The sequence below is a fragment of the Chelonia mydas genome, chromosome 2 (genome assembly GCF_015237465.2).
Source record: "Chelonia mydas isolate rCheMyd1 chromosome 2, rCheMyd1.pri.v2, whole genome shotgun sequence".
NCBI classification, from domain to species: domain Eukaryota; kingdom Metazoa; phylum Chordata; order Testudines; family Cheloniidae; genus Chelonia; species Chelonia mydas.
In genome coordinates this window covers 187615331-187903688 of record NC_057850.1, presented here as the reverse complement: position 1 = coordinate 187903688, position 288358 = coordinate 187615331, and the positions used below count along the sequence as shown (strand labels likewise).

The window sequence follows — 288358 nt, the reverse complement described above, 5'->3', positions numbered from 1 at the left end:
CTCCAGCTGCCTTTGCTGCAGCTCAACCATACACTGGAGCATTCTGGTTTGTTCCTCCAGCAGCCTCAGCATTGAATCCTGCCTCCTCTCATCACGCTGCCGCCACATTCAAGCTTCAGCCCTCTCTTCAGCCCGCCACTTACTCTCTTCAGCCTGCCACCTCTCCTCCCGGTCATTTTGTGCTTTCCTGCACTCTGACATTATTTGCCTCCACGCATTCGTCTGTGCTCTGTCAGTGTGGGAGGACAGCATGAGCTCGGAGAACATTTCATCTCGAGTGCGTTTTTTTTTCTTTCTAATCTTCACTAGCCTCTGGGAAGGAGAAGATCCTGTAATCATTGAAACACATGCAGCTGGTGGAGAAAAAAAAAGGGACAGCGGTATTTAAAAAGACACATTTTATAAAACACTGGCTACACTCTTTCAGGGTAAACCTTGCTGTTAACATTACATACATAGCACATGTGCTTTTGTTACAAGGTCGCATTTTGCCTCCCCCCACCGCGTGGCTACCCCCTCAACCCTTCCCCCTCCCTGTGGCTAACAGCGGGGAACATTTCTGTTCAGCCGCAGGCAAACAGCCCAGCAGGAATGGGCTCCTCTGAGTGTCCCCTGAAGAAAAGCACCCTATTTCAACCAGGTGACCATGGATTATATCTCAGTCTCCTGAGGATAACACAGAGAGATAAAGAACGGATGTTGTTTGAACGCCAGCAAACATACACTGCAATGCTTTGTTGTACAATGATTCCCGAGTACGTGTTACTGGCCTGGAGTGGTAAAGTGTCCTACCATGAAGGACGCAATAAATCTGCCCTCCCCAGAAACCTTTTGCAAAGGCTTTGGGAGTATATCCAGGAGAGCCGCGAATGCCAGGGCAAAGTAATCCTTTCACATGCTTGCTTTTAAACCATGTATAGTATTTTAAAAGGTACACTCACCGGAGGTCTCTTCTCCGCCTGCTGGGTCCAGGACGCAGCCTTGGGTGGGTTCGGGGGGTACTGGCTCCAGGTCCAGGGTGAGAAACAGTTCCTGGCTGTCGGGAAAACCGGTTTCTCCGCTTGCTTGCTGTGAGCTATCTACAACCTCCTCATCATCATCATCTTCTTCGTCCCCAAAACCTGCTTCCGTATTGCCTCCATCTCCATTGAAGGAGTCAAACAACACGGCTGGGGTAGTGGTGGCTGAACTCCCTAAAATGGCATGCAGCTCATCATAGAAGTGGCATGTTTGGGGCTCTGACCCGGAGCGGCCGTTCGCCTCTCTGGTTTTCTGGTAGGCTTGCCTCAGCTCCTTCAGTTTCACGTGGCACTGCTTCGGGTCCCTGTTATGGCCTCTGTCCTTCATGCCCTGGGAGATTTTGACAAATGTTTTGGCATTTCGAAAACTGGAACGGAGTTCTGATAGCACGGATTCCTCTCCCCATACAGCGATCAGATCCTGTACCTCCCGTTCGGTCCATGCTGGAGCTCTTTTGCGATTCTGGGACTCCATCATGGTCACCTCTGCTGATGAACTCTGCATGGTCACCTGCAGCTTGCCACGCTGGCCAAACAGGAAATGAGATTCAAAAGTTCGCGGTTCTTTTCCTGTCTACCTGGCCAGTGCATCTGAGTTGAGAGTGCTGTCCAGAGCAGTCAAAATGGAGCACTCTGGGTTAGCTCCCGGAGGCCAATACCGTCAAATTGTGTCCACAGTACCCCAAATTCGACCCGGCAAGGCCGATTTAAGCGCTAATCCACTTGTCAGGGGTGGAGTAAGGAAATCGATTTTAAGAGCCCTTTAAGTCGAAATAAAGGGCTTCATCGTGTGGACGGGTGCAGGTTTACATCGATTTAATGCTGCTAAATTCGACCTAAAGTCCTAGTGTAGACCAGGGCTTGGATTCCTCGCTGCTCCCACATAGCAGCAGCTATGAGTAGTGCTCTCTATCATCTTCTGTTGGCTAGGAGACTCAGCGGACAATGCCCTTGCCTCAGTTATTCACACTTTTGTCAGTTCTCAGCAGGACTGCAGCAATGCAGTATACATCCAAGTGAAGCCATCAGCTTTTAGGAAACTCCAACTGGTGCAGAACTGCAGCATGTCTCCTCAGCAACACAGGCTACTGAGAGTGCATGAAGTCTGTCCTCCTCACTATACGCTGACTTCCCATAGAATACTGAATCAAGTTTCCTGATCTTCAAAGCTTTCCACAACCTGGTCCCAGGATATCTTAAAAGACCACCCAAGGCTCCAGGATGAAGACCATGGTTGACAGCTATGCTCCTCTGGCACAATGGAACTTTCTACAATAAGGATAAAGCTCGTCTGTGCGGGAGACAGAACTTTCTCAGGGGCCAGTCCAAGACTGTGGCATGAACTCCCACAGGCACCAAGGACCATTACAAATCTTACCACCTTCTGCCCCAAGTGCAAGGTATTTCTTTGCCTTTGCATTCTCTAATATAAACACATAGCAACATGCTTCTAAATAAAAATAATCCTACACTCCACTGAGACGCTCCACTGTACATTTCCCTAGGGGAGAGGATGAAAGACCAAACCACAAGTGACAAATGTGTAATAAGGAACTTGACTAACTACTAAAGGTACTCAGATGCCACAATGATAAGTACATTGTGAGAACCTATAAAGAACAGAACACAACACAACTCAAACCACAAAATTTGACAAGTACAGTCTATGGTCAATGTAGAGAGTTAAATATATGTCTCAAACAACTAAATGTGAGGAAATTGTCAACTGCTCACAGCTATTCCTCCAGCAGAAGCAAAGGACCTAATATCATACATGTTATTTTTTGTGGGTAGTGATCTGATGTATATGAACTTCCTCTTACCTTTTCCTGTTTGTGCACACATATTCCATACAGAGCAAGAAAACCATAGCTTTGGATCTGGAAGGATATTAATTTTTTTTAATTGATGTGATCTAAAAAACCTCAAATGTGGGCATGCTTCAAACAGATGCAGATGGGTGCCTTCCCCATTACAACAACATGGACAGTCAAAGTGGTTGAAGATTATGTTGTTGCTTCTGGAGGGATTGAGGTTCTATGCATCTGGTATGCAGGCAATATTTTCTAATAGTTAGTTGTGATGATAATCTGGAGCCAGTCTCCTTCCCATCTTCCTCCTTCCTGAGTGTTTTCCGGGATCCCCGTTAGACTGAATCTTAATTCTTGGAGTTTCGTTTGTATCTCACCTTGGTAATAGCTTAATATATAACTATGAAAGCATCTCTCTAACACAGGAATAACATTTGGCTTATGAAGTGGAAACATTCTATGCATTTTACATTTTCCTTAAGGATATTGTGGATATTGATGGAAAATATGCCTAGTGAGGTTGATAAAGTCTGGGACTTCTAAAACAAAAATCCCAGAATATTTTTCACCCATGGGAAAGTGGGTGTCTCAGAAAAACATCCAAAATTCTCTGCTCCTGACAACAACAGTTTAAGCAGTATGGGATTGCTGTCCAGATTTTTCCAGAATATACTATTTCAAACACACTTGGGCAACTTTCTTGTGGTGGACAGGCCAACACATTTCATAGTTCACATAGCTTTTCGGGGTGGGGGATGGGAAATGATGGTTTACGAAGGCACCAAAGCTTGGCAGTTGTAGATCAGTGGTTCTCAATCAAGGGTACAAGTACACCTGGGGGTATGCAGAGGTCTTCCAGAAGGTACATCAACTCATCTAGATATTTACCTAGTTTTACAACAAGCTACATAAAAAGCACTAGCAAAGTCAGTACAAAATATAATTTCATGCAGAAAATGACTTTTTTAACTAACTGCTCTCTATACTGAAAAATATTGTACTTACATATATTCCAATTGATTTATTTTATAATTATTTGATAAAAATGAGAAATTAAGCAATTTTTCAGTAGTAGTGTGTTGTTACACACTTGTATTTTTATGTCTGATTTTGTAAGCAAGTAGATTTTAAGTGAGGTGAAATTTGGGGGTACTCAAGACAAATCAAACTCCTGAAAGGGGTATAGTAATCTAGAAAGTTTAGAGCCACTGGTATAGATGATATATCGGAGCCCAGTCACATTGACTGTGGTTCAATTTCTACTGTATGTGAGGCTGAGATTAGTGTCATTTTAGGTTACGTGGTATGTAAAACATGGCTTGCATTTCAGGATAGGTTTTGAATTCTTAGCCTTAATGTTTGGCTAGCTTAGGGTTTTGAATGAAACAATTAGTTTTGTTAGATAAAAGATGTTTGTTCAACTTTTGTTCTGTGAATGTAATGGCTTTGCAGGTCCAAACTGTATGAGACAAACTAGCCGTAATGTCAGCAGGAGGTGGTCTGAGAGCCTATACTTAGATAAGACTCAAGCACCGTTCTCCTGAAATAGCATCTGATCTCCTGAGAAATGAGCAGAGAGAAAGAGATCTGCAAAGCTATAAACTGAACTACATCTGCAGCCTATAGATTTCAGATAAAGGCAAGTTGAATGAGCCTTAAGGCTTTCAGGTACAGAAACCTTGGCCAGTTTATAAGGCTGAAATGCATAATCTGATCCACCTTTAGGCCAAAATAGCTTGACCTTTAGATTTTCCTCCAAAGCTCTTGAATAATGTATTACATTTCCCAAAAAGCTGAGTTCTAGCTAGGCAAAAACTGACAGCTCTCTTGACATCGACTAACTGTAAGCCGGCCTCTCCTGGAAGGTTATGAAGTTCTGGAGAAAAAACAAATAAAAAAAACAGGCAGTAAGAAAGACTAATGTAAATGGAAGCCAGAAATGATCTTGGTTGGGAATTAGGAAGCAGGTCTGAGCCCTATCTTGTCTTTATACACAAAGATAATAAAATGGGTTTGCAACCAACATTTGCAGTTCTGAGATTCTCCTGGCTAAATAGTTAGCAGGGAACAAACATCAGGAATTGATAATAGCAAGAACTGTTGGCTCAAAGAGCCCTTCCACGAAAGTAGTGTATACGATCCATAGATTAGGAGACTTGTGAATTTCTTCTTCTCATCCCAAAGCGTCTTTCAGACACGCATGGGGAGCAGTACAGTGTTACCATTCATTCCTGTCCATGGATTGTTCCTCTATTAAGGCCTGCCTGATCATGCCCCTGCATAAAAGGTCCCATTGTCTACTTGGTGGCTGGCCTCTAGATGGGACTAACCCTTGGTTGTGTTTGCATTATTTTATTTGGCATCCTGTATTCTGTTTGTCTATTACAGTGTCCTCACCATCCTAATCTTTTCAATTGCAGCCAATCCCATACCGTGATTTCACATCCTGCTCTCCTTTTAACTTCATTTGTCTTAAAGTCATTCCACTTTACAGCTGCCTTCTTCCAAAGAACTCTCCTCTCTACTGCCTCCAGACAGCTGATATCTACTTCATTTAAGGTTTCAGAGTAACAGCCGTGTTAGTCTGTATTCGCAAAAAGAAAAGGAGGACTTGTGGCACCTTAGAGACTAACCAATTTATTGGTTAGTCTCTAAGGTGCCACAAGTCCTCCTTTTCTTTTTACTTCATTTAAGGTAGCTGTTTCCAGACCACAGAGTAATATTGTTAGTATGCTGGTTTGATAAATTTTCACTTTGGTACCAAAATATATTTGTTTTTATCAGTCCATTCTTTCATCAACTTCTGGGGAGACCTTGTAGCTAAAATACATCTCCTTTAAAATATCCTCAATGGAATCACTGGCACTGATCAAGCTTCCTAGTACACACAAAAGTACTTTTTCTATGATTTCATTGTTGCTGCATTTCAACAGTTTATCTACTGTCCCTTTCCCAAGATGCAACCACTTTGTCTTCCTAGCATTTGTTGACCACACCAGTTTTAGCGAAAAGTAGCATCATTAATTCAAATGTATCTGCCAGTTGCACAATGTCATCTCCATAAGCTAATGAATTTAATTCTAGATTACCCAGTAACACACCTTCCAACTTGTCTACTATTCTCAATATCCAAGATAAGACTATGATGAAAAGCAATGGCAATTCCATGCCCCCTTGTCTTACACCAAACTTTGACTTGAACCAGTTGCTTAATTTTCCACCAATTCTAATGGCACTATAAGAGCCTTCATATATAACTTTTTATAATTGCAGCTATCTGGAACACCATATGATTTTACTACTTTCTGTAATGCTTCCCTCCAAAATCGAATCAAATGCTGTTGTGAAGTCAATGAAACAATCAACATCTTTAATTCTCATTCTCACTCCTCCCCCCCCAGTCAACTGTCAGAGCAGGACTAGTGCAACTTCAGCCTGATGTGAAGCCGCACTGTTCCTTGCCCACTACTTCATGGATTTTCCCAGGACTGGTGATTGGGCAGGGTCTCCTTTCTTCAGGATTGGTGCAACTATTTCCTTTAGCCAGTCATCTGATACATAGAAGGTGTGAGAGCAAGAGAAGGTATTTTTCCTAATGCTTTGACAGAACTTGTCCCTCTCTAACTCTTAGCAGATCAGCTGTTATATAAAACGGTTACTTACCTTCTCGTAACTGTTGTTCTTCGAGAGGTGTCGCTCAGATCCAGTCCAATTAGGTGTGCGTGCCGTGTGCACAGCTGTCGGAAAGTCTTTCCCCTAGTAGCACCTGTCAGGTTGGCTGTGGAGCCACCTGGAGTGGCGCCTTCATTGCGCTCAATATATGACCCTGTTGACCTGGCACCTCTTCCGTTCCTTCTTGCCGGTTACTCTGACAGAGGGGAAGGCGGGTGGGTTTGGAATGGATATGAACAACACCTCTCGAAGAACAACAGTTATGAGAAGGTTTTTCTTCAAGTAATTGCTCATATCGATTCCAATTAGATGACTCCCAAGCCTTACCTACCCAGTGGGGTCGGAGTTATGGAGTCACAGATTGGAGCACTGCTCTGCCGAAAACTGCATCATCTCTGGCATGCTGGATGATGGCGTAATGAGAGGTAAGCATATGTACCAAGGACCAAGTTGCTGCCCTGCAGATTTCTTGTATCAGGACCTGGGCGAGGAATGCCGCTGATGAGGCCTGGGCCCTCATGGAGTGTGCCATAAGAGCCAGGGCTGGTATTTTGGCCAACCCGTAGCATGTGCGGATGCATGACATGATCCAGGAGGATATTCTTTAGGATGAGACCGGGAGTCCTTTCATCCAAACAACTGGTTCGACTTCCTGAACGGCTTAGTGCACTTGATGTAAAAGGCTAATGCTCACTGAACATCTAGGGAGTGCAGCCTCTGCTCATGCCTACTGGCATGAGGCTTAGGATAAAAAACAGGCAGGAAAAATGTCCTGACTAGTGTGGAAGTGTGACACCACCTTGGGGAGAAAGGCCAGGTGAGGTCTTAGTTGCACCTTACCCCTGTGGAAAACCGTACAAGGTGGGGCTGAGATAAGGGCCTTTCACTCAGACACCCTCCTTGCTGAGGTAATGGCGACCGGAAAGGCTACCTTCCACGACAGATAGAGAAGGGAGCAAGTCATCAGCGGTTCAAATGTGGGCCCCATTAGCCTGGAGAGGACCAGGTTAAGGTCCCACGTGGGGATAGGCTGTCTGATCTGGGGATGTAGGCATTCCAGACCCTTGAGGAACTGACCAAACATAGGGTTGGCGAAGATGGAGCATCCAGATGCTCCTGGATGAAAGGCTGAGATAGCAGTGAGGTATACCCTTATGGAGGACATTGCCAGGCCTTGCTGTTTCAAGTGCAGAAGGTATTCTAGGATGAGAGGTATAGGTGCCTGGAGAGGGGGTGTAAGATGCTGGTCACACCAACATGTAAATCTCTTCCACTTTGCCAGATAGGTGGCTCTAGTGGAGGGCTTCCTGCTGCCGAGTAGGACCTCTCTTATTTGTTCTAAGCACAGAAGCTCCCTGGGGTTCAGCCATGAAACTTCCAAACCGTGAGGTGGAGGGACTGCAGGTCGGGGTGATGAAGACGACCATGGTCCTGAGTGATCAGGTTGGGGAGGAGCAGCAATGTGACCTGGGCTTCCACCGACAGTTCCAGGAATGTGGTGTACCAATGTTGTCGAGGCCACGCTGGTGTCACCAGAATTATCTCTGTCCCGTCCCTGCGGACCTTGAGTAGGACCTTGTGCACAAGAGGGAACAGGGGAAAGGTGTGGAGCAGGTGGCCTCCCCAGGGTAGCAGGAATGCGTCTGTGATTGAGCCTGGGCTGTGTCCCTGGAAGGAGCAGAACACTGGGCACTTTCTGTTGCTCGGGGTGGTAAACACACCAACCTGGAGAAACCCTCATCTTTGGAAGATGAAGTGTACGACATCTGGCCGGATGGACCACTCACGCGTGCGGAAGGACCTGCTGAGGTGGTCTGCCAGTGTGTTCTGAACTCCTGGTAGATAGGAGGTTTCCAGGTGGACAGAGTGAGCTAAGCAGAACTCCCACAGCCAGAGGGCTTCCCGACATAGGGAACGGGCTCCACCCTGCTTGTTGATGTAAAACATGGCCGTGGTGTTGTCCTTCAGAAATGCTACACACTGACCTCTTAGTCAGGCCTGAAAGGTCTGGCATGCTAGTCGCACTGCCCTCAGCTCCTCGATATTGATATGCAGGGAGAGCTCGTCCTGCAACCAAAGGCCCTGTGTTTGGAGGTCTCCCAAATGCGCACCTCATCCCAGAGCTGACACATCCGTTACTAGGGACAAGCAGGGCTGAGGGCTGCTGAAGGGGGCTCCTTCGCACACTGTCCGAGGGTCAAGCCACCATTGAAGGGACCTAAGTACCTGCCCTGGCACTGTGACCGCTGAATTCAGGCTGTTGCATCCCGGGCGATAGGCTGAAGCGAGCCATGCCTGTAGAGGCCTGAGCCTCAGTCTGGTGTGCCAGGTCATATAGGTGCAGGCTGCCATGTGGCCGAGGAGACGCCAGCATCCCCTTGCTGTAATGGTGGGGTACTGCCTGAGGCCTTGAATGATGTCAGTGATAGCTTGGAATTGGGACTCTGGCAAAAATGTTCTTGCCTGAACTGAGTCCAACACCACCCCGATGAATTCTATTCTTTGGGTCAGTGCCAAGGTTGACTTGAACAAGTTGCGGTGGAGACCCAGTCTCTTGAATATGGATCTGACCAATCAGACCTGAGACTCCACCTGCTCCCTGGCGCAGCCCCTGAGCAGCCAGTCGTCGAGGTAGGGGTATACCTGCACTTGCCTCCGATGGAGGAAAGCGGCCACGACTGACATGCACTTGGTGAACACTTGGGGGGCTGTTGAGAGGCCAAATGGAAGGACAGTAAATTGATAATGTTTGTGTTGTTGACCATGAACCGTAGGAATTGCCTGTGTGCAGGCTGAATAACTATATGGAAGTACGTGTCTCATGTCAAGGGCGGTGTACCAGTCTCCCGGATCCAGAGAGGGAATAATGGTGCCCAGGGAGACCATGCGGAACTTCAACTTTACCATGAACTTGTTGAGTCCACGCAGATCTAGAATGCGTCTGAGACCCCCCCTTTGGCTTTGGAGATTAGGAAGTATTGGGAGAAGAATCCCTTGTCCCTGAGCTCCTGAGGAACCTCCTCCACAGCTCCCATGGAGAGAAGCGCCCGCACCTCCTGGATAAGGAGTTGCTCATAAGAGGGGTCCTGAAGAGGGATGGGGTGGGAAGAAGGGCAAGAGCAGAATTGGAGAGAATATCTCACTTCTACCGTATGGAGAACCCAGTGGTCCGAAGTTATCTGGGACCAAGCACGGTAGAAGTGGGACAGACAATTCAAGAAAGACGGGGAAGGATCCGGAAGTGAGGCTGGTGCACCGTCCTTGGATGCCCCTTCAAAAGGCCTGCTTTGAACCAGACAATGGTTTAGTTGGACCCTGGCCCTGCCCGGGCGGGGGGTGGGAAGGCTTTCATCTGCCATTCCTGTCCCTTCTCCTATAAAAGTCCTGCCTTGCCCGAGGAGGATAGGAGTACTGCTGCTGAGGCTTGAAATGTTGACGTTGGGTTGCCGCAGTGTGCATACCCAAGGATTTTGTGGTAGCCCTGGAGTCCTTTAGGCTATGCAGCCTAGAGTCAGTCTGCTCCACAAACAAACCTGCCCCATCAAAAGGCAGGTCCTGCATAGTTTGTTGAACCTCAGGTGGGAGTCCCGAGGCCTGCAGCCGTGAGCTACACTCATGGTGATACCGGAGGACACGGTGAGCACCGCCGAGTCCGCAGCATCCAGTGCTGTAAAAGGGTCCATGCCACCGCCTTGCCCTCCTCCACTATCTCTCCAAACTCCCAGACTCTGTTGGCACCAGCTCCTTAAACCTTGAGCATTGAGTTCCAGGAGTTGAAGCTGTATCTACTCAGAATTGCCTGCTGGTTGGCAATCCTGAGATGCAAACCCTCCCCTCCCCCCTGTGGAATACGCTTTGTGCCCAAATAAATCTAGGCACTTGGTGTCCTTGGACTTAGGCACTGGGGTTTGTTGTCCCTGCCTCTTCTTTTCATTTATGGTAGCCACCACCAATGAGCAAGGCTGCAGGTATGTGAAGAGGTATTCGGACCCCTTAGATGGGATGAAATACTTCATCCCTCCCACCTCAAAGAGTGTGGAGAGGGAGGCCGGGCTCTGCCAAATGGTCTTAGTGTTGGTCTTGATGAGGGGTAAAGCCACCCTTGACGGGCCTTCTGGGGCTAGGATGACAACCATCAGGTCCTCTGACTCCACCACCGCCTCAGCCTGCAAGCCCATAATTTCGTGCCACCCTGCGAAGGAGGTCCTGGTGGGCACGGCTGTCTATAGAGGGCGGTCCAGAGACAGAGGTGCCTACAACTGTTTCGTCTGGGGAGGATGACAAGGAGGCTAATGGGGGAACAGGGTCCTCCTGACCTTCTTGTTCTGCAGGGGCTTCCTGTCCTGCCTCTCTGTCAGGGCCAACCACACCTGGATCAGGCTCAGGAACAGGGGTTGGCTCAAGGGGAGGTAGTGTGACCAGTACCTTCTCAGCACCTCTGGGGGTGGGGTACCTGGCTGATGCCTTTGGCACCCGTGGTTCAGAGGTTGCTGAATAGGAACCTTTGTATTAGGCGCCCTGGGCCTGGTACGCCCATGGGGTCCAAAATGGCCACTGTGCAGGACATGGCCCTGCCCCCAACTCAAGTCTTGCATGGCCTGGCTGGTGCCGAACCCACTTTGAGTATCTAGACCCTGTCTCTGAGTCCCAAGACTAGGACTGGGACTGCCAGGGCAGTGCTGCAAGGCTGGGGGAGCAGCGCCAGGATGACCGGTGCTGGGAGCGGGACTTGCTGTGCGACAGGGATCAGCGTGCGGATCGGCGTCGCAATCGGGAGTGCTGGCGTGACCTGGAGCGGTGCCGTGAGTGTGACCGGTGCTGGGACTCTGAGCAGTGGTGCTGAGGGACAGAGCATCACCGGTTTGCTTCAAGACGGTGCCACACATTGCGGTTCTTGAGGCTTGGCTCGAAGGACTGGGGACCACAGTGCTGTCATGGCGATGAGGTCCCTTGCAGTCTCAAAGGTGTCTGGGATGGATGGCAATTCCACCTCCACAATGACCTGGCTCAGAGAGTCCAATGGCACTGGACTCAATGGTCCCCCTTATGGGGCCGAAGTTGACTGTGCTGGCTCCAAAGTCTTTGGCACTGGGTGCTCCTCTCTGGGACATGTCCCATTGGCTGGTTCCAAAGGGGCGGGTCTGAGTCGGAGATCCACTCCTCCCCTGCTACCGGTGCCGCTTCTGTGTTAGGGAATGGGACCGGTGCTGTGTCAATCCTGCCAGTTTTGGCGCCAGGGAGCAGCAGTGCTGTGGGTCTCTTCCAGAGTCCTTCCTCTGTCCCGCTTCTACCACTGCCGCCGGGGTGCTGTGCACTGATGAGCTTGGTGCCGGGTCTTGCCGTGCCGATATAGGTTGTGGTTTAAATGCCGCCTCCATATGGAGCTGCTTGAGGTGAAAGTCTCGCTCCTTTTTTGTTCTGGGGCAAAACCCTTTCCAAAACCTGCACTTGTCCGCTTGGTGTGCTTCCCTCCCAGACACTTTAAACAAGCATCTTGGGGGTTGCCTGTTGACATGGGCTTGTTGTGGGAGTTGCAGGGTTTGAACCCTTGCGACTTAGGCATACCCCAAGTCCCAACGGGGAACAGGGTCGGGGTGAAGGGGAAAACCCCCCACTCCCAACCGCTATCTGCTGTAACAACTGAAAACACTAAAACTAAACTTAAAAGGGCTAGGAATAACTGTGAACTAAACTAAACTGAAAAGCTAGGGAAAACTAGGAGAGCTTGCTAAGCAAGTCACCACAGTTCCAACGACTGTCATGGGCGGTAAGAAGGAACTGAGGAGGCGCTGGGTTGGCAGGGTCATTTATTGAGCACCATGAAGGCGCCACTCCAGAGGGCTCCACACCTCACCCAACAGGTGTTGCTAGGGGAAAAACTTTCCGATGACTGTGCACGTGGTGCACACGCGCATAATTGGAATTGATATGAGCAATCACTAGAACAAGAAAGTCTATTCCTGCAGCTTTCCCATTTTTTAACTGCTTCATTACTCTTTATTTCTTCTTCTGATGGTGGTGTTAGTGCTGGTATCCCTTCTTCCTGCAAGATGCCCTGTTCATCTCTATCCTATCTAAAATGCTTGCATCTGGATGAACTACAAGATTCAGTATCTTATCAAAATGCTCCTTCCATACTTCCAGCACCTCTTCAGCATTGTCGTCAGTTCACTGGTAGTCTGTGGGGGGGAGGGATAGCTCAGTGGTTTGAGCATTGGCCTGCTAAACCCAGGGTTGTGAGTTCAATCCTTGAGGGGGCCATTTAAGGATCTGGGGCAAAAATTGGGGATTGGTCCTGCCCTGAGCAGGGGGTTGGACTAGATGACCTCTGGAGGTCCCTTCCAACCCTGGTATTCTATGGTTCTAAAGCCTCTCTTACAGCTTACGTTGCTGGCCTTATTTACAAAATGGTTAAGCTGTATGAAGACAAATGATTTTTCATATTTTGTTTTCCGGATGCCTTCTCTAGTTGTTGAACCTTTACTTTCCAGAACTTCTGCTTGTCCAGTCTTGGTGCTTTCTTCACGGCTTTGTGAACACTTTTACTTTTTTCTCTTTCCCAGTAGTCTTGGCTAGTTTATACTTTTCCTGTTTTGTTCTTGTTTCATTGCTTGTCCAGCTTTTCCTTGTTTGCCTATGCCTTGAAATAACACCCTCCATTGTATGTTGTGCTGTGTCCCTCAGTATTTTCCATCCAGTCTAGAGTGACATTTCTTCATCACAACAAATTGTCTGAAGTGCCCTCCAAGCATTATCTCCCTCACAAAGCTATCCTTTAACTTCTCAAGAAAAAAATTGTCTCCAGTTGCACCTATTCTTTTCTTGGAATTTAAATTAAATTAAACCCATTAGTAGTTAATGATCATTGCCACACTCAGCACTTCTATACACTCCATCCAACAGTGATGGTCTATGCCTTTTACATATAATAATTTGACTAATCTGGTTTTTGGTTTGACCAGCTGATGAATTCAATATAAACCTTGTGCGTATCTTTGTGAGGAAACCAAGTACTGCCAATAATCAAATTGCATCTCACTGCAAGTTCTTAACCTTTCCCCATTATTGTTTGCTGTCCCAATGTCATTGGGTCAAACAGTATTCATTTACTTATCATGTTTGCTACCAACTTTGTATTCATATGATTTTGGTAATGGGAGCTATTGTGATCAGGAACCTCATCTACAATGCTATTCAATTGTTGATAAAATCTGTCCTTGTCTTCAACTTCTGCTGGTGAGTAACAGCAGATCACAATTAGCCATAGTGCATTGAAGGCAGTAGTAAACTTGGTTATAAACAATCTTCTCAGACACTGGTTTCCAGTGTTTATTTTTATCTTGTCCACTGCCATAGCAACCCCATACCTATGCTTTGCTTGTCCACTTGACAGTCTGGAATAAAGGAAAGTATAATTTCCAACAGTGAGCTTTCTTGTAGCCAGCCAATGTGTCTCCTTTATGGCAGCAAAAGAAACTAGTAACTTCTTTAACTCTTCCGCTAATAACTCAGTCTGGCCTGGAGCAAATAAGCATTCTAACATTCCAGTTCACAACACATGTAATATGTTTAGCTGTTATCTGAAATCCATGATCATTTCCATTTGCTAGGCTTGACAGACCTGGGTTGAAACCACATTAGTCTGGCTTACTGTAGTGTTTATAAAAAGAAAAGGAGTACTTGTGGCACCTTAGAGACTAACAAATTTATTTGAGCATAAGCTTTCGTGAGCTTATGAGCTACAGCTCACGAAAGCTTATGCTCAAATAAATTTGTTAGTCTCTAAGGTGCCACAAGTACTCCTTTTCTTTTTGCAAATACAGACTAACACGGCTGCTACTCTGAAACCTGTACTGTTTGTGTAACAAGTAAATTTCAGATGTAATAGCTTGGTAGGTCAATCCTCCCTATGTAGCTCATGGGCTTGCCACACTGGCCTGGTAGGAACAGGTATTAGTGGTTCCACCCTAATCTGCTTGCCTTCCAAGGGTAATGAACTTGGACTGCTCAGATTTGAAATCAGAGTTTCCTTTCTAGATTCAGTTGATTTACGGCACCTTATTCTGCAATACTGAGTGCAGGTTTCCCCCATGATCGGCTACCCCATTCCCCACCCAGCGTACATGCCTCTACGCTGTTGTATCCCAGCACAAAGATTGGGGATTAGAAGGTATATATTCATAGGACCATTTAGAAACTACTTTAGAAGCTCCCTCTATGGGAAAATGATAGGCTGAGACGGCAGCTAAATAAACTTTAGCTATTGATAAAGATAATTTTGAAGACTTCACCCATTTTTTAAAAAAAATACAGTATGACAGGAACGAGAGAAAAAAATAAGGTCCATTCCTTTTGGCTTAAATAAATCTCTGGAACTACTTCCACTAAGAAGTATAAGATTTCCTAGTAAGAGTAGACATTTGCAACCAAAGATGATGTCAGGATGGATCGGACCTGCCAGGACTCAAGAGAATTCTTTCAAGAGAATTCCTAAGCAGATCCATGAACCAGTAGAGCCTCCTGTATTTGGAAAAACAGGAGGCTGTGACTTTTCTCACCCCTGGCTTGGGATAAAAAAACCCCATCAAACACAGGGTAACATTTTCAAAAGTGCCTAAATGACTGAGCCTAAATCCCACTTTCAAAAGTGATGTAGGTGCTTATGAGGCTACATGCTTTTGACTTGCAGTGAGACTTCGGCTCTTACGTGCCTACATCACTTTTGAAAGTGGGATTTAAGCCAAGTCTACATGGCTCTGCAGTTCAGACTATGGGGGTGTGAATTGCGGCGCACACTAGCATGCTCCACTGTGCTGCAACCACCCTGTATCGACCCTCAAAGAGCTAACTAAAAGGTTAGTCACACTTAGTTCACACTGCAGTATTGTTTCAAACTATGTTAACATAAACTAGGTTCTGTGACTCTAAGCAACCCTGTATTCACACCTGACACACTACTGTAATAATCTTTGCACAAAATATGTCTTGTGTGGTATTTGAAAAACTAACAACTCGGGGGTAGTCGCTTTCCTACCATTACAAACTAACAACTAAACTGCTATACTAACGCTATGAGCAAATGATAAGCTACCTATATACAAACAGCATGAAGAGGAAGATCTCTATCCACAGGCCAGTGAAACTGCAGTAAAGAGGAACTGAATGATGGTTAAGGTGGTGAGGTACTTATACCTGCAGGTAGTGGAATGTGAAGCTTGATGGTGCATCCCCCAAAAAGGTTTTGTGGACAGACACTCAGTTCCCATAGTGTGGAGGCTAGATCATAAGAAAGAACTGTCATCACCTCTGTGCTGGTCTGTGCCAGATACTCCTGGGGAAATTCTGCACCAAAAAATTAAAAATTCTGCACATTTGTCAAAATAATACTGTATAATCACACCAGTTTCAATTATTTTGGTCATTTATTTCAAAATAAATATCAGGAAGTATGTCTAACAATACAGACACATAGAGAAATTCTCCTAGGAGTAGAGAGTTAAAGAAACCCCTACAACAACCCAGTTCCTGCTTCTCTGCCCCCTCTCCCCCAGAGCCCAGCAAGGGGGCTAGACACTCACACGCCTACTACCCCCAGAGCCCAACCATAGGGCCCCCCCAGACCAGACAATCTCCCCCCCCCCCGCCGAGGCCAGCTGCATCCCACATCATGCCCAGACACTCCCATCCCCTAGCTGAAACCACCCCAAGCCCAGACACTCACGGACTTTACCCTCCTAGACCCCAGGGATCCAGAGGGAGGAACAGCCTGATGCTGGGTCCCAGGCTTGCAAGGAGTTTCCTGTGCGCCGCCACCTCCTTCCTTCAGGGCATGCTGGGAACTGCAGCTGCTGGGAAACCTTCAGCTACCTCCCTCTCTCTCTCCCCCAAGCAGTGTCTGTTTGCGAGCTGGGCTCTGCCGGGTCCAGCGGTCCCTAGTGGTGGCCAACATCTCTGCAGCCCACTTCTGTGAGGGGAAAAAAGGAAATTCTGCATACACATTAATTTCTGCAATATTCTGCATTGCGCAGTGGTGCAGAATTCCCCCAGGAGTAGCCAGAACATGAAATTCCATCTGAAGCCTAGAAAGCCAACCTCCTGAAACTATGGAAGAATTAACTGAAGAAGCTTCTCTGCGCTGCAAGGTGGAAAATATATAGTAGTACATAAAAATCAGACCATCCTCTTACCTGATGAGGGATTGAGATCTATGGATCAGACTGAGATCTGTCTGAGCAGCATTAACAGTGGGGGGAGGGAGCGGGTGAAAGTTGTCAAAAGACAGAATGTGGAATTTTATATTACCATTATTTTATCCTGTGAGGTGGAACCAAACTCTGTCCTATCCCAGTTGCAGCTGGGGAAGTGTCTCCTTTATTGAGGATACAAATTTAAGAGGATCTTCCCTTCAAGTAACATTAATGGGATTTGTCTGTCAAGTTTCCCGTCAGGAATGGTTTCTGGATATTCCCTCATTTAAACAGGGCATATATACTGGCACCCTTTCTCCATGTACTGTGAATGCTCTTTATACCTTCAAAGTACTCATGAACAGGACACTTTTCTTGAGCTAATTCAGTTCCCAACAATATGAAATTCAGAATTTCTTCTAATGTTTAAATGACAAAAACCTAATCTCAAACGCCTTTCTGAGAAAAAGCTAAATGTCTGCTGGCTGAAGTCAATGGAATTATATCATCAGGTAATTTGGACCATAAACTTCTTGTATCCTTAGAAAAGCTTTGTAGAAAGAACTTTACCCAGTCAGCTTTACAAGACAGTTTATGCAGTCAGGGGAAGTGAATGTTCTTTTTTAAAAATAATGTCTCATTAAAAACAAAACCCTGCATGTCAATGCCTTGAAATCAGGATAGTATCTCCCTCCTCATCGCTCATCTGACAGACTCCTATGCTCCTTAAGACCCTGATCCAGCACAGCACTTAAGCACTGGTGTAACTTTAAGCATATGCATGGCTCTACTGATTTCACTGAGACTAGTCACATGTCCAAAATTAAGCATGCGCTTAAGTGCCTTGTTGGACCAGGGCCCACACAAGTACAACTGCTGGGAAAATAGGTGTTAATGATCTGTTTTTGACTCAGGCATGTGTGTCTCATTTCTTTTACAGTTTTATCTTCTGAATTTTTTCTCTAAAGTGAGCATTGCTCCAAAGATTTTTGCCTTCATTCTTGCAAGATACATCCATCTTGTTAGGACTTGCTCCTTAAATTGTGAATGGAGGAATGGCCATTTGACCATTGCTGGCTTACATTATCCCTGCTGTTATCTTTTACTGCACATAGTTGCCATACAAAAGATTGGATAATAAAACAATTACTGTGTCCTTCGAAAAGAAGGATCTACACTGTCCTGCTCTTTAGAAAGATTAACTGGGTAGACGGCATATGCAAAAGAATGTTAAGGTCTGGTGAGCTGAGAATATAGCGTTGGTGCCAAAGCCCACAGAGGTCAATGAGAAACTTTTTACTGATTTCAGTGGACGATAAATCAGGCCCATAAAGATTGCTATTAATATATAAATCAGCTCTTGGAGCAGATTCTTGAATGTGACTTTTCATATTCAGTCTAATCACTGGGCATGAACTTGCATATAGTGAAGTCAATGGCAAAACTTCCATTGACTTCAATAGGAGCATTATCAGGCTTGCTGACTTTAGGGTTGATAGGGGAGAAACATTCCTACTACGGGGAAGAGTAAATTAAATATAATTTAGTCGGAATGCCAATTTAGCTAGAGTCCCCTATCACATGGAAAAATCAGCAATTATATGTTGTTTAGGTTATTTAGATATGCGTTATATTGGTATTTATTAGTTATCATTAGGATAGTAACTTAACATAGAAAAAACACAAGCTTTTGAAGAAATCTGAGATTGGACATGGTGACTCAACAATGGAGTTTCCTGCTGTGAGGCAATACATTATCTGGGATGAAAAAAAGTCATCTTTACTGTAGAGGTAAACTCGATAGAATGTATAGAGATATATAGTTATAAAAATATAATGTAATCTTGATATCCTGTGTTACACCAGGCTGTATCATTATCGCGTCATCCTCATGACTTGCTGCTACACTGTTCAACCTTATTATGATTAATTATCTGTATTAAGGTAACATCTAGGGTCTGAACCTGATTGTGTTAGATGCTATACAAACTAAGACAATTCCTGCCTCTGACAGCTTACAACTTGAAATAATGATTTTCCAATTAGACTATTTTTAGCAATATGGTATATCGTGAAAATAGAAATATGCAGGAGAAAAATGCACATACTGTATTCGTTTCATTGCCCTCATGCAGATTTTTCAAAGTACTTATACCCTACTTTCTTTCCCCCTTAACAACTTTTCTCACTCCTGGAAACAATACCACGTGCTGATCATTAGATCATTTGTTCAACATATACTTATCCTTTGTGGTCACTGTTCAAGAAAAGGAGCTTAATGATCAAAGAACGAATGTATAACCTTATCTTTCAATGTTATTTTGAGAAAAACAAAGCAAGGAGATAAAAGTAGCTCATTCTAACATGGAACTATGCTAGACAATATCTTCAAATCAGCATCAACCTGGCGTGGATCAAGTGTGTGGTTAAAACATAACCAGTTGAAACAAAAATTCCACTACTAAGTTCTGACTAAATAACAGAGCTGGCTAAGTTTCAGAGTAGCAGCTGTGTTAGTCTGTATTGTGGCATCTTAGAGACTAACAAATTTATTTGAGCATAAGCTTTCGTGAGCTACAGCTCACCTCATCGGATAGCTTCACTATTACATTTGTGAATAAACCACTCAAATTCAATTTGCTGGTATACATGGGGTCATACTATATACTATTCACAAAATACTCAGAAGACCTTTGGATATCCATGACAATGTTTACAAATCTGGTAAACTTAATAATTTGCACTTGAAATGCACTATTGCTTGTTTGGTATTCAGTGATTCAGTGTTCATTCCTCTCCTGTTGGAAAAAATCTCATTCAAGCAGAAAGTATTAAAATATATGACCAATGAATGCAGTAACAAATAGTCAACGTGAACATTTGATGAAAATTTGTCCAAAGCATTCAGAGAATACATCCAGCATTCAGCAGTATTAGGAAAGATTCCAATTATCTAAAAATAAAAAAGGGCTAAATTTTTGGTTTGCTTATAACTGAAATCTTGCCCAGTATTTCCTGGATATTTGGTTACACAAATGCTATTCAGCCAGCTCTGCTAAGCATCAACTGGTCAGTATTAATGGACATATGCTATGTCACTTTATTATTTCACATACAATTATAAACTCCTTGGGGGCCAAAACCTGTTTTATTCTGTGGGCTGAATCATATTCCTATGTAAATAATGGCAAAACTCCCACTGACTTCAGTGAAAGCAGAATCAGGGCATTTGGTTTGTAAAGCACTGTGTTAATTTTCAGTGCTATATACAAGACTATTAATAATTGAGAGAGAAATTCAGGTGGCCAGTGCAATAAGAGACAATTTTGCATATGCAAATAAACATCCACTAGTTTAATGAGTTTTCCAAGCAAGCGCTTCCGAGGCCTTTAAAACAGCTTTTGGAGATCCTTCCGGTAGAGCCATATCTTGCCACTGATTTCAGCAGGGAGTGCCGCACACAGACTGATGGCAGGATATAGACCTTTTAATTTGCATGAACCCCTAAACAGGTGATTCCAGTCTATGGATAACTCCTTTTACCACAATGCTTGAATGGAAAAGCAACTGAGCAAGCTAAACTTTTCTTTCCAGGAAGTGTAGATTTTGGCCCATGAGGGTATATCTGTCTGTATCCCAGATGAATGTATCATTTATTTTAATCTAAAATTATTTGAAAAATAATTTGAAGAGAAAGGTGATGAGAGAGATTGAAGACAGAACGTTTTCTTTAGAGAACATCCTCTGACATGAATTTTAAGCAGAGGTTAATCTTACACCATATCAAATCCAATATACTCCACATTAGTTTGAACTGAAAGACATCATTTGTGTATCTTCACTTGTGTGCCGATTGTAAATTGGACAAAAATATTATCCTAAAAGCAGGCCTAAGATCTCGATGAGAAGTCTGCAGAAGAATTTCCTTATACAAGTCATCTATTAAAACACCAAGGGCCTGATCCAAAGCCCATCAAAATCAATGCGACGCAAGCCTCAGATCTAAATAAGGTAAAAGCAATATGGGAGAAAGACATATGCTAAGCTGTGGGCATGATGGCAAAGGGAAGTTTCATTACAGTGTGAATTATGTGGTAGAAGAAGAGACTCCTTAAGGTTCCCAGAAGATGTGGTTGATGGGGTTTTCACTCTTAGATTATGGGGCCTCGGTCACATAGATTGAAAACTTATTGAAAAAATTCACCTGAAGGCTACACACATGGATTCACGACTACGCTTTTGGACCATTGAGAAAGGGATGCCATAAAACAATACTGTTAAATTAAAAGGGCTTCAACACCTAAGACAGCTTTTTTGGTTGTTGTTGCTGTTTTAAAGCTCAATCTAAGCCTATGTACATACTAAAGCTTAAGATGGTATAAGTTGTCACTGAGGGGTGTGAACAAAGCACTCCCCTGAGCGACGCAAGTTTCACTGATCTAAGTGCCGCTGTGGACAGCACTATGTTGGTGGGAGAGCTTCTCCCGCCGACATAGCTACTGCTTCTCGCAGGAGCTGAGGTATTTAAATTGATAAGAGAGCTCTCTTGTGGGCTTAGAGCAGGGGTCGGCAACCTTCGGCACGCGGCCCATCAGGGTAATCCACTGGCAGGCCGTGAGACAATCTGTTTACGTTGACCATCCGCAGGCACAGCCCCCTGCAGCTCCCAGGGGCCACGGTTTGCCATTCCCGGCCAATGGGAGCTGCGGGAAGACTATTTACTGACAGACGTTGAGATTCAAAAAGCTAAAGCATTATAACGGTTAGAACACAAAATGTCAACATCACGTGTCAAAATGTACACAGTAATTATCCTTAAATTAGACTCTCATAAGTTCTCAAGCAGCATTTTTCTTACTTTGCCTCTAAATTTTAATTATCGATGAAAATACTTCTTCCTGTGTGTACAGTGATATTGACATTTACTAACATTTACTGATAAAAATCTAATCTTTCCAAGCCTACTAGTTGCTAAATGAGTCACAAACATTCATTAATTTATCCTCATAATGTAAGGAAGTGTTTTAATCCTCATTTTACAGATGGATAACTGAGGCACAGAGTAATTAGTGGACTTGCCCATGGTCATGGAGGATGTCGGTGGGAGAGCTGAAATAGAACTCAGATCTTCTCCTGTCCAGTCCAGTGTCTTTACCACAGGATGGTTATTCTACTGTTTCAACAGTTCTTTCAAACGGCAATTTTATTATAGGGAACCTCCTCTTATAGAGAGTTATTCCGAGCTAAAACTTCACTATAACACAGTGTGGGAGATAGTGTTGTTCACTACGTAGAGTAGTGGAGTCCGACTAAGACTCGGGCAGTTTGGATTCTGTTCCTGGTCCTGCCTTTGACTCTTTATAGAACCTTGGGCAAATTCACCTCTTTGTGGCTCAGTCTCCCAGACTGTAAAATAGGGATTTCTTGCCTTTTGTACAGTACTTTTAGGTTGACAGATTTTTTTTAATCTAAGTGCTAAGTATTATTAATAGAGTTCCAATATATTTACCAACAATCTTGACAGACTGGAGCTTTGTGAAGAAGTCTATCTTTCTACCATCAATTACACCAACTAGTTTCAATTACACAAAGCCATGCATCCGATGAAGTGGGCTGTAGCTCACGAAAGCTTATGCTCAAATAAATTTGTTAGTCTCTAAGGTGCCACAAGTCCTCCTTTTCTTTTTACAAAGCCAAAAGCTTTTCACATTCTCCACCTCTAATATACATACCATAGAGAAACTGAAAGAGCAGTGTTCGGCTTTGACAATATAGTATGTTGGGGGATGAGTTTGTAATAGAAAAAGGTAGTAGGCCTCCGTGAACTTTTCAGCAAGTCTGGTGATCATGTAGTAAAGGTGTGTGTGTTGGGGGCGGGGAGGGGGAGGGGGATATTCCTCTCTGTAATGACACCTGTCAGTTTTGGCAAACTTAGTTGTAACAGAATTTTCTAAAATCGCTTTAAACACTGGAAATGCTGAATGTGTCCAATGTGACAGTCTAAAAATCTTTAGTTTATTTTACTCTTTCAGCTTCATTTAGGTAGCACAATAGTGGCACCCAGTGGTTGGTTAGTTAATCGTGCGTTTTTGTCTTTAGCTATCCGAAGAATACATTTTCCAGTTCTAACTTTCAAGGTGACAGGCTGCGTGTGCACCAAATGAAAACTTACTAGAAAAAAAATGTTCTCTTCATCAACTTAACAGACCAGATTCATTCAGAGCAAAATTGCATTAGCGTGTGCAAATGAAACAGTGGGTAGCTGTGATCAAGGTAGGCTGCAGATTTTACTCTTGATTAATAGACCAAAATCACTCCCTAAGTTTTTCTAAGGCTAGCACAGAGTGGGCTCTAGGACATGGGTGAAGTAGCTGGCACCCTGGATTAGCCAAGTTTGGGAAGTTTTGGCAAAATCTGCTAAGTCCTGCGCCCTTATAGTCCGTGTTTCTGCCTCTTGCATGCATTCATTCATTTGCAGAGCTTCTGTTCTGCCTCCAGGATACATCCAGGCTTCAAAGCTGTATCTAGAAGTCTTAACAGCCTGAAAGTTGATTCCTTTGATGCATGAAAGCTCAAAAAAAAATGATGCAGTCAGCTGCAAGTGAAGGAAACCAGACAGAAGTCATATCAATAAGTGAATTGCAAGCCGCGGCAGGAATGGGAAGACAGGGTGTTTGACAGTCAAATGAAAAAGGATCATAAGGAAAAGGGCACTACATTTTGGTTTGCCCAGGGCACTGTCTGAGCTATAGCAAACCTAGTCCAGCCAACCATCATATTTATGCAGAAGATATTAGGAGCACAATGAAGCAATCCCATTTCCTTTTTCAGGCAGGAAGGAGGCTTCTCAGTGGGTGCTCATATGCCACTGAATTCAATGGAGCTACCTCAGTTTACATCACCTGAGAGCCTGGGTCCAAAATACCCCATTTATGGCAACGGACTTATGGCAGGAAATGATTTATCCCATTGCCTTATAACTAAGCCCGTACTAAGCAAGCAGTAGCCTGAGTGTCCATGAGAACCAACTCTAAAACCTACAGCAAGTGTTGGCAGAATCCAGTGAGCAAGATTCTAAGACAGGAAAAGCACAGTAAGCAAACTAGCATCTGGTTCACCTAGGTCTGTGAATGCCTGATCTAGTGAGGACGGAGGAAATGCAGGACAGTAAAGGGCAGCTTATCATTCCATACACATTCTATGTGTCAGATTATTTGGACAATTTAAAAAAAAAAAGTACAGGGCCTGATTCTGCAGCCTTTATTCTGGCAAAACTCCCATGTCCTTGACATTTCACAACTGTCTCCGTGCTATATCTAGCGTATTTTATAAATATATTCTGCAGCTTTTACTATTCAGCAACTGAAAAAATACACTAAGTGTATTTGAGAAATAAACTATTCATACGGATTATCTGCGTTTATTTTTGGAAACATTTGAAAAAGATTTACATTTCAATAGGAATGGTGTTTGGTAAAAACCGAGTCCATTTAAAAAAAAGTGTTATATTCTTAAAAAAACAGGCTCATAATCTACTTTTCTAATGTGATCTCATTGTTTCAGGAGAGTTATGTCAGAGAAACTTCCTAAATGAATAAAATATGGAATAATTTAGGACCCAGCAACTAAAAAGGCAGTCAGGTACCCTTCTTGACCCGTATCTCCATGTGAGAATTCATGGTAGAGATCCTGTGAAGGAACAACCCCTGACGGGACAAAAATTAAAATTAGAAGAAACCCCCCCCCGCAAGTGACCTATGAAATCCAGCTCAGAAATAAGCAGAGCCATCAGAGGAAATGAAGTTAAGGATCAGTTTGGAGGGAGTTTGTTTTCTCAAAGCCTTCTATTTCACTGTAGTCAATTTAAAATGAGTGCTGTATTTCAACACAACCAGAGTGTTCAGGAATACAGGGGGTGAATCAAGCTTGTTTTTTGATTGTGGACAGCAAGTTCTGCATTCAGTATGTAGTCATTTCCCAAGAAATATTTGAGAACAGAATCAGAATTGAATTTACTGCTGCAGTCTGTACCCTGGCCTGAATGAAATCTGTTCCTTCAGCTTTTTTGGGTAAAATCCCAAATTCTCTTGCTCTCATTTAGTCATTAGTTTCTTGGCCCCATCCCTCACTCCCAGTTCTTGCTTACATTTAGCAATGGTGGCCAGTGCATATGAACCCCTCAGTGATTTAGTACATTGGTATTCACTGCAAAGTTGCTCAAGGGCCAGTCAGCCTACTATCTATGCCTGATGGAGCCATTGCTAAGCCAATACCATCTCTTTTAAAATGACGAAAATTTGAAAGGATTGTCTTAATATTCCATCAGATCAGCTAGCTTTCCTCCCAGATCTTCTTCCTCAATATTCCCAGAAATAACTGCCTTAGCGTTCATCTCTTGCTTGTTTTTATTTTTTACCCTCCTTTTAGCAAATCACTGCAGATCAGAACTGGAGGAAAACGCTCTGAAATGGCTTAGTTATTTCATTAAAACATCTCTGCAGGTCACCTGAGAAGCCTTTACAGAGCACATGTGACCCTGAGGGCATATGCTAAGCGAGTACTCCTGACCTAGTGTTAAAAATACCAAGTTACCAGAGAAAGAGAGAAAAGGGGGAAGGGGGAGAAAAGAACATGAATGCATTGAACAGAAAAAGAATTTGATCTAAAAAAAACCCATTCATCTCAGATAGGGCAAGGAGCCATGAATATTTGCTGCATAGTTCAGAACTAAGATTATTTAATGGGGGTGTGTGTGAAGAGGGTCAGTGTATTTCTACAATATAGCAGAGATTTACATGCTAAAACTAAAGGTATTTTAATATTGTAATTCCAGAATTTGTTAAGCAAATAATAGGGCTGGGGAGTGTAATCCTGTAACATGAAAAATCCTGAGAAACAGCAGGGGATGGAAATTGACAAGCCTTAAAAACTGTTTTGGCAACTTTAGCCCAAATGTTTAGCATGTTTGCAAGTGTAAATGAACATGTACCCCATTCATTCCGACCCTGTTGATTTCCCTTAGGCAGGAAGCTTACTTACAAATCACTGGTTTCAGAGTAGCAGCCGTGTTAGTCTGTATCTGCAAAAAGAACAGGAGGACTTGTGGCACCTTAGAGACTAACAAATTTATTTGAGCATAAGCTTTTGTGGGCTACAGCCCACTTCATCGGATGCATAGAATGGAACATATTGTAAGAAGATCACACACACACACACACACACACACACACACACACAGTGGAAGTTGCCATACAAGCTGTAAGGGGCTAATTAATTAAGATGAGCTATTATCAGCAGGAGAAAAAAAAACTTTTGTAGTGATAATCAAGGTAGCCCATTTAGACAGTTGACAAGAAGGTGTGAGATACTTATCTTAGGGAAATAGATTCAATATATGTAATGACCCAGCCACTCCCAGTCTCTATTCAAACCCAAGTTAATGGTATCTAGTTTGCATATTAATTCAAGCTCAGCAGTTTCTCGTTGGAGTCTGTTTTTGAAGCTTTTCTGTTGCAAAATTGCCACCCTTAAATCTTTTACTGAGTGGCCAGAGAGGTTGAAGTTCTCCTACCGGTTCTCCTACCGGTTTTTGAATACATTCAAATCACTAAGCAGCATTTAAACTTTTCATCTGCAAAGTACTTACCAACTGAGCAACTCTGTGAGCCAGCACATTGGTGGGGAGCAACTCAATGATATACCTGGCCCCAAACAGAAAGAGCTGTTTCCCCCAGAATATGTCTACTTCCCCACACAAGTTGCTGCCTGTGAAGTGCCCTGTCGCCCTCACACACACACTCTCCCCCCCCACACACACACTTTGCCCCCTCGGGTTCACCCAGCCCACCGTAACAAGATACTTCCTTCCCTCTCCAGAGCATCAAGGAATTGGGCTGGAAACATGGCAAGGAGTCTCTCTCTCAGGAGATTTTGCAGGGCTTGCAGATCAGAGATACAGCAAGCAGCTATTTCTCATAGTATTTCAACTGACAGTCAGGCCTGAAGCCAGAATGCAGACGCACAGCAAACTTTTCACGTTTCCTGTGTTTTGAACACATCCACTCCAGTTCACCCATCCTCAATCCCACATAGCCAACAGTTAGCTAACTAGTTTCCTGATGATCATTCAGACTAGTTTCGCCACAATCTTTGAATCCTCCACTGGTTTCCTCTCATCTTCAACATGAAGTTCAAACATCTATTCTTCACCTACCATTACCTACCCCTCTGGCCTAATTTCTTATTACCATCCTCCTTTACTCCATCCATGATACCTGCCTCGCCTCTCCCTTCATCTCCTTCTCAAACTCTGTCCTTTTTCCATCTCGCTCCCTGTGGCTAGACTTCCCTCCCTAGCCCAGTGAATTCTGCATTTATCTTATTATCTTCTCAAGGCAGAGCTCTTCTTTGTGACCTATACAGCACCAAGCAGATGGTTTTAAGACACTGGAATCTACGCACTGTTGGCACTGTATAAATAATGACATACGATTGTTATTTATACAGTTCCAAATGTGGACTAGGGCATTTTACAGAGACATGTGAGGACAAAGCTGTGTATTTAGTCTGCAGAAGAGAAGAGGGAGGGGGAATTTGATAGCAGCCTTTAACTACCTGAAGGGGGGTTCCAAAGAGGACAGAGCTCGGCTGTTCTCAGTGGTAGCAGATGACAAAACAAGGAGCAATGGTCTCAAGTTACAGTAGGGGAGGGGTAGGTTGGATATTAGGAAAAACTATTTCACTAGGAGGGTGGTGAAGCACTGGAATGAGTTACCGAGCGAGGTGGTGGAATCTCCATCCTCAGAGGTTTTTAAGGTCTGGCTTGACAAAGCCCTGGCTGGGATGATTTAGTTGGCGTTAGTCCTGCTTTGAGTAGGGCGTTGGACTAGATGACCTCCTGAAGTCTCTTCCAACCCTAATCCTCTATGAAAGGCCTTGCCCTGAAGCACTTCATCTCTAAATGGACAATGAGCAGTAAAAGGATGGGATGGAGAAATACAAGTAACCTTTGGCATATTATTGAGCCCACGATTTGTTTGATTCCCCCCCCCCCCATCAAAATAAATGCTGTCAAAGTTCTTTAGGCTCCAGTTCAGCAAGGGAGCTGAAGCTCATGCTTAACTTTAAGCATTTGAGGAGTTCTATTGATGTCAACAGGGTTACTGACATGCTTAAAGTTAGGCATGAGTTTAAGCCCCTTGCTGAATGCGGGCCTTAGTGTGGAGAAACTAGGGTTTGTTGGCCTCATTAGAGAAAGATGTTTTTTGGGGGGGGCATTTAAATAATAATGATAGAGAGAGCTTTCTACTTAAGGAACTTTACACTTGAAATATTATTGATACTAACTATCTGAAAGTCACTTTGTTTATGGGGAAAATTAAATTACATCAAATACTTTAGTAAATGCTGCATTATGAAGGCTTCAGCTTTATCATCTCTTCATAAAAGAACATTTATATTAAATAGCATAGATAAATTCATTACGTTGGGTGGGGACCATCCTGTAATCATGGTCCAGAGAATGCAGAACCTGGTCCTATACCCTTATATTTTGTGGATCAGATGCCTAAGTATTGTGAAGCAATGATGGAACATGAGATCAGCCTCAGGACCCACAGTATCTACCCTCATGTCATGTCTGAGAAGCCTTTATTGCATTCTGCCAACAACCAAGCACTGAGCTAGGAAATATGTGCTTCTCATGATGTGATCTCTCAGATGACATTTTAAATCAAGCTTCTGTCTGCAGGGAGGATTGAAAGATCCATGACACTATTTTTATTTGAAGAATAAAAGCATTCATTTTTGCAACTGACTAGATTCACTGTGCTATCCCAATAGGGCATCCTCACATAAAAATAGTTGTGTTAAATTGCTGTCTGGAACAGGAGTTGGGGTAAGAAGCAAACTCTATTTGCCGAACACTGATGGACTAATCCAGTTCCTGAACTAAATCTCTCTATATTTTATTACTCTGGAACCAACCTATGGATTAACTGGCAATTAAATAATTGCCAAATAATTGTTTTATTTTACCTAAGACTTGAGAGCAATTTTTATTTCCAGTGTTCATGTCTTCTGTTTATGTTTTTCAAATCATTCATGGTCAAGAGTGGCAGTGGGAAATTATACAGTCACTAACCTTGTATTTCAAGGGTCTTTGCCAAGCTGTCAAGACCACATTTTAATTTTCATTTTAAAAAGAGAAAGGGCTGAACCAAGTCAGTTACAAACAGAAGTGGATTAATATTTTTTAGATTCCAGTGAAAACAGTGTATTTTATTTAAACCCTCTCTCTCTCTCAGCTCTTATATGCCCCCTCATCATTGGAGCGCCTCATGATCATTAATGGATTTTATCCTCCCTGATGGAGGACTGAGGCACACTGTAGATTAAGTGACTTTCCTAGTGCCACATAGGAGCTCTTGGTTAAGTTAGGAATTGAACCCAGATTTTCTGAATCAAAGTCCAACACCCTACTCACTAGACCATGCTTCTTGCCCTTTATATTCTCCTTCTGTGCTGAAGCCTCAAAAACTATAGCCCTGATCATGAAAGCACTTAAAACATGCACTTAAACCCTATTGAAGTTTGGGTCTATTGTGTTGTACTGATGCAGAAGAACCAGGAAGTGTCTCTGACTTGTCTGGTTTCATTGTCTAAGCTGAGTGAAATGTGAAAGACATAAAGAGCAGGAATGGGGAACACCAAATTTAAAAACTGTATCAATCCCAATCGATGCTGTTTTGAAGAACATAAGCAAGGAATAAAAAAATTCTGTTTTTAGCCTGTTAATTTAAAATGAATACTTATGCATATACAGCTAGAGGTGTTTATTATAGTGTTCTAGTTATAGCTCCTTTATGTATTTTTAAATCATTTGAATCTCAATGGCTTCAACAATCCAAAAAGGAAGAAAGGCACTTAATGATCAGTCTTTTTTAGGTCTGTATCAGCTTTACTGGGTTTTTCATATCAATACAAGTTAATTATTTTACATCTTGATCTTTTTTGTACTATGGTGCACCCTCACCCAGATATAAGGATTTAAAGCTGGAAAGTAAGAGCATGTAAATTATTTAAAACTATACATTTAAACATCTGAGTTTCTTTATTTCATTGTTTCATCATCTCAGCAATTTTCCTGGTCATTGACAGGAAAGTGGGGAGAGAATTTCTTGATGAGCTCCTTAAAATAAGATCAGTTATGTCCATTGCAAAAGGACTAGACACACCTGCTTCATTGTGTCCCACCACCGTCTCATATGTTGTGTTGTTAAAATTTGCACACCAACAGTCTTTGGAAGCAATGACATGAAAGGTTAACCCACTCCCCATATTATACATGGGATCCTTCTGGCTACCTCAAATTTCTAGCCAGAGGGCTGGGGAGGGAGGAAACCTATTGGACACCAGAGGTTGTACCAAGCAGGGATAGGTGGTAGATAAGAAAAGGGTTTATTTATTGGCTAAGGTTTCCGATGCACGAGGGCAACATGCTTTGCTAAAAAGTATATAACCTTTGTATAATCTGTATTCGGGGTCCCCTCCTGGCTAGCAGGGGAGCACCATGCTCGAGCGTAATAAACTTGGTGTTTTTTGGGAACTCTGCAGTTGTGGACTTTGTTTATGTGCCTCAGCCTAGATTCGAACTGTGTGTGTCCTACCAGGTGTAATTCGCAGCAGTTGTGTGCGTGTCCTACCAGGTGTAATGTGTAACAATGTACATACCCACAAACATCTGCAATAAACCTGCTGCGCCTTAATTGGTGGGACAATACCTGTAAGTCTATAGCCATGTTCTGTGTATAGCTACTTCCCACTGCAAGGGAAAAGTTGAGGGGGAAAAGTTGGGCTTGAAGCAGAGAGAGAAAAAATGACTGTCTCCCACCTATTACTTGTAGGGCCCTGTTAAGAATTAGATATGTTTACATAATATACTTTGTCATTTTGCCCTGAAACTGCATCCCTTACCTCAGTTAAAATTGAGTCTAAGGAAACAGAAATCCAGCTCAGAGGAGTTTATTACACACAGCAACTGCACCTTGCCAGAGATAAAGAAAATTTTTCACATAAGGTCTGCAGCTGTTTGAGCCAACTGAGAATTTAACTGTCTTCCCCCATGCACTCAAAAGTTTACATCTCCAGTATCCTCAGGAAGGAGAGAATTAGTTTTGGGCTCTAACCCTGGATTAGGGTATCACAGCTTTTCCCCTGTCTCTCCTACCACCAACTCAGCAAGTCACAGAGACTAGGCTCCCGCTGGTGTGGTTTCCAGCTCCAGACTCCCACCAGCAAGTCACAGGCAGCAGATATGGTCAGTGGCACAGAGCTCCAGGCTAGTCTTTAGAAGTAGTTTCCAGCCACGTGCTGGGGAAAGTGCATCCCTGGGTTGCCTTGGAGACACTGCGTAGGTAACTCTTCAAGTTCCAATCCAGACCACGTTTACGTCAGAGTCTCAGCCTTCACCTGGAGGGTCCATGCCTTGGAAGTATAACTCCCTTTCCATACTTATTCAAATCTTTGGTTTCTAAGCTGGGACTACCAAGAAGCCTACAAATTGTGGTGGTTATTCTTGTGATGTGGATTTGCAATAAATTTTTGGGAAATAAATATTCAGGGAAATTTGCCGTATACCTGCAGCTGTACAGCTCTGACCACAAGTACACTCCAAGGGTGTGTCCTAGGTGTTGCTGTTGATTTATTCCCTGCCTTTGTGCTGCCTGGCATATCCGCCCTCTGATGTAGGATCTGCAGGGCTGTGGCAAGATATCTTGGAAGGAGCAGGCTCGCTTCTCAAGTGGAAGTCATTACCCTTTCCTGGGCTGGGTAAACATGAAACTGGCATTCACGATACAGTCATTTCATAAAAACCCCTCCACTAAATAATCAGAAGGGGCTACTGATCCTGAAGTTCCCTTCAGAAAAGTCGTAATCAGGTCACCCCCCTCCACTATGAGAAGGGGTGAATATGGCAATTATAGATCAAATTTTAGGTGGGGCAGTTGTGGCCTAAACATGCAACCGGATGGGTATCATCTAGGGTGGGATTTTCAAAAGTGCTCGCCATTGGTCTAACTCTGCTCCTGCTGAAATCAACAGTAAAACTCTTATGGATTTCAAGGACAGCAGAGTTAGGCTAATGCTGAGCTCTTTAGAAAATCCCATTCTCAGCCCTCTGCTGTGGCTGCTGGGCTGGGCACCCTTCCAGAAGTCTTGGTGCGGCATAGGAGCCACCCATTGCAATGTGAGCAACCACGTTTGAAGCACTAGAGAAAATGGAAGGACTACACTGGTAAATTAACAGCTGTGAATGGTGAATGGAATGGTGATAAAGTTTATTTCACCTGGTGGTGGCAGTAAAGCAGGGAGAACAGACATCCCAAAGATTGTGTGTGTATACACACACACACACACACACAGATGTTTGGGGTAGGAATTTTCCTTCTCTACAACACTTAAGACCCTGAGCCATGTTGCAGAGAAATCTTCAGTAATCCAGACATGACTTCAATAGCTGTTAGCCACAGGGAATAAACAAAACACTGGAGTCCTAAATCAGTTTATACAAGAATGACAATCTTATGTTCATGCCACAGAGTAATATGCACCAATGTATCCTGCAAGTCAAGGATATAACCACTGGGAAACTGGAGCAAATTTTTTTAGGGTTATTTCATAGGCATTACAGGTGCATTTCGATCTTATGACAGGCGGTTCCTTTAAACAGTCACATGGAAAGCTTTGCAGAAGTTCCAGGGATCCTGATCCAGACCTACAGCCATTTTTCTGAAACTGGTTTCAAAAAAGCTAAATAGTTCACTTGAATTCTAGACAAAAATCCTATTTTTATTATTCACAGAAGTCAGAGATGGAAAAGACCTACTAGATCTAGTTCTGCCACTGCGGGATTGTATCCTGCAGGGTATTTTCCCTTGGTTCCTGACCGACTTTAAACTTTTCAAGTAACTGGGCTTTGCCAAGCTTCTCACACCCACTACACTCCTTGGGAGACTACTCTGGTCTATTCTATCATAGCCAGGATGTTTTCCTGATAATTCAGGCAGCACTTCAATTCATAGATTCCAAGGCCAAAGGGACCACGGTGATCATCTAGTCCGACCTCCTGTACAAACACAGGCCATAGCACTTCCCCCAGTAATTCCTGGAGCAGAATCTTTTAGAAAAATATCTAATCTTGATTTAAAAAAATCATCCGTGGTGGTAAATTGTTCCAATGGTTAATTATCCTCATTGTTAAAAATGTATGCCTGATTTCCAGTCTGAATTTGTCTAGCTTCAACTTCCAGCCACTGGATTGTGTTATACCTTCCTCAGCTAAATTGAAGACCCCATTATTATTTGTTCCCCAGGTAGTTATTTATAAGCTATAAAAAAAAGTCATTCCTTAACCTCTCTTGAGCTCCTTGAGTGTATCACTAAAAGACAGGTTTTCTAATCCTTTAATCATTCTTGTGGACCTTCTCAGAACCCTCTCCAATCTATCGACATCCTTCCTCACATTCAGCTGATTATCCACCATGACCCCCAAATCTTTACCCAAAAGGGTAATTAAAAGAGTGGTAATTCAATGGATAATGTTTTTAAATTACATGCTGGTATGAGATATTAGGGTGCAATCTAGACCAGTGAAGGGCTGTGTCACTTCTGCCCTGCAACCTGGGGTGTCTCACAATGCTTAGCTGCTGTAGCTCCCAACCTGGGCCCCTCACAAACAACGTGCAGGTCACACACTGAGAGAGTCTGTGTATAGCTGCAGTCCTGGTCCAGCACACCTCAGTCACACTCTTGTTTCCACCAGCCTTGGTTACCACTTGCGGGGTGCAGTATGCTTTGTATTTCTGTTGGGACATGGCTGTGGTCCTACTGAAATGATTTTGAGTCAGCAAGTGAGTCTTCCCCGTTTGCTAGACAACACCTCTGCTTTTTCAACTGGTGTTAACTCACTGCAAAAACTTGATGCTTTCTAGAGATGAGTCAGTTTGGCATTCAGCCATCAAATCAATGAGGAGATGTGGAGAGGGGAAACTGAGGCACAACAGATCATGTTTGCTATGGCTTCACAGCTGTGATAAGCTTTCAGCCTGTTTACATGTACCAGCTGTGGGACAGCATTACCATGAGGTTTAACAGGCGTATCTTCATTCACCTCAAAAAGGTCCTTCCCAAAAATTTTGCATTTTGTACTTTTTCCCCCCAGAGATCTTAACACCAACACCAAGTCCCCTATTTAAAAGGGGCACTTACAAGTGTGTTGGTCATACTACGCCTTTTGCTGGGACTGACTGTCCTTGAGATTTGTCTGAACATCCATCATGTCTTAACTTTTTTCTGAACTGTGTGTATATTGAGTTACTATCTCTTTGCCTCAGTGTCCCCTTCCCAGGAGCATCTAATAAGATTTAGGGGTCCCCTCACTTTCCTTCTATATAGGAGATCAGACGGGGAGAACTTAGTTGATTTTCAGGGCACCTCTCTATAAGCAAATAGCCATTTCTGAAGAGTTTTTGAGTTTTCAATGGTCCAACTTTAGGGAGTGACTCTTTGCCAAATTGTCCTTTAATTTGTATAGTCAGGGCTTGTCTAGGTGAGAAAGCTTTCCCAACTTAATTGACGAGATGTGATGATAAACTGGCACAGAAGGCTTTGAGACACTTATTTAAGGTTGAGTTCACCTTAAATACATTAGGAACAGGTTTAAACTAAACTGAAATAAGCCACTCTTACAATGAAATAGGAATGTTCACATAAGAATTTGCACTGGTTTTAACTAAGTTGGTTTAAAAACTGAGTTAAGTTAAACTGGTGCAACTTGTGTGTCTAGATAAGGCCTACCTAAAAAAATAGGTAGAAAACTGGCGCATTGTACTTCTAGAGCAGCAAATTAAAAACAGTTCATTAGGAAAACACCATCCATGCTGACAGCTTCTAAATCAAGTTCCATCCTAATGGAGTTCAAAGTATCCGAGAGGATAAAATTCTGAAAGTCACAGCTTACAATGAACAGCTAAATTTAACTTTAGTTGCCATAGCAATGACCAGATCTCTCACAGGGCAATTCATCCAGTGAAATATAAAATTCCTCAAAGACAGAGCCGACAAGCTGTGAGGTTTGATAGAATTTAGGGTGTTTTTGCCAATATTCCATGAGCTACAAAGGCTTTTTCACAGCTAAAGAAAATGTCCTGCTGTGATGGGACCTCCTTATCCTTGTTGAATCCACCCCTTTTCCCGTCTCTGTGCAATCACAGAATGTCACAGCATCTTTACCCTTGTCTGAACTAGGCTTCTTAAAAAAGTCTACCATCTGAGAGGAGAGGACTTGCCACTAGTGCACCCCCTTGTGGCTTGGCTCTTCATCCGGCATCCATTGCCAATAGCCACCTCGGCCCAGCCTGCCTCCTCTCATAACTCAACCCTCCAGCCAAGTCACTATTAGTCCCCCCTGATTCCAGGGCAACAAAGTCCTTTTCCTGCTGCCCTTCCCTTATAGGAACCACGCAGTCTGGTTCTAATTCTTAATCATCTGTCTCCCCTCAAGGTGTCACAGAATGGGCTAATTGGGTTCTCCACTTCCCCTTAACCCTGTCACTGCCAGTGTGGAATATGCACCCTATCACAACCATGAGTGCATCTCTACAGGAGGCAGTGAAGGTGGGCTAGGATGGCCTTGCGGCTAGGGCACTGGACTGGGACTCAAGTAGAGGGGATAAAGATTGATCATTTAAAAATCAGATTTTTATTTAGATTAAATACTAGGGCTGTTGCACAATTAAAACTAATTGCATGATTAATTGCACTGTTAATAGAATGCCATTTATTTAAATATTTGTGGATGTTTTCTACATTTTCAATTATACTGATTTCAATTACAACACAGAATACAGAGTTTACAGTGCTCCCTTCGTATTTATTTTTGATTACAAGTACTTGCCCTGTAAAAAACAAAAGAAATTGTATTAGGTGAATTGAAAAATACATGTACTGTAGGGCAATCTCTTTATCATGAAAGTTGAACTTACAAATGTAGAATTATGTGCAAAAAAACTGCATTCTAGATAAAAATGTAAAATTTTAGAGCCTGCAAGTCCACTCAGTCTTACTTCTTGTTTAGCCTGGCTGTAACTATTTTTAACGTCCATATGCAGGAGAAAAAAAAAATCTTATAAATATGGCTGTGTTCAATCCATGTTAAAAGTGGTTATATTTTGTGGTTTAGAAGAGAACTTGGCCTCACTTCAGTCCTGTAATAATGCTGCTTAGTTGGCCAGAGGAGTCGCTATTGAGCAACATGAGATTCAGACCCAGATCCAAACTTTTCAGCCAGGGCTCATTTCCGGGATTAAGTTACGATCATAGTGCTCTTTAAGATGCTCAGCTGATAGGCAAGTACCAAATATTACTACATTATAACATAAGACATCAGTGGAAGCTTTGCTTGCATAAGGAGTGCACAACTGGGAAAAGTAAATGGGAATTTTAGCTTGTACAGATTAACTGTGCCTTCTGACCGTAAAATCCATTATATAATCAGCTAGCCTGACCTTCTTCGTAGCACAGGCCATTGAATCTCGCCCCAAATCATTTATGGTTGGACTAGACCCTATTTTGTACAAAGACGTCCAATATTGATTTAAAAAAAAACTCAGATGGGAAAATTTACCATATCCTTTGACAAAAGCAGGCACTGAACTCAACACAGCACTCCCTATTCACCAACCTATAGGGCTCCATCTTCCTCTGCTATAGGACTTGCTAGACATATAACCAATATACTGGGAACATCAATTACATTCAAAGATTAAGTATTTACAAGAGTCAGATATTATAAATAGTTCTAGCCATTCAGCGAGACCAATAGGCCTTTCCAACCTATCTATTCTATGATTCAAGTTCAGTGACTTTACACTCAAAAACCATTCCATGCACAGGAAAATGAAGTGCTAAATTGAAGGGAGCGATAGCTCATTTCCATCTCATATTTCTGATGGTTTCTCACAGCTGACACTGGTTTTCTAATTCCTTCTGACTTCACTCAGGAATTTCTGCTCCAAAACACTTAATATCTGAAAGCCCATCGTGCCTCACAAAAGAAAAGCAAATCTTTCAGGCTGGTCAAAATTAGCTACTGATGCCAGTGACTAAAGAAATCACAGCTGAAGTCTGCCTGTTTCAGGGCCACGTGAATAACACAATGTTTCCTATTTAGTATTTAGAAATAGGAAATTCCCCTCAGTAGAGCTAGTAGTTGGGCTAGTGAGAAGCCTACCATTCAGTTTTCACAATTCCAATGATCATCATTTGTCAGTGCCTTGTTTTATATTTCTAAGCAAGAGAGGATACAGATCTAAACCTCATTACAGCCAGGAGACAGACCCACAGAGGCAGGGTGGTACCTGGTCCTCTGACCTTTACAATATTGAATTCCCTATTGTTACCAAGAAAGGAATGTAACCCTGTAACCTTAGAACATTCCAGAATGACAATGGAGTGTTGCTGAGGGAACCAGAGATGCAGTTCTGGCATCTAGTTTAATGTTATTTAGCAACTGCCAAAAATGTTAGTTTTGCTACAGCTCAGAATAGGGTGGTATCTGGCAGACTTTGTCCCCCAGGATAGCTCCTTAGAAAGGAGGATTGAAGTGCCCAATTGAACAAATCCCACTGCAGGTCACAGAGAAGGGGCAGGACCAAATTAAGATAATCCAGGGCCCTGGGACACCACAACATGGGGGTCTCCTTGGATCCACCCCATAGCCCTGCCTCACACTATGGCCCTGTTCGTCCACCCGTAGAAAGACAAGGCAGAATCACTGGGCCGCTCCGCCCCTCTAGGAACAGCAGGCAGGCCTCCTGCCCCCAGGAACAGCAGAGGGCCCTCAGCCCTTATACAGCCCGGCTGCTGAGGTGTGTTGAGCATGCTGCACTCTAATCCACCTGTCACACAGAGTCCTAAGTTGACAGGGCCTCCCAGATCTGTGGGTCTTTCTCCAAGTCATATGAGGCAAATTATACTTCAGGACAATTTTTTCAGGCTTTCTGCAGACTCAGGCACACGTCACTACATCAGCCAACACTTGGTTCATGTTAAAATTTTCTTCACAATCATGAGGGTTAGTATTTAAGGAAAGATGAGATTGTGATGTAATCACAAGGCTTCAGAAGTTGTGGCCCTAGGTACAGGCTTCTAGTGTCTATGCCTTCATCTGGCCCTGAAATAAAACATTCTTCCAGATTAAATTTCTGGAAGTTCCATGGAAGAGTGCAATTATTTCCAGGACATCCTTTAGACACACCTAACAGAAGATGTGGAAAAAGCTAATGTACTCACTGCTTTTTTTGCCTCTGTCTTCATGAACAAGGTCAGCTCCCAGACTACTGCACTGGGCAGCACAGCGTGGGGGGGAGGTGACCAGCCCTCTGTGGAGAAAGAAGTGGTTCGGGACTATTTAGAAAAGCTGGACGAGCACAAGTCCATGGGGCCGGATGCATTGCATCCGAGGGTGCTAAAGGAGTTGGCGGATGTGATTGCAGAGCCATTGGCCATTATCTTTGAAAACTCATGGCGATCGGGGGAGGTCCCGGACGACTGGAAAAAGGCCAATGTAGTGCCCATCTTTAAAAAAGGGAAGAAGGAGGATCCTGGGAACTACAGGCCAGTCAGCCTCACCTCAGTCCCTGGAAAAATCATGGAGCAGGTCCTCAAGGAATCAATTCTGAAGCACTTAGGGGAGAGGAAAGTGATCAGGAACAGTCAGCATGGATTCACCGAGGGCAAGTCATGCCTGACTAATCTAATTGCCTTCTATGACCAGATAACTGGCTCTGTGGATGAGGGGAAAGCGGTGGACGTGTTGTTCCTTGACTTTAGCAAAGCTTTTGACACGGTCTCCCATAGTATTCTTGCCAGCAAGTTAAAGAAGTATGGGTTGGATGAATGGACTATAAGGTGGATAGAAAGTTGGCCAGATTGTCGGGCTTAACGGGTAGTGATCAATGGCTCCATGTCTAGTTGGCAGCCGGTATCAAGTGGAGTGCCCCAAGGGTCGGTCCTGGGGCCGTTTTGTTCAATATCTTCATGAATGATTTGGAGGATGGTGTGGATTGCACCCTCAGCAAGTTTGCAGATGACACTAAACTGGGAGGAGAGGTAGGTACGCTGGAGGGTAGGGATAGGATACAGAGGGACCTAGACAAATTAGAGGATTGGGCCAAAAGAAATCTGATGAGGTTCAACAAGGACAAGTGCAGAGTCCTGCACTTAGGACGGAAGAATCCCATGCACCGCTACAGACTAGGGACCGAATGGCTTGGCAGCAGTTCTGCAGAAAAGGACCTAGAGGTTACAGTGGACGAGAAGCTGGATATGAGTCAACAGTGTGCCCTTGTTGCCAAGAAGGCCAATGGCATTTTGGGATGTATATGTAGGGGCATTGCCAGCAGATCAAGGGACGTGATCATTCCCCTCTATTCGACATTGGTGAGGCCTCATCTGGAGTACTGTGTCCAGTTTTGGGCCCCCCACTACAAGAAGGATGTGGAAAAATTGGAGAGAGTCCAGCGGAGGGCAACAAAAATGATTAGGGGACTGGAACACATGACTTATGAGGAGAGGCTGAGGGAACTGGGATTGTTTAGTCTGCAGAAGAGAAGAACGAGGGGGGATTTGATAGCTGCTTTCAGCTACCTGAAAGGGAGTTCCAAAGAGGATGGATCTAGACTATTCTCAGTGGTAGCTGATGACAGAACAAGGAGTAATGGTCTCAAGTTGCAGGGGGGGAGGTTTAGGTTGGATATTAGGAAAAACTTTTTCACTAGGAGGGTGGTGAAATACTGGAATGCATTACCTAAGGAGGTGGTGGAATCTCCTTCCTTAGAAGTTTTTAAGGTCAGGCTTGACAAAGCCCTGGCTGGGATGATTTAGTTGGGGATTGGTCCTGCTTTGAGCAGGGGGTTGGACTAGATGACCTCCTGAGGTCCCTTCCAACTCTGATATTCTATGATTCTATGAAGTCCAAATGTAGCCGGTCAGCGAAGAGGTATTTTTAATCCATCAAAAACTGAGCTGAGACAAGTATTTGTTGAGATTTATAATTTTAAGAGTAATCCATAATCAACATGGCCTCCAGCACAGAGCTGTTAGCTCACAATGACAACGGAATCAGTGGATTGCAGACTTAGTGAAAAGTAGAGTGGGTACCACCACATTAACCTTTCCCCTTTTTATATAAGCCACATAGTTAGGCATCATCTTGCATTTCTTCTGTTATGTGAAGTACCATGTTTTGGAGGAGGGAGTCCAGACAAATTTGGCTTCCCTCAGCCATTTTCCAGTTATTGCTTCAGAGATTAAAGACAGCAAGGCTTTCGACAAGGGAAGAACAAAGATATATAATTCTGCAGTCTAATGCAATTATGGGCTGAATATTTTTAACCTTTGTAAGCCTATAATACGTGAAGAATGCTTTCAAAAGTAATTATGAAAACACACACTGTTGCTATAACAATGAACTACAGAAAAAGTAAAAACTGTCCTATCAGAAACAAATACTTCTTCTGTTAATTATTTATAGGACTCTACCAATTTCACGGTCCATTTTGGTCAATTTCACGGTCAGAGGAATTAAAAGTTATAAATTTCATGATTTCAGATATTTAAATCTGAAGTTTCACGGTGTTGTAACTGTAGGGGCCCTGACCCAAAAGGAGGTAGTGGGGAGGTGGGAGAGATCACAAGGTTACTGTAGGGGGGTCATGGTATTGCCACCCTTACTCTGCACTGCTGCTCGTGGAGGCACTGCCTTCAGAGCTTGGCAGCTGGAGAGTGGCAGCTGCTGGCCGGGAGCCCAGCTCCAAAGGCAGCCCCACTGCCAGCAGCACACAGCAGTAAGGGTGGCATGGTATGGCATTGCCACCCTTACTTCTGCACTGCTGTCTGCAGAGCTGGGCCCTCAGACAGCAGCCGCCACTCTCCGGCTGCCCATTGCCACCCTGACTTCTGCAGTGCTGCCTTCAGAGCTGGGCGCCTGGCCAGCAGCTGCCGTTTTCCGGCCAGCTCTGAAGGCAGCAGAAGTATGCTGGGGATGGGGTAGGATAGGAAGTATTTCACTGAGTCTGCCTGGGACTTAAGCACATACTTAAGTGCTTTGCTGAATCAGATCCTTAATGATTTTTATTCTGTGGTTTCACAAAAGTGTCAGCTCAGCTCTCATACTATTTTGATGAGCGCTATAAAAAAAGTCAATAAAAAACAAACATGGAAGACTGAGTGCACGCATTAGCTATGGTGGATGCACGAGTGTTGGCGCAACATCTGTTCAGACAGATGCCCGTGGATTCATTTGTTCTTTAAATAGAATATTGGTGCGCTTGGAATCCCAAGCATAAAAGAGGAACAGGTCCCTGCCCCACGGAGCTTACGTTGTGTCTGAACCAAAACAGAAATTTTCCATTATGTAAAAACTTGCTACAGATTTTAGCATCCACAAGGCCAAAAATTCTATTCAGATAAATCAGCTTGTTCCAATAACTCAAGACAGAGTTTGTATTCTCTAGATAATAGGTCAAGTGTATGGTGGTCCCACAGGGAAACTATTTCCAGCTTTGCATGTCAAATCCCATCTGAAAGGAAGGACTCTCTGCATCCATTATAAAGGCTTGTTTCTAGTTTTAAAAATACCTCTTTGACTCAGTTTCAGAACTAAAGCAGTTTTTAAAACATTCAGGGCACCACCTCCTCACACAGGGGATCCAAGTTCTGCAGATACAGCAAATATGTAGCTAACTGATGTGCAAAAAGAGTTCCTACAAAAAGTTTACAGAGCCAGGCACTTGCCCAGATTAAAGTTAAAATGTGCAGAAACAAAAAAAGGCGGAACCAGATAAACCAGCAGGGGTTTAAAACAATCAACTTGTTATGCACCAAACACTCCAGTTTCATATATAATGCCCAACCCCCCCAGACTAGAGAAAATATTTTAAAATACCTTTTAATAAGCCTGTGCTTTGCATAGTGTTGGTGCTTATTAACATTCAACATCTTTGTATGAACATTAACATGTATTTAATATTCTTAAAAATCCAAAGTTTTTAAAACATGGGTGCCAATGCACAGAAAACTAATTTTACTCTCTCCATACTAACATGATTTTAGCCTGCATCTGCCTACAGTCACTCCTTCCCAACTTGATAACTCCCTACAAGTTCCTTTTCTGTTTCTAGACTCACTTTGTCCTCCAACTCTTAAGATCAAAACCATTTTTATTATAAATATAGCGATTAATTCAGCCCCAGCAAAAATGAGTTATATCAACAGGAATTGCACCTGTCCACGTAAGGGCTGAATTTGGGCCATATTTCCTACAACTCGGTAAAAAAACAAAACTGCCCATCCTGCATATCTTTAATAATCCTAGAGATTACTAAAAGCCAAGAGCAAGTAACAGGGATATGCTCCACAGATCATTAGATAACTCCAAACAAGATAAGTGAAATAAAAACATCCCCTTGGCTAAATGCCTATATTTACTTACATTATCCTAAATTAAGCCTTTTTATTGTTTTGTTTTCACATCTTCCTCTTCTGCCGTCAGTGAGCCTTGGAAAGGTTTTTTTGGGGGTAAAACCAGAGGGGCTTTGAGACTAAAAGCTTCAGTATGTGTTTGTACATTGCCTAGCAGGTGGGTTCTAAATCTGAAGGTCATGATCCCCTTGGGGGTCATGAACAGCTATCAAGAGGTCATGGCCACCCTCCCCTTCCCGACGGCTAAACGGGAGGCAGTTCCTGGCTAGACGGAAAGGGGGATGCTGCTATTGAAAAGCAGAGAACTACAAATCTACCACAATGGGGCTCCAGTCTTGAGTGGGGCCTTTGAATGATAACTGTATAAATCATCATCATTCTAACAGTATTGTAAAACCCAGCAGCTGTGCCATGTAAGCCATGTAGCTGATATTAGACTGTCCTTCAGCTTTCATTGCACTGCACCTTTTTTGCAGGACCAGTGTTTGCAGGACCAGTGTTTGCAGGACCAGTCCCTATTCTGTGCTTATGAAAGAAGGCCTTGCTGCATTACACAATGCTTCCCCTCATACCACCATTTTTTTTTTTTTAAAAGCTGGAATGGATGAACCCAATATAAAGAAGTCTTCTACTGAATACTCGACTGCACTTTATGAGAAGCCATGTTATGTCAAGGAGGTTAGAGAGAAAAGCAAGGATCAGAAGGGTCATCAAAAGGAAAGCAAAGCTACCTACAAGAAGAAGCTGGGGGTGGGAATTTGAACAAAAGAGATGAGCCACATACTGAAGATGGAGAATTAAAGTACCGCCAATGCCAAGCATTCCAAAAATCAAAAGTCAAGACTCAAAAATCATGGGGTTTATTTAGCTCATGATTTTTAAAACAAGAATTGGGGTTTATTCCCCACCCCCTTTCCTTTTCGTTTGAGCCCTTTGGGCGAGGTCACATTTTCAAGCTTTCCTCCATAAGCTTTCAGACAACTTACTTAAGCCAAAAATAGCGATGAGATTCTCACTTGGCTCCAGGGCTGGCGCTCTTAAGGAAAACACCAAGCATTGCACAAGTGATAGGATGGAAGACGAGAAGCCAGACAGAAAACAGAAGGCAGCAAGATGGAGAGCAAGCAGTGGAAGAAGAGATGGATATGCAATTTATTTTTAAACATAGCTACAGACTATACTGCTCCTGCTATCCCCATAGTCTTTCTTTTGGGGAGCTTCACTGTATAGGCAAATCCGTTAGACAGCTTCTCTCATAAGCCACATGGGTAGGTATTTTGCCAAAATGGACTATTTCACCTTTCTCTTGGTGGTTCCATGGATCCCTGTACTTCTAGAGTTGGGTTATTGGACGCTTATACCAGTGGATGTGTCCAAACCTTTGCTGGGCACTCATCTTAAGCCTCTTGCCACAAGGCCCCTCCTTAGTTAGTCTGAAAGGTTTTGAAACTTTGATTCACTGATGAGAGGGTGTCATGGGTACTCACTGCTAGCAGCCCCTCCTGTTGGCCATTCTGGGAATTATCTCCGTCAGGCATGTGCTCTCCTTCTGGTGGTGTCTTCCTCTGTCCTGTCTCACTCAGCAGCCCCTCTCACTCCTGGATCTGCAGTCACTTCTTTGTGGCTTGGCCCTCTGGGCAGGTCACTCAGGTCCTCTCCTTGCAGGGAACGCAGTCCTTGCAGAACCACTATCTGGCAGGCATCTCCAATGCCCTTGCCACTCCCCAGTGGCTGGTAAGGGAACCCAGGCCTGCTCTCTACACTGGGTTCCAGCTCAGGGACCCTACAACAAGCAGCCAAGGTCTCTGCATGGTCTAACCCCTTGCTGCTGTTTCCCTGGGCTTCCCCCCGGCTTGCCAGACTCCCAACCAGAGGTGAAAGTAAGCTGGTACGCCCCGGTACGGCGTACCGGTAAGAGCCGATGCGCCATACCAGGACTGGCTTTCCGAGAGGGCAATTTAAAGCCCTGGGGTAGCGGTGGCGGGGCTGCGGCAGGGATTTAAAGGCCCCGGAGCTCCAGCCGCTGCTACCCGCCCCTCCCAGGGCCCTTAAATCCTGGCCTGAGCCCTGCTGCCCGAGCCCCGGGGTAGCGGTGATGGGGTTCTGGCGGGGATTTAAAGGGCCCCAGAGCTCCAGCCACCGCTACTGCCCTGGGGCCCTTTAAATCCCCACCAGAGCCCCACCGCCGCTACCCCAGGGCTCGGGCAGCAGGGCTCAGGTGGGGATTTAAAGGGCCCCGGAGCTCCAGCCGCTGCTACTACCCCGGGGCCCTTTAAATCCCAGCCTGAGCCCCGGGGTGGCGGTGGCGGGGATTTAAAGGGCCCCGGAGCTCCAGCTGCTGCTACTGCCCTGGGGGCCTTTAAATTCCCGCCTGAGCCCTGCTGCCCAAGCCCTGCGGTAGGGGTGGGGGGGCTCTGGGGCGGATTTAAAGAGCCCCGGAGCTCCAGCCACCGCTACTTCCCGGCCCTTTAAATCCCCGCCCGAGCCCTGCTGCCGAAGCCCTGGGGTAGCGGCAGTGGGGCTCCGGCGGGCATTTAAAGGGCCAGGGCGGTAGCGGCGGCTGGAGCCCCAGGGCTCTTTAAATCCCCAATGGAGCCCGGCCACCGCTACCCCAGGGCTCGGGCAGCAGGGCTCAGGCGGGGATTTAAAGGGCCCCGGGGCAGTAGCAGCTGCTACCACAGCAGAGCCCCAGGCCCTTTAAAGCTCTGCCAGAGCCCAGAGCCCTGGGGTAGCGGTGGCAGCCAGGAGCCCCCAGGGCTCCCCAGGGCTCCTCAGTGATTTAAAGGGCCCGGGGCTCCGCTGCGGTAGCTGGAGTCCTAGGCCCTTTAAATCGCCCCCAAGCCCCGGGGCTCCCAGCTGCCTCTGCAGCTAGTAGCTCAGGGGTGATTTAAAGGGCCCCGGGCTCCCAGCTGCCACTACCGCAGCTGGAGCCCTGGCCCTTTAAATCAAGATTTAAAGGGCCCGAGGACTTAAGGCCACACCTCTTCCGGTTGAGGCACGCCCCCTACTCAGGACTCCAGCGTATCGGTAAGTCCTCTAACTTACTTTCACCCCTGCTCCCAACTCTCTCCACTCAGGGACTAACTGCAGCCTACTTCCCTGCCTTCCTGCAGTCACCTTGCCGCTCACGCATCCTAGGCTTTATACTTGCCCCAGCTTGTTCCTGCCCAGCTGAGCCTCCTTCTAATTAGTGGCATATTTTCTGGCTCCTCTTCCAGGTGCACCCAGTGGCCACCTTTACTCCTCAACACTGGATGGGGCAGACACCCCATCACATACCCCTGAGGGTTAGGCTTGAGGGGAAGGGTATGGATTCCTCCTGCCCCGCATTTGCCATAAATGGGCCCTCAGGTCATTCCTTTCCTGTTTTGCTTTCTCCATCTGGAGACGCAAATTATGCTAGTCCTCCATAGTATCCCAAAGCTTGTCCTTTTGGGACTCCAGTTCTTCTTCAGCTATTCACAGGGCTTGCTTGGCTGCTACTAGCTTCCCCTGGAGCTCCTTCAGTTGCCCCACAGGATTCTCCCCCCACCCCCCCGACTCCCTTTCCCTCAGGGTCTGAGTTTCCACCGCTGTCCGATTTGCTTTGGTGTTCATACTTCTGTCGGACGACATTCTCTGTCCCAGTCGTTTTATCTGCTAGTTCCTTCCTAGCCACTACTGGGTGCGTGTATTGACCCCATACCAGATCCATGGTCATCACCGCCATGTCTACCCTGGTGGCCTCTGGCATATCCCAGTCCCTAGACACCCTCTCTTCCCCAAACTCTCTGGGGCTGGTGCCTTCCCCTTTGCTACCAGCCCTTTCTTAAAAGGGCAGTGCCTTTTTATATGGGCAACCTCATGGCACTGAAACATACCCTTTGCTTAGTCATTTCAGCAGGCCACGTTTTGGCCTCCCCTACTCTAGTCACACCTCCTCCTGGGTTAGCCTTCACCCTGCAGCTTATAGATGGGCATTGCCTTCTTAGGTGCCCCTGCTCACTGCAGGCAAGACATGCCCCTGCCTCTCCTGTTCTCCTTACAGGATGGGCTCTTTTGGGCTTCCTTCTTTGTGAGGCTTCTTGTCCCTGTACAGATAGGGGCACTCTCATTTTAGGCGTCCCTATCGCTCGCATAGTGCTCCCTTTGTTGGGCCTCTGGCCTAGGCACCTCTCTTCACCTCTCACACTCCACAGCCCCTGCCCATTTCCTCCTGCAGGAGCTTAAGTAAGCATTGCCGCTGTTCAACCAGCTGCATCAAATAATTGTACAGGTACACCTGGTCCTCACCATGTCTCTGCTGGTTCTCCAGCACATGCGTCAGCAGGACTTGGCTCCATACCCGCTGGTTGTCACCCCCTCCCCCCTTCTGCAGGGGTTCTGACTCCGGAGCCCAGCCTGGAAGGGTATAAGGGCCCTCCACAAAGCTTTCTTGTGTCACGGCTCCACTGTCTCTTTTCCTGTTTTGATTTCCTGCTGTGGCCTTTTATACTCCCCTTGTATCAAGGTGACCACCATATGCAGTCTTTTACAGTTCACTCCAGTCTCTTAAACTCCCCTTCTATTGGGATGGCTGCACGTCCCTGTTCTCCACCAGTTGTCACAGGGATCACTGACCACCAGCAGCCCCTCCTGCTGGCTGTGCTGGGAATCCACATGCTCCCTCCAGTGATGTCTTCCCCCATTCTGTCTCACTTTGCAGCCCCTTTCACTCCTGGATCTGCAGTCTCCTCTTTGTGGCTTGGCTCTCTGGCCAAGTCAGCAAGGCCTTCCCCTTCTGGGGAACTCACAGTCCTTCCAGACCCACTATCTGGCTGGCATCTCCAGTGCCTTTCCCATTCCCCAGTGGCCAGTAAGAGAACCCAGGCATGCCCGCTGGACTGGGTTCCAGCCCAGGGACCCTATAACAAGCAGCCAAGGTCTCTGCATGGTCTGACCCCTTGCTGCTATTTCCCTGGTCTTTTTCCTGCTCATCTGACTTCCCCTCTCTGGGCTTGCCAGCCTCCCAACTCCTTCCACTCAGAGAGTGACTGCAGCCTACTTCCCTGCCTTCCTACAGCCACCTTGTTGCTTACCCCTCCTGGGCTTTATACTGGCCCCACCTGTTCCTGCCCAGCTGAGCCTCCTTCTAATTAGTGGCATGTTCCCTGGCTCCTCCTCCAGGTGCACCCCATAGAGTTAATTGGCTTGCCTGGCCACCTTTACTCCTTTCAACCCTAGATGGGGAAGATGCCCCACCACGGGTGACCATATTCATTGTTTATTATCTGAATTATGGTAGCACTAGGAGACCAGTCACCGACCCGAACCCCATTGTACTAGGTACTGTGCAAACACAGAACAAAGACAGTGCCTGGCCCAAAGAGGAACACATAGACCCAGATGGTGGGTCAGATGGTGCAGCTCGGCACAGCTTCATTGAACTCAGTGGAGTTACCCCAATTTACACCAGCCAATGATCTGACCCATTGCCTTCGAACAATATATTGTGTGTTGATCGCAGTAGCACTGCTTTTCCTTCTCGTCAGTGTGTTGTTTTTATCTGACTGGCACGCTGCTTCTCTGGTGCCCTTAATTTAAAGTTTGTTTGTGCAACATGCTGATCACATACTGAATTTTTTATCTCACTTTTGCACCCCCACCCTGTCCTTCCAATGACTGTTTTCTTCTTATGTTGAGCAAAGTGATTAAAAAAGTTAAGCGCAAGGGTCTCTAAATGGAAAATGCTGAATGTGTATCTGCAGTCATGCCAGAACACATAGTGATCAATGTTGATATATTCTGTATTTAAATAAGTTTTTTGAAAAAGAAAAACTAGTCGAGGCACTGACTCCTGCTTCAGGACTACTCAAAGTACATGTAAAAGGATGAACTTTTCAGCTAATTTTTTTTAAAGTCATGAGTGGGGGAAAACCAGTGAAAATATGTCTTAACAGCTTGGAAAAAAGAAATTGTTTACCTGTAATTCTAATTCTCAGAAGACACTGTGTGTCCCAAGGAAGCCCTACTTCTGAGTCTTATACTTCCAGTGTGAAATTATCCAGTTAGTACATTGTGATTTGAACAGACTAGGATGGAGAAGTATAACTGTACTGGCCAGATACCGGAGGATCAAGATCCAGAAGTGGGGATCTAATATTTGTGGTGTCTTTAAAGAAAAACACTATCACCTAATTCTCACCCAGCACAAAATGGAATTTTATCGAGCTTTAAAAATTTTTAAAAAATGCTTCTGGGTTGACATCAAGTAGCAGAAGTGCCATCCCCCAAATTGTGTGAAAGTTACAGCTGGCTGTAAATAAAGGTTTCGCATGGAAGTGCCACTCAGTCTTAGCGACAGCATTTTTGTCACAAAAGTTCTCATGCACATTTGACTTTACTTGCTCGGGCTGCAAAAGTTACAGTAGCACTGATTCATACAGCTGTTTGGGCCATTAATAAAGAACATCGTAGAATTCAGGTTTCAGAGTAGCAGCCGTGTTAGTCTGTATTCGCAAAAAGAAAAGGAGTACTTGTGGCACCTCAGAGACTAACCAATTTATTTGAGCATAAGCTTTCGTGAGCTACAGCTCACTTCATCGGATGCACTTCCACTGAATGCATCCGATGAAGTGAGCTGTAGCTCACGAAAGCTTACGCTCAAATACATTGGTTAGTCTCTAAGGTGCCACTAGTCCTCCTTTTCTTATTGTGGAATTCAGTTTTTCTGGGGTTTTTTAATTTTATTTTTAAATAAGGAAGGAGCCAGGAGCAGCAGGCAGGAAGCCAGGTCAGATTAAAAAACAAAACAAAAACCAAACAGTAAGAAACAATCAGTGACCATGATCAGTACCCAAGAGCACTCTGTAGATCCACTTTTAAAACGGAAACTGCTGCTTGAGGCCCAGCTAAGGAAAGCCAAGCTGGAGAGAAAAGCAGCTTCAAAAATATGTCTAAGGTCATGACACTTGACCTTTTCATTTCTTTTTCTCTTTGAAACCTGATTATCTCTATTTTTAGGCACATGGCTGGGGGAGGAGTGGTAAGAGAGGGTAACTGAACCTGGCACACTAGTGCTGCTCTCTGATTTTCTGTACCACTGTACCCCATGTTTGTGTGCAAATCTGAGCAATATTCCATGTATCTCTTTAGCGATACCAATTTGCTTTACCAAAAGTAAAATTTGGTATTGAAGCAACAGCCATTTTGTTGTTGCAATTATTTTTTAGGAGTAGATGTATTATTGAGTGAGGTGGGGGTGACAGTTTTGGGACTCTGCAAAAATAAATGTCAGAACACTGATGGACTGATATAACCACTTGTTCTCTGTGATTATATGACGTGTTGGTCAACTTTCTGATGAGGTACATGTGTAAGATCATTTTGGGCTCAAAGTGGGGTGTTTCTTCAAGCCCAGGACTTTTATAGAAATATCTGAATACATTAACTTGGTGAGTAATATCCATAGCATCTGCAGCATCCACCACACACGGATGTAAAAAATATTTTGGGTACCAGAATTGTAGTAATCAAGAAATGTGTTCATATATGCTGATTCAGACTAGACAGAATGACAGATTGTGTCTGTGCTGACTGTATGCTTCTGTGTGAGTAGGGGTTTGTAGTGGGATAGTTTGATCTTCCCAAATTCCGCCCATATTACAATCCTTCCCTCTCTCTCTCTTTTTTGTGAATGAGGAGTCAATGTATCGTAGCTGGTTCTTGCTTGGGATTGCTTATCAGTTACATTCATACAGGACTAGCTTCTAAATTGAAGAAGCTTACAGAGCAATTTGGACTAAGGGAGGAATAATGGGTGTGTTTGGAAACTACTCTAGCTTATGGAAAATGACTCTGTACTTAGATCATTCAGTATAAATATAATAAGTGATGATACAAATAAGCTGCCAAAAGGAGGTGTGTGGATTCTAGACCAAGATGTCCACGGTGGAATACAGAGACTGACCAATTTAACAGTTTGATTGTTTCAAAACATTGATGTCCAAGTCCCTTATTTCCGTGTAAAATGGCAAACATATGAACTAAAACAACAAAAAGAGGTTTAGCATCCAGACAACATTCTCCATTAGATAATTCCATGATAAAAAATCTACATCCAAAATGTGACCTGATAAAGACCTTTGAAATACACACAAGCCATTCTATTTTACAATTTTAGTTTAACCTCACAATAACCTCTCCTCTCCCTGCCCAGAGATTTTGGCTGAATGCAAAGTGATTATTTAGAAAACAAACAAATATCAAATCCACCAGTTGTTTTTATACTGTAACTATCCGACTGGGGGGTGAGGAGGTAGGGGTAATACGGGGCGGCGTTAACCACATCGATTCCTTAGTCATTTTGGCTATTTACCAGTTTACTACAAATCAAAACTATACTGCAGTAATTACTCCGAATGTAAGCACCTGAACCTGCCAACTCCTATTAGAATAATCCCATTGACTTCAGTTATTCTGTCAGCCTAGGTACTTGCCACGACCCCCATCACTGATAACGAGCACCTCACATCATTAACAGATTTATCTTCAGTCACCCCTGTGAGGCACTCAGCATGATAATGTAATGTGTACACATTATCGCATACCCTCCGAACACACACCACGGTATTTTTTTATTTAAAATGAGACTAGACTATGGACAACCAATTTCGCTGGCTGCTTAGCAACAGGCAATTGAGAATGCCTATCAATTCTCAGTTTATAATAACCCGAGGCAGACCTAGATTTTTGTTTTCCCTGGAGCTTATGTCTTCCCCTGCCTTGATAATAAATACCAGAAATCTATGGGCAGTGTGTGTCAGAAATCCCCTAGTGGAATATCTTTCATCACACTTGCTAGGTCTGCCTGCCCACTAGGACGAAACTCCTGCTCTAAAATGTGTTTTTATTTGTTAAAAGGATTTTGAGATTAATTCGGAACTGGCCCCCACAGCTAAGATAGGAGATATTTGAAACAAAAAACATTGGCATTTTGTATTTTTAAAAATGTATTTAGTCTAGCTGTCCAGCTGCTCTCTTTACAACATTGTTATCATCAATATCCAAAAGTAACAAAAATAATTCACACTTCCAATGTCCCATAAAAATTACAGAATGTGGATCATTTTACAGGCGAATGGAGCCGTTGGTGTCTCCATAGCACTAATACCATAATCCCTAGGCTACAATCTTACACATTGAAGACCATGGCATGATCCTACGTGGTACTGAGTGCCCTCAAGTCCTATTAAGATCAATGGGAGTTGAGGGCACTCAGCACCTGGCAGGATCAGGCCTTAAAGCGGTAGGACAAACATCTTCAAGGATCAGAAAATGAGCAATTCACTTCCCTGTTTCATTCAGGTCATCTTTACTACAAAGTGTCAGATTTTGTTAGAGCTGAAACATAGAAATTTGCCACAAAGGGAGAGGCCAATGATCCATCTGGTTTAAGAGAGAGAATTGGTATAGTCCAGCAAATAAGGTACCGCAATAGGAATCAGGAGACCGGGGCCTATTCTTGAGCCTACCACTGACCTGCTGTGTCACTTCACCTCCCTGTGTTTGTTTCCCACCCATACTTGGTCCTGTCTGTTTAGATTGTGAGTTCTTCAAGGCAGGTCTCTTCAAGGTCGCTTATATTTTTATACAGCACCTAGCACAATGGGGCCCCAATGTTACTTGGGGTATCTAGGTGCCATTGTAATAAAAATAATAACAGTCTACCTCTATTAGTGCCCACTGCTAGATGCTAATATCTTATTTGCTGTTCTCACTGTCACTAGATATCAGGCAGATGTCCTTGGTAATTTATATATGATGTATGTGAAGTCACAGTCAGTCGTCGCAGAGGTGAGCATAGAATGCAGTTCTCCTGACTCCCAGTCAGGTGCTTTATCCATTAGAGACGCAGCTTCCCCAGCAAGCATTCAGTTTTCCTATTTGCCTCAGTCTGATGCATTCCTAGCTTGCTGCCAGCAGCCTGCTGGTCTACAAACAAAGCCCTGTTAAGCCTTAGTCTAACCACCACTTCAGCGGCTGCAGTAGATTGACACAGGAGGGGGAGCTGTGGGAGGGAATGCTGTCTAACATGCCTAGGAGAGAGGGGGAGCTGCTAGCCTTGCTTAGTTTGTTTGCCGGCCTCTGTCTCACTGCGATCCTGTGGTTCTGCAGTGGTGTAAAGAACAGACATCAAAATATATATTTCTCCTCCCTCTGTGGCACCAATAGAAGCACGCTGTAACCAAGCCCCTATCTCAAGTTGTCACTGCAAGTGCTGTGGTAGCCCTTCGTCCCCTGCAGCATCTGGCAGCGTGCACAACGTACCATGAGCTCAGAGGCAAGCGCCGGAGGCTCTAGGCTGTACCTTTCAGTAGGCTCCCCTTAACACTCACACATTGTGAATAAGTAACCAAGGATTACCCTCCACTTGGGCTGCCAGAAAATAAAGGTGCAAAGACTTCAGCACAAATTGCTTTGAACACTTTAAAAAAATCAACTCTGCAATTCCCAGCCCAGCCTCTAGGAGTCATCTAGAGCAGGATTATAAAGGTAACTCTGTCTCACTTTACGCCTTCACAACATCCTCCTGCCAGCAGCAGGCTGCATTTCTGCCCAGCTCGCAAGCTGCCTACTGCCTGGCCTTCTCTGCACGGCGGGGGCTGCCTCTGGTCTCATGCAGCTTTTAGCTCTTTTGAGCCTCATCCCCTCTGACCTCAGAACATTGCTGCCTTTTCCTGTATGAGGAGGATTATGGAGCCCTCTACTGGCTGGCTGGATGTTAAACTGGGAAACACAGCGCCCTCCACTGGCTAGACGTTCACCTGAGCGGAGGAGCTGGTAGCCACCAGGTTCATTCTAATCATAGAATATCAGGGTTGGAAGGGACCTCAGGAGGTCATCTAGTCCAACCCCCTGCTCAAAGCAGGACCAATCCCCAATTTTTTGCCCCACATCCCTAAATGGCCCCCTCAAGGGTTGAACTCACAACCCTGGGTTTAGCAGGCCAATGCTCAAACCACTGTCATTACAGATTCACCAGAGTCTGGGGTCTCACACTCCCTGTGCAGGTTGTTCAATGCCTTGATGATCCTCAGGAGCAATAAAGTGCAACACATGCTTTATGACTGCACACATCCTGCTGTTAAGCCTAATAGTAGAATCTAAAGTACAGGACTGTTCAGCACATTGGCCATAAGCAGAAACTCTTCTGAAACATCAAAGGGCTTTGTTATGAATTCATTTCCTTGGGCAAGCTTAGCCAAACGATGTTGAAAGATGGAATCAGAGCCCATGGTTAAAGGAGCCCCCAACAGAGAGAATTTCCCTTCTGTCAGAACGGGCTTCAACTGAAAAGTTTTTTAGTAAGTTGGAATCTGCTGCTCCCCCTTTGGCATGATGATAGTGGGCCAAATTCAGTACTGTTGTACAGAACAGCTCCAGGGACTTCAGTGGGGCTGCAGCCGCTTCTGTCAGAGCTGAATTTGGGCCAGAATCCTTATTAAGAATATATTCAAGTCTATAAAAGGGCTCAAATGAATAAACTAGAATAGACATACAGCTCAAACCTTGAGGAAAAGGCGCTGCTGAGGGAGAAGGGTCGGAATGAAACCCATTAATCTTAACACTTCCAAACTTCCTTAGGGGATATTGCAGAATTAAAATGTTCATTGGCATCTGAATATTGCATTTGGTCCCTGAACCAAAAACCCCAGAGCTCTTTATCCCCAGACTTCGGGGTGTTCAAAATGCATCCATAACCACATTGCTGCTGTGACAGCTGGAACGTTATCCTCCTTTCCTTCTGGTATCTCCAGAGGCTGCTGGTCCCCAATAACGTACGGTTGCTACTGAGCATTGAGGGACCAGCCAGCTGTGGAGCTCACTGTACTCACTGCCTAACTCCTGGCTCAGAAACAGCTGGCAAAGCCCCTCCTTTTCTTGATCATCCTGTGTGGGCCAGTGGCCACTTTGATACAGAGGAAGGCAGAGATCCATGAATGAGATCCTGAGAGATAAGTGTGGGGACTTCCACATCACCTGATCACGGAAAGAACTTGAAGGAACCGAACACCAGCAACACAAGGCCCAGTCCCCTGTAATGGAACAGAGGAAACCTAAACCACATAAGGAAACAAATTATACAGAGGAGGCATGCAGTGTGCAAATGGCATATAACATGCAAGCAACAGACTAGAGAAAGTTCCCGTCAAATTGATGCACGTATGTGACAACTGTTCCTTCTCTCAAACACACATGCGCTCATGGTTGCTGTGCCAGAACAACTGCCATAGTGGAAGTCACAGGAGGCAACGCTGCCTGGGGATTAGCGCAGGGGATTAGGAATCAAGAGATTTTCCATTGCTGACTGTCTGTGTCACTTTAAACAAGCCACTTAGCTTTTCGGTGCCTCAGCTTCCTCATCTATGCAATGGGAATATTAAGTTTTGCAAACCATGTTGAGCTTCTTGGATCAAAGGTGCTCTGGCAAATATAATTATTTACTGTGTACATGATCCTCAGAGTTTTCCCTGTGTTTTAATGCCCCTTCCATGCAGTTTTGCGTGTCCACGGACACATAACAGTCAGTTTGATATGCCATAGACACATAACATCATAGCTTTGTTTCACTTTGCGAGGAACCTACTCACTTTGAGATGAGGGTCAATATGCCAGGCTCTGAAGGTCAGGAACCCAGTTATCTGAGAAATCATCAGTGGTCCTTCAGGAGGGTTACAATTTGGTGGGTTGTTCTTAGCTCTCAGGATTTAAAAGTTCTCAGGACAGCTGCAGGGCATATGCCTCAGGGATCTGCTACCTCCAGCACTCTTCCAGAGCCTGGGTTTGGTGAGCTTTGGGCCAAAGACACAATTTACTTGTTTGATGCTGCTGTTGATGGACCTTTAAGATTAGCGTAATAAGAAGAGGGATTTTTTGTGCGTTACTGAGCAAGAGGTTCTGATTTTGTTCCCTTAGGTTGAAAGGCTCATATTTTGTTACCTCATTAATGTTTATTCATCCCAGGTGCTTAGGCAATGGACACTGATCAAAATCTCTATATAGATAAATAAAATGTTAAACATGTCCCCTCCATACTACCCTCTAGTGGCTTGATAGGTCCCAGATGCTTGAGGCTCTAGAGTAAATTGTGTACATTCCTATTGATTCTTTGGATCTGTTTTCTGTCTAATGAAGACAGCAGTTGATCTACTCCCCTCAGGCCTGTCATAAAATGTCACTAGTCAATCACCTTTCAAGTCGTGCATATGCTACTGGGAATGAAGCAGGCATTGACAAGCATCAGTAGGGCTTTAGTTAATCTGGTTTTGTACATATTATCTATCCACTAATCAGCAAACAAATGTCCAGGATGGACATAAAAGGCAGATTGCTACATTTCTAATGCACTTAATAGAACATGCTGAGTTTCTTTCACAAGTGCATAATCTTACCGGTAATATGAATGGAAAGTGCTTTCTTGTTTTATTTCTAATGGTAATACTGCAGGGGAAACCATATTTTTGTGGAATTTCTAGTGACGAAAGGGCATGGTTAAATGACAGCAAACGTTTCTAGAGACGAGAGCACTTTTAGTGGGAATGCACACCATTAATGTGAAACTTTTGGTAGGAGACGCTCTATCAAAACTTGTTGCATTAAAAACAATGTTCACATTCAGTGCAGTAAGAAAATCACTAATAATTTGAAAGGCTCCAATTAAAATAGCCCAGACCCATCTGGCTGTGAGAAGCAGAGTGAGAGATGAGGATCTGAGAAGCAGATTTCTGCTATGGAGAAGCAATTTACATCCAAATGGTAGATCCTAGATTTGGGGTTTTTTAAAATCTGTTTAAAAGCTCAAGAAAATTTTTGAACCACCACCAAAATAAATAATTCTGTTGCCCTGACTGCCTATAATATCCTCTTACACTTCAGCCCAAAGGATCACAGAGCATCACCAAAATGGGGCCATTTCTAGGGAGAAGGGCAGCCATGAATATATAGTGTCCAAGGCTCACTAGCTCATTACCCATCCACACTGGGAAGGCACGTGGAGCGCTCTGACTCTGCGGCTACAGCGCTGCTGGTACTCCACCTTGGCAAGTGGAATAACGTTTGCTGCGCCCCCTGCTGGAGCGCCGCAGCACCAGTGTGGACGAGGTGTTGCATTACTGCGCTCTGATCAGCCTCTGGAAATGTCCCATAATCCCTTTAAGTCAAGTGGCCACTCTTGTCATTGTTTTTGAATCACTGTAGGAATACGGATATACCCTTTGAAAGCTCTGTTTCTGACAGCTGGCTGCTTATCTGCTCCGAGACAAAGCAACCATTAGTGTGGAATGCTGTGTGAGAGAGAGAGAGAGAGGCGGGTGGTGAGGGGGGTCTGCTGCTGTCTGAACTTACAAGACAGCATGCTGACATGCTGTCAGTCCCCCACAAACCCACTCTCTCTCCCACCACATACACACAACACACTCCCCGTCACACCCCACTCCCCACATTTGAAAAGCACGTTGCAGCCACTTGTATGCTGGGATAGCTGCCCATAATGCACCCCTCCCAATGCCGCTGCAAGGGCCGCAAATGTGGCCATGCCAGGGCACTTGAAGCTGTCAGTGTAGACAGACTGCAGCGCTTTCCCTACTGCACTCTCCGAAGGCTGGTTTAACTCAAAGCACTCTACATCTGCAAGTGTAGCCATGCCCTCATTCTGTAAGTGCAACTTTTTTCAGATTAGTTTGGGAAGAGATTTAAGCTTAAAAAAAAAAAAAGTCAATCTTATTCCAGAATAAGAATATCCAGATGGGTAGTTATACTGGTATAACTGGTGATACGTTTTCATGCAGACAAGCCCTGAGTTATACTAGTGTAAATATGGTACAAGTGAGAGCAGAATGAGACATTTTTTCTAAAACAAAATCCATGAAGGAGCAGTAGTGAGCCCGTAGTTAAACTTAAACAGATTATTTGAGAAAGTGGCTCTGATTTTTAAACAAAATGTATCAGAGGATACCAGTAGCTTGTTTGAGTTTGCAGAGAGCCAGAGACATAGGTCTGACAGGAGCAAAATTATTCACAGCATTTACTTGCAAGCAATTTGTGTTTAAAACCATTTTGATTACATCACACACACACAGTGCACAAGATAATGCATATGAATTCCTGCTGGCAAGAAGGCCATTTACAATTAATGTATGCCTCCTCTCTCCCTCACCTCGCTTCCCTCCCAAGTAACATTTGTAGGAAACATTTATATGTTTATTACCATGTGTTTAGTTAGGAAGTACTAACAGGTTCACAAATCCTTGCCATGTGAATATCAGAAATGAAACAATCATTACAACAGTGAGCTTTTGTTTAAGGGCACATTGTACAGGAATAGATTAATCAGCTCTATCGAATGTTAATCTTAAAGATAGTGTGCAGGTCTGGGTTTTTCCCCCCCATGGTGAATGCACTTTTCGTGAGGATTGAATAAAAGCGAGATATTTAGGTATTTGGGTATTTGTCCTCTGTCTATTTTGCAGAGTATGTAATTGCTGTGTGTATTTTTCCAGAAATACAACCTCTTTTTCCTTTTTGGAACCATTCCTCTATGGTTGGACTATTTTTCTTCTTCCAACCAGGGGTTCTCTGTAGCTGAGCAGCTACTAACAGATGAGAGACAAATCCTTCATTTCCTTGTGTGTGTCTAGGAAGCCCCAGGAGGATTACCAAAGAATCATTCTGTAATAAATATCCAACAATTTGTGATATTTGGTTATGGATTGCATTGCAACACTCTCTAATGACTGGCCATGTCCACAATATATGCATACAATTGCAGCAAACTTTATTAAATGCAATAAAATATTACAAACAGAAAACTTGAAGAGGGCAATCATGTCCTTTTCTGTTAAACTAAATAGCATAGCCCTGTTGCTAGCATGAGTATAATGGCTTTGAGCTTAGCTAGAAATACATTTCACAAATCCCCATAGTCCAGAATGAATAATTGAAGACAATATATACCAAGATGCTTGTTTGCTACCTGCAGAGTCCGCTCCTAGAGGACCACTAAATTCATTTTTAATAATGCAGGCTATGGTTAAAGCGATAGGACACAAAATTTGACTCTAAATAAGATCATAACTAAAGAGCCAATCCTAGGGTTATGACCTGGGCACTAGGTTTACAATAACAAATACATCAAAAAGGAAACAAGATGATCTTGCATTTATTCCAGTTTGCCTTTCACATTTCAAGTGTTCAGGCTTCCAGATTTAAAGCCACATACCAGATCCCTATACAGTGCTATTGAAGTTAATACTCAAAGTTCGCAGAAAATGCCCAAGTGTTTTTTGGTTTGTACTCTCATTTGTATTTTTGAATCTGCCATAGGAAAGTGGCAATTTCTTTTGACTGAACAGTGTATATGCAACTTTTCTTCAGTATTAGTTACTTGTGACTGTCACTGGGGGTACAACCTATATAAATGCCCAATAAATTGACATAAAACAAAAGTGGGAGTCCTAGCCCATTTATGATTATTGATAAGCAAACCTAACATTCCATTAGGTGGGCTGAATGCAAGTATTTGACCTAGGCAGCGTTAGCATAATACTCTATCATCAAGAGACTGCAGAGAGTAATCTTTCCAGTATACCTCCGTTTGCTCCTCAGTTAAACTCTTTAATCTTCTTTGCAGTAAAGGGGCTCAACCTTCATCCCATAACTCAGAACGCTCTTCGACTTGTTCTGCCAGGTATTGAGGCAGAGAGGTTAAGTGACTTGCCCATGGCCATAAAGAGCACCAGTTATCAGAGCTAAGGTTAGAACTCAGGGATTCCTAGCTCCCTCATGAATACATGTATGCACGTGGAGGTTAAAAGGACAGCGTGGCCAGGATTTGTAAGGAGTCCTAACCTGTCCTCCTTCTGCAGAAAAGGTGTTGGCTGCAGCTTGAAACTCTGTGGGAATCCTTTGGCTCTCCTCGGGCACATGGAGCTCCTCCATGATGTGTCTTTGCAAGAGGGGCATCGTGTAGCCTTGGACACAGGATTGGGAGCTAGGAACTCCTGAGTTCTAGTACCACCTCCGTTACCCACTTTCACTGTGACCTTAGACAAGTCACTTGTCTTCTCTACTCAGGCTCCTCTTTCGTAAGTCAGGAATACTACCTCACTGAAGTGAGGCAAAAATTAGGGTTTGTAAAACTCTTTGAAAATCAAGTGTTAAATAGTTTTATTCAAGGATGAATGCAGCCGATGAAGTGAACTGTAGCTCACGAAAGCTTATGCTCAGATAAATTGGTTAGTCTCTAAGGTGCCACAAGTCCTCCTTTTCTTTTTGCGTATACAGACTAACATGGCTGCTACTCTGAAACCTAGTTTTATTCAGAAACCCTTTCTTGCTGAGTAGTTCCAGTAGCTGTGGAAATATATACAGCAGACCATTACAAATCACTCTTTACTAGTCCTGGGAACATATTAGAGAAGGCCCTGTGATAGTGTACAATATTGATTTGTTTTATTACAATATACTGCCTTTCTAGCAAGCATGTCCAGATGATCTTTTGCTTTATGGAGTTTGCTACATCTAGATTTTTTTAAAAAAAATCATGAAAAAAAAATTCAGAGATTACTCTGGAATATTTGCTACTGAGCAATTCACTATCTAGAATGGAGTTTCACTTCTCCATAAAATGGTAAAAGGCAGTAAAGGAAGTCTCATAAAAAGGTGCAGTTATAATTTAAAAGTCTTCTCATCACCTTGTTCCTCTATAGCGGAGGATGGAAGGAGTGATTTAACAATACTCTGAACTAGGAGTAGGTATACTGTGATGCCAGGTTTCTAACTGATTACATGAGGATCCTTCTCGTGCAGGAGGCTTATATGTTTGGAGTGAAGGTGCTTGGACTAACATTTTGTAATGGTCCTTTTAGAATTAGGCAACTATAATGAAGACACAAGATCAATTCCTCGTAGTGAAACCTCTCATTAACAGATCTTATTGCTCGGATTTTTGAAAGGTGATCTTCAGTGGTTCCTTAATAAGGCTTGCTAATACTCAAAAATACGATGACTAACCTTTCCGTATCTGTTGCTCTTTGAGATCCGTTGCTCATGTCCATTCCATGATATGAGCATGCTGCGTGCACAGTTGCCAGAGAATTTTTTTCCTCGGGGGGGGTGGGGGGGTGAGGAGACGCTCGTGAGGGGGGGATGGGGCAAAGAGGTGCAAGCAGCAGGAGTTCTTGGGAAGGGGGTCAAGCTGGGGGTGGAGCATGGGCAGGGCCTTGTGGGGGGAGGCTGAGCAGAGGCAGGAATGGACATGAGCAAGCATTCAAAGAAGAACATACATTCCAGTGATAACCTCTCTTTGATAAACTTTAACATTTAAATTAAAGGACATTTGAGGCTCACAAAAACCAGAAAGGTTCATCTTTGCATCAGGAAAGAGTAGAGAGGTGGATCTATTTAGTAAAGATGCCTCCTCTAACCTTAGCTCACCCAGCTTGATTATGAAAGTATCAGAATTTTCATAAAGCACAGCTATGTTGAAAAACTGCTAGGCCACATTTAAATGCACATCTATTGTGCATTAGGTCCAAGGGCAAGCGAGGTGTAAAGATTTTGTAATGAAACAGATGGAGTTTTATTATACTGGGAGGATGGAATTTTAAAAAATGCTCAATATTGGCCTAACTCAGCTCCCACAGAAGTTTTGACTTCAGTGTAAGCAGAGTAAATGGGATTCCAGCACTTCTGAAAATCCACTCTCAGAGTTGCTGAGTGTACACTATCTTTGTTACTGTCGTATTTATCAGTTTGGGAGAGCGGGGATCTTTCCATGGCCATTTCAGATCAAGACACCTGTGACAACCCCAGGTGGCGCCCCCTCCTTGCCGTTCTAGGAATTAGCTCTCCATGGCCAAACACCCCTTCCTGCGGTTGCACTCTGACTCTTTCTGCCTCTTTGGCCCCTCCCTCCTCCCATGAACTACAGTTTTCTCTTCGTGATTCAGCCCTCTGGCCAGGTCACCCTGGTTTCCCCTTCTGGGGATTTGTATCAAAGTCTCTGCTCACCAGCTGTCTCAGGCAGCCCTCCCATTCACTGCCTCAGGGGAACCCAGGCCAATGCTCTATTCCAGGTTTCAGCTCAGGGACCCTCTAAACAGTAGCCAAGGTCTGTTCCCTCCTACACCTTGCTGCCTTTTCTTGAACCTCTTCCTTACCTTTTGGCCCTCCCTACTCCTTTGGATTTGCCAGCCTCTCAGCTCCCTCCTCCTAGGGAATAACAATGGGCTACTTGTCTTTATAGCACCCCTTCTTCCCAGAGAGTAACTGCAGATTGCCTCCTCTGCTTCTAATTTCCTTTCTTTCTATAAGCCCCGCCTGTTCCCACAGGTGAGCCTCCCCTAATTAGGGCTTTCCTCAGAGGTTTCATTCTCCCAGATTGCAGCCTATTTGGCTCAATTCAGCTCTGGCAGGGCTAGTGTGGGGAGTACACCCCATCACAGAGCCAAAGAGAACTAGCACCTGAGACAGCAAAGGGATGAGAGAAAAGGAGGATGATGAGCGGAGAGACTTGCTTAGCGTATGATCTTTCCCTTTTCTTCTCAAGGGACTCCTCCTCTTTTCTCTTCCTTTGCCCTACACAGATAGACATTTAGACTAAGTTATGGCAGTAGCAAGTTCCAAACCATGCTCTACTCTAGGAGTGTAGGCTAACGTACCATTTTGGAACTTGCTCATAAAATTCATCCCCATCCATACTTGCCATGCCAAATGGCACAGAATACAGTTGGGTAAAAAACCAAAACACAGCACCCCCAAATTCTGTTTTTATTTTTTTAGACGAGAGCAAAGCCCATAGTTTAAAGATGGTTCTTGCCAGAAGAATGCTAACATGGTTTCCATGGCCACTGTAGATGGCATGCACCATAAAATAAAACAGTTTTTAAACCTGCTATCCAGAAAAGTGGAGAGACAGCGGCTGTAACATGGTACTGCTGAGACCCAGGCTAAATAAATAAAGAACAGGAAAAACTTCACACGTGGGTTAACATTGTTTACATTTTTTTCTTTTTATTTATGCAAAACTGATACAATTTTAGAAGCAAAGCTCACTAGTGGACAGAACAGGAAAACTATTACAATACTGACAGGTATAAAATTAGATGGGAAAAAAATGCGTAAGAATGCCAACATTAATGTGAAAGAGGACTGCACCATTTTAATTGTAAGCACAGAAATCTATGATTTATTAGCTCTTTTTGATAATAAAAAGGCACAGCACCTGTTAGCTGACAACTTAAATGGCAATATTTGCTCCTAGACATGCAATAGATTTATGGTATCCTAAATATAAATGAAAGCACCTGGATAACACATTGATTGGATTATGACTACACAAAGGTGCACCACGGGGCACATTCATCTTCACCAATTTATGACCCTGTTGATGTTCTGCATTACTGCTCCAGATCTCATTTATTTTCACTGGAGGTCCCTCGGTTTTTCTATGTGGTTGCATCTTTAACTCAGAGGGCAGAGTACCGCTTAGTATTAAATCTTACAGCACCTAGGTTTTCCTTGAATGTTCCTTCCGTATATTTATTACGCCTAAACTTGCTTAGTTTATGAGATGAAGAGAACGCAGGCCAAGTTGGTATAGTTTGCAGGGTATTGATCAGATATCATTCAGGGAGAAAATACAGAAATAAGTGATTCAGATCTCAGGCCTCAAAGAGAACACATCTTACTCTGTACATAAGTAACCTTTATCCTAGGGGTGGGCAAACTTTTTCGCCACATTTGGGTGGGGAAATTGTATGCAGGGCCATGAATGTAGGGCTGGAGTTGCGGTGCAGGACAGGGTGCGGTGTGCAGGAAGGGACTCAGGGCAAGGGGTTGGGGTGCAGGAAGGGTGAGGCAGGGGGCTCAAGGCAGGGGGTTATGGGGCTCAGGGCAGGGGGTTGGGGTGCGGGGGGTGCAGGTTCTGGCCTGGCGCCGCTTACCTTGAGGTGGCAGCAGCACTTACCTCCGGGGTGGCAGTGGCATGCCACGGGGCTAAGGCAGGCTCCTTGCCTGCCCTGACCCCACACCGCTCCCAGAAGTGGCCAGCATGTCCGGCAGTGGCTCCTGGAGGTGGGGTGGGGAGGGGCAGGCGGCTCTGCTGTATGCTGCTTTTGCCTATGGGTACCACCCCCAAAGCTCCCATTGGCCACGGTTCCCCATTCCCGGCCAATGGGAACTGCAGGGGTGGTGCCTGCAGGCGAGGGCCATGCATTGAGCCCTCTGCCCCCTCTCCCCCAAGGGCTGCAGGGACGTGGTGCCGGCCGCTTCCAGGAGTGGTGTGGGGCCAGGGCACTGTAGTTTGTCTCCCCAGCTTTATCCTAATCTTAGATTACTGCAGCTATTACGCCGAATTTCTGAAATAATGTCCCCCAACCCTCTTGAAGAGATAGAATTTTTGTAGTAGAAGAATCCCAGAGACGGGAAAGTGTTGACAGAGAAGCACCATAAAAGAAAACTGGAGAGAGTACCAACTTCAGTTTTTATTCCTGAAGATTAATAGGTGCCAAAGCCATGGTAACTGAGAGGAGCTGAAGTTTTTGATAATGAATGTGTCCGTGGCAATAGCGTATTAACCAGCACACAAAGTGATAGTCAGGGAAAAAGAACTACAACCAAGCTAAACATCTGCTTGAGAGGCAAAGTGGGATCACAAGGCATCTTTTAAGTTGTGTGACAGACACTGTTGACTCATCTTCAGGTCTTTTAAGGACACTGAGTGCCTACACTAAATGCAATTTAAACCCATTTTGTTTGGGTTGCTCCAAGTTTTACTAGTTAAATTAATTATCAATACATTGAATAGTTAAATTACAGTTCTTCATGACATTGCTACCACAGAGCCACACATATAGAGGTTACATGCCTATTCATACTGTCACAGAAACTTTTTGAACTATAGTTTGCATGGCTGGGCACATGGATACGTCTCTTGACGTTTCCCGGTCCACCAGCTGGAGGATCCATGAAGCTATCCTCATCCCTCTTTCTGTCACATACAAAGATACAGCTATGTTCAAACTAACAGATTTATAGTTAGCTTCCATTTCCTCTCTCCCCACCACTCCAAATACTGAGGAAGATTCAACAGGACTGACCCAGTAGACCAAATTCTCAGAATTTCTGTCCTATAGTCATACTGGGGAGGCAAGGTTACACACCCTGAATGGCAAAGGGCCACTAACTACTACTTAGGCTTTCTAATTATTTATTATTTGAATTACCATAGAGCCTAGGAGCACTAGCCTGGACCAGGATTCCATTATGATAGGCAGTCCCTGCCCCAAAGAGCTTTTTAAACTACTTAGTCATGCTTGGTCTAAGACTTTGTGACCTTTGGAGAAAGTTCTAGAGTTCAAAGACTAAGTGGGTAGTACTATGCATTCAGTCATATTATGAACTGATGTCCCTGTGCATGAACATCTAAGGGCCTGCTCAATTAGGAAGATGGCAATTTTAATGACATGTATCCACAATGCACCCTTATTTGAAATCTGTAGGGCTGCAATGCAGAGTTGGTGCATAACTTCATGAATCATTATGGTCTCAATTCTTCTGGTTTCAGGAAGGGAATTCTTCAGTTACTGCTTAATTAGCAAGGTTCCTCAGCCCACCTCTTCAGGGAGGTCACTGGTATCTCATCTCAGTGGGGCTCTATAATCAGTCATCATGAAGAAAGAACATTAACTTACCAGTAGTAAGTCTGGTTCACTGTACGTATGTTGCTTTCACAGATACAAATTGATCGAAATGGGCCCTGAATACACAGCGTATCCTGAAGGATTTACAATCCAACACAGGAACAGACTTAAAAGTCATTGTTTTAGAAGAGATGTGGTGTTTATACCTTCAGTCTACAGAATGCTGGGACTTAGGGGGTATGCATATGTACACCCCTTAATGGCCAACTACTGCTCAAAGAATCTGTGACTGTGGCTAGAAACGTAACTCCTACAGTTGAGCTCTTGAATGTCAATATATTCAGAGAAAAAAAGTAAACCGTATTCTTGGTACATATCATTAATTGGGCTCAAACATTCAATATGCACCTGTTTATAAAAACACACAATTAGAAAAATGTATCCCTGGAGCATGGCAATTTGATGGGGAGAATAACGTGTAGCAGGTAGATGCGGTATCAAGGAAGTGTCTTGATAATGAACTATATTTATGTTTAGCTAGTAAATGGGTGCCAGATCACAGAACATGGGTCTACAATAGCAGACTTGAAGGAGGATACCAGGTAACCATTAGTGGTTCTAGTAATGAATCCCAGAATGTTTCATTATGTGCTGAAGATACACATGCCTCTAATGTTCACTAGCCTGCTGTTGCATGCTGCAAGAAAAACGAATATGTTTAAAAACAAAACATTACCCAGAAATAATTAAAAAGAAATCAAAATGTGGCCAAGTTAAATCTAACTGCCTTTTGATCTCCAAATCAGCTGTAAATACAGGAAGGGGTGAAGACAAGGTGGTACTAAATCTAAAAAAGAGGGATTGTTTTCTTATCAAACCTTGTGTCAACTTAAATTTGAGGTTGTGGTTGAAACCACTCACTTTTGCTCAAGCTATAAAAGGAAATACCTACCACTACTGTTGATCATCAATGCCATTCACTCCACCTGTTTAAACCCAAGCTCCGTGTCCTTGGTAGTAGTCTGATAGAAACAGGGTTGTGGCAACCCAAGCCACTTGTAACCTACAGTGTATTAGAGGCCTGGAGTCAGGCAGGTGGTCAGTACAGTTCACAGCATGGGCTGAGCTATCCCAGGAGGAGGCAGGGCCAGATGTATATAATTTAAAACGGCTTTCTCATGGCAAAACATTCTGGGAAGGGCTAGGGTAGTACAATCATACTTTGGGAATGAATCTCCCTTACAACACAGCTGTTTCAGCCAACTTAAAAAGTCAGAACAAGAATCTTGTTCTAATAGGTCACTGGAGTTTAGCTTAATGAAATCTAGGCCTTCCTCTATCCTATAAACTCTGTTGAAGTTTTATAAATATAGAAAAAATAAACCTACCATTAACGATTTGCTATCCTTTTTAAGACACGTCATCAATAAGAACTCAAACTCTTATACAAACTCTTGATTAACTCAGAGAACTATTATATAGATTTTTAAATGTCTGATATTGTGAATTTTTAGAACTATGTATGAGTCCAAAGCATCAGATAGGCACTTATTTCTAATCTTACAAATCAAAATACACGGATAAACTCTTTAACTCTACCTTAAAAATGCACATGCTTGAGATCTGAATATAGTGTAGATTATATAGTTCTAATTTCATAAAAAGGTGGAAAGAGTCCAGAGAATAGTCAAATGAACTCAGGGAAATGAAAGAACATTACAAGAAAATTTGTGGAACGTGAAAGAGAAAGATGAAAAAACCCCAGAAATCAATCAAAACATTTAAGTTCCACTAAATAAAACAATTTAAAAAGATTATTTTATTGAAGTAAGGAGCTGGTAATGCAACCAACCTGACTATTCAGCAATTTAGTACCCCATTAGAGTCTTTGCTAAAATTGAGCACTAAATTATTTGTTATTTAAACAATCACATCACGAATAAACATCGGTAAAAACAAACTGCATGACAAGAGCATTTCTCTGTTAGTCCAGGAAAGGATATATTCTTTACAACTGTCTTTTTAGTGAAAAAAACACACAAAAAAGCTTTCTGTAGAAAACTTTTGGGTACCACAGGGATCAGTTCTTGGCCCTATGCTATTTAACATTTTTATTAAGAAGAAAACAAAATAATCACTGACAAAGCTTGCGGAGGACACAAAAATTGGGGGGAAATGGTAAATAATGAAGACAACAGGTCACTGATACAGAGCGCGGTAAGGTAGGCACAAGGAAACAGAATGCATATAATATGGCTAAATGCAAATGTATACATTTAGGAACAAAGAATATAGGCCATACTTCTAGGATGGGGACTCCGTCCTGGGAAACAATGACTCAAAAAGATTTTGGGGTTGTCATAAAGGGAAGGGTAACCACCTTTCTGTATACAGTGCTATAAAATCCCTCCTGGTCAGAGGCAAAATCCTTTCACCTGTAAAGGGTTAAGAAGCTAAGGTAGCCTCACTGGCACCTGACCCAAAATGACCAATGAGGGGACAAGATACTTTCAAATCTGGAGGGAGGGAAAGGCTTTTGTCTGTCTGTGTGATACCTTTGCCGGGAACAGATCAAGGATACAAGCCCTCCAACTCCTATAAAGTTAGTAAGTAATCTAGCTAGAAAATGCATTAGGTTTTCTTTAAAAAGAAAAGGAGTACTTGTGGCACCTTAGAGACTAACAAATTTATTTGAGCATAAGCTGAGCTGTAGCTCACGAAAGCTTATGCTCAAATAAATTTGTTAGTCTCCAAGCGGTCCTTTCCCTGTTCTTTGTCTAAATCACTTGGTGGTGGCAGCATACTGTTCAAGGACAAGGCAAAGTTTGTGCCTTGGGAAATTTTTTAACCTAAGCTGGTAAAAATAAGCTTAGGGGGCCTTTCATAGGGGTCCCCACATCTGTACCCCAGAGTTCAGAGTGGGGAAGGAACCCTGATAGGGGTTTTGCTGGATTCAGCTGAATAGGACTTCTCAGTGTGATGGTATGGCGAAGAGGGCTAATGCAATACTTAGATGCATAAACATGGGAATCTTGAGTAGCAGTAGAGAGATTATTTTACCTTTGTATTTGGCATTTGTGCAACTGCTGCTGGAATACGGTGACCAGTTCTGGTGTCCATTAATAAATTGGAGGGAGTTCAGAGAAGAGCCACGAGAATGATTAGTACTGTCATGGATGGTTATAAACTGTTCAGGAAGGACAGGCAGGGCAGAAAAGGTGGGGGAGTTGCATTGTATGTAAGGGAGCAGTAAGACTGCTCAGAGCTCAAGTATGAAACTGCAGAAAAACCTGAGAGTCTCTAGATTAAGTTTAGAAGTGTGAGCAACAAGGGTGATGTCGTGGTGGGAGTCTGCTATAGCCCACCGGACCAGGGGGATGAGGTGGACAAGGCTTCTTCCGGCAACTCACGAAAGTTACTAGATTGCAGGCCCTGGTTCTCATGGGAGACTTCAATCACCTTGATATCTGCTGGGAGAGCAATACGGTGGTGCACAGTCAATCCAGGAAGTTTTTGGAAAGTGTAGGGGACAATTTCCTGGTGCAAGTGCTGGAAGAACCAACTAGGGGCAGAGCTCTTCTTGACCTGCTGCTCACAAACCGGGAAGAATTAGTAGGGGAAGCAAAAGTGGATGGGAACCTGGGAGGCAGTGACCATGAGATGGTCGAGTTCAGGATCCTGACACAGGGAAGAAAGGAGAGCAGCAGAATACGGACCCTGGACTTCAGAAAAGCAGACTTTAACTCCCTCAGGGAACTGATAGGCAGGATCCCCTGGGAGAATAACATGAGGGGGAAAAGGAGTCCAGGAGAACTGGCTGTATTTTAAAAAATCCTTATTGAGGTTACAGGGACAAACCATCCCGATGCGTAGAAAGAATAGTAAATATGGCAGGCGACCAGCTTGGCTTAACAGTGAAATCCTTGCTGATCTTAAACACAAAAAAGAAGCTTAAAAAAAGTGGAAGATTGGACAAATGACCAGGGAAGAGTATAAAAATATTGCTCGGGCATGCAGGAGTGAAATCAGAAAGGCCAAATCACACCTGGAGTTGCAGCTAGCAAGAGACATGAAGAGTAACAAGAAGGGTTTCTTCAGGTATGTTAGCAATAAGAAGAAAGTCAAGGAAAGTGTGGGCCCCTTACTGAATGAGGGAGGCAACCTAACGACAGAGGATGTGGAAAAAGCTAATGTACTCAATGCTTTTTTTTGCCTCTGTCTTCACAAACAAGGTCAGCTCCCAGACTACTGCACTGGGCAGCACAGCATGGGGCGGAGGTGACCAGCCCTCTGTGGAGAAAGAAGTGGTTCGGGACTATTTAGAAAAGCTGGACGAGCACAAGTCCATGCGGCCGGATGCGCTGCATCCGAGAGGGCTAAAGGAGTTGGCGGATGTGATTGCAGAGCCATTGGCCATTATCTTTGAAAACTCATGGCGATCGGGGGAAGTCCCGGACGACTGGAAAAAGGCTAATGTAGTGCCCATCTTTAAAAAAGGGAAGGAGGAGGATCCTGGGAAGTACAGGCCAGTCAGCCTCACCTCAGTCCCTGGAAAAATCATGGAGCAGGTCCTCAAGGAATCAATTCTGAAGCACTTAGAGGAGAGGAAAGTGATCAGGAACAGTCAGCATGGATTCACCGAGGGCAAGTCATGCCTGACTAATCTAATTGCCTTCTATGACCAGATAACTGGCTCTGTGGATGAGGGGAAAGCAGTGGATGTGTTGTTCCTTGACTTTAGCAAAGCTTTTGACACGATCTCCCACAGTATTCTTGCCAGCAAGTTAAAGTAGTATGGGCTGGATGAATGGACTATAAGGTGGATAGAAAGTTGGCTAGATTGTCGGGCTCAACGGGTAGTGATCAATGGCTCCATGCCTAGTTGGCAGCCGGTATCAAGTGGAGTGCCCCAAGGGTCGTTCCTCGGGCCGGTTTTGTTCAATATCTTCATAAATGATCTGGAGGATGGTGTGAATTGCACCCTCAGCAAGTTTGCAGGTGACACTAAACTGGGAGGAGAGGTAGATATGCTGGAGGGTAGGGATAGGATACAGAGGGACCGAGACAAATTAGAGGATTGGGCCAAAAGAAATCTGATGAGGTTCAACAAGGACAAGTGCAGAGTCCTGCACTTAGGACGGAAGAATCCCATGCACTGCTACAGACTAGGGACCGAATGGCTCGGCAGCAGTTCTGCAGAAAAGGACCTAGAGGTTACAGCAGATGAGAAGCTGGATATGAGTCAACAGTGTGCCGTTGCTGCCAAGAAGGCCAATGGCATTTTGGGATGTATAAGTAGGGGCACTGCCAGCAGATCGAGGGACTTGATCGTTCCCCTCTATTCGACATTGGTGTGTCCAGTTTTGGGCCCCACACTATAAGAAAGATGTGGAAAAATTGGAAAACGTCCAGCGGAGGGCAACAAAAGTGATTAGGGGACTGGAACACATGACTTATGAGGAGAGGCTGAGGGAACTGGGATTGTTTAGTCTGCGGAAGAGAAGAACGAGGGGGGATTTGATAGCTGCTTTCAGCTACCTGAAAGGGGGTTCCAAAGAGGATGGATCTAGACAGTTCTCAGTGGTAGGAGATGACAGAACAAGGAGTAATGGTCTCAAGTTGCAGTGGGGGAGGTTTAGGTTGGATATTAGGAAAAACTTTTTCACTAGGAGGGTTGTGAAACACTGGAATGCATTACCTAGGGAGGTGGTGGAATCTCCTTCCTTAGAAGTTTTTAAGGTCAGGCTTGATTTAGTTGGGGATTGGTCCTGCTTTGAGCAGGGGGTTGGACTAGATGACCTCCTGAGGTCCCTTCCAAAGCTGATATTCTATGATTCTATGATTAAAGGATTAGAAAGCATGCCTTATAGAGTGATGGACTAAAGGAGCTCAAGCTATTTAGTTTACCCAAGAGAAGGTTAAAGGATGACTTGATTAGTCTGTCTGCACCCAAATGGGGAACAGATATTTGATAATAGGCTCTTCAATCTAGTAGACAAAAGGTATAACATGATCCAATGGCTGTGAGCTGAAGATAGACAAATTCAGATGGGAAATCAGGGGCGCCGGAATGGGAGGGCCAAGGGGCCATGGCCCTCAAACTTTTGAAAGTGGATGGGCCTGTCCTGTCCACTTTTCGCCATGGGCCCGGCCCCCTGCTCCTTCTCTTCCCCCTGAGGCCCCATCTCCTGGCGAAGTTGGAAGCTGGAGCTCAGCTCAGGTAAGAGTGGCTCGGGGAGCCTGGGCAGCTGTGCGGAGCTGCAGCTCCTCCACCAGGTGGGAGGGGGGCGTGAGAGCAGTCCCTGGCCCATGTCCCTGCTCTCTGGGCCCCCCACCCAGGGCAGGTGGAAGGTCCATGGCTCCCCATGGCAGCCAAGGTGGCTCTTACCATAGCCCAGCTGCAGCTCTTTGGCCCCTGAGGCCCCGTCCCCAGGCCAAGCCAGCAGTCAGAGCTGGGTTGGGGTAAGAGCCATGCGGGCAGCTGTGGGGAGCTGCAGACCCTCCACCTGCCCTGGGTGGGGAGCTGGGACAAGAGCCGGGGACTGCTCTCGCGCTCCCCCATCCCGGATAGGTGGAGGGGCCTGGAATCCCTGGCCCGGCTTCACTGGGGCGGAACCCTCCCCAACTTTTAGGAAGAATCTGTCACTCCTGCTGGAAATAAGACAAATTTTTAACAGTAACTTAATAGTAATTAACCATTGGAACAATTTCCTCAGGGTGTTCTCCATCACTTTCTCCATCACTAGCCATTTTAAAATCAAGAATGGATGTTTTTCTAAAAGATCTGCTCTAGGAATTATTTTGGAGAAGTTCTATGGCCTGTGTTCTGTGGCTTACAGGAGGTCAGACTAGATGATCACAAAGGGTCCTTCTGTTCTTGGAATCTATGAGAAGACTGAGATTCCCAGTTTTTCATCTCAATCTTGGAAGAACTAAACCAAGTCCTCTCTGTAATATTCAACTATTCAGCTTATGCAGGGAAAGACTGAATCTATATCTTTCTAAATTTATATTAAACTTTTTGCCATAATTAAACTTTATCCTTGCCAACTGGGTCAGATATGACTTGGCCTACAGCATCACCAAAAGTGCACATTTATAAAGAAAAAATTTGAGACAAATTCACTACTACATACATTTACGAGTCACACAATGTATAAATATACATATACCCCTGAAATCATACAAATATCCTCTTTGTGGACAAATGCTGCATATTAGGAGAATGACAAAAGTTTTAATTAACAGGCTTTAGTTTCACCTTTTCCTCGTAAGGGGAACAGTTTATTTCAGCTACAGTGAACACAGTTTAGGTTATATACCTAATTTACTTTCTGCAAGAAAAATTATGATGAATTATTAATCCCCTAACAATGTAAATCAGCCACCTGTCCTCTACAGGAGAATTTTCCTTTTCTATCCCATCCACACATATTGAATATAGGCTTGTCCACACAGCAGCAAGCCAGGGTGCCGACTGCAGAGCGCACTAGCCTGCTACGCATTAACTGGCTGTGTGGACTGTTACTGTGCATTAAAAGTATGGAACTTTTAGTGTGCGGAAGCAAGGTCCACAAGGCCAATTAGTGCACAGGCTAGCGTGCTGTACATTCACACCCCAGCTATCTAGTAGCCATGTAGACAAGCCCTGAGATTCAAAATTCAAACTTCAACACCTTCTAAATCGTAAGTGGATACAAAAAACTGTTAGTCCATGAGAGTACTTCATAGTAGGTAAAAGCCAAAAGTACAATGACAAGATGGGCAATGGTTTCACAGTTTTCATATACAGCACTAGGAGTGAAAGAGGCATAGTGAGTAAATATGGTGGGAGAATGTTTTGGACACTGGGGAAATGTCTAAGCATTTCACACCACCAGAATAATGGTTTCAAGTACTTTAAAATGCTAGCCATATAATTACCAAAATTAATGCTCCTGTTTGCCAAAGCATGAATATCAAAGCCACAGTTGTACATAGGATTGGAATTATTGTTGGAATTTTGTTTATCAGTTTGTAAAGATTAACAATCTCTTCTGTTTAAGCACCATGTCTTTTCAATTTCCCTTCTGTAGCAATGGTGTGGAAGAAAAAAAAAAAAACTACGAAGGCCCTTTGACCTAAATCTCCCTATTGCAGAATACCTGTATGTGCTAAGGAAGGATGAGAAAAGGTCATATAAGTATACAAGTGGGTGGCCAAGGGACGCTATGACAGCAGGGGGGTTTCTAAAAGCCCCAGACTATCCAGCCAGTTCCGCTTAAAAAACCCCTGACCGCAATATTGCAATATACAATCCATGGTCTTCAGTCAACGGCACTTGACCTATTGTTTAATTTCAAAGCTTGCTCAAACTAGAAAGGTTGCTTATTGATGCAATATGTATGATATTGTCCTTATAAGGTATAATTGGTATGGTATGTTGGAAAAGTACCCAGGTGGAAGCGTATTGTTCAAAATGCCACTGAAAACCCTATATAAGTTTGTTGAAGCGTATGGAATGCAGAGCAGCTCGCCGCCTTGCACGGGGCGACGCTGACTCTCCTTGCACATATGCTCGTATAAAATAAAAGAGCCTCAGGCGATTCTGATTCCTAAAACAATGAGTGGTTAATTTTCTACAACAATGGTAAAGACTAAACTACTTCTTGAAGTCTGAATGACATGATCTGAAATGTGCTGGTTTGATAACGGGTGGTCCACCTCTCTTAAATCTTTGATCACGAGTTGAGATTCAAGAATTGTTACCCACCTTTCCTTCAAGTATTTGGTTTTAAGTAGCCAAAATTTCTAAACAAGAGAGAAGAAAAAGTCTCAAGTCTCAGCCAATATGATTACTAAACATTAAATCAGTGAATACTCAAAAATAAAACTGGCTTTGGATTTTTATTATTATTGATCACCACCCTTTTTTCTCATTCCACACAAAAAATAGATGTAAAGAATACTGAGGGTTGAGTTACGCAATCTACATTCTGGTATTTCATAACTTTTGAGTGCTTAATTTTGCAACCTTAATACTGTATTTTCAACATAGTTTGTGTATTATTTCCTAGTTATTTTTTTAAAGAAACTGAAAAAACAAATTCCACAATGTGACATCATATTGACAACCTCATGGGTCACCAACAGAATTGAAACCTTTAGATTCACCACACAGACCTCTCCAATAGTGCCAATAGAGTAACTGATAGCAGGAGTAGGTTGTCATCCTCTACGTGGACCAGTACTAGTGGGAAATGGGACACACACTACGACAAGGGTTGCACAGATGTTTGCAGACAGCAAAGGAATGGTGAGACTCTGCAATCTTGGGTTCTATTGTAGACACTGAATGGGGAGTCTAGAATAGAACCCGTGCTCCAGTGGGCACAGACTCTCCTTCCCATTTCCCCCAAGCCTGACCCCTTCTGTCCCATCCTGTCCCCTCCAACTTGTCTCAGTCCTGTCTCTTCCCTAGTCCTGATCCCTTGTGTCAGTCCCATTCTCCTCACCTGGTCACTCCCAGCCTCCATTCCTCAGTTTTCACATCTCAGTTGGTTGGAGCATACTCAGTGAGGATGGAATTTTTAGAAGTTTTAGCAGTTAAGCTCTAGCAAGGCTCTACTGTGCATGTGCAAAATGCAATTCTTCAAAGACTTAAAACTTGGCCAAATTCAAGTGGATTTTCATGGGGAAGACAAGAGTCACATCCCTGACACAAAAATCAACCCTCTTGCTCCAAAGCACAGGGGTGCTAAGGCAGTTCAAAGAAGAGCAAGAAATATTTAACATGGACTAAATAATATTTTTTCCTTTGCTTCATTCTCAGAAATGGTGAACCATTTCAGCTGAAGTTTTCCAAAAAATCCAGCCGAAGGCAGACACCTAGTATTGAAAATCTGGGCCCAAACTGTTAAAGTACAGCAAAGTTATAAGCAAGTGAAAACATGATCTTATAATGGGAGGTGGTGGGCAATCTTAACAACACAAACAATAATATACATAATTTATACACATTTATTTTACAGTATTTTTGCCAGTTCTGAAAGATGAATCCAAGTCCAAAAAATGTTAACTGGCTAGTTCCTTTCAGACGATTTCGCAAGATGTAGAACTCAAACATGGTGTGTATTTTAGTGTGAAATACAGTGAAACAGCAGCTTTTTAACGGGTCTAACATTTACTCAGAAAATAAGCTCTCAATCAGCTATTGGAGTTATCAAGTATAAATAAAATTCATTATGCCTGATCCTCAGGGTCGATTGTGAACCTCATACTTACATTAGTGAGCACTTACTGTTATGAGTAGTCACACTGACTTCTACCATCCCTAGATTTCATTGAGACTAGTCATGCAAATCAGCGCTCACCAGTGTGAGTAAGAGTTTCATAGTCATGTCCGTAGCTACAGTGTACTTAAAAACAATTGATGCATTTTATACTCCAGTAACAAATGATAGTAACAATAATGTAGATTGGAGATATATTTACAAAGATGTCAAATATTTAAGTGTGAACACCTACTCCAATGGGCAGATATTGGATTGATATTTAAAATAAACTCCTCTTAAACAAATGTTCAAAGTACTTTTCCTGTCTGCATATAAAAACACTGAAGGATTTTTCATTCTTCTGTATTTCTTATATAGTAAGATATACAGCAATATGTAACTACAATATTGGCACCAGATAATTAATGATATATAAAGGACTCTAGAATTACTTCTACAGCTTTTGCTGCCCCTAAAACTACTTTGACAAGTTATGTCTTAATTTTTGAATCGAGTTAGTCACCTACTTTAGTTAGTACATAGTGCTTGGCTTTAAAGGTACAATTTCTATGAACTTTACAAAATCCATCCTGGAATATTCATGTACATTACAAACAAACCAAAACCCTTTTTGTAACCTTCAAATCCAATTCAAAAGTTTTGTTTAACTATCAAAAATGCCCTTTCATTACCCCTTCCCTATGATGGGACTTCAAGAGGAGTATGGAAACCGTACAGAATTTTATGCATGAACTAGCTATACTGTACATTATTCAGTAAGCTGTCAAGAACTGAAGTTCTACTTTCTGAGCAGCAATTAAAAGGAAAATTCTTGGCTTAGTGACTGATATCAAAATACATGTTTAAATAATTTACTCTAAAAGAAAATTCATGTTTATAGCCTCTTAGTGAAAACAGACAGTTCCTCTGCCTATTAGACAGGCCTCAGCTTTTCCAGTTCCAAGGGATACAGAGGTCTCCATCTTGCAACACTGAATAAAAGTGTGAAATGCAGAGGTGCATGCCTTGCAGGTATGGGAGTGATTCTTCCAGCAGTCGCTTACAACAATCTATCATCTGTGCATGTGAAATACTTGGCTCCTTATACAGCTGTTTCAGAGAAAATTTTTCAGTGGAAGCACTGATTAGCTCTTTTTCCATCACTGTCAACCTAGTATATTTTAAAAAGTTAGAAATTAGTGCTAAATATGAGGACCAAATACAATGATAAAATTAGTGCTTGGGCCTCCCCCCCGCCCCCAAATGTCCTTGAAAGACAAATATTTATATACAGTGTGCATTTAGTTTCAATTTTTTCAAGTGTAGGTATAGTGTGACAGTTTTGAACATGTAAAAATCTAACTTTTTATGTACAAATATGCAAACTGTGTGCGCGCAAGTGATTATGCCAAATTGAATACTTACAAAAGGAGGCCACATTTTAAAAACATTCCTGACTCACTTATTTGAAGAGCACTTTGTCGTTAAAAAAAGTCATGTGACTTCATTTTCAAGGCATCTTAAAGATAAAAACGTTTGTTCCTTTTTGAGATATTTAGTCAGCATTAAGAAACTAGGCTTGAAAATATAAAAATAATTTCCTCGTGTACCCACCTATCAAACCCTATATTCAGTATTCTGCAGGTGACTGAAAACACTGGATGACATCAAACAAAGGGGAGTGTAGCCACCTGCTCTATTTTAGGTGTTTGTAATATAGTTTACTGTTGCAAGAGAAATACAGAATTCTTAGCTCAGGACTTAGCAAATTAAATTATTTTTCAGTTCACCGTAGACAAAAAGGAATAAGAATAAACCAGCTGACAAATCCAGTTTCTTTAAAGAAAAAGCTAGTATGTATATACATTTGAGAATTGCAGTTTTAAAAAGCTATCATGTAATACAAATCTGACAGTGTTGATACAGATAAATGATAGACAAACTGAGCCATTCTAAATCCTGTATTGCTAAAACACTTTTACATATCCTATATGGGACGATATACAGTTCCTTTATTTAATACAATCCTAAGGAGAATGCAAACAAACAGCGGAAAGTTTCACATGTACTGTGCTTAAGATCCAGATAATAAACAGGATACATGGGCAGACTTAGGATGTGTCTACATTATGGAGACTATACCAACATAACTTTGTTACTGTAGCTATGCCAGCATGATCCCATATATTGCAAGTGCAGCCTACACCAAGAGAGGGTGTTTTCCCAAAAACACCACCTCCCCAAATGATAATAGCTGTATTGACAGAAGTACTTTTCCATTGACATAGGTGCGTCTACACTTCGGGGTAGGTCGGCAGAGCTATGTTGGTAAGGGGTGTACATATTGACTCTTGAGCAGCGTAGCTATGTCTGTCTATTTTTAAGTGTAAGGCAGGCCTTAAAAATTACACCTTTACACCATGATCCTGCAACTGGATTAGTGCAGGCATCCCCTTGCACCTGCCTGGAACTCTGCATGAGCATCAGGGGCAGCCTCTTGCATTGTTCCAGCTGCAAGTTTGGGTTCTTAAAGATCAGTTTTAATTGGTTAGATTGGTATTCAAAAATTCTGGGTTCTTATTTTCTCCTGAAGTACTGATTATATGGTAAGCTCTCGAACAGTGAAGGGACCTGCATCATCATGCTGCATTACGTGTTTGTGATTTCACTAACACTAACTCTGAATTCAGGTCTTGCCAAATAAGTAAAAAAAGAGGAAAATTTTCAGCTGTTTTAAAACATATTTATTTCTAATTTGAGTCCATATTAAGGATCCAGGACCTTAAAGGAAGATTTTAAAAACCTTTACTTGTATGTATCATAAAATATTTCCATATTCAATAAAGAATGCTCAATTGTGGAAATTATTGAGTCTCTGCATACTTTAGAAAGATTATTGAAAAATCATCAAGAGAAAGTTTCATTATATATTATAAACAAAAAAAAATTAATTTTGTAATGAAATACAGCTGCTATGTAAACTGATAAGGAAGTAGTCAGCTGAACAGCAGTTCATAACAAATGACAGTTGGATGAGGTAATATATTTTATTGGACCAACTACTGGTGAGAGACAAGCTTTCAAGTTGGGTAAAACAGCAGATAGAACAGTGGCGGGAAAGGTGAGAACCTTTTTTGTAGGAAAAAGTTAACTCCCTTTTATATATCCTCAAAATTTCTCTTATTGTTATAGATGTAAAACAAATAATTCAGTAATACAAGAAGTCGAAGAGAAACACAAGAGCTAGTGTACAAACTTGTTGAGAATACTTACTCTTCCTTTCTTTTCAGATTCTCTCTTGCTTGCTGTGCTTTGGTAATAATAAACCACTGAAGGGTTGCTGGATCACACATTGTTGGGATGTTAAAATGACCAAGTTCATGCAAGCTTGGAGCATACCTATCACTGTAATGAAACGTGATGCAAGTCAAAATAGGTGTATCTTATCACTTCTTGTACGAAAATATTGATCATGGACAACAGAATGAGGAATTAAGGATAAGAAAATCCCACCTGATCAATAAATTCTAAATAATTCTTTGGTAAAGGGTTTGAGGCATGAGTACAGAATGTTATTTTAGGTGTTCTGATTTTTTTTTTTTTTTTAATTTCAGGAGTGTGGATCAGCAGAAGCAACTCAAAAGATACATATTAGTTTCCTGCTGCAGACAAACTATTGACTCACAAAACTCACTTTTTTTCCAGATAATGTCTCAGAGATTTAAACAAAGATTTAGATTTCAAAAGGACTTTCTCCATTAGTTTAGCAATTTTAAGATATGTTAAAATTTTACATTTAGCAGTCTTGTCAGAACCCTAACAAAACAACTGCAACTGAATTTCTTGAATCCTGTGTTCAACCAGTCCAATGATCTTATTAGCACCATACGTGGATGAAAAGCTTGCTCTGAAATGAATTCAAGCCAAGTACTCTCTTAGCAATAGCACATTATCTTAGTCACATAAACAAAGCCTAAATACATATGCCCTGGGCAGGGACTTCTACCCCCATTGAACTACAGTGGCTTATTAGATGCACATACTTGTGTGTCAGTGTAACAGATGTTCATATGCTTGACAGATTGTTCAATCTATTCAATGCTATATTCCGTGCAGATGAGTTTAGAACGACAAAAATGCTATCCTCACTGGATGTGCATGATTTCCTTCTAGCTAACCTATCTCCAACTCAAGAAAAACAGTTTGACACAGTTACATCATTTAGAAACAGATCATACTGATTCCATAACTACAAACAGGATTGATAGTGCCTAGTAAGTTGTAATGTGTGCATATTGTTTACAGGTTGTGTAGTCTTAATTAACTTGATGCAGGCAGTTAATATTTCCTGACGCTACTTTAAAAATGTAAAATGTATTACAAACAGGGGATGTGAAAATGCCAAAGGAACAATATTTCAGCAAATGAGACTTTATGTATTGCTCTTAGTAATATTACGATCAGCATAGAGTGTAAAATGATCAAAAAGCTTTATAGAAGCAGCTATCCTGCAGACACATACCTTTCTAGAATCATTTGCAAGCCACGCAGACTACGAGGGTGAAACGATAGCCTACTGTTTAGCAATCTATTATAGAAAGCATCAAGAGTGGTGTAATACTCTTCAAGAGTTAGCAGTGGTTGCAGTTCTTCAATGTATGTTATTTGTATGCCTCCTAGAAGATGACTTATACGGTCCTCCAAAAGCAGCATCTTCTTTTGAAGTTTATAATAGCTAGGCAATCTCTCAAAAATCTGCACACACAAAAATATATTTCCTATAATTACATACAAAACATGATAAAACTCTCTCCAAGAAATTAAACGCTTATTAATTCACAACGGAATGAACCCTGAAGAAAATGAAGTATCTAACGATTCAAACAGAGAATTTAAGTGTTACAACTGAAATTTTTACGCACTGTGAACACAAACTTGACTGGTAGGGCTGGGTGAACAGACAATGTTGTTTTGGGGGGCCAGTGGAGGAGAGAGAGAGGGTTACACAGAATCTCTATGAGAAGTTATGCTTTTTTGCTGGATTTTGTCCTAAAAAGTAGCGTTCATGTGCAGCCACTGACATGAGGGCTCATACACAACTGCTGACAGATTAAAAAAAGTGTTCTCTCACTGCATTTCTAGCCCCATGTGTATGGTCCATAGTGTACAGTAGAAGTGGTAACAGTAAGCTGTGTGCTTGTGAATGAAGAATGAGAGGGCATGACTGATAGGCAGCTAAACTTATTTCCTTGTTTGTGCGTGTGTGTGTGTCACATTGTATATGTAGCAACCCTGTTTCAGAATGACTTTTGTGTATTTATATATAAAAACTTATGACCGCTTGTGTCCCATTATTATACACATTACCTTGATATACTAAATAAGATTACTAGTATGACATGGCCTATGAATTATTTGTTGTATATGTGCTAGTTTATCTAAAGTACATTAATTATACACATTGAATTTTTAAGTGTGCATATGGACATAAATGAGAAAGAAAACGTTTTAGCTGTAGATGTACCGACGCCAACATATACTAGAATTGCACACAGGCATCAGCGTACCATGCTGCAGTGTGAACTGAAGGATCTTTCTCTTCCTTCTGTGCAAAAAGTATGAGCTATCAGCTTGACTGAATAGAGAATAGTTTCAAAAGAAAAGACCGTGACAAACACTCAGTGGTACTAAAGTGGAAGTACAACCTTGTCTACATACAGATTTGCTCTGGTTTAATTAAAGGTGTGTTTTTAAACCAATTTAGTTAAACCAGTGCAAGACTGTGTGTACTTTTATTTTGGTTTAGGATTGGTTTAATCCTATAAAAATGAGAGATTCAGTTCAACTGGTGAAGTTTGGCTGTAGACAAGACCTTCCAAACAGCAAACACTGATCAGATAAGAATGAAAGCAGATATTGCCAACAGTGATTATACCCCAGAATGGACAGCTAATTTAGCAATATTCATCAATGTTGCATTATTTCCATCATGAAGAAGTCAAAGCGAAAGCTGCAATTTCCAATGATAATTTGCAGCAGGACATCCAATCTGGTTATATAGGTAATGCAGTTGTTACCTTTTGCATACGATGACAAAGCAGGTGACTTCCAAAGTTATTTTAAGTTGTTTTAATTATGCTGGTCAATTTCTCATTAGTTTTAACTACAATATTTCAAAAAAGGAAGTGAATTTACCTTTCAAGAGCTTAAAGACTTTAAATCACACGTTATCCTATACTAGTCTCAAAACATCAGCTTCCGACTCAATGTTTAAAAATACATTTAAGACACTAAATCATTAGAAGTTGTAATTTCTCTTTTTAATTAGACAAGGTGGTAGTTTAGAATCTTAACATGCAGCTTCTATTAAAAAGTGTGAACATTCAAAGCACCTTCTCTCAAACTTTTTCTATTCAATGTGCTTTTGAATTAATTTTGCATTTAATTCCAATTTCTCAATTTACCAAAGATATAAATCATTCATCTTAACAAAACAGGAAAGAGAGTTAACAGAAACCTCTCACTCTACTGAGCTTACATAGACAAGGAACTAATCATCTGCTATAGAATTTTGTGTTGAGGAGCTGACTGCAATGTTAACTGCAGGATGTAAGATAGGAATTTTATGGTCCTGCACTGCAACATTGTACATTTCCAAACAAGATAACTCACTCACCCACCTCCCCTTCTTTCTTTTTGAATTTTATCCACATTTGTCTCCTTTTATGCAAGTCCTTTAAAAGCAGTAACTTCTCAGGTGACCAAATGCTTCTTACTTATGTGGGCCAAGACCTGACAATACTGAACTAAACTCACTGGTGCGAAGAGTGATAATTCTGCATATGCCCTATGTAAATCTCCTCTTCAATGCCTACAATTCATATAATTGAATAGTACATTGCTAAATTTAAATTCACTGGAACTATGAAATATATGAAAATCCTGTTTGAATGAAGTGACAAATATTTTCAGAAATTTTGTTGAGTGATATCCTGGTGGTATCTGTGTATTATGTTAAAAGATTACTCCCTATAGTTCTTTGGAAACTATATATTATTATTAAAAAATGCCATACAGTTTGCCACAGCCTGTTTGCAACAACAAACTTTGAAATACCTAGGGAAGTGTGTAAATAAAGGAGACACAAAAAGGGATTATTTCAGTATAAGATGGCTAGTTAATGAACAAGATGGAGTGCTGGGTACAAAAAGAGTAGTTGAGTAGATGTTGCAAAAAGAATTTGTGATCAACACAGCTCCCACTGAAATAAAGAGCAAAAAATTCCCATTGAGTTCCCACTGGTAGTGGGTTTTTTTTGGTTCGTTGAGACATTTTAGGGATGAAGAAATATTTCACCAGTGTGTGATCATGTTGCATTCTAGTTGTGAAAAAAGCCAATTTTGTTCACCCTTAGCATTAGACCAGAAGTTGATTTATTAACAGAAACTGCAATAAAAACCTAACCATAAAGATTATGGTTATTATTAACATCTACTGCAAAGGATTCGGTTTATAATGCAAGTATCAAGTTACGCTGAACATAATAAGTACATGCATTACGTTAAGTTACTTACCAGTTACCTGTAGGAATTCATGTTTTGGTTATAAACCTTTTAAAAATAAGTCATTTATACAAGGTGCCATTAACTAAATTAAGAAAAATATTAACTATCCTTTATCTGAAATTCTCTTACTTCGATCCAGTGGTGGTGAACATCCATTGTGCCTAGCATGACATGGCCTGTTGCACTCATACCTGAACAGTCCGTGAATACTACTGTGTGTCCTAATAATGAAACACAGTTTTTAGTCACTTTCCACAACTATGTAAGCCTTAACAATATTATTGCGTTTCACCAACAGTAAATCTTCACAGCACAGACAAAAATAAGTAGAAGCTTTTGCTACTCCCATCAATTGGAAACTCTCGTTCTGAAAGCTTAAATTCAAGGATTTTTCTACACGAAACTTGACCTAGTATTTTCCTTCCCTCCCCTTGTGTAGTTTCACTACTTAGAGTCTTATCTTATAGAGAGACTATTTTTGGACAACTATCAATATTGGGACAATACCATATTTAAACAACCCACAGAACACTGTATGCACTCAAGAAACAAATCATTAGATCACTATTATTTGTATTAAATAAAGTAACTTTAAGCTGCATATGGTAAATATTGCCCAGATCACCACTATAACATTTCCTGGGGGGCACCCAGGGTTGTGAGGCACCTCTCTACCATTTGCCCTTAGAGTGAAGAAGCCTTGTCTGTGCCTGCCATGGATCAGCTCCCCAACCTCATCAGCCTCTGACAATATAAGCACTCCCGTCTAGGCCTCTGTCACTCTGTAGGTTAGTGATAGGCATGCTCCAGCCCTCCAAGTATCTCCTTGGAGTGTCCAGCCCCCATCTACTGGCCGCTTCCAGTATTCACTGATTTGCTGCTTCCAAAGAAACAGTACATCCCAGCTTACCAGTTGCACCTCAAAGCACCACTCCACTTAACTCACAGTGTTTAGGTTTGTTTACAGTGACATCAAATACAAGTTTAACTAAAGCACAGAGATTCAAATAGTAACAAGGAGAAATATTGTAAACCAAAGGTTACATATTAAATAAAATCATAACACACAATCTAGAGCCAGACTTAATTAACAAGATACTCTCATGTCTAGTACAGTATTGCTCACCCAAAATCCTTGCAGCGCTTTACAGCTAGGTTGGCTTTGACCCTTTTTTCATGAGACATGCATGCTGCCAGTTTGCGTCCTAGATGTAGGATTTTGCACTCCAAAATATACCAGAGCAGTCCTTTGTCTTTATTCATAAAGAGGACACCCCCCCGCTGCTAGTTTCTTCCTGCAGATTTCCTCTCTTGTAGATTTTCCAATCTCTCAATTTGCACCCCCAGCTCAGTATGCAAATAAGCATACAATACACAAATGGCCAGACAGGGAGACAGGTATCTGTTACCTCCTTCCTGAAAGGAACATCTCCATAATACATCACCTCCTGGTGACCTGCCTTAAGTTCAAGACCTTAAGAGCATAATTTTCAGTACAGATACATAACTTCTTAAATATTATATGTACATACATTTCACAATGGATTATGACAAGCAGTGGATAACTGGCTCTCGGTAGAGACCTCACATGCCACCCTTTGGTGAACTTTTATCCAGCTATCTGACCCCAGGTATCCTTATACAATCCTACACACCCTCTGTGCTGTTTGACAGCCTTCTCTCTCACCGACATAGTGCTGTGCACACGAGTGCTTACACCGGCAAAACTTATGTCGCTTGGGGTGTGTGCTTTTTTCACACCCCTGAGTGACAAATGTTTTGCCCTCAGAAGTGTTCGTGCAGACATGGAATTAGTTTTCCATGAGAAAGACAGAGTTGAAAGGAACACTCCCAAGGAGTCATCTCAAAAACAGGGATAAAAGGAAATAAAAGTATTCTCATAATGACCTCTACCTACCTGTAAGACAGTAATTATTCCTGGGGGTGGGAGAGAAGGCTGAGACTGCGGACACAGTTAATCATCCGAGTATTCATCTAGGGCAGAGGCCAAATTTGCAGGGTCCAAGGAATAATTATATATACAATCGTATATTAGCATATTGATATTTCTCATTGATAAACATTACCTTTCCAAGGTTCTTTATAAGGTTGAACAATGTGGGACAATCTCACCTGTCTTTTAATTTAATAAGTGAGTTCTCAAGTGAACAAATAATTATTCAAAACTGAGAATCTTGAGAAAGACTAAGTGTGATGCCATGTGTGCTGGCCAACAGTTATTGCCACAGATCAAGCTGCTGTACTAGAGGAGTCACATGGTAACCTGAAAGTGTTCAGAGATGCTCAATCCTTCTTGGACAAGGGATTTGATTTCAGAATGTAGGTCTTCTGGAATATGATCTACAAGAGAAGATTACTTGACCCAAGTAAAAAAAGTTCTTAGAAGCCCTACTGGCCAGGTAACTGGGTATTCTGAGACTTAGTGATCCATCTTTTTGTCTCCTTGTCCCCAAGGAAAGATTATAATTATTACACCAACTTAGTCATTTCCAGGGCAGCAGAGACCATAAGTGAACCCAGTATCTGGTTCTGGATCTAATGGCCTGTGATGGGATGTTAGATGGGGTGGGATCTGAGTTACCCAGGAAAGAATGTTCTGTAGTATCTGGCTGGTGAATCTTGCCCATATGCTCAGGGTTTAGCTGATCGCCATATTTGGGGTCAGGAAGGAATTTTCCTCCAGGGCAAATTGGAAGAGGCCCTGGAGCTTTTTCGCCTTCCTCTGTAGCATGGGTCACTTGCTGGAGGATTCTCTGCTCCTTGAAGTCTTTAAACCACCATCTGAGGTCTTCAATAGCTCAGACATAGGTGAGGTTTTTCGCAGGAGTGGGTGGGTGAGATTCTGTGGCCTGCGTTGTGCAGGAGGTCAGAATAGATGATCATAATGGTTCCTTCTGACCTTAGTATCTATGAATCTGTGAACTTTTGTCCTGCCTGGGGCACCTGTTAGAGTTTATCATTCTTCTTGGACACTGGTGGCATGGATGAAGCAGAGAGCCACAGATCTCAGGTAGTCCCAGAAGTCCCTCTGACAGAAAAAGCTATCTTAGAGTCATTTGTCTGGACTGTGTAACTATTTGTGGGATTTCTCCTCCATAGTGCAAACAGGCAAATGTAGTTCTTTCACTTGTCTATCCAATAAACCTTAAATAACTTGTATTCATCAAGAGGTAAGACAGAAGCTGAGTCTAGTGTCATCTAGGTCAGGAGAGCCAGAGATGGAGGAAGGAGCTTCTAATCCTTTACTGCAGGGGTAGCCAACCTGTGGCTCTGGAGCCACATGCAGCTCTTCAGAAGTTAATATGTGACTCCTTGTATAGGCACCGACTCCGGGGCTAGAGCTACAGACTCCAACTTTCCCATGTGCTGGGGGCTCTCACGCTCAACCCCTGGCTCTGCCACAGGCCCTGCCCCCACTCCACCCCTTTCCACACCTTCCCCTGAGCCTGCCATGCCCTCGCTCCTCCGCCCCAGAGCCTCCTGCACGCCACGAAACAGCTGATCAGGAGGTGCATGGAGGTAGGGGGAGGCGCTGATCGGTGGGGCTTCTGGTGGGTGGGAGGTGCTGGGAGGAGCTGATGGGGGGCTACTGGTGTATTACTGTGGCTCTTTGGCAATGTACATTGGTAAATTCTGGCTCCTTCTCAGGCTCAGGTTGGCCACCCCTGCTTTACTGAAAATAACTTCCCAATGATTCACCTATTTCTAACCCGAAGGATCCTCTTGAAGAGCAACCATCGCTACCCTTGTGAGTTGATCTGGGACGCTCTGATGACAATACATCTTGATTCCTACATGTATACTTCTCTGAAGGAATGCAAAGAGACGGGGCATTAAGCCCAGGTTCACATGGGCCATAAGAATAAGGGGGTTGTGTATAGAAATCTCAGGTTCTAAAGCAGGGGTGGACAAACTATGGCCTGCGGGCTGGATTTGGCCTGTCAGCCATTTTAATTTGGCCCCTGAACTTCTGCAGGGAGCAGGGTCTGTGGCTTGCCCCGCTCCAGCACTCCAGCCGGGGAGCAGGGTTAGGGGCCACTCTGCACGGCTCCCAGAAGCAGCAGCATGTCCCCTCTCCGACTCCTACGTGTTGGGACAGCCAGGGGGCTCTACTCCGCACAGTGACCCCGCAGCTCCCATTGGCCAGGAACCGCAGCTAATGGGAGCTGCAGGGGGGGGCGCCTGTGGATGGGGCAGCACAAAGCAGAGCTGTCTTGCTGCACCGGTGCGTAGGAGCCAGAGGGGGGACATGCAGCTGCTTCCAGGAGCTGCTTGAGGTAAGTGCCGCCTGGAGCCTGCACCCCTGAGCCACCCTCCCATGCCCCAACCTCTTGCCCCAGCCCTGATCCCTCTCCGTCCTAGCTCAGAGCACCCTCCTACACCCCAACCCCACCCCAGAGCCTGCAGCCCCACCCCATGTCCCAACCCTGATCCCCCTCCCACACTCCAAACCCCTCTGTCCCAGCCCGGAGCCCCCTCCTACACCTCAAACCCCTCATCCCCAGCCCCACCCCAGAGCCCTCACCCCACCCCACCTGCCCCAGCCTGGAGCCCCCTCCCACACCTTGAACGCCTGATTTCTGGCCCCACCCCAGAGCCCACACCCCCATCCACAGCCCTCACCCCCTCCCGCACCCCAACCCCAATTTTGTGAGCATTCATGGCCCATCATACAATTTCTTTACCCAGATGTGGCTCTCGGGCCAAAAAGTTTGCCCAGTCCTGTTCTAAAGTGTCTGTGCCCTCTAAATGTTTCTCTGGCAAATAAAGTACAACTCAGTATCTGGAAACATGGAGTTGACTCGTGTGAAGACTAAAAATACTGGATCCTAAAGCAAGGGTTAACACTTAGTGTACAAATCAGCATGCCAATAAAAAAATAAATAAATCAAATATACTGCATCTATGGCTGCTTTATTTACAAGGAGTGTACTTTCAGATATTCAAATACTCAAACCTCTTTTGAGGTATTCATTAAGCATTTGTGTTTAATATGGCTAATATGAATGAATGTCAACTATATAATGTGACAGTAACAAGAAATGCTAAGAATCATATTTATAATTATATTTTATGATCACTTTGATATGTTGTGACTATTTTTCACCTGTCATTATTAAACATGTATAAACATATGTATATTTACTGTAAGATTGATAGTATGAATACCTTAAATTGTGAGTTTCTGAATATCTGAAAGTACAGTCTTTAAATGAGTCAAGATGAAGATTTCAAGCTGAAATAAGCAAGTACTTTTAAATCCTAATATTGTAGTCAGTTACTAGACAATCGTCAGTATTGAAATAAAATAACTTGAATTTTAAACTATGTATCACTGCTAATTTATTAAGTAACTCAGGCGGGTTGTTCTATGCTTTCATGAGGAACACCATAAGATTCATGCTTATCTTTACATGATTACTACATCATGACAAACAAAAGAGAAAAGTAATAGGAAATATACCTTTAACGTTCCTTAGTACTTCTGGGCTCTGCTGAGCTAAACGACCTAGACTGTGTAGCTGGCTACAACGATGCGCAATACCCCAGCTTCTTTGCCACCTAAAGAAAAATTACTTGAGAATATATCACTCAGTCTTTTAAAAGGATTTTTTTTTTAAATGAAAAGACAGTGCCCAAAGTGTGCTAAGATCTTTACAATAAAACAGTATTTCATAGCAACAAAAATCAGTCACTAGAGAGGAATAAATAGCAAATAACCCAACTGGGAATGTGTATAAAGTGATCTGAGTCATACACTACTCAAATTTTATATATACACCAATAATTAAGGTAATTAAAATGGAAAATGTAGAATTTCTTTTGCAGTGAGTGCCATATTGAAGATGGTGCAGGTGAAATGGGGGAAAACAAACTGAAAAAAGCTAAAAACTATAACTTGGATATGCAAAAAGCAGCTATTTGCTTCTCTGGATACTTTCGTTGTATTTTTTCTATGCACAGAAGGGAGTTCAGTACAAAAGTTTTATTCATAAAACCTTCTGATTTCTTAGAAGAGGACAAAAGGTGAGGACTGTGAAGTCTATTGCAGCCTCAGCCCTGTTCCTAAAAAGACTTACACATGTACTTTATGCAGTGAGTATATAGGCGCCAACTTCATGCGTGCTCCAGGGCTAGAGTACCCCTGGAAAAAAGTTAGTGGGTGCTTAGCACTCTCCGGCAGCCTTCCTCCCCAACGCCTCCAGTCCGCTGGTGGCTCCGCCAATAAGTGCCTCTTGCCCGATGCGATCAGCTGTTTCATGGCATGCAGGAGGCGCTTGAGGGGAGAGGGGAGGAGCAGGGATGAGGCGCACTCAGCAGAGGGGGCGGAACTGGGTGGGACGAGGCAGGGTGGAGGCAGGGCCGGAGCAGGGGACTGAGCACCCCTGGGGCCTGGAGGAAGCCAGCGCCTATGAGTATGTCCATTGATTTCAGTTGGGTTACTCACACAGCATAAAGTTAAGTAGGTGTACTTACTAGTAACTAGCCCTTAATTACTCAGTTATACAGGTGCTTTACAGCCAAGCAAGGGGGAAAGATTCCTTTCCCCCTTGAATCCTGGAAAGTTTAGTCCAGTATTTAGATCACATACTGGATGGGTTGATTTGGCTTGCTATTAGGGGAACTATTGTACTGGAATTGAAAGTTTTATGTGCATGTACTATAAGTAAGGAGGAAAAACATCTCTAAAAAATTTCCTGCATCATATCGTGCAGAAAGTAGTGTCTTTGTTTTTTTTGAATGTCCAGCCAGAGTAAGTTATCCATTCATAAGAACGGCCATACTGGGTCAGACCAAAGACTATCTAGCCCAGTATCCTGTCTTCCAACAGTGGCCGATGCCAGGTGTCCCAGAGAGAATGAACAGAACAGGTAATCATCAAGTGATCCATTCCCTGTCGCCCATTCCCAGCTTCTGGCAAACAGAGGCTAGGGACACCGTCCCTGACCATCCTGGCTAATAGCCATTGATGGACTTATCCTCCATTAATTTTTCTACTTCTTTTTTGAAATCTGTTATAGTCTTGGCCTTCACAACATCCTCTGGCAAGGAGTTCCACAGGTTGACTGTGCGTTGTGTGAAAAAAAATACTTCCTTTTGTTTGTTTAAAGCCTGCTGCCTATTAATTTCATTTAGTGGCCCCTAGTTCTTGTGTTATAAGAAGGAGTAAATAACACTTTCTTATTCACTTTCTCCACACCAGTCATGATTTTTATAGACCTCTATCATATTCCCCCTTAGTTGTCTCCTTTCCAAGCTGAAAAGTCCCATTCTTATTAATCTCTCCTCATACGGCAACCGTTCCATACCCCTAATCATTTTTGTTGCCCTTTTCATAGCTGGATTCATACAGATGTTTATGATTTACAATATTTAATTGAGACATTAGGATAACTTTTGCTGCTATCAAAATGTGCCTATATTAAAACCACAAAAATACATGAACTTTAATTCACCTTCTGTTCAGGTATTACAGCATGTGTAGATTAAAAAAAAATAATCATTCACCATTTTGAGATCCCCTCAACACTGACACAGAACAGGCAAGTTAAGGATAATGTTTCAAATAGTGATTAAACTCTGAGGTTTCTTGGTCACTATACCCTCAACATTATGTTAACACAGTTTACAATTATGGGCCAGATCTTCAGCTTGCCCAGGTCCCTTTTCAGTGTATGTAAAACTGCCTCAAACATAAAACTGACTGTTACCACAGAATAGGAGAATCCTCAGTTAGCATAAAGCCAGCGTAGCAATTCAGCATCAGGGGCGCAGAGGGATGGTACCAGGCAAGGGCCCTTATGGGACAACTACAGCAAGGCATAACTCAGATCAGCCTAAGAGCTACTCCATGTTACACTTTTAGGCTTCTTTGACCCTCAATAGCTCCAGGATTGGGGACTCAAAAGAGGTGGCTTACAGCCTGCACCCTCTGCTAAAATGTCCCAAGCATAAGCTTGAAATGGCTGAGGATCAAGCCCTTTATTTACTTTTAAAACCTCCAACCATGTTAGTATTGACCTGTAAGAGGCAGAAGTAGCAGTTTCCCATTAAGATACAATTACTTCTCAGTTCGAAAAATTTCTGAACAGGAAGCTGTATTTTTTTGTAATTTTTTTCATTATAATGTGAACTTTCCATAAAATCTAACAATATAGTATTACAGTATTTTGATAACGGACTATGAAAGAAAAATTAAAAACCACAAACAAGCAAATTTCATTCTATGTTCAGAAAGATTCTATCAACTTGTTTTGATTTGGTTTTACTATTCAGTGAGGACTTCATAGAAGAGCTAGTCTTAGGAAATAACCTTGAATCGAGCGATCATGAGCTAATTAAGTTTAAATTAAATGGAAGGATAATCAAAATCAGCTCGTCAACTATGACCTTTTATTTCAAAAGTGCAGATTTTGGGAAATTAAGGGAATTAGTTAAAGAAGTCAACTGAAAAGCTCAAGGACTTAAATGCGGAGGAGGCTTGGAATTTCTTCAAAATCAAATTCTAGCAGGGCATTTTGAGTCATGAGTTGACTCAGCACCCCGTCACTCAAATCCTCACCAGTATACATTAATTGGGACCGGACTGAAAGACAGGTAGTTGGCACAGCGTGCCAATTAACTGAGTAAAGATATAGCTCAGGGCTAATTGGGTGGAAGAAACCCCTGAAGCTGGGACTATATAAGTAGACAGGAAGGAAGTGCTAGGGAGGAGAGTAGGGAGTTGGAAGGAAAGCAGTAGTAGACAGGATGGGCTGCTGCTAATACTCCACCCTTTCCCCAGAAGCAAGTGAGGAAGCTGGCTACTGTCTGTAAGCAGTATGTAAATAACGCTCCAGGCTGTGAACTTCTGAAGGAATATAAAGCACAGTGGTGTTTAAGACAACTTGGAGTTGTTGTGGTTAGTCACTGAGGCTGGAAATGACTCTCAGGGGACCACCCTATGACACAACTATACAAAAGTTATCTGAAATTTGCATCCCAAGCAAAGGAAAAAAGCTTGTAGGGAAAGGCTCCACACCAGCTGGATGAATAGCCACCTCAAAAAGATTATTAAGAGTTTGTAAGGAATGGAAAAAAGGGTTGATCAATAAAGAAAGCTACACCTGGAGGTTATAAAAATGTAAGAATAGTTAGAATTGTAAAAAATCAAGATGAATTAACTCTTGCAAAGGAAATTAAAATCTTTTTAGTTTACATAAAAATAGAATAAGGAAGGGTGGAATTGGGCTGCTATGCAGTGAGGATGGGAAGGAAATTAAAGATAATCTAGATATGACTCAGAAACTAAATGAATTCATTGCCGGGTTTCAATAAGGATGATCATATGGAACATGTGCATGAAGGCAGTATAGTTGATGAAAGAGCCTGTGTAGAAATGGAAATTACTACATGTGAGATGGAAGAAAAACAGATCTTAACGTGCTCGGATCAGGGGCCTGGAAAATTTCAATTCCAAAATATGAAAGAACTGGAACATGAGACTGCTAGTCCAGTAGCAAGGATTTTTAATAAAGTCAGGGCTAATCCCATATGACTGGAAAATAGCTAATGTCAGACCTATATTTAAGAAAGGTAAAAGAAGTTATCCAGGCAGTCAGAATAACAGGTCAGTAACTAGTATGCAAGGCTTTAGAACAAATTGTGAAGGAAAGAGCAAGTTCATGGGAGATAAAATGCTAAAAGGACGTAATGCAACATGGATTTACCAAAAGTAGATCACATCAGACTAACGTGATCTTCTTTCAGAAAATCTCTTATTTTAGATGAGAGAAATGGAGTAGATCTTATATACCTGGACTTCAGTAAAGCATTTAATATGGTACCACATGAGAAATTATTACTTAAATTAGGGAAGATGGGGATCAGTACAAGATCTGTAAGATGGATAAGGAACTGGCTAAATGGGGAGAAGGCCATGGGTTGTGCTGAAAGGTGAACTATTGGACTTCCTCAAGGATTGGTCTTGGAAACAATCTTTTTCAATATTTTTATTAATGACCGTGGCAAAAAAGTATGTGTGAGCTAATGAAATCTGCTGAGGATACTAAGTTGGCAGGCATCGTCAATACAGAGGAAGACTGGAACATTTTACAGGAAGATCTGGATTACCTTGAGGACTGGAGTGACAGAAATGGGATGAAATTCAGTAAGACAAAGCTAATAAGAATTTTTGCTACAAGCTAGCAGCTCGTCAGTTGGAAGCAACAGAGGAGAAGAGAGACCTGGGTGTGTGGGTTGGATCACAGGATGACTATGAGCCACCAGTACGATGCGGCTGTGAAAAAGGTAAATGAGATCCAAGAATGCATCAGGCAAGGCATTTCCAGTAGAGATAGAGACATATTAATGCCATGTACAAGGCACTGATAAGACCTCATATGGAATACTGCATACAATTTTGGTCACCCACGCTCAAGAAAGATGAATTCAAATCAGAAAAGGTGCAGAGAAGAGTTAATAGGGTGATCAGGGGAATAGAGGGCCTAATCTTATGAGAGGAGACTGGAAGAGCTTGACTTGTTAACTCTAGCAAAAGAAGGCTGCTCTCTAAAAATATATTAAGGCAGTAAATTACCAGGGAGGGTGAAGAGCTATTTAAGATAAAGAGCAGTGTTGGCACAAGAACAAATGGATATAAACTGACCACGAACAAATTCAGGCTGGAAATTAGAAGGAAGTTCCTAACCATGAGATGGGCGAGGTTGTGGAAAAGCCTCCTATTGGGAGTTGCGGAGGCAAACAACTTAGTTAGTTTCAAGAGGGAGCTGTACAAATGTATGAGTGAGATTGTATGATGGGGTTGCTTGTGACAGTAAGGGGCAGCTCAGTCCAGTTTGTCTGATGTTCCTAAAAGATCATGCTTCAGGTTTTTAGCCAGCCACCTGCAGGGGTCAGGAAGGGATATTTCCCCAACCCCCTACTTCCCCCCAGTGGATTCCGGGTTTTCTTAATATCACTCCTGTGAAGCATCAAGGACAGCCATGGCTGGAGAGGGCCATTTGACAGGGAGGACCAGGACTCTGAGGTGGCACCAAGCATTTTCTCTCTCAAATGCCTGGCTGGCTGGTTCTCGCTCCTATGCTTAGGGTCTAACTGATCGCCATATGTGGAGTTGGGAAGGACCTTGGGGGTTTTTCACCTTCCCCTGCAATGTGTGGGTGTGAGTCACTTGCAAGGATTATCTGGGTATTTCTCATTCATTTCACTGTCATAGGTGCACCTTGGTCCCTCCTATTTTCTGCCTGTGGCACATAATAGTCTAGTCTTCTGTGGGCTGAAATACTTGAGTTTAATTTCAGTTGCTGGGTTACTGTGTGGCTGTTGGGTGGTGGCGGCTTGTGATAGATAGAAGGTCAGACTAGATGATCTGGTGGGCCCTTCTAGCTTTAAACTCTATGTTACTGCACTAAACAAACCTAAAAGCTATTTAATTCAAAACTTTCACAATATACCCTGAAGAGATGCATTTTTGTTCTCAAATATTAACGACTTGTATTTTCTAAGAAATATTTTGGAGTAAAGAAACCCAAGTACAGAACCCCGCCTGGTTTTTAAAGCTATTACAATATTCCCTCCGTGGACTCTTGTTGTCCAAAATATCAGAAACAATACCTTTACTAAGTATTCACAGGTTGTTAATAAGTACCATATGTAGCATCAGAAGAAAAGCTAAGTTGTTTAAGCTAAGTTAGTTATATAAGAAAGCTCAAGCCCCAATTCAGGAAAGCAATTTTATCCAGCAAAGTATCTAAACACATGATTAGGTCCTATTGACTACAACAGAACCGAACCACATGCTTAAGTGTTTTCCTGAACTGGTGACCATTCTACTAGGTAGTACGATCTCCTGACTTATAAATGCAAATTTTTAGTCCCATACAAGTCTGATGAAAATATAATCTTATTCAGTGGAGTTCTGCCTTTATGACTACATATAAAATAGACATTTTGCTGGAATACACTTTTTTAAAGCTTAACTGTATTACTTTGTTTTTAGTCTGTGGCCTTACAAAATTGTAAATGATGCTAGTTTTGACACTTTTAAGTTAGATCTTCAGTACTTCATTACCTGATATCAGAGAGCTGTAGCTGATGAGTGAGGTCATCTTTTAAACGGTTTAGTTCTTCCCTAAGTGGTAAGCTGTTTCTCAGCTTCTTTACTGCACTTTTTTCACTATTATCTAACCAGGAGCTGTAAAAAAGAAAATATATGGCTATTCAAGACCATATTTCTCAGGCACATTGTACTGCTATGTAAAAACATTGTCTACTTTAAGAATTATGTCAAGTTACCAGATCAGGTAATGTTTTAAAAGAATGTTTTTTTTTGAAAAGAGTAAATCTATTTTTAGGGTAACATTTCTATTATAGTATAACCAACAGATAACTGTAGATCAGTCACTGAATCATGTTCCCACGAGTCTAGAACACTTTGAAAGCAGCATCTTAAGAGATTTAATGGATAAAACATTTTGAAATGATCTAGTTTATTATCACCAACATGTTCCCATTACGCCTCTGGTGTTTAGGGCAGTGACGAAGCTCCTCCACTCCTGTCTGTTTTCTGGCAAGTCTTTCAATGGCTCCCTAGCTGTGTCCCAGTTTTTTTCAACTCAGCTTCCACAGCTCTTCTCCATATTTTTGCATGGCCTCATTTTCGCTTGCCTTCAAGTGTCCTTTTTAATGCTATTCTGGTAATGGAATCAGTTTCAATGTGAAGCACATGGCCAATCCACCTTCAGTGCCTCCTCGTAATGATGGTGCTCATATCTTCTTGGCTGCACTGTGTGAATAGGTCTTGGTTTGAGATTGTACGGAAGTGACTCATAGGAGGGTCATGAAAGGTCAAGTGCCCTCCCAGCAGCAAGTCTGGGCGGGAAGAAGGGGCAGGGCCAGAGCCAGAAGTGAAGGGGCAGGGCCAGAGTCTTTTAGTCACATTTCCTGGGATGCTACCAGTGAAGCACAGTGTCTCGGCTGACGGAGAGAGCACCTGGCTGTGGCAGCAGTAGGCTGCCCCCCACCACAGCTCAGCTTCTGGCATGCTCAGAGTCGGCTCCTGTCCCAGAAGCTGAGCCTGGGCATGGAGCGGGCTGCTGCTGCTGCCACTCCCTCCCCTGGCTCCACTTCTGGGGACAGGAGCTGACTGAGCATGCTGGGTGGGGAGGGGGCACCGATTTGCTCAGCTGCTATCCTGGAAGCTAAGCCTGGGCAGGAGGCAGCCTGCTGCTGCCACAGCCAGGCATTCTCCCAGGCAGCAGCCAAGAGTGGCTCTGCCCCGCTCCCTGCCTGGCTCTACCTGCCAGGAAGAGCAGCCAAATGTGTCGGAGGAGGAGCCAGCACAGCGAGAGCAGAGAAACCCCCTCACAGGTAATGTGGGATAGGGAGAGCATGGGGGCCCTGGGCTAGGGTGGAGAGACATGAGGAGGTCACGTATCCTCCCCTTTAGCTGGTGCCCCCGCTCCCCCAATAGTGGGGGGGCACCAGTCGTCATAAGGATTTTTCTGAGGCAGGTTGTATGGAATGAAGACAGTTTGGACATGTCATACTTTCTTATTCCCCAGCATTCTGCACTATAAAGTAGTGTTGAAAGTACACAGCTCAGATAAATCTTGAGTTTGGTTTTGGTGTTGTATATTGATGATTTCCAGAGACTGTATTTGAGCTCCTAAAGGTGTTCCTGGCTTTACTGATTCTGTTCTGGATGTCCTGGCTTGTTCCACTGTTCTGGCTGATGGTACTGCCCAAGCATGTAAATGTTCCTACATTGGTGAGAGCATGATCCTCTATCCGTACTGGTGATGGTAAGCCAATATTAAAGGTCATGGTATGTCTTAGTGGGGTTGATTTTCAATTTGCTGGATGAATGTGTTGAGTCGAGTTGTTTTTTCTTGTATACAGTGTTGGGTATGTGATAGGAGAGAGATCATCTGCGAAATCCAGGCCTTCAAGGGATGAGAAGGGTGAAGGGTGTTAATGCCTCGATATGTCTTCTCTTGTACGCCGCATTACCCAGTCGATGGCAATATTGATGAGGATTGCCGACATGATGCACCCCTGATGTACTCCTATTCTGACTTCAAAACTGAGCTCACTGTGATCAGCACTACATGTAAAGTTGGAAAATTAGCTTTTGATGATGTTGATTATACAGAGAGGGATTCCATATGCCCGCAGAATGCGCCATAGGCTGGTCCTGTGAATTCTATCAAAAGCCTTCTCAAAGTCTATGAAGTTTATCTAGAGTTGCCATAGCCATTCTAAGCATTGTTCTATTATGTTTCGTAGAGTGAAGATCTGGTCTGCGCATCCAGGCCCTTTTCGAAAACCGGCTTGCTCTTTTCTAAGAACGCTATCAACTGCCTCTAATATACACTGGACTATGATCTTATACAATACCTTTGCTTGGCACAGATAAAAGTGTGATACCACGCCAGTTATTACAATCACTGAGTTCCTTTCTTTGGTATCTTCACTATAACCCCATTGGTCCACTCATCTGGCACTTTTTCCCTTTCCCAGACAGATGTAAATAGAGGGGCCAGTATAGATGCTGATAACTCAGGTTTTACCTTGAACAATTCTGCAAGTTATCCTTGCCAGGAGCTTTCCCATTTTTTAAGGATTTGATGACTTGAATGATCTCTTTTGGAGCTGGGGTGTCTGTGTTGATATCAAGATCTTCTTCTCCCTCCTGAATGTTTGCTTCCTCTACAGGTGGCTCCCTGTTCAGCAATTCTTTGAAATGCTCTGTCCAGAGCATTTCTTGTTCTTTTTCTGATGTCAATAAGTGGCCTTGTTTGTCCCTGATGAGAATGTTTGTTGGTGTCTCCTGTTTGCCACTGATAAGCCATGTCATTTGATAGACTGTTCCTTGTTCAACATGAGCAGTTGCATCCTCTGCTTGTGTTGCCAGATTATCAATATAATGTCGTTTGTCCGCTCTCACAAGGCATTTAACCTCCTGGTTTGCCTTGCTCTACTACTTGTGGTATTTGTCCTTTAGCTTCTGGGATTGTGTGCCTAAAACTTTTTTCTTCAGGGCTCGTCTGGTTTATATGGCGTTCCATGTGCTGGGTGTAATCCACTCCTTTCTTCTCTTCTGCCGGTAGCCTAGACAGGCTTCACTGCTTTGTTTATAGATTGTCCCACTTCTTGTTGATCTCCTCATTTGCATTCCCCCCCTCTTCATCAAGGGCTGCAAGTTCCTGAAACCTGTTCTTTAACTGCAGAACGAAAGCTTTCTGTATTTCAGGGGATTTTAGCTGGTCAATATCATAAGGATATTCTATGTCCCTTGTTTGGTGGACCCACACTTCTCAGTTTTAGTTTGATGGAGGCTGTCACAAGGTGGTGGTCGCAGCCAACATCTGCTCCCCTTCTCACTTTCACATCTGTCAGCAAGTGTCGTCATTTGCCATTGATCATCGTATGGTCAATCTGGTTCTTATTTCTGCCATTTGGAGAACCTCATGTCAGCTTGTGAATTTCACAATGTTGAAATAGGGTTCCGCTGATGCCTAGATCGTTCAATATTGTAGAAATCAACAAGCCTCTCCATTTTCATTCATGGTGCCACATTCATGTCTTCCCATTGCTCTGTTGTTGTTGGTGTTGTCCTTACTCACCTTGACATTCAGGTCTCCCATGATGATAGTTAGGTTGTAGTGTGGTACTCTCTCTAACTACGCCTATAGTGCAAGGTAGAATTTGTCCTTTGCTTCTTCATCACTGTCATTTGTTGGAGCATAGCACTGGATCGGGGTGATTACTGTGTTTCCCTTTCAGTCTGGCTCTCATAAGACTGCTGCTGTTTGATTTCCACTCAAGCAGGGACCGCTCCACTCCCTTCTCCAAAAAGATGGAAACAACCTCAGAATGTTGTCCATCAGTACAGCAAAGTTTCTCCCAAGGCTGTTGTTAATCTTTTGTCTGGCCCCTCCCCCACAGACCAGTCCGGCATGGTTGAACCTGCCAGGAGCAAAAGTCCTTGCTGAGCCAGACTCTGGGGATTGTTACAGCATGCGAGCTGTCTCGCCATGACAGGGCACGGACACCAGAGGGCAGTTAGCTGATACAGAAATACTAAATGTGACCACTCTTGTGGCAATGAAATGTGTTCGAGCTCTTTCCCAAGTCTTTGTACCAACTCTGGCATGACAAAACAATAGTCTGACACTTTAGTGCCACAGAAGCTCCATCTGTGTATGTTATCACAGCTCTCAATGCACCCAGAGAATGCATCAATTTATTGAGTTACTTTAAAACCACAGCTATACCTCACTGGCAAAGTCAGCTACAAGTTGAAATTCTTTTGAGCCCTATTGGTACCGAATGAGTTTAAGAACTATGGGAGTATTATCATGCCTCATTTAACCACAGAAGTCAGCTTCAAGAACCACATACTGAGGACATGCTCATTGCACTACAGCAATATTGATACTGTACATCTAGCTGACTGTTCTGAAAGGATGGAAGTAGAATGATGAGATCTATCCCATCAGACCTACACCACCATAGAAAATGCCAACTCAGTCTTGCTGTGAAGTAGGACCAGCCTTAGGGAAAATAGCGCCCTGGGTGAACTTGTATTTTGGTGCCCCTTGCCCCCACTGCCTCCCTGGGCTCCCCACCCACCCCCATTGCTCTGGCCCTCACTGCCTCCCTGGGCTCTCTACAACGGGTCAGCAGCCTAAGGGGAGGTACAGCGACAGGAAGGCACCAGAGAGCTGTGGTGGCAGGGAAGCATGGTGACCAGAGAGCTCCAGAAAGGGGAGAGGGAACCAGAGGAGTACAGATAGTTTGCTTGTGTGGGAAGGCAGGGGAGGGGTAGTGACACGTAGTGAGGGGTAGGGGGCTCCAAAAGGGCAGATCTCTCCCCACACCCTAATACTGAGCATCCCCAATATTAAACTGCCCCTTCCCAGTCCCAGAGAAGGGGGGCTATTAGGGGGCAGGGAAGGTTAAAATGCACTCCTGCGCACTGGAGATAGCTAGGATGGGTGGTGATGGTGGAAGGGTCGCTCCCGAAATATCTCCAACCTCCTGCAGTGACAACTCCCTTTGGGATGAGCAAGAGAAAGGTGGAGCCCCTGAGAGCTGGGGAACTGGGTGGTCAATGTGTGGAATGGGGGAGGGGAGAACCTCAAAGACCTGGGGGATACCCTGAGAACTGGGGAGAATGGGGGGGCCCTGAGAACTGGGAGGCTGGCACCTGGGGGGCAGAGAGAGGGGCTTCCTGGGAGCTGGGGGTATAGGGAGGGTCCCCCTGGAACCTGGGGGGTGGGGGGGAGAAGAGCTGGAAACCCTGGGAGGCCCTCTGAGAGCTGGGACATGGGGTCAGGAAACCCCCTCTCCCTACTCTCTCTTGCAGTTTCAGAGAGAAAGAGAAATTTCAGAGACGAGGCCAGAAATTTCTAGTTCCACTGTCCGGCTGAGATTACACATTCATCTTCTATTGGGAAGCACTGCTTTCATTCAGGCCACCCATGGAAGGAGGAATGGCTCAGGCTGGGACAGTCCCAGAGGGTGAGGGGAAGAGCTCATTGGCTTGCAGAGTGCAGAGGTGGGACTGGGAGGTGGGCTGGGAAACCAGGTGTGGTGGCAAGCAGGGGGCATCTGCTCCGGAGCAAGGAGGTGGGCGCTCCTGTCATGCCAGGCTGCACCTTGCAGGCAGCAAGGAGGAGCCTGAGACCCTTGCTTTTTCACCATGGTACCCTCCTGACTACAGCACCTTGGGTGGTTGCCCAGGTTGCCAACCCCTAACGCCTGCCCTGATGTGAAGCATGAGCTATCAATTCTGACTCATTTGAGGCCAAATTCTCTCCAGACTTATCAGAAGCACTGGAATTTATAAAGAGGAACTCCCACTGGGACCTAATGGCTCACACTGACACCTCTGATCATCTCACAGCCTAGTCAATCGTGATCCTCACTGAAGCAGGACACAGCAGTCATGCCTACTTGTGAGGGATATAGTATGACCACATCCACCTTTTTTAAAGCTGCAGGGGGCCCTTCTCAATCTAAAAGAGAAAGGGAAGCAGACAGAAAACACAACACCTGATCCAGAAAATGTGCTGAGAAGTATGCCACTGGTGCTTCAAAGATAAAGCGCAGCAGTGAAATACACTCTTTTCACACTCGGAGGAGCAAGACCTTAAGGGCACTGAAGATGCCCTTGCATTAAGGTCAGTCTATGAAGCGCAGTGATGTTCCAATGGGAATGAGACATAAGTGACTGAAGCTGCTGAATGCCTCTGAGAACTTGAGCTCCACAAAAGCTGTGCACCAACTGCCACACAAGTTGCTCTGAAACCTCTGGTATTATTAGAGATGCACTCTATTACCTCTAGCTGTTCTGAGGGGAGTGAAAGGTAGAGACCTGAAGACTGGTGTGGTTTACACGAGCAGCTCTAAAACAACTCGGTCAGATGTCAGTGCCTCTGAAGACTAACACAAAAAGTTGTGGTGTGTTTTGTGTTTAAATTTAAGGAAACTGACACCAGAGCCAAAGAATATAATAGAGCGCGGGGAGAGATATGAGGGATGAAATACTTTGATACCTCACATGAGATAGGATGAATACTGATGAGTAGAGGTCACAGTTCTAGGGTTCCTTCGTCACTGATAGCCATCAGAAATGAATTGACTTCTGGAGCATACAGGTATGGCTGTGGGGCAGGGGAGGGAAACAGGGCAATCTAAATATCTAAGCAAGGACAATGTGAAGTACGTACAACAGCACTTAATTTTAAAACCGTGGGTGCTTTTACCACGCCCACTCAACCAAAAGAGAGGGATCTATTGAGTGCAAAATCTCAGGTCTTAGCAGTTGTGTGCAGTGCACATAAATACAATTAAGGCCACATCTACAGAGTTAAAAATAGCCCATTACTTTTGTGCTGCACAAATGTGAACAGCAAAATGCAATTACACTAGTAATACTAGAGCATTATTTTACAATCCTAAAGTAACGAGAGAAAAATTATTCCACTATCACATTCCATATTTTAGTGACATTTCAGATATGAACGTTTTCAGATACCACAACTTTTATGAACTTGTTTTCTGAGCTGAATCCATACCATTAGCCAATATTTTGCCCTGATTGTGATGTGTGTGTCAAAATCATAGCATTAGTGTTCATGGTAATTGTGAATTTGAATAAAATCCACACTGAGGCCACCCTGCAGTCGCAGCTCCTGTCCCCACTACGAGCATTGTGACAGCACCACTCAGGTTTGGCCCATCCATCCCTCCACAGATGGAGACAGAAGAGCAGCCATGCCAAACCTGAGGGGAACTATGACCACTCAGAGCCCCTGCAGGCTACCTGTCTTTGCACGCCATTCAGCCCTCTGGCTGAGAAGCTGCTAGTCCAAATCCCTTTCAGTTTAACAAAACGTCCAAGCGTAATCCAAACTACCAAAAAATCAATCTATCCTCTGGGCCCCTGTGCTTAAACACTTTCCTTGGGTTTCACTGCCTTTCCTCAGTTCTGGTATCAAGCACTAGCCTCCACTATTATCTGGCACTTTGGCTCTTGGCAGGAACACCCACAGGAAGCAGGTGGGTCTTCTCCCCAACGCTGAACTCCCTCAGCCTATTTATAAGGCCCAGGTGTCTGCTGAGTTATCCCCAGATTTTTCTGGTCCCCTCTCTCTGGCTGATAATGATCTAATTTCCACCCATGTGGAGTGAATATGCCCAACTGGCCTTTAACTCTTTCTTGTCAGTGATGGGGATTTCAGTTGATTACAGGAAGGTATTTTGACTGAACTGTAATTTCGATGTAACTTCAAGCAGCAGATGGACTTCTCAGGGCTTGCCCACATGGAGACCACTGTGTGGCAAGCCAGGGTGTGACTCTACAGTACACTAGCTTGCCATGCAGTAACTGGCCATGTGGACCCTGCTAACGCACAATAAAAGATCTTTAGTTCTGTGCAGTTCATCAAAGCACACTCTGGAATTATTCATGCACAGTAGCAGACCACATAGCCAGTCAGTGAGCAGCCAGCTAACGTGCTGTAGATTCCTACATGGCAAGCCAGAGTGTGAAGTCTCAGTGTAGACATGCCCTAAGTCAACAGTGTATATTGTTTTCTAGTCAGAATATAGATCGATAGGAAATGTTATCTTTACTACACACACACAAAAACCCCCTCAAAACAAAACAGTAAATGATGCTTGTAATATTGGTCAGAAAACTGGTAGTAGAGCTTTTGCTATAACTGGAAAAATATTTGAGACACTCAGAGAAAGATTAAAATCAATTATTTCTACGAGATACTTAATGATCTCCTTTACTCTATTTACCCTTTTCAACCATTTCAGCTATCCAAATGCACACTATACAAACCGATTGATTGCAGTTTCTTGTTTTTACAAGAGCAATATTATACTCCACCGCTAAGAAAAAGTACTAAACTCAAGCATGAATATAAAACAGATACAAGAAAAAGGTCCATCTCCAAATGACAATTTATACAAATCATGAAGTAATCATAACAGGCTCATGATATAGAAGAAAAGGATGTACAATTACACACAGACAGAAAACAAAACTCATGTACAACTTAGATCTGTTATGTGTTTTACAGTAGTACAATGACCTTATGTGCTAGGTATCATGCTCTCTGCCTTGAAGAGCTTACACTCCAATTAGTCTGGCACTTCACATAAACACCACACATTTTGCATTATATTATATTCAAGGGAATAAAAATTAAATTGTATAATGCTGTTTATTTTAATTCAGTCATTTTTAAAAAGTGTCTCATGATCAGCATTTATTCCTTCAGAAATTAGTAGTAAGCTTATTCAAGATTTATAAACAATTAAGAGTACTAAGCAATTTTCAGCAGTTGATTTCTAAATCACAATATAATGCATTTAGTGTAAGTTAACTGCATATATTAAATTGCCAAAACTTTGGATATTTAAGATGGTGCCCGAAGGCTGAAACAGATGTTAGGCACCGCAAAAACCACACAATACAGATATAAAGCATTTTTATAGGGCTCTATAACATGGTGCCCAATTGATGTCTTGACTTGCATAGATTTAAATGTATTATTTTGTGTTCTGAAAGCTCTAAGTATATTACAAGTGATGTAGAATACTGACTGAGTTTTAACACCTGAAATCTGTTGACTCCCCTGATGAACCTACAGCTGTATTCCACAGCAAACTAATGAAAAACTAGGATTAAACATCCACATTTGAAACAATCATTGACTATGAGCCATGACATTCTTTGCCTCTTTGCCCATCGAGTCGATGATTAACTGCAGTTGCTCATCTGAGCACCCTTCAATTACATCACTATAGGGTAAGGAACAATACTTGGGGTGATAAACATTTTGCAGTTTGTCAAAAATTCTTATCCTATTTTACCACTATTAAAAGCAGACTAATGTATATTACAAAACAGTTGTTTAGTTAAATAAAAACCTTTACCTACATTAGAGTAATTTCCACCCTCTGGGCTTGTTCTAGTTCTTCCTCAGGATCCTTGAATCCAGTAAATGAGTAATAAGTCTTGTCCCATTTGATAGGCCTATAAAACGTCCCTTTTACTTCTTTGTGAGGTTGAGAGTTCACGCATTGGACATGCTCAGTAGATAAGCTGCAGGAGTTGAGAATGTCTAATACTGTGCTTAGTAAGTCCCTGGTGTGCAAAGTAAAACTGACAGCTCGAAAACCTATAAAAAACGCAACCCTCAAAACAATTAATATTGCATTCAACTGAATAGGTGAGCTTTTAGATGCATTCACATTGTTTCATTCTTGCCTTAAAGTTGAAACAAACCATACATGTATTATATGATAAGTTTCACAGTGAAATTATAACATTTATTTAACAAGTACTATAGACTTCAAACTATTAGCATGGCAGAAGGCATCAGAATATAGTTTAATATTTACAATTGTACAAGTCCAGAGCTATAACTACTAGGATATTTCAACTATTTGGCTCAGTGGGTAAGTCTGAAGCTTATCTGCAATTGTGACAAATAGAAAATAAATATGAAGGAGGCGCAAACATTTCTATTGCTTTAACTCCAACAGTTTTGTTCGAGAGCCCTTTATGTAAGATTTATTAACAAAAAAAATACTACTTTGGATTAAATATACTGTAGACAGGCAAGGATCTAAGACTACTTCACAAACAGTAAGCCTCAACACCTATGAAATTCAAGAGACAAGCATTACACTTGTTATACACAGAGGTGTAAACTAAGGCACAGAGATGTTAACTGACTCGCACAGTGTCACAGCAAGTCAGTGGCAAAAGCAGGAACAGAACCACACAGATCCAGTCCCTAATGTTCTAACTACTAAACAACCCCCCCTTTATTCTTATATCTAAGTGGCTCAAATATACCACTATTTTTCTCTGCAGGCTAGTATGATTTTCTTCTTCTAGCAGAATGATCACTCAAAATTCATTTATGTGAGAATTTTCTGACCACTAGAAAAACAGAACATGAATTAAAATACAGCCTAACATTTCATTAGACAAAATTGTAAAAAAAATCTGAGGAAAATTCAGAGACAAGCATACCAAACTTGCCAGTGAATCATCGTACGTTCTCTTAAGCGAATATTAACTGAAATTTACAAATTGCACTTTAAAATGTACCTCTGCTGCTCTAGGTCATTCAGCACTTCTATAACATACTGAGAGTCTACATGCTACAGCTAGACCAAATAATGAGAAAATAAAAGTAACACCCTAAACTATAACTATCTTCAAGTTATACACAGACAGTTGAATTAAAAGCATTGATAGCTGGCAAGTATATCAGGGTATTATTTCAATTTCATTGTAAGATTATCGACTGGACTCCTACTTACATTTAAACCCACTAAAAATCACTCGCTCTTAAAAAAGATTTTCCATTAGAAGAATGTGTAATTACCTGGGATGGCCTTTAAGGGCCTGATACAATGCCAATTGACATCAATGGGTAGTAGATAAGGCACTATAAAAAAAGGGGTGAATAGTACAAAACTATGGAATGGATTTTCAGTATTTAATTTTGCAAGAGAAATTATCAGATTAAAAAAAAGCACCTGCAGCACTGAAGGATTCTTGGACATCAGAAGAGTTTTGTTCTCTCTCTCTCACGTAAAAAGTGAGTTGAGTTGGCTTAAAAGACTTAAATCCTGGTTTCTGGAGATTCTCCAAATAGCCATTTAACCTCTTAAGAGAGTTTTCATTGATTTCCTGTAGAAAACAAAATAAGAGCCACCGTAAATACTTAATTTTGTCTGCTTTCTCAACATGGCATATTTATTTAAAAGTAGGCTAACAGTGTTAGTTTAATAAGATACAACTAAATGTCAACTTATTAAACGTAGTTCACAATTCCATGAAAACACATCAATGTATTCCACATAGAAAGGTGACTGAGTAATTTCATTAAAAATTTATCTTCATTGCATGAATAGCTCACTTGATGGTAGATAAGAGTAAAACAGAAGTTAAAGCATATATAATGTTCAAGATAGCTTCCAAAAACAGGTAAAAAATTAGGTTTGATTAAAAGTAAAAGGTCATTCTTTGTAAGGGCTGTCACAGGTTTAAAAAAAATAAAATGGAGTGTTGCATTAGTTCTATGTTTTGTATGGTTCAAGACTCCAGAGTGTCAGAGAAAGCAATGCATAGTGAAAGGCTGATTAGTGAGTTTGGGGATATACTTTGTCCAAAATATAAGAATTTGCTGGACATTATCTTGTTAAAGTTGTATTTTCCTGATCACCATGTTAGTTCTACAAATGGTAGATCAAACTTTGACAGTGTAAAATCTAAACTAATAAAATATTTCCTTTCTTCATATACCATATACATGAAAACACCTTTAGAAACAAAAATATATTTTTACCCTCTCTCTGGGATGCTGGCCAAAGAAATCTGGATGCACAGCAAAATAGAAAGGTCTGAGAGCATTGAAGACTTCAGCCCCTGACAAAGGTCTTGCCTGAAGAACCCACTGTAGCAATATTTTCTCCAGACACAACCTAACAAGAAATAAAAGCTTTATGTATTAAAGTAACCTCCAAATGGTGAAGTAATATAAACTACATAAAAGAAATGTTACCAAAATGGTGCAAACACTCATATGAAATACAATCACTTAAAAATAAGCCGTACTAGAAGGCTGGATTTTGTCTCATGGGATCAACAAAATTCTATTTAACCATAACAGGCCTATTGTGTTACAAAGATGGTTGATGCTAACAGTTCTGATTAATGGCATTCAAAAAGTGGTATTTGGAGAAGGTAAGGGATGAATCTTACAAGTTCATATATGAAATTCTCCACAGAAATACCTCTTTTAAATACTGGTGATTGGAATAGTCAGAGGTACTGAGGGCTGCCATCTTGGAATTGGTGTTTCTCAAGTCAATGCCCATAACTTGAAGGTTCGAAAGTAGCTAAGAAGTTTAATATTTGTAAAGCACTTTGCTATTCTTGGATTAAAAGTGCTATAAAAACAAAGCATTAGTTCTGGGCTAAAAAAATTCCGAGTTACTTACCTCTTGTAACTGTTGTTCTTTGAGATGTGTTGTTCATGTCAGTTCCAATTAGGTGTGTGCGCACTGCGGGCGTGGCAGCTGGAAGGTTTTTCTCCTAGTGGCCTCTGTCGGGTTGGCCAGGGCGGCCCCTGGGGTCACACCTTCGTGGCAATCAATATAGGGTCCTGCCGACCCGTGACTCCCTCAGTTCCTTCTTGCCGGCTGCTCTCACAGATGGGTAGGAGGATGGGAATTGGAATAGACATGAACACCACATCTCGAACAACAGTAACGAGAAGGTGAGTAACTGTTTTTTCTTCTTTGAGTGCTTGTTCATGTCAATTCCAATTAGGTGATTACCAAGCCCAAGTTTTGGAGGTGGGGTCAGAGCTCAAAAGTTTGCTGACTGTAGCACTGCTCTACCAAAGGCTGCATCATCTCTGGCCTGCTGGGTAATAGCGTAATGCGAGGCAAAAATGTGCATTGATGACAACATGCACCAGGAAATATGCCACTGAGGAAGCTTGTGCCCTCATGGAGTGTGCAGTGAGCGGAGGAGCAGGACATAGAGTTGGAAGATAGAGTTCGCAACATCCGGGTGCAAGGATCACTCATAGCCGTGGAACAACCTGTTGAGATAGTCTGCCAACACGTTCTGTACTCCAGGGAGGATCGAGTGAGCTATGCAAAAGTCCCACAGTCTAAGGGCTTCCTGGCACAGGGGAGAGGAGCATGCACCCCATCTGTTTATATAAAACATCACTGTTGGGTTGTCTGTCATGACCAATACACATTTCCCCTCCAGATGAACTCGGAAGGTCTGGCATGCTAGGCGGACTGCTTTCAACTCTCTGACGTTGATGTGAAGGGAACTTTACCTGAGACCAGAGACCTTGTGTCCTGAGGTCTCCTAGGTGTGCCCCCCACCCCAATGCTGACACGTTCATCACCAGCAAGGAGGATGGGTGAGGTCTGGTGAAGGGGACCCCGGCACACCCTATCTGTGGGTCGAGCACCACAGGAGGGAGTTGAGGACTGGATGAGGTAGAGTGACAATCTTGTCCAGACCGTCCCGAACCGGGTGATACACTGAGGCTAGCCACACCTGAAGAGTCTGGAGTCTGAGTCTGGCGTGCTGTACTACATAGGTACAAGCGGCCACGCGTCCCAGAAGCTTCAGGCAATTCCTTGCTGTGGTTGTAGGGAACTGTCTGAGGTTTTGAATGACGTCACCCAGGGACCAGAACCACGATTCTGGGAGGTACACAATGTCCTGTGTGGAGTCTAGTACCACTCCTATAAACTTTATCTGCTAAATGGGAGAGAGTTGACTTCTACACACTGAGAAGGCCCAGTTCGTCAAAAGTTGCTTTTATGAAGCCAAGTTGTGCCTCCACTTGCATCCTGGAGTGGCCTTTGATTAGCCAGTTGTTGAGGTATGGATATACCTGTACCTATTGCTTGTGCAGGAACGCAGCCACAACTGTGATGCACTTGGTAAACACTTTCCACAGTATGCATCCGATGAAGTGAGCTGTAGCTCACAAAAGCTTATGCTCAAATAAACTGCTTAGTCTTTAAGTGCCACAAGTACTACTTTTCTTTTTGCGCATACAGACTAACACGGCTGTTACTCTGAAACTTGAGGAGCTGCTGACAGGTCAAAAATGGGAGGACCGTGAACTAGTAGTGATTGTGGATCACCATGAACCTGAGGTACCTTCTGTGGGATGGCTTAATCGAAATGTGAAAGTAAACATCCTTCAAGTCGAGGGTGGCATACCAGTCCCCTGGATCCAAGGAAGGGATAATGGAGGCCAAAGAGACCATAGGGAACTTCAGTTTCTTCATGAACTTGTTGAGATCTCGCAGGTCTAGGATGGGCCTGAGGCCGCCTTTGGCTTCCGGTATTGGGAAATACCAGGAACAGAAGCCCTAGCCCTTCAACTCGAGGAACCTCTTCCACTGCCCCAAGTGACAAGAGCGAGTGCACCTCCTGTATGAGGAGCTTCGCGTGAGAAGGGTCTCTGAAGAGGGACGGGGAAGGGGGGTGGAAGGGCAGAGAATTGGTGGGACTATCCCCTTTGTACCGTGTAGAGTACCCAGAGATCCAATATAATTCAGGCCCACCCGGGGTAGAAAGGGGACTGTTGGCACGAGAAGGTAAGGTGATATGGATCCAGTGTCCAGACTGGTGGGTCGCGCCCAGGCGCATCTTCACAAGGTCTGCTTCTGGCCAGCAGACTGCTTCCCCTGACCAGAGCCCTGGCCTCTTTCTGTTGTTTCTACCCCACCCGTGGGAGAAGTCCTGCCTATTTTGAGGCTGGTATGAACAAGGCGGGAGTCTGCAGCTTAAAATGTTTCTGTGGTTTGCCGGAGTGCGGAGGCTCAGAGACTTGAGGGTGGCCCTTGAGTCTTCCAGGCGATGAAGCTGGGAGTCTGTTTTCTCTGAAAACAGGGCTGAACCCTCAAAAAGGGAGATCTTGAATTGTATGCTGGACCTCTTAAGGAAGCCCAGACACCTGTAGCCACGTGGTCCGTTTAATGGCTATCCCCGAGGCCATGGTATGGGACACTGAGCATGCCACTTCAAGGGCTGCCTGAAGTGAGACTCAGGAAACCAGCTTTCCTTCCTCCACTAGAGAGAATTCTTCCCTGGAGTCCTCCGGCAACAACTCTGAATTTGGCCATCACTCCGCAGGAGTTGTAATTGTACCTGCCGAGGACAGCCTGGTGGTTAGAGATCCAGATTTGTAGCTCCCTGGTGGCATAAATTTTCCTCCCAAAGAGGTCCATCTTTTTTGCCTCCTGATTTTTGGGGAGGGGCCCTGGCAGCTTTGGCACTCCCTAGTGGTAGCCATGGCAAATGAGCGGGAGTCTGGTGGAGGGTGGGTATACAGGTGCTCAAACCCTTTAAAGGGAACAAAACACCTCCACTCATTCCTCTTTGCCGTTGATGACAAGGAGGCTGGAGTCTGCCACAATGTCTTAGTGATCTCTTGTATAGTCCGTATTAGAGGCAGGGCGATACGGGAGGGACCAGAAGGGGCAAGGATGTCCACCGTCAGGTCAGAGGACTCGACGACCTCCTCAGCCTGGATGCTCAGGTTTTGTGCCACCCTCCACATCAGTTGTTGGAGCACCCTACTGTCCTCTAAGGCTGGGGCCATTGATGTGCACACCACTGCCTTGTCATGCAAGGACGACGACGAGGCCCTAGTTGGGAGTGGGTCCTGCTCGCTACCCCCGGAACTGAGGGGATCTTGTGGCGCAGCTGGTGCCATTGTGGCCAGGGCTGGTGCCGTTGTCGGCACCCCAGTGAGTACGGCCAACATCAACGATGCCGGAGGTACAGTGACCATCTGGGAGGCTGAGGGCACATATGTCGCTGACCTAGAACAGGACCAGTGGCCGTGGCCTGGGCGGAAGGCCCAGGGGTCCAAAACGGCCACTGGGCAGGGGGCTGCCACTGACCCGGCCACGGTCTCAGTTGGAGATGGTATTCTTGTCTGCGGGACCTCAAACTCCTGCTCCTCCTGGAGCAGTAGGACTCTGCTTCTGACTCCGAGGATTCTGTATAAGACGACCAGGGAGGAGCGGAGCCCGTCTGTGCTGGAGAGCGGCGTTTGGGGCTAGGACTGTTGTGGCTCCGCAAGTTCGTTGATAGCACTGGTGACCGGTGCTGAGGGGATGGCAATTGGCATGGCATTATCGCCGGTTTGCCCCTGGACGGCGCTGGGGTCTCATGGGTGCTTTTAGACTGCTGCGGGCATCCTGTCCTGTTTCAGGGGGTGGGGGAAGGCAGTGCTGTGAGGGTGATCAGGTCTTCAACCGCCTCGAATGCCTCCGGCGTGGACAGTATCTGCAAGTCACAGCTCTCCCAGACAAGGGAGGGGAGGGCGTCCAGACTCAAAAGGTCCTAGGGAGAGTCAGGAGTCAACACGACCCTCAATGTGGATGCTGAGCTTGTGTGGCCTGACGCAGGTCTCATAGCGGTGGGCTCCTTAAGCGCTGCTCTGGGCGTGGTGGAGCGTCCCCTCTTGGGTCTTCTTTTCTTGTGGGGGACTGGAGAATGAGAGTGCACGGAGCTCCTGTGAGGAGACGCCTGCCAGTGCCGAGAATCTCTACTGGAGTCCTTTCTTGGTGCTGACTCATGCTCTGACGGTTCCATGGCACTGCGCCCCAGTGCTGAGGTGCTCAGCATTGGCTCCGCTGAGCTGGGGTCCGAATGGGCATGCAAAGCAACTTCCATTAGCAGTATCTTGAGGTGCTGCTCCCTCTCTTTTTTTGGGTCCTCAGCCGAAAACCTCTACAGATTTTGCAGCGCTCCTTGAGGTGGCCTTTACCCAGACACCTCAGGCAGGAAGCATGAGGGTCACTTTTTGGCATACGCTTGCCACAGTCTATGCAGGGTTTTAACCCTGGGGACAGAGGCATACCCCAGTACCAGGGAAAAAAGGGGGGGGCCCAAAGGGTGCACCCCCAAGTAAACCTTATCTAAAACTAACACTAATTATACTCTATATACAAACTATTTACACAAAGAAGTTAAAGAAACTAGGGGAATTGCACTTGCAGAGCAAGAGCCACGAGCGTTCAGGCTAACTGTCACAGGCAGTAAGAATGAACTGAGGGGGTGGCAGGTTGGCAGGGCCTATATTGAGCATAATGAAGGCGTGACCTCAGGGGGCGCGCGCAGGCCAACCCAACGGAGGCTGCTAGGGGAAAAACCTTCCGACTGCCGTGCATGCAGTACATGCACACCTAATTGGAATGGACATGAACAAGCACTTGAAAAAGAAATAATCATATTCCAACACAGAGAAGGCATCCCTTGTGCACTTCTGAGACCCACATGCCCATGGCTATTTTTAAACCTGAGCAAACTTACTTCACTTCCCAAGCATATTCTTGTACAGAAGACAAAATGATGTAAGGCGGTAGACTGGAGTAAAAGAAAATAAGCTTATTTGAAAATGAGGAAAGATGCAAGAACAGAGGGAAGAAGAGGGATGTTGACAGATTTAATATCCATCATAGATAAAGAAGATTGTTTACAGTAAGATTTGAAGAGAGGGAGTGTTTGGATAGAGAGATCAGAAAGCACAAGTTAAAGGGTGACCTTCAATTGTGGACAGTTAAAGGAGAGAGTTCAAGGTTGTAAGAGCAAGTAGTGGGCAAATGGGAGGTAGTGTGTCTTTGGCTTTAGAAATTTGTAAATATCAGGATTACAATTCTGAACTAATGTGAAAACTAACAAGATGCAATGAATATGATATGGTTCCATTTCCTGGAGTGGCAGAGTTATATGACCACAGCACTCTTGATCGTCCCAGAAGGATCTCAGGAGGCAGAACTGAAGTAAGGGCAAGTTCTGGCAACATTCTGGAAATGACAAAGCGCAGACTTGCATGGCAGATTAGAGAAATGAGAGGAAAAGGCAAATTCTGGGTAAAAGATCACTAAGGTTTCTGACCATAGTACAAAGTTGTCTGAGTTATTGTGTTAAATGAACAGGACACCACATTTATAAATATCAAGGCCAGCATGTAAATGGTAAATATTTAACAATGGAATTTTTCCTTCGCAACTGATCTCACATAGTATACTAATTAATTTACCAGGAGAAGTAATTTTTCTTTCCATCAGCATTCACATTCAGTTTGAAACTAAGTGATGACGAAGAGCACTTCAGTTCTGTTCAGCAGTAAAACACTTACATTTATGCAGTGTCTTTCATTTAAACTATAGACCAAAAAAAAAAAAAAAATCCACACTTCACAAAATTAAATACAAGACAGACAAAATCACAGTATGATCAGAAGTTGATAAACTCAAGACAGGCGAATAAATGAAAGATAAGAGGCACAGTTGCATATCCTTCACATAGAAATGATGACCATATAAAAATAATAAGACAGCCTTATAAAAGTCCATTCACCTGATTTCCTGGGATGAGTAATTTTACTGGAGAATAAATTGTGACGAACATTTCTTTGTGTCTACCCCTACCCTATAAAAAGTTGGCTAACAGATTTTTTTTGTTTTTTTGTGGCAGGGAGAGGGAGGAGAGGAGTTGGGTAGAGGAGTATGTACCTGGACTGTTAAAATTATCTTGATAATTTTGCAAGGCTGAAATAAGATGACCAAAATGGAGATCAATCAATCAAGTTTTATTGCACTAGTCAAATGCCTTTGCAAACAAACATCATAGCCAAATCACAGTTAGTTCAAATTTTATGAGATCTAGTAAAATCATCATCAAGAAACCCAAGAAAGGCAGTCAAAGAATGTTTTAAAAGCCAAGATCTGTGCAAATATGGATATTCTGAAAATCAAATAACTTAACTTCACATTGCACTTTCTCTTAAACCCGATGGTTTGGTCTTTGGGAAAAATCTTTTCTTTTCCAAAATCATTAAATAATGAGTCAAATTAAAACAGAATTTACTTAGATCCATAACATTTTAGGGTCATCTCCAAATATCTTTTACAGCACTTGGGCAGCAGATTCATTCATGTGAATACCTTTCCATCCAGCAATTAAAACAAGGTCAGATATCAGAGTCTCATGTGCATGTCTAAATTTTATTTTTAACAATTTTTTAAAACAAGTGTTGAGTTCTCAAGTTGAGATAACGACCCTGATCTTGTTTGTCAGTATCTCTAACACTTTGTCAGGTCTTAAATTCTTCCCAAGTATTTTTTGGGGCTTGGTGCCAGGGCTCCCACAGGTTTGAAAATATTTACCAGCACTCTGTTCTGGATGGCTCTGGCTGAATTTAAGCCCTGCCTTTAGTTAACAACAGAACAACTGATGAGGCTAATAAAAAAGGGTAGGTGAATATTTAAGATTCAAATAAAGTTGCAGGGCTTGAAGAATCTGACCGTGACAAGCACAAAGCTTTCTCTGGCAAAGATGGGGAGCCCTTACAGTTATAAAAATAACCTTTGAAATGTGAACCAAATGTAAACCAAAGCAACACGGTCTTGTATGGGCAGAGAGACAACTCTACCACCTCTTCTGTTACTCCTAGTTTTGTCAAGAAGCAGAGTGAAATTACCAAGACTGGTCAGCTTCACCACTGTTATTCAGGAAAGGACAGTAGTAAAATTTATCCCCTCCCATATACACCATCTTTACAGTAATCAGGAGGCTCTGAGACAGTAAGAGAAAGATTTTCCCTTCCAGACACTCTTAAGTACTTTACATTTAATCAGACACCCACTAGCTAGAAGCTCATAAAAAAAAAAAAGGTGGAGTCTGAAAAAAGATCCATGGACAACACCCATACAAGAATGCCAGCACCCTACCTCTACATAGTTGCTTGGCAAAGGGCCTAGGCGTCCTGTACCTTACCTGTTCCCATCTTTAAAAGTTACCTCTGGCTAACATAAAAAAAAACGTTATGAGGAAAAACTTGTAAATGAATGTTTGTCTTGAGACATACAAATCACATTTGTCCAAGATCTTAATGAGAAAAATGGTGATACATGGAAACAAAATAAATAAAACTACTATATGTAACATTACCATGGTAGAAGATAGGCTGAGGATCCTAGCAAAAAACTATTTTGAATTTACTCAAAGGAGGAACACTAATAGACAATAATTAACCTAACAGAATGAAGAATATACACAGAAAATATGGAAGACAGACCTTTGAGGCATCCTATAGCTGTAGCGCCAAATTAAGAAATTAAAATGAATTTAGAGAAAAAAATGCAAAGAAGGTGTCCTTGACTTTTTGCTCAAGGAGTGATAATTTCCCCCCAAAACCGCATTCAGATTAAGGAGGATAAGAAGAGACAGGGATTCATGTTCAAAAGCAAAATCATTACCACCTAGAGTAGGGCAGTCTCACTATTGTGAAAGATATTATCAAACAAAATCTCTGCAACAAGATGTTATGCAATAGGATTGCAAGACAGAATTATTGATGAAATAATACCCCCTGTTGAAGATTGGTGTCAAAATCTATTAAACTTAACTTTTTCCTGTAGTTTTCACGTTGAATATCTTCGGTAAAAGTAATTTACTTTATCCTTACAGTTCACTTTATCTGTAAGACTGAACTTTAATAGCATAAGAATTCAGTTATATTTTGGATATTTAATTTTAGCTTTGTCATATCACCTTATTTCACAAAGCCATACTCAAACCTTTGTTCTGTTTAGCCTGTGTCTGACAACTCATCCTCCATTGGATGATTGAATGTTTATTGCTGCTATTGTGGTAAAAACGGCACATGGATAACAAATGACCGATTAATATTTTTCAATTTTTCTCTGAAACACAAAACCTCCAGTTTTTAATTACAAAGTTAAAGGGTAGATTAATTTGGCAGTCTTACCTCCTCACAGACCCCAAATGGGAAAACATCTCACTGCTTATGCTCAAGTCAACTTTCAGACATCCGCTAGATCACTTAAAGAAGAATACAGAAGGAAAGTATATTTAATGATTGCGTCCATGTATATTTTCTCCTTTCAGTTCTCTAAAAAACTCTTTTACAATTGAAGTAACAGTGGTAATGAACAACTAAGAAGATCCACAATGTGGGATTTGGTTTTACACAAGGATGGTTTTAGATTTTTCCCAAGCTAAAGGAAAAAAGTATCCTTTAGTAAATTATGTGATAAATTCTGTATTGACATAGGTAGATTTGAACTGATACTATTTGAAAATCTTAAACAGAATAATTTAAAGATACTCCAGTTTCTGAGTATGGCTTTTAAAAAAAAATCCTTTGAGATATTTAAAATGTTTTTTAGTTTCCCTGTTGATATTTATAACTGTCTTTTCAGCACAAGAGAAATTGACTGGTTACACAGGGGAAAACAGCGACATTGACTATGCGCAAAGTGCTATCAAATCCACAAAACAGAACAAAAACAAACAAAAAACAGAGCAAAACAGTTTTTCACTCAATCTTCTTCCAGTTATCTTAGGTGCTACATTTAACTTTATATTTGTTTTGAAAAATCTGATTTTCAAGTTGGTTGTGTCCCTTTAAAAACAGGTGGCAGATACTTTTTCATACAATGTATAATTCGATATGGAATCTATTCCCACAAGAGATCATTGAGGCAAAAAGCTTAGCAGATTTCAAAATGAAATTAGCAATTTTTTTGTATGGATAAATCCATTAAAAATCTAGAATCACAGTAGTAAACACTAAATAAATGAACCAAGAAAAGCCACCAAACAGTTTTGGAAGGGCTTAAGCCAATTTCTAACTACTGAAGGTTAGGAGGGAGTATTTCTGGAGGCAGATTCTCTCATAACTTCTTGCGTCTTCCTCTGAAACATCTGGTGTTGGCTACTGTATTAATTATGTTATTAAACTGATCAACTGAACACACACACAATTATTTCATCTGCACCCTAATCAAAAGACAGTTGTGTCTGAGCAAAACACAACTTTATTTCCTCAAACAAACTAGATTTATACTCCACTTCTAACACCAAAGTCTTTGAGAATAAAGCATCTTTTATGCCTTATCACGTCAGAACTCAAAGTGAATATATTTGGTTTCATATTCCTATTGAGCCTTAGTTCTCAACCTTAACATGAAGGGAGAGTGACATGCAAAAAGTTACTGCATTTTAAAAAAAACAAATCTAAGTCTTTTCATTGTAATGTATTTTTTAATTTTTATTGAGTGTTAATCAAGTGATATCTAGGGCAGCTTGAAACAAACTGTGTTTTAATAGTCCATTCACCATATATTTTTAAAAACATTCCTAATAATTTTTGCTTTAATACTTTTGGAATTCTCCATAGATGTAGGGCCAAACACTTCCTTATGTCAAGTATAAGGGTATTTGCTAATATGTATGTAGGCCCTTTTTTCCTCTTGGAAAGACACGAAATAGTTGAGCATAATTGGCAGTCTCCTCAAGGGAAGCAGCATAGTGTGTGTATAAATAGTGTCTGCTGTCAGCTCCTCACATTTAACTGAGCACTTGATTGCTGTGAGCATTCCCAGCAGCATGCTGAACTGAATAACTGAACATTCCAGGTATACCAATGTTAGTAAGAATGACAGATGTCATGAACAGGCAAAAGCTGAAGAAGTTTAAATACAAAGGAAATATTCACTTTTCTCATACAGCACAAAATCTGCTATGGTTAACCAGTTAAGTCAACAATTTGATTACTTTTCTAAAACAATTTAAAAAACCCCAACACACTCTTTACAAACATCTTTCACCAAATCACACACTATTTTAGATTCTAATCTTATGCCTGCTGAAGCAACTACCCATTTCCCTAATTAGCCAGACTGCAGCATGGCTATTTCAACAACAATATACACGGAATTAACCAAACAAACATTCATATAAATATTTTAGCTACAATATTTCCATAGGTTAGGAGTACAACACTAGAGCTGGTTCTGTGGCTTTTTGCTACCTCAGGCAAATTCAGAGTGGTCATAAGCAGTGCAATGTAAATTACAAAAATTCAAAGACTTGAGTAAGCTCTTAAAATATTTCATGAAGCATCCAGCAAATTCTATCTCCAGACTGTAAAAAACGGCCTTAAAATTAAAATCTAAAATGTGAGTCTTTAGCTCCATGCAAGAGAGAATGAATCAGGGCTGATTTGTCAACAGGAAAATTTAAAAGACACCATGTTGAAACCCACACCATTAACACGTGACTAAACATTTTGCTGCCTCAGGCGGACACCTGTTGGGCCTATGTTGCATTATGTGAGAGATCTGAGATGCAGTCATGCAACTGCAGTTCCAAATCAAAGTCTCTTGTGAGAGGCAGGAAAGGAGGAGTTTTAGCCTGGTCTCCAGAGGAGCTGCGCAGGGTGCCAGAACCCACACGGCCTGGCGGCTTGCACGCTCAGCATACTACAGAAGAAGTTTACAAAACACAACACAAGCCAAGTGCCTTCCAACTCTTGACCATCCACAGCGTATAAGGCCAGAGGGCACCTTGACCTCTTGCATGTCACAGGCCCTCAACATCATCTAAACCCAACCACCTAAACTAGCCCCAAGTATTACAGCCCAGGGGACATTAGTCTGCATCCAGCCCCTGAGCAGAGCCGCCCGACCCCGAGACCCCACGAAGGGCGCTCAGACACAGCCGCCCCGCCCGGCGGACTGCGTTTCCACGGGGTGATTGGTCTAACATCCAGTCTCTCTGAGGGGACGTCCGAGCCAAAGCGGGCGCGGGCAGCGCTCGTCAGCTGGCCCGGCACAACACCGGGGTTACAATCCGGGCACAAACAGGGCTGCCTTCAAAAGCGGCAGGGGCCCCGTCCACCGGGTGACGGGAAGGCGCCGCCCCCGGCCTCGCTCCCCGGGACAGCGGGCCCGGCAGAGCAGCGGGATCCCGCGGGAAGTTTTAAACGAGTCACGTGGAAAGCGATCACTGCCTGGGCCCGTTAGCACGTTCAACGGGGTCGTAGGCCTCGGAAGGGTCCGTGGGCGCAGAACCCCGCGCGCCTCCTTACCTCAGCGTCGTGACAGCGGCCCCCGCCTGCCGGGGCTCGGTCCCCATCGCGGGGCACGGGCGCAGGGACCTAACACTAGTGACCCGCCCCCCGCTCCCGACAGGGAGAAGGAGGAGTGGCCTGAGGGGCGGGGTCGCTGCCGTCACCTTCCCACCTCCCGGGCCGGTTCCTCCTCCGGCTCCGCCCACGCTCCGGGGTCGCGCGCTGGCCCGGGGTCGCGCGCAGCCGCGTCACCTCGCGCGTTCCTCCAGCCTGCGACCAAGAGAGACAGCGAGTGTAGCCGCGCATGCGCGAGAGCTCGGCCGGGCCCCAGCGGCCCCGGGGGAGGCTGTTGACTTCTCGGAGGCAGAACGTAACGGTCCAGGTGCCGAGCGACGGCGGAGTCCGGCAAACGCTGATGAACGGACTCTCCCCGCCCGCCCCCCCGGGCCTTGCCGCCGTTACCGGGCTCCTCCGCAGCGGCAGGCCCCAGGCTCGCGACGCCGGCGCCCCGCACTCCAATCCCAGCGCCGGTGACTTCAGCCGAGCGCAACCGGCCGGAGTTTAGCGGGCCCCTCAGGCTTCCACCGCTCCAGCAAGGAAGCGCGCGCGTCACGTCGGGGGTTTCACCCTGTTACCTCGAAGGACTTGCCTGTAACCGCACACGCCGCAGCAGCTGTGCGGGGCCGCCGGCCGCGCGCCCCCGAGCTCCCGCTGCTGCGAGTTCCTCCCCGGGATTTTGGGAGTGGGGGCTTGGCAATGTCTCCACCCACGCACCGGGAGTAGCTAGCCTGGCTGGGGAGCCCCACGCTGCTCTGTCTCTGAGCTGGAAATCAATTTTCACTGCTTGTGAACGCAGATACCCAGCAACAGGAGTCTGGTGGCACCTTAAAGACTAACCCATTTATTTGGGCATACGCTTTCGTGGGTAAAAAACCCACATCAAGAAGTGGGTTTTTTACCCACGAAGGTGTATGCCCATATAAATCTGTTTATCTTTAAGGTGCCACCAGATACCTTGTTTTTTGTGGCTACAGACTAACACAGCTACCCCTCTGATACAGGGCAGCTACCCAGCAATTGATACTTACTCTGGAGCTAGAAGTGTCTGTGGGGGTAGGGGGTGGGGAGAAAACCTGGATTTGTGCTGGAAATGGCCCAACTTGATTATCGTACACATTGTAAGGAGAAAAGGAGTACTTGTGGCACCTTAGAGACTAACCAATTTATTTGAGCATGAGCTGCCAGTTTCCACAGTATGCATCCGATGAAGTGAGCTGTAGCTCACGAAAGCTCATGCTCAAATAAATTGGTTAGTCTCTAAGGTGCCACAAGTACTCCTTTTCTTTTTACGAATACAGACTAACATGGCTGTTACTCTGAAACCTGTCATTGTAAGGAGAGTGATCACTTTAGATAAGCTATTACCAGCAGGAGAGTGGGGTGGGGGGAGAGAAAACCTTTTGTAGTGGTAAACACCCATTTTTTCATGGTTTGTGTGTATAAAAAGATCTTCTGTACTTTCCACAGTATGCATCCCCTGAAGTGAGCTGTAGCTCACGAAAGCTTATGCTCAAATAAATTGGTTAGTCTCTAAGGTGCCACAAGTACTCCTTTTCTTTTTTTAAAGGGGACACTGTATTCCTTTTAAATAAACACACAAAGTACAGCCCTGAGGTTGATGGCCAGATGTTAATACAGCCCTTATCCTCATTTCTGGCAAGTTGGTGATCAAATAGAATTTCTCAACATTCTAATAGATCTGATTTTTATTTTTTTTCATAATTTTGATGGATAGATTATTTTTGAACTTTTTTTTATTTTTATCAATTTAAATGTTAAATTGTGGGATGTTAGGGCAAGGGTCACAAAATATTTAAAGAGTTAAGATTCAAAAAGTTAAAAGCGTTGTAACTATTACAACATGTCAGCATTACATGTAAATCTATACAAAGTAAATATGTTTAACTCACTCCAATAATTTCTCAAGCAGCATTTTTCTTACTTTGCTGATCTGTAAATTTCAGTTCAGGGGGTGAGGGGAATGGATCAGTGTTCATGTTCCACTCCCTGCCAGTACTGGCCCAAGTCAGGGAAGCTAATGATCCAACCAATGGAACAAATACAGTGATGAATCCTGGTCACAGTCACCTGAGGCACATTGCACATACACTAAGAAGTAGTAGTAGTTTGATCAGTTTGTGGGTGTGGTGAAATCAATGTTTATAGACATTTACCAATAAGCTTATCTTTCCAAGCCCACCATTATCGCCTTCCATCTTGTAAATCAGAATGTTAGCATTTTACAGCCACTTTACAAATGTGAAATGTGAAATGTGTGATTACACCAGAGGAAAGAAAGTAAAAAATCTGTCCTCAGATTTTCAGAGTTTAAATGTAGTTTAAATCACTGCCTCTAGTTATCTAAAAAAACAAGGACTACTTGTGGCACCTTAGAGACTAACATTTATTTGGGCATAAACTTTCATGGGCTAAAACCCACTTCATCGGATGCATGCAGTGGAAAATACAGTCGGAAGATATATATACACAGAGAACATGAAAAATGGGTGTTGCTATACCAACTATAAGGAGACCAATTATCAGCAGGAGAAGAAAAAAAACCTTCTGTAGTGATAATCAGGATGGCCGATTTCAAACAGTTGAGAAGAAGATGTGAGTAACAGTAGGGGAAAAAACTAGCACAGGGAAATAGTTTTTACTTTGTGTAATGACCCATCTATCTTGAATTTCTCATGCTAAATGCATCTAGGACAAGAAAGTGAAATTCCTAAAATGAGAAATCGCTACCATCAAAGATAAATATGGGAAATTAAAGGCATAATCAATCTAAACTAGGTAGGGATATTTCAAATTCCCTCATTTGGTATAAAAGGAATATCAAAAGGAGTGAAACCAGCATCACCAGTACCATGGTCATTTGAGGGGTAAACAACAATTATATCTGTGAAATACAATCATACAGGTAATACAGTCATACTACAATATATTTTTAGATGGTACATGGCAATCAGAATCAGACCTAGATAATTGTAACAACCTCACAGTAAAAATGGTGTTCACTGTGGTAAAAGTTGTATACCAGTAATATGGTATGTGGAGAAACGGGGAGAGAAGCAGGGTTTTCCTTGCAGAGTCTAGGAATCTGTGGAGTTTTCAGGATCCACTTCTTTCCCACAGCAAGAGATCAGAAACAGGGCTGATAAGTTACAGGACCCATCCATATTTCAGTGAAGCTTTAAATTAAGTCAGCATCCACTCGTTGTCTCTGTGGTGTTCTGCATAAATATTCCTACATGCACTCTGGTGTTTTTGCACCCTAATAAATGCCAGTCAATAAGTCATGTAAGCAAATTGGTTGTATAATTATGCAGGTTTCTGTGATGTCACCTGCTGATTCTCTCTCTCCTCCATTGGCTTTACCTTTAGTAGATCAAACATTTTCCACTGAAACTGGTTTTTGACAAAATTAGGTTTTTGATTAAATGAAAAATGTCTTTTCTCACTAGATAATTTTGAGTTTCTGTCAAAAAATGGAACCACCCCCAAATCCCCAGCCAAACAAAAAACTGATTAGGAATATTGCAACAGTGCCTCCTGGGGGTTGTTGTTTGGCTGCTTCATGCCTCCATTCTCCTCTGTGGCCGAAGTTCCCCAGTCATGACCTCTCCCACGATACTTCACAGCCCGTGACTTCCATGACGTACTGCAAGTGCTCAGTAAGAAGGGGGAACATGGCACATCATGAGAATTATAGTTCAGCCAGAGACACCAGCCCATAGAGGAAAATGGAGTACAGACCACCCAAACGACAACTCCTAGCATTTGGCAGCATTTCTGAATTGAAAGTTTTCAAATAAAATGTTTTGATTTTTCACCGAAAATTTGAAATTTTAAGCAGAAAAAAAACATTTCAGGAAACTCAGGGTTTACAACATGTTGAGTTCAGGGAATTTAGTGCTAGGGAAGGCCTCCAGCATCTTTGGCCCATCCCCAAGCATCAGGTGATGAGATATGAGAAATCTGATGCACCATGGATTGGTTTCTTCCACTATATCTGGTCATCTAGCTAGTCTGTTCTTTTGGTGCAGAACTAGCAGGAGTTCCTAACCCATGTAGAGAATTCTTAGTAAAGAAGGTCTTGGAGAGATGGTCCAGAGGTGACAGATGCAGGGAAGACAATAAACACCGCATAAAAATACAGATTTTGTTAGGGTTATTGGATGCTTTACCTAGGATGGAGGCAGTTCTATTTAAAGATGCATTTGTTTGGTGCTTTTAGGGTTAGTGAGCAGGTGCCACAGGCAGCAGGGGACAAGTCCAAGCATGCATTAGAAATAACTGATGTAAGGTTTACACAAAGAGCATTTTGTTTCCATTTGAGGTATTTGAAAACAAACAGGAAAAGCAGCCTTGGTGCTGCTAAGAGAACACTTGGATGACTATCAGAATCATAGAAGATTAGGGTTGGAACAGACCTCAGGTCATCTAGTCCAACCCCCACCAGATTACTATCTGTGCTGTATAAATGCAGTGAAAGCCTTTCTAGCCATATGGAAACTTGAGCCTGGCCCACTATTTGTACATTGGTATGACAGCTATCTGACCAGATATCCGTTTGCTGCTGTAATGGAGAAGGCATTATTGGCCTTAGTTCTTAATCTTGGTACATTTTCTTTCAGTATTAGTGCAGTGACAGCCATAGGCGCTGACTCCGTGGGTGCTCCGGGGCTGGAGCACCCACAGGGAAAAATTGGTGGGTGCTCTGCACCCACCGGCAGCTCCCCACCCCGCCCCATCTCACCTCCGCCTCCTCCCCTGAGCACACCGCTGTGTCCTGCTTCTCCCCCCTCCCTCCCAGCACTTGCGCCACAAAACATCCGTTTCGTGCAGCAAGCCTGGGAGGGAGGGAGGAGGGGGGGGGGACTTGGAGCACTTGGGGGAGGAGGTGGGGCTGGGTTGGGGATTTGGGGAGGGAACCAATAGAGGCAGGGAGGGGCGGAGTTGGGGCACGAGCACCCACCGGCACCGACAAAAGTTGGCGCCTGTGGTGATATGCACAGCATCAGAGGATTCTGATTCCCAGAGAGTTCAGGCAATAGGGTGCTAGAAACCAAACTGTTACAAGGCTCATGTTTGTCCCTATGAAAGTTTTGCTGGGGTCCTTTCTTTGTGATCGCAGGAGGCATCCCAAACAAGGCTGACTCTTTGTAACTGCAACACTGTGTAGCGCATTGGGCCCACAGGAGGGTGGCCAGGTTAGCAAGTTGATCACAGCTAAGCTCCAGGGCTGAGGCGGTCTGCATTCAGTAGTTCGGCAGGAGAGATGGGGGAAGGGGCAGTACACACGAGGGTGAGAGGATTCAGGAGTGAGCTGAATCCTTGGAGTAGGCTGAGAGAGAGAGGTTATATAGTGAAGCTCTGTAACCCCACTTTGAACCCACTTCAGTGCCTGGTACATGAGAGCTGGGGAATAAGGGAAGATAATACTGCAGAGAGGCATTAAATTAATAAAACTGCAGCCTGCTACTTAAATCCATCCCTGTCTCTCTCTTCGTGAATCTGTATGTCCTGATCACTAATTTATGGTAAGCTTCCACACCACATGTCTCTTTATTCTAGCTGAGAAATTTCAAGTCTGGCCCCTCCTACTTAATAAAAAACTAACCTTTTTAAAGAGAAAAATGTGTAGTCAGAGATGTAACAGATATTCAGAGAAAGGGAAAGTGGGGGCATGTCCTGTGTCCCACCTACTAAACATTTATGACTACATACAGGCCAAAGTTCATAAATCTTCTTACTGAAGGAGACTGGTTGGGAGTTAAAAGTGATCATTCAGCTCTATTAAGAGAAGAGTATTTGGAATAAGGTACCTCTAAGCCAGTTACTGGTTCAAAAGTAATCGGGGTGAAAAAGGCATTCATCTGGAAAGTCTTACAAATAATGTGCCCAACGGATATTCCCTTGCATTTTAAACATAGGGGACTAGCTTCAGCAACAACCTATGAAGGGGAGGAATGGGAAGTTAAGCTTTTTTTCTGCTTCTGAAATTTTATGACCATTCAACATTATTTTACTCACACTATCTTCAGCCTTTACTCAGCATCTCCCAGGCCTTTCTGAATATTTGCCTAGAGATACAGGTAGGACAGGATCTATTTCATTTTTTATGTAGGAAATAAACTAAACCTTTAGTTAGAGCAGATTATCTAAAATTACTTATGCAGATGAACTAGATTACATTTTAGTTTTATAAATTTGTGAATATAATGTTGAAACAATTGAAAATTAACAGGAGGGTAAAATATATGCTGTAGGTCCATGAAAGCATAGAGGCCTCCTCGCACACTGAAAACATCAGAACTGCAAATAATCCCTGCATGCCCATATCATTTAAAATATAGGTACCAGGCTAGGTATGGGGGAAAACAAATAGGCTGTAAGGGAGAGAAGATGACTCACCACATAGTTACATAAGATTCTCCAAAATCATAAAGGAGTTCTGAATAAAAGACTTTTGGTTTATATGCTTGGAGATTTGTGTTCCATGTAATTTAAGCAGAACTTTTCTTATAGGAATTTCTCCAATGGTGTGCATGTCTAGCTATGTTTTAATGGACTGGATCAAACAGAACGGTCTAATCTCTTAAATTCAGAAGCTTGATAGGCAGCTAAGAAAAATGGCAGTTTGCATCTTAGAAAAAATGACAAGGCAGATAAGAAAGGGAGGTGTCATTTCTATTGGATGTCTGGCATTGCTTAGGTAAGAGCCAAGATGCGAGTTCTGTTCTACACTATTTTGTTCATTATATTGTTACTTCAGCTTCCCAACTCACTTCCACTTCAGATGGAAGTCTGTGTCCTGTCTGACAAGTAGACTGTGAGCTCTCTGTGACAGAGACTGTTCTATTGTTTGTACAATGCTTGTAGGGTTCCTAGTCACTTGCATAATTCAAATAAATAGTGATTGGTGGTTTAAAAATACTCAAAATAGAAAAAATATGGCTACTTCAAAAAGTAACCTAGATATTCTGAAGAACTAAAACAAATGAAAATCTATTATGATTCTCATTTCTCAGTTGGAAAAAGGAAATAGTTAACTGGCAGCTGTGGAGGATATTCAACCATATTCGGGGTATTTCTGATGTCAGTCACTGGAGGCTAAAGTGACTCTAGTGAGGTAATCTATGCAATGATACCTGCCTCAAGAAAAAAGTTATTCTGGTCCTATGTTATCTCTGAAAATCTACAAACATTCCAAAAACAGGTTAAGATTTGAAACCTTATCTAATCAAGTGTTGACTCTTACAGTTAATCAATAACAGTCTGAACACAGTGGAAACTATCTATTGATTTATTATTTTCAACAATGATTACTTCAACTATTCAAAAAAAGAAAAAAGAAAAAAAAAAGTCTTTACCAACTAATGACTACTGAAAAGCCAGACCTTTCCAGCCCATTTCATATTCTCTTTCAGCCATTTTAGAGCAGAATTATGTTCCAAACTGTAAACCTGTTCCATATTAATATTCATTGTCATGTGCTTAAGAAAAAGCTTTGGATTAGATATACGAGCAGCTTGAATCAGTCTCTCAACTGCTGCTCGATAGTCATCTTTACTCCGCACTTTTTGTTCTTCGGATCTGCAAAAGAGTTTTCACAAGTACAAAAATCATGGAACACAAACACTAAGATATGTCATTCATACATGGTTTTCATTTATTGGCATCAAAATTACTAAAACAGTAAAAAAAATCCTTGCATTCATATTTCCTAATGCAAATATTGTAAACTGCTAGACACTGATAGCTGATTATTCTAAAGTTTATGAACTAAGTTAGCACTTATCAGAAAAAGTAAAACGTAACGCATTTTAAAATACTGGTGCTTTCAGGAGTTTAACATCTCAGTGACAAATGAGTCGCAAGCTTCCACAATAGCACACTCCTTCAGGAGTTACTAGACTCTGGAGTGGGAGAATTAGAAACGAGCGGTAGAACATCTTAGGCACTGACCTGGCAAGAACTTGGCCATACCTTTGGCTATATTCACGGTACATAAAGTTAAAGGATTTGCTTAAGACCTTTCAGGATAGGGGAAACCTACAAGAAAAGTTACGGTAGTACAGACTTAAATCTGGCTATCTAGTTTGGGTTGTAAAGTTTTACACCACCAACTATAGTTTTTTAAAAAATGACTTGCTATGTCCCATGTCAGTAGCAGATTTTGTTCTACTTCTCAATAAATGGAGTTTCTGCTTAGGGGGCACGAACAAGCTGGAAACTGGATTGCTCCTTTTCCTTCTGCCTCAGGTAGCGCCACCTATGAGCAGATAAAAGACTGGCACTTTTCTGTCCTCAGCTAACAACCTGACATCACTAACCAAAGACTGATCAAGAGTTGAACTATTTATCCAAGACAAACTACAAATACATATTAATAATTTAAGAATTTTAATAGAAAATCATAGTTCTAGAAAAGTGTTTAAGACTTCAACTCAATCCCAGAGGCAATAAACTTCTTAAGACACCCTGGGTAAAGAAGGATGTATCCTGGAAATAATCTGGTTGATGATTAATGGATAAAGATTGCCGGGGGAGGGCAGGAGGAAGAGCTCAGAAAAAAAGTTATTCATTTTCTTGTAACGGTTGTTCTTCGAGATGTGTTGCATATGTCCATTGCATTAGATGTGGGCATGTCCCATGCAATGGTGCTGGAGAGTTTTCTCTAGCAATACATGCAGGTGTAGCCACACCTGCGCCCTGATATTCCTAATACTCTGAGCCACATTATAAAGGTCAGAGCCACCCTTGCCCATCCTTCAGTTCCTTCACACTGGACTTTTAGATGATAGACTCTGATATATTGGGGAAGGAAGATGGATCATGCAATGGCTGTGTGTAACACATCTCAAAGACCAACAATTACCCAAGCACCTGACAATGGGGGGGGGGGGGGGGGAGAGAGGGGCTAGGAGTCTTATGGGAAGAGAGATTGCTGAACTGCTTTCCTTAGATTCACATCTTCCCTTGATGTGATAGTCATTGCATAACGTCTAGCAAAGGTGTCAACTGAAGACTATGTTGCTGTTCTGCAGATGTCCCTGTTGTGGACATTTCCCACAAATGCCCTAGAGGCTAAACATGCTCTGGCTGAATGTTCAGAGAGCTTTTCCACAAGCATGATGCCCTTAATCTTGTAGCACGACAATAAAGCTGATGATCCACCTGGACAGCTATTGTGCTGTTACAGGATGCCCTCATTCATTCCACACAGGAGAAAAGCTGGTAACAGACCCCAAAAAGCTTTGTTCTTTCCCGATAAAAAGCTAGTGCTTGGCCAACATCCAAAGTGTGGAGCTTTTGTTCATCTTTCTGAGCATGTGGCTTTGGAATGAAGACAGGTAACTACAGAGGTTAGTTGAGGTGGAAATCAGATACTACTTTGGAGAGAAACTTAGGGTTTGGCCTAAGCTTTACACTGTCTTCATAAAAAACAGCATACAGAGGATCCATCACCAGAGCATGAAGTTCCCCTACTCTTTCTGCTGAGATGATGGCTATTAAGAAGGCCACATTAGCTGAAAGGGGTAACTGTGAGCAGGTTTGAGTGGTTTAAAAGGGGGACCCCATTAAGACTGATAACATTAAGTTCAACTCTCACTGTGGATAGGATCCCTGATAGGTGGAAACAATCTTTCTAGGCCTTTTAAGGGACCTGATGGTCATAGGGTTAGAGAATACAGTCCTACTTGTAACATAAGGGTATGCAGCCAGGTGCATTTTGCTAGAGCTGATTGCCAAACCTGACTCTTAAGGGTAACAAATAGCCTAAATTTATTTTATCAGAGGGGTTGCTGTGTTGGTTCTGTAAAAGTGGCAAAGAGTCCTGTGGCATCTTATAGACTAATAGATGTATTGGAGCATAAGCTTTCATGGGTGAATACCCACTTCTTTAGATGCATGTAGTGGAGATTTCCAGAGGCAGGTATAAATATGCAAGCAAGAATCAGGCTAGGGATGACGAGGTTAGTTCAATCAGGGAGGATGAGGCCCTCTTCTAGCAGTTGAGGTGTGAACACCAAGGGAGGAGAAACTGCTTTTGTAGTTGGCTAGCCATTCACAGTCTTTGTTTAATCCTGAGCTGATAGTGTCAAATTTGCAAATGAACTGAAACTCAGCAGTTTCTCTTTGAAGTCTGGTCCTGAAGTTTTTTTTTGCTGCCGATTACTACCTTTAAATCTGCTATTGTATGTCCAGGGAGATTGAAGTGTTCTCCTACAGGTTTTTGTACATTGCCATTCCTAATATCTGATTTGTGTTCATTTATCCTTTTACGTAGGGACTGTCCAGTTTGGCCGATGTACATAGCAGAGGGGCATTGCTGGCACATGATGGCGTATATTACATTGGTGGATGTGCAGGTGAATGAACCGGTGATGGTGTGGCTGATCTGGTTAGGTCTGCTATGTACATGTAGGTGTGATGCTTTGAGAGTCAGGGAATTTTGCATACAGAAGTTCCAGACCCTGACTGCCTCCTCTTCGATCTAGCACCCCCAACTTGCTAATGCTGAACATTGCTTTCGTGTTGTTAAATACTTGGATAGTTCTGCCCTGTATTGAGGTAGAAACTGGCAGCAGGCTCTAGTGCCTGTAATTCTAATAAGTTTATGTGCAGCCTGACCTCTTGGATGGACCACAAGGCTTGAGCCTGCAGGTCCCCCATGTATACTCTCTACTCCATGGCTGAAGTGTCCGTTACCAAAGACATAGAGGGAAGAGAAGGGGGGAAAGGGACTCCCCTGAAAATGCTGTCTTGGTTCAACCACCAATCTAGGGATAATAATTAAAGCCTTGCATGGATTCAAAATTTATATCCACGTCTGATCCGCAAACATCGTCCGTGGCTATCCGCAGATCGGCAGGGCTCAAATAATAGTACTTTGTCTGGGATGCATACTTGTGTGTTCAGATGATGTAACTGAGGGCGGTATGCTGACTTGAGCTATGTCTGTAACCATCTAAAATGCAGCCTGGTAGGGGGATCATATAAGTACACACCACCATATGCCTCAGAAGCCTGAGTCAATTCCTCACCAAGGTTCAGGGATGGTCCTTGAAGGAGGCACAATGATCTCGCAAAGCTAGAAGCCTCAGAAGAGACACAAAGCTCTGGCCAGGGTTGAGTCTAGAACTGCCCTGATAAATTTTATTCTCTGGAGGTGTACGAGGATCAAGTTCTCTTTGTCCATGCCTAAGCATAAAAACAGGTAGAACGTTTGATGGACACTTCTTTTTATGTGCTGATGAGAGTGACCCCACCCCTTCCAGTCCAGGTACTGATATACTTGTACATCTTGATGGCAGAAACAGGCTGCTACTACCACCATGCATTTGGTGAAAACATTCAGCGTGGCTAACAGGCCAAACGAGAATTGCAAACCGGAGGTGGTGTTCTTCTATGAACTTCAGAAATTTCCTGGGGCCAGGGTGGATTGCTACATGGAAATAAGCATCCCTCAAAGTTGAGGGCAGCATACCAATCTCCCAGATCTAGTGAAGGGATAATAGTTGTGAGGGAAACCATATGGAAGTAGCAGGAGTACAACCCCCTTCCCCAGTACTGAGTAGGCGTCTCAAAGAATGTAGAGTCTGCACTTTCTTGCTTTAGTAAATTCATGAGATGGATCCCTGAAGCGGGACAGGGAAGGTGTGAGAGAGACAAGAACTGCAGAGTATATCCTGATTCCGCCATGCTTATCACCTACTTATCTGAAGTGATGAACTACAACGCACTTAGGAAACGTGACAACCTGTTCCTAAAGGATGGGTGATTCTCTGGTATGCTGTCCTTGATGAAGGATTCTAACACTGCTTTGAGGCATGTGGATACCTCCATTGCTGCTTGTGATTCTGCCTGTACTGATCTGCCTGTCTAGGCATTGTAATACTGCTGCCTCGGTAGAAATGGAGAACAAAACTTTGTTCTTTTCAGGGCTGGTGTGTACAGACTCAGTGATTTCAGCACTGCCTTTGAATCTTTTAGCATACGTAGAGCTTCATCAGTCTTTGAGGAAAATAAGGCACAACCCTCAAAGGGGAGATCTTCAATAGTTTGTTGTACTTTTTCAGGAATCCCTGATCACTGCAGTCACAATGAGCAGCACATGGTTACTACTGCCATTGCCATGACTCTTGCAGCTGAATCTGCAGCATCCAAGGAAGCCTGCAGTGCAGACCTTCCAGCCAGATGAACTTCCACAAGGAGAGACTGGAACTCACTCTGGGAGTTCTCTAGCAGCTTGTTAAGGAATTTGGCCAATTTATCCCAATTGGAATAATTATAATGGGCCAAAAGGGCTTGACTATTCACTATGCATAGTTGTAACCCTGCAGCTGAATAAATCTTTCTGCCAATAAAGGTCCAATATTTTTTGTGTTTTTGTCTTTGGGATTTGCTTTTGCTCTACCTGAGTGGTGTCTTTCATTTAATACCACCACTGCCAGGGAGCCCAACACGGGGTACTGATAAATCAGTTTATACCTTTATGAAGGAACTTGGTTTTTGCACTCCGCGCACTTTTCCGTCAGTGTGAGGGATGACAGAGTTTGGCATAAGGCTTTCATGGGCTACATAATTACCTCATTTATAGGGAGAGCAACCTTCCCTGATGTAGCTGGGTGCAAAATGTCTGAGTTTGTGGGGATTTTCCTCCACAACCTTTACTGGTATCCCTAGAGACGTAGCCATCCTTTTTAGGAGCTCCTGGGAGGATTTAAAATAATCTGGTACCGTAAAAAATTACTTCAGTTTTAGGGCCTCCGACAGTGAAAAGGACAAGGTGTACAGAAGAGGCAAGTTAGAATCCTCCTGAGGCTGGTTTTGCACTTTTGATTCTAGAGGCCTGTCTGAAGCAGGCAACAGGCAGGGCTGATCCTTGGTGTCCTGCAGAAGATTGATATCAACATCAAGCAGTCTATCGGTACCACATGCAGAAATGTTCTCCCTCAGGGACATATGTTTCCATATTGTGGTGGTTGCCCAGCACCAACTTTGGACGGTCTTTTGGTACTAGGTGAGGAGACCTCTCTTCTTGAGAGCCTATTTCTGTAGTGCAATGGAGAAAATGATCTAGATGCCAGAGGCATCCCTCACGGTACCCAGTAGGGCCAATGATGGAGTTGGTATGGTAATGGAGGCTAGCTGCATCTAAACCAGGCACTCCATTCTCTCGATCTGCTCTTGTCAGGATGACTCCTATGTTGTTACTATGACTGGGCAATGTTCCCTGAAGAAAGTCCTGGATTCCCTGAAGTGGGAGATGTAGAAACCCTCTTCAGACTCTGAGGAATACTCTGAAGGCCAGGGTGGAGCAGTACTGGGTATTTTCATGGGAGATTGGGACAGTGCTCTATGAGGGATCTGCAGTACCAGAAGCAACATCAGGGGCTTCCTAGCCATCAGAGCAGAGCAGTTACTGTTGGTCTCAGAGCCAGCATCGAGATTGCTTGAAGTCATTGATGCTGTAGCAGATCCCAATAATGTGGATTCCCATGTGCAACAGGCTTGGCAAGGCACTGTCTTAATCAATCAATTGACTAATCAATGAGAGCAATTCCAAGAGGCTCAGCAGATCCTTCCCAGCTGCGTATGTCTCTGTGATAGTCAGTGACAAAATGGGCCTTTGCCCAGTTGTGAGCAGAAGTGAGGGTTCCAGTATCTTCAGTGAGGAAGGAGCTGGCCTTGACGGACCCAGCACAGGAAGTGGAGTCAACGGCTCTGGTCTGGTCAAGCTGCTACTAGGATTCAGCACTGGGAAGCAGTAGGCCAAAGGGCACACTCCATCTTTGGTATCAGAGTGGCTTGCCTCTATAGTTAAGAAGTCAAAACACTGAGGACTTAGAGGATATGGAAGTTGTCTGCTTCTCTAGCTTCAGAAGCTAAGGGTGCTCTAAGTGGTTGTGCCCTTTGAGGTCTGTCCGAACAAAGGGAATCTCCCTTTGTCTCTTTCCCCAGATAAGACATGGGGAGCACTCCCAGATGGGGAGGAACTCCCTCTAGTTGACTGAGATGGTACAGATGGCAGACGAAGAGCAGCCTCCATGAGGATGTACCAGAGGTGCTGTTCCCTCTGCTTTAGTTCTTGTCTTGAAGCCCCAGCAAACTGTACACGTGTCCCCGATGTGACCCTCACCCAAGCACTTCAGGCAGTGAGAGTGAGGGTTGCTCATGGGCATCAGTTGTAACGCTTGAAGCAGGGTTAGAAGCCAGGGGACCTTGGCATAGGGTTCCCTTGGTACTGCGTGGAGCCTGGCATCCATGCACTATGGACATTCAGGGAAAGAAAAAAGGTCCGAGGACCCCAAAACAAGTTTCACTAACAATATAAACTAACTAAAAATGGCACGTTTGCTGAAGGAACGAACAGACAGCATGCTCCGACCACCAATCATGGACTGTAAGAGGGAACTGAAGGATGGGTGGGGTGGCTTCGCCCTTTATACCCTTAGCTTGGCGCATGAGGAACACCAGGATATAGAGATGGACACCTCTGTGGGTACAACTAGGGAAAACTCTCAGGCACCAGCACACAAAATGCCCACATACCTACTTTAATGGACATATGCAATTACTTGAAGAACAAATAAAGATTACTGGTCTTGGGAACAAAGTGAAGGTCTAAGTTAGCAAGAGTGGCAGTGGAGTCAGAGACAGAGGGGACAACTTTAGTTTTAACTAAAGAAGCAGAAGAATTGAGGAGAGGATATCATCTGTTTACAACGGCTCTCCAAAGCTGTAACTAATGAAATATTCCAGACAGAGAAGGCCAAGGACAGAGGGTTGGGATATTCCGTAACAGAACAGACAAGGTGTTTCTTTGAAGAGTGTTACTATGTTTTCTGATTCAACCATATATTTCTATATGCTTAAGTATAGCACAATGTTTTATACAATAACATCACAGAATCCTATTCTTTTTGAGAATACGGTGCATTGTTACTGTGCTGGACAATTTGGGAGGGTATCTAGTCTCCCTATTTGAATCTGAAATAATTTTTCTTTAAAGTTCTTCATGTACATATTTACTGCCCTCTGTAACCAGAGGAAAAAAATGTTAATTTTTTTAAAAAAGGAATTTTCTTTTCTAAGCACAACAGCGAATTAAAATTAAATGCATGAGCAAACTTTTTCTCTTCCAGATATTATATCATCATACACTGAGAATGAGACATAAGAAAAGTACTAAAAATTGACCAACTAACCTTTTCAGTACTATCTGAAGTGTCTGACTGGTGGCACCCGGACTCTGAATATTACTAGCATTTGAAACTAGGAATATTTCAATGGCCAGCAACATCTCAATCTCAGACATGTGAGAAGGAATCAGTAAAAGTTTGCGGTATAAATTTCCCTCTAGCGGTGGGTAGCAACCCAATGATAAAGCACCTGACAGTGGAAGCATAAATGCAAAAGTTAGGTTAACATTGAACTATTAGCTATTTTGAATGTGTGTGTGTAGCTTGAGATGCGGGGAAAAGCAAAAAAAACCCTCACAACCCTAAGTATCTGAACAGACTTTTTGTTTACAATGATGGTCATTGAGATCTTTACTTTTCCAAAGCACTAAACTTTGAAGAAAGTAATTTCATACAGGAGTTTAATTCATTTTCTTCCCCAACACTAATTTTTAATGCAAAATCCTGACCCCCAACTGCACCTGCTATGCTTACCTATAAATAAATTGTGCCTGTGGAATTAATCTGCTTTCCCCCAAAATACCATGGATTCAGCATTTGTCACAGAATTCGCCACATACACAGCATTTTGTTTTGTTTCCCTGCTTTATGGGGATCAACTTGCAGTTGCCTCTTGCTTACTTGGTTCCCCACAAAGAGGATTTAATTGGATTACAGTGCACATTCCCTTCACTTTTTTGTGGAGCCAGGCAAACGGAAGATCAGATATTCGTGGGGGAATTCTGTGCCACTGTGCAAGGCAGAATTTTGCGGAAATTCATGTGTTTTGTGCAGATGGGCTACAGTGCTGCCACTAGGGGCCACTGGACCCAGCACAGCCCCGTTCAAACATAGAAGACACTGCGGGGAGGGGGCGAGAGTAGAGAGTTCCTAGCAGCTTTAGTTCCCCTTATGCCCTGAGGGAAGGAGAGAGCAGTGCGCAGGAAATGCCACACAAACTGGAGACTGAGCATCAGGCTGTTTTTCCCTCTGGATCCCTGGGCTCTGGGGTGCAGGTCTCTGGGCTGCTGGGGAATGGCTGGACTACGTTAGGGAGAGGTGCAGGTGTTTTTTTGTATGTCTGCATTGTTACAGACATATTTGCTGACAGGTACTTTAAAATAAATTACCAAAATAATTGAAACTGGCATGATTATGTAGCGTTAGTCTGACAAATAAAATTTGAATTTTGAAATGTTCTCTGCAGAATTTTTAGGCACAGAATTCCCCCAGCAGTAGTCAGAGAGCTAGAGACTAGATTGCAGCTAGCGAGTGGGGAGAGGCAGAAGTGCGGCATGCTAAGCTGGGCTGCTTGAAGAACAGCACAGCAGCTAAGGACTGGAGTGACAAGCTGCTGAAACCAGTTACAAGTTTCCTGCTACCATGGGGGAAGGAGGTTCTGAGACTAAGAACATAAGAACGGCCGTACTGGGTAGGACCATAGGTCCATCTAGCCCAGTATCCTGTCTTCCGACAGTGGCCAATGTCTGGTGCCCCAGAGGGAATGAACAGAACAGGTAATCAAGTGTTCCATCCCCTGTCGCCCATTCCAAGCTTCTGGCAAACAGAGGCTAGGGACACCATCCCTGCTAATAGCCATTGATGGACCTAGCCTCCATGAATTAATCTAGTTCTTTTTTGAACCCTGTTATAGTCTTGGCCTTCACAACAAACTCTGGCAAAGCGTTCCACAGGTTAACTGTGCGTTGTGATGAGACAGTAATGTGGCAGCAAAGAAGAGTGGAGTGTGCTGCCTGAGGGCATAATAAAAACCCTCATCTGCTGAACAATCCCCATAGAAAATCAACAAATTTTACACCAATGAGTATTTTCAGCTGAGCCATAACTGTGTGTCAGAAGCTGGGAACGAAGGATATTTCACAAAGATATATAAATTAATAGTGCAGGGCAATTTAGGAGTTTGTTGCCAGTTACAATTTGGTCCCATTGTGCCATGGAGTACAAGGGGCTCTCGTCCACAACATTTACCAACTGATATTTAATTGTAATTTTAAGATAAAGGCGTATTATATGTTAGAGCACAAAATAAGAAAATGGGATGTTACAATCGCCTTCTCATATATTGTTTTGAGTGTCACATTAATGAAAATTATAGGGGATCAAAGTTAAAGTTGTGTGCTGAAGCATAACTTTCATGGGTGATTGAAATGAAGAGGGAATATGTGGAATAAGTAAAATGGATGCATTCTTTAAATGTTCATTTTCAGAGCTTCAGATTTGTGATATTTTGTACTGAAAAAGAATTATTTTATGAAAATATATTTCCAGGGTGTTAGGTAGATTCCACTGATTCACAGTGTCAATCTTAACCGTTTTCTATTGAAGTTTTTCTTTACAATAAAATAATGCTCAACAATGAAGCAGACAGGATTATTTTCTTCTCTCCACCAAAGATGAGGCTGATAATTCCATGATATACTCTGTCAGACTGATGCCTTTTAACTCTGTATAGACTGAACTGTATGAATTTCTGATTTTACATATGAACATTCTGTACTACGGAAAAACGTAAACACCTTTACTCTATTTAATTTTCTGAAATCTTAGGGTTAACTCCTGGCTCTTCTACTACACCACTCCAACTTTATGAAGTAGGCAGGAAGCTATTCTATCTGACTGGTTAATAATTCCCCAGGTAAAGGGGAATTCCCAGCTGAATGTGTGCTCCACGCCACATCCTCTGGCCTTGGCATAGGTTTGTGGCTAGAGTACTGCTGTGCTCTGGTGATCCCCAAGCGTCAGCATGACCCCTAAGGGCTGTTGTAGCCTGTGACACTTAGAGCTGCCATGAGGCTTCTTTAAGTTTCACTCTGTGACTGTCCTGTACCTCAGAGCCACCTTTGGGGACCTATACCCAGCCCAACACCAGACATAGAAAAGTTGTCTGTGGGGTCTGGCACTCTGTTTAGTGCGCTAAATGTCCAATGTTACTTTTCTAATTGATTTACCACAAAAATGTATTTGATTTCTAGTAGTAATCTTACCCATTATTTCCGAAAATATTAAGTTCTTATGAGTACAACTTATTCAAGGATCATAAGCAGTGAATAAGATTTCAAGGGAAACTTACTTTTGTAATAGGTCCTGGCTTTAAGCCACAAACAGCTCCTTCCCAATGCTGCAATTAATCCTCTAATTAAAGTAAAATCAATGGGGATATTCTTTGACAGCATAAAGTCTGTTACAGAAGAAGATATACCAAGGCTCTTGCTCTCAATACAGGCATCTAGAAGTTTGTTAAAAAGAAGGCTGTACTGGGAGACATCTAGAGCGTCTGAAATGAAAAAAATGTTAATTCCTGAAATTAGTCAAAAGCAATCCTAATTGCTGGATATGTTCCCAGTACTTCCAATAAACATACCAAAAGTTCAATCTCTTCAACCTTAAATCAGAGCAGGTGGTTTCAGAAACAAAATGGTGCAAATCAGAGTTAAATGCTTTATGATAATGATGCACTTTCCTCCCTGTTGGAAGGTCTCTTTGTGCAGATCCCAATGACACACATTCTGTTTACACTGGTTTAAAAAAGTGTTAATAGATCAAGTGATAATTAGTTTCAGTTTAAAATAATTTAATGCTGAAAGCAAAAAAATAAAATAAAATAAAAAAGCTTTTAAGATGACACTGAATTCTGATGGTGTATTGAAAACTGATTCCTAAATACCATGTTATGTTACCATGCATTGAAGCAACACATTTTCACACTGAGCAATAATGCTATCATTACCAACACCAACTGTCTTTTCAGGGATATAAAATAATATTAAGGTCTGTAGAAAGGGTGTTTGAATCCTGTTAAGCAGTACAGGATCCCTAGATCAATTTTATCCTTCAGCAGAGACTTGAAGTACTGGGGGCTCTCCATGGGGTTCAAGAAAGGGAGAAGCAACTGGCAGAAGGCTTTGAGCATCAATGGAAATAGAGGAAGAACTCCCCTCCAATTCCTATGCCTTCCTGGCTTCAAATGAAGAAACCCCTGCTGTGCTTCTTGAACAGCATTAGGACCTGGTGGAAAGACTAGGGAAGGAATTATTCATCCAAAGGACTCTTGTCCTCCCCATTTCAGCCCAATATGCCTTGTTGGGCTCTTCAGCTTCCCAACCAGGGTGCATAAATATTAATGTTTAGCCCCCCATCCCCAACGGATTTTTTTTGATAAAATGCTTTTTGAGCAAAAAATCTCTCTAAAGATAGTTTTAATTAAGATACATTATAGCTCAAAGATATCTCATCATGGAATAGGGATTACAAATTCTAATTCTATGGTATGAAACAATATATTTGTGTAATGTTTAAGAAAAGTTTTGTAAATGAGTTCCAATAGTTCACAGATTAGGGACCCAATCTTACGGAGTTCCAGGGGCTTCTGTTTAGATTATCTTTCTATCTACCCAATGGGACTCAGTGCTCAGTCTAGAAGATAGCATCAGACATGCTTAGTTTTGCAGTTCTCAAACTGTGGATTTGTGTCTCCAGAGATAACATGCTTGTTAACAGCAAACATGTTGAAAGAACGAAAGAAAGAAAGAACGAACCTCAACCTTATTGTCCCTTTACAAATGTGTGTACCCAGAGTCAATCCCTTACCTTTCCCTAAAAGTGCAAAATGTCAAAAAGTTCAATGAATAGAAGATTGTTGGGGGCAGAATAGATCTGGGCAAGGAGAAGAAGTCTGGAGATAAATGTGAGAAGGGAGGGACAGGCAGTAGAAACAAAAGTGAAACTGTTTGAGCAGCGTATTCCAGAAGTCTGGAAATCTTTCTGAGTGTAGCCTTCATTGATTTGAGATCTATCATACCATTCTGTCACTAGAAGGGAAAACCTATAATGGCAGCAGGCTGTAAAAGAGACCCAGTTTGGGAATATTTTAATGAAATTCCTCTACCTGTGGGTAAGATAGGTGTGTGTGTAAAATGCAAACAGTGAAACAAAGAAACGCAAGGCCTGGTTGCCCAAATGAAACTACATCATGAGAAGTGTTCCTTCTCAGGCGGAAGCTGCGTTGAAGATGATGGAAGGAACATGTCTGAACATGCAGGATCTTCAGGTTGGTAAACTTTTTTATTTCATACTTCTTTCTTAAGGACTGCCTGTCTTCCTTCTGGACTATTCTTGAATTCTCATGTTTGAGCAAAAAATATAGTTGTTACTCTATGGTACTATCATTTTAGATGCAGTTGTGATAAAAAAATAAATAGCTGAAATAGGCAGATCTTTCTTTTACAATTTCACCTTTAAAGTAGTACTGAGTGTTAGTGAATGCAATGAGTAATACTAAACGAGCAGTATGGTAATAGTAATTAAATAACTGCATTGACTTATTTTGTTTAGGAGAATCCATCCTCAACATGCAGGATTCTGAAGACTATCCACCTTCAAGATCACCATCATCTTCTATAGTTTTAGAGTTTTCTGCTGATGATAGTGTTTCAGTCACATCATGTATGTCACATAGCCACAGTATATCATCTGTAGCAAAAAGAAAAAAAAACTCCATCACCCAGAAACAACCATAGATAAGTCTGTGATAAGAACCAGTAGATGACAAAAAGAGGTAATTGATGAAAAAATTGCTCCGTTTATGCAACAAACTCTCCTTTCCGTATGATTGAGAACCCACACTTCATTAACATGGTTCAGTCATTAAGACCAGGATACAGGCCACCCAACAGAGCAGATGTCATAGGCAAATTGCTGGATAAAGTGTATGAAAGAGAAATTGAACAGTGTGCAAAAGGTCTAGAGGGTAAAATTGTTAACCTGAGTCTTGATATGTGGAACAGTGTCCACAATGATCCCATTGTATGTGCTTATGTGACAACAGAAGAAGGGAATGTCTTCCTTACTGATACATCAGGAAATGCACACACAGCAGAATACTTAAAAGAAGTAGCAGTAAAAGCTATAACAAACTGTGAAAAAAAAATTCAGATGTCTACTACGCAGCTTGGTCACAGGCAATGCTGCAAATGTATCCAAGATGAGAAGAAATTTAGAAGAGAGTAAAGAGAGTCCCAAGCTTGTAACGTACGGTTGCAGTGCTCATTTGATGCACCTCCTAGCCAAAGACTTCAGTGTTCCAGAAATAAAGGCTAATGTTGAAATTGCAAAATACTTCCGTAACAACCACTTTGCAGCAGCTGCTCTGAAAAAACTGTGAGGAACCAAGCTAACTCTCCCACAAGATGTGCGATGGAACTCAGTAGTGGACTGTTTTGAGCACTATATCAAGAACTGGCCGAATCTGATGACAGTTTGTGAACAAAATCGTGAAAAAACAGATGCCATGGTCACAGCCAAAGTTCTCAACATTGGGCTTAAGAGAAATGGTGAACACATGCTGAGTACCCTGAAGCTATTTCTGTAGCCTTGAACAAAATGCAGAGAAATAGCTGTTTTATTGCTGACACTGTTGAAATTTGGAAGGAACTGAGTGAGATCTTAAAAAGAGAAATACGCAATGACAGGGTTAAATTACAAGCATTAAAATAAACAAATGGGACAAGCACTATCTCCAGCTCGTTTTCTTGCAAATATTCTCAATACTTGGTACTAGGGTCAAACCTTAACTGCTGAAGAGGAGGAGCTGGCTATGACATCGACATCCAGCAATCATCCCTCCATAATGCCAACTATAATAAACTTCAGAGCTAAGGGTGAACCATTCCAGTATTCTTGCTAGCACATTAAAAAAGTATGGATTGGATGAATGGACTATAAGATGGATAGAAAGCTGGCTGGATTGTCGGGCTCAACAGGTAGTGATCAACAGCTCAATGTCTAGTCTGCAGCCAGTATCAAGCAGAGTGCCCCAGGGGTCGGTCTTGGGGCTGGTTTTGTTCAACATCTTTATTAATGATCTGGGCAATGGGATAGATTGCACCCTCAGCAAGTTCGCGGATGACACTGAGCTGGGGGGAGAGGCAGATACGCTGGAGGGTAGCGATAGGGTCCAGAGTGACCTAGACAAATTGGAGGATTGGGTCAAAAGAAATCTGACGAGGTCAACAAGGACAAGTGCAGAGTCCTGCACTTAGGACGGAAGAATCCCATGTACTGCTACAGGCTGGGGACCGAGTAGTTAAGCAGCAGTTCTGCAGAAAAGGACCTGGGGATTACAGTGGATGAGAAGCTGGATATGAGTCAGCAGTGTGCCCTTGTTGCCAAAAACGCTAATGGCATATTGGGCTGCATTAGTAGGAGCCTTGCCAGCAGATTGAGGGACATGATTATTTGGCACTAGTGAGGCCATATCTGGAGTACTGCATCCACTTCTGGGCCCCCCACTACAAAAAGGATGTGGACAAATTGGAGAGAGTCCAGTGGAAGGCAACAAAACTGATCAGGGGGCTGGGGCACATAGCTTACGAGGAGATGCTGAGGGAACTGGGCTTGTTTAGTCTGCAGAAGAGAAGAGGGAGGGGGGATTTGATAGCAGCCTTCAACTACCTGAAGGGGGATTCCAAAGAGGATGGAGCTCGGCTGTTCTCAGTGGTGGCAGATGACAAAACAAGGAGCAATGGTCTCCAGTTGCAGTAGGGGAGGGGTAGGTTGGATATTAGGAAAAACTATTTCACTAGGAGGGTGGTGAAGCACTGGAATGAATTACCGAGGGAGGTGGTGGAATCTCCATCCTCAGAGGTTTTTAAGGCCTGGCTTGACAAGGCCTTGGCTGGGATGATTTAGTTGGCGTTAGTCCTGCTTTGAGCAGGGGGTTGGACTAGATGACCTCCTGAAGTCTCTTCCAACCCTAATCCTCTGATTCTCTATGAAAGGCCTTGCCCTGAAGCACTTCGTCTCTAAATCGACAATAAGCAGTAAAAGCATGGTATGGAGAAATACAAGTAAGCTTTGGCATATTATTGGGCCCACGATTTGTTTGATTTTTTTTCCCAATCAAAATAAATGTTGTCAAGTTCTTTAGGCTCCAGTTCAGCAAGGGAGCTGAAGCTCATACTTAACTTTAAGCACACGAGTAGTTCTATTGATGGGGGTTGGACTAGATGACCTCCTGAAGTCTCTTCCAACTCTAATCTTCTATAATTCAAGAAATACATTTGCTGATGATGTTTTAAAGAAAGTCACACCAGTGAACTGGTGGAAGTCACTTAAGCACTTGGATTCAGAGACTGTTGAAGTGATAATCTCACTTTTAACAGCAGTAGCTTCTTTTGCTGGTGTGAAAAGAATATTTTCTTCCTTTGGAAGAATTCATTCCAAATTGAGAAATCGCTGGGGACCTAAAGAAGCAGGAAAGCTTGTTTTTCTTTTCCAGATTATGAACAAACAGGAAAATGAAGATGAAGACAACTGAGTTAGCTGCAGAAGACAATATTTTAAGTTTCTCACGTTGACCTGGCTGACATAGTTGATTTAATTTTTTTTAAAAATATTTCATTTAACTATTTTAGTTAAAAACAATTTTGACAAAAACAAACCTGATTTTAAAAAACTTGACTGTTTAACTAAATTTAAAAATTCATACGCTTGTTTTGTTAAAATATTATATGTTTGCTGTTGAAGATAAAAATCCAGAATACATAACACTGTTGTTTTAGTTAAATAAAATGATTTAAATGTCTGTCTGGTGATGTTCTCCTCCTAATATAGCATGGCAAGAAAATCCTCCAAATATTAATGATTAACCTGTTGAATTGGAGATAGTTCACCTCCCAATGACTTCATAAATATCTGCTTCAATTATCTTTGGTAAATGAAATAACCAAACAATCATTCATTTTCAGATACAGCTGTAAAACTAATCTGAAAAGTTTTCAAAATAAATCGCTTAAAAAATGTAGTGTCGACCTTCTAAAAATGAAACGTCCATCTATCTCTGAGTTGTGAAGAATATGTATTAAGGTTATAACAACCAACAAGAATGCACTTTTATGTAGAAATCCATGATTAAATCGAGTCTTCCTGACTAGTGATTTAAATCAAATCCACCTTGCTCCCAATAATCACAGTTAGAATGGCCAGCCTTGGGGGGAGGGTGTTGAAAGGTCAGGTAAAGGTAGGAGGCTTCATTCCCCAGGATCACTGAATGGGGCTCAAAAACAGTAGGATAATGATAAGGAAGATGATGTGGGATTTCTTAATTCCTGTCTATCGGGGTAGAGAATTGGAGAAGACAGATAGGGAGTGAAGAATCCCTTTCTTACACCCCACTACGCTGCCTCCTATTGCTCCCCAGTACATGTGGGTGTGCTGAGAAATGAAGATTCCCTTTCTCACTCCCCCAACAATCACTTATAGGCTATTGAGCTCCTTGGTGGATGCCACAGCTATTCGAGGCTTGTAAATCTAAACAGGCGTGTCAGCTGAATAAGCTTTGCTGTGATGAGGTGAAAGTGGAAGGGGGACTGGGAAATGATCACCTTTCCCTAGATGCTATTCAAGGAGTAGTCAAACAGTAGATCTTCATACCCCACTTGGAGAGCAGCTGGGAAAAGGAAGGCCAAGGGAGCAGGATGACAGGGGAAGTGGGGAAGGGTGTTTTCAGGATGCAGTGGGTCCGGGGGAGCTGTAGGTAGTGATAATAGGATGGTTACTAATGTGATATCTATCCATCTTAGAATGTCCCCTATTCCATCCCACTTAATAGACTGCCTAAAATCCTTAGGAGATATACAGGAATGGTGCTCCATTTTCATGGACCTCAGGAAATTGGGACTGGCTAAGAATATGGGGGAAGTAGGGGATGGATATGGTAACCCAACTTGCAGTTATTTTTGTTTGGATTATAGATTTAAGTATAGTTATCTATGTTATTTTTTGAATTGTCATGTCTCCTCTAAGAAATAAAGAGTTCTAAATCTGCACTGCTCTGCAACACATCTTAAAAAACTGAACCAGAAAATCAGATAGGATAGAAACCATGTTTAGTAGTACCAGATTCTCATCTTTTAATTTGTTGGCTCTTAACACTAACTTTTCTTACTTACCACAACAATTTTGGAAACCTGGTAGATTCTGCAAAACTTCAAATGCTTGTCTACATAGATTCTTGGTCAAATATTCACATGCAATTGCACACAGCAGGTTGTGTCGATTGAGGACATCCATTCTATCACAGGGCCACAATGGTGTATTTATTATCCATTCTGACTCTGAAGTGAAGACAATAGAATTGTTTTGAACTAAAACTGGGAATAATAAATAATAGACTGTGAAACCCACACTGAATACTGACATGGAAGAGGAGTTTCAAAACTTCACAGAAAAATGCACCATTTAAATTACCAGGTTTTTGTTAAAAACAAATAACAGTTTCTCACAAATTTGATTTTTAAGAACCTTTTTCCTTTAATCTAGGGTAAAACCACATGAAATTGGCTCTTTTCAATAGCTTGCCTCTTTTAAAGAGTCATAACACTCTTCTATCAAGAATTATGTGAAATACCAAATTTTGGATCCCCATTTTCTCTATTGCCTCACCACATCCTTGTTCTCTGACTTCTGTGCATTGTCTTTTCTTTCAGGCCCAGGCCAGTATGCATGCCAAAAGTGCAATGATTACAGATTGTTTTATGGTAAAGTATGAAATAGAGTACAATATTCCAATTTTAGTTTCATTATACACAGTTAGCACTATGCTTCTGGACCAGAACATGTCACTAATGTGGCTCTTGAAAACTTTTGGTGCTAAACATCATTTTGGTGTCCACTGGGCTAAAGGAGACAGTTTAAAGGTCAAAGTGGACCACGAACAGGCAGGTTATCTGTCTTTTTCCAATACAGTGGCATGGGTTTGTTTTTTTTATTAAAAAGAAAACACATATGGTCATTTTTAACTGAGTTTAGTCTCCTGTAAAAGATATTTCTGAAAATAATTCCCATTTTAATTAAGATTAAGCATAATATTTCTTATATTATCAAGAATAGTATTATCATTTAAGGCAGGTCACATTTCCTTTTAGTGCTCTCAATATTAGTGTATTTTCTATAATCTAACATGTGGAACAGACTATAACCTTGAACTCAAATATTTCACAAAGAGAACGATTTAAAAACAAGCAAGTTATGTTTTACCAGTATATTATATATGAGTTTAACTACAAAACTTGACTCTGAAAAAATAATATTACCTCTCAATACCCATGTTGCTCCATCCAGACTTCCACTTTTAAGGAAGATTTCTGCAGAAGCATTAACAATTTGGCATCTTGATGCTAACCTCTCTGGACCAATAAGTCCTTTCAAGCTTGTGAAACGAATCTGCAGTTCATGTAGTTTATCCAAAACCTTCCTGCCCTAAAGCAAGAGAGAAAAAAAGCAGAGGTGCAAATGGATGTAGCAAATACATAATATTCCATAATTAAGCTAAGTGTAGCGACACTAGCCAACTGTTCAGATTCTAGGACCAGGTTTATATTAAAAAGATCAATTTTAATATGTATTAAATATGTATGTTTTAAATTTTAAAACAGAACTTTTTTCATCTTTTCAAATTGTTTAATTGATAATCTTACAGAGATAGTCTGAATTGTGATTCTACTCTGAAAAGTGACTATGCAAAAAGCATACCTCTTATTAACACTATCTGTTACACTTTGTGTAATTCAGTCATATTTGCTTACTTGATTAAACTAAAATAAGTTTTTACTTCTTTTTACTTCAGGTAGCACTACAAACTGGATTTTGTTCCTTTTTTGTATATCAATAACAGAACTATTTACTAAGGTGTATCAATTGCTCCTGTGCAAACCTGCTAAAGAGTTGAATTGCACAGTAGTCATTCCGGGCATAATTTGGCCTGCAGAATCTTTATTTAAGGTGGTCATGTGCAAAGAGATAGCCCAGCTTGATTCTTGCATCCCTGCTGAGTTTGTAGATCTTGAGGTTAGGAAAAAACATGTTTTTATTTCTGCATACATAACATGGGACTCAGATGCAACAAGTAGACAATTGTAGAGTCACTTTTCAAAGTAGAATGTCAACTAAGATGATCTTTTTGAAGGTGTATCTTTAAGTCAATTAAGTAGGATTGACAACAAATATTTTCTTTTTCAAATTAACCTTTTCAGTTAGAGAAACTTTAGGTGTTTAAAATTTAAAAAGAATTGGCACAGTCTCCCCATCAAATTATTATAACCCAGTAAAATACCTTTGACCATTGCTGTACTGTGTGATAAGAATACATTACACTGATCCCAGTCCTTCCCAGGAAATCTTTGTCTGCTTCATCATGTTGTGGATTTTTGATAACTGGGTGGAAAAAAAAGATTGATGACTGCTATTTTCAAATCCTGGCATAGGACTTTTTTTTTTATGTAAGCTAAGTCTAAAGAAAATATATGTTCTGAAAAGAACCTATTTCTCAAGTATATAAGATACATTTTTTGAACACATGGCACTGGGCACAAGTATTTCTTGTTATGTCTTAATACAAAACTTAAGGTACTTAATCCATTAACATTTTTATTCAAAGTACATCACTTTATTCCCTCACCCATGACAATAAGATGCCTGAATAAGTGATGACAATACAGAACAAGTTTTTGTTTTTAAAGTGAATTCTGGGACTCAAAGCTTACCAAAATGGCCTTACTGGGGAACAAAGTCCAGACGCAGAACTGGTATAGAATGGGTGTTAGTATGGCAAACTTCTCCATACTATGCTACCAATCTGCCTCAACTTCATTATGGATGTAAGCCTCTAGGGCAGAAAAGGTAGTTCAGGCTCCCAACTGTAATAGTGATTTTGTGATATGAAAGTGTGAATTGGACTAAGATCACAATCATATAATTGATTCATATAATTTGAGTCAAATAGCCATCAGATGGTAATTTTTGGTTAGTAACAGTCCAGGCTAGATTTGAACCAATAACCTACAAAGACAAAAGGCTTACTGCTATCCCACTGGCAACACCCTGAGCTATCCAGTTTTCCAGAATGAAAGTTCTGATAGGAACAGTGCTATGAACAGGTAACAGAACAGGTGAAAAGGATTAAGGGCTTGTCTACATTACCCGCAGAATCGACAGGCAGCAATTGATCCAGCGGGGGTTGATTTATCGCATCTAGTCTAGACATGATAAATCGACCGCCGAGCACTCTCCCATCAACTCCGGTACTCCACTAGAGCGAGAGGTGCAGGCGGAGTCAACAGGGGAGCGTCAGCTGTCGACTCACTGCGGTGAGTAGATCTAAGTACGTCGACTTCAGCTACGTTATTCACATAGTCCTTAAGGGCTATTCCTTTAGCCCTTAAAGGATTAAACAATTCTGAAAATCCAAAAATGAAGTTAAACTAATTGCTATGTAATCTTGTTAAACAAATGTGTGTACAGGCACAAACAAATATATCTAGTAGAATTTTCAGTTTTAAAAGGAAGGATCTTTTTCAAATAATCCAGAATATTTAAATTACCATTACTGAATCCCTTGTTGTCAGGAATCAAATTTTTGACTTAATTTATCATCTGCAAAGACAATATGGAAGAACGAGGAGTACTTGTGGCACCTTAGAGACTAACAAATTTATGCTCAAATACATTTGTTGGAGTACTTGTGGCACCTTAGAGACTAACAAATGTATTTGAGCATAAATTTGTTAGTCTCTAAGGTGCCACAAGTACTCCTTGTTCTTTCTGCTGATACAGACTAACATGGCTACCATTCTGAAAGACAATATGGGGAACTGTTACCATGAAAAAATAATTTAGTTGAGGAAAAAACATTTTTTCAGCTTAGTGAATTTTGAGATGAACTAAAATTTTTTTTTTTAAAAAATAAGACTTTTAAGTTTCCAAACCAATAAAAGAATGTTTGTGTAAACAACTTACAAATAAATATTTTAAAGATTTTTGCAAGGTTTTTACCTGCAAAGATCTGAGGTCAGAAACGTGTGCTTTAACTTGCTGCTGTTGATAATAAGCAAAAACGAAGATTACACACCTGTAAAAGGAGTTCTTCAAGATGTACTCTGCATTTTCGTACTCCTGGGATACTCCAACCAGTGCAGCCTGAACAGTAAAGCTCTAGCTAGCAGTAGCTGTTGGAGCACTCATGCGCTTCCATCACCTCCTCCCTCAATGAATAAATGTTTCAGGGCAAAGGTATAAAGGGGGTGTGGCACTCCAGCCGCCTCAGTTTCTTCCCCTACGACAGGACTTTGAGGTAGGGGAGAAAATCCCATGAGTGTGAATATGCAGAGTCCATTTTGAAGAACACTGGTTACAGGTAAGTAACCTTCATTTCTCCTTTGAATGTTTTTTTGCATATTCCCACTCATGGGATAGATTAAAAAGCAGTACTCTGATCTAGGATTTTGGAACCACAGAATTCTACTTGAACAAGGACCACAGAACTGGCTTGCCAAATTCTGCATCAGACCTAGATTCCAAATCTAACAAGTGGTGTTTAGTAAAAATGTGTTCTGAACTCCACGTTGCTGTTCTATATATCTCTATTAGAAGAATGTATCTAAAAAAAGCCACAGAAGCTGCCTTCAATCTAGTACAATGTGTTTTAATTCCCTGTGGAAGAGACAAACCCATCAATCTATAAGCTTCGTAAATACATAATTAACCGTCCTGAGAGTGTTTGAAAAAGAAACAACTTTATCCTTGTTTATTGCATACGAAAAAAGGAATTTTAGAGATTGTCTTAATTGTTTATTTCTCTCTAAATAAAAGGCTGAAGTCCTTTTAACATCTAGGATATGTAATTTAGTTTCCCCATCCTGAGCATGAGGCTTGGGAAAGAATACTGGTAAAATTATAGACTGATTTATGTGAAAATCAAAGACCATCTTTAGTAAAAACCTTGAGTGCGTACGTAAAATTATCTTTATGAAGAACAATAAATGGTGGATTAGCCAGTAAGGCATGTAATTCATGTATGTGTTTTCTGAAGTGATAGCTATCAAAAAACACTGTCTTAATAGACAGGTGGAACAATGTACAGTTTTCCCAAAGGTTCAAAGAGAGGTTTCATCAGTTGTGAAAGCACTGTGTTCAAATCCCAAGATCGCATAGGGTCTCTTATTGAAGGATATACATTAGTAAGACCTTCTAAGAATCTTATAGCTCTTTCATGAGTAAAAAATGATTTATTTTCCACAGCTACACGGTATGTTGATATGGCTGAAAGGTCAATCTTCATGGAAGAGAGTGAGAAACCCACTCTCTTAAAATATAATACATATTCTAATATGTAATTAATGAGTGCTGTATATAGCTCTATATCATACATGGAAATCCACAGGAAAAATCTTTTCCATTTATGACTATAAAACATTTTCATGTGGACTCTTTTCTTGAATTTATCAGTACATTTTACACCTTTAACAAATAAGACTTTTCTATCAATCCCAGAGTTTTATTCCCCGGGCCATAGAGACACACACTGACGATCTGGGAGATAACACAACAAGAAGGGATGGTCTAACAAATCTGGTACAATGGCAAAAGTTCAATTAACCCTCTGGACTGGCAAATTAAGTCCAGGTATCACTGTTGTCTGGCTCATGCTGGTGCTATTAAAATTACTCTGGCTTTGTCTTATTTTATTACTCTTTAAATGAAGAAAAATGGGGAAACACATACATTACTCCTTGACCCCAATTTATTAGGAATACATCTGACACTGCTCTCAAACAAAATCCGATGCAAAAAAGATTATAGGATTCCCCCACAACGTGAAAAGGTGTGTTACTATTTTGTTCTTCCATTCTTGTATTTGAGAAGTCAACCTACTTAGATGACTTGTAGGGTATTTTGTTCCCCAGAAACATGAATTGCTATTGGGTGAATGTCTTGTTATATACACCAATACCAAAGATAGCTTGCCACTATGCACAATTGCAGGGAATGAGCCCTGCCTTGTTTGTTTAGATAATTTAATGCTGTCATACTCTGTCACCACCTGCATGCCCCTGGTGTTTGACCTCAAGCAGAAATGACTTTAGAGCCAAAATGATTGCTCTCAGTTCTAAGATACTGACATGTTCCTTTGGTGACCAGTGAGCTCGGACTAAAGATTGTTGTTTAAATGGGCCTGCCATCCCAGAGTAGATGCACTGGAAGTAGAGGCAGTCAAGGTAAAGCAGCTCATGTCGTCCTAACTATGTGAGCCTACATATTACAGTGTTCCTCCTGCTGCTGTAACTTGCCCACTCTGCCAACCTAGTAAATCCACCTCGATGAGAGGTTTAAGGCTTATGACTACGTAGTTTGGGCGACGCAATGTCTGTACAGACCATAGGCTGCAGCATCCACGGGGAAAAATTAGTGGGTGCTCTGCACCCACTGGCAGCCAAGCTCTTCCCACCCCCACCTCCTCCCTCGAGCACACCGCGTCCCTGCTCCTCCCCCTCCCAATGCTTCCCGTCTGCCACCTAACAGCTGTTTGGCGGTGCTTAGAACTTTCCAGGAGCGAGGGTGAGGAGTGGAAATGTGGTGTGCTTGGGGGAGGAGGCGGTAAAGAGGCAGGGCAGGGGTGGGGACTTGTGGGAAGCTAGTGGAATTGAGGCAGGGTGAGGGTGGAATTGGGGCGGGGCCGGGGGTTGAGCACCCATGGGGCAAAGGTGAAGTCGACGCCTATGGCACAGACACTGTGTTGTTTGCATCACCTGTTGGCTGGAGCTGTGAAATGGACTTCTTGACAAGAATGCCACTTTCACTGCTGGTAGGGTCCCTGTTTTGAAATTGAGGGAGGGAGGGTGTTCCAGCTGTGAGCTCCAGCAGAGCTGACAGCTGGAGCCCAGCTGCCGTCAGGGCTCTCAGCTCCCTGCCCCACACAGAGCTCGCAGCCCCCCACCTTAGCTCTCAAGTTTGTGCAAATGTTCCTGGTGAGGACGCACACCACAGACAGAAGGAGGGTATGTGGAAATGAAATATCGCAGTAATTACTGCAGTGGCTGTAAATCAGCCTAACATAGGTCAACTGAATTGTGTAGTGTAGACATGGCCTAAGTACCACTGATGGCAGAGAGGGAGAGACTGAAAGATATACCCTTCATTACATTTAGAGCACATGTCCGCAACATCAGTGTTGTCAACACCTGCTGTGGAATTACTAATCTGCCATGCTTGTTGTCTAAGCCTGTTTTGTAATTTCTCGCTAGCCAGTGTTGCAGGTCAGTCATCCAAAGTATGGCATCACTGATGTGGTTGATGCTAAGAGACCTAGTGAACCAGAAAAAAGGAGTATTGACTGTTATGGGGACTTCAGAAGGAGATGTATAAACTATTTCATTTTCATAAAGCTTTCTTCTGGGAGAAGGCTTTTGCTGAAGTCGAGTCTGATTAAGGCCCTATGAAAAGGAGCCTTTGAGTAGGATTTAGGAATGATTTTTCCCAATCTATGCATAATCCCAGGTTTGCAAAAAGTAAACATATTTGTTCCACACATAGCAAGACTTCTTACTTCAACAACGCTTTTATTAAGCGGTCATCTAAGTAAGGATATACATAAATTCCATTCCTTTAGATATGCTGCCACTACAGAAATACATTTCGTAAACATCCTTGGAGCTATGGATAAACCAAAGGGAAGAACCCTGTACTGAAAATGGTACCCTTCTATCACGAAGCACAGGTATTTTCAATTACATGGTTTTATTAAAATATAGGAATATGCATGTTTTAATCCAGAGCTGCAAACCAATCCTGAACGGAAAGATAAGGGATCCTAGAAATTAGAGATAACATGCAGAAACAAAACTTTGTATATAGGTGTTTAATTTTCTGAGATCCAAAATGGGATGAAGGTGCCCATCTTTTTTCAGAATTAGAAAATAGCATAAATAAAAACTCCGCTCTTTGTGTCCGAAAGGCACGGTTTCTAACGCACCCAACTGTAATAGAGACTGAATCTCTTTTCTGAGCAAACTGAGTTGAACCTGATCCCCAATCAAGGAAGGAAGTGGTAGTTTTTTGGGAAGGAGAGTTATGAATTGTGTTGAATTCCAATTTGCAATAATTTCCAGAATTCACCTGTTGATGCTATTAATTTCCACTGATGGTGAAAACAGGACAAATGTTCCCCAAAGAGAGAGGTAAAAGAGTGTAACAGGATTAACTTGTGGCTGGGTCTCTTGCCAAATCTGAAACCTTGCAGGAATTGCAGAAGATGAAGTCAAACATTTCCCTTTATTATTACAAGGTTTAAACTCTCTCTTCTTCAATTGCTGATGTTGACAATAATAATATTGAAGACTGGTGGTAATAATTCCTTCTTTGACAGGGGTAAGGAATTGATGAAGAACATTATGGGTATTGCCTTTGGTATCTGAATCGTGGAACCAAAGATGATCTTTATGCCATATTAAAGACATCTAAAGATTTAGCTGACCTCACATTCTTCATTTTCTCTAGCACCTCGTCTGTCTGCATGCTAAACAGACCCTACTCTCCCATAAAAGGAAGATCCTTGATTCTCATCTTAATCTCTGGAGGAAGACCCACTGATCGCAGCCATGCATGCTTTCTGAATGCAATAACCAAAACCATTACCCTAGCTGAAGCAACCAAAGAATCAAATGCAGCCCTTAGCTGATGTTTAGCAACATTCTGCTCCTTCATCAAAAGGGCATTTGCTAACCTTCTATGCTCTTCCAGTGAAGAACAGAGGAATGACGACTTTCCACCCACAGATGATGCTAGTATCTAGCCATAAGAGATCTTCATGATTTTAAATATGCACACCTAACATAGCTGAAGGAAACATTTTTTCCTCACAAATATATCCAGTCTTTCCCCTTCTTTCTCAGGAGTACAGTGAACTTGGACATCTCTCCATCTATGCAGGTCAGCCTCCATCATCAACAAAGTAGGAGATGGCAGAGCATAAAGGTATAAACATAGCAAGATCTTTCTGAGGGAATTGGTATAATTTGGCAGTCTTTTTCAACATAGGCAACTGAGGGAGCATTCCAGCTTGTTTTTGCTGGTTAAAGCCATCATTCTAATAAGGAGAAAAAACAGGTGAGAATTCCTCAATAGATACTGACATATATGATGTCTGTCATGCAATCCATAATTCATGAAATGACACCACATCTTCTGATGGTGGTGCTGCTGAAGTGTTGCCCACATTTTCCCCTAGAGAAGGCACCCCTCCAGAGTCCGGATCTGACTCTTGTATTGCTACTAATTCCTCCTCGTCTAATAATAACTCTCTTACCACTGTAGACTTATCAGAACTTAGATGCATTGGTGGATATGTATCCTTCAGATCTGATAATATCATCTCACTACCAAACTGGCAATTGTCTATTGCCATATAGAGAAACATGCTGACAAGATGCAAGAGATAGCCAATGACACCTGAAAGCGGTACTTGCCAGTCAGGCCAAAACTCCATACTCAGATCAGTTGGACATTTCTTTGTCCATATGGATCCAGAACACATGAATGAGGTTGCTGATAATACTTTTTCTCCAGATCAGATCTCTGAGCTGCACTTCTTCTCCAATCCGAGCCCATTCTCAATTCAGATGGAACCAGAGATAGCAGTCTCCTTGGTTGAATAAAGGAGAACAGAGAAAAACTCTTTTCTGGAGACCCAGAAGGGGTCTTAGATGGCAGAAGCAGAAGAGAACCTGAATTCTTCAACTCTTCCCCTCTGCCTTGGGAGAGCATCTAATTGAATCGGTTGCAGCAAAATGTCCAATTCTGCTCAACCGAAATACATGGGTTAATTACCAATGGAGCCAGATCCAGATCCAACTGATGAAATTGTGCCATAACTACTATTTGTTGCAGTGCTGTGTCAATATTGTCTACCACTTCCATATATTTTTTCCTTGCCTCAACAGATCCTTACCTCATGCTTTTGGACCTGGCTCATTTAAATCAGACAAAGAACGTCTGACTCTACCACAAGAATATGTATCCTGCATATGTTCCTTGAAAACCCTTTGTCAGATGTCTCTCTCTCTCTCTCTCGCATGGACTCGCTCTTCAAAAGAGGCCGACTCCAACTAGGACTGAGCGGTCATGCTCTCCATAATAGCTGTGTCCTTTCGCAGTGAACTGGCTCTGGAAACAGAAGCCAGTACCACAGTAGTTTTCCTCTTCACTTCCTTCCCACTTTCAGATCCTTTAGTACTGGGTACCAAGGTGGAGGATTTGTCCTTCTTCCTTACAGACTTGCTCGACGCTGACACTGGTCTCTGAGACTTGTTTGAAGCTTGCTTGGTTCCATACAGTTTTGCTGACAGTGCTGTTTGTAATAAAGTCACCTGAAATCTGTTCTGTCTCACCTTTGTTGCTTGTGTTATGCAAATAAAGCATTTTTAAAAGGGGGCTTTTTATTCTTCAGTTTTATCATCTCAAAACCAAAATATTTACAACCAAGTTAATCAACACTAACAGACAATTAATTAATTCTAACTAGAAATTATTAACTAGCTGACAAGGTATGGATCTGGAAGCAGTCCAGAGCATTCCCTGATTTGTTCACCTGTTTTCAGTTTGAAGGACCTGAGGCAGCTGAAGCACCATGCCCTGGAACAATTGACATTCACAGAGGGGAGGGGGAAAGAGTCATGTGAGCTGCTACTGCTAGCTAGAGTTCTACCATTCAGGCTGCACCGGTTGGAGCAACTCATGAATGCTAACATGCAGAGGATATTGAAGAAGGTGGTGCTGCATTTCTTACTATAGGTGTGCATAACGTCACTAAGGACTTGTTCACACTTACAACGCAGCAATGCTATAGCGCTTCAGTGAAATTCTCCCACTGGAGCAGGTACTCCACATCCCCAAGAGGTAGTAGTTACATCAATGAGGGAAGCCCTCACTTTGACACAGTGCTGTCTACACTGGAAGTTTGGGTGGTATAACTGCATTTTCCACACGAGTGATGTAGTTATACTGAAATAAGTTTGTAGCGTAGACCAGGGCTAAGTACTGAAGAGAAAACAAACTTCTCAGCCAGTGAGTAAATGAGGCACCAATGTTCAAGAATTGTTTGAAATGTATTTGAAATTAATGATTGTTGTCAATAATTTGGGATCTCGTAACTTTTTGAACTTTGAAAAAAAATTAAGGTTCACCTTCAAGTTTAATTGAAATTGTCCCGCTGCAATATATACATTTTCATTAGGTAATAATACACAAGCTTCAGCTTGAGTCTAACAAATAGGATAGTATGCAAGAACCCATGGAACATGGCAGTCCCCAGAAGACTCAGATTGTGTGTTTGATTACTCAACTGATATGCAACATCTCTCCAAATATGTTCTGTGGAAGATATCACATGTTGTGCTAATAATGATGGTTATTCTTATGAAAGTTCTCACTAAACTGAGATGATTTTTTCCCTTTTTGTGCATTAACATTACTGAAACTCTAAGCATGCCTGTGGTGCAGACTGCAAACGAACTCTTAACAGCCAGTCATCTAAATAAGTGCATACAGAAGTCTCTTGTAGGCTGTCACTACACCTGAGTACCTGATGATAATTCTTGGAATTAGAAACATCCAAAAGGAGGATTTTGTATTGATTATGATTCCCACTTATACAAAATCATAGTTACTTCTGTGTGTTAGTCTGATGGATATAAAGCATGCATCATGACAAGACCTCCAAACCAACTGCATGTACTTAATAAGAGAATTATGCAGGGTACAGTCATGGGAATAGAAAATACTGGGAGCAGACTCCCATTCTCCCAATACTGCTTTAGAAACTTAGAATGTCCCAAACAGAAGGGAAAACTTCATCTCAATTTTCCAGGGAAAAATGTTGGGGGCAGCATGAAGTAGAAATAGAGTAACCTCTGAATAATTTCCAGCACCTATTTGTTTTGAACTCCCAGAAACACCTTCAAGTCTGATGTTTGAAAGATGAAGTAACAAAAGATGCGCTAGGAGCACAGTACCTGACTCTCTGCCTCCACACAAACAGCTTTCTTTTGGAAGAATCTGAGAGGACAATCCAATAGCTACTCATATGAGCTTTGCTATTTTTGGACCAAAAGAGAAAATTGTTTTTTATAAAAAAGATGATTCAGCCCCAATAAAGTGTGGATCTAAAGTATTATAGTTTCTGAAGAACGTAATTTACTTTCCAGCCTAAAAGCTCTAGTCCCTCAAATCAAATATTTTCCACCTTACTTGGAATAGTCTGCTGAAGGCAAGAGCACCAAAAGCAAGACAGCCTTTCTCTTGTAACTACGGCTGCCAAGTGATTAAAAAAATTAATCGTGATTAATCGCACGATTAAAAAGAGTAATCACGATTAATCGCACGATTAATCATGCTGTTCAACAATAACAGAATACCATTTATTTAAATATTTTGGATGTTTCTAAATTTTCTACAATGTCAGACTTTGCAGGGGTTCTCAACCTAGGGTTTGGGACCCCTCAGGGGGTCGTGAGGTCATTACATGGGGGTATCATCCTCCAAGACTTCCATAACAGGAGATATATGGCAGAATGAGGGTAAAACAGAGCAGGGAGACATACAATTCTCCCCCAAGGGAGTTCAGGCACAAATTTAGTTAACGCATTATCTTTTCTGATTTAGACACCTTTGAGAATGATTCTGATTAGGACAGATGTTCATACTACTGTCTCCAAGATGGGCTGAAAACACAAGCCGTGATAATCATAGAACTGGAATGGACCTTGGGAGGTCATCTAGTCCAGTCCTCAGCACTCAAGGCAGGACTAAGTATTATCTATACCATCCCTGACAGGTGTTTGTCCAACCTGCTCTTAAAAATCCCCAGTGATGGAGATTCCACAACCTTTCTGGGCAATTTATTCCAGTGCTTAACCACTCTGACAGTTAGGAAGTTTTTCCTAATATCCAACCTAAACTGCCCTTGCTGCAATTTAAGCCCATTGTTTCTTGTCCTAGCCTCAGAGGTTAAGAAGAACAATTTGTCTCCCTCCTCCTTGTAACAACCTTTTATGTACTTGAAAACTGTTATGTCTCCTCTCAGTCTTCTCCTCTCCAGACTAAACAAACCCAATTTTTTCAATTTTCCCTCATAGGTCTTGTTTTCTAGACCTTTTATCATTTTTGTTGCTCGTCTGGACTTTCTCCAATTGGTCCACATCTTTCCTGAAATGTGGTGCCCAGAACTGGGCACAATACTCCAGCTGATGAGGCCTAATCAGCGTGGAGTAGAGCAGAAGAATGACTTCTCATGTCTTGCTTACAATACTCCTGCTAATACATCCCAGAATGATGTTTGCTTTTTTTGCAACAGCATTACACTGTTGACTCATATTTAGCTTGTGATCGACTATGATCCCCAGATCCCTTTCCGCAGTAATCCTTCGTAGGCAGTCTTTTCCCATTTTGTAAGTTTGCAACTGATTGTTCCTTTGTAAATAGAGTACTTTGCATTTGTCTTTATTGAATTTCATCCTATTTACTTCAGACCATTTCTCCAGTTTGTCCAGATCATTTTGAATTTTAATCCTATCCTCCAAAGCACTTGCAACCCCTCCCAGCTTGGTATCATACACAAACTTTATAAGTGTACTCTCTATGCCATTATCTAAATCTTTGATGAAGATATTGAACAGAACCAGACCCAGGACTTATCCCTGCACGACCCCACTTGTTATGCCCTTCCAGGATGACTATGAATCTCTGGGAACGATTTTCCAACCAGTTATGCACCCACCAGGTTGTATTTCCGTAGTTTATGAGAAGGTCATGCAAGACAGTATCAAAAGCCTTACTAAAGTCCAGATATACCACATCTACTGCTTCCCCCCATCCACAAGGCTTGTTATCCTGTCAAAGAAAGCTATCAGGTTGGTTTGACACGATTTGTTCTTGACAAATCCATGCTGACTGTTATTTATCACATTATCTTCTAGGTGGTTGCAAAGAGATTTCTTAATTATTTGCTCCATTATTTTTCTGGATACAGAAGCTAAGCTGACTGGTCTGTAATTCCCCAGAATTATTATTTATTTCCCTTTTAATAGATGGGCACTATATTTGCCCTTTTCCATCTTCTGGAATGTCTCCCATCTTCCATGACATTTCAAAGATAATTGCTAAAGGCTCAGATATCTCCTCAGTCAGCTCCTTGAGTATTCTAGGATGCATTTAATCAGGCCTGGGTGATTTGAAGACATCTAACTTGTCTAAGTAATTTTTGACTTGTTCTTTCCCTATTTTAGACTCTGATCCTACCTTATTTTAACTGGCATTCACTATGTTAGATGTCCAATCGCCACCAACCTTCTTGGTGAAAACTGAAACAAAGACGTCATTAAGCACCTCTGCCATTTCCACATTTTCTGTTCTTGTCTTTCCTTCCCTCATTGAGTAACGGGCCTACTCTGTCCTTGGTCTTACTCTTGTTTCTAATGTATCTGTAGAATGTTTTCTTGTTTCTTTTTATGTCCTTAGCTAGTTTGATCTCGTTTTGTGCCTTGGCTTTTCTAATTTTGTCCTTACATACTTGTGTTATTTGTTTATATTCATCCTTTGTAATCTGACCGAGTTTCCACTTTTTGCAGAACTCTTTTTTGAGTTTTAGATAACTGAAGATCTCCTGGTTAAGCCAGGGTGGTCTCTTGCCATACTTCCTATCTTTCCTATGCAGTGGGATAGTTTGCTCTTGTGTCCTTAATAATGTCTCTTTAAAAAACTGCCAACTGTCTTCAATTGTTTTTCCCCTTAGACTTGCTTCCCATGGGATTCTACCTACCAACTCACTGAGTTTGCTAAAGTCTGCCTTTTTGAAATCCATTGTCTTTATCATGCTGTCCTCCCTTCTACCATTCCTTAGATTCATGAACTCTACCATTTCATGATCACTTTCACCCGAGTTGCCTCCACTTTCAAATTCTCAACCAGTTCCTCCCTATTTGTCAAAATCAAATCTAGAACAACCTCCCCTGAGTAGCTTTCTCCACTTTCTGAAATAAAAAATTGTTTCCAATACATTCCAAGAACTTGTTGGATAATCTGTGCCCTGCCATGTTATTTTCCCAACAGATGTCTGAGTAGTTGAAGTCCCCCATCACCACGAAGTCCTGTGCTTTGGATGATTTTGTTAGTTGTTTAAAAAAAAGTATCATCCACCTCTTCTTCCTGGTTTGGTGGTCTTTAGTAGACCCCTACCATGACATCACCATCATCATGACATAATGTTGCACAATGGCATGGACCCAGCAGTATAAAACACAATTTTAGTACAATTTAACCTAAAAAAAACCAAAACAAAACAAAAATCAAGAACTATATATAATAGTTTAAAGAGTAAGGGCAGTTGAGATGAAAGGGGACAGACCTTGCTCTGTCAGCTTGAACAAATGAGGAGTCTCACTCAGGGCCTGCATCTCTTTAAACCTCCTCACACTGCATGCTAGTACAAAATGTATTTTCCTCCTTAATTAACAGTGTTTATACATACAGCATATTACATCTCTGCTCCAGAAACATTAGTTGTTTCAATTTGTTTGTGGGTTCAATTCAAGGTGTTTGCTTTGCCCACTGAAGTCCTTAATGGTTTGGTCATGTCATGTGCACTTAAGAGCCTATGTCTGCCTCTCCTTGTGCCATTACCCAAGATGGAGGCAAGCTGTTGGTTCTTACATTTGTTTGTCTGGAGCAGGTCATTCTCAGTAGAGGGCCCTCAACTCTGGAACATGCTTTTCTTCTCGGCCTGACAAGCAAAGTTTGCATTTTTTAGGGCACGCTGAAAGGCCAATAGATTTACTCTGATTTTTTTTTTTTTTTAAAGGGGTAGTTGAATGTGATGGATTTTACTTTCTCTTTCTGATCCGGGGGGGTCAGGGAGTTTAGCTACTATCGAACATGTTTACTTAATGTTAATTTTACACGTAGCAAGAGGAATTTTGATTAGTGCACAATATCCATTTAAATAAGTAAGGTCAAGAAAATGGTAGCTTTATAATTCAGCACATAATTTCAGTTTTCTTCTTACACCTGCTCAGTGCAGAGAGTGAATGCTAAAATGTCAAAACGCAACATATACATTATCTTAGTTTTACCTGCTTCCGCAAATTCACAAAATGGAACTCCTGGTCTCTCTTCCTTGGAGTCTCTTGTTAGTATGTCAGCAACATATACACTCAATTTCTGAAGGTCACCAAAATTTTCACATCCTATTCTCATATTAACATACAAAGTTCCCAATTTGGCCCAGTCACTTTTTTCTTTACAGTGCTGTTAAAAGTCAAATAATAAATGTAAATAAGCTTGCTATAAAACATGATACAGTTATTAGTTATTATAACTCTGATGGTACAGCTGGCAGGAACTATTAGGTGTTCAAAATGCATCTTGTGCAAATTCTCCTCTTATATTCTCAAATATGTTATCTAATCATCTGAACATTTCCCCCAATGATGTCTCAACCAGCTTTTATAGTAGGCTATTTTATTGCTCTTATTTTGTCTAGATCAGATAAGAAAGTTAGTTTTTCCTAACTTTAATTTAAAAAACAGTAATTCTTGTAATACATCTGACTAGCCACAAGTAGGTCATCCCCTCTTTTGTATTATTTCCTTTCAAATTTTCATACTGTTTTAACTCCATTTCTCTATGATTCTATTAGTATCTCCTCAAGTATCATGTCTTCCAACCCCGTTTTCTTTGTTGTTATTCTTCATGCTGTTTATTTCCAGCCTTTTTAAAGTGAAAAACCCCTAACTGAACGAAAATGAGGTCCCCATCACTACTGGCAAAGGAACATTAATAGTATTATATGCAATACCTCAGTATGCACATCCCAGGTATTTTGTTATAGCCTCACATTACAAGTTTCTATAATCTGCTTTCCATGTCTGTTATGCACGTTCAACCAACTCAAATGTTTTTCTGCAATGTTTCTATCACATTCTCCCATTTACTATTTTTGTTTAATATTGACCCTTTCCAAATGTACACAATTAGAGTTGTTTATCAAACCAGCCCTTCAAAATGTAAGTCTTTATTTTTCTTGTAGCATATATTGTGTTTGCTATACATGGAATTTCTGAATCATCTGAAAATTTGATCAAACTGATAGCCTCACAAACCAGATAAATTTATAAACATATTTAATATCTTTTTCCAAAACATACAATCTTAAATTCTGTTCTACTCTGAAAAGTAACTTTAGAAGTGGCATTGTATGGTTTCATGTTTAGTGTGTCTCCATTTTCACACTGAATTTACTCAGTTTTACAAGTAAAGCGTTACTAGAAGTAACGTTTTCACTTGAAAATTGAGCAAATGTCATTTGGAAATAACTGATAAAAAACAAACCTCTTAATGTATATTTGTTTGAACAGACACACTTTTCAGAGAATGATCACACATATATATCCGTTCTGGCGTATTTACTGCCCTCTAGGCAGATTAGGGCCTGGTCTACACTAGGAAATTAGGTCAGTATAACTATGTTGCTCAGGGGTGTGAAAATCCACATGCTGAGCGACGCAGTAAAACTGACCTAACATCTGGTGTAGACAGCACTAGGTCAGCTGGAGAATGCTCTCATCAACCTAGCTACCACCTCTCGGGGAGGTAGAGTACCTTCGCCAATGGGAGAAGCCCTCCCATTGGCACAAGTAGTGTCTTCACTGAAGTGCTCCAGTGATGCAGCTGTCTCACTGTAATGGTTTATGTGCAGACAAGCCCTAGGGGTAGGTTTGAGGTTCAAAACCAGCCAATAACTACACAAGCTGGAACTCAGCTGCCCCTTCAAAACAGTTAGTTATACCATTTCCTATTTGAAATACAGGAATAGAGAGAATGGCGTTTGTTCCCAGAAAAAATGGTTACCTACCTTTCATAACTGTTGTTCTTCAAGATGTGTTGCTCATGTCCATTCCAAGTAGGTCTCTGTGCACACGTGCACAGTCGTTGGAAGGTTCTTCCCCTAGCGGTACCCATTGGGTCGGCTGTAGAGCTGCCTGGACTGGTGCCTTTATGGCACCGTATATAGGTCCCTGATGACCCGCCGCCTCTTCAGTTCCTTCTTGCTGGATACTCTAAGAGAGGGAAGGCGCGGGGGGTGGGGGGGAGTGTCCTTAGAATGGACATGAACAGCGCATCTCAAAGAACAAGTTACGAAAGGTAGGTAACTGTTTTTTCTTCAAGTGATTGCTCATGTCAATTCCAAGTAGGTGACCCCCAAGCAGTCCTTTGAAGAAGTCAGAGTTCACCAACTTGCAGACTGAAGCACTGCTCTACCAAATGCGGCATTGTCTCTAGCCTGCTGAGTGATGGTGTAGTGCAACATAAAGGTGTGAATCGACAACCACGTTACAGCCCTGCAGATGTCCTGTATGGGGGCCTGAGCCAGGAACACTGCAGAGGAAGTTTCCACTCTTGTAGAGCGCGCTGTCAATAGTGGAGCCGGAATCTTTGCCAAGTCATAGTACATCCTGATACAGGCTGTGACCCAAAAGGAGATTCTTTGGGATGAGACAGGAAGACCTTTCATCCTCTCAGCAATGGCCATGAAGAGCTGCGTCGACCTTCTAAACGGCTTTGTCCGCTCAATGTAAAAAGCTAGCATGCGTCTAACATACAGGGAATGGAGCATGCGTTCCCTGTTATCAGCATGTGGTTTGAGGCAGAACACCGCCAGAAAGATGTCCTGATTCACATGAAATTGCGAGACTACCTTTGGGAGGAAAGCTGGGTGTGGTCATAACTGCACCTTGTCCTTATAAAACACGAAATAAAGAGGCTCGGACGTCAGAGCCTTGAGCTCAGACACTCTTCTGGCCAATATTATAGCCACTAGGAACGCTACTTCCCACGAAAGGTAAAGGAGAGAACAAATTACCAGAGGCTCGAAGGGAGGGCCCATCAGCCTAGAGAGCACCAAATTGAGAACCCATGGGGGGATTGGTTGCCATACTTGAAGGTACAGTCTGTCTACACCCTTGAGAGCAGGGCCAATGATAGGGCTAGCAAACACCGAAGTGGCCCACTGCACCGGGGTGGAAAGCTGAAATCGCAGCCAGGTGAATCTTTATTGACGATACGGCCAACCCCTGCTGCTTTTAACTGGAGTAAATAGTCCAGGATGAAGGGAATTGAGGTCTGCAATGGAGGAGTGCCCTTCTGAAGTGACCAAATGGAAAACCTCTTCCACTTAGCCAGATAAGTGGCATGAGTGGAAGGCTTTCTGCTGTCGAGGAGAACCTCCCTAACCGAGTCTGAGCATGCAAGCTCCAACAGGTTTAGCCATGGAGTTTCCATGCCATGAGGTGGAGAGACTCCATGTTTGGGTGCTGGAGGCGGCCGTGGTCCTGGGCGATCAAGTCCGGAACCAGGGGCAGAGTTATAAATGTGTCCACAGACAGGTCCAGCAGCGTGGTGAACCAGTGCTGATGTGGCCACGGTGGAGCTATCAAGATTAATGATGCTTTATCCTGTCAGACCTTGATGAGGATGAGACCTTTGTGGATGAGACGGAACGGTGGGAATGCATACAGCAGGCACCCTTTTCAGAAAAGGAGGAAGGCATCCACGAGCAAGCCTTCACTGTGATTCAGGAAGGAGCAGAACTGCTGACACTTCCGTTGTGTCCTGTTCATGACACAACAGGGAGAGGCCCATCTTTGGAAAATACTGATGGCAACATCTGGGCGAAGAGACCAAACATGGCCGTGAAAGGACCTGCTGAGGCGGTCAGCTAGTTCGTTCTGTGAACCCAGAAGGTACGAGGCCTCCAACTGTAGTGAGTAGGCAATGCAAAATTCCCACAGCTTGAGGGCTTCCTGACACGGGGGGGAGGAGCGAGCACCATCCTGTCCGTTTATATAAACATCGCTGTGATGTTGTCCGTCAATACTGACGCACATCTGCCCTGAAAATGGGTTTGAAATGTATGGCAAGAAAGGCACACTGCACGCAGCTCCTTGATGTTAATAATGCAGCGAAAGTTCTGCCTGGGACCATAGACCTTGAGTCCTGAGGTCGCCTAAGTGCGCCCCCCACCCCATCTGTCAAGGTTCCTTTCCCACTCTGAACTCTAGGGTACAGATGTGGGGACCTGCTTGAAAACCCCCTAAGCTTATTTTTACCAGCTTAGGTTAAAACTTCCCCAATGTACAAACTATTTTACCTTTTGCCCTTGGACTTATTTGCTGCCACCACCAAGCGTCTAACAGCTATATAACAGGGAAAGAGCTCACTTGGAAACGTCTTTCCCCCCCAGATCCTCCCCAAACCCTACACCCCCTTTCCTGGGGAAGGCTTAATAAAAATCCTCACCAGTTTGCATAGGGGAACACAGACCCAAATCCTTGGATCTTAAGAACAATGAAAAAGCAATCAGGTTCTTAAAAGAAGAATTTTAATAGAAGTAAAAAAATCACCTCTGTAAAATCAGGATGGTAAATACCTTACAGGGTAATCAGATTCAAAACAGAAAATCCCTCTACGTAAAACCTTAAGTTACAAAAAGACAAAAACAGGAATCTACATTCCATTCAGCACAGCTTATTTTCTCAGCCATTTAAACAAAATAGAATCTAACGCATATCTAACTAGATTACTTACTAAGTTCTAAGACTCCATTCCTTTTCTGTTCCCGGCAAAAGCATCACATAGACAGAGAGAACCTTTGTTTTGTTGGATCATATTAAAGAAGTTCTGTATTAAAATCACAAATGAGTTTGATTCCCCATAGTTTAAATTCCAGGGTATTACTAATTAAGAGGTCTCTTAGTTTTTGGTACTGTTTCTCTCCCTCTATGTGTAAAACTTGCAAGCTGCTAATTGTGTTAGTACATTCTAAGACAGAGTCTGTTCGCAAAGCAATTCTTTGTAACAACAACTATTCACATAGAGAGAGACTCAGAGCAATACTCTGTAACAATAGAAACAGCACCCAGACACTCCCCGCCCTTTTGTTGTATTCATCTTGCTTTGTTAACAATTGTGATTAAAATAGAGATAGAGGATGTATGTGGATGGATGCTCGGTGTGGATAATAACTGAATGATCAGGGAGGTGCCAGCCTAAGAATGCAGTGTCCATCGGCTGAAGAAGGCATCAAGTGGAAATAACCAGAGGACCCCCGGAGGGCAGACTGGAATCTACCCAACAGCCTCAAGAATGGGAGAACCAAAGAACAAGATAACATATGGCAGCATGGAACCATCAGGAATGTGACATCTGCTGACTGATTCAGCAACAGCATGATGAAGCAATTCCCATAGACTGGCATAGGAAGAAATTCCTATAAAAATGGACTCTAGAAAGTGAGAACTTTGGGGTCTGATTCTGCAAACCAACTTCCAGGAGCATCAGATGTGCATCTGACAAGGCCCTGCTCCCTCCTCATGTCCAGGCCACCTGGCCAGTGGCTTGGCATGAGCAACTCTAAGGCTGGTAACTATGATAACAACCTTGCAGAACCTGTGTGTGTATGAATGAATGTGTGAATAAATATGAAATGGAATGGAATGTTATAGCTATAAACTAACTGCTTACTATGATTCTTTCTGTATTCACAATAAATGTGGTATTTTGCCTTTTCCCCTTTAATAAGATCCTTCTGGTTTTTATTTTATTGGTATAACAGTTTCTCCCCCCCAGCAACTTTGAAAGTATCTTGTCTCCCCATTGGTCATTTTGGTCAGGTGCCAGCGAGGTTATCCTAGCTTCTTAACCCTTTATAGGTGAAAGGGTTTTTCCTCTGGCCAGGAGGGATTTTAAAGGTGTTTACCCTTCCCTTTATATTTATGACACCATCGCTGAAACATCCTTGACTAGTGACAGTGTCAGTTGAGGTTTGGAGAAGGGTATTACTGCACATAGTGTTTGTGGGTCAAGCCACCACCAGAGGGACTCGAGAACCTGAGGGGTAAGAGTGACCAGTCTGTCCAGGTGGTCTCGGTTCAGCCTGTAGACCCGGGCCAGCCAACCCTGAAGGGGACAAAGCTGCAGTCTAGTGTGCTGTACCACATACGTGCAAGCAGCCATATGTTCCAGTAATTTTAGGCAATCCCGCGCCGTTGTGGTGGGGAATTTCCTGACACTCATGGCAAGGAAATGAGTTTCCAGAAGAAAAGCCCTGGCCTGGGTGGAGTCTAGCAGGGCTCCGATAAACTCTATCCTCTAAGTGGGGGTTATAGTTGACTTTGCCATGTTCAGAATGAGGCCAAGCCCAAGGAATGTCATGTGCACCAGACTCTCATGGGCCTCCACTTGGGCCTGAGATTGACCCTTGATTAGCCAGTTGTCCAGGTAGGGAAATACCTGCACCTGCTGCTTCCGTAGGAATGCTGCCATGACTGCCATGCACTTGGTGAATACCTAAGGGGCGCTGAGAGGCCTAAGGGGAGGACCATGAACCAATAGTGGGTGGTGTTTACCATGAATCTAAGAAATCTTCTGTGGGATGGAATTACGGAGATGTGAAAATATGTGTCCTTCAAGTCTAGGGCGGCGTACCAGTACCCCGGATCCAGAGAGGGGATGATGGATGCCAGGGAGACCATGCGGAACTTCAGCTTCTTCATGAATCTATTGAGGTTTCGCAGGTCTAAAACAGGCCTGAACCCACCCTTGGCCTTGGGAATTAGGAAATAACGGGAGAGAAACCCTTGCCCCTGAATTCCAGAGGGACCTCCTCTACTGCCCCAAGATGTAGGAGCACTTGCACCTCCTGCACTAGAAGTTGCTTGTGAGAAAGGTCCCTGAAGAGGGACGGGGCGGGTGGGTTGAGAATATCCCAATTCTGCCATGCTCAGGACCCACCGGTTTGAGGTTATTTGGGCCAAACCTCGGTAGAAAAGAGATAGACTGTTCACAAAAGGTGGGAAAGGATCCGGGATGTGGACTGGTGCATCGCCCCTGGGCACACCTTCAAAAGTTTTACTGGAAGCCGGAGACTGCCTCGTCAAGCCTTTGCCCTGGTTCGAGGATGACTGAGGAGGCCTTTGCCTATTACTCATACCCCGTTTCCTGCTATAGTCCTATCTCTGCTGAGAGGGGTAGAAGCGAGGCCGGGGCTGAGGCTTAAAATGCTTCCTCTGTGTGGCTGGCATGTGTAGGCCCACTGACTTTAAGGTTGCCCTAGAGTCTTTTAAGCTATGAAGCCTAGGATCCATCTTTTCTGCGAACAGACCTGAGCTGTCAAAGGGCAAGTCCTGAATGGTCTGCTGTACCTCTGGTGGGAGGCCTGACACCTGCAGCCACAAGCTTCAGCACATAACAATGGCAGTGGACATTGTGCGGGTGGCCAAGTTCACCGCAGCCTGCAAGGAAGTCCTTGCAATCACCTTACCCTCGTTGATAACAACTCCAAAGTTGGAACGGGAGCCTGTTGGAAGGAGCTCCTAAAACTTGGACAGAGAGTTCCAAGAATTAAAATGATAGCAGCTGAGCACCCGCTTGCTGATTAGCAATTTGAAGCTGGAGCCCCCCGATGGAATAGACCTTACGGCCAAAGAGGTCCAGCTTCTTTGCCTCTTTGGATTTTGGCGGAGGGCCTTGCTGTTCTTGCCTTTTCTTGGTGTTGGCCATGTACACTATCAACGTACCCGATTGAGGGTGGATGAAGAGGTATTCATACCCGTTGGAGGGTACAAAGTATTTTCTTTCTACCCCTTGCAGTGGGCGGAATAGAGGTGGGAGTTTGGCAGAGGATCTTTGTGGTATTATGAATGGACTTGATCAAGGAAAAGGCCACCCTTGACGGACCTCCTGGCGTCAGAATATCCACCATGGGATCTGTCTTCTGACACCTCCTCTGCATGAAGACCTAGGTTTTGAGCTACTCTTCTAAGCAGCTCTTGATAAGCCCTATTATCCATGGCTGGCAAAGAGGCAGACAAGCCTGCTACTGCCTTGTCTGGGGAGGAAGATGAAGATGCCCCTATGGGCACAGGTTCCTCCTGACCCTCCAATTCATAGGGTTCCTCCCCACCATGATGCAGTCTACATGGTGGCAGGCATGGTGCCAGCCGCCAACTGTGGTGCCAACTGTGGTGCCGGGTTGGGTGTCAGGTTCCGATCCTTTTGGAGGTTCCCTTACCATTGAGGAAGATGGGGGGCCCCGCCTGTCCGAGGCAACAGACAAGAACCTGGAGCTTCGGAGCCTGCCATTGAGAAGGCCAGGGTATCATAGGGACCTGGTGTGCCTCCTCCCGCTGGGAACAAGAATGGTGCTGGCTCTACCTGGAGATATATGACTCTGATTCCAAAGTGGAGTCCGACCTTGAGGACCACAGGGGTTCTGTGAGGGATGGTGCTGTAGAGTGGTGCCAAGGAGAATGGTGCCCCGGTGAGGGGGATCATTGCCAAAGCATGGCCGGTTTGCCCTTGGAGAGAATTGGCCCCTTGTGCAGCGCCAGCACTGGTTCCGGTGCCGTAGACTGCTGGGCCGTCTCCTCTATAAGGTCCCTTGTGGCCTCAAATGTATCCGGGGTAGATGGCATATCCAACTCCCTCACCTGGCTCTCCCACGCCAGTGAGTCCAACGGGACTCGACGGTCCTGCGTGAGTGACCAGAGTCAATAGTGTCAGTTTCGCCTGAGCAGGAGCTGAATGTCCCAGCACAGGACGCACTCTGCGGGCCCCACTGCGCTCCACGGCTTTAACTGTAGGAGAAGCCCCCTCTTGGCTCTTCTTTGCTTCTTATGCGGCACCAGTGAATGTGACCTGTGCCGAGAGATAGCCGAAGTTGTCATTCATGCTGGAGAGACTTCGTGCTGCAAGTCTCTGGGTTCCGGGTCCTTTGCTGGTGCTGCGGCCTCCCTTACTGGGCCAGTGCGCGCCAAACTGAAGCGCTGGGTTTTGGCAGCAACACAGGCTCTGACGGCTAGGGGTGAAGAGCCAGCCCCATAAGGAGAAGTTTAAGTCTGAAATACCTCTCCTTTTATTTTCTTGGGTGGAAGCTCCTGTAGATCCTACACTTATCAGTCTGATGGGCTTCCCCCACACACTTTAAGCAGGAGTTGTGAGAATCTCCCCAGGCATCGGCTTCTGACAGGACCCCCACGCTTAGAAGCCTTGAGACCAAGGTATTCCCTGGTCCCCAAAAGGGAAAGCATGGGGGGGCGGTGAAAGCCCCCAACAAAGACTTAACTACTAACTACACTAAAAATCTAACAATACTATGCTAATAAAACTATTTACAAAACAAAAAAAAGAGAATGCTAGGGAATCACTTGCCCAAGGCAAGAGAGTAAAAGAAGCTCCAATGACTGTCACTAGCAGTAAGAAGGAACTGAAGAGGCGGCGGGTTGGCAGGGCCCTGTATACACCACCATAAAGGCGCCACTCCGGGGGGCGTTTCCACAGCCAACCCAACAGGTACCACTAGGGGAAAAATCTTCGGACAACTGTGCACGTGGCGCACACACACCTACTTGGAATTGACATGAGCAATCACTCGAAGAAGAACTGAAGGTGCTGTTCTTAGACTCTCTGCATTCAGCCTTGTTATGCACACATAGAGTGATCTCTCTTTCAACAGCAGACTGTCATTTATTATTTCTGTCAATGGCCTGATTCAGAATATTGCTTAAAATACAAATATCTTGCATCATTTTTACCTTCACTGGTTTTCAAAAGCAACAGGTTTATCTACTTTCTACATTCAATGATATATGCTTAAACTCAAGGAGGGCAATTATGCTCCTAACTGGAACCAATATGGAAATTCAATGCTCCCACCAATCTCATCAAATTAGCAATGATTCCCTTTTAATATAACCAAAATAATACACTGTGGGGATAAATTAATGCCTGACATCTGAAACTTCAAATTACCATGAATACTGATTTGTTGATATGTCCAATAGCAATTACATCACCATCCTCCATTCCTAATACAAACCAAATGCATATATAGCGCTCACGTGTTGCATAACCCATGAGAATTATAGAAACCTGGTTTCCTACTAGAGAAGTGTACAATACTGTGTACCACACAGTGCTCTTACCTTGTGATTTGTCTATTACAGCATTTCAACTAATCTAGGTAATTTTTTTTAAAGAAAAAAATTCAAGAAGGGTAATGTAATGATTACCATTCATAATAGACAAGGAAAGGAAATTTGATGGAAAACAAATCAAAATCCACTGCAAATTCTGTTAACTAGAAAAGTTTTTAACCCTTGTGCATGGCAGTCACTGTAGTATGTATGTATTTGTGGCACGTCTAAGGTGCTTAACTCTGGAATTCAAGCATTGCATAGTACTAGGACCAAGGTGCCAGATAAATATTTAAAGATTATGAAGGAATTTTCAGTCAAGCGCTCTGCTCTCTGATGTGTGGATCAGGTGCTCTTCATAGGTGTTTTGCATCCTCATCTTTTCCTCCCACCTTATTTTTCCTTTCATGAGGAGTGCAAGATTATCATGTCATTGTGAGACGACTTCTGAAGAGGTATATCTCACATCATGGCTTAAACATGGTTAGACTCTAAGATTCAGCATGTAGTCCTATAGTTTAGGACCTTCTATTCTGGATGCCCTGCCTTCTATTAGGTGGGTTTTCTACCCTTGTCACACTCAGATTCACTACCTCCAATGAACTTAGTGTCTTGGTGGGTCACAATAGAGAAACTGTCTGTAAGAGAACAAGCTGGAGCAGGGCAAAGGATCTTAAAGATTAGGACCACAATCTTGGATTGGACCTGAAGTTAAATGGGGAGCAAATGGGACACTGACATTTGTTGTTGCTGGTCTTTCCTCCATAGGAGGCAGGCAGCTGTATGTTGCATGAATCAGAACTTCTAAGTGGCCTTCTTCTTTAGCCCTAGGTGAAGCAAGTCACAGTACTCAAACTGGGAGATGAAAGAGTGGAGCACAACTGTCTGGTCCGCATCTGAGAGGAACTGGCACACTCTCCTTCCCAGCAGAAGGGGGAAGACAATCTTTCTTTTTACTATTGCTGTGTGTGTCTAGGAGCACTGGTAAACCCAACATGAGCCCACCACAGTGCACTAGTTTGATAACTGGTGTGCAAAAACTCTCAATAGCGGATGGGGACAGAGGTCTCCGATATAGAAAGACACTGAAAAAGAAGAGACAGCTTGAACTTTGAGAGAACTCTTGGAAATGTAAAGCAGTTACCATTCACAATTCTCTCAGAAATATCAGACAGGAATGAATCAAGCCAGCTTGGTGCTTCATCATCTATTCCAGATATCTCATATATGTGAGGCCATTTCAAACAATGCTGTAAAATCAGCAGCTGCAGTGTGCGTTATCTCACCAGAGGTTGGCTGAAATGCTTGTGTAGTACTCTCATGCTCCTGTTCAGTATGAAGCTGCTTCATGCTGATTAAGTGCTATGAAATGTCAGTAACTTGAGCCCCTCAAAATAGGAGAGATTTTGATTCTTCATCATGACATTAATTGGGGTGCACTAAAGGTTCTCCCCTCCTATTTAACAAGAAACCTCCATCCACTATTTCCTTAAATTCTTGCTCAAATGCACACCAGCTTTGGGGACAGTTCTTTAAAAACCACAGTATTACTGTTAGTGCATATAACAGATACTACAAAATAACATACGTATTAATCAAAAAAAATCACATTGCTGCTCTTATTTATAATTTGTTAACCATTATCACTCCAAATAGGCCCCTTTTGGAATCGTTTTTTGCATAAGACATGAATCGTATTAATTGTAAGTGAATATAAAAAGTATATTCTTGTTAAGGAATGATACACCATGACAAATCAAAAGCACCACAAATTCCAAGGGTGAGTCATACAATTGTTTCAGCCAAAAACAACAAAATTTATTAGGCTCCTTAGGAGGCTCTATTTCAATTAAACTAATTATCTTCCTGGTAGCACCATAATCCTAGCTCTCAGCACTAAGTAATGTAGATCTTGTAGAGCTTTAGGTATTTGTTATGTTACCTCCTATTCTATGAGGTGCTTGAATCTGAATTGTGGTATTGTCAGATAAAAAGTTCTCAGTTTACATTAACGTTTTAAAAAGGTAAACTGAACCACTTGCTATTAAAGAAAAACAGTTTGAAATCCAAAGTCATTTAAGACAAAGACAATCTACAAATATCCACAACATGAAAGCCCCATTGACACATCACTTTATAACAAAGATGGTCTTCTTACTGGAGGTTAGCCATCCTTGTCTACAATTTTGCTTTGACTAAAGGAACATATTTTCATATTCTTAATAGCCTTCAAAGTAAAAGTAACTAACATTCCTTTATGTCTGACAAAACATTGCTACACTCTATGACTTCAAAGAAATAAAACCAGCTACTACACTAACAAAAACAAACGGATTAAGTACTATATATTTTGTATGGTTAGTTCTGAAATTTGTTTCCAAAAACTAAATGCTCATACTGTACCTGAATTTCAGCTATTGCCAAATTTAAGTCACAAAGCCAGTTCTTTTTAAACTTTCTTGCCTGGAATCTTCAACAAGAGAAAACTGTTAATTATAGTTACCTGTTTAAGATTATAGTACTTTGTATTATCACTTAAAAAAAAAAGTACTGTTTTCAGTCCTAGATCATTACCTTTTTAACCCTCCAGCACCATGGCTTTACATACACCGCTCAAGAGGGAAAAGACAAATATATTTAATTGTATTAAGAATGTTATTTGTGCTTCAACAGTGTACTATTGTAATGAATACTACACAAATCATTTTCAACAAATATTTTACTAGACTACGTATCATATTTCTCATAAATATTCTAGTGAGAAAATTATTTCCACAGAAAAAGGCACTCACTTGCAATAGAAAAGATTTATCTTAATGTAACTATTAATGAAAAGGCAGTGATAAGACAAAATGTAAACTGAGTTTTGTATATCCCACTAAGTTCTATAACAGTCTCAAATTATGTCAAATTACACGAAGTGTGAACTAGTGAACAGAGCAAGAGCATGGTTGTAAGGTGTTTTTTTTCTGGCTCTGCAACTGACATTCTGTGACACCGTGCACAGCATACTTAATTGTGCATCAGCTTCCTTATCTGTAAAAATGATACAACCTACCTCACATAGGTGTTTCAAATAATTTAAAACACTGAGTTCATTAGATGATTTTTCCAGGGTCACACCGTAATTTGTGCATGCTATTCCCAGCTGTGCTAATCAGATTTAATAATCATGAATGCTGTGGAAAATCTAATAAATAAACAAAAATCCTGGCCTTCTGATTCCCATTACTCAGCATTAGCACTCTCCATTAAACTGGCAGCCCTTTTAATATCATGAAAATGTAGTTATTGAATAATTAAACTTCTCATTTTTGTAGAAAGTGTATAAAATATGCACCTTTTTACCATGCTTTCTAATTAGCAACAAATCCAAAAAATGGAATGTACTTTGTCTGTTCTTTACATAATTTTGTATTAAATGAAAACCAGAAGAAACCATTAAATATATTTTGCGCATTAACTGTAAAATAACTCCCTAAACTAAATACGCACCTTGATTTCATGTTCAAAACAACATTAATTTCTTGACTGGAAACTTGCAGTTGGTGAAGGAACTTAATAATACAGTTAAAATGTTCATGCTCAAAAACCATCCCAGCATCAAAAAGCTGTAGCATCAAAAGAAAAAATGCAGATGTACATGCAAATTAGCACCTCTGAAATATTTCCAGAACCAAGCACAATGGAGGCTATAAAATATAGCATAAGAAATAAAGGTGGGAGAGAAGAGTTTAAAAAAAAATAAGAGATAAAGAGAAACCTGTACAAAGAACCTAGCTCCATTAGAGAAAAGATGCTTGTTTTAATTCAATCTTTAAAAGTAGGCAAGATCTTTTTGTGAAACTGCCATACAGAAGGAGACAATGGAAAAAAATCATACCTTACAAAAGATATCTATTAATGAAGGCACAGCATCTCTTATATTCATGGAAGCCACATGCTCAAACACCTTCAGGACTACATCAACAGCTGGCTAAATAAAAAAAATATAGTATTTTTAAAAAATTCTAACAGTTTAATCATTTGTCTCCAGTAAAGATTTTAGAGTTTTCAATAATAGTAGTTTATGAGTTGCCTTATGTAGAGTTTTGTTTTTCAGAACTGAGCCCACGTAAACAAAACAGAAAACTTAGTACAGTTAACTTCATGAGTTTTAGGAGAATTATGATCCCATGAATCCAATAGACTTTCAAAATGTTTCATGGTCACTTACCAGCATTTTAATCATTACAGCAACATTTAACAACTGAAATACTTCTTTCAACAAACAACACTTGATCAAAGAAATGAGAAGATCATTCAGCACTTGTGAATCAAAATGCACACCAGGATTTACTTCTCTGTAGTAATTCATAAATATCTGGACTGAAAGAAAAAAAATGAAACAGTCAATCCTATTTTCAGGTATCTGAAATTCTTAAATATTTAAACAACTTATTTTCTGAAACAGAAGTTATTTAATACAGGCACTATATTAAAATACAAAAGTGAAAACAAAATATTTTGCAATAAATTCTGAGTTTAGTTGTGATAATGGGAGCCAGACTGACTCAGATTCCTGAATTATCCATAAAACAGATACTGTAAAAGGATCAGCAGTACTATACTATATTGTCACACAGACGAGCCTCTACCATGCACTGAAGAACACTTAAGAGAAGGTAGAGTTCAACCTCCATATCCATTTAGTGACTGGCAACTCTACTGGGATGGACGAGAAAGATACAATGCAAACTGAGATGGTGGTTATGTCATGTCAACACCTGTCCACTAACTGGACCTATTTCACACAGGCCACACAAGTGTGCAATCACTTTTTGTCAATCCCCAAATCAGGTATTAATCAGACAGAATACTAGAGATTAAAAGATCCATATTCTATTATCAATCCTCAGAGCCATTCAGCTTTGCTCATCATATTTTCATTGATCACAGAAACTATCAATGAAAAAGATATTACTAGAAGATCTATTACTATTCTACAGTATATTTAGTCCAGCCTCACTGGAAATACAGGGAATCTGACTAGAGCACTTGTTCCAACTGATTTAAAGTGCCCCAAATAATATGGCTTCACCACTTTGGGAAGACAATTTAGCAACACCTCCCATTGTCAGCAAGCATTCCACCTGACATTAAGTTTATGTTTCCTCTCAAAGAAACACTGTCAACTTAAAGTCAGACTTCCATTTGAATACTTTTCATCTACTATTGTAACTAAGATTGCTAAAAATGAAATAGAGAAAAACTGTCAATGTACTTTGTGCCTCAGACAACATCTGGCATTTGTGTGAGCCTTCTACGTAAAAACAGGAAAGAGAAAAACATTTTAACACACAAGACAATGATTTATTTGACCAAAATTGGCAGAGACCTAGAAACATTATATTCCCTGAATCTGCTATTTTTTTAAAACTAAACAGATTTCAAGTTCAATTTGATCCCATTACTCCCAGTTATAATTCTCCTGTTCCTTGTGTACCAATCTTTATGGCCGTAAGCCTGCAACTGAGTAACGGGAGCAGAGAATTCCACTGAAGTCAACGGAGCTCTGTATGCATACATACGTATTTCTATATGGATCTGATTCCAGGATCAGGGCCTAAAACTGCTGTCCATCCTTAGCATTTGCACCCTTCAAATACCTGTACAGTGTTATATTCTTCACACTATCTCAGAAGCCACGCTATGCACATTTAGCTTTTTTAGTCTTCATCAGAAATCCATTCCTCCAACATTCTTATCCCTATTCTTTAAACTCCCTGTTGTGATGTCATGAGATGGAAAAATATAAAAAAACCTGAATGTATCTGGAATCAAATACTAAAATGCCTTAATCATAATTGTATGGTTACTGCTAGGTTACATTACAGGGCAGAGTTAAAGTTGTTTGGGTGCCTTAACTGCATTTTTTTACCTTAACATGTTTGAATTTCTTTTAAATGTAACCTTAACCCTGAATTTCCTAGGTTTGTAATGCTTGGTTTTGGAATGATTACATCCCTGTAACATTTTTTATCTTTAAGTGTTGATATGCACTCTCAACTTAACTTTATCTTAGCATAGTTTGTCTGGGAATACATTTAGGACCACGTACAGCCATCAATCTACAGCAAAGCTCCCAACGTCAATGAGAGGTTTGCACAAAAAAAGGACCAATCATGATTCTCATGCATTAACTAACTTGTAGTTATCATTACTCATTGTGATTTCACATGACTAGTCTTTCTCTCTGCTCATGGCTCCTGTCCCAGACTTACTTTATAAATCACTATATTACACATTCATTTTCTGTTATATCATACCTGAACGTTGTAACAAACTTGATTCATTGATATTTATATACGTCTTAAGTATTGCCATGCAAATCTAGAAAAACATAAGCAGAATCCATTACAACAAGGTAAGATGTATTCCAACATATGAGTAGTCTGAATGTCAATTTTATATTGCAAGTAAGCATTAGGTTGCTTCTGGTTGTTTAAATTACATATGACAATGCATGCATGATAAACTAGTTGGTCTATAGTCAAAGCAGTGCTAAAGCAAGACAGATACTTTCAACTTTAGAAGGTTTTAAATGGCTGCTTTGGGACCTTTCTGAGGGAACTGTTGGGAACAACTGCATATGTGTATAAATAGACCTATATCAGAATTTCCCAACAGATATTTGCATCAAGCAGGAGAAAAGATTCCCACACAGATATGTGCATCAAGCAGGAAATAAAAAAGGCTACCATGGTATTACCAGAGTTCACTAAAAGGTGAAAACAGGCATTCAGGGAAGGGAACCGAAAAGGGTAGAAAACACAAGTGTGGAAGAAAAGATGTACAGAGACCCCAAGTCAAAAGGATGTCCAGAAATAAAACCGAGACACATGCACATATTATCTTTTTCCCCATAAAGCAATATAAGGCAAGGCATGTAAGGGAGCTCAGAAAATTGATTTGAAGTTATTTCACTAGAGACCAATGCCAGTGATAAAGAGCCTTTTAAAATAATTATTTTGCAAGATTAAAATTAGGTTTTAAAATATTGTCAGGAATTTCATTTGATGATCTTAAAATGCTTTATAACACTAATGAATTTAGCTTTGCAATATAAAAGTATTCCCCTGTAATTTTACAGATGAAGAAACCAAGGGCAGTCAGATTAAAAGGACACTGTCAACTTGAAATCTTGTATGCAGTGTTGTTGTAGCCCTGAGACAAGAAGGTGGGTGAGGTAATATCTTGTATCAGACAGTTTTCCATTGGTGAGGGAGACAAGCTTTCAAGCTCTGTGTATACTTGAAAGCTTGTCTCTCTCACCAACAGAAGTTGGTCCAATAAGAGATATTACCTCACCCACCTTGGAAAAGAGGAGACTAAGGGGAGATATGATAGAGGTATATAAAATCGTGAGTGGTGTGGAGAAAGTGAATAAGGAAAAGTTATTTACTTGTTCCCATAATATAAGAACTAGGGGCCACTAAATGAAATTAGTGGGTAGCAGGTTTAAAACAAATAAAAGGAAGTTATTCTTCTCTCAGCGCACAGTCAGCCAGTGGAACTCCTTGCCTGAGGAGGTTGTGAAGGCTAAGACTATAACAGGGTTTAAAAGAGAACTGGAGGTTAAGTCCATTAATGGCGTCCCTAGCGTCTGTTTGTCAAAGGGTGGAGAGGGATGTCAGCAGAGAGATCACTAGATCATTACCTGTTAGGTTCACTCCCTCTGGGGCACCTGGCATTGGCCACCGTCGGTAGACAGGATACTGGGCTGGATGGACCTTTGGTCTGACCCAGTATGGCCATTCTTATGTTCTCCTTCTCTCTCTCTCTAATTTGAAATCTTGTCAGTTAAAAAAAAGTTTCAGGTACAATTGCCTTTTCAATTTTTGTGGATTTACAACACATTCCCTTATATTTAAATGTCTTTTGCTCCCCTATCGTTCTGTGAAAGACCCAAAAAAGGGAACTGACTGACTATTCCAGCAAATAGTGAGACTAAAAATACATAAGTATGCTATCAAATATACAAAGTGAATTTTTTTGCTGTATCCTTCATGTTAGACTTGTGTGTTACTTGTAGCAACTATAAGAAACAAAAAATAGACAGTTTAATTTTGAAGTTGACGTGTCCCTTCCAGTACCTTGTCGAAGGTGACACAGTGAGTTAATGTCAGAACCTGAGCTATGACTTAACCATAAGTCAATCTTTCTTCCCTAAAAAAAATGAACATCTGCAGATCAGCAAGGCTGATAGTCAAAAAACCAGACACTCTTAACACTTTAGAATCTTAGTACTCCAATTTATTATAAATAAAACTTATTCAGAACATCAAAAATAATAGTTTGTATTTAATTTTTTTAGTAGCTATTAGTACCACCTTTTGTTAAGGCATAAAAAGTTCCCTTTTGGAAAAAATTCACATAAGATCTTTTACTGTTAGAAAAAATGCAATGTCACTTGGCAGTGGATGAGCTAATTTAACCCAATCTAAAAATCCAGGTGGCTGAGGGCATTTAAAACAAATTTTAGCACAGGCGGAAACTATGTAAATTAATTTGCTTTCTTTTGGAATCTATTTTCGTCCTCCTTTGGACTGATGCCCAAAAATACCAAGACTGCATCTGGAGCAATCATTGTTCCAAATATTAGTGAAATTGCTTGGAAAATCCAGTTGCAGAAAGGTTTAATCATGGGACAAGTCCACATTACATGCATAAAAGAGCCTAATTGTGAGCCTCATTTCCAGCTTGCATGAGACTTTCCTTGATTTAATTGTCTCAATTTACAAGGGGTATAATTGAATCTATGGACCATGTAAAAATAGGAAAGTCTAAATTTAGAGTTAATTGTAATAAATTTAGATGGGAGAGGATATATAAACTTAAATTTCTATGGAGAATTTAGTCCAAACCTGCCTCTATGACATAGTCTTATTGAATGATGGACAGGAACAGTAGCTTTTTGGCATCTGAAAATGCAATGGATTTTAAAGTCCTTGATTCCTGTATGAAAGTGTTTCAATTAAGTCATTAATTTGTAGAAAAAAGACAGTTTCAGAAAGAGCCACATCAACTCTAATTCGAAAGAAGTTGAGAAGATATACTTTTCCATGCATGAGTAATTTTGAGGAGATCAATATGAGGAGTCCAGAAGAATTTTAATGACAACGCTGGATTCTAGACTAGGAGTTGATGTATCCATCAGAAAAGTAGGTCAATTGAAGCCTAGAAGTTAGTAACATTTAAAAATCAGAGTGTGACAATCTTCTGATTTGAAGTGGGATTGGAAATCATGCTGTTTATTAAAGGCTCCTGTTGATTCCACATATAGTTTCCCTTACACAGGGCTTAATTTTATGAAAAAGAAGCCAACATGATTGTGTTTCATATGGGAATAACTGATTAGCATGGAAGATCTCTAAGGATCACCACCCATACAAATATCCACTACATTAAAAAAAAAACAAAAAAAAAACCCGGCAGCACATATGAATTCATTTAAAGGATTACATTAGGATGAGGATTCAATGAAGAATGCGTTAGACTGAAGCTTCCCTAATTTGTATTCACTGTGTTTTCACTTGAAGGTTCATAGATCGATACAGATGACCATAACTGGAAGGACAGAATAATAAAGGCAGCAGTAATTTGCAGGAGACATTTCTCTTAACGGATGCAAAATAAAGACCCAATCAAGTTACTGGGCAAGACAAAGAAAGGGCATTACTTTGTGGCATAAAGTGAGGAAACAGTTCTTAAAGTAAAAGACAAAGCAAACCTACAATCATATTTCTAATGAAAAGCTTATGTTTCAAAAGCTACACTGTGCATATCTGTACATTTTCTATGTGACTATAATGGAAAACAGCCATCCATGCCAGAGTCTGAAGTGGCATGTAGACTAAGTTTATGTATTATAGAAATTTCTGTACAGACTATAGATGGGCACAAAGAGGAGTTTATATGTAATACCTGTTCTTGGAAGATATTAATACATTATTTATAATTTGATCAATGCACACAAACAGAATTGGACTGTTTAGAACAAATTGCTTAGCAGTTAAAATATCTCATCAGCAGGTGGTATGCATCTACTGTGCCCAATGACGCTTCACAGCCAGTAACTGTCTGCTCCTTTTATAGCAATTGAAACAAAAATGAAAAGTTTCAGAATAGCAAAAGCCCTTCATGACTGTGAGGTATTAAGATAAGAAAGAAATTTTCTTGCTTAGTGACTTTTCTCTTCCAAATATCAAGGTTCACTGTTTCTATCAGTGGGCTTTTCCTTTTGCCCCACTGAACATTAGGTCCACACCAGATCCATCACCAGAGACAGACTAATGGCTACTCTACTTGGAAGCCCTGCCCAAAACAATGTTTCTAGGATATAATATATTCTAATTGATAAGATTATGCATTCCACTATATTAAAAAACCTTAATCCTGTATCTGTTACATTTTGTAGACAATGGCAGTGGTCAAATGAGGCCAAGATAATCCATCCAGAATGGATAATTAGCCATTTGTAGAAAATATCTGGCAAGCATATTTCTCTCCCCTCAAGGCCAGATTAATTACTTGTAGCAGCAGGATTTTAACAACAATGAGACTCCAAACAAGTATCTAAACAAAACTGCAGCCAGGAAAGTGGGTGGCACTATATGCAGTAGCTTTCTGCCAGTTTCTGTGTCTACTGAAGTTCATATACTTAGAAAAATTTATTGACAGATGACTAGGCAGCCAATTCACAAGTCTCAGAGGCATAAGACTTTTCTGCACAAAATAAGGCTAATCTTGTCTGATAATCAGTTGCTGATTCAAGGGGTTTGATATCTTTAGAATTCTAAGTTTTGATACAGTTTTAACCCTTAAATGAAGAACTTTACAACTTTAATTCTTTTAACTGCTGAATGACAAGCTGAACAGAGGATCTAGCCCTCTCTAGATATGTTCTAACTGCCCTTCATACATCCAGTTAATGTCATTCTTTTTTCATAGCAAATGTTTTATAACACAAGGAAGGAAGCACCACCTTTTAATTAGGAATGAAGACTGGAGCCTATAAGAATGGAAAATTTAATACTAGGACTCCATAGACAAGATTAGTAGTTCAGAAGTTGGTCATAGTGAAGTAGCTGCTACTAAGAAAGTTAACTTGATAGAAAGGTAAAATAGCATAGAGGTTCACAAAAAAATTTTAGGGCATCCACAAGAGGGTTAAATTTTCCATTGCTTTACTTGCTGGATTTCCTAAGGATTAAGCAATGCCACTACTCTTAATCTTTTCATATAGGACAGTGAGGAAATCAAAATTGGTTTACTTACCCAGCATACTTGAGAAAGCAGAGGCATGTTTGACTATAACTATTTAGGTAGGAAATTTAATATCAAAGGAATTTTGGCATGTCTGGTTTATAAATTTTTCTTCTTCAATTTACCTCATATCTGGTGATATTCTGACTTAATCTATATCTGTCTGTCTATGTACTAAAGGCAAAAGTGTGTTTATGACTGCTGAAAATATTCTCTCTCCTTTCAAATTCCAAGCTACCACATGGGGCTTCCCTGGGTTTGATGGCCTTAGAGGATAGTATGCCAGGAGATACTCCGATGGGAAGATAAAAAGAAATGTCTCAATGATTAGATCTTAGAACCAAGGTCTGAGAGGCTAGTGTAGTATCTGAGCACATCACCAGCTTTACTGTAATTTGTCTTCACAACACCCCTATGAAATAGGGAAAGAATGGTTACGTGTCCAACAGTACCTCTGGCTCTTCAAGATGCTGTAATCCGTGTGGACCCCACTGTAACCGGGCATGCACCTCGTGCATGTGAGCTCAGAATCTTCTGAATAGCAGCATCCATTGGTGCCATGCATGTGCCTGTGTCTCCTTTTGAAGGCAAAAGAGCAGAGTGGTCTCAACCCTCCCTCAGCAGACCTGTAATTCAAAGCCAATGGTAACAGAACTTCAAAAGCAGGGATGAAGGGTGGGTCCTAGGATTCACACTGACTAACAGTTAGGGAAGGACAAGTAACTTTTCTTCTTTGAGTATGTGTTGATGTGGATCCCACTATAGGTGACTGGCAAGTAGAAACCGCTACTTGATGTTGGGGATGAAGAGTATAAGCGGCATCAGTCGAATAGGGATTGGAGTAATAGCCCCACACCTCCAAATCTGGGATCTAATCTCAGAGCTAAATTCAGCACATATTTGACAAACATGAGTAGGCTGCTCCACTTAGTTGCCTTGCAGATTTCAGATATCAGCACATTGTACAGACGGTGACACGTGGGCTCTGGTGGAATGCACTTTGATGGAAGAGAGACATCTTATCATCTGTTTGGAAAATCTTTGTGATGAAATGGACTGACCTTTGGAACAGCCCGCTATAGCCACAAACAGACATTTGGACAATCTGAAAAACACTGTTCTGTTGATGTACAAAGAACTCTGGATATGTCCAGGGTGTGGAGCTTTTTCTCCCCCTGTATGGAATGAGGCTTTGGAAAGAATAGAGATAAGTTGACTAATTGGTTTCAGTGGAACTCAGAGACCACCATGGGGATTAAATTTTGTGTGACATTTGAGTACAAACTTGCCCGTATGAAATGAGATAAACAGGGTTCCACCATGTGTGCCTGAATCTTACTCGTTCTACTGGCCAAAGCAATGGTCACTAGAAATACTGTTCTGAGAATAAGATGATGGATGGAGCACCCTTGAAATGGCTTGACAAAGTTCAGGTCCATACCTGAGTAGGTTCTCCAACTGGCAGGTAAGTGCATTAAGCCTTTAAGGAATTTGGATACGGACAGATGAGAGAAGACTGAGAATGGCTGTGTGGAATGCTAGTATTGTTGCCAAATGGACCTACACTGAAAAAGTTCAGAATGTTTTAACTTCAGTAAATAGTCAAGAATCTTCAGTACTGGGACATGCACCACATCTGGGCTACGTTGGGCCATCCACATAGAGAATCTTTTCCATTTGGAGGCGTGAGTCTTTATTGTGGATAATTTCTTGTTCTGTGCCAGGATTTCATCAATACATGAGAGGCAATCCCTTTCCATAGAGCTCAACAGTCCACAACCAGCCTATGAGGTGCAGCAACTTCAAGTCTGGAAGTAACACTTGACCCCAATCCTTCCACAATAGGTCTGGGCAATCTGATGAGTGGCTATGTAGACATCTGTCACTGATCTGTCAGCCAGAACTGGTTCAACCAATAAGCAGCTATGAGGATGAGCGTGGCCTAGTCATCTCTGGCCTTGGCAATCACTCTGGGGATTAGCACAACCAGTGGGAAGGTGTAAAGGAGGCCCCGATTCCACTGTAGAAGGAAGGCATCCGGCAAAGATCCTGGGATCTTGCCTCCTTCAGAACAGAAATTTGAACACTTGGCATTGTTCGTGGTGGTAAAGAATCTATTACCAGTTTCCCCATTGGTGTAATGTAAACTTTGTACAGGGATTTCTGCAATGATCGCTTGTGGGTTGTTGAAAGACTATCTGCTTAAGAAGTCTGACAAGTAGTTCCTGGTACGTGTAGGGCTATTGGGTTTATGCCATGCAGGTAGCATCCAATTCCATAGCTTGATTGCCTCTCTCTAATGGGGGGGAGAGGGAGGAGGGGAGCACGAAGAAGAGAAGAGCAGGTGCCACTGTTGACCTGTGCTAACTGTCATATGATGTATGCTGTCTACACCAGGGGTTAGGTCAGCTTAACTACATCACTTAGGGGTGTGGATTTTTCAGACCCCTAAGCAATGTAGACCTGGCCTAAGTGACCTGTCCATGGTCACACAATCTGCGGCACAGCAATGAATTCAAACCAGATCTTCCAAGTACCAGGCTAGAATCCTAACCTACTGGACAACTATCCTTCCTCTGCTAAGCGGAGAGGACCTCATTCCCCTTTTTTATTGCTAAAGGCCATCTCAAAAGGTAATGTGCTATTTCTTAATTACATTAGAGAGCTGAACATGTGGCCATCACTTCCAGTCAGTTTATACTACTGGAGGCTTCTACTGATTGCCACCAGCCATACATTGAGTGGATGTAATGAATGGAGCTATATCTGTGCAACTTATGAATTATGATTCATATTATGAAAAACAGCTATTATGAGTGTCTATCTGTATATGGCTCCACCACGGCTGACAGGGATTGCAGCACGTACACCCCAGACGAATACAAAGAAAAATATTTAAGGTTAACCATAGTAATTAGACCTGAGAAAGGTTATTAAAAAAGCAGCTGCATCCTTAGAAAAACCAATTTAGCTGACTCATCTGAAGGGAGGGGGAAGAAAAGAGCAGTGTAAAGTTAGCAGGCAAACAAAAGAGGCCAGGTGACCAGGATGGATTTAAAATGAAGAAACACAAAGGAACAGGGCCTAGACAAGAAGAGGAATCATGGTGGAAGAGAGCAAGGTCTCAGAAGCTGGGTGAGGAGCTCCAGAAGTGAGAGGTCACCCAGCATGTAGCAGCCTCATGTAGTAGGGAGCCCTGCCTGCTTTCCTGAGCCGAGACAGCTCCAAGGACCCTGGACAAATCAAAGGACTTGGACCCCAGCCCAAAGAATGCCCTGGATTGGTGAGGAAATTGAGGCAGGGACATGCATTTCTTGTTTATTGCTTTGTATGATCTGTACTCCCCTGTGCTTTACATGATTGAATATAAAAACACAAAGGTGTTAAACTGTGCAAAGAGTCTGTGTTGACTGCTTCAGAAAAGCTGCATGTCCCTGACAGTGTTAAAATGTAAACCGGAAGCTTCATACCTTTGGAAGAGGGGTATACTTAAGTAACTGGAGTATTTTGGGGGTCAGCACTGGACCTCGAGGCCTAAGACAGGTGAGCTAAAAAGCCCCAATTCTCAGAAGGGATAGCAGATAGTCAGTGCCAGGAAATGTGTCAGGGAAGCCAAGAGAGGAACCAGTGCTGCAGCCTGCAGGGGCTTTAGAAGCTTAACACACTCCAAGGGATACAGAGTGCACAAGCTTGGCTTCCCCTCACAGTTGTCCTAGTGGGTGGCCAGGATCTGTGAGAATGGTCAAGTGAGATTCCCCACCATTAGAGACTTCATTCAAGGTGACTGATTTTCAAAGATTCAGGGATGGGATAACAAGCTCACAATCCGTTTTGCTGTTCACCACATTAAGAATGAGTTTATTTTGCTGGGAACTTTTAGGCTAGTGGAGGCTGATCTTGACTGCTTGGATAAAGAGAGAACAAATTCTTTGGAGGGCCTCACGAAACCAGCCTCAAACTAGAATATTATGAGACTGGTATTTCCAAAAGACAGGTTAGACTGTACAATGGGAACAAGACTAACACATTAGTTTGATGCTTAAGTCTTCTCTTTTGACAGAAACACCTTTTGTAATCTCATATCAACTAGTACGTAGATGTTTCTGTGATTACTAGCTGACTTGTGAAAATATTTGTTATCCCTTTATTGCAGGAGAAAGACAGTTGCAGCTATTTCCTAATTTCTAATGGATTAATTTGGAAATCCTCCAAGAAGGGGCAGATATGAATTCCCTTTTTTCTGAAGTCTATCACTATAACCACAAACACTTCGACGAATACTTTGCCAAGTATAGCAAGCCTTATACTAACAGTGGTCTTAGTCGTATCAGAAGTGGAGCTATTTCCTGTGTGAGGTTCTTATTGGAATACATAGATATGCTTACCTCATGTAAATACAGTACAGGTGACTGTTCTGAGAAATGGATGCAAGGGTATACTTTAGAGTTTCTAGTTTGTATTTCAATTTCCTTATAGTATATTTTTGTTCAAGTCCTTTAGACCTAAGTCAGTCTGATCCCCCTAGATTGCACAGGCAGGAAAAAAAGACAGTAAATTCCTTGACAGCGGGGCTGATTCTATTGCTCTGATCTGCAGCACATATATAATTACTTCCCTGGCTTGAGTGTATTTGGTATATATGGAGTGGGGGAAGGAACTGATTGTGTAACATCCTCTGAAGTTCAAAGGTATAAACCTTGCTCGTATTGTGAAGGCACCTCTTTATGGGAAATGCAGAAGTTACTGTTTTGAGAAAACAGCTCTGAATCTACCTTCTCTAATCTCAGCTTCACTCTTCTCTGAAACAGTTGTTGTGTCTCTCTGTCAAAGAAGGCAAGTAGGCATTCATTTGGAACCTACAACTTTTAGCCTAGTTTAAAATCCCTTTTCTGTTTCCTGAATGAAGGAAGCTTCCCAACTGAAGCCAACAGAAAAGAACAAGATTATGGCACGTAAAATGCTGATAGAAATCAAGAGGCGTACAAGTGAACGGAAGGTCCAAATACCCAAAGACATAAAAGGAGAAATTCTGTGTGAGTCAGTGGGTATGCTGGTCTACCAGGGATTAAAGACAGCAATCAAGGGAGATAAGGGAAATGATGCATAAAATCCATTTAGCTTCTCTGCAATCTTACAAATGATACTGGGGAGATGTCTATCCCCAGACCTATTCTTTACATGCAACACAAAGAAGGCACTGTCAGACTCAGATGTCAAAGGAGGAAATGTAAAGAAGCTGATAAATTAAAGAAAAACCAAGTACCAGGATCATCTGGTATTCATCCAAGAATTCTGAAGGAATTTAAGAATGAAGTGTCTGAGTTGGTAACAAACATATGCTATTTTTGATTAAAATCAGCTAATAACTAGACGCATGGAGGACAGAAAATATTGCACCTATCTCTAAGTAAAGTATGAGGAGATAATTGGTGGGTATTACAGCCCTATTTCAGTATTAGGAAGTCTGTTTGAAACCATTGTTTAAATAGAGTTCTAAAACAACTAGATGACTGGATCTCATGTTTTCCATACCATGCTGTAACTGAAAAGTTTCAGGATCCTTTTCATCCAGCCATAATGGAAGGGAGGGTGGCTGCAACCCCCTAGGTACATAATTTCAGATTCAGAAGCTCTCTCCCAGTTTAATATATGATAGGGACACATCAGCACAGTTTATGTGAAGAAAAATTGTGCCCCTTTAATCTGCTCAACTCTTTATGCAAGTCAACAAGATAGCAGACACCAGAAAACCACCTGATATAATTTATTTGGACCTTCCTTATCATTCTCTCGTGAGGAAGGTTTCAAAACTATGGGCTTGTCTTCACTGAAAGTTATCTCGAGTTAGTACACTTGAGCTACTGCATTTGAGCTACCTGAGCTCGAGTGAGAGCTACCAGATGGCAAAACTACACAGATTAGATTAGCAGCACAGAGTGATTGGATTAACAGTGACTGGATTAGTTGCTGATGGATTGCTTATAACAAACTGTTATATCCCCACCGCATTATTAGTTTGAGCACCAGCACCACTGGAGTATCAATCAACCCTCCTGAAGGACCAGCTGGTTTGAATTTAAAGCACCACCTTAGCTTGAACTAAGTTTTTTTTGTGCATGGAGAGGAGTTGAGTTTGGGTTAATACTCAAGTTATAACTCAAGATAACTGTGCTGCAAAGACCCACCTCTCACCATTGGTTACTTAAGGTGAAGTTCAGAAACTGGCAAAAAGAAAACAAAATCTAAATGTTGAATTTTCAACACAGAAAAAGTTTATGGTGGATGCTCCATGTAAGCATACTGTGTACAATGTATTTATTAAGTGATCTGGAAAAGTGAATGGGTAAACTGTGAGGTGGCCAAAATGTGCATCTGAAAAAAATTATTTAGGAAGGTTAGGACCACAGAAGACTGAGGAACTCCAAAGGTACCTAACAGAGGGTTAAATAGAAAGCATGATGGCAGACTAAATTCAATGTTGATAAATGCAAGGGAATGCATAAATAGTTCAAACTGGTCCCTCCAATGTTGGATTCTGAATTAACTGTAACCACGCAAATAAAAGACATGTTCACTATTATGAATATATCAATGAAAATCTCTAATCAATTTACACTGGTGATCAAATACAAATAGAACATTGGGAAGTATAAGAACGGGATAAAAAATACTGAAAATATGCCGTTTTATAAAAAATGGCACATTCTCACCTGGATACTGTATTCAACTCTGGTCAGCCCATCTCAAGTGGTCTAAGTTCCTGAAAGATTTATTTTCCTTGTTTTTGGACTCAATCACTTCTTTTGCACTGATTCACCCGTTTTCCCATAAGTATACTCTGATGCAACCATGAAGTGCTTGGTCTGGTTATTAGCCTTCAACCAATATCTCCAAAAGTACTTCCCTGGCTACCATGTGGGACATGTGCAAAACAATAAGTGATACAATGTTGCCACTAAGGAGATCTTACAGAGAATACATTTTAAATATTTCGTTATTTTTTAGGACATCTTGAAATACAGAATCACTAGAAATCATGGTGACTCATACAAACTAGGTGGAAACTGCGGATACTTGTGAACCAGCCAAGGATGCTTCATAGTTGGGACACAAGGACAGTTCTACTCAGTCTTCCAGTTCTTTGAGGAGGATTATATTATCTGTACATGCCATTGCTACCTACCTTTTGGACGATGACATAATGTAGATGGCCTTGGAGCGTATACAATTTCTGGGTTTGCTTACCTGGTCTTTTAGGTTTACTGAGGCATTCCCATTAATACATCATTACCTTCTACAGAACGTGGTCTAATACATATAATTCTGTATAATTTTGCTGCAGTCCACTCTCTTGAAAATATGCCGACTCAAGTTCTACAGTCTCTCTAGGGTAACATTTTTTAAAAGAATTGTTAAAAGCACCTGGAAGGAAGAGTTCTCCTGCGTTCCCACTTCGGATTTCTCACCTTCAAAGGTAACTCACACTGAACTCAATTGAATACAAAACATTTTATACAAAATAGAAAGTGTTAAAATTGAGGATTCCCTCTCGCAAATTAAACCCCTTTTACCTTTTCATCTCCCTGTTCAGGAACATGCCAAAACCAACATTCCACTCTCTCACAGCCACGCAATGTACTGAAATAAAATCTGCAATATTTACGGGGCAACTCAATCATCCCAAGGTTCTGCTGGATCAGATGGGAAACCTAAACATCAGATAAATGGAGGGTTACTTGTCTATAACTGGAGGTTCTTCGAGATGTGTGGGGTCCCTGCCTGTATTGTGCGCCTGAGTCCAGATATTTTTCGTAAGCACTGTCTGTTGGTCAGCACATTTGCAGTTGTTCTCCTCACGCTCTGACCTGAAGTACTAGGGCAGTGCAGACCGGCACAGTTCCTTCTCCTTCCACAAATCTAACTATGATGTGCAGCAGAAGGGACAGAGGATGGGTAGTGGACTACAGATAGGAACCGCACATCTTAAAGAGCCACCTGTTACAGATAAGTAACCTCCATTTCTTCTTCAAGTGCTGGTTCCAATCTGTATTCCACATGTGGGAGATTAGCAAGCAGTAGTCAAACAGGAGGTAGGTGCAAGAATGCAGAAGAGAAACACAAATAAGATGCTTTGCACGTTCTTGTCTTTTTTTCTTACTGATTCTTTTGCTTTTTTGGTTGCTTTTTTTTTCTTTAGACTTGCTAGCTACTAAGTCTGCTGTGAAAAGTGATATTAGCAAACACACAAATATCGCTTTTCACAGCTGTCTAATATTGCTGTCCCTATAGCTGTGTCTGTAGCAGAAGATTGGAACAAAGTGTGATGTTCTGTGATGGTAAGGAGCTCCAGGTAGCTGCCCTATATATTTCTAGTAGAGGTACATCTTGCAGAGATGCAGCAATGGTTGCTTGGGCTCTGATGGAATGGACCCTCAACCTCTCCAGCGGAGGGAGGTGAGCCAGTGGGTAACACAGGGTAATGAGATCCATTTAGAAAGTCTCTGCGCAGATACAGCTAGACCTCTTGATCTCTCTGTTATGGTAACAAGAAGTCTAGGTGTCTTTCTCATTGCTTTTGTTGTTTGTAGATAAAAGGCCAGTGCTCTTGGGATGTCTAGAGAATGAAGCATTCTTTCCGCATCAGAGGCATGCGGTTTCACAAAAAATATTGCTAAGCGGATGGTATGACTCATGTGATACTCTGAAATTACTTTAGAGATGAATTTTGGGTGTGGGCAAAGACAGACCTTTTCTTTGTGGAAGATAGTATATAGTGGGTCTGCTATGAGTGCTCCCAGCTCGCTGACCCTTCTGGCTGATGTGATGGCAACTAGGAAGGCAACTTTCATCAAGAGATGGGATATAGAACATGAAGCTAAAGGTTCAAAGGAAGATTTGATAAAAGACAAAAGAACGAGGAGGCTGAGGTTTCACTGAGGTGTTGACTTCACCAATGATGGGAAGGATCCAATAAGTCCCTTCAGGAATCTAGTCATCATGGGATGAGTGAAAATAGTGTGGTCGTCGATAGGGGGATGAAAAGCTTTGATTGCTGCTAAATCAGCAGTTCTCAAATGCGGCCACGATGGCCGCATGCTGCCACCAGGGGCTTTTCTTGTGGCCACAGCCTTCTGGGTGGTTATTGGTGCGGGGGAGGGGTGGGGACAAAGCAGTGGCACCTCTCTGGAGGCATAAAAGCTAGAGGAGTAAGCAGCCACTGAGTTCCTCACCTTCCCAGGGGAGATGGGGTCAGCTTTTAGCCCTGGGGTGGCAGGCTCCAGCCACTGGGCTTTCGGCTCCGTTCTCTGAGCTCACCACCTCTCCCTTCACCTTTGGCCCCCGCTGCCTCCCCTAGTGCACCATTGCCCCTGGCTCCCGCTACCTCCATACTCACTCTCCCCATCCATGGCTCAATGTGTCCCCTGGATTGCCAGGGCTGAGTAAATCTGCTGTGAAAAGTGATATTTGTGTGTTTGCTAATATCACTTTTCACAGCAGACTTAGTAGCTAGCAAGTCAAACAAAAAAAAAAAGCAACCAAAAAAAGCCAAAGAATCAGTAAGAAAAAAAGACAAGAACGTGCAAAGCATCTTATTTGTGTTTCTCTTCCGTTTAGCTCCAGTAAAGAACAAAGACAACTGTACGTTATTTTTATTATTGAGTATGCTAAAAAAACCCTACATAAATAAATTACAATGATTTGGGACATGCATATGTACATATTTATTTGTTTTTCCTAAAGTTCATTAAGTATTTTAGGAAAAATTGTCAGAGCTGGTGGCGGCACTCTGAGGTGACCAAAAAATTTGTTGCAAGAACCCCTGTGCCAAATGAACCAAGAGGGAAGTAACTGAGAGAACCTAGGTGTTAACAGTAAATAGATAGTCTAAAATAGCAGGGATCCCAGTAGAATCTGGAGATAACTGGTATTGCTGTGCCCAAAAGGAGAAAAGCTTCAATTTTGCTAAATAGAATCTTTCCTACTTTGGTAGAAGATGGATTGAAATGCCCTGGCACATAAACACTCTACATCTGATGCCCATCCAAATACCAGGCCTTGAATTGCAATGGTTCTGGGTTGGGGTGCCTGACGCTGCAATTGTGTTGCATTAGCAGGTCTGGAAACGGTTGGATTTTGATGGGCGGATAGACAAAGTCTTAGTGGGTCTGTGAACTAGAACTGTCTCAGCCAACTGGGCAAAATAAGGATGACTGGAACCCTTTAACGACAGATTTTTTGCAGAACATGTGGTATTAATGGGATGGGAGGGAAGGTATATCTGAGGTGGTCCTTCCATGGTAGTAGAAGGTTATCTCCCTTTGAGCCCCTACCTAGAGTTGCTCTGGATCACTACAGAGAAAGGGTTTTTTTGCTGCTTGTGAGGTGAAAAGATCCCAAGATGGCATTGTCCACTTGGTGTAGATCTTATTCAGGACCGAATCATGAATTTGCCATTCATGGTCTGCAGAAAAACATCTGCTGAGACTGTCTGCTGCGGAGTTCTGCAAACCTGACAAATATGCTGTTGAGAGGGTTTTGTGAAGTCTGATACACCAAATCCAGAGAATGACTGTCTCTACACACAAAGGAAGGGATCTTGTTTCCCCTTGTTTGTTTATATAAAAGACAGTGATATTGTCTAAAACTATCCGGATGTGCCGGGACCAGATGAGTGGACGAAAGCACTGCAGGCTCGATGGACAGCTCTTAGTTTCAGTAAATTGACAGGCATCCTGGACTCCCAAGAGGTATAGATGCCTTGTGCAGTATGATTGTCCATATGAGCTCTCCAGCCAAACAGGAATGCATCAGTAATGATGATAACCTCAGAAGTAAGTGTGAGGAAAGGAGTTCCCACTTGAACTTTCTCTGGCTTTGTCCACCAGATGTGAGAACCCAGAACCCTGGATGAAACTGTTACTTTGGCATTGATATTGATTTTTTCTGGTGAGTACACAGATTAAAGCCAGGTTTGCAGGCAACAGAGACGGAGCCTGGCAAATGGCATCATGTGTGTGCATAAGGCAGAGAAGGAAAAGGCAAGTTCTAATTGAAGTCTGAGGGTGACCTGTTTTATGACATCGCCCCGGCATGGAATCTCTTGATAGGCAGTTGCTGTAGTCGAGTCCAAGGTTGCTTCTATGAAGGCGAAGGACCTTGTGGGGGGTTCAAAGTGGACTTTTCATGGTTAACACAAAGTCCCGGGGAAGGTAGAAGATGGAGCAGGAGTCAGGTTGCCAACTGGACTTCCTTGTATGATCTGCTGTAAGTAGTCAGTCATCAAGCTATGGGAAGACGATAAAACCCATTTCTTCTCACCCAAGTTGCCACCAGTGAAAAGACTTTTATAAAGACCCTGGATGTCATAGTTAGCCTGAATGGAAGGACTCAACTGGTACTGGTCGTGACCAAGGAGGAACCCAAAGGACCTTCTGTGTGATGGGTGAATGTTTATGGGAAAGCATGCCTCTTTTATGTCGAGAACAAACCACCTGCCTTCTCCCTAAGAGGGAATTATTGATGCCATTGTGACCATGTGGAATTTTAATTTTCAGATGAATACATTTAGCCAGCACAGGTCAAGAATCAATCTCCATCCTCCATTCTTTTTGGGGACTAAGTATGGGGAGTAGAATCCTTTCCTTTGACATTGAGGTGCAACTCTTTCCATGACTCCCTGCTGGAGAAGGGAGTCCACATCTTGACACAGATTTTCCTCGTGACAGTGGTCCCAAAAGAAGGAACTGGGAAAGAGGTTTGTGGATTTGGGTGGACAGAAACTCAGATAGCTGTAAATGGAATAATTTCCATTTTCCATTTGTCTCTTGTCAAACCCCTTCAGTTTTAAGCAAATTGGGTAAACTGTTCTTTAAAAAACTGAGGGGCAGGATGATGTGGAATTAATAAAGGGTCTGGACAGTCCCAACAAAAAATTATTTGGATGTGGGTTAGCGTGAGGTATGGCAGTGGATGTCGCAGAAGCTGTGTATTTGGGCCTTTGTACTCCCTGTCATTTGTGTGATGGTTCCAGTGGGCGTTGATGGTAAAATAGTTGTTTAGGTGGTCTTGCTCTGTGCCTGTACTGTAGATGTTTCCTCTTAGGGGCAGGGGCATAGATACCCAGAGAACAAAGCATTGTATTTGAATCCTTGAGAAGGTGGAGAGATTAATCCATCTTTTCATTTAACAAAGTAACTGCCTCAAAAGGCAGATTCTGAATGGTACTTTTCACCTCTCTAGGGAAACCTGATGATTATAATCAGGAATCTCTCCTCATGACAATGGTTGTATCCATCCCTCTGGACACAGTGTCTGCAGCATCTACTTTGGCATGGAGAGAGGTTTTGGCCACTAATTTGCCTTCATTAATTAAGGACTGAAACTGAGCTCTATCTTCTTGAGGAAGCTTGTCCTTTAAATCCCACAACTTTGCATTATTAGTGAAATCATATTTAGCTAGGAGTCGTCTGATAATCAGAAATTCTAAATTGGAGAGAGGCAAAGGAGAAAACCTCTCTCACTGGGAGTCATTGGGTATCTCCATCCAAGGGTGCAGTTTTGGGTTGATGTAATGTGGATCTTTTAGTAACTGCTTGTACCACGAGACAATTCAGCAGTTGGTGAGAAACTAGAAACTATGCCCCCTTACGAGGAAAGTAGCAGCATTTCTCAGCCCTCTTTGGGGGTGGGAGTTCAAGAAGCAGGAGCTTGCCACATTGTTCTAGCTGGATCCATAGTGTCCTCAATCTGGAGGTCTACTCGACTGGGACCCAAAAGTTGCAAGATGTCAATCAATCTATGTTGGAACTCCTGAACCTCTTCAAGCTGTATCTGGAACTCAGATGCCACCCTTTTCAGAAGCACCTGACTGTAGACATCAGGTGGAGATGGTGAAGATGGGGAATTCTCCCCATCTATGGAATATGATGAAATTGCTCCCAGAACTGTTGGATCCAGTTCAAATTCATCTTCTGCATATGCCGATGGGGCCAATTGCTGTTAGCCAGGAGATGGTAAGTAAGGCAAATGTATTGATCCTAGATGCCTAGAATAGAGCTCTTAAGGACCCCAGTAATATCAGTACAAGGAATCAATCAGCTGAGAACTACCATCTGGCACTGTGTACCAAATGTCTCTTGGAAAGTCACATATGGTCACAGAACAGAACCCACATATCTTTGGGCTTCTGTCCAGCCCGCTTTCTGTATGATCTGCCTTCTTCTGGAATTGCTGACTCATCGGATGAAAAAACTGGATCCCAAACTTCCGCTGGAACCAAGGGTACCAATGATTGAGTACTCAGGCTCATGGGTGGAAGAGGACAGTGGCTCTGTGTCTCCAGGATAACTTCTTCCTCCTGCATAACCGTCTCTGAATAAAGACGGACCTGAGAGGAGTGGGGAGTGAGAACAGGAGAGAGCAAAAATGTCCTCTGGGGAGATGTAGGTCTCAGAGTGTTCTGGGGCACAGGATGAGTCAGTTAGTGGAGCCATTGGATCCGGTGCTTCCCTGGTCACAGAAGAAGTCAGATTCCTCCGTGGCTATGATGATATTGGCACAGAAGCTGATCTGGATGTCGAAGGGAGTAGTGGTGGATGTTTGTCTTTCAATCTGCACATTGAAACTGGTATAGAAACCAATGAATCTATGCTCTTTTACCCGCTGAACAGGTTTACTCATGCCTCAGTCTTTAGGACCCATGCATGAGGACTCTCCCGACTTTGAAGGAATCAGGGAGGAATCTCTCTTCTCTGGGGCAGATTTGGAAAAAGGCAGCTTGTCTCTTCTTAATCTCAGGAGAAGCCTTCTTCTTAGGCTTGGAAGTTTTAACCTCAAGTCCTGAGCTTGTGCTCAAAGGGGTGCTGCCTGTTGATTGAGGTTGATATATGGGGAACAGGGGGGTGTCTCCATCAAATGCTTTTTTAAGTCTTAGCTCTTGACCCTCACAAGTTCTGGGAGGGAAGGAATGGCAAATGCTGCACTTATGTGAGGCTCACATTTCAGCTATGCAGTAAGGGCAAAGTTCATCACTCACTGAAAAGGAAACAATTCTTGAACCCTAGTTATAATACTCACCTCCCAGGAAGAATTTCCCCAGGATGGGAGAAAAACAACTACACTAGTACTTAAGACCAAAGAGTAAATGAACAAAATAAACTATTTACAATACATTTACAGACTGAAGCAGTCAAAGGAAGCTGTGGACAGAAGCAGATTCTGACTCAGGCCACATGGCGGTAAGAAGGAAATGGAGAGATGCTGGTCTGCACTGCCTCTTATACCCTCAGTTCAGAGTACAAGGAGAACTGCACATGTGTGAACCAATGGACCCTGCTTAGTAAAAATCTCCATACTCAGGTGCGTGGCATGCATGCATACCCATATGTGCAAAACACATAGGGACCATCACTCAAGGTAGTATAATTTCTCCTTTCCATCTTTCATTAGAAAAGAAGTATATTTACATTTTAGAAGAAGTTAGACACTAACTATATTTTAAAGTGTAACAAACTGATGAAAACATTAAAAAACCCTAACTCTGTGTTAGGCACTGTACACATACTCACCGTAAGAGTCTCCACTCCAAAAAGCTTATAATCTAAATCAATAAAACGGACTACAAGTGGGAGAAGTTATGGGCTCAGAGAGTTGAAATGACTTGTCCAAAGTCACACAGCAGGTTAGTGACTGAGCTGTGATGATATCCCAGGTCCCCTTATCCTCAGTCCAATGACCAATCTAACAGACATTGCAGCTTCTGCTAAACCTTAAAAAAATATAAGTTACTATCCCTCCCAATTAGCAAAAACCATTGTTTTTCTAGTGGAGCAGAGGCCAACACGGCTGCATTTTGAACATGTTTGTTCATCACTGATTATGCACTTTATTCACTATTTATTCACTAAATTATGCCATTTTTAAGGTGGTTGAAGTTTTGGGTATCTAAGTATTTTTATGAAGAACTGTTTAAATGTCCATAATGAACAAAATTAACCCACTATTACAAGCGTTCATTAAGTGTTTAGCAACTTACCATCACACTTTTGTCCATTTTCCATGGTTCATAACAGTCAGAATTTGGCAATGGCAAAAGAGAGCTTTTTCCTGAGTATCTGAAATCTAAGATTCAGGATAAGAATATTTAATGGACTGCGTAATAATATGGGTCATATACTAGTCATGAATCTTAGTTTTCTTTAAATTAATTAAATCCTGAAAACAGCTCATTATTATTTTCCTTTAATGACATTTCAGGTTATTTCCTACATATGTAAGACAGGCCTACTTTTTGCACTGTAGCAGGAAAACCGATCAGATATACTATAAATATTTTCACCATGAAAACATGAAATTTTAGAATGACTTGAATAAAATCATATTTATCTATACACATGTCATGTACACACCTCCCACCGTATAAGACAAAAGACTTTTTCCTTTGAATAATAGTTAATACAAGTGTTGTTTATATATCTCAAAAAACTAAACTAAGATGTTCATACAGTGAATAGTGTTTTTGCGTGCCTCAACTTTTGGGTGCTCAATTTGACTCCTTGAAAGAACCTGATTTTCAAAGGGCAGGTGCTCAGAACTTTCTGAAAATCAGACCCATTTATAGTGTCTCAAGTTGTGCACCCAAGAACGGAGGCACCCAAAAATCACTAGTCACTTTAAAAAAATCTTTATACTTCTTATTCCAAATAACTAACTGGGAATATAATGAGCAAAATAATCTTATTGCTCCAGTCACAATTTTCTACCCCCTCCCCAGCCTCTTCCCTGGGGTTTCCTCCAGTTAGTTCAGAAAGCATCATTTAGAGCTTTTTAGATTTACTCTTTTTTATTTTTTCAACTTTAAGTATGGGCAATTATTCAAGAGCAAATGTTTTCTGAGGAGGGCGTTCTGGTCACCCACATTAAATCCAACATATGTGATAACTATCTGACTCAAATCAGAAATGACAGCAAATGCATATTAACAGTTTGAAAAACCCGATTCTAAAAAATAAAAAAAACAGTACACCACACAATGTGCAAAAATCATGCTAAGATGCTGAAATGGAGCCCCCTAACAAACTAACTCAAAATATGCAGGTATTATGGAAGAATTCTCTCTAAATGCTAGCTAAAGGGACAATACAACCAAGTTTCTAAAGAAGCATGAGCCCTAACAGCTGAAGTTAAAGTGCTCTAATTAAAATGTAGATTAAATAGAGCATGAAGCTAAAGCACAAGCTACTGAATTACAGAATACAATACCATTGATCCAGGGTTTTAGTACTGTCTCTTCCTGGTAGGCATTTATTTGCAGGGATGGCGGTTGCAATCCTAACTGAAGTTCACTGCTCACAAATTCTATATATTTAGAATCATTGCTAAATAGTAAAAGAAAAACACATGTTTAACAAAATAAGACAAGTGCTTCTCTAACTCTTCATATCATGTATTAACTATAAAGCACTAGATAATTTCTTCAACGATTAAAGCAAATCTTAAATATTCACTGTAAATTTAAGTAGCTGAAGAGCAATCCCCCAATATTGCTTTAGTGAAAGATCATCTCAACTTGTCCATAGTTATATTAAAGCAGGGAGAAGGCGATAGCAACTATGTAACCAAAAGTTAAATGCAGTAACTTCGTGGAGGGAGCACCTATGAGCCGCTTGTTTAAAATTCTGCCATAAAACTGAAAAGAAAGTTGGGTAATTGAGCTGTATGCTTGAGTTAAATCCTTTTCTAAGTACTGCTAAATCTTCCCTGCCAGAGATGAAATCTGTGGGGCTTATAAAGTTGCTTCTGAAGAGCAAATCTTATAATTTTCTAATGGACAAATTACACTAAAAGGAAGAATTTTTAATAATATTTCAAAGGGAAAATGTTCCTGAGCCCCAATTAAGTGTTCTACCTCACAACTGATTTCAAATATATATGCTCAATACTGTTAAACAGTATATTTTTTCTAAGTATGAATATTTTCAGCAAGTGCAGCAAAATGTTTGTTGTTTCCTTCATTGGTTATAGTTAAAGAAATATGAAAATTTCTCCCTACTTACCTGAAAATTTCCTTTCTTTGAGTAATAAGGTACACAGATGCATCACAATGGGCACGTCAGCCTATTTGCAGTTTGGGGGCAGAAACAGACCTGTCAGTCACTGGCAGTATGGGAATGTCCCATCCCCGCAAAGTTCAATCCAGTGAGGTAACTTCTACAGCCAAGATGATTCAAACAGATTGTGCTTAATATACTTTGAGGAAGAAGCATGATTTCTCCTACTAAAAAGCATGGCAAATTACACCTAACAATGACAAATCCAAATTCTTGGATGTCAATTTCCAACTCTATTCTGAGGAATCCACTGGTCTCCCATGTGGTCCGCATCTATGGACCTTATTACTCTAAGAAGGGAAATCTTCAGGTAAGGACGGATAAATTTTCCTCTTCTTCGTGCTAAGGTTCACAGACCCATTACAATGGTATTTTCATAACAGTGTACCTCCAGGGTGGGAAGCAGGATCATCTTTTAAATGCAGCCATCCAAAACAAGGTAGATTATATATAAACTACATCTTCCCTGAGGCACCACAGCATGGAGACTTCTTCCAAAAGAGAGGAAATGGGACTGGCTAAGACTGGATGACCAATATGAAGAACTCGGTGAACTTATGAATTGATGGCTATGTGGCTGTAATGAGAAGCCATGGCCTCCTCAGAGGTTGAGAGGGAGGGCCCAAAAAACACACCCTCCTCCCCCGGTGGGCAGAACCAGGAAATCTACACCCAACACACCAGAAGCTATGAGGTGGGACAGGAAGGGGAAGTACAAAAGATGGGCCTTGGAGCTCAGGTGGGCTGGAGCTGCCAAGGGAGACAGACGCATCCCGCCTGCTGCTACCTATAAGGAGCTCCACCATGCTGAGGAGTGGCCAGATCTCCCTGGGTTGCCAGCCTACAGAAACTCTAAGGAGCTGCCACCTGAGGACTCATCAGAGTTCCCCGAGGAGACAGAGGATCTCCACGTTAGAGGTACTAAACCCTGGGGATTTAGGAAGTAGCCCAGGGGAACTAAATGATCGTCTGGTTAAGTGCTGGCCTGATCCTATGTCAGCATGTCACCACTCTGCCACGGTTAGGGCCTTGGGCTGGGACGTGATGGAGTCAGTGGGCCCGTGTCCCCCTACCACCCCACCCCTGGGGTGAAAGCTTCCCCACCTTAGGCCAGGAGGCCTGCATTGGTCTACCACCCCTGCCTGTGCCCTAGACTGCTTTGGTGCTCGCCCCTGCCTGAGCCCCAGACTGTTTTGGTGCTCGCCCCTGCCCGGCCAGTAGAATAAGTTGCATTTGTTGTCTTTTTTGGGATCCATGAGAGAAATAAGTACTTTATCCAAGTATTCATTTCAAGCCTGTCTAGTCCCAGATGGAAGATTGGTTTTTCAATAACAGACTTCCTCTGCAAGAAAGAGACATCTGAAGATACAATACTATCAGGCCACTGAGCCATAGCCCCTACAACAAGAAAGGCATAAAAAGTATATCTTCTGCTATCAAAATTCCTAGATTTTGTACTGTCCTCCGGGGCAGTGGAAAAGCTGGGAAGACAAAGCAGGGTCCTTCCACAGCTTTAAGAGAGGTCATTCATCCCCTCACATCCTGGGTCCTGACAGAGGCTCCCAAAAATACTTTATTTTTTCCAAATGCAAAGAGGTTGATTACCAGCCCACTATATTGACTTATGATGAGTGAGAATACTTATGGACACCGGCTCCACTCTGCTACTCAGGCTTCTGCAATGTAAGTCTTGGTGTTCCTCTCTCCCTTGGTGAGCAGTGCACATAGGAGATAAGAAATTTTGTTTCACCCAGAACAGGAGAATTTCTGTCTGGGGTAGGGTTATTTGTGTTGTTCTCAGTTGTAACAACCCTATCAGACACACTGAGTATCGTGACAAGAACAGGTCTGTTATCCATGGAAAGAACAGTGCTCTGAGATCTCAATGAATCATTGCATGCCAGCTGCTGGATGTGGTGTTCTCTTTCTGGTACCCAATTCCCTGAACTGAACTGGGAAGGTCCCTTAAAAAAAATCTGACTCTCAGTATTCCCCAGTTGGGGGAACAGAGAATATACATTAGAGCTAGATCTCTGCCAATGGATAAGATAGGCAGATACACAGAGGGATACCTGCAATTAATGGATAGGTATATGGACTCTGGATCATTGAAGTATACTTGTTTATGAGATCAGAATTCCAATAGGCTCTAATAAGAATTGGATTTGTTTCTGTAGCCCCACTTATTTTCTATTACAGCCATCTTCATCTTCTGAAAGGAGATCATGTACTGGATTGTATTCATCCTCAGCCCAGGCCTATGACTGACTTCCCTGGCACCACATATGAACGTTTGTTCTAAATCCAGGATGCTCCAGAAATTGTACCACTTTGTTCTGTACAGAGAAAGCTGGAGCAAACACACTGATCAGAAAAACTGCCCAGGAAGACGTAACTGAATTTCCTTCTTCCCTAAAGCCAGTATTATTGCTACCATGATCCCAAACAGAGAACCAGAGAGTGCAGGTAAGATCAAATGGTGAAGCTGAAAACTGGGAAAACAAAAAGGCAGCAATCTATCTGCAAAACATAATTATCTGGGGATTGTAAAATGGGAATACTTTGAAAACAAGCCTCCTTTGGGAACTTATTTATATGTCTCAGGCAGAGCCCTGCTCTGCTTGCCCTTCATTCTCTGAGGCTAAAAACAGGACGAGGAGCAGGTTATAATTCTCCAATCTGAAACAGAGGAGAATAATTTCATTCATGTTATTGCCTCTCTGTAGATTGCTGAAACAGGGAATGGAACAAAGCTGTTCCTGAAATTCTTGCACAGCTCCAAAAGTTCCATCCTTTTGACAATGCCTAGTGACCTTACTGATCAAAGTTACAGCCAGCCCTTTGCTCCCAATGTGAAAGAACCTCACACAAATCGGGAATCTGGTTGGAAAACTTGTAGATAGTTCTGAGACAGCTACTGGTGCTGCACTTGTTCTAACTACCATATGCAAAAAGGTATTTTTTCCTGTTGTACTTCCTGGAATGCTTCAACCCACCACATGACCTGTATTCCTCTATGTAGTACCTGGCAGAATTCTAAGTTGACTCTTCTGATGATTCTGAATAGCTTCAGCTACAAGTTTCCATTGTATCAGTAAGATAGATGGGAACTGAGTTGTTTGATCATCTGACCCCAAGGATCAAAGCTCCACGAAACTGCATGAAACAGATGTGAATACCCCTTATCCCCAACCAGCGAGTAGCCAGCATTAGGCCATGCGATTTTAATTTTTACGTTGAGAGAGGCTGTACTTGCAATAGTGTCGACCCACGTTAGTATTGCTTGTGAAAGCATGCAGGGGCACTCTGGATGTCAGATTACAGCCTGTGTTTGTCTATTTTTGTTGTTCTGATGCCCCTGAGAATTTGCATACGTGAAGAAGGGGGTTGTAAAGGGCCAGTACAGTGCGATCATTCTTTCAGGTGAAATTCTTCTCCGTTAGAAACGAGTCCCTGATCACCAGAAAAAATGGTCACATTTATCTTTGGTAGTGGTACCATGTTACAAAATGGAGGCTCAGAGGAGGATGAGGTAAAAAGAGTGGAAAATTTCTTACTGATAATTTCCTTTCTGCTAGTAACGTTTCCCACAGTTCTTGACATCTGGGCTACTATCATCTCTTCAGCTCATGAAGGCAGATCAGCGTTTTGGAGCTGCATGGTCTGTCCATGCCCCCATAGCTCCTGCTTGCTTCCAAACAGGAATGCTGGAATCAGGGGTGGAGGGGTGGGCAGGGGAGCTATGCCCCCCACCACACTTTTAAAAGTGGGAGGGCCATGGCCGTCCACTTTTTAACATGGCCGTAGTACCCTCACGCAGGCATGGCAGGGGAACTAATAAGGTGATCTGTTCCCCCACAGCAAGTGCAGCCCCTGCTAGCAGCACCAGCCTCTTTCCAGATGGGGGGCTGAGGTGGGCCTTAGTCCCACCTCACCACTGGGCCCTGCCCCCTGCTCCTCCTCTTCCCCCCAAAGCCCCGCCCCCTGGCCAGAACAGAAGACAGAGCCAGGTAGTAGTAAGAGCCATCTAGGGAGCCCAGACCGCTGTAGGGAGTTTCAGACCCTCCACCTCCATGGGAGGCATGCCCTAGAGGGTGGGGACACGGGCCAGATGCTGCTCTAAGGCACCCCAGCCCTCCCAGTCAGGGCAGGTAGAGGGTCTGAGGCTCCCCACAGTGGGCCAGACTTTCTGGGCAGCTCTTACCACTGCTTGGCTTTGGCTTCCGCCTGGCCAGGGGACCAGGGGGTCATGGTTCCGGTACCAGTGCCCTCCCCTGCCCATTTCTATACAGGTTCCAGCGCTCCTGCTTCCAGATGTGTTATTCCCAAGCTGTAAAACCTGCATAACATCATTATTAATATTTCATAGATAACATAACTAAGTATATTAGAACAAGGAAGATGGCCATGTGGTAATGATGCCACTTAATATCTGGCCCTTGACTCATGAGCACTCACGGGTAGGTAGAATCGCTGGAGATGGTGTTAAATGAAATTACTGGTAAGAAATTTTCCATTTCCGTTTCTCACAATTCTTGATGTCTGCGAAATAGCAAGCAGTAAACCAATGTAGAGAGGACTACAGGAAAAGTCAGAAAAAGGAAAAGCTGTCCCCTCCCCATCTATAATATTTGTTCAAAGGGCAAAATCATTTCTAGGCCATCACCTGCAGCACCTTCCTGCCAAAGGATGACTCTGCAGAGGATAGGAAGTCTATCTTGTAGTGCTTAATAAAAATGGTAGCATTTGAACACCTTACACATTTCTGCTGTGGATGCATTAGCTCTTTCAGTATGTCTGAGGTAAATTTTCAGAGCCCTTTTGACATCTAAGGTGTGCCATGTTTCCTCAGTAGGATGTTGTGGCCGTAGACAGAATGAAGGTTCCTTGGGAAACATGTAAAAAAAGAGTTCACCTTTGGAATAAACAATTCCTGAGTCCTGAGCACCATCTTGTCCTCATGAAACACACAGTAAAGTTCCTGAATAAAGAGTGCTGCCAACTCTGACACTTGCCTGGCTGATACGATGGCTATCAGAAAGCAAGTTTTGATATACAAATAAAATGCTCATACTGACATCAGTGGTTCAAAGGGATAGTTTCTCTGGACTCTCAGTACAACTTGGGGGGAAAAGAGGTCTAACTGCTGGCTTGGCTAACCAGACTGCACTAGGGAATGTGTGTACCTGGGGATTCTCTACCAAAGAATCCACAGATCCTGCAAACATTGTGCTACTAAGACAGACATCTGATGCACAATGATGCTGGATTAGAAACCTCTGTCAAACCCTTCTTTAAGAAAGTCTAAGAAAGCCATAATTCCTGGATTTCTAGGATTTACTTCATATTCCTGGCACCAGTCATAAAATAGAGTCCAAAAATATGCTTTCAAAGTCAATACTCTTCTAAAAGACAATGCAATGACACAATTGCTTCCCTTTCAACAGCCAGGCTGTTAGATGTAGCCAGTTTGGATTTAGATGAAGCAGATGCACCTTGTGAGGATGTCCTGTCTCTTTGGGAGCTGTAGAGGCGGTCACAATTTCAGCTCTATCAACTCCAAAGACCATGGTCTCCTTGGCCAATGTAGAGGTACCAATATTACTGTTGCCTGTTCTAGTTTTAGTTTCTGGACCACGTTCCCAAACAATGGGAAGGGTGGAAATGCACAGAGGATCCTGTGACCATTTATGGGATAGGGCATCTTCCCCATGGATCTGGGTCTACTTCCCTGGTGAAATACTTTGGTCTCTTTGCATTGATGTGGTTTGTGAATTAGTCAGTTGAGGGCACGCTGAATGACTGGATGATTAACTCAAAGACTTCCTGATTCAGGTACCACTTGGGGTTGTTCACCTTGCTCCTGTTGAGCCAGTACGCCTTCTGGTTCAGGACTCCCTTTATGTGAGCTGCCCTGGGGGAGAGGAGAGAATGCTCTCCTTACTCCATGATTTCCATTGCTTCCGTATGTAGCGCTGGGCTTCTTGTCCCCCTTGGTTGGTCATGCTGTCTGACTGAATTGGAATGTTTCTCTTTAGGCTGGACTGGAACCTTCATAGTGGCATCTTGACTACTCTTAGTTTATGAGGTTTATGCTGCAAGGTCTTTTCCTCCAGGTTCCAGATGTCTTGAACTGTTTGGGATCCCAGGTGTGCTCCCTAGCTCCCCAGGAGGGCCTCGGCTGTGAGTATCAGGGGTTCAGGAAGTCACATGGGTATGCCCTTGTGGACATTGCCCTAGGTTGACCACGATTTAAAGAGTTGATCTCCTGCGTCAGAACCCTCACTTGATATTTTATATGTTCCAGGGAGTGATCCCATACCTTTAAAATGAAGCCTCAAAGGTGCGTGATGTGTGACTGCACCCATAGAGTGCTCCCCATACACAATACCACGAGGCATAGCAATTGAAGGCTCAGTGCAATAGTTGGCCTCTTGCAGTGCCAAAACAATGCAAGGAGGTCTTGAATCTTCTAGAACATCTCTAGAGATGGATATACCTTGACTATAAAGATGCCTATATCCACTCCCAAAGGTGTTATTTGAGTGGATGGAATCAGTGAGCTTTTCCTGATTTTGATGATAAAGCCATGCACCTGCCGGAGATTCAAGGACAGGTATGCAGTTCTATGTGCCGTTGCTGTGGATAGAACATCCAGGAAGATGTTCAGGTGGATCTCCTGTGACCTGAGCCTGGCTAGGATTATCACTAAAATCTTTATAAAGACTTGGGGGGGGGGGGGTAAGCAAGGACAAGCCAAACGGGAGCATCCAATAAACGATATTGCTTCCTGCTATTGGCAAACCTTAAGAACTTGCGATGGCACAGTGATGGGGATATGGAGGTATACATCCATCAGATCCACTGAAGTCAGAATATCCTCCCTGGACAGGGATGACAGTGTAGAGCTTAGGGTCTCCATCCGGAACTTCATTTTTCTCATCAACTTGTTGAGCCTTTTGAGACCTAGAATGGCTCTGATTCCCCCTGTATGTTTCTGAAAAATTAAGAAGATGGAGTAGAACCCTGAGAGTCTTTCCTCTGAGAGAACTCCCTCTTACTTCCATATCCAGGAGATAAGAAATCACATTCTGGATTAGACCACGCTTTACGGGGTCATTAGAGAAGAGAGACTGGATGAAAAATAGATGGGGAGCCTGTAACTTGAGAGTATTCCTGGTTCACTAGCTCTGTGGTTCATGGTCAACGCACCCATTCCTCCAGTTAATGGGAAATCCTGCCCCCAAGCTTCAGCTCTAGGCAGAGACCTTTGCATTTCTTGTCATAAAGAGGTTTTGAGAGCAGCAGGATTCCCTTGGAGCTTTCCTCGGGAGAACTTGCTGTTTCTTCACTGGTATTTCTGCAAGGATGATGGCCAAAAGGAATGCCCTTGTCAGAAGGCTGGTCTCTAGTCTCTCTTAGCGGCATCGTGTGGGATTGGAAGGGATCATTTAGATGATGTGGCATTGTCCGCTACTACCTTGTCTTTGAAAAGCAAGGCTCCAGGGAATTTGGCAAAGCACAGCACCTGCTTCAAGTGTCCAGGGACGAACCCATCAGTGGCACCTGGTTACTGAGCTGGAGGACAGGGCTTTGGCTGAGAATCTCATCACGTCAGTAACAACACTGTTGCCAGGGAAACAGAGCCAAAGTCAGGTTGATCTCTATACGTGAAGGCTATGAGATCTTTCCAGCCAGGAGAAAGATGGCTTTGCAAAGCAATTAGCTGTTAGGGACACCCTGAGGAAGCCTCAAAGTATTGAGAGTGACCTACATTTTTTTTTCCTCTGTGAGGTTCTTAGGATAGAACTCCCTTTGGAGGGGACAAACATAACTTTAGCCAGGGACAGTGTCAATCTTTGGTATCTCAGTAATTGACATTTTTGTCCTATAGAACCTAAGATCTCTTTTGTTAATGTGATTGCCCTCATCTGGCTTATCCCATTCATCCCCGATTACTTCCTCAAAAGCGGAATGTAGGGGAATCATGGCCACAGGGAACGATTTCAGGGGAAGAAATTTGCTCAAAGGCTTACTCTTGATAATTTTGTTCAGGTTGAATCGGAACAGTGGATACAACCTTGTTGCACATGGCCTCCAATTTCTCAAGGGGAAAAAAAGCCTTTGCTAAGGCTTTCTCTGGTCCTGATTGGAGTTAGAGCCCATCCTCCAGACAATTCACCACCCTCTGTTATGGAGGAGGAGAAAGAGGAGTCAGGACTCATACCTCCTATATCTTTTATGTTTTCCTTTGCATTTTTTGCTATCTTTGATTTCTTAGCTTGCTTAGAGTGTACAAGCTGTTGTGGCTTTGGTGATGTCTTTTGCAGGTAGCCTTGCTGAGGGCCTAAAGTCCTCTCATGAGCTCTCTTCCTGAGTTCTCGCTGCTGGGATCCCATCCTCCCACGGTGGTGTCGGGGGGAACTCTTCCAGAGCCCTCCTAGCCAAACTACAAAGGGGGGCTGTGTGCTTATGAGCCCTGCTTTTTTCCCCCCAGGGTGCTCAGGACCCATTTTAGGACTTGGGCAGGGGGGATTTGTGACTCACAAATCTGCCCTCTGTTCTCCAGGGGACACTTGAGAATTACCTCTGAGTTGGTTGACTGGGGTCCTCCTTGTCCTTGGAGTCTCTCTCTGCTCTACTCAGACTCCTGGTCCATTTTTCCCATGTCAGAGTTGCGGAAGAGAATCCCACATGCCTGTCCAACTCCATGCCCTGAGACCTAACAGAGTTAGAGCCGGAAGGCTGGGTGCAAGTTAGGCATAAATTGTTGCCTGCCATGCCTGGAAGGGGAGTCACATATATGAAGCACTGTCTGGATTTCATTCAGTGCTTTTTAAGTCACTCTGCCATACCTGGAAACTGCAGAGGAGCCAGTAGGGAGGGACCACAGCTGAGGCTCTGCGGGGTTTCAAAACACAGCTCAAAAACTAGCCCAGGAGGGAGAAGGGGATGGGAGGGAGATCACGGTTCACCACTCCTCCGCATTTTGACAAAAAAAAGTCCTCCTAGACAAATGTGAAAGTGGGAGCTGCAAAAGCCATCATCTGCACTGCCACGAAGGCAGAGAAACTGGAAGCAAGCAGGAGTTGAGGGGGCATGGCCAAACCATTTGGCTCCAAAACTCTGATCCTCCTTTGAACTGCAGAGAGAGAGAGAGAGGAGAGAGAGCAGCCCAGATGTCAAAAACTGTGGGAGACGCTGGCATGCAGAAACAGTGGGCAAGAGGCCCCTTACTGCTTGTGGGTTGTTCAGCATCTGGGCCGCTGTCCCTCATACTCCACAGCCATCTACTGGATGGAGGTGGTAGAGGTGAGACATGGCAACCTGTTACAGAAGCTGGGAACAATAACCTGGACGTTAGGGTATGATGACCTACAGCAATAGCTGGGAATGACAGCCCAATAGTTATGGCATCATGACCCACACTAGCAGTTCAGGATGACAACCTGATACCTTCCCAGTGTTGTAGACATGACAGGAAATTCCTATCCCACTATCACAACTTCTCAGGATGCATCAGAATGGATATATAACTATAGCTCCCCTAAGGCAGTTGCCGAGCTCCTACGCATAGTTTTAAAATAACCAGTAACACTTGTCTGAAAGAGTCTATCCTTTGGTTTTTGGTTTGGGTTTTTTTTTGGTGGGGAGCAGGTGATTGTTTCAAATATATTTTACTATTTGATTTGCTAACTCAGACTTGAAATGCTGGGCCTTCCTCCCTGAAGGAGAAAGAATTCCCTTTGTGGGGTGGTGTGTACCGACGCCTAAAGGAATCCACACACATTTATGTCCTGGTCTTTTCTGCACTGATCTGCCCTGCTAAACTCTTTGAGGGTGAGCACGGAAACTAGGAGCTAAGGATTATCTGCCCTGCTGCACGCTGTGAAAATGAGAAACTCCCTTTGGGAGTTTGTCCACATAATAATGCTTCAGAGAGAGTGAAATTGAGCTCAGATTACTCTGAAAATATTACACCTGGCTAGTGATCTCCCAGTCCTCAAAAAGGCTGGGTTTATTTGCCTCCGGCATTTACCTTAAGTGTGAGCTCAACTGTGAAAAGTCTATTAAATGTCACAATAACCTAGAACAACGTGTATTGATGGGAAAAGGTGCAAAAGGGTCAGAAAAACTAAATTTAGTCCAAACAAAGAGGCCTACTGATATAATTCTAGGACTGGGTTAAGAAGAAGCCTGGTAAATAAGAGAAGTGTGGGAAATCCATGAACCAAAATTGGTTTCTCAGAAATTGGGCCTAATTAGCGGACAAAATAATGAGAAGATGGGCTATTCAACCCACATTCCTTTTGGGGATCCTCAAAGAGACTTTGAGGGAACAGATATGAACACTGGTTGACTAAAAAACAAGAGAGAAGGGGAAAGAGCAAGCTTCACCATCATGGCTGCTATCTCCACCAGCTCCTTGGACCCTGGGATTCAATAGAACACCACTGTGCCTTTCTCATCCTAATTCTGAAATGTCCTGACCAGACCGGACTCAAATGACACCTAAATTTATTCCCCAGACCCTATTGCAGTTTGCAAACACATGCACTGCTGGTATGTTGGAGTTTTGTGTGTGCACCTTGTTAAGAGCAGTACATCATTATTTTAGTTCATTCTTGTTGAAAAAGTTTGTTTTTCTTAATTATTCCTGTCCATTAGCTAATCTTTCCAGGCTACCACTCTTCTAAACTTGTTCACAATTTTTGATTTGTCAAGATGGTAAATTAAACTGGTTCATAGTCAACCTTTTTTGCTCTGATGCTGTAAGTAGATTGTCACTAAATCGAATTTCTTTCAGCTCAGCAGTGTAAAGTAATTTAGCTGACTACAACACAAGCTGAATTTTAAGATAGTGAGGTCTGTTTGTGAGGTCTTCTCCCTCTACACTGCAAAATGTGCATTTCAAGTAAAGGAGTACATCTTTATTCCAATGCTGTATCAGACGAAAAGCTAAAGCAATGGGATTTTACTACTTGCATGGAACAAAAATCAGATGCAAATACATTTGTGCCCAGTGTAGTCTACTTACCTGTGTAGTGGTGACAACTATAAAGACCTAAGTGCCAGTGTCAACAGTACTATGTCAGCAGGAGAGCTTCTCCTGCTGAAATAGCTACCACAGCTCACAGGAGCTATTGTAATTAAGTCAACAGGAGAGCTATTTCCCATTGGCTTAGAGTGTCTGCACTAGCAATGCTACAGTGCAGATGTGACGCTGTAAACTCTGTAGTGTAGCCATAATCTGTCTCTCTCTCTTTCCCACTTTCCAGAGCCTCCTGGTTGCTGAGTGAGTGACTCAAACTTCAGTTACCCAACCTTTCCTCCAGTTTCCTGGATGCTGCACTGGATACATGTATTTCTCAAAAGTTTTCCCCCACTCTCAGCTTTTGGGTCAATCCCAGTTCACAAAGCACACAAGCACATGCACATTTCAACTGGATATACTTGAATTTAAGTACGTGCTTAAGTGTCCTGCTATCTCAGGGATACATTACATAGTTTCTGCAGCCTGCCTCTGCTATAGATCAAAGAATTCTCATGCTAGAATGGACAGATATTGATCCAATTCTTTGACTGCTGCACAGTTCTAAACAGCAGCAGTGAACATTTACACTCTATTTTCACTCCGACAGTTTAGAAAATCTTTGAGCAGCAACAGAGACACTTGAGCTGTCTATGAACTGGCAGATATGACTTCATGGTTTAACCCTGGGTTCACATTTGCAAGATTACATTTGCAATCTTAAACTTAATTAAGCTTAAGAACTAAAAGCTTAATTAAAAAAATGAAAGCTTAGTTTCTGCAGAAGTTGATGACATTAACCTGGAAAAGTTTCCTACTGGTCAAATATAAGTGGATTTTTTAAGCATTGACAATACATTTTGTCAGAGCCTGGGGAATCGTTTTCAATGGAAATAAATATTTGTAGTGTGACAGATATACAATTTATCTGAACACTAGGGTTAGGAAACAAAACTATTTCTATTATTGAAAATATTGAGTGACACTAATAAGAATACCACCTCTGTCACTCCCAATATCTATATTGTAAATACTGAAGAGCAAATGTCCAGTATTCTAGAACTGGTGACACTACAGAATGAAAGACTCGTACCTCTATTTTTGCAACACTCACACTGCTCACAGTTAGCAACTGATTATGATCTTTCATAGTTATGTGAATTACAGCAACTTAAGCATTTTCCCTGTTTTTGGAAGAACTAGGCTACAACTTGATTTGGAAAAAAAAAAAAAGTCTCCTCCCTCTTCAGTTTCAAAATTTCTTAATTTTTCCATTTAGATTTCCCCTCCATTTCCAATCTTTTATTATGAAGTGTCTAGACACCAAATAATGTCTTGCAATTCCAAACAAGCTATTATGATATAAATCAACATAATAATAAATGTAAAATTATGTTTTCTATAGAGTTGCTAGAATTTCACATTGCCATATTCTAGTAAAAAACTAGCCAATATTTGCACTTGAGCAGTTTTAGACAAAATCTTATCATAGCCAATTATTTCCTGCATTATTTAATTTGGTCAAATTATTAGTTCTACAAAAACAGCAAATCCAAATATAGTCAATACTACTGCTTTATAGTTCACCACCTCAAGACTGATCATCCATACTGGAATACATTTTCAACTGCAGTCATTCTGAGATGCTTGAATAGATAAGACACGGATATACATCAGACAAAATAAATCAACTGCAGACAAACAAAATTCTGTCCAATATACCAGGAAAAACAGTAACTACATTACACCTCTGATACTTCTGGCTCTGTAAACATATTAAGTTATGTCAGTTTAATTTTCTACAGAAATAGTGATGATGTAAGTGAAAGAAAAGAGTAAATAAAATCAGGCTGATGAGATTTGGTAAAAAAAAAGAAGTTGCCTTTCACTTTATCATTAGCATACATTACTCAAGAAGAAATGGCATACATTACTCAAAGGTATGTCACGGCACATACCTTTTTTCAGCTTCATGAATATTAACTTTTTCTTCTTTTATAGCGGCCAACTTGCCTGCAAATCTGTACTGTGAAATGATTATAGTTTAAATAAACATAAATTCAGATAACTCTATCCTGTATATCAAACAATCTTTCATAACTGTGCCCCGTGTAAGAACATAAGAAAGGCCATACTGGGTCAGACCAAAGGTCCATCTAGCCCAGTATTCTGTCTTTCAATAGTGGACAATGCCAGGTGCCCCAGAGGGAATGAACAGAACAGGTAATCATCAAGTGATCCATCCTGTGACCCATTCCCAGCTCAGAGGCTAGGGAAACCATCTCTGCCCATCCTGGCTAATAGCAACTGATGGCCCCATCCTCCATGAACTCATAGGCGCCAACTCCGTGGGTGCTCCGTAGCTGGAGCGCCCACGGGGAAAAATTAGTGGGTGCTCTGCACCTACCGGCAGCCAACCTCCCCTCACCCCACCTCCTCCTCCTCCCCTGAGCGCACCATGTCCCCACTCCTCCGCCTACCTCCCAGTGCTTCCTGCCCGGCTGCCACCAAACAGCTGTTTGGCAGCATTAGCATGCTCTGGGAGTGGGAGGAGGAGCAGGGACATGGCGCGCTCAGGGGAGGAGCAGGGAAGAGGCGGGGCTGGGGCGGGGATTTGGGGAAGGAGTTGGAATGGGGGTGGGGAATGGGTGGAAAGAGGCGGGGCCTCATGGAAGGGGTGGAGTGGGGGCGGGGCCGGGTCAAGCACCCACAGGAAAGAGGGCAAGTCGGTGCCTATGCATGAACTTATCTTGTTCTTTTTTGTACATACAGTATTTTACAAACACTAAGTTTCTGCATACCATCTTCACTTTAATGGGCGCTCAAACATGACTATTTTACTATATAAAATCTAATGCAGATAATGGCAACTACTGTTATCTAAAGGGAAACAAATTTAAAAACTACATTCTGACTTTTTCTTAAACTAATATTGCTACACGTAAGATTATTATAAATGAAATAATAGAGGAAAAACACCTTTTCAGATTATGGGAAAAACATGAAACAGGCTATGCACATAGTTATTTTCACCTGAGGTTTGTTGGATTTTTCCCACAACCCCAGGAAAAAGAAGAAACAGGAAAATATTGCTGAAAACACAAAAATTGGTAAGGGGACTCAAAACAAATATTCTCCAAACATGAATGACTGATTTTCCATCCCTGGGGAAGAGTAGAGGTTATGATGTGTTGTATGTGGTATATGATGGTTGTTCAAGTGTCAAGGTTTATACCTTGGGGTGAGGAGTAGAAGGTATATACCAGGGGTTGCTGAACTTACTGAGTCTCTGAGCCGCGTATGACAATTTTCATTAGTTCGAGAGCTGGGGTGCACCTGCTGGGGTTTGGGGCTTCAACCCTGTTTCTGCTGAAGACCTGATCCCCAGCAGGCGTGCCCCATGGCGTTGAAGCCCTGAGACGCCTCTCCCCACTAGGCAGAAGCCCCTACCCCACCACCCTGATGCAAGTCTGGTAGGTGGAGAACGGTGAAGATGCAGGGGGTTCCATGAGCTGCACTGTAACTATAAAAGAGCTGCATGCGGCTCATGAGCCACAGTTTGGCCACCCCTGGCATATATTGCTGTCTTGGACATTACAAGAAGACAAGACAAGACACCAGGAATGGGGCTTAACTAGGCTGCAACTTTATTAAGTAACACATATAGTAGCTATCTTGGAATTACTCATCTAGTACAGGCCATCCTTCCTTCTTCTGTAATCCATACCTTACAGCGAAGTACTATTATCATTCCTCACACCCTGTTAATCTGGTCCCAGCCCACTGCAGGGGCTCCATCGCCCTCCCTCATATGAGGGTTAAGTGTGTGGTGAAGAGAGGGTTTGTCTACCCACTGCCTCTGACATCAGGAGCCCTGACCCCAATTCCCCATTTTCTTTAGGAGATGGAGTCACAGTTCAAGGCCAAAAGGGACCACCAGATCTGACCTCCTCTGTATCACAGGCCATGAGTACCACACAGCACTCACACACTAAAGCGAATTTGCTTCCAATTTCAGTTTATCAGGGAACCAGATCCCCTGATGATCACCACCTGAGCTGAGCACCTGCCAAGACGCAACAGAATTAATTTTACAACTTAACCTACCCTGGGCTGCTTAGAGGAAGGTGAAAAAATCCACATCACCCTGGCCAATCTGGCAGTGAGGAGAAATTCCTTCCCAAACTCAAAAAGGTAATTAGCATGAGGCCACAAGATCCAAAAAACCTAGTCCTATTCTAATTTCAAGGGATGGAAGGAAGAATTTTTCTTCCTTGTGTAGAATGGTCCCCTTGGGAAGGGGTAAGGGCTTATAAACTCCCCTGTTAGGTTCTAGGGAGCCCATCAGCTTATATGGCATCCCTTCTGTCACAACCAATCAGCCACAGAGCAACTGTCTTCCCCTTCTTAAGTCCAGCAAAAGAGGGGTGTGGGGCAATTCTTTTTCTTTCCCCTGCAGGTCCAAAGCAGGCTGCAACGTGGAGAACATCTGATGCCATAACTTCACTTCCTTGCTTTTCTTGTTTTTTGTTAGGTATGTTATATACAGACCAGTCTTAATGGACATATATGCAGTGTTTGTGCATATTTTTATTAGAATAACATGATTTATATTATTGGTAAGACATGAGTAATGTTACTGTAATTGATATGGTAATGTCTTATTCAAGTTAAAATTTTAAAATTGAAGTGTTAGTAACAAAACAGAAAAATAGTTTGTCAAATAAGACTCTGACCTGGTCTACAGCACATATTAAAGTAATCAATAAAACTCTCTTTAGAAAAGCAGCTGTACTCTTTACTACATAAAATTAAAGTCTAACATGAGTATGAAATACCATTAATAATTAGGATTTTCTATGTGGACTACTATCTTTCCTGCCTAGATTAGTTTGTGACATAATGCAATGTACTTTCTTTAGTACCTTCTCATCCATGTGAGAATCCTTTAAGAGTTCATCTGATTCAATCAGCTGCCCATCCTCGAAAGACTCCTCAATTACACCTCCCAAGGGACAGCTTCCACTTGAGGAATCATGTTTTTGAATCTCATTAGCTGAAAAGGTGGAACATATTACTGCGAAGTCTCCCATACTAAGCTATTATAGCAATGAAATTTAAGAACTCATATTGCTTTCTATATGTGAAATTTGTATACAATTATTTCAATATGAAAGCTTAAAGAGTTTCTTCAAAGTAAATATTACAGTAATAGAAAAGGAAGAAGGGATATACTATTGATCTGACAAATTTTCTAATTTATTTTAGAAAATAATTAAGGTATGGGTTTTGCTACTGAATACCTACATATCTGTTCTCCCTAACTACGCATTTTAAAAATTTCCATTCTTACCTATCAGCAGTGCATCATATGAATCTGTGACAGATTTCAATGTTCCAGATTCTTGAATAGGACTCTCTCTGTTTTAAACAAAAAGTACATTTAAAATCTCTAGTAAAGAGGCAGACTAATCTAACCTAACTACACAAAATCAAAGCTTTCCAGTCCAACAATGAATGCTTTCAGCTATGGACAGAACATGTTTACAGCATAACAGTCCCACTATGAGTTGTTTTTTCTACACTCACATATTGCTTTCCTTGAAAATCCCCCCTTCTAAACACATTCACAATTGTTTTAGTATTATCATAAGTATAGTACTAATATTTACATTATTAAAGTTCTTCAATTTTGGCTTTTCTCCTCATCACACCTTTGCCTAAAATATTGTTGGGGGAATCTTTCACATCATAGGTCAGACAAATCCAGCAGTTACAGAAAATAAGGAAGATTTGTAAATACTGTGTTAGTTAACCAGTTCACCAATTTCAAAATATTTATAACACTTTCCTGCTAGATGAATCCCACAAGGTATTTATTGAAAATGTTACGCAGACTTCACCCACTTCTGGAGTGAAACAGTACGGCAACACTACACAATTTAAGCTAGGAAAAGAAGAGTACTGCTTTCAACAAACATTGTGGCTTAAAAATTGCTACAGTCTGAAAAATTACTATTTCCCAGAAACCACGAACAAGTAAAATGTTATCTGAAAAGTGCAACCAGACTTACTCAGCAGGCAAGAAACTGCACAAGGCAACAGGGGACACCTGGGGGCATACTGAGCAACATCATGGCACAGCAATAATGAGCTGCTAGTCTTAGCAAGGTGATCAGAGGGGGCAGGTGGGAATGGAAACATTCTACCTTGGGGAAGTTCAGAAAACAGAGTACAAGGTTTTGCATTATGCGGAAGTTGATGTATATAGAGTCTTGGCTTAAATACAAATACCTCAGTGGACTGACAAAAATTCATAGAAAGTTAGTTAATTATCCATGAGTTTCATGTCAAACAACATCTTTACTTTGCAGAAACTATATGGAGCTTTCTGATAAAAGGCAGTCTTTTTATACGTGTTTCTCCCCACAACACGTATGTGACATCTTTGCTAGTCATATGAAATTCAAAGGATCAGACAATGTGTTATTTTGTTCACAATTATTAACTGCCCTGTAAAATGAATGTCGGGAGATCCAGAAGTTTGCCACCTGGTTATCACTGCTTACCTACCAAACATGATTTTATTTTTAGAGATTTGAAATACTTTGCAACTGTCAAGCCAAAAATAGCCCTAAATCTTGGCTCAAAGTATCTTAAAATAAGTATCCAGTGTGAAAGACTTTATAGAAACAACTGAGGTTGTCTCAGAAATTGAGATTAATTACTGTACTTGCTGATGATCCATTCATAGGCCTACATCTGAGTAACGAGCCTATGTACGTCACATTCATGCAGGACCGAAAATATACAGTCTTTGCTGATGTAGCACATTAGAAATAGAGAACAGCTGATGGTATCCCATAGAAATAGTATTAGAAGGTCTAGGAATTAGAATAGCTACAGTCAAACATGCTTGGCTTGAATTTAGATGGTATAGTGAATATGGGCTGTTCAAATGGCACGCTGCAGGCCAAGTTTAGACAAGAAACTCTTCACATTATTGTGTATTGAATCAACCACAACTGTGAACTTTCTATTCTAGGTAGCAAAAGAGATTTCCCTATCATAAAGACTGAATTTAGAACGATTTTCACACTTTACTATTTAAGTACAAGAGCTCTTGTTGATGCCTTAGAGGCAAATGAGCTATTTTTGGGTGATCTTCACCATGGAGACTGCTTTGCTAGTCAGGTCTGAACACTGGAGACAATGATCAAAAAGAGATGGCTTTGCTTGTCATCCACACACTGAAAAAGCAGACTCAGGGTCATTCTTAAAGAGATCAAAACAGACAAGACACAGGGCATATTGTATTGTATCAACTTAATTCATCACTGTGACTGAAGCTAGAAAATGCTATGCTGGAACTCATAAAGCAGAACTGTTTCCACTGCTATGTCCAAAAACTTATCAGAGATGAAAAATGTGAAAGGGTAAACCCTTAAAGTTGCCATTGCACATAGAGAACAGATTCATCAGGATACAGCAACTACCATTCGCATGCTTTCAATGCTTTGACTCCTCAAAAAAGCCTAGAGACAAGAAACAACTGGCCCATTATAGCCACTAACAGTCTATAAGCTCCTCGATTTTGAGTCAGGAGGAAAAAGCTAGTTATAGAGCATAAATTATAGAATGTATGATGCAAGAATATGGCAAGCAGATATAACTAACTTTCCATGGCAAATCAAGGGAAGGTTCTGACAAGATACAGAATCCTACATTTTCATTTAAGAGACAAGCTGGGTGAAGTATCATCTTTTTCTGGACCAATCAGACTGCCAACCCTGGCCATCAGCGGGGGAGGCCTGAATTAGAGAGTGTGCCCACATCTAATCCTAGGATAATCTTGTTCTTAATTTATGAGCCTCAATTTCACCATTTATACAATGGGAGTTATATTTACCTACTGTATAGAGATGCTGTGAAACCTAAGAAAATTTTATTGAAGTGTTACATAAAAGTAAGTATTACACAGCAACTAACAGGGAAAAGAGCTCAGAAATTTTTAGCTCCCAGCCCTGAGTATTTTACTTTAGGCCTCATGGCCTGGGGGGTGGAACAAACTCCTCTAGCTTTTAAGCATTTGTATGTTTTGACCAGCCCTGCTATGTAAATCATTATACAGTTAGCCAGCTTTGTATCATATCAACATTTAAGGCCACCTTTTAAAAAGTATTTTCAGCTATATATGCACCATGATATGGTGTAAAACTAAACGGTTCTCAAATGTTTTTTCAAGCTTTCCCTGATGACTGTTTAAGGGGGTTTTTTTGTTTGTTTTTTTTTGGTTCAACAATGAGGAAAATTTAACTGACTTTTTCTCCTTCAAACACCAAGAAGTCATATTGGGGTAGAGACCAAGAACAAAAAGTTTCAGCCCAAAGATGAGTATTTTGGAATGAGCCTGGGTTCTGCAACAGGTGGGGTGGTGGGGGGGCGTACAAATTAACTGTACCAGCACTTCTCTGAAGCTACTACTTTCTTCTTCAGAATCACAGCTTCTATTTAAAAAACAAATTTTCTAGCTGTTATAGCTGTGAAGAAAACATCAAAAACGTGAACCAAACATCACCAAGGCAGAAAAATCCGGTCTCTAGAGTCTGGGAACAAAAAGTCTGATATTTGTTCTTTCATTAAGGTGTTAACTCATACCCCAGCGATAGTTAATAATGTTGACATTTCAATTATTTCATTCCTCATGTAAGGAGAGGACGAATGACAGATCTACACAATATACTGTGAGTCAAGTCTCATTTTGATGCCAAAAGAGGGTGGCATTTGGGAGATACCACCAATTATTTTTTTCTCGAATCAAAGAGCCCAGCAAAGCCCATGGCATACTGAAACCCCACCAAGGGGGAGCCAAGTTCAAAGAGCTCAGTGGACCCTTAGAGGGCATGCAAAAATATATTCTGAACATCTGCAAAATGCATGGTGGGCAGTATCTCATTTTGGTGCCTTACAAGGAAAGCTCTTGGAAGAGCACTCCCCACCTTTCCCCTCCTCAACCTGACCCCTGGTTATGAGCATGTGATAACTGGGATCTCAAACTACAGCAGTCACCACAAGCTATCACCCTTGGTTATAAGCATATGAAAGCCCATGTGGACTGGATGTCTCAGGAGTTTGGTAATGGGCATACAAAGCTTTACACAGGATTTCAATCTGACAAGATTTCAGTATTACTATCTGACATCCCGATTATCTACGTGAAACAATGTGATCTCCATTCAGCTCTTAGCAACGCATGTTCATATCATGAAACACACCATTAATTGGTATCCTTGATGCCCACAGTAAAAAGGACAACGAATAAATGGGTATGGGAACTGATCTTTAAACATATTTCCCCGAGCTCATGGTTAAGGATCAGCGGTAAGGCAACATGAGAGAAATACTGTTGCAACACCGACAATGATCTATCACTTCTTCTGGGAACAGAAAACTTCATTTTCTATTAATAATTACGTCACCTTCTTGGAGCACTAAACTGTCAAACCCTGAGACCAACATTTATCTGCATGAGTTAAGAAACTGTCCTAAAGGTCTTTGGATTTGTTTTTGTTGGGGTTTTTTTTGCTGCTGCTACTTTACTTTCTCAAAAGTTAGATTCCAAGATACACAGTTAAAATTACACTTTAAAATGGATATTTAAATCACACACTTCAGCACTACACTAAGCAAACTTCCTACTTTCATCTTTTGTTCACCATAGTTTCAGGAAAGGAAGAGGGAGATACCTTGAAATCCTCCTTGACTGTTTTAAAATTGGCAATATTTTAAAAAAATAGTTTAAAATTTAGAAATTTACAATTAGTTGTAGTATTAACCTAAAAAAGGTTAAGACGACAGGGAGCAAAGAGCATGCACAGAGGAAGCAAATAAAAATTGAAGGGGAAGGCACTTGTCTTCAGGTCTGGAGAAAATTCTGTACTATAAACCTCGATGCAAGTTTTATACTTTTCTCATAAGACCAATTTTGTACAACAGCTAATATATCAAGCAGCTATAAAAAGATTTTGAGTTTAGAGATACTTATTAAATATTCTCTAAAACTTCAGGGCTGATCAACTACTGAATCACACACATGGTGAGCTGCCATTTATAGAAGTTTGCTAGTACATTTAATTCTGCTCTCGCCCCCTTACTGAACCCTACTATGATCGCGATGTGTAGATCAAACACCAAAATGCAAGACTGGTAAAAATACTGACTAGAACCTAGTAGACAAAGGATAGTTTTAAAAACTATTCAGCATGTGAGAAAAATGTATTGTTACTATTTGGATAGCCAAAATCACTTACTCATGAGAATGCAGAAACAGCAGAAGTTATAGCCACAGAAAAAGTTATAAATATTTTGAAATATCATACTACAACTTAAAGCTATCATTAAGGGACACTGATGAGATAATTCACATATACATCATTACAGCATTACCAGTATTACTCCCACACCTTACTTAAAAAGAATTTTAAATAATTAATTTACTTTTCAGCATTTTTTTTTCATTTCACTCAGCCTGACCAATTCAGTTACTTTGGTTTATAATCAGTTTTACTTTCTGGTTCTCATGCAGTAACCATACACTGTGTTAGGATTCAGAACTTTGCCAAGAAATGTTTCAATTCCCAAAGTCCATTTTTACTGATTTTTTTTTCCCAATTTCATGAAAACGTTTCTGTTCACATTGAATGCATAACTGTGCTGCCCACTCTGCTAAACATACACATATACAGCGTTTTTGGAGAAACCTGAATACTTGGACTAAACTAAGCTGATGTCTCAACATACTCAGTATTACACAAGTATTTTTATGAAGGTAAAGTAATGATATGCATACCCAAAGTAATCCCTTGAATCCTTAGTTTCTGGAAGGACAAGGCATTTTGGCTTGACATCCTGCTTTTTCTCCGGGGTAGTACTGATATTACAGCGCTTTTCAGTCACATGGTTCATTGTGAATGCAAGCTCCCCTTCATCAGTGGTTCCAAAAAGGTCAGGGTCATCCTGAATTACATCAATCACAAGAATATCATCTTCATAAGCCTTAAGAACATCTGGAAAGTTTTTAATCTTACTCTGTGCAAGATCCATTCTTGATTTTTTTTTATCATCATCATGCATTTCTAACGAAACAGAATGGTCAACTGTTTTACTGGAATAATCTAGTGTGTGACTTTGATCTATATGTGCAGTACCAGAAGAGTCAGTAACATCTTCAAGAGCAGATGACTCCAATTCTCCCTCAAGAAAAGCACACTGATATGTAGAAACATGTTCAGAAAGTATATTCATTTCATTTGAAAGACTTTCAGAATCACCACTGCCAAAGTCCTTACTGCTCATTTGGTCAGCATTTTCCTTTAAGGGGATTACAGAGATATCAGCCTCTTCAGAGACAGGTTGCTGCTCAGAGACTACCATAGAGGAATTCTCCTTGGATCTGTTCTGCCTTGCTGGAGCAGCAGCAGAATTGTGAAGGCATTCCAGTGGACTGTATGTTTCTTTATCTAATGATCTAATATAGTCCACTTTCCTGGATTCAGTTTTATTTTTGCGTAAAGGAATTTTGAAATTTGACAGATTTCCCGTGTTTAACATTTTCATTAAGTTTGGAATTGTAACTGCTTTTTTCACCATTGATGTCTTATGATTAACAATTATTTTACTTATACTGTCATCTTCGGGTATGCCGTCCTGGAGAGCCATCATCACATTTTTCTTTGTTAAAGCTCCTTTGTTTTTATCATGTTGTTTTACTGCCAAATTTAAGGTCACCTGAGCTTCATGGACATCTTCAGACTTAGAAACTATGGGACTACTATCCACTGATGACTCTAGATTTTCATTACAGGTGACCCTCAAAGTCCCACAAATATCCAATAATGATGACTCTGGTGTTCTAACAGAAGTCAGACATTCATTGTTAGAATCCATTATTATTTTACATGCAGATTCTTTGACACTTTCTGCCTCTAACATACTTCGATCTAATTGCCTGGAGTTATCAGTTAAAACCATATCTCTTACAGCTTCGGTATTGTTTTCATTTGAGCATTCCTGAGAACCAGAAGTTGAAGTTTTTCCTTCCAGGAGAGACACGTGATTTTTATGAAACCATTCAGAAGTCCTAGCACATGATTCACGAGGCCAAACATTTTTACCAGACATTGGTACTATTCTTTGACAGCTATATAGTTGTAATTTCTCAACATTACTTATCAATTTTTCATTTGACACTATCCTCTCTCTCTTTTGGCAGCTGGCATCATTGTAGTAATCAGAAATGTAGTCATTGACCGAAGTAACCACTTCTGGACTATTTGAGGTATTCAAGCGGTCTTGTTGTTCTATGCTTTCTGAATCAAAACCACCCTTTTCTCCTTTTGCAATTTCAGATAGTTTTGAGAAGAGACTTGAGCTATCTTCTGTTGTACAGGGTTTCAAGTGCATTTTTCTATTAACTGAGGCACTACAACCATTTTGTGCTCCTTGAGTATTTGGTTCTAGATGGGGATTTGATTTTTGATCAAACGAAGATGAGGAAGTAGTTTCATTGCTATTTAACTCTAAAACTGCTAAAGAGTCTGTTGTGGCAGTTTTATCTTCCGTATGTAACTCACATTCACAGTATTTGTTGTCCATACCTGGGAGAACATTCTGGACTGATGATTTTTCAGAAAGTTTCATCCTTTTCCTGGGCTTTCTATCAATACTCCACTTTCTTTCCCTCAAGCACTTACTGTTTTCATTTTGACTATTTTTTCTATTTTGGCATATTCCTTCTTTGTCATATGACATACTTTTCTGTGTGGGAATTTGCATTACATTAAGCTTGCTATTCATGTCACTCTGTCCCATAACACTGTCAGGACAAAAACTCTCTCTCTTACCCTGTGCTACATGCAAGAATCCACCACCAATTTGGTGACTGCTGTTGGTTGCATCAACTGAAGACTTTACAAATGTATTAAGGTGTTGACAGTCATATAATTTTACAACTGGATTCTTTTCTACTGTGGATGGCAAGCTATTATGATAATTTGGGGCTTCTCTGCACTTTTCATCCTCAGACTCTACCAGTCTGCTCTTTGTCACTTTATTTTCAGTTACTTTTACATCCAAATTCTGTAAACATCTGATCTTGGTGATTCTATTTCTTCTCCTGTTACACTGTACTGCAAATCCTCTTGTTAAACCGGGGCATACTGGTATCTTGCTCTGAGTTCCATCTGACTTTGCTACCTGGAGATATTCAGAGCACGCTACTAGTGGTTTCTTTATGTTACAATCTTTTGATATATTTAGATTAGTCTCTAGCTGCTTTCCATCCTGTGCATCTGAGTCTTCCTTAACTGTTATTTTTTTCTTTGCTGATTTTAAAAAAAAGTCACAGTCAGTCTTACACACGAATACAAGTGTTTTAAGAAAAAACTGAACTATTGCCTTTTTAGAAAAAATACTGCAAACATGGTTCTTCAAGACTATTATCTACCAAATAAAAACTATAGAGGTGAAATGTAGTTGTGTTACATTTTGACTAACATTTTTACATACAGAAAATAACTAGCATATTAACTGGCTTAAAATATCTGTTATATAAAGTCTTTACAGAACGCTAGGCTGTTATAAGAAAAAAAAACTGAAAGAACTGACAGTAACTTCAAACATATCCCAACTGGCAAATCAAACTAACATATTTTTGCAAGAAAATGTTAGATACTATTCCCACTTTTAAATTTTAGGTAAAACCTTTTGTTCACATATTGTGTGTTGAAATAAATATATTCAAAATTACAATGTGTTCAAGATCACCCGAGCAAAGAGCAAAAATAAATAAATAAATAAATTTTTAGAACTACAGTCCCTGTTCAAGAAGAACCAGAAAGATAAATTCTTTATTATACTAAGAAAATTACTGTTCTTTTAACAGGAAGTATTCATTACATCTAAAAACTATCTCAAAACATACTGGTAAAACTTTGTGAGAAAGTTAAAAATACTTCACATAATGTAACAAAATAATTAAACTAAGGCAATGATTTTCAACCTGAAGTCCGTGGATCCCAGAGGAGGTGGGGGGACGACACCACAGACAATGCAAGATTCCCAAAGGGATTCGCACCTCCATTCGAAATTTGTTAAGGGTCCGCAAACGAAAAAAGGTTGAAAACCACTAAACTAAGGTGCTTGTTTAGTAAGATATTAAATTTTCAAAATAGGTCATAATTTCATTATTACAGTTTTTCCTATTGCAATAAATCATGCCTATATGAAAAAGTGCTCAAATACATAATACTATTTTTAACAAGAATACAGAAAAAAGTTTGTATTTCCATCAAGAAATTAGAGGCAACAACAATGCTCCTAGTTCCCAACCCGCATATTTATGGGCATAGACCTGATCAAAGTTTCCAATTCACTGGAAAGAAATTCCTTCACAAATGGATTAATTTTACAAGTATATTTACAATCTCTCCCTCTTATGAAGATTTTACTTTGTATCTTTCAGCAAAATTTACAACTTTGTTCATTTTAAAATATCTCCCTAGTTCAATTTGTCCCACTTTGAGAAAATCACTATTAACATGCAAAAAAACCACCACTCACAAGTGCACTTTTTGTTTCTGTTGCTAGTGGGATATTATTTTGAATGGTATTTAAAAAGAGGCAATAAGGTTGAGAACTTAAAGCAATTGGGACAGCATCCTACAAAGTAGAGGAGCAACAAGAAAGACAGCAACATATACGCAGAGGAAGTGGGGGGGGGTATGGATATAACACAGCAACGAACAAATATATAGGCAGATACAGAATAAGATCTTACTAGGCTTTCTGATCTTTAATTTTAGTTCAGCTGAAACCACAGCCTCTTCCTTTCCACCTTTTAGTCTCTCACCATTGTCCTCTATTCTACTACTGAACAGATCATCAGTGGGTGTAGAACCCACTTCTTGCCCTACAACCTGTTGCTGCTCCATCTTCCCTCGTCTGCTCCCTTGAGTATTTCCAGCAGCAGAACCCCTGCCTGGCCTCCAGCGCTGGTCTTCATAATCCTTCCCACATATCAGCCTTGACTGAGAAGCAGCCCGGGTCACCATCTTCACCCTTTCATCTGCTGAGGAGTCCCTGCTCCTCTTCCTGTGTTCTGAGGTTCCTGTCGCCTCCAAGTAAGTCCTACCCTTTTCCCCACAGGTCCCTGCTTCCTTCTGGGGCCCTGGTAGCCATAGTTCCACAAAAGAGCTCCTGCCTCTCCTTCCTCGGCTACATGCTCCCTCATGGAGGCCTAGACTCTGTTGCTGCAGTACCACCATGGAATGCCTGCCCCTTATCCTTGGGCTACTTGTACTCTCCTGGGGACCTGAGCTCTGGAGATGTGATTCCTCAGTGGTACACGAGTGCTTACCCCTCTTCCCCAGGCTTCCTACTTCCTCCTTGGGGCCTGAGCTTTGTAGCTGCAAGGAACGCCTGAGACTCTTTCCTGGGTTTACTGGTTCTTCTCGGAGGCTTAGTCTCTGTGGCTGCAGCACTGCCAATGAGTGTCTGCCTCTCTTCCCTGGGCTCTTTAGTTTCACTTCCACCAAAGACTGCCTACCCTTTTTTCTCAGACTCCTTTTTTCATCTAGAGGCCCTGACACCCCCACCTCTGTTAAAACACATCTGTTCCTCTTCCCTGGGCTCCCTATTTTCTCCTGGGGTCCTGGGACAGATGAGGAGCGCCTTCCCCTCTTCCCCAGGCTCCCTGTTTTTCCCCAAGACTCTGTCCCTGCCAACGAACATCTGTCCCTTTTCACTGGGCTTTCTTCTCCCTCCTTGGGCCTCAGCACTCTTGGTTCTGAAAATGAGCGCCGGCCCCTTTTTCCCTGCCTCCTCACTTCCTCCTGAAGCCCCGGTTCTACCAAGGTATATTGGCTCCTCTCACTCATGCTCACCACTTCCTTCTCAGAGTCTGAGATTTGCAGGTCCAGTGCCATCAGGCTCCCTGCATCGTTCCCAGGCCCCAGCACTTCTGATTCTGACAAGGTGCACCTGTCACTCCTCTCTGGGCTCACCAGTTCTTCCTTGGGGCATGGAATTTGTAAATTTAATTCCATTAAGGAATGTCTGCTCTTTTTCCCTGGACTTCCTAATTCCTCTTGGGGTCCCAACAGTCCCAAATTTGTTGAGGAGCTACTTCTTAGTTTTCCCTCAATCTCTGTTGCCAATTTCTCTTCCAACCTAGTTCCAGAGGAAAACTGCTGCAATCCCTGTCCTCTCTTTCTATGGATAGCCTTTTCCCAACACCTCCCTACTGGCACCATCACCTGGTCCCAGACTTCAGTTGCAGCATGGTCTGAAACCTGTAAAGCTGCTTCTCTTCTGCCTCCAGCAGCAGCAATGCCTCTTCCTCTGCGGCCTCGTCTCCCTTCCTTTCTTTTACCTAGAAGCCTCGTATTAGTCCCATGTTGCTCCTCCATAGATGCTACTGCTGGGAGCTGCTCACATGGGACCCTGGAGAACAGGATAGGTGATGAAGAGCAAGATAAGGAATGCATTGCTTTTCTCTTTGCCTCCCGCTGAGGGTTCCCCTTGGCCACAGAGAAGTCCCCAGAGTGCGCACCCATCCCTACATCCACAGGTTGTGGGCAGGGCCCCATCGTAGCAGTCAGTGCCGCCCTACTTAGCTGCACTTTCCGAGGTCTTAGCTGTGGCATCCCGCAGGCAAGGAAAGGGCCACCAGGCTCTGCAGAAAAACTGCCTTTAGAAACAAGCAGCCACGGCAGAAACCAGTCCTGTAGCTATACTACAAACCAACCTGGCAGCAGCCTCAGTATCTGGGGAGAGAGCAGGACCGATGGTGAGGAAACTCGGGGACAACCTGAGTAGCCTCCTAAAAACAGCTCCCAATGCGCCAGGAGGGCTCAGACTTTGAGCGGTGGTGCCCGCGGCAGAGCAGCGGGATTCTGTCAGAAAGCTCCACCTGCCTCTAGAGTAGGTGCATATCAACCAGCCCCCACGCGACAAACCGCCCCCTCGAGCTAGGACCAGGGGAGGAACAGTTACAGCCCCCCTCAGCCAGCCGCCTGCTCTTCCTGGCCGGGGGCTGTTCTGAGTCTCTTGCCGATTTCACGGGCTCCACGCCGCCCCGAGGTCTCTGAATTCCGCGCCCTCTACAAACTAAAGACCTGGGAGCTCAAATACAGACCCCGGGCAGCACCGCTGCCTGCAGCCCCTCACCGCTAGCAGCCGCTCCAGCTCTCACACCCGCCTGTCTGCTCACCCTACCCTGCTGCTTCCAGCCGTGTCCCCGCAGCGCCCCGCCACCCCAGTCACTCAACCAGCGCCTTTGCCAGTACTAGGCCGCGCCGCCACCCGCCCCGTAGCGCGCGCCCCCTCCCGCGCTCGCCCAGAAGCAGCCAGGGCGCGGCGCGGCCCCCTGCGCAGGCTCACCCGGCCGGGGGAGCTGCGCAGGCGCAGGGCTGAGGCCGAGTTGTGAAAGAGGCGCCTCACCACCCCCAGCCGCAGTGTTTCTCGAGCTTCTCCAGGGAGCGGTTGTGGGAGGTGGCGCAGCACCCAGCGAGGCTGCTGGGCCCCGTCTCCTTGTCGCTAGCTCGAGGAGATCTGTTCAGCTGCTCACGGCTCTGTATGCTTGGGGCACCTGCTCCCGACCGCTGCCACGCTCGCTAGAAGGGAGTTTGGTCCCTGTTGGGTCCAAGCCAGGGCGGGGTAAATCGAGTAAACGGGAGACAAAAGTGCAACCACCGCTCCCCATGTAGCGTGCGCGGCATAGTCAGCATGAGGAAGCAAGAGCTCGGGCGAGAGAAAGAGGAATCTCTAGGCCCTTTGCAAGGAATACGTGGAGGCTACAGACCTACTCAGACGCACGGAAAAATGGCGGGGCCCTCCACTGTCTAAAATGGGAGGAACTGACTAGTTGGGGTTTCAACCTCCCCCCTTCCTCACCAGTAGCCCTTGGCTGTGTCAGGTCATAAGTTACTTACCTTTTGTGGAGGAGTCTTTCCCCTTCTTTTTGTTTCTTTAAAGCAAGACCTTCAAATACAAAATCACCACAAATAGCACATTATCGATACTAAATACGGTCTGAAAGTTTACTTTAAAACAAATATGGATTAGAATATAGGCTAGGCCCGGCATGGAACCTGACAACCCATTAAGTAATGTAGTTTAACGTAACACGAGTTGAGGATTGGTAGTTGCTTAAGTTATCTCGATAAGTTCACAGACCTGCAAAACCCCCAAAATGCTTATTGTTAAAAATCAAACCAGTTTGCAGTGTACTCAAACATGAATTTGAAGAACGTTAGGTATTCATCTCAAAATTAGTAAAAAAGCGCTTTATCGAGTGAAAGAAATTAGCCTGCATTTCTCTTTTTGTCCACAATGAACTAGATTCAATGTCAACAGATATCAACAGAGTTTGGCTCATTCTCTGTATCTACTTTTAATAAAGTTAGAATTCCAAAGAGATGACGTATTTCTTAGTAAATACTGCAATGGTGGAAAGTTGTTAGCTTGTGAGAGACATAGCCAAAGAGACAGCTTGAGTTTCAAATTTAGTGATAGTTCATTTGTTAGACACAAAATTCACAAAGTAAGAGAAGAATATTCTTCCATGTCTTAGAATTATGCAAACATTCTAAAAATTCATAAGTGTACAGAATAGTATTATTCTAAAGGAGTTTTACATTACCAACACATGCTATCAAAATTAAAATAATTATACTTAGCAATATTTAATCATTTTAAACTAAAAATAGTAGCAGTGGCACCAACATTGTACATATCTTAACAAATGTGTTTAACCCAATAGTCCCACACTATTCTTGGATGTTCTTTGAAAGAGAAGACACCTGATTAAAATCCAATGCACCTTGACTTGTTGCCTGATAGCATTCACGTTTCAGGAACTCTAGACCTGGGACCTAGGAATAGTAAATAAACACTTGTATTTTAATATATTCTAAATAATAGGACTAATGAGGTAACCTAGGAGTTAAGAGTACAGACTGGGAGTGAATAGATTTAGATACTAGTCCCACTGACTGGCTCATTATGTGACCTTAGTCAAATCAATTTTACAATGCCTCTATGTCTCCATCTGTAAAATGGAGATAATGTATCATTAATTCAAATGAGGCAGAGGAAATTTAATAAGATTTTTCAACATAAGCCATCTGTGAATGAAGAAGCAGCATGTAGGCTGGGAAGCAAACAGTATGCAGTCTTCTATTGCTTATGATCTTTTTTTAGACTGAGTGCCTGTGTGTGTTAAAGATACTAGCTGCAGAAAAGGACAGTGGGCAGATAATTAAAGCTAATCAAGGCAGAGAGTACAGATAACCAAGGTTTTATCTGAAGTGTATGGTGTTCCAGGTCCTCAGAACCAAAAAAAGATCCAATAAGGGGATTTAGCTGTACAGCATTCAGCAATAACAGCATTCTTCAGACCCGGTATTTGTAAAAAAGTATAATGTCTGACCTATTTTGGAGCGCAAATTTCAACCTTTCCCAACTCAGATGTGTAACACAGGCTTTTAAGGTGCATAACAAAGATCAAGAAAGGGAGAGAGACAACAGAAAGGAATAGAGGAGGAACTATGAAATGATGTGATAGTAATTACTTTATTGATTTGTAGCTTCAGATTGAGTATTTATGATGTCAACTATGTACAATAATGAAAAGTGGGATCAAGCCAGGTTTGTGTGAAATGGATGTAAATGTGTACTTTAAATGAGTCTTTCAAAATGAGGAACAGTTAAGAAGTGTAAGCACTGACTTGAATCATGCTGCTTGAAAATCTCTTTTACAAGGATCATAAGGGAAGGCAGACCTCCGGAAAGGACACATGTCAGCAGCTGTGTGGATTGTGTTGCAAAACCAGGTGGTGCTCCATTCAAAGAATTTTCTAAAAAAAGATGGCATGGAACGGGCCCATCCAAGTGCCTCAATTTGACTGTGCTTTAGAATTCTTGAAAGAAGAGTCAAGACTTTAAAGAGACATTGTGAGGTTAAAAATATTTTAATAAAATCTAATTTCTTTACCTCTATTATTAAAACCTTATGTTATTAAAATGGAAACAATTTTATAATTGACTCAGTTTGCACAATTAGCACTGTTCACTCTTTTCATTCAGCTCAGATAAAGACAATAAAATAAACTAGTTATTTTCACTTTCATGTATAGTCAATTTCATATTTTGGTTCCCATGCATTAGCTAGCACACTTCAGCAACATACAGATTGCAAACACTACAGAGGAATGTGTCTACATTTTTTAAAAATGCTGTTTTAATTGGAATTTAAAAGAATATGTAAATATTTGTTTTTGCTAGTTTTTTTGAAATCTCATTTCTCAAAGTACTTACATTTTAGGCTTAAATCAACTTTATAGGATCTCCTTAATTTCTTTATTGTACTTTAGAATATAAAAAGAAAGCAGGATCCAATCCTTCTACAACTAATGCAAAATAAAATATGAAAAATGTAGCACACAGTGGGACAGTGTAGTCCTTCCTCTGCCCCTCTAAAGGCTAAAGACTCAATAAGATAAGATTATTTCCTGCCTTGATTATCCAGTACCCCTTTCTCCTGCCTTCTTGCTCTTATTGGTATCTCTCTCTCCTCCAGGTAATCAAAATGCTGTCATGGAGATCATTTTCCTTTCCTGACACTCTGACAGTGTTTCCTCAGATCTCTCTAATAGCGTGGTTCGACTCTTCTGCAAAAATTTCAAGTTTCCATTCCACCTGTAATGCACTCCATAAATCCCCCCCACCATGATCTCTGCTCTCATTTACACCTCTTCCTCCTCTCTGCTTTGTCCATGCTTCTTTCCTGACGATTATTTTTGTCTCTCTTACCCACTCTCAACTTCATGCTTCTTTTCATGTGGCATTGTGTGCCTAACTCTGTCTCTTTCTCAGTATACCCCAATCTTTTCTCCTTAAAAAACCAAACTGCTAATGGCCACAACACAGTTTGTACTCATTCTATACTGTATGGCATCAGCCTGTGCACTTAGTAAATCAGGGTAGAGATTTTGTTACTAGTGTGGCCCAGTTCACATTCTGTGCAGCACGGTGTACTTTTATGATGCAATATTCATTATGATATGATTTAAATACTACTTAAAAATCAAATGAGATCATGGCGAGAGTGTTGCTTCAAAAGTAGCTCTGTCAGACTCCTGTTTGACCTAGACAGACCAAAATTCCAACTAATACCTTTTCAGATTTGTACTGTGTCCAACAAATATCAAGAGCTAACATTTGGCATTTCACTGAATGCTAACTAAATGGATTAACTGCATCTCTAGAAGAATCAGAAAGACTGTTGTAATTTTAATGTAAGAGAGTTTATTCTATCCTGATGCTGCTACTCTTGGTCAGAGCAACAACAAATTGAATTTAAATAATCATCTATATAATTATAAAAGTGATTATTACATTATTTCAGGGCTAGAAGGAAGTAACTGGTTTGTAATACCTTATTATACAATCATCACTGATAAAGTTTTCAGGTGACACAAAAATTGGGGAAGTGTTAAAAAATGAAGAGACAGACACTGATACAGAGCAATCTGGATCACTTGGTAAACAGGGTGCAAGCAAATAAGATTAATTTTAATACAATAAATGTAAATGTGTACATCTAGAAGAAAATGTAGGCCATGCTTACAGGATGTTGGCCTCTCTTCTGAGAAGCAATGATTCTGAAAAGATTTAGGGGTTGTGAACATGAGCTCCTAGTGAAATGCTGGGGCCAAAATGGGTAATGTGAACCTTGGATGCAAAAATTGGGGAATCTCGAGTAGGAGTAAAGGTTATTTTACCTCTGTATTTGGCACTGGTATGACTGCTGCTGGAATATTGTGACCTGTTCTGGTATCCACAATTCAAGAAGGATATTGATAGATTGGAGAGGGTTCAGAGAAGAACCACAAGAAAGATTAAAGGATTAGAAAATGTGCCTTATAGTGAGAGACTCAAGGTAATCCATCTGTTTACCTTAACAAACACAAAGGTAAGAGTGAATTGATTATAGTTTGTAAGTATCTATATGGGGAACAAATATTTGATAAATGATATCTTCAGCCTAACAGAGAAAGGTATAAGTCGATCCAAGGGCTGGAAGTTGAAGCAAGACAAATTCAGACTGGAAATAAGGCATACATTTTTAAGAGCGACGTTAATTAACCATTAGAACAATATACCAAGGGTTGGGGTAGATTCTCCATTACTGGCATTTTTAAATCTAGATTGGATGTTTTTTCTCAAAGATCTGCTCTTGGCATTATTTTAGGGAAATTCTGTGACCTGTGTAATACAGGTGGTCAAACTAGATGATCACAATGGTCCCTTCTGGTCCTGGAATCTATGAACCTATACATTTACATATCACATGACTGCAGACCCTGCAACAAAAATATTTCAGCACCTTCAGTGAAGTAATACTTGCCCTTCTCTGTACTCAATGCGTCTCCTTCTCTACAGCAGCAGCAGCAGAAGATGCCAGCAATTATCTGGGGTCCCAGCACTTCTTTGGATCAGTGTTCTGGAGGCTCCCTTGTGGCTCCCTCTTAGATACACACCCCTTTGCTCTTGGGCCACCGAAGCTTTGTAGGATTCCTTATATCTCAGTTCCTGATAGTGCCTCCATTAGCACAATAGCTTGACCTCTCAGAGGGCTTAGAAACCATTGCAGTGTCCCTGTTGGCCCAGCAGAGAGAGGGGATCCCCCTCTTCAGAAACAGCAGTTCCCTGCTCCCTTCCTTGCTGTCTGGTTAAGATTTATTTTGCTTAGCTAGGCACAGTGGTTCTCCGCCTCAGCTACTTCTCAAGCCCACTTGAGTCCCATTTCATCCAATGAAGCATCAACTGTCCTATCCGAACAGCCATGGAACTGTGAACTCCAGCATTCCATCTAGCCATGGTAAAATGGGGCTGCACTAAGAAAAGGGGATTTAATTCCCCTGTTAAAATTTCTTCTGCTCTTTCTACTAATTTGGCTCCAGGAAGAAATTACATAATGGATGAGCCAATTAGCAGAATTTTGTAACAGGGATTTAATTTAAAATCCAGTGAAGTCAAAGGGCAAGGATTTTTGGCTCTTTTAAGGCAAGAGAGTAGTGTATATCAACCTCTCAAACAGATGGATCCAAAAATGGGTACTCAAAATTTCAGAAACATAGGAAGCATTCAGGAGATTTGCATCAGAAATTATGTATTCCAGTGTTTCTCAGCGACCTGTGCCTGTCCCTGAGATTTCCCTGACACAGTTTAGGAAGGTAGCAAACCGGTCCCTTTTATCAAAAAGGCTGAGAAACACTGATTATAGACTATAGGAGGAAGTCTGAATTATTGAAGACTGAATTGCTTCTTGTGCAAACTGTGAACCCCAGCTCTCAATGGAAGAAAAGAGTTCCTAGAGGATTATCTAACAATAAAAAATTATTCTAGCTATAGGTTTCAGAGTAGCAGCCATGTTAGTCTGTATTTGCAAAAAGAAAAGGAGTACTTGTGGCACCTTAGAGACTAACAAATTTATTGGAGCATAAGCTTTTGTGAGCTATAGCTCACCCGATGAAGTGAGCTGTAGCTCACGAAAGCTTATGCTCAAATAAATTTATTAGTCTCTAAGGTGCCACAAGTACTCCTTTTCTTATTATAGCTACAGATGGTCTCAGTTTACAAAAGCGCAGCTGAACCAGACATCTTTAGTATATAGTTTTATTAAATACAAATCAAATAAAAAACAAAGACACTTGCAAATACATGTACAAGTCTAATGCTATTCCATAGATTACAAGGACCAATTGGGAGCTATACAAGAAAAGAATATCCAATAATATTATAGAGAACTTGACATTAGTGGACCCTTGCTAATTCACACTAACAAGTGGATTGGAAATTACTAGATTTTATAATTTAGCAAGTAAGCAAACAAATAGTAAAAAAAGGCAAGAATAATGCATCGTACAATGTACATTTTTCAACTGTTTGATAAAAAAGTTTGATTTTGTTTGTAATACTTCAGAGTATACTAGCAAACAGATAAATAAGTTTAGAGCGGCTGTGTGATGAAGTAGGTACACTGTGGGGATAGAAGGCCAGGAAATACTGAGTTCTAATCATGCCTCTTCTTCTGACTTGGCATGTGACCTGAGTAAGTCTCATGATTTCCTTTGTTTCAGTTTCCCCATCTGGAAAGTGGGGTTTATATTGTCTTATCACACAAGGATACTATGAGGATTAAACAGACCAAGTTTATAGAATCTTTTGAAAATGTGAATGTGAATGATTAAATTCGAATGATTAAATGTTCCACAGGATAGTTTGTAAAAGCAATGGATCTTTTTAATGAGAGTCCTCATTTCAGCACTTTTGTTTTAAATTCTTGCTAAGAAATGGAGAGAGCGTGCTGCTTTTTTGTGTAAGAGAGAAAATTACGTGGTGTCCTGAATAGCAAAATCTAGCAAAGCTCAACAATAATACTTAGAAAATATTGGATATATTCTTCTAGTTGTAGATATGGTCAAGTCTTTTGCACTAGCATTAATTGGAATTTCTTACATAAAGTATTACTGATTTGGTTTTTGCTTCTATAAAATTAAATTAAAAAATAGATACCCATTATGTATATTGATCTGAGGGTAGCACTTAATGTAAATGATACATCATCAATGCTGCCTTTCCTTTAGAACTGAGACAAAGTAGGGAAGCCTTCTAAACTGTCTCCTGTTTGTTCCCACAGCAGAGACACTGAAAATAACAGAAAGGAGTGACCAAAGTCAGAAAGCACAAAATTAGTTTTTGCTCGTGGTCTATTTCTTTGTCAGTGATCCCTCATTCATTCTTGGTGGTAAGCATTCTGACACAATATAAATGTCAGGTTTAAAGTGTCAGTCAAAAACTGAAGGATTGTAAGTCAATCTAAATAAAAAACCCCTCCTGTCCACTTAACTTCTGATAAAATGGATCCATAAACACCTAAATTACATAGGGACATATAGCATACACAGACCTCAGGTCATTAGCTAAAAATCTATACGTTATATATACCATTAAGCAAAATATTATAAAAATCAGTAAAATGAGTTTGATAAAAATGACCCCAATCTCAAAGAGTAGAGACTTACAAAAAAAGTCTGTAGAGATTTTATCTAGAGAAGGTAAAGGGGAAAACCTAAGATTTCCAGAAGTAAAAAGATAATACTGTTGACCAATCAAAAAAATGTTTGCTAGCATAACTGAGATACATTGAGGAGTGTCTAAGAGTAGATAGAGGGGAGAAAGAGATATCTGGGCAAATGACTATTTGTGTAAGAACAGCAGGCCTATGCAGGCTACCTGGCCACTTACACAAGCCCCATAGAATGCCTAGTTCTATTCTATTTTATTCTATTCAATATAGGCTTTTTATACCATGCTCATCACCACAGTATCTGAGTACTTTCTAGTAGTGCAATAAGCAACATGATTAACATCTATCCTGTTTTTGTTCTCTCAGCCTCCCCGCAGGAGGAGAAATGTGTGCACCCAGTAATGTCACTCAAGTTACTAGTGTGGAAAAAGTGTAATACTTACAGGTCTGCATGTCCAACAGTGATGAATTTTATTAACCACCTGTGGAAGAAAACAGAGTCTTCATGCTGAGTTTGTCAGCAACAAGTCAGAGACAATTTATTAATGCAATTGCCGGAAAGACAGAGTGTCTGTCCTTAGGCAAATCTTCAAAGTACAAACAATATAAAGCATTATTTATACCCTTTTGTTACATATAGATGTGTCCTGTTTATACATTTTTCTTCCCATTATCTTAGTCAACATTGCATTCCATTCTTATCTTAAAGCAAGATCCCTTGTAGTTTTCCCATTCACCTTGCACAAACCCCACTTCTACAAATTTCACATTATTAGGGTTAAGGTTGGCCCTTTTCTTGCTCTCTTAACCAAACTAAAATAACTGCACACAAATCCTCTTTTCCCTTTCACACTTCCACAATCCCCCCTTTTGTGCTTTCAGCACAACTATTCTTCTTAAACCTCCATTTTCATCAAACCTTATATTTCTGACTCCAAATCAAATGGATTAGCCCCATAAGCTTTGGTTGGATGTAATGATAATGCATAGTTAGTATGGACATGAAAGGTATTTTTGTTGTTACATTTTTTACAGCAACAATAACACATTTCTAAACTACACAAAAGTAATAAAAGCATTAACATTTCCATTGTAATAATACGATGAGGTTGTTTTGTAACCTTAGTTACATAACACAATACATCATAATTAGTGCATAAAGTAGACACTCTATAGGCTGTATGGAAAGCATATTTTTTTATTTTGATATATATTTTGAAGCACATGGATTTGACCTTGCAATTCAGGGATTTTCTGAACCTCTGGTAGGAGGGAGAGTAGGTTTTGGAATTGGTCGGGTATTAAGGTGATCCAATTAAAAGGTACATGAAATCTAAGGTCTAATTGTAGGACTCTATTCACAGGCCCATAAATAATATGATTTCCTCCAGCAGTGGTAAGATTAAAATGTATGTCCCACAAGGTGGTGGTCTTAACATTTACACAGCTATCATTTGCTTGGAAAAGCAGGTGTTCTGTCAGGGTAGTTCCTTGTTCCATACCTTTCCAATAGATGTTGTCATAAGCAGTGACAGCTTCTCCTAGCTTCAGCTTTTGTACCCACTGAAGCTGCGGGGCTTTAAAGGCCAAAATGTCCATTGGCTTCCTATCCCTATCCAAACATCAGGTGTTATTCCAGGAGCACTGACTATGAATTGGCTAGGCATACCAGGTGGTTTAATTTCCCAAATATCACTGTGAATTATCCAGTCCCACATGCATCCTCCCCACGGACCCAGCAGGATTCGGTATGTGGGAGCCTCCAACTGGCCCATATGCTTGGAAAGAGCACTGTGAGCATCTGCACTTCCACCCTGAAAATCTCCAAGTATGTCTCCATGGCCACAGATCAGATGACATTCCTGAAGCACTAGTAAGGGCAGTGGGCCAAGCCTGATTCTCAAGATCACTCTGAATGGCCTTGAGCTGATCATTTAGAAAATCCTGAATTTCTGAACATGCCAGATCCCACTGCAACTCCTTTCCTGCCTCAGTGTTATTCAGTGTTATACCATCTCTCAACAGCTTCTGGGTCATTGAACTCAGGGCAGAAATAACATGTAATTCACCAACCCCAGCCTGTACCTGGGTGAACTGTGCTCCAATAATAAGACCAGTGGCCTCTTCCAGTTGCCGAAATTTCTCATCATGTTGTTGGCCTTTGTAAATGTTCCAAATTGCTGTTGCACTGTTGGCACCATCCCATAGGGATCACTGAGGTGTAAAGGCCTTGGCCATTGGGTTTCATCAGAGTATATGGTATTGTCTGTATTTGGATGTATTACAGGGGTGGTAGTGAGGATAATGGCAGGGACAGTGGTCGTGGCAGCAAGGCCCCTTTGGTATTCGTCATCTGAAAGCCAATTAGGGAGGGCTATACATGCTGAAGGTACATTACCAAAAGCACAGAGCCCAGTCCCCGGAATAAACCCAAACCACCACTCAATACCACAGTCCCAAGCGCGGTCCCCACAAATTCCTCCCTGCCAGGTTACGATACTCCATCTCTTCCACCAGGGCCAATTCTGAATGTCTTTTGTAGTCAAGAATCCATGGACTTTGGCAGTTGCAGCGGAACGAACATAACTTCTTCTTTTTTCCTGGAACAGTCATGGTTCAGCATCATACAGGGGAGAGGTTACTAGCATGTCACCCTGTAATAACTGTGATTCCTCCAGCAGATGGTGAATGTATGGTGATTCTGTTAGTGGACAAGGGAGAGGTTACCAGCACTTCACCTTGTCCTTTTCTCCTGCTGTCCAGAAGGAGGAAAAGTAGTACCATAAGGAGGGACAGTCTAATCAGCAGTCGGAGGGTCATCCTGAGGTGGAGGGGCCTTCTTGCAGTGAGATGCATGAGTCCAGGCAGTTAGTCCTTGGCACTTCACAGTGATGTTGGTAGTTAGCAGAACTTGGTAACGGCCTTTCCAGTGCAGAGCCAGAGCAGTCTTTCGCTGATGGACCTTTATGTAGACCCAGTCTCCAGGTTCTAATGAATGACAGGGTTGCTCAGGATCCTTGAATAGTGCTTCTTTTACCTGTGAATAAAGAGACCGAACACATTTCATCAGTGCCTGGCAGTAATTGAGCATTGTGTCATACATCAGATGAATGTCCATCTGGGCTAGGGCCAGCGGAGGTGCTGCCGGAAGTCGCCTCGGGCACTTTGTCAGGATCTTCTGTGGGCTAAGTCCAGTTTTTCGGTTGGGGGTGACCCTCATACTTATCAATGTTAATGGAAGGGCATCTGGCCATTTCAGGTTTGTTTCTGCACAAATCTTAGCCAGTTTATTCTTCAGGATCCCGTTCTGACATTCCACTGTCCCGGCAGACGGCGGGTGGTGGGGACAGTGGAGGTTGTGTTGGATCTGCAAGGCTGCACATAACTCCTTTACAATCTGTCCAGTAAAATGAGTACCATGATCACTGTTGATACTCACAGGTATGCCAAACCTTGGAATGAAATCCTTAAGCAAAATTTTCAAAACAGACTTGGGGTCTGCCCTTCTGCAGGGGAAGGCTTCAATCCAGCTTGAAAAAACATCAACTAATACTAACACAACATACTCATAGTTACAACATTTAGACATTTGAATAAAATCAATCTGAATATTTACAAAAGGTCCCTAAGGGGTGTGCTGCTTTTTTTTAAGCTTTAACTGTGTTTCCAATATTATGTAACTGGCAGTATTATTCCAATATTATATTGCTGACCCTCTTCCCTCAGTGAGTCTCCAGGGAAGGCAGATAAGCACTGTACGTGGCCAACACTGTTGCAAGCATCGCAAAGCATTTTGGGGAGGGTCAAAGGTGTGTGAGTGGAAAGTGGAAGTTTCCTTTGCAGATACGAGAGGCTGAGGGGGGAAGAGAAGAAGAAGAAAAGAGCAGAGAATGAATGAATTCAACACTGCAGCTAGCAAGCTCTGTCTGAAGATAAGATGCTGGCTGCCGCCCAAGGACACTGCTCACAGCCGAGATTTGGCTGACAGCCGAGAAAGACGAGGGCTTGAATGTGACCGAAAGAAATCCAGCTGCACAGGCCTGCAAAATAGCAAGGCCAGCAGGAAGGAGAACAGCAGATCTAAGACTACCAAAGATGGAAAACACAAACTACCAGGCAAATTAAAATTAGGTACATACCAGTCTCGTACCAGTCTCATTAACTGCAGCAGTCATCCCCCCTTTGCTCACGTGTGCCATCCAGTGGTGCATGCGAGCAAATAGGGCAAGAGCACCTGAGGCGCAACCAGGCGGCTGTCCAGAGAGTGCCAAAGGTGATCAGGGTGTAAAGTGCACCCAGCAGCACTCCAAGAACATTCTCAGCTTTTGGCACAGCCTCTGTCACATATATTAAAACCTTAGTATTTCCTGATAGTATCCAAAACACTTTGTATTCCAAGCTGGATAAAGCAAGTATCTGCATTTAGCTCTAACCCTTCCATTTGGTTTTGAACTAGGCTGTCCTGTAGAAAATTAAACAACAATTCTAGCCACAAGACAAAACACCACAAGGACATAGAACACAGAACACAATTTCTATTGTGCCAGTAAAGCATGGTTTGTTGGATTGCTCTTTAGCTGGCATTAGCTTTCTCTAATTTTCTGAAAGACAAAAACATTTTTCTACCCCTTCTGGGGCAATTGGTCATTGTTTAGAATATTTCTTTCTTATACAAATACCCTTGCTGATTGCAGGCAAAACAGAGGAATTACCCCCATATTTTTCTGTGTTTCTTTCATAGGCAGGCTAGGTTTCAGTGGCTTCTACCTTTATCAGTTAGGTAATTTGCATTAACACAGATGCTTTCTGGTTTGCTTTGGATCCAGAGCCATTCATAGGTTAACAACTTTTACTTAAAAGGGACACAATTAACTTTTACCAGAGATTTGATTGCCTGTTACCTTTAACTCCTGTTTTCAAAACACACAGTAATCCGAAAAGGAAAACACCACCTATTGTAGCCCCTTGGAGTCTAATAGGATTTTAATTAAGTAGCATTGCATATTTGCATTTTCCTCACCCCTTTTACAATATACACTACATGTGTTCTTTTCCTTGACATTCCTTTCATTTATTTTGGGTGGTTAAATTCCAATAGACACCCCATATGTTTTCTCTACTCCGACTAAAATGTTCATAGCCAACTGATTTCAGTCAACTCTCTTTGCCTGGATTTATTTAGACGTTTCTTTGGGAAAAGGGCCCATTTTTCCTTCAGAATGGCTGCAAAGAAACCAAGAATTCTTTTTTTTTTTAGCATTTTTACAAAATTCAACTGATAACTCTGTAGTTGCTGGAGGGAATTAATTTCTCACTTTCTTTCCTTAAATCACTTGCTTATTTTCCCAACGACACCCCAATCAACTCTAATTTTACCATTCCAATTATTATTCCAAATTATTGAAATTTCCCATGCCTGTGATTACTTACTCCTTTCCTTCCACTATGCCCTCAGAGTTTCCAACCTGTTTTCCAATCTCTCTATCTGTTGCCTGCCTGCTTGCCTGGGCCTGATCCTCCTTTTCTCGTTGAACCGTTTCTTTCCATGGGCACAGGCTTTGTTCCACTACCAATTTAGCAAGGAGGGTGGGCTTTTCAACTAGTCCCCACCCCTCCTGGTCTTGTCCTTAAACATTCTCACTCACAAGGCTACCTGAGTCCTCCGCCATGAGGCTTGCCATCTGGACAGAAGGCATGGCCAATTGGCATTTTAACTGTTCAGTTTTCTCTAGTGGTCGGATACACATCTCTTCCCTTTTCCCCAACTCCTCTTATTGCCCAGTCCTGCTACGACTGGGGGTAGACCCACCTGCAACCTTTTTTCAAACTCACAAACATGCTGCTACGGCTGGCCAGGCCCGGGGGTAGGAGAGACAGAGAGAGAGAGAGGTGGATCTGGGAGATTATCCTGTGCACAGGTTGTCCAGAGGTATACTGCAATAAAAAAAGTCTCTAACTTGCTTCTGCTCTTCGGAGGGTTTTTCGCCCTGGGGTCTCTTGGGGCATTCCTTTCAGAGACCTTTGCTCAGTATAATAGTCCAGGCCGGCTGCCTGTGGCTCCTTCAGCGTCCCCAAACCACACCTGTTCCAGGGTTGCAAAGGCAGACTGTTGGGTCTCACTGGGCCGCCAACCTTTGCAAATGTAATCTCAGTCCTGCGACTTGTGTTGCCTTTGTTTTGCCTCTGTCTATATTTTTCACAGCCAGCTGGGGCTGAAAGCAGTTTTTTGTTGTTGTTGTTTTTTATACTTGCATAGTCTGTGTTGATTCTTGACCTTGAACGCAGAGCAGCTTTCTCTTTATCTCTAGGCCAAGCTGATTTTTCAAATTGACCCATTCCTTTCCCTCCTGACTTTCAGCCTTAACTAATTGGGGATATAAAGGAGCCAAGGGAGTTGATGCAGTAGTTCAGGTAGGGAGGCATCTGGATGCTTTGTTATGTTTTTTTAAATCCTGCACTTGAGTTTTTAATTTTGCCTGGGAGTCCTTCAGACTCCACACTCGAGACTCATAGAGTCTCTTTGTGGCTTCATCTGAGATGTATGATTTTATCTAGATCAAAGGTACCTTCTAGTGGGAACTGTTTAGATGGATTATCATCCGTGTAAAAATTTAAATTCTCTAAATACCTGCAGGTCCTAGGACCATAATGCATGTACATGTAGTATGCAGGGGTGCCCTTCAGTGGTGTAGGGGTATTCTTAGACTGTCCCCCACCCATTTTCCAATCACACAGGAGTGTCCTGTCCAGTGAGTCAGTGGCTCATAAGCTAAAGAAGGGTTTCACACACTCCAGGGAAAGGTGCCCTGTCCGCTGAGTCAGCGGCTCATAAGTAAGGGAAAGTTCCTATCTGCTGGGTCACAAGGTTCAGCTGACCCCCCTTGCTTTCAGAACTCCCACATGGGGTAGCCTTGGTGCGGCTGGAGTCAGCTTAAGCCTTAGACCTGGTCAGCGGCTTATACCCCCCCTTCATTCACTCATACTCACTCTCATTCATTTCCCATACCTAGATGCATCTCATTTACAATAACCTTTAATTCCCAAAGTCCAGACTTAATACAACCTTTCCCTTGTTTGGGGCAATGAAACCCCTCAGCGCTGATTAGGTCTGACCTTTTCCATATATGAGGCAACAAAAGTTCCTCTACACAACCAACTAACCTACTTGAGCGGAAAAAAATCCTCAGCACCTCTTTACACTACTAACCTACTTGAGGACGGCAAAAATAAATCCTCAGCACTGTGTATAACTAACCTTATATGAGGGCAGCAAAAAGTTCCTCAGCACCACTTTACATCTGACCTTGTTGCAGATTCAATAAGTTCGCATGGTGTGAGCCCAAAAGGGACAGACGGCTCCACGGGCAGTCCTCCTCCAATATCCCATTAGAGATTTCAAAAGGTCTGTTACCTCTTGATTGATGCCTTGGGGTTCGAAGGGGAACAGTCCGTAGTAGTTGTCGCTGTCTCAGCCGGGCGTTGCTATCCGAGTCACGGCACCAAATTGTAGAAGAAAACAGTCTTCACGCTGAGTTTGTCAGCAACAAGTCAGACAAACAAGTCAGGCCTGTTTCTTGCTCTGTCTCTCAACCAAACTAAAATAACTGTACACAAATCCTCTTTTTCCTTTTCACACTTCCACACACCCAGAACTTGTTGAGACTCATTATAGTCTCATCTGGCAAACATAAAAATGGAGAGAGATCCTGTATTGATGACAGCTATGTAAACAAGCAGCTAAAATCTTTCAAATAGTTCTGGGTCCATGTTTTATAAGACATTGCTGGTGTACACACACACGACATCACAAGTTGTCTTCTTTTTTACCCAGGGAACAAAAGAGAATTAACTTCAAAATGAATTGTCTTATAAGGCAATGTGGGGGGAAAAACCCTCCCCTTGGACTTCTTCCTTTTTGCATTGCTTATATCTTTGCTATAGGCTAGGGGATAAATTTGTCAGTTCTAGCAATCCTTGGGAGAAGGACTTTGGCTGTGCTGTAATAATTGGGACTGAGCTCTGCAGCATGTATATAACCTATTAGTTTGTTTTAATGAGCCAGATTAATCCCTACTGTAACATCAGTGAAGCCAAATAGGGAAGAATTTAAGACCAGTAAGTCTAAAAATGCATCATTCTATAATTCATCTTATTTATTATTTACTATGTTTGAGACATACGTTTTGCAAAGACCTAGCACCCAAGCAAAGTAAACGTAGATATGTTTTTTTCATATATTTGTATGACGAAGAAACAGATTATTTGGGGGATATGCTCTGTGTTCCCTAGGGTCTGAGTGTATACAGCCACCTTAAAATTTTTTGACAGGGGATCAAGATTGCCTAGGAACTAATTCTGACAGGCCCTCATCACACAATCACAATCTTTCCTGAAATCTCATCCAATATTTTAAAGGTAAGCAGTGATACTGGAATCAAAGTTAGGTGGCATATACCATTCTTTGCTATAGAGGTTTGAGAATATTCTTCAGTTCTCCTCTTATCAATCTCTTATCAATTTGATGATATAGGTATATAAGTTATTAGGGTAGAATTTACTAGCACAAATATTTGTGGAAAGTTGAATGTCAAAACAAACTTCAGTATTCACACCAGAAGTGCCTGTGTTTTCTCATGCAATCAGGGAAGAGAAACAATACCATGTAATCTATCTGATCAATCACAACTAAGCAACACAGCTCAAATTCAGAATATTTGCGATCAATCCATATAGTAACAAATTTTGAAAATCTATTAATAGAATACTTTTGAATAACAGATACAGTATATTGAAGGAACCTGATACCTGCTTATGGATGTTTTGCAAGCAGAAAGAGGATCAATTTGTCAAATACGTTGTTTGCTGTGAAATTTTTACTTTGCTCTAGTTTCAAGCAAGCAGAATACTTTCTTTATTCTAGGGTGGGGGTTTTTGCATCTAAAGAAAGAAAGAAAAATGATATTATAGAAAATCCTGTGTCAAGATAAAAGGTTTTACTAAAAAATCAGATAATTACTCCAAACCCAAGATCTGAGAGAGCAATGACTCAGTTATTTTTATATATATTCTGTAGATCATATCATTGCTCAAAGATAGCAGAAGCTTAATAGTACTTTTACCTTTTGTATTTTTTCTTGATTTTACAGAACAAAGAAAAATATAACCAAAATAAAGACAGATGAAGAAATACAATTATCAAGAAAACGAAGACGAGTAAGGGAATTATCTATTGTTTGTTAAATCACTTCTTATCACTAATTATTTGTCCTCTGCTGTTTTCATATTGACTTTACTATGTCATTTTAAACGGCTGTTTTCTGCCCTACACTTTGGACCTGTATTACAGCATTACCACACAAGTTTTCCTACTTCCATTTTCTTTTGAACACTACTTCATGTTAATGTTTTTATAATATAATCAACACTATTTTATTAATTGGTGGTCCTTATAAAAGGTGCCATTTCTAAGGGAAAAAAAAGTCCTCTCTATCTAGGAAGCACAAAAGCTTGTGGTTTATGTGTAGTGGATTCACCTGAGGGAAAGACATTCCTGAGCTCATCCAGAAGACCTTATACCCTCTTTATATCCAAGGCCATCCTGAAGTACCCACCTCTATTATGATACCTATTTAAAACTGACACAGTCACACACTTGATGAATAACTTAGATATAATATCCTACTTATATATTTACTAGCCCAACCGTATATTTGTTGCTTCATTTTATCCTAACAGCTATTTGTTTACTTGTCTATCTTGAGACTCTGAGCTTCTTGATCATGTCTTTATTTGGAAAGCAACTAGCATACTATTGGCACTATAATACTTATATACAGACAGTGCAGCACCTGGTGATACACATACAACCAATGTGGCATTAGGAGAAGAGGCATGTCAGAAGACACATGCAGCGTGCTCTGCTGGGCAGGAGAGTTCCACGAAAATCTGAGCAGTTCACATCATGGAGGAATTTAATCTGAGGGCACATTGGCCGACTCCACAGTCAGCCATCAGGATAACTATGTTTTGACCCATATGTTGTTGCCACTTTCTCTTTTTGGGCTCTTTTTAATGGATTCAAGAGGCCTACGTTTCACTAGTTTAGCAGATAAATGAAGTGGGGGGAGGGAGGAGGACAGCTGGTGAATTTCATAATGTACCTTATGGAGTCTTTTGGCAGCTCTTATGATTCCTAATTTATCACTGAATTGGAACACTATGAAAATTAGGGTGAGATGTGTTTTTTAAATAAGAAAGTCAACAAAATGGAGAGAGGGAATAGAGATGCAAAGAACTGTGGCAAGAAAAGAATATCATTTATAAATAGTAGCAAAGAATAAAATTACAGAAAGAAGATTGTAAGAAGGCAAACAAAGGAATTGAACAAGGGCACGTACAGTAGGGAGAAATGAGAAAAGAAAGATGTTTAAGGTGGTACCATTAAATGTGAGAATGAAGGGATAAAGAAAGAGGGTAAATCTGAATACTGAGGCAAAGCAAAAGAGGAGACATTTTTCATAGTTTGGACTGATTGACATGGCATTGATGGCAGCCTCAGTACTGCACATAAAATAAAGTAAACAGATATGAACATGGGATGATGTCCCTACCTCATCACAAACTACTGTCACAAGCTGAAGGAGTCTTCATTGAAAACCAGTGTTGAAACTTAGTGACATCCCTCTTTGAGTGGTTGGTTGGCTGCTTAAGTGAGATTTTCTGTACCACATTCATCCTCTTTCTAATGCCATACATATATGTCCACTTAGTGTCAGTGCAGCTGTCTGGCTGTGTGATGCACAAGAATCAGGAAAGCGTACCTGCAAGTTCTTTCTTTTTGATGAGCCAGCCATGAACCCTAAAACACTTAGGTAGCTTGCATTGATGTGTGAAACTGGGATATGTGCTTGCAATTATTGAAGACTCTTGAAATGAGCTTGGTACAGGTCACAGCTACTAACTCGTGAAGTGACTGCTACTAACCATATTTACTTCATTCAGTGAGCAATATTATTTAAAGTTAGTTTTAAGGAAAAAGAAGTTTCACAGTTGGTAACATACAGCAACAAGCACTACATTGAATAGCTTACTGACTGAAGCATCAGGCTGTCCTCCCCACCCAAATACCGTTCACAATCAGTTAAAAACTTCAAAGGTATTTCTGCTCCCTTATCCATTTAATATATTATTTTCCTTTCGTTAGCACCTACAGTTTAGTCTGTGGAAAGAGTACATGCATAAATTGGTATTATTAGCTCATAGGCACCGCAAATTGATGTGTGGTGTGTGAGAGGGAATCGGGATATTGGCCTACTTTTATACTTAAGTTTGCTTCGTATGAAAACTAATTTTGCCTTCCTGAAAAAAATTGGGAAATGTCCTTCACAGAAAACAGGTGGACACTATGGGCTGTCTCTCTCTTCAGTAAGGGCCTGAGCCAACACCCACTGAAGTTAACAGGAGTCCTGCCATTGGCTTCAGTGGGTGATTGGAGCAGGGCATAAATCCTTTGGCTAAGAACTTCAGCTTACACATCTTCATGTTTTTAGTAGCTGAGTGGCATGGACTGGTGGTACATCAGCCACTGGAGTCTGTGACAAGACTGGCTCCTCCAAAATCCATTGGCTGTTTGCAAGGACATTCTACTGTCTAGCAGATGTTTGGGGCAGGTTCCCCCCTTTTCTTTTTTTTTTTAAGTCTGTGCAGTCAGATGAATGTTTTTCTAGTCAAAAAGTGCATTGCTTTGTATGGCAGTCATTCAGGCTCCATATTGTATAAAATGTAAGATTTGTCCACGTAGCCTGCCTGGCTGTAATTTGATTGGTAGGACTGAGCATGCAAGCAATTGTAAGGCCTTTCATTATTGCAGTCAGTGTCCCAACAATCAGCAAGTCCACCCAGTTCTGTATGATCTGATTACAGAAAGCCATCTTAATTGTCAGGAATAGAAGCATATCATACTAGTGAGGTAGTAATGTATATCTCTGTTGAAGAAGGAGGTGTTTACTAGACTGCCCTTCAGCTTTGCAGCACCTTGGGCAATCCCTTTAGACTATAGTAAAGGAAAAATCCCTTACCAATATACATTGCAGCTCCAAAGCTCTGACAAAGTCCTACCTCAGTTGTAGGTTTTCCTGCACATTTTCCACAAATTGTGATTTATATTGGTAGAATTCTGAGCTAAATGATTATATTTTAGGATGCCTAGTGTCAAAGGACAATTAAATTAATGGTCTAAACAGCAATTTGTGTTAGAAACTCCGAAGTGAAGACTGAAAATTGATATTAAGATCTTCACTTGCAGATATTCTGGATCTGGTATCTATTCAGACTACAGTTTCATTGCTTATTTAGTTTATTTCTTACATTAGAGATACAATCTGAACGTCTTGCAAAATCTGAGGATTAATGGCCAAGGTATGATGCTTTGGTGGGTGCCTGGAATAGATGCTAGTATGATACAGAGGTCTAAACAATCACAGCAAGAGATACATATCTGTACTGGAGTGTCTTTGCTCTTCACATCCTAGTGAGGCCCCACACAGATTGATTCTTGGCCCTATGCTATTCAATATTTTTATCAATGACTTGGAAGAAAACATAAAATCATCACTGATAAAGTTTGCAGATGACAAAAGGATTGTGGGAATTGTAAATAATGAAGAAGACAGGTCACTGATACAGAGTGATCTAGGATTGCTCGGTAAACTGGGTGCAAGTAAATAATATGGCCAAATGTAAATGTATACATCTAGGAACAAAGAATGTAGGCCATACTTATAGGATGGTGTACTCTGTCCTGGGAAGAGGTGACTTTGAAAAAGGTTTGGGGAACATGGTGGAGAATCAGCTGAACATGAGTTCCCAGTGTAATGCTCAAAAAGAACAGGCATACTTGTGGCACCTTAGAGACTAACAAATTTATTAGAGCATAAGCTTTCATGGGCTACAGCCCACTTCATCGGATTCGGATACAGTGTAATTCTGTAGCCAAAAGGGCTAATGTTGTCTTGGATGCAGAAACTGGGAAATCTTGAGTAGGAGTAAAGAGGTTATTTTATCTCTGTATTTGGGAAAGTGTGACTGCTGGTGGAGTGCTATGTCCAGTTCTGGTGTCCACAATCCAAGAAGAATGTTGATAAAGTGGAGAAGGCTCAGATAAGAGCCATGAGAATGATTAAAGGATTAGAAAACATGCTGTATAATGATAGACTCAAGGAATTCAATCTGTTTAGCTTAACAAAGAGAAGGTTAAGGGGTGACTTGATTCTAGTCTGCAAGTACCTACATGGGGTACTGTGTAATGCTAGATTAATGGTATTGCTGTGTCACCTTTATATGTCAAAGGAGTAATGTGGCTTATTTCCATCATGGCTGTTGTGATTTTAATCCCTTGAGTAGTGATCAGATTATTGAGTAAGTAGCTGCGGACATAACTTGTTATTTGGAGAGCTTTTGCCTATGAGAAGACCTGCGCTGGGAGAGAGCGTGCTTCCTGCATGTTTAATGGGATTCTGGCAGCAGAAACTCATGATTGTTACTGAGGAAGAGAAGGGTTTAGAAATGGGCCTGCCCTCTCTTCCCTGAATAGCTTTCCCCACTCAAGTGGTGTTGCTGTCATTTAAATTGTTTCATATCTGTCTGTATCTGGTCTATTTGCTGTTAAGGTTTAGCACTAGCTGAAGGTAAGTATTGCTCTGTAGAGGAAACTGAATAAACAGGCTGAATATGGCTGCTGCTGAGCATAGTTGTGGATTCTCACAGTGATGGGGGTGATACGATTTGAGCAGCTTGTAGTGTCCTCCTAGCTAGGCTGGCTTTTTAAAAAATACGTTTCTATTATTTTTCCACATCTCTCATTGCAGTTCTAATTCCTGGTCCACTCCAGACAAAAAAGGTGTCAATCTCATAGAAACAGTTGCATTTGGTTCAAAATCTGGAAAAGTTTTTTACTAATCAACAAATATCCATAGTGTAAACTCCACTGGGGTCCTGTGGGATTCAAGGTCTGACATGAAGCAATGCATTTCTTTCAACAGAAAACTTCTTAATGAGTGCGTCTTTGCAGCAGCATAATTATACTGGACACATAATGGTAAATTATTGAAACTATACAAAGTGTAGAATCAAGTCTACACTTCCGTCCGAAAATTTCATTTCAGAATAAACTACATTTACAATTTTAATTGACAGTGCTGCTGTAACAAAAGTCACGTATTAATATCTGGTAGAGGCAAGCATGCCCTTCACATCACTCTGAATGTGGCTGGAGGGAGCTCTTATCCCAGGATTTCTCAACATTTTTCTTCCTGAGCCCCCTGACCCCCACATGCTGTAAAAACTCCTCAGCCCACCAGTGCTACAGCAACTATTTTTCTGCATATAAAAGCCAGGGCCAGCATAAGGAGGTAGCAAGCAGAACAGTTGCCCGAGGCCCCACCCCACAGGGGTTCCATGAAGCTAAATTGCCCAGGCTTCGGCTTGAGCCCCGGTTGGCGGGTTCAGGGTCCTGGGCTTTGACCCCACGTGCCAAGGCTTCAGCTTTCTGCCCTGGGCCCCAGAGAGTCTAACACTGACCCTGCTTGGCTGGTCCTGATACCCTGAGACAGATTATACTAAAATTGCTTGTCAGAAGATGGGCTATCTGCAAGTTTTACCCCCCATCCACATCTATTCAACGGTGTTTAACAGTGAATGAAAACTTAGGCAGGATGAAGGTGCAAACAAGATAACATTTATTGCAGCAACAGGTGATACAATAAGGCCAAGACCACAACTAAACTAGTAAACAACAATGAATAATGACTCAGTTGTTAACAGACGTTATGTGGATATGAAACCCAGAGCCCCAAAACCCTTATTACAGTTACTAGGGAAACTGAGGAGACAAGTAAGGGTACTTACAGTACCATCTCTTGTAGACACAGGAGAGACAGTGACGTTGACAAGGACGGGGAGCAGGAAGACAGGATCGGGAACAGGAACACAGGATACACAGATGATCACTCAGGCAAGTAAGTGGCCTTCCTTCTTCCCAGATCGTCTTCTGTTCTTGAACATGATGTCCTGTGTGTGGTATGCGGATTGTTCCCTGTACGATGTTAAGACAGATGAGTGCAGGTGACTCCTTACAGGAAGCTGGATGGATCCCAAGAATTCACCCAAATCCTGGTCTGCTCTGGGGCTAGTAGCAGCAGGCTGTGTGTGTGGGAGACTGACTGCCACTCTGATGGACAGCCCAGAGTGACGGGCGTGCCACCCTTAAGTAGTCAGCGGTTGCTGGGCAGACTTAGGCTGTCACATGACCCTACCTTTCCCGCTCTTCGGGGGAAAAAGGCACCAAACACTTCATGAAGGAGGGGTCCCGAAATGAAGGACTAATTGTTCTTTTATAAATCCAAAATGGCAACTGAGGGAAAACGTAACAGAACAAAGTTTAACCCAACATTTCCCCTCCTTCATGACGTTGCTACCCTGTCACAACACCTGCATTTAACTATACTTCAGGTGAGTTAGAAAATCTAGATTAGTTGGTGATTCTTTTTAACTTCAACCTTATCCATCCCACCACCATTATAATTAACACAAGAGTAAGACCTTGAATGATTAAAATTACAACAAACGGATGCACAAGGACGAACCATGTTTGGGATAACTCTGTGGGAATGGGCAAAATTTGAACTTTTGCGTACCCTTTTGAGCACCTGTTCTGTTTGTGCGTTTGAATGATGCACAGTGATCATTAAATTGCTGCCCTGTTTTTTCCAAATTTTTGATATGGGCTTCCAAATCAGAATGCTGCATCAGCTGTTTAAAAGTGTCAATGTTGACTCCTATGTTGACTTGGTCAACATTTCTGTACAGCTCATAAGTTGCCTTGATACGCTGCACATTTAATTTTTCTGAAATAAACATGACATCACATACTTGAACAACTAATACGAAACAAATACAAGGTTTACATGTGGGTCATTTTTAACATGGTAAAAGAAATTCCCAAGAAACTTTTTACAAAGACTACGAATGCAGATTCAGTTACTATTTACAATGACTACCTGGGACTTGTTTAACTATGTGGGGCTCTAAGTCATAGTGACATTTGCCTTGACTGGCGTTAAGGCAAATGTGGGGACCCTGGTATACATTGGTGGAACAAATGTAACCATTGCCTTCCTCCCAGACGCATGCGTCTATGTTTACACTGTGGTATTCACCTTGGCTTTCAAGAGCCCACTTAGGGATATCTATTGGAGTTAAGATAGTGTTGTTGACAATAACTCCTAAGGAAATTAATGGATACACCCAGTTTGTGCTGGCATTGGAAATGGTAAGGATATGTGCAACTATTTCTCTAGAGCCTGGATTGTAATCAAAATCTAAAAGTTTCCACCCCCGATTATGTCCTTTTTCAAAAGGTGTTGCATCTTTCATCATCCGGTTCTTGATTTCAACAGAAATAACTCCTTGGTACTCTACTCTAAGGATACCCGCTGCCATGTTCTGCAACCAGGATTGAACCTGTATGCAGGCAAGTGCCCATGATATATTTTTCTGTAAGCCACTTATGGCATTGATTATCTGGAATTGACTCTGGTTTTGGGCATCCAACCCAAATGGTAGAAACTATATTGTAGGTAAAATTATTAATTTGAGTTAGGGGTGCTGTTAATGGTTGTTCCAACTCTGCCATGTTATGGCCCATGTTACTAACTCTTTGCGGTAGTGTGCCAGCACTCCTGGCATTAACTACCCCTAATCCATTGCCAGCTCTGCCCAAGACTTTAGCCGTAAGATCCTTTTTAACTCTGGGGTATCACTCATACATCCCAGCCCATCATAGATGGCTTTAGATAGGGTGCACGCTCAGGCTGTATATCCTTGGCCTGAAGTTGCATGCTTACTACAATTCTTTTGGGAGTGTGTTAATGATAAGCAAGCATTTAAGATCCTGCTTAACCACAACTGGACCCATTCTGCTAATATGAGGTTTGGGAATGACAGTCACCTCTTGGCATGTTTTTGCCCCAAACATTCCTGCCACGTACCAGGTCCCAGAATCATTTGTGGAAACCAAAATAGTTATGAAACCATAACAGTTAGCTAAAAACATAACTCTGCTCAAAGGACAGAAATTATTCACATTGCCAGAACAGTTTCATCGATGGGCATGAGCACTACTACTACGTTTAATTTTACAAACATAGTTGTTGTGGGAGAGTGTACTCTTACTCTGGTAAAATGTATATTGGCTTGAGTGCTGACGAATACCTCTACCTGTAGTGTCCCCTCTTTGACTCGATGAGTCAGATTTGAAGACATAGAAGTGCCTCTAAGGGGGTCTTTGGTTACTAACCCACCAGAGCAGTTTACCACTCTTCTATCCTGGAGCTCCCAAACGCAGCTATTTTTGAACTTTACCACCCTACCTAAGGGCTCTGAGTTCTTGTCTAGCAGAGCAGTTTGCATACTGTTGTATGGGACCATAACCATATTTGACCTGTCCCCAGTTCCTCCTTCCAATACAATATGCAATTGGGACCATTTTTGTATGCGGAAATCATTACAGGACCAATGCTGTCCTCTAAGACTAGGCCATGGTAAGCTCCCCACACCTTAACTGGTTCTTTACCAGTCGACTCAGCCTTTGTGATACCTTTTATCAACCCAGTTGAACAAAAGTAGTGCTTTCTCTCCTCTATTAACCATGTATAACATATATTTACAAGTAACATAGTTAACAAAAGACAATTGGCACAGTTTGGCTCCTGTAATGCAAACAGACAAAGAGAAACAATTACATGATGAAATTACATATGCTCAGCTCCTAGCACCTTTCCACTCCTTTAATTGGCTCCAGTGGAACCACTTAAGCTGTTTCTTTCCCTTGGCACCTTTAAGCTCTATTTCGTAGATGGCTGAGCTTGTCTTATTGGTGGTGCATACAGGCCCAACCCACCTGGGGCTGAAGGTATGCCCTTGCTCTGAATAGTATCTGCAGAGCATTCTATCCCCAATTTCCCACTCAATAGACTTAAGAGAACTTCCCAGACTTTTGTGCATAGTTCTAGCATTGGACTTCAGTTGGATAGCTACGTTGTGTTGGATGGAGCTTATATCTTGTAAAAGTTTCTGCATAAATTTATCAACCTGGAGCCGAGATTGATAGTCATCAGGTGGAGCCCCATCTACCCACCAGTACTCAGGTGTTTTCATAACACCCGTCATAACCTCATGGGGCATAAACCCATGCGAGGCTATTGATGACCTAAATGCAATTAGGATTACGGGCAGTTTTAAGTCCCAGTCCATTCCTTTGGAGTTGACAATCTTTCAGAGCGCTGTTTCGAGGTGCGACTTGTGTGTTCTAACAGGCCCAAGCTCTGCGGGTGACCCGCAATATGCAGCTTCTGCTGGATCCCCAAGGCTTGGCACATTGCTCTGGTGACTTTACCCACGAAGTGGGGTCCCTGGTCTGAGTCAATACATTCTGGCAGGCCAGACTTCAAAAGGTTTGCACTAGGAGCACTCTGGCAGTTGTTATTGCCGTATTATTCTTGGTGGGGAAGGCTTCCATCCACTAGGTGAAGGCTTTACAAAGGCCGTCTACAATAATTAGGCAATACTTGTGGCCTCTGCCGGTGTTTGGCAGGGGGCCTATTAAGTCCATCTGAAAGTACATCCATGGCTCTCCGATAAGTTGGTGATGCATCAGGCTCTTGATGATCTTGGCATCTGGGTTGTTTTTAGCACAGTTGAGGCAACCAGAGATGTACTTAGTTACATCTTGCATGATGCTTGGCCACCATGCCACAGTCATTATTCAATTCACAGTCTTGTCTATGCCAAAGTGGCCATTGCTATGTACTAAGCCAACCATCTCTAGGTATAAACATGTAGTTAGCAGAAGAACAGGTGTTGAATGTCCTTTTTCAAGGACATTCTGTCCATCTGTCCTGGAAGATTTGGTACTCCCAGTGCTCTTGCTTTCCTAACAGACCTTGGATTTCTTGATCTCTTTTCTGCAGTCCCTTAATGTCAAGCTGACCAGAGAGATCCTCAGTCTCAGGTTCCATTTTCACCACCTTCTCCTCTGAGTGGACCAAAGTCCCCTAACAAGGCCGCCTGTTTGGCCAGCTAGTCAACCTTGTTGAGGGTGGAGATTTCTGCAAAGTCTCAGTGATGGGCCTTCACCTTGAGCAGGTGGGTGCCACCTGGTCTATTGGTGGCCAGCTCCCACGCGTGCAACAGATATTTTGTGTGCGCAATGGGCTGCCTGTCTGGTGACTTCATCTTTCACTGGACCCAGAATGTCATCCACTCACTAAATGCCTAGATAACCCAATCTGAGTCTGAGCACACGCAGTTATTGGCTTCAGGATCTTCTGCGTATAGGACAGCCAATACCGCTACCACTTCAGCTGCCTGGGCTGAAAACTGGCATACCGTTCCCTGCAGGACTTGATGGCACTCTGGCTGAAGTGCAGCATACCCTGCATGAGGGCTCCCCTTTTTGTGGAAGCAGCCACCATCCACAGCCTAGATCTTCAGGATCTTTTTCTTTTGCTTCCTGATAACTGCTTTCCACAATAAAAGGCGACTTTGGGTAAGTTGCTTTCCAGACTGGGGATCGGACACTCATGATCCTGTCCCTCTGTGAGTAGAGCATATGGGAGGATGGCTAGTCGGGGAGTCTTTTGTACTTCCAGGTTTCTGTTGATGAGGCTCAGTGTCCAGTGGGCCAGCCTAAGACTTGACACATGTCCTTCTTTGATGCACCCTGAGAGTATGTATTTTAGTGGGGTATGAGCTGTTTCAAGGATCACTGAGGACACACCTATAGGTATTCCCAGTGTCCAAGTGACCACACCAGGGCTAGGACCTCTCGCTCGCAAGTGTTAAACTGCTTCTCAACTTCACTCAGAGTCTTCGACCCATAGGTGACAGGTCGAAGGCTGTTTCCCCGATCTTGTAGGAGCACCACGCTTATACCCTTATCCGATGTTGCCAGCATTAGGTGGAATGGCTGGTTGGGTTTTGGGTAAGCCAATGCTGGTGACTGGGTGACAGCCTGCTTTAGATCACAGAAAGCCTTCTGTTGCTTGTCGTTCACCCTCCATTCTTGGTTCTTCTTTAATAGCACATACAGTGGCCTGGCCATCTCAGCATACCCTTCTATAAATTCCCTCAAAAACCCCTTGAGTCCTAGGAATGACCTAATCCAGAGATATCTTGGGGTACTGAAAGTTTACAGATTAAGTTGACATGCTGAGTATCTGGGCATTTGCCTTCTTTACCAATTGTCATTCCCAGTTAGCTGACTTCTGGTTGCACAAGCTGAGCCTTTACCAAATTGATCAGGAAGCCTGTTTTCTTGATCTGATCCACAACTGCGTCTAGCATCTCGAGATTTTCCTCCTTCATGGTAGTTGCCATGAGGATGTCGTCCATGTAGCTAAGGATTTGATTTCTGTTCTTCAAGGTGCTCCAAATACTGGAGAAGTGGTGATGGCATATAGACGGCACATTATGTAGTCCCTGTGGGAGCCGGCTGAAAGTGTACTGCTTGTCGCTATAAGTAAAGGCAAATTTATGCCATGCTGAGGAGTACAGGGGAATAGAAAAGAAAGAAAACCATTTAGCCCCTGATGAGAGGGCAGCCATCACCTTGTTAAACTTGGCCACTACAGGGGCTAACCAAGGTGTCACTTTAAGCTTCCTGTAGTCGACTGTTAATTGCCAAGTCTTGCCATACACTTTCATGACTAGCGGCTTTCTGTCGTCAAAAGCACTCCCTGTTTGACCAAGGCCTTGCTGGTATTTTGGATGCCTTCCTCAGCAGCAACAGGGTATCTATATTGCTTCTGCGGCTTTGGGTCAGGTCCGTTGACTCTGACCTCGCTGCTATCTTGCCGCACTGCAACTTGTTCCTGGCAAATACCTCCTGGTGCTTGAGGGCAACCTTGGCCATGTCCTCTTCCCACGTTGGCATCTCCAGATCTTCTGGTGCCTTTACTGTAGCCACTCTGAGATGCTGGTATGATCTCATGACGCTTGCTGTTTTTGTCCTGGACCAACCTTCTATTGGGAAGGTCTACAGTGAGGCTCAACTTGGAAATCAGGTCCATTCCTAAAATGCCTTGACCTCTCAGGGCTTGGAGCCCAAAGGCAGCCTTAGCAACTATAGTGTGGATTTTGCAATTGACGAGTTGGGTGAAGGGGACCACACTTTTACCCATATTGAAGTCCTCTAAAACCTTGGTTCCTTGTATGGGGATCTTAGCTCTTGGCTCAGCGTCCATGCACCAGATGGACACTGAAGCATCCTGTCAACTAACATTTGCTGATGGAGCTGTCCAAACTCTCCCTCCACGACCACAGATATTGAAGGTCTTCCCCACTTATTATTGGTCAAGGGTGCTGTTACTGGGGAAGGTGGGGGAGCCTGGCCCCATCATAGTAGATCTGGAGCTTTTTCCTGCTGCTGCTGATTCCTCTTGTGACAAGCCAGCCTCTGTAGCAGCTCCTCCGTAGGTAGTCTGTCAATGCTCTTTGGTTTCGTACTGGAACAGCTTTTTCCAGAGGGTATTCCTAAATGACCTCTGCTTTTCCTTGTTGAAGTTGTCAAATGGCTGCTTTTGCTCTGATAAGCAGCAGGTCTCTTGTCTCTCTGTTGAAGCTTGGGTTTCTTTTTGGAGACTCCTTCCCTCGGTGGTTCTTGTTGGTGACCACTGCCACCTTCTTCCTGGCTCCACGGGCTGGGAAAGCCTCCCACTGGACTTTGTATGCCTCCTAAAGTTTCTCTTCTAGCTCTCGTAGGGAGGTGGATAGGTGGTCTACTGGCCCTAGAGCCACCTTTAGGATTCGGGTCAATCCAGAATTCGGGAGTGTTACAAGTCGGGGTGCCCACTAGCCAGCATAAGAGCCTTTCAATTCAGGTATTTTTCCCACCTTTCATGAGGTTGCTGGTGCTCGTAATAATACCTGCCGATTAAGTTCTGGTGTGGGTGGTAAAACCTTAGAATGCCTTCAAACAATTCCAGTGAGGATTCAGTGTCAGCCACCTGGATGTTAATGGGAAGCACTCTGAACTCCTCACTGGACATGCACTCCCTGGCTATGGCAGAAACATCTCCCTTCCCTATTCCAGGAAGGGAGTTCACCTTATCTGCCCAATCCAGGGCTGTGTTCAGATTGAGTGGGCCGAGGGCCTTCCCAACGACGCGAGCCTACTTGGCGGGTGTATGTTTTAATTTCATGGCGGGTCTCTGGTGGTCGAGTCGAGCCAGGCCTATAACTAATTATGGTGGTTGTCACTGGCGCCAGGGGCAATTACTCCCCTCCTACACTGATGATTCAGGGGGAGCTGAAGGCTGATTTCCTTTTTTCCATCCTCCTGGTCTCTAGTTGTCTCTAGGCAATCTGCAGAGCCGTTCTGCCTCAGAGTCATCCGAACTGCTGGATCTGCTGCTGGACTCCTCAGTGTTCTTCCTCAGAGGGTCCCTACTAATAGCTCTCAAGAGCCCCCTGGTCTGCTGCAGCTCGTATTGCAGCTTTTGTAGCTTGGCCTGACAGTTAGAGTGCTCTGCCTGCTATGACTGGCTAGAGCGGAACTCCTTGATGAGTTCCTGAATCGCTGCTTGGGTTTCCTCCTGCTTCACGTTAGCGAGGTGAAGCCCCTTGTCTTTTCTGGTAATCAAATCACTGAGGTCTTGAACTTGTAAGTCCAACCTACTGATCTGTGTAACATCCAGTGTTCTGTGTCTCTAAGTCTTCCACCCGTCTGCCCAATTTCTCCAGCTCTAGATCTTTGGTCCTGATCTGTTGTTCAAGCTAGGCTGCCTTGGCCATTTGATTGTTCCCAAAATCATGTAGGTCCTTGCATGCAACATACAGCCCGTAGATCAGTGCCCTTTATTTTTGTTTTTTATTGGGCTTTGGTTTGTCTTGCACAAAGCTCTCCCATTTATTAACCAGGGTGCAGTAGGTTTCTCTGCCCCTGAGCAGCACCCCTGCCCAAGGATTCTTGCTCTTACCAAATAACTCCACACAGTAGGCAAGAGATGTTTTATTGTACCCCAGTAGCCAACCGGACTCCTCGTAGGTCTGGGTGCTCATCCTGGTTAGAGTAATTCCAACCAGATGGGACCTGAGACTCTTTAGGTCTCCCTGCAGCATCCATTCAGACTACAGGACCCTCGGCACTCAGTGGCAGCTGAGTATCGCCACAGGTTGCAGCGTGCCTTTCTCGCAGGATAGGGGCTGCTCCTGCAATATTGAGTCAGGATTTCACCAGCTCGACCCCCAACTATAATGCTGCTACCCAACCGCAGATCTGGGCTAGCCACAATCTATGGGAACTGTGCCCGTGCCTCAGTCCGCTGTATAGTTGGGCTCTATCTGCCACAGTCTGAAGCTTGCTTCCTAACACACTAGGTTAGGAATTTAGGCAAGCATAACCAATTCCACAGCACGCCTTGTGCTGCATGGGCCCTTCACAAAACCAAACCAAGGGAGGTGCGTAATCCACCTCCCAGCAGCATACAAGGCTGCTTCTATGGCACGCAAGCCGTATGCCCCTCCTGAATACTGACCAGGCAGAGACTCAGTGGGGCACAAGCCGCACCTCAGCCCAAACAGAGAGGGTAGTCCTCTCCGTACTCCAGCACTCAAACCTGACCATCCTTTGCAGGCTCCTGGCTCTTATGCCAGTGGCTCCTCCTACACCCACTAGGCAGGGCAGCCAGTGGCTCACTGCCACTCTGCGGGACTCTATGGCACATCAGCCGTTGGCACCGAGGCATACCTGCTGCGGGATTTTCCACAGTCCACCAACCGTAAGCACTGAGGCCTAACTGTGGTCACCGCTCTGGCACCCTTAGTAATGACAACCCTCCCACACACTCTCTAGATGCACGTTAACAGAGCCGAGAAATCAACAAAAACAACACAAATCACTGGCTAAACTAAAAGGGGGGGTCCTGCCAAAGTCACCAAATATGTTAGCCCAAGATAGATTAAACTAAAATTGCTTGTCAGAAGATGGGCTATCTGCAAGTTTTACCCCCATCCACATCTATTCAACGGTGTTTAACAGTGAATGAAAACTTAGGCAGGATGAAGGTGCAAACAAGATAACATTTATTGCAGCAACAGATGATACAATAAAGCCAAGACCACAACTAAACTAGTAAACAACAATGAATAATGGCTCAGTTGTTAACAGACGTTATGTGGATATGAAACCCAGAGCCCCAAAACCCTTATTACAGTTACTAGGGAAACTGAGGAGACAAGTAAGGGTACTTACAGTACCATCTCTTGTAAACACAGGAGAGACAGTGACGTTGACAAGGACGGGGAGCAGGAAGACAGGATCGGGAACAGGAACACAGGATACACAGATGATCACTCAGGCAAGTAAGTGGCCTTCCTTCTTCCCAGATCGTCTTCTGTTCTTGAACATGATGTCCTGTGTGTGGTACGCGGACTGTTCCCTGTACAATGTTAAGACAGATGAGTGCAGGTGACTCCTTACAGGGAGCTGGATGGATCCCAAGAATTCACCCAAATCCTGGTCTGCTCTGGGGCTAGTAGCAGCAGGCTGTGTGTGTGGGAGACTGACTGCCACTCTGATGGACAGCCCAGAGTGACGGGTGTGCCACCCTTAAGTAGTCAGCGGTTGCTGGGCAGACTTAGGCTGTCACATGACCCTACCTTTCCTGCTCTTTGGGGAAAAAGGCGCCAAATGCTCCATGAAGGAGGGTTCCCAATATGGAGGACTAATTGTTCTTTTATAAATCCAAGGTGGCAACTGAGGGAAAACATAACATCACAAAATTTAACCCAACAACCCCCTGAAACCTGCTCACAGCCCCCTAGAGAGGTCCCGGACCCCTGGTTGAGAACTGCTGTCTTAACTCAGTCATGCCCCTCCACTTTTTTCTAACCAGTGAAAACATTCAGCGAAACTTCCCCTTGTGAGCCAAGGTGGGTGAGGTAATATATTTTATTGGACCAGCTTCTGTTGTTGAAAGAGACAAAGCTTCCGAGCTTGTACAGCACTTTTCCATGGGCCACACAATCTCATATTGTACTGCCTCTCAGTTGAGCCTGGGTAAACATTCTTTCTGCTTTTATAGCAGCATATTCCCCAGACTCTACCTACTTGCATCTGAGATGGGCACCAAAGGAGAGGCTGATATAATATTAAATAACTCCTTATGTACTGCTGCCTGTGGTATTACTGAAAAGCTACACCCTGCAGAGGAATGCAAGGCTCTTCTGTTGGATCATTCTAAATTCAGGTGCTAAAATCCTGCATAAAGTAACAAAGTAATTTCTGCTGACTCATTCTGACAGGTGGATGGATCTTGTTATTTCCAACCCATATACCATAAGAGGGACTAGAGTGTTCTCTTTGAGGCAGAGGGAACTAGTGTTTGGGACAGAGGACATTCAGTGTGAGAAACCCTAGGAACAGTGAAGGTAAGATTAGGGAGAAAATTTGTGCTGAGGTTTGTTTATTAACAATGACTCTCCACTGAGGATAGCTGACCACCAACTTCATTTCATTTAGGCCGGGAACTCTTAGCTCAAGGTCCCTAGCTGAACTCAGTTGCTATGATGGTACAGGTAGCTTGTCAGAGAGCCATGACCCAAGGGCTATGTATAGAAAAATCTTGGATTCTACCTATCAGCAACAGGAAGACAGTATAGCTAGCAAAGAATTGGGGTAACAACTTGTCTGTCACTAACACTGCCAACCTGGTGGGCAGCCTCACACTACAGTAGCTGAACTGTCTTAGTGGTTTTTTGGTGTAGCCCCAAGTAGAGTGCATTGCGGTATTCCATTGTGGAGGTCAAAATACATGGATTACTCAAGGACTGGATCTGAGAGAAACAATCAGAAATACTCAGCTAGTTGAAAATGGGAAATCATGCTTTCAGCTACTGCTGCTACCTGAGACTTCAGAAGAAGTCAGGGATCCAAAAGCTGGAGGGTGAACAACTTGAACTAAAGGGGAGAACAAATTCCCTCAAAAAAGGGGATTCATTCCTGCTGTACCTGGACAACCTTTCCTCACCCCAATGATATTGCTTCCCCATTTTAAAATGTAAGCTTACATTGTTTCCTATTTTCCAAGTGATTAAGCGTCAGTCAGCTGGCTAGTATTCATATCACAGTCTCATCTAGACCCTGACAAAGCAAAGACATTATTCCATTCAGAGATGATGAAAATCAGTCACAGAGCTGTGTGACATCTACATGCCAATTACATAGTCCATTTGACCTTCTATATATGTCAAAAAGGAGATGAAACAAAAGAAAACATTATGGTACTACACATGAGAAACTCCTCAGGAGAATGTATGTGAGTTATAACCCAAACCAACTCTGGGATTTCTCAAACAGGAAAGAATGGAATCATTTAAGAGTGATTCCCACTAGGGTTCACAAATGCATCAGTAAAACCTCATGATCAAAAGCATTACCAAGTTCCCTACCACACAGTTTCAGTGCATGCAGTAGTAAACTGAATCACAAAACCATAATCTCACCATATTTGGTTGTTTGCTATATTCCGGGCAAATCATTGCTGTCCATCTGCATACCTTCCTCATAAGGACATTGCCAATAGTTCCTAATCGCACCACTTAAACTCTTCCCATCTCCCATCAATCTTCTGGTTTCAGAACTTTGTTTTTCCCTGCATGATAGAACAGACCAACTGACCCAATTCCATGGAAACAGAGCCAAAGATAAGTTCTGCATCAATAAGAATATACATGGCCACATCTTAGTAGTTGTTTTTGTATCACCTTCCCTGGCTATAGCTATAAAAATAAAAAATAGTAATAAGTCTAGAACACTCTCCTTTGTAACACACAAAGTTACATCTGAATTTTATTTTGCACATATTCCAGACACCATCCAATACATATTTATGTATTTTATATTTAGAGCAGTGAGTTTCACATTAAGTTTTTGATCTTACAAAGGCCTGAGTAATATACATCTGCCCCCGTATGCTCAACAATCCGAGAAAAGTCATAAATGGTCTCAATCAATTGTATCACTCTGGAATATTGGAGTATTCATGATGCCCACAAAACACTGCCAAGGTGATCATGGTTAAACAGGTGCTGAGCAGAGACTACGGAGTGTGATGCAAAACATGTTTGTTTTATGGTCATCGTTTCCTCCCCTTCTCCGGATCTTTCTGTTTCATTTGCATGTTGCATTTTGTTCTAAATCTAAACGGTGATCTCCCTGGCATAGAGACTATCTTCTCGTTACTTATTTGTTCAGCGCCTAGTGCAATAAAGCCTTAGTCCTTGAGCGGAGCCGCTAGGTTCTACCATAATATAAATAATAATTATGACTCATGTTGGATATTTCCCAATAACACATTTTCTTCAGTGTAATTATAGATTTGTAAATACAGTATGTTCCAGAACTTTATAGGATAAATTTATTAAAGAAGTAGGATAATAATTTAACACAGCTACTGCCTGATTTGAAAAGTCAGGATAGTGTGTTCATTATTTACTTTTGTTGCAGCCCGTCAGCCTCTATGTAGTCGCGCTTCCTGACAACCTCATCCTCTTCCTCTTCCTGCCAGGGTGTGGTCTTTTTAGGGTTTTGGGCTCAGTGCAAAATGTTTCAAGAAGAGGGGGAATAAAGAAGATTTATTATAATTGATATGTTGGCTGTGTTGAGTTAATTTATTCTTGTCTGAATTTTTTTTAAAAGGCTGCTTAACGTATTATGCTGTTATAAGACTAAATGCCAGGACACCTAGAGGTCTTGTGTAGGTGTCTTAATCTAAAGAAATAAATAAAAAACTGATCCTGTTTAAGTATCACCATGGTGTCTCAGTATAACCTGTATGAACACACCCTTGCCTGGAGCCATAGTGCAATGCAGATGTATACCATTGCCCCCAAGAGCTCTGAACAGGGGATGCAAGATAGGTAGACACTAGTTTGTGATGTGCTGGGTCTATGACTCCAGGCCTGGACGTCCCCAGATAGCTGTTGTATTCTGGCTTCCACACAATGTCTGCTGAAAGCTGGTGGGCTGAGAAGCTAGTAGGACTATAGCCTCAGCCAGGGCATCACCTCCGGGAACCTTGATTGGAGGAGTGCCCGGCTCCACCAATTGGTCCAATCACACTATTTAAGCCAGAAGGCGTAACAGGAAGTTTGTCTGAGCAACAAGGTGATTTCCTGTTGTGGCTGCATTGGACCCTGCTTGCGCGTGCATCCAACCCGGTTCCTGTTTCCTCCTTTGCTCCTGGCTCTTGCCTCCTGCCTCACTCCTGCCTTTGCTCTTGTTCCAATCATGCCCCTGCTCCATGCTTGATCCTTGCCTCTTTTCCAGTTCCTGCCCTTTCACCCCCAGTCATCAGTTACCAGTCCTGGCTCTGACCCTGGCCTCCAACTGCTGACCCTGACTCTGGCTTGACCATTGGCTCTGGCATTAGGTGTATCCCAGTCCCCTTAAAGCTTTCCCCTGTAGTGTCCAACCTCTATATCCACTGAACACTCACAGAAGTACCAGGTCTGCTGTTCCCCACTCTTGCTACCACATTGCTCATCCACCCCTTCCTTGCATTGGGACTGGTTTCTGACTAAGGAGACTTTACACAGGGTCCAGGTTAAAAAAGAGAAAAGTCCTCCCTGGAGCTGTGTGGTCACAGAGAGATTGGTGCACACATGTGGCATCCAAAAGGAATAAGGTACACTGTAACAGTATTCGCTGGAATGCACATGCTATAATTTTTGTTACCCTGTCTCGCCTATCTCGCCTACCCACACCCCAACCCGCTTGTTTGTCTCATCTCTATGTTAGGCCTTCTCTTTTAGACACTAATATCTTTGCAGCAGGGACTCTCATTTTATATATATATGTGTATGGTGCGTAGCACAATGGGGCCTAACCAGGTTGAGGCTGTGAGGCGCTGCTGCCATATAAATGTTAACTAATATTAACAATGTTTCCCAGTATTCTTGGACGGGGTGCTGATTCAAGAGTTTTGTAATATATAATCTTTAAATATTGGCTAATTTATTAAGAACTTCCCAAATATTTGGAATGCCTGTAGATTAATCTTTTAAATTCTTCAGCAAAGTATAAATACCACCACTAGCAGTCTCCAGCTGGACACAGATGACACTTAATGTTAATTATAATGATCTTCCCCACAGTTAGTTTTTCATTAGCAAAAATAGACTGAAAAAAGAAATTAAGTAGAAATGTTGTGTATTGTTAAACAATATTGTTCTTTGTAATATTAAAATGCATATTTTGCAAATGAAATTACATGTTTTAATAAGGTGGAAACTACTGTATACTGAGTTATGGTGCCTTTGACATTTAGATATTTATGGAGGTTTGTAAGCTATATTTTTCCTGCTATTATATTAAAATTTTATAACTATAATTAATTATAAGGACTGTTCTACAGACTCATAAAATATTTTAGGAGATAAATAGATTATGGCTAGTAGGTTAGATTTTCTCACCTCTAAATGTTTGCTCTAGTTGAAAATGCCAAAGAGAAAAAATGACACAATGGCTTTCAAAGGACTTGTAAATTGTAGGCAAGTAATGGTTAAAATTAATTCTACAGTAGTAATAATTTTGTATACAGGACTTACTTATTTAAGGGTAGTACAAAATAATTGAAAACCGCTTTCTATATATCCATTTTATACATGTTGATCACTGTGACTTCTATTAAAAAGAAACAAACTGTGTTTCCAAATTGTAGTATCAAATGTTATGGCAGCATGGCAAAAAATAGATATAGGCTCCAAATAATAGACATGGGTGTGACAAGTTACCCCCCACTGGTGGGTGCCACCTGATATACTCGGGGTACCACTGAGCCTGCTGTTCCACCAACCTGGGCTCTCTCACCCTGTCCTGTGGAGCCAGGCACTCAAGCCTCCTCCAGCACACACACACAGGTAGGGACATACCCAGCTGCAGAAAGACACAGACAGTGAGATCAACTCAAGTGCACACCCCCTCAGGAGTGCAAACCCAAAATTGTATTGTCTTGTGCTGCACAGAAAACCGTGTAGCATAAGCTCATGAAATTTGGTCCCTCCCTTATTGTGGATGAAGATATGCACCGCTTTTTGCCGCCCCCCCCCTTTTGTCCCCCCGGTTATGAATTGCACAAACTGGGTTTATAGAAAACAAAAACAAGTTTATTAACTACAACGAATAGATTTTCACTGATTATAAGGGATAGCAAACGGATTGAGTTAGATCACTGAGCAAATAAAGCTAACATGCAAACTTAGCTTAATGTACTTAAAGAAGCACACAGCCTCCAAAGACAGGTGCAGCATCTCCTGGAGCGAGGGAGGAAGCCACCAGGTTCCACATCCATCACCGAAGCAGACCAGCTCCCATTGCTGTGGAGATAGCGTGAGCTGGTCAGTGGGGAGGCTTGGATGCACTATTGGGCTCTGTGGGTTTGGTTTCACCTTGGTGGGACTCAGATGATCCCTTTCATTTTGGTTCCTTGAGGCAGACTGGGGCGTGTGTGTTCATATTCTCCCTAGAGTCACCAAAATGAGCTGGCCCTTGCAGTAGATTGTGCAGATCTTATTACTCATCTCATCCTTCTCCTTACATGCCTCTTTTGATCAGCAGTGCAATAGCTAATGATGCTGATGTTTAAATCCTCCTAATTGGGGATGAGTAAATACCCTCCATGAGATAAATGGAGCAGTTCATTTCTCTCATTGCTGGCATGCTTCCGGCTGTCTGCAAATTCAGGAAGACGCTGTGCATTGGTTACATTTGGGTCACATGTTCAAAATTTTCTTTGCAACCATGCAAGCTACAGATTCTGGAGAACAAGACAGAAGGCTGGAAAAAATGGAAGGTGACCTGGGTCAATTTTCAGCGTCCCGCAAGCAAAGAGGAAGCTCACATGGGTAATTATATAAGGAAGCAGACTCCTATTACACTGCCATGTCATGTGAAGCAGTGCTCCCAGAGCATGACTTTTTGCATGTTAGCTATAGCTGATGTTGCTTTTGATCAGTACCAGATGAAAATGAAGGCTCGGAGGCTACAGGGTTGCTGTCAGGAAGGACACATGGAGATGAAAGTCTATTTGAAGAAATACTATTCAGGTCAGTTTTTCTTGTATATGATCTCTTGGGGCACATGAGGCTGCTCTTCCTTTACCAGAAAAGCCCCAGAGCCATGGGAATTTCAGTAAAAGACACATTCAAAGTCCACAGGATAGCTCAGTGGTTTGAACATTAGCCTGCTAAACCCAGGATTGTGAGTTCAATCCTTGAGGGGGCCATTTAGGGATCTGGGGCAAAAACTGGAGATTGGTCCTGCTTTGAGCAGGGGGTTGGACTAGATGACCTCCTGAGGTCCCTTCCAACCCTGATATTCTATGATTAAACTGGCTACAAGTAGTAATTTCTCACCCTAAATGTTGTTTGAAGCAGGTTGCAGAGATTCTTGAAGACAAACTTCTTTTGCTTGCAGCTTAGAACTCCAGATAGTCCCTTCACAGGCCAGATACCTTCTGGTCTGGGTCCAACTCTTCCACAGTGCAGTCTTAGGTGTTTTTAGCAGTCATCTTGGGTGGGGATTCAGTGAAGAACTCCCCAGCCTTAAATAGGATTTACATATGGAGGGAATTCTTTGTTTCCCAGTTTGCTCCCCACCCCCTACCAGTGGAAAAATACCAGCAGTCCAAGATGGTGTCCAGTACCAGATGACATGATCACATGACCCTGCAGTGTCAAAGCAGCATTCCAGGAAGCTTCTCAGGAAAGTGGGAGATTAGCATCTTCAAAGTCCTATTGTCCTTCCTAATGGCCCATTCAGGCTGATTGCCTACTGTCTGGTGGGCATTTCCCAGGTGCAAACACTTTAGTAACTGATACATAGTCAATGTTCCTAACTTCAGATACAGAAACTATACATGCATACAAATAGGATAATCACATTCATAACAGTCCCAGTGATATTTCACATGACTTATCTTGCATAAAACATATCTTAGGTATGCCATATTCATACCATAACAATATATCTATGAAGAATATGGGGAATAATGTCACAATGGAACTACTGCTTTAAATGAGTCTTTGCAGGATCTGGACCCCAGTATTTGTAATAAAATGTGTTTCACAAGAAATATGGAATCAGAAGAAATTACCCAACAAGAAGCTGAAACCACTGCCCACAATTTCAAATTATATTTTATTTTAAATGTGTCATGCCATTTAATAAACCTCTGAAATTCTGATGAAGTAAATTGTGTCCAATTATATCTGATGGTCTGCTGTGGGATACCAGTCCTTTTGAAAGAATATCCTTATATTTCAGTGGCATATGCTATTGTAGATAGTATGCACAATACATCCAGACATTTTGAAGAGTCATTGATCACAGCAAGGGACATGAGCCCCTGGACAGGTCCCACAAAATCCATGTGTATGCACTAGCATGGTAAGTATGGCCACCCTCAAGAGTGATTTGGTGCCTTGTTTGTGCCTGTTGACAGATCTTACATCTTTTAGTCAATTTTTCAATTTGGCTATTGGTGTTTGTCCACCAGACAAAACGTCTGACAATTTGGGAATTTGCCTGTACAATTTATGAATTGTGTGAACTCTATGAATCTTTATCAACCAACAAATTCTATTTTGAATGTGCAGCCTTTTGTTTTCTCTGTTGTTGGTTTGCCTCCATGTTGGGCTGAAATTCCAGAGGCTGGAGGGAAAAGAATAACAAAAGAGGGTTGTTGACTTAAAATGGTTGACCACTGAAATGTAATTGCTCCAGACAATAGCTTCCAACCAGGACAACTGGTTTAGTCTGTGAGGGGTCACCTTGGGGAGTATGCACTGTATTTTCTCCACACAACAAAGAGGTTGAATCCCTGCTGTAAGCACAAAATGGAACTCCTTTTTAATTATGGAATCACAACCATCTCCTCCATAGTACTAAACACCGGCTAGTTTTCCACAGTCACTGTCACTATCATTGGCATAGGATCTCTTGTCCACAACCTGGCCTACTTCATTTGTTCAGCTGAATTAATCACAGTACATTTACTTCTATAAACATTTTGCATTTGTCCTTTTCCATGGCACTTCTAAAACAATCATCCAGTTTATGGCTAGGTTGCTCAGCCTGACTCTTGGCTAACATAGCACTGATTAGGACAGGCATTTAGTGAGGTGTCTAAGTATGCAGTTAGGTGCCTTACTTCATGTGCGTGGGAGCATGCGAGGGTCACGTGCCCCCCATATTTGTTGTTTGGCTTGTACTGAGCGTGCTCACATGGCCTGAGCATGCTCAGTAACACTGCTGAAGCCAGCTGCCCTCACTCAGCCTCTCCACTATCGACAGGCACAAGTCATCTCTGCTCCCAAGTTTGTCGGTTTAACAGTCTAACTTCAAATGCTGATTTCTCTCTGAAGTTTGAGCCTCATGCATTTAATCAGGAGAAAATGTAGATGATTTATGCATATTTTACATCTCTCTGTTTCCTGAGAGATGGTAGCTTACAGGGGAGTTGTCACTTTGTAAGCCATCAAAAGCCTGAACCATGACACACTATAGAATAGTCATGGCATTTTATAGAGTGAAGATTTAACAAAAGCTGAATACTCCAAATTTCCATGGCTCACACCCCTAACTTATACTTTGCCAATTTTTTCTTAGCCACGGAGCTGCAAATGATTACAATATTCTTGCAACAGCTAAATCTTTCTTGCTGAATTATTTTATCCATGCTGGGGGAAAAAAAAACTCCAGAAGAACTATAAAATTCTACATGTGCCTGTTCATAGAAAAATGGCTTCTAGATGAAACACACATGCTGTAAAGATTTGTTCGCATGTTTTGCTTGTATCCCACTAGATGGTGCTGCGCTGGTGGTCATGTGTAAGGATACTGCATGAAAAATTAATCACACTATTTGTTCTTCATTGTGTCAATATTTGTCTAGCAGTTTGTGATGTGAGAGTTCTAAGGCATTGAGAATATATGTACATTATTAAAAAGGAAATGCTCAGGCATCACAAGGATAATATACTCTGACAATTATTTAGTGTTATTTGTGTGTGTGTTTCTATATATACCCCACACATATTATACAAAATCATTCTATTTGTATATAACATGCAATCTTAACATTCTGGGTTTTTTGTGGCATGTGGTTGTGCTTGTATAAATCTGTAATTCATTTGCAGTACTGCATTTTGTACTATATTTTCTTAATGGTTGAATGCTTCATTATATTAGTGCTCCATAATTATAATATAAATCTAGTATACTTTTAGTGCTATGTAAATAAGTAGAAACAATAGTGCATTATCACTTGCTGGGTAGATATTTTGTTCTTTAGTGTCTAATGTGAAAAAGTCTCTCTACTTTGTGGAATTGTGGAATATTAAATAGACTCAGTCAAGAATATAATTTAATATATTAGATTTACTACTTTGGACCAGTATAATCCAAGTATATACTGAAAGAATTTATCCAAAACTCATCTATTTATGGATGATGAGACTGTTTTCCTCTGACTTCTTTAATTTCTTTAGATAGACTCTAGGGCATTGGTTCTCAAACTTTTTTTCCCACGGACCACTTGAAAATTCCTGAGGGTCTCAGTGGACCATTTAATGATCTTTCTAAATGTTGTTTGTACCGTTAGCTAACTATTGTAAAGTGCTTTGGATAAAAGTGCTATTAATAATAATTAACATTTTTTTGTTCTACAAATAAAAGCACACAACTCATATTTTAATATCAGTAGTCTTACCTTTCTAATGCGGTGGATGTGCCCTCTCTCCCCTGCCGTGGCAGACCCCAAGCTGGGGCTGGGAAGGAGGGGGATCTGATTAGAGCAGAGGCTGGGAAGGAGGGCTGTCTCTCCCCAGCAGCTGCAGCCCTGGAACTGGGTAAAATCACCTCTTTCTCTGGCCGCCACAGCACTGCACATCCCAAATTCCCCCCACTCCCTCTTCTCACCCCACTACCCCCTCCCACCTACCTCCTATTCCCCTCAAGGCTACCACCTCACTTTACATGTGCATCCTCTCCGGGGTCCAGGCACCTAATTAGTGAAGCCACGCCTGCGCAGCTCCACTAATTAGGTGGGTGACCCTTCAGTCTCTTGTGTGCGGCCACCCAGGCGCACACCTTAGAGGGAACCATCCGCGGACCACCTGAATGGAGCTCACGGACCTCTGGTGGTCCACGGACCATAGTTTGAGAACCTCTGCTCTAGGGTACTGGATAGAAGAGAAAGGAGTATGATATTAAAAACAAAACAAAAAAAAGTGTGCCTTAACATCATCTTAGAAGTTTTGCTATATTTGTAACTCCTTTCCATGTCCTTTGTCTGTCGTGTCTATTGAGAAGGTAAGCTCTTTTGGACAGAAACCACATTTTTTCTTTGCTCAATGAGGCACTTAGCATGCTTTAGGGTGCATAAGAATTGTATTTTAAATATATGTCAATGACACCTCAAGCCTATATATATTTATTAAAAAGAATCGCATTTAGCAATTTATCTTCCATGAAGAAAATCCCTAAAGGGAATTTCTTTAACCACAAAACTCTATGGGAATGGAATCTGCTGAGAAACATTTATGATAATAAAAGGAGATTTACCATATTTAAAGAAACTCCCACCTTAATTTTTATTCTCCACAAACAATACAACAAGGTCAATACAATGTTGTTTACTTTTTCACGATGTTTTCATTTCCTTCACTACATTTAATTGACTACAAAATATAGCCAAGTTACAGCCCTGTTCTTCCATCCGTAGTACATGGGACTTCATGATTATCATTAAACCATTAATCTTTTGCTGCTTTGCTGTTTTTCTTCCAGGAATTATTTTATACGGACTTAGAATATAAAGCCTTCATATTTTTTAAAGGAATCGTATTATGTATAAGTGACTCAATAAAAAGGCCCATTTACCAAGTGGCATTTCTTTGCTGAAGGATTGTAGATCATATTCTCTCTCCACTCTTCCTTGTGGGAAGGACATGGAAGGCATGTGCATTACCTCCACAGTATCATACAGCCTTGGTCGTCCCTCAGTTTTGGAGGAGATGGGTTGTGGATGGGATACACAGGGAATTTAACATGTATGTGTTTGGAAATAAAGGTACCAGTTCAGCAAAGTACTTAAGAATATACAGTAAATGGGACTTATGAACATACTAAGTAGGAACCAAGAGATTTCCATGCAGGAAGCCAGTTTATATAATTCACTTCCCCTTCCCAGATGAAATCTATTTCAGAAGTTCTGTTGATCCTGCTTCTTAGGAACTGATCCTAGGTCAGTTCCTAGGGTAGCCTAGAGAGAGTATTCAGTATTTTTATATGTACACGAGGGTAGTGAGCAGTGCATATCTCTACACTAAATCTATTCCATGTTCATTGGACCTGCTTAAAGATAGTAGTGGCACTTTCCAAAGATGCCAAGTTCTTTAAAAGCTACATCACAAATTACTTAAGATATTATTTACATAAGGTCATTTCTTTGCCTAAATTTATAACAAATAAGTACTCCTTGAAACTACTTTTTGCATATTTTAATTTCACAAATTTCTTTCCCCTTCTGCACAACCATGGCATTATCAACAGTCCTGAAAGGTGCTACATAATTTAAACAGAGGTAATGTGGGAGCTGCAAATCAAAAGCATCAAGATACAATAATAATGTACATAGCTATGAGCTTTGCTGATCATGTGTGCACTGCCTGGAGAAATGGCCTGTCTCCACCCAAATAAAGCATCAACCAAGGATTTTCCATCTAATTTCTGAATGAAATTGATCACTTTCAGACTGGGACCAGGGTTGATGAAGTGAGACCCAATCCTATCGAGCTGAGTTTCAACTAGTCCTACCTATGCAATTTGTGGAGGTGTTGGGGTGTTCAACAGCTTATGAAATGGACTGATAACCCTCATGGCCAGTGAAAACTGACAGGATTTTACCCCCATAATTTATAGAGATTGTCAGCACTTCTTTGTGGGAGGTCAAGATGCCAGCATCTCATTACATTAGACCTGTACTTGCAAAAATATCCCTTGATGTTGACAATAGGTGTAGTTTTTGCATAAATTGACATAAATGTCAATTTATGGTAGACTGACATGATTGTGGTGTTACAATTCTGGGGCCCATTTTCACTCAAAAATAGTTATATTTTTATTTTAAAAATTAGTTGATTTCACAATTTGACATTCATAATTTCATTTGGACAAACCTCAGTTTTCACAATCAGATATAGAAAAATTCAAATTTTCTCATGCTTTGATGAGAAAAAGCGGTTACTTACATTTTTGACACTGTTGTTAACATAAGAATGGCCCTACTGGGTCAGGCCAAAGATCCATCTAGCCCAGTATCCTATCTTCCGACAGTGGCTAGTGCCAGGTGTCCCAGAGGGAATGAACAGAACAAGTAATCATCAAGTGATCCATCCCCTGTCGCTCATTCCCAGCTTCTGGCAAACAAAGACTAAGGACACCATTCCTGCCCATCCTGGCTAATAGCCATTGATGAACCTATCCTCCATGAATTTATCTAGTTCTTTTTTTAACCCAGTTATGGTCTTGGCCTTCACAACATTCTCTGGCAAGGAGTTCCACAGGTTGACTGTGTGTTGTGTGAATAAATACTTCCTTTTATTTGTTTTAAATCTGCTGCTATTAATTTCATTTGGTGACCCCTAGTTCTCACGTTATGAGAAGTAGTAAACAACACTTCCTTATCTACTTTCTCTACACCACTCATGATTTTATAGTCCTCAATCATATCTCTCCTTAGCCATCTCTTTTCCAAGCTGAAAAGTCCCAGTCTTATTAATCTCTCCTCATACAGAAGCCGTTCCATATCCCTAATCATTTTTGTTGCCCTTTTCTGAACCTTTTCCAATTCCAATATTTTTTTTGAGATGGGGCGACCACATCTGCACACAGTATTCAAAATGTGTGCGTACCATGGATTTACAGAGGCAACATGATATTTTCTGTCCTATTTTCTAGCCCCTTCTTAATTATTTCCAGCATTCTGTTTGCTTTTTAGACTGCCACTGCACATTGAGTGCATGTTTTCAGAGAACTATCCACAATGACTCCAAGATCTCTTTCTTGAGTGGTAACAGTTAATTTAGACCTCATCATTTTATATGTATAGTTGGATTATGCTTTCCAATGTGCATTACTTTGCATTTATCAACATTAAATTTCATCTGCCATTTTGTTGCCCCGTCACCCAGTTTTGAGAGATCCTTTTGTAGCTCTTCACAGTCTGCCTGGGTCTTAACTATCTTGAGTAATTTTGTATCATCTGCAAATTTTGCCACCTCACTGTTTATCCTTTTTTCCAGATCATTTATGAATATGTTGAATAGGACTGGTCCCAGAACAGACCCTGGGGGGACACCACTATTTACCTCTCTCCATTCTGAAAACTGGCCATTTATACCTATCCTTTGTTTCCTATCTTTTAACCAGTTACCAATCCATGAGAGCACCTTCCCTCTTATCCCGTGGCAGCTTACTTTGCATAAGAGCCTTTGGTGAGGGACCTTGTCAAAGGCTTTCTGAAAATCTAAGTACACTATATCCACTGGATTCCCTTGGTCCACATGCTTGTTGACCCCCTCAAAGAATTCTAGTAGATTGGTGAGGCATGATTTCCCCCTACTAAAACCATGTTGACTCTTTCTCAACAAATTATGTTCATCTATACGTCTGACAATATTGTTCTTTATTATAGTTTCAACCAGTTTGCCCGGTACTGAAGTCAGGCTTACAGGCCTGTAATTGCCGGGATCATCTCTGGAGCTCTTTTTACAAAGAACATCTTGTTCTTCAAGATGTGTTGCTCATGTCTATTCCATTCTAGGTGCACGTGCCCACGTGCACAGTTGGAGATTTTTACCTTAGCGGTATCCTTAGGGTCAGCTGTGGCGCCCCCGTGAGTGCCGTGCTCATGCACTGGTATAGTAGGTACCACCGACCCTATACCCTGTCAATTCCTTCTTGCTGGCAACTGTGACAGAGGGGCAGGAGGATGGGTAATGGAATGGACATAAGCAACACATCCTGAAGAACAACAATTATGAAAAGGTAGGTAACCATTTTTTCTTCTTTGACTATTTGCTCATGTCTATTCCATTCTAGGTGATTAGCAAGCAGTATCCTCGGAGGTGGGCTTGGAGTTCATGGTCTTGCGGCTTGCAGCACTGCTCTACCGAAGCCAGTGTTGTCTCAGGCTCCCTGGGTAAGTGCATGTGACGCTCTGTACCTCGGGAAACACCCAGCATCCCCATGTTCATCCTTGTAAAATGATTGTGTGGTATCCAAAGCAAAGTTGTCATGTCGGGTGTCTTCGGAAGGTTCATGATGAACTGAACATTGTTCTTATAGTGATGTTATAGTAATTGTTACAGTAATGTGTGACACAGTTCCTCCTCTACCTTGGCGGGTTTTGCGCTTATTGTCAGATTTGCTCACCTTGGAGCTTCACGGTAGCCCTCAGTTTGGCCGTTTCGTGAACCCACAGTCCAGGTCAAATCCTCCTGGGTCTGACCAGGAGTTGGGAGGTTTGGGCCCGCCGTCTACTCTGGGTTCCAGCCCAGGGCCCTGTGGAATGCAGCTGTCTAGAGTGCCTCCTGGAACAGCTGTGCGACAGCTACAACTCCCTGGGCTACTTCCCCATGGCCTCCTCCCAGACACCTTCTTTATCCTCACAATAGGACCTTCCTCCTGGTGTCTGATAATGCTTGTACTCCTCAGTCCTCCAACAGTATGCGTTCTCACTCTCTTGCTCCCAGCTCCTTACACGCGCACCACAAACTGAAGTGAGCTCCTTTTTAAACCCAGGTGCCCTGATTAGCCTGCCTTAATTGATTCCAGCAGCTTCTTGATTGGCTGCAGGTCTTCTAATCAGCCTGTCTGTCTTAATTGTCTCCAGAAGGTTCCTGATTGTTCTGGAACCTTCCCTGTTACCTCTCCCAGGGAAAAGGGACCTTCTTAACCTGGGACTAATATATCTGCCTTCTATTATTCTCCTGTAGCCATCTGGCCCGACCCTGTCACAAATATTATAGGTTATAATTTCATGTATATAGTTAAGAGGCTGAAAATGTATCCTCATGGCTTAAAATAAGCCCAGGCAAAAACTCTCCAAGAGCAGAGAAGCAGTTCACACCTCATCAGGGCAGGTATGAGACAAACCCAGCCTAGCCTCACTGGAACAAAGGACGCTGGCCTAGGCAGCAACAAAAGGATCTGTTCGAATGAGTCACCCCCCTTCAGTATGGGACAGTGATGAGGTAATGGTCACTTGACTCTGAAGGGGGAGGGAAGCCAAGAGGGAAGAAAGGACATGATGAAAGGGAGAGACGTTTGCCATGCTTGCTCTCTCTCTCTCCCACCTACATCTACAGACACCACACTAAGCGACTGAAGTGCTGATCAAAGGGGAGAGCCTGGCTGAAGAGCAACCAGCCAGCCTGTGGTGAGAAGCATCTAAGTTTGTAAGGGCATTGAAAGTGTTAAGATCAGATTAGAATGCGTTTTGCTTTTATTTCATTTGACCAAATCTGACTTATGTTTTGACTTATAATCACTTAAAATCTATCTTTATAGTTAATACATTTGTTTGTTTATTCTACCTTAAGCAGTGGGAGGGAGGATTGGTCACGAAACTCAAGGTGTAAACTGAAGATATTACGTTGAGCATCCTACGGTCTCAGGTTGGCCGTGACCAGGCCAACCGGAAGGGGCACAGGTGGTTGAGGAAAGAGTAGGAGGGTGGATCCTGGGATGTGACTGGGACACCATCCTTGAGCGCACCCTCAGAATGCCTGCTTCTGGCCTCTTTGGTTCTCAGAAGGGCCAGGCTGAGCAGACAAACGGGAAGATGGCGGGTGTCACTGCTTAGACTCCTTCTCTCTATCCTTTTTCCTGTAGGTGCTCAGCCAGGGAGTCCCTCAGGACCTAGAGTGGGGAGGCAGAGGACAGAATGGCTTTCTGGCCTGCTGAAGGGTATGAAGGCCCAAGGAGTGGAGGGAGTCTTGTGTCCATGGGCTTTGAGAAGCGGTCCTGAATGGTGGCCTGCATCTCCTGGGATAACCTGGAGGACTGCAACCAGGAGCTGTGCCTCATGACCATCGCAGAGGCAACCACACTGGCCGCCAAGTCCGTAGCATCTCAGGCCATGTGGAGGATCCCTCTCACCATGGCTGCGTCTTCTTCCACTAACACGGCGAACTCCTGGGCTCAGTCCTGTGGGAGAGCCTCCTTGAATATGCTAAGGGAGTCACACAGATTAAAATTGTACCTGCCTAACAGGGCATGGTGGTTAGACACCCGAAATTGCAGGCTGGCCATTGAATAAATTTTCCTACCAAACAAGTCCAATCTCTTGGCGTCTTTGTCTTTTGCCATGCCACTGACTTGGCCCTGCCTGTCCCTTTCATTGACAGCAGACACGACCAGTGACACTGCTTGAGGGTGTGTATACAAATATTCAAACCCTTTTGCAGGGATGTAGTACTTCTTTTCCACCTTCTTAGAAGTAGGTGGCATGGAAGGGGGGGTCTGCCACAGCGATTTGGCAATCTTAAGGACCCCTGGGTGGACAGGCAGCACGACCCAGGCCGGGGTGGAGGAGGATATAACATTAAAGAGGTTGTCGGACTCCTCCGCAAACTCTTCAATTTTCAAGTTCAAATTGGTAGCCACCCTCTGAAAGAAGGCCTGGTGCTCCTTGAAGTCGTCGGAGGGACTGCCCGTTTGGGAGGGACCTGCCACTGCTTCATCCAGAGTCGACGACAACAATTGTATCGTCAGGGGAGGGCTGGGTTCCCCTTCCCTCTCCGGGAATGGTTCTTTAAGCATTGGAACCTGCTGTGCTGCCCCCTGCATCGGATTCGTGTTCCAACTCCGGAGCCGGGGGCGGTTTGTCCGCGGAGGCCAGGGAAGAATGGTGAGAATACGGGACCGGCATTACGGGTATGCCCCATGGGTTCTAGTATGGCCATTGAGCAGGCCACTGTCCCTGCTGCCATGCCACTGGTGCGGATGCAGTACCAGTCTTGGGGGTCAGCAGTGAATCACCCCTCCTTGGAAGGGGCTGAACTCCCAGTCTGACTCAGGCCATTGACCTTCCGGTGACCAGAGCGAAGCTGTAGAGGCCTGAGTCTGCCGACTGATCCTGGTCAGCAACTGGTGAGACAAGGGCGAGAACTGGTACCTGCCCGATGAGTGGAGACTGGTGTTCTGATAGGGAGCGATCCTGCCCTGGTGGGAACTGATGTCTGGGAGACCATCTAGGTGATGGTGACCTGTGCTGCAGCGATCTTTGGCAGGAAGCTGATTGGTAGCTGGGATATGGAGACCAGTGCCTCAACTCTGGTGTCCCATGCCTTGTAGGGGGAGAGCACAGCGTCAGGTACCTGGGCCTTCTGGCTGGAGACCAAGGGTGCTGTTCAAGGGTCCTAGGCCATGGAGATGAGGATCTATGCCTGAGGTCCGGGCCCAAGGATGCTCCACTACCCTATGGGGCAGTCCCATGACAGGCTTGCCCTTAGGTGTTGGGTTCTTAGCCAAGTCCGGCGCCTGGCGCAGCGTCAGCAGTGCCGGCTGGCATGCTTTTTCTTTAGCCGCCAGGGCCACTTCAGGCAACGAGGGCCCTAAGAGAAGCTGGGGTCCCCTGCCTTCCAGAGTAGGGGTCTGACCACAGCAGTGCCCCCGTGAAGCTCTGGGGCAGGCACGTGGCCCGACGTAGGTCCTTTGCCCGAAGCCCCTTTCCACTCTGGTGCCGGGGGAGCTCCTCTTCTTTTTCCACTTCTAAGGCACCAACGAGGGGGAATGGTGCTGGGCAGAGCCCGGTGCCAGTGGTGTGCTCCACACCAATGCCAAGGTGCTGGGTGTGGGATCTGAGCGGGAGGGCTCCGATTCAGGACAAAGTGCAGCTCTCAAGCAGAGATCTCGCTCCTTCAGGGTTCTAGCGTGAAAGTTCTCACAGATTCTGCACTCATCCTTTCTATGGAACTCCCCCAAGCACTTCCAACAGCTGCCGTGGGGGTCACTAAGAAGCACTGGCATGTTGCATGAAGAGCATGGTTTGAAGTCAGGGGAACGGGGCATGCCCCGCTCCGCAGCAAAGTCCCAGCCAGGACTCTAACTACCAAACGAGCCTAACTCTTAACTTAATAGCTAAGCACCTACAAACAATATACAAAGAAGACAGACAATGGGTTGTAAAGAACTGCTAACGCGCTTGCAATGCAAGACAAGGCGCTCCAACCAACCATCCTGAGTGGTAAGAAGAAACTGAGAGGGCGTAGGGCTGCTGGCGCCTAATATACCAGCGCACGAGTGCAGAACTCCAGGGGGCACCACAGCCAACCCCACAGATACCGCTAAGGCAAACATCTCCGACGATTTTGCACGTGGGCGCGTGCGCACCTAGAATGGAATCGACAGGAGCAAGCACTCGAAGAAGAACTGCCAGTTTTGCTAAGATTATGTGAAAAATGAAATTTGTGGACTCTGAATAGCTTGGAACATAACCAGAAATCACTCACATTCTCACATACACATTTTATAAAATGACAGGAAATAAAATCTAATTGTTGCACACCACTTCTCCCAATGGATCTTTTAAAAAAGAAAGCTAATTTTGTGTATTATCATGATCACCATTGCCCATTAGTACATTTTCTCCATGGAGCTTATTCAGAACAAGTGTGAGCTTTATACTATTTTCCGTTTTGACGTTGTCAGTGTATGGCATATTCAGTGGACTTACATAGGAATGCTCATGCCCAGAGTTGCAGAACTTCCCTTACAGCAGCTCAGCAAGCTGCCATTTATTTTTAATTGCTCCCCACAGTGTAGGCCAATTAAGGATGAAGTCAGCAGGGCAAGGATCACTCACAAACCCTTTGAAGGGAGCAGACCCAGCATTTGCTTCCCGGAAGGCTACCATTCATACATTTGTGCAAGAATGCAAACAATTGGGCTCACTCAGTAGGATCAAGTGCTATCAAGTTCAGTTTAAGTTAAATTCTAGAGCAGATGGCAATAAGAGTGGCAGTGATACTGAATATTATCCCTGGGGTTAGAAACTTTCAAAATGAGATTTAGATTCCTGACCCTCCCAGTTTCAGCAGGAAACACCTGCTAAAGCAGCTTCGGGAACTGCCTCTCATTATCAGCTTCTGTTGAGATCAGGTTTTCACAGCCCTTGTAGAACAGCAGGTTTAAGACCTTGATCTTTTGAAAGTTTCCGATTGAAAATATTGGAGGATGGTATAAGTTCAACTTTTGACTCATGTTTTGTACTATGATAACTAATGCCTTAATACTCATTTGGCTCATTGTTTTCTAGCTTTTGAATCTTGAAGAAATGGTGGCCGTTGTATAGTTTTTAATTTGCTAGCAGTGGGAGAACGGGGGAGAAAGGTTTGGTAGTTAGTTTGAATTAGGAACCAACCATTTAGATAAAAAGAAAAGGAGTACTGGTGGCACCTTAGAGACTAACCAATTTATTTGAGCATAAGCTTTCGTGAGCTACAGCTCACTTCATCGGATGCATAACTAACCAATTTATTTGAGCATAAGCTTTCGTGAGCTACAGCTCACTTCATCGGATGCATTTAGATGTTTATCTGAACCTATTGAGTCTGTAAAATTTGATTGGAAATGTCACAAGATGTCTATTACCTGCTTCTACAGAACAGAGCTTCTATTTTCACTTTGTCAGAATCAGGAAATACAGATGTGTATAAAACTGAAAAACAATGGGGTCAACAAGCTAACTAAGTTCTTTGGAAACCTACTCTTCCCCCAAAACTTTGGGTCTTACGTTGTCCCAGTGGTTGACTTGTTCTTGAACTGTGCATGTATGAACTGCACACTATTAGTACCAACATTTATTTCAAACTGTACCAAAAAATATGGTAGTACAGAGAACATAAAAATAGAAGTATCTGTGATATGAAAAACTAGTTCTCGTAGAGCTAAATGAGTAAGAGGGGGACAGGAGCTCCTGCGCTCTAGTACTGGTATGACCTTCCTTTTAAAATATATGTGCAATGGAGAGTTGCAAAATATTAAATCTAGGTGTAGTTGATCACTCTAAACGGTTCTATGTAATTTTCCAAATGGACTTGTACCATGAATTCTAGGTCTTGGTTTCTCTATTTCACAGTGAGAGAGAAACAGACACTACTACTATTACTATGCTGTTATTATTTTATTACAGAAAACATACATTGTTCCCAAATTGCTCATTCCCTTCCCATCGGAGCCTCCCGTTTCTATACATGCAAACACCTCATTAAGGGGCTTTTGCAGATAGCATGAAAGATGAATATTGCAACTTAGACTCTAACCCCCTCCTGGTTTGAAGGAAAATCTAGAGTTTTTCAGTCCCTATGTGGGGAAAAAATAATGAAGGGTATAATCTGTCCCAGGGTGCACATCTTTGCTAACCTCTAGAAATTTTTTTTTTTAATACCGCCTATGATAAAATTATCCGAAAGAAAAAGAAAATTTCCTGTGGGGAAGATACATACTAGAATATTTGGTCTGCAACCTGGTTCATTTGTTGTTGAAGACCATGGTACCTACTTTCAGCTTTACTATTTCAAATGCAGGACAGATTAGGGTGACAATTTTTTTGCCATTTGCTGGCTGTTTGGTGGCTAATGTGATATGAATTTTTGGACTTAGTCCAATTCATAATGGATAAGGGTCCGCCTTACAAAAGATGTCACCCCATTGTTGACTTTTTGTATTGATACACACACACACACACACCCATCCACAAAGTATGAACACACACTCCAGGCAACATATGACATCGAGGGGTATCCATACAATGAAAACCCCAAACCTCCCCTATGCATCAGAAGCCCTCTATGACCCCTCCCATCTGAAGGAAATAAGGCAACATCTCAGACTGTCCATCCAGGATCCCTTCCCATGTGGCACGGAGACCCAAACCATAGTTAAGTATGTTAGAGTAAAACAGATCTCACTTAGGAAAGTACTGAATACCTATACTGTGTTATACAAACAATATTCTTATAATGTGCAATAGGCAAAATGTAACAGGTGGAGGAGGGATTGGTCATGCCTGGTTGGATCAAATGCCTTACATGTTAGTTGATCTCCTTTTGGATGGAGGCAGCTGGGGGGCGGGTGATGGAGACTGGTGCGGGAGGGGCTTTGGCCAAGAGGATGGTGACTGCTCCTCTAATGGAGGATTCAGGGAGTGAGGAGCCAGATTTCCATCCCCTCTCCTGATCATCCTCCTTTTTTTACCTCCTCAAGGTCTCTACCCCTTTCAGGACTTGATGGTGGTTGTATCTTCATGGCCTGCTTAATGCTTGCCAGTGCAGACTCGGCTGCCGCTGCCTGCATGATTCTGTATGGATAAAATAGATAAACTGTCTCAGTCTCAATACTCAGAGAAACAGGGGCTTTAGGAACATGCTGTGTGGACACCAGTCATGGTCCATATGTCTGTTTGATCTTATTAACAGAGATTCAGGCTTTTGCTTTATAGAGGGGAAATGGGGGAGGGAGTTGACAAGCATGAATGCTCTCTCTGACTTATATCAGAGCTGAGTACAAGGACAAAAAGGGAGCAGAATGAATGCTAGGAACTGATGTTCAGTGGGACAGTAAGGGCACAGGTGCTGACTTTTCAAACTGCCGTGGGGTGCTCGACCCACGGCTCTGCCCCCATTCCAAATACAGATTGGACAGATTAGGGTGACAGTTTTTTTGCCATTTGCTGAAAGCAAACTTTCCCCAAGACCCCACCCCGCCCCACCTCTTCCTGCCCAGTTCTGTCCTCTCCCCTGAGCACGCCGCATCCTTGCTCCTCCTTTCTCCCTCCCTCCCAGCATGCCGCGAAACAGCTGATTGTGGCAGGTGGAAGGTGCAGGGAGGGAGAGGGAGGTGCTGATCTGCGGGGTCCGCTGGCGGGTGGGAAGCACCGGGGAGGGGTGGTGTGAAGGAAGCTGCTAGGGGGGCTGCCGGTGGGTGCTGAGCACCAACCATTTTTTCCCCATGGGTGTTTCAGCCCCGGAGTGCCCACGGAGTTGCTGTCTATGCAGTAGGGAGCTTCAGGAGCAGCAAGGGGAAAGATTATACATTTCATAAACAGTCAGGATTATGTACACAGACACACTGTATATTCTGTTATACCATATAATGGCAATGCCTTTTTATGTGGCTCATCATGAGGTTGGTGTCCAGTTCCTCTGCCCCCTGGATGACCACAAGGTGGACCACAGTGCTTGCAATTGATTACAAATAGGCATGAATCCTGCCTTTGATCTTTCTCCATGTATTGCATGGCAAACCTGCAAATTCCTCCATGAGGAGAATGAGCGAATCTTCGGAGGAGCAACCACATTTCTATTTATCTAGACACTTAGGTACTCCTCTGCCCAAATCACCATGGTATCTGAGCACCTTGGCAGTTGGTGCTGTCCATCTCTCTCATATGACCCTGTCCTTTTCTATCTGATAATATCTGCACATGTCAAGGTTGTTAGCTCTACAGTATCCATCAGGAGTGCAGGAAATTAACCACAAACAACATGGCAAGTCCAGACTGCCTAATCAAACAGTATTTCTTAGGATGTATATAGTCTTCATAGACCCTTTTGAAAATTCCAGTTAGGTGCTCTATCTGTTTAGTTTCTGCCCTCTCCATCAAACCTAGTATCTATATACAAAATTATATTATCCAATTTTATAAACAGATAAGTGCTTAAACATATTTGAGAAATACTGTGCATCTTTCTAGCTATTTAGCTGCAGAATGTCTGAGTTTTGAAAATCCTGTCCTTTGGTTCTGGGTGTTAGCCCTTTTTTTTTATACACGGAAAAGTTCACACACCACTAATGTAAAATGATGACAACATTGCTGAGTTCAGACTGATATTCCATTACACCGAGATTGGTTTAATTATAGGTGAATGCTAGTTTGGTCAGCCGTTACCATGACTCAGTTACAGAAACAAAACAAACTCTGGGTAGCATACAAGCTGGAATTTTCTTAAGGACACTAATGCAAATATAAAACACATTTAGAACCTCACTGCGGCTGGAGCTGCTCCCTGTAGAATTCCTCAGAGCTGTCTGCACATGTAACACCTCAGTGCTCCTTATGTGGTCCCTGAACTTGATTGATAGCTCAGTAAGTAGCTGTAAGCCAGTCAACAGAGAAGGTGAGCAACTTCCTGACATTCACACTAAGCTCCAGAACTGTACACTTCCTTAAAGCCACAGGTCTGTGACACTGTTTCATAAAACAATATTGATTATGCTAATAAGAGAAACGTACAATAAAAAAACAAAAACGATAGGGTTACAGTTGCTCCAGGTGTGCTGGAACAATTTGTATGGGGGGGGGGTGCTGAGAGCCATTGAACCAAACTGAAAACCCTGTATATGATGGAAATCGCTTCAAGCCATGGGGTGCGGCAGCATTCCCCGTACCCCTAGTTCCAGCACCTATGGGTTGCTCTACTCCTGGTTTGTCTTGTTATGTGACTTTGAGCAAATCACTTAAACTTCCCCATCTATAAAATTATGGAGATACTACTTTCTGTACCTACTATGGGTGTTGTGAGGATTAGCTAGTGAATGTTTCTTAAGTGGGTTAATTGTTAGTGTTAAGTCCTAAGTAGTATTAATTATCTTAGTATATTAAGTATTGAACTTAAATAAAATCTCAGTAAAACACACAAACTGCAGGTCGCCAATAAGCTGTTATTTTTTTAACTGAGCACCCAGTTTAATGATAGGTTACCCTTATTGTTAAGATAGATTGTCCAGGTGGACTGTTTGTTCTGCAGGAAGCTGCTTGGAAAACTAGTATGTATTGTGTTTTTCCTTTAAATACTTGTAATATTTCCATACTCTAAAATGGATATGAATATTCTTAAACAACCTTTTACATAAAATATCTGTTACGTTAAACTAATAAAGTATGATAAAACTTTACACTGACATCAGGATGCAGAAAAAAGCTACCTGATTCTATTAATAATATAATAATGTAATAAACGTGTACTTTGTAATGTGTCTTTTAGTGGTCATACAGTATGCTGATATAGATTGACATTAGAGGTCATTAATTGAATCTTCAGAAGATGGAGTCACCGACACATGCAAAGTTATTTTAAACATGGTAGAGAGTCATACCTAGAAATAAGCCAAAACTGGCCATTATTAGACGACTGTTTATTTCTGAGATTGCAGTCAGTGTACATTTTGTAAGGTTAGGATTGGCCTGAGTGTCTATTCATATTGCTTTTATAGAAACATATACAATGTGTGTGGTTGGAAAGAGATTTTTCAAGGGGGAGTTGGGTATGTAGTCCTGTATGTAACTGGTGATCCTGATATACATCATGAGCCTCAACAATTGTATAAAATGAAATAACCAGTACATTATGATAATTCTTCTTGCTTTCACCACAATTGATCAATTCATGGTGTTTCAATAGATCACCACAGGAAGTACATATAGTAAAACAAGAATATATCATGCCATAATGCAATAAAAATCAATAGACACAAAGAAATTGCTAATTTATATTCATGAGCACCCATCAATATTTAATAAAATAAGGAAATATCGACATAACCTAAGAACCAAATGCTGATGTCCTTGCTTATTTCTTACTCAGACAAACTCCCAAGCCCTCAATAAATGCAGGATCTACACATTTTTTCCTTTCCATTTTTTTGTAGTCAAGCCTGCAGAAGTGTTTGAAGTAATTTTACAATATATTCCCTTTTTGAAATAAGCTAAAGGACCCTGTAGTTTTATGTCAACCTGTATTTTTTTAAAGAAAAGTTTCAATCCATTTTTTTCCTCAACAGTACAATTAAATTCACATTTCATCAGCTGGGTTAGATCAAAAGTTCCAAAACCATGGTCCTTGGAGCACTGGTAGTGCACAGAGCACTTGCTTGTGTCCACAAAGTGTTGCTCTCCTGGTAGCCTGGATATCTGTAAAAGCATCTGGAAATAAGGAGCAGCCACCAGCCTAGCTATCGTTACTCTGGGGGTTGCTGCTACATAAAGGGAAAAAACACAGGGACTAATCTCAGGGACCAGAGCCACCAGCAGAAAAGGAGTTGCTAACCATCAGTGGGAGAAGAATGTCTAGGGGATAAGGGAAGAAGGCAGCCAGGAAATGTCTAGGGAAAAAGAGAACTAAATGGCAGGAAAACATATTCAGGGGGAAAGCATGACCAGGCATCAGAAAAACACATGAAAGAATGGAAGGATGCCTTTTGTTAAGGTTGTGAACTGGGTTAAATTCCTACTCTGCCACAGATATATCCTGTGTGACCTTGGACAAATCACTTAATCTCTCTGTGCCTCAGTTCCCCATCAGCAAAAAAGGGGATAATAATATTTCCCTACCTCCCGGGGTGTTGGGAGGGTAAATACACTGATTGTGAGGCACTCAGTTACTACAGTGATGATGACCTTAAGAGAAGGTAATGAGAGGGAAAGAAAAGACCAGCATAGAGGGGAGAAGGAGATGGACTGATCAGCTGATGTAGGCAGTGTGATTAACCTTTTTTCAAAACACTTTGCACAATAAAGACAGATAAAAAATACATACTTTCCCATTAGGACCTTCCCTGTATGCAGTTGTACTTGCCACAGTGATGTATGCAATCACAGATGGGAGGGAAGTTGTTGCACACAAATGCAAATGGTAAATGAGACGCTCTCTCATTCAAATGCCCACAATATGCAAAAGTCTGAAAAGGTGAAAGATTGAAAAGGTGCAACAGCTAATTCACCAAAGGAGCAGGGCATAATATAATCTTAGGTAAAGTGCAAGGGATTTCAACATGATGTTCTACTCCCTTGTAAAGTGACATAACCTGATCACCATAAAGTGCATCAAAAAAAAGGAATATAAATATGTTTATTTTGGCCCATTTACCCAGAAAATGTTTTTATTCATTTGCTGGTTTCATCAGTGTCCACATTATATTAATGTAACAGCAGTATTCCAGTCAATTTTTCCGCAACAGAACCCTGGCCAGTCCAGGCCGTAGATGCTGAGGTATCCAGTTACCAGAGTGTCAAAGTCTTTTTTTTTTTAAATAATTTTCAATAGAGGTTAAAACGGCCCCCTGGAGACACAGGCATTTTCATGTCACTCTGAATCTGATCCTGAAATGCACCCAGTGTGAATTCATATCGACTTCAATAAGAGCACAGGGTGTTCAGCTTACAAAATCAGGCCGTATGTTTGTACATTTGGACTTAGCAGGAACAGGGCACAGAACTAGAAGTGAGGCATTTTAGATAAGGATGTGACAAATGTCTGATTCCAAACTGAGTTGTTTCATCTCTGAAGACGCTCCGCTGGAGGCCTCTACTTTTTAGGGGATTTAGCAAGTTAAAGCTACTGCTTATCAGACATATCGCTAGAAGTTTTGAGTATTATCAAGCAGTGACCACATATGATATACATCTTAGTGTTAATAGCATGCTACAACATTTTTATTGATATTGTGCACTTTTCTAAACCTCATTTTATAATGTGGACTCTGAAAGTTATCACAGATATGCTCTGTAGCATAGTGTCTTACATAGATAGTCTTTAAGCCACTGATTTCAGTAAATAATTCATTACTTCACACCAATTGTGACATATTTTGTCCTAATGACTTACTGTGTAAATGTATTTCTTGTATTTGATGTATTATATACCAAGTATTTTGGTACATGATTTTAAAAAGAGAGAGAGAGAGAGGGGATTATCACATTGGTAATTTTAGGCTAATGGGCACAGCCTGCTGAAACATTTTAAAACCATAAATATTTATGGACACTCTACTCCCACATACCACCGGTATCAGCAAATGTAAACACAGTATGTCAAATACTTGTACATCAGCTATAATATATGTACTGCAAAGTATCTGGAAAAATAAGAGACATGGGAAATAAAACAAACAGGAGAATGTAATATTATTATTACTTGCCTCAGTAATACCTGATCTGAGAAGTCTAATGAAGGAAAGTAGAAATAAATCCTGGACTGTTCATATGAAAGACAGCAGAACAGTAAACCACTAAACTATGTAAACCTTCCAATATCAAAATATATATATTTTTATATCTTTTTATATTTTTAAAACTCCATATGCATCAAACAGCAATGAACTGGAATTTAAACACACACAAAAATAGCACTAAGAAATATTTTGAAACTGCCTAAAAATATTGTAAGATCATGTGGGGCTGTGCATGGTTCTGAGAAATCTGAAGCTATTGTTAGCTATTCATTTCATTCATCCTAAATACCCTACATGGTTTAATTCCTAGCTGTACTGCAGGTCCTTTCCTACGTAATCAACTTAATTTGTCTTCAGCTGCAAGCAAGTGAACCAAGATTCATTTAGTTCAGCAAGCTAAGCAAAAACATTCTTTGCTCACAGATGGCTAAGTCAGCCAACATCCTCACCCAAATAAGTAAATTTGGTATTCTTTTCTTAGCTAACTAAAGAGTCAGGCAAATAGACTGATGACAAAACAAATGAGATGTCCCTCCAGCTGTTTTTCTTATTGGACCAAAGAGAGTAATAGATTTCAAATTGGAACTTTAAATCAAAGCAATAGCCAATATGGTAGAGTTCAAACTAGCATTGTAGCAAATATCTTTTCACTGGCAATACTAGGAGTTTTTCAAAAAGACCATGTGTAATATTAAGTGAGAGGCACCTATTTAACACAGTAAATAGCTAGTAAATACTTTGTTATCACTGCCTTGCCCTGGATTTGAAGTAATAAATGTGAAAGTATTTTCCTTCTGCTGGCTCTTTGGTTGCTCACATGAGATGAATGTGGACTTAGAATTCACCTTACAAAAGACACTGCCACATTGTTTTTATTCATTCATCACACAGTGAGTACAATCCAAAAAAAAGTGCAAACATAAAATCCAGGCAACATAAGGACCTCAAGGAGTACCCATACAATAGAAACCCAAACCTCCCCTGCTGTCCAGAAGCCCTCCATGACCTTTCCTATCCACGGGGAACACGGCAACATCTGAAATTGGCCATCCACCCATCTCTACCCATATAGCCAGGAGATCCTCACTATAGTTAAGTACATCAGACTGCAAGAAAAGAGCTTACACAAAAGAAAGTACTGCAAACCCACTGCCCATTAAGTCAGCTTAGTTTCAGAAAGCACTTTGGATGCACTGTGGTTTACTGCTAAAACGGCCATGCAACCAGATTACACAAAAGAAACCCCAGTCTGGCTTCTCCTAGGCTATAAGCAGACAAAGATGCTGGAAGAGGGAGAAACAGAACGAAGCTAAAGTTCATCTTCACTAAATAAAGAAATCTTCACAAATATTGCCATCCCACTGGTATACAAAAGCATCAGGATAAGACATCTGTGTCTCAGTCCTGCCAACATGTGTTGTGCTCTCATATCCTGAGAAGGAGGAGAATGAGTATGGATAATACCATTATTGGGGCACTCTTCGTCTCCTCATGAGAGATTTAGGCGGGTGCTACTTCCACATATTGCACGTGGAACAAGGGACTCTACTTCCCCTCTTAAGAAATGTGAACTCCTCTGGATTACATTCAAGCATCAGCCTCCTCTTAAAGGCACCTGCAGGAGTGACAAATCCCAGAAACCACTTCAGTGCTCCCAAAGGGATGCAAGAAGTCTCACAGACTACAGAACTCAGATGAAGAAAAATAGCATGTGTCCCCAAACCCAACATTAAGATTGCCTTCTCCCAGAACCTCACTCAATCTGAATA

The 288358-nt window shown here is 42.3% G+C and overlaps 2 protein-coding genes and 1 long non-coding RNA gene across 13 annotated transcripts; 1 reads left to right on the top strand and 2 right to left on the bottom strand.

The window, feature by feature from the left end:
• Positions 1-73487: 73487 nt before the first annotated feature.
• Positions 73488-119414, bottom strand: TCAIM (T cell activation inhibitor, mitochondrial). Of its 5 annotated transcripts, XM_027822506.3 has the most exons (12): positions 118743-119061; positions 115617-115690; positions 106629-106764; positions 105817-105970; positions 105663-105725; positions 104201-104441; positions 94805-94927; positions 88196-88293; positions 82840-82931; positions 79668-79900; positions 78419-78550; positions 73488-76316 (listed from the first exon to the last, which is right to left on the bottom strand). In XM_027822506.3, exons 2-12 carry the CDS (start codon positions 115643-115645, stop codon positions 76091-76093), a joined length of 1527 nt encoding a protein of 508 aa, XP_027678307.1. In that variant the 5' UTR covers positions 115646-115690; positions 118743-119061; the 3' UTR covers positions 73488-76090. The 5 variants fall into 5 exon arrangements, with proteins under 5 accessions (XP_027678307.1, XP_043396812.1, XP_007060137.1 ...); XM_043540877.1 differs by lacking the exons at positions 105663-105725; positions 118743-119061 and adding an exon at positions 119187-119414; XM_007060075.4 differs by lacking the exon at positions 105663-105725 and having other exon boundaries at positions 118743-119053.
• Positions 119415-126082: 6668 nt separating this feature from the next.
• Positions 126083-226702, bottom strand: TOPAZ1 (testis and ovary specific TOPAZ 1). Of its 7 annotated transcripts, none has more exons than XM_043540870.1 (20): positions 224138-226702; positions 220151-222683; positions 214655-214722; positions 214227-214357; positions 211260-211327; positions 197422-197537; positions 196196-196281; positions 188733-188870; positions 176163-176226; positions 174071-174222; positions 173738-173830; positions 173350-173465; positions 172258-172324; positions 159955-160129; positions 146112-146212; positions 145093-145258; positions 143950-144144; positions 137073-137276; positions 134009-134192; positions 126083-126386 (listed from the first exon to the last, which is right to left on the bottom strand). In XM_043540870.1, exons 1-20 carry the CDS (start codon positions 226002-226004, stop codon positions 126167-126169), a joined length of 6744 nt encoding a protein of 2247 aa, XP_043396805.1. In that variant the 5' UTR covers positions 226005-226702; the 3' UTR covers positions 126083-126166. The 7 variants fall into 7 exon arrangements, with proteins under 7 accessions (XP_043396805.1, XP_043396806.1, XP_043396809.1 ...); XM_043540871.1 differs by having other exon boundaries at positions 143950-144114; XM_043540874.1 differs by having other exon boundaries at positions 224717-226700.
• An 8312-nt stretch (positions 226703-235014) lies between these two features.
• Positions 235015-246175, top strand: LOC122464677. Its single transcript, XR_006288945.1, has 3 exons — positions 235015-235132; positions 243961-243966; positions 246165-246175. It is a non-coding gene; the product is annotated as an uncharacterized LOC122464677 (long non-coding RNA).
• Positions 246176-288358: the final 42183 nt, after the last annotated feature.

Excerpts from the sequence above, each read along its gene's own strand:
- TCAIM (XM_027822506.3), bottom strand. The coding sequence starts at position 115,645 with ATGTTTTCCCATTTGGGGTCTGTGAGGAG. Across the intron at positions 105,971-106,628 it reads GCCAGCATCCCAGAGAGAGG|GAAATCAATGAAAACTCTCT; the intron begins GTAAAAATATAT and ends TGTTTTCTACAG. Across the intron at positions 94,928-104,200 it reads AGGGTGGAAATTACTCTAAT|CTCCTGGTTAGATAATAGTG; the intron begins GTAGGTAAAGGT and ends TCTTTTTTACAG.
- TOPAZ1 (XM_043540870.1), bottom strand. The coding sequence starts at position 226,004 with ATGCCACAGCTAAGACCTCGGAAAGTGCAGCTAAGTAGGGCGGCACTG. Across the intron at positions 174,223-176,162 it reads AAGTTTGTTACAACGTTCAG|TCCAGATATTTATGAATTAC; the intron begins GTATGATATAAC and ends TTTTTCTTTCAG. Across the intron at positions 173,831-174,070 it reads CTGTAATGATTAAAATGCTG|CCAGCTGTTGATGTAGTCCT; the intron begins GTAAGTGACCAT and ends TTTTTTATTTAG.